This window comes from Caloenas nicobarica, chromosome 5, assembly GCF_036013445.1.
Source record: "Caloenas nicobarica isolate bCalNic1 chromosome 5, bCalNic1.hap1, whole genome shotgun sequence".
Lineage (NCBI taxonomy): Eukaryota > Metazoa > Chordata > Aves > Columbiformes > Columbidae > Caloenas > Caloenas nicobarica.
The window spans coordinates 28837852-29073221 of record NC_088249.1 but is presented as its reverse complement, the minus strand read 5'-3'; the positions used below and the strand labels follow the sequence as shown (position 1 = coordinate 29073221).

The following is a 235370-nucleotide window of genomic DNA, read 5'->3' as shown; positions in this document are numbered from 1 at the left end:
CATTACAATCTCAGATTAACCACTTTATCTTTGTACAAGATCACTTATCGTGTTTCTCACAACCCAAGATACAGCGTGCTGGTTTTTGTTACTTGGCCCTTTTCCGTAAATACCTCCTGTGGAATTAGGAGTGTAGAAGGATGTACAAGAAATCTCCATGGTTAATCTAGAGGCAGACAAGGTTAAAAGTAAGCAATTTATAGCCAGTCACTATGCCCTTCACATCCAGAAAGGTCCCTCAAAGGCCTGCGCTTAAAGGAGAGGCTGTGCCTGGCTCAGTGAGTCTTAGGTAAAATATTTTAAGTGGCTGCATGTAGGACCAGGGAGTTTTGGAACTTTTGTAGCCTCTTCCTTATTAATAAAGCTCAGGCAGGGCTGGCTGGCGGGGCAGCGCCAACAACAGCACCGGCCCCTGGCACAGCAGCTCCTGTGTCTTGGGACTGGGAATTCTTCATTGGGATCTATCTCCCCACTTTGGTAAGTAAAAGAAGCACAAGGCTGTACTTTTTCTCAGTAAAAAAATAAGCGTTCTGGTCTTCAGCTGTGGAAAATTGGCACATCTGTCTTTCAGGAGGTATAGCAAACCTTGCAAATGGTTACATATGAATGTCACTTAAGAATTAATTTACAATTTGAAACAACAAGCTTTTGCTTGCTTTCACATTTTTATTTAAAGGTTTTAGAATATTTACATGAATATTTTGTGAATGATTAATTTAGTGCTTTTGCTTTTTCAGAATTAGATACTATCTGATACAAATCAATATTTCTTTCATATGTTAGAAGCAAATTTTACCAACATTGGTGGTGTTTACATCAGTCTGAATGGCAGGTAGAACAGCAGCTTTTTCATAAAACCCATTAGTACTATAGAAGACAGGACCGCTGCTGCCATTCACGGGTACAGAGCCGACACTGCTGTGCACATGAGTTCCACGACCAGAGTTGGAAAAAAGTACAGCTCTTACCTTTTCACTTCAATGATCTAGTCCAAAATGGAATTGCTTAATGGTTGGTCCAGTGTGTTGACTGGAGCAATCCTAAGAATAAAAGGTTTATGAGTAGGTACGTAAGAACTAACTTCAAAACTATCGTAAGTTCTTCACATCTGAACTAAAAGGTGTTGGGCCAAAACAACCTCGTAGCCCTTATTTACTGACAGCAGAGACCTACTCACTCTCATCGGTTGGATGACGCCTCAGTCATTACTTGTTGCTGCCTCATAAAGTCAAGCGTGGTCCATGTTCTAGTGTTACGGAAAAACTAGCCACAGTGACAATGATTTCTCTGTAACTTCAGAGATCACAGAAAACGTTAATAATTTTCTTGCAGTGAATCACTAGAGGATTTAACCCACTTTTGTTTTGTTTGGAAATGTTTAGTGACTCTGCTCTGTGTAGAAATCTGTCATTTTCAGCAACATTCAAATATATTCTGCTCCTTAATGTGGTCACATGTCACCAAGACACGCATGCCTTCCTTCAAAGGCATATAAAAATCGGCATATTTAGTCGACCAACACATCATGATTTTTCTTCTAAAATTGTAAACCCTTAGGTAGTTCAATTGCCACAATTATTTGAAATTCTAATTATAAATTAAGAGTTCTAAACTTAGCTTTCCCTTTATCTGCCAGTGTCTTTCCCCACCTGAAAACCAAGCAGGACCAAACTTTACATTTTTAAAACATTATATTGAACTTATCCCAGCTCCTTCTCGTAATTGCATAAGTTGGCTTTCTCGGTTTGGCAGTGGAGGTGTGATCTTTATCCTGTGACACCAGACACAGCCCCAAAAGCCTCAGGACTATTCAGTCATGAGTCCTACTTCAGTCCTCCCATCTCGTGCGTGTGCCTTCATATTTTTGGCAATCTAAGGGGTAGATCATATGCATAATGCTTTTAAATAAAATTGCTTTTTAGCACCTCAGCATGGATGTGCAATTTAACCATTATTTACTGCTCCAAATTCTTGCTTGTATTGTGTATGTGTCATGAAAATACACAGATGAAAATTAACCTGGATGAAAATGAAGTGCCAGACAGCTGTGTGGCTTCCCTTACCAAGAACTGATGTGGATTCTTTCCATATTTACTGGGAGGTTTTGTTTTGGATTTAGTAGTAACGACCTGATATTAATACAATTCTCCATAGTGTTTCCTGTAACGGAAACCATTCCCCCTACCTTTCTTTCCCTCCCCCAAAAAAATTTATGATCTCTTCCCTCTACATACAGACCTTCAAAGGTTTTGAAATTATACTGAAGGTTTAGTTTTAACAAATAATGGGATAACTACTACTTCATTTTGGGGAGTAAAATTGCACAGGTCAGCTCAAATAATCTTTTTGTGGTGAACTTAAATGAGCTGTTTAATTTACTCCCTAAAATGAGCCAGGACCATTTTTACATTCAGCTGCAATGGCAAAATATTCTCAGTTCTTACGGCATCTCTAACATGGACAATAACTGCAGCCTCTCATATTACATGCCAAATTTGTCACCTTATACATGAATGACATCAGGAGCTCTGCTGAAAAATGTTTGTTTCAAAGTAAGTATAACATTAAATCGATTTAAAAATAGAATCCAAGCATTGAATCTGATAAATGCCTCTCAAAACACTTTTTAAACCATAAATCAACATGTACAGTTTTTATGTTTCAAAAGCAAGTAATTACACACTTTTTCTAGACCACAAATATGCACCATATAAAATAGATTGAATAAGGGCTACTTTTTCTTCCGTCTCTAAATCCCATATGGCTGGCGTCTTCCAACGTGGCTTGTTCATTCTTTTATGCATTGGTGTTTTCTGTTATGTGTCCATAACAAAGACTATCAGATCAGGTCACAAAACCGTATGAGGGGGAGATACCAGCTAAAGACAATGGATTATGACACAAAATGTTTCACAGGCAAGGACACAGTATTTTGTGTAGAGCTGGTATAATAGCAGAGCTAATTGTTGTATTGCCAATTTTGCTAGCTCTGAAATAATCCCTCCCTTTTTATATGTGAATGAAGTGAAACTCTGCTGGTGCAATATTTTCTTCAGATTTCCTCACCAGTATGTTCCAGTCCTCCAGGAGGATCTTTTTTGCTTCATTTTCCTGGGATTGTTGACAGCTAAACTACGAGCTCCAGCTGGGATATGAATTGACCCTTCAACTAGAACATCAATTCATTTCCCACAGATTGTAAATCAGCCACAGGCCCTCTTCGTTCAGATAAAAATAATAGTTTGAATTGGTAACTCACAGGGAAAGACACCTACTCCTAAATGCCATAGTCTGCAGTACTGAGGATATTTTTTTTCTTCCCAGTGAAAACGCTTTGCCTAGCCAGCCTTCCTTCACTGTAACCACGCTCTGACGAGTTCTTTGAAAGCAAAGAACATGAAGATAGGCACTACTACAGGGGGAAGGAAACTATAAAAAACCCACAGAAGGTAGATTTGTATCTGCCTCAGTCTGGAAGTCACCTTTATCATATGAAGGAAATGTGGTAGTTTGAAGGCGAAGAGGGAGGAAAAACAAACAAACGACTGGAAATCCTCTAGAAGTAAGCAAAGAACACAGACATACTTGCTCTGCAGCCCCTCACTGTACGCTGCAGGCTTGTTCTGAAGCTCTTATTGGGACTTCGTACAAGTTTTCACTAGCCACGTCACCAGCTTTGTGATGGTTCTGCAGACCTCGTTTCTCCCCAGGGGAGGAATCTGGCCCCTTAACCTTGCGCAGGGCAAGAAAAAGCAGCATTATGATGAGCCCATGGCTCTCAGGGAAAAGAGTGCTCACGTCTTTAGCCACACTCCTCACTGGAAAAGCTGAACTTCTGCAGGCTTGGGCCCAACTTGAAAACAGGTGAACCAAAAAGAGGCCACCCTCTGCAGAACAAGTTCATCCTTTTTAATGATAATATCTTTCATTCATTAGTTAGAATTAAGTTTCTCTCTGTTTTTCCTTACCTCTCTCCCTCAATTCACTGCAATACCAATGATCAAAAGCACAGTCGCTATACTTTAGGATAGGATCCAGCTTAGTCAAAAAGTCAGGGAAAACCTGATGAAAACTGATGTAGTTTTATAACTGTGGCACTCAAACCACGAACACCAAAGCTGTGATGTTTTCCAAATTCCTTTTCCTCCTTTTGGTGTCATTAGTAATTTGTTCCGCTATTCTCCTGGCCTGGGAGGAGACTACGTGCAGTCTCTATCTGGTCAGGATCTGGGCTTCGAGTGCCAAGCTCACCAGTATCCCAGCCAGGCTTTCTACAAAGCCTGACAGTTTCTAAAGTTCATTCATCAACACTGGCATGAGCCCTCAATAAGGGCCTTAGAAATCTGTTCCAGTGTCCCAGCAGAGACAAGGATTTAGCCCCAAAATGCTCATATTGATACCTCAAAGGAAACAACTAGTTGCCTTCCCAAACCCACAGAAATATTTGTACATCTAAAGTTCCTGAAGCAAAAACACACCACATTTAGAAGAATCTTTTGGCACAAGATGACCTTGCTTTCTGTTAGCTATTTCTTATAAATTTTCATTTTGGGAATGAAAACAGTGCTAAGAAAATAAATGCAACTCTAGCTGACTTAGATCTAGAAAACACTGCGTTCTTTGGAAATTTTCACGGTGAGAAATCAAGGACAAATGTCTCTATCATTTAGTTAATATGTCGTATTTTATTGCTATTCAGATATGTATTTTTTCATAATGACAATAGAAAAGCTAAATGAACTCAAAGAGCGTTCACTGAAAGTCAATCTTACTCTAGTCTCCTTCTTTCTTTTACTTAAAATTATTACATTAAAGGTATTCCCTTTTGTTCAAGTGTTTTTACTGATCCCCTAGAATTTACCCCTTCTGTACACAGTATTTCAATTTTTTTGATCATGCGTAGTGCTTTCAAGTGTAAGAAGATTTCCACTTCTGCAGCTGCATCCTAAAGATGTCTGTAAGGGAGCAGCCACTGTGTCCAAGTCCAGTTTCTCAAACCGTTTGTTGGTTTGGGGGTTTTTCCACCCCCCTCACCATGGAGGTAAAACTGGAGAGGGGTGGCAGAACCGATTGCAGCTTGCAGATGCATCGTGATTACCGTCTCAGTTTCCCTTGCTCATTGAGAACCAATTTTGCTGTGTCTGCAACCTCGTGACTGCCAGAGCCCGAGCGCAGCCCGGCCTGGAGCTCAGCTCTGCAGCACATGGATTGTCCATGAGAAGTACTCGACTGCTGCTCAAACTCCAGAGCATCTGAAGCTTGAGGAGCAGCATTCCCTCAGGCCCAGTGCCATGGCCTAAGCCAGACTGCACAGAAAGCGTTGCTGCCTGGGCAGGGAACTTGGCTGGGGTCGCTAAGGGCCAGGAGGGACTATGAAAGAGGTAGGTCCAGATGAGCCATCCTTCCTCTCCCAAATGAAGGCCCAGATCAGAAGATATTGGGATGACACAAGCAGGAGAAAAGGTACATGGGGCTGGCAAGGTCTAACTTATTTGGTTTACAGCAAGCTCTGGAGCAGTCAAACGTTAAATGGCTCGTTGTTCAATGTGACCACAGGCAAGGATTGGTAACCAAAGGGCTTCAGCCTGCCTTACAAGGGGAAAATGGAGAATTAGGCCCTTCCTGAGGCATCAAGGTGTACAGATCACTCAGGCAGCAGAGTGGGAAGGAGGAGGAATCATAAAAGGGCTCCAGCACAAGTCCAAGATACAGATTCTCCCCTAAAATAAAAGGCAAGGACAGAAACTAATGCTATCCGTCAGCAAGCCTACAGAGAGACACTACGCAGGCTCCCACGGTCCTTCCACAGTAGCCATGAGTAGAGGATCTGGCAATAACTGTGGGTCCCACCCCAAGGGATGGTCCAAGGATAAAGGCCATCTCTCTCCCTCCTTCTCTCTCCTTCACAGGAGGTCGCCCAGGAGAAGAGCAGGGCACTGAGCCATGAACCTATGGTGACCACATATGGTCAGTAGCATCCACTACCAACCGGAGCCGGGACAGAGACTCCAGCATCCAAAAATCACATCCTGCTGAGTCAGAGATGCGACTGGGGACACACTGGAATTCTTCACTAGAAGAAACAGCTACCAAGGAACTAGTGAATAAATTCACATATTTAGGCACAGAACTGAATACCAGGAATAATGAATGCTACCTACCCAAAATTATGTGCAGATCTGTTGTGAACAGAAGCTAGAAGCATGAAGTAAACACAGTTGAAATGACTACAGGTGGCTCCGAGATCTTGCATGTTGTGCCACAGCTACAGTTCCACTGTATAAACCTTTGTGGGTATACAAAAGATTTAGTGGCTTGGCAATAAACCACCAAAAAAAAGGTGGAGATTTAAAACATTAGGTTGATCCTGTTGTTCTTTTATTGGGAAGGAAACCAAATCTTAACCAGGTCCATGTATCAGACAGAAGTTGGCTATAAACTAAAATAATCTCTTGCTACAAATACCAGTAGAGCTATTTTGACAGGAAGCACAGAAAACATGGGTCTGTGCCAAAGGGCTGCCTTGTGGCGCATACAATCAGGTTCCCAAGGCTTTTGGAGAGACCGGTACTCCTGCAAGAATACGCAACTATATGTGAGACAGATTCTTGAAAAATAATGAAAGCCCAACAGTCAAGGAATGTCTACCTGCAGTATCTTATGCTGGTTTGTGTGTTCTTTTGTTCATCCTGAAATTCATCAAAACTCATCAAGAATGTCAGTGCTTTATCTACTGCAATGGCAGACATGTAATATATATTTCCACGCACATAAGGGCAGAAGCAAATTTCATGATTAAACACAAAAACATGGTTTTAGGAATCTTCATATTTTCCACATCACAGTTAACAATTAGATGAATGTGTTGAATTCCTTATGCAAGTGGTTTTTATTGTATTTGATATTTGAACGGTCTAAACATGTCTAAATTTAAGAAATCAGTAGGTCTGTTGATTTGAAATTAGGAAAGAGTTGACATGATATGAATTAAAATAAAAGTATTACTAATCAAATGACATCAAGTAAGTTATTTTACTTGCTATTTACATTAAACCTGACTGGTAAGTAGGTATTATGAACCATACTTAAAATGGAATGCAACTAACTTGAAAAGGATTTTTTTTTTTATTTTAATGAAAGTGTTTTTCATAACTCAGTGCTCCTTTTTCCTTTCCCCACTGTGATCAGAATTCAACTGTCTGAAAGTTCATCTGGCAGCGGAAATGTTATTTCCACTTTGCCTACAGATACAGTCATTTCTCAGGAGCTGGCTCATAGCAGATGCTTTTGTAGATGGTCTTTAAACTTTGCCATTTCAGAGGCAAACATTCGTGATCAAAGGATGAATAAAAAGAAAGGCCTCAGGAGATTCCTTCTCGCTGACTACCTCCAAAGGGTCCTCTCAGGTTACGGGTTCTCTGAATCTTAAAGCTACCTTTAGTTTCTATTTTTATCTTCTAAGTTTCTAGACGCGTAGACCTAAAAGCAACTATGAAGCTTCCCTGTAGAACAGGCATACTTCATCTTATTTCGCTGGGTACTTTTAAAGAGAGGGAGACGGGGAGCTGTGGATGGAAGCCAATGCCACAGCATAAGCACCCAGCTGATCTGGTCATCTCCTCCATAGGACAGTGCTGTTGCTCCATGGACTGCAGAAGAGGGCATGTTTGTAGGAGAAATACATGGTACTTGCTTTGAGGGCTGCAGATGAATAACAGAACCTAGAGAGTAGCAGACATTTAGAGTGATGGCACGAAGAGTGAAGGGAAAATACATCACAGCCACGCGTGTGAACACTGTCCTTTTTCAGAGAGCAAGGGAAGAGCATCGGTGCCACCGAAGGAATGGGAAGGAAGTAGGGAGCCATCTGCATGGTGGGAAAGAAATGGCTAAGAGGGGTAAACAGACACCATTTGAGCTAGATTAGCTCTTGATTGGAGTCTCTTTAAAGAAAAGATGTAAAAGAAAGTACAGGCACGCACGCATAGAGAATTACCCTTGTAGGAGGAAAGTTTTTCCTACTGCAGGAGAAAAGGGCCCTATTCTACTGAAATGAAATACTGGCTATTCAACAAGACTTAAGAAAAAAAGAGCATCTGAGAACAATGTATCTATTATAGCCTTGTTTTCCAGCAGATGTTTTGAGGTGACACAGAACAGCTTAGTAGCTGGGTGTTCTGTTTTAAAGACCATGCTGTGAGTCGTTCCGGAACAGAGCTATTTTGGCTATACAGGGCTTTTAAATTACCATTTTTAAAGTGTACTTAAGCTGGTAAGCTATGAGTAGCTAAAGGCTTCTGTTTGAGGAAGAAGGGCAAGAGGCCAAGAAAGGTACCTCCAAAAGGAAAATGGGCTTTATTAAATCAAAGTGCATAAACAGTACTAATCTTATCTGTTTTTCATACATCACTCCACAGCCTTAGTAAAATAATGTATTTCACTTGAATTCAAAACTAACATTTCTAGCACATAGAAAAAGAGCTTTTACTTTGCAAAAATATTTTTACACCAGTCAGGTGTCTGAATGCAGTTCCCAAAGAATGAGCACGCGGTGAATAATGATGCTATAAACTCCGTTTGACCCTTAAACAGCTTTCATTTTGAAACAGGCCTTCGCTGAAGCTGCTATTCATAATGAAAAATTCAGCAAAGTTGTTCAGCATGAACTTAGTTTCCAGAAGTTTGAATAAATAAACCTTTCTGTAAGTAGCAAGGAGCTCAAGAGTTTCCCCAATCTTATTAATTCTTCCTATCTGACAAAGGCCTGGGAGCAGCGGTGTGGCCGATGTGCAGGTACCTCAGCAGCGCTCGGTGCCCTCCCTGTGCCCAGGGCTTGTGCAGGTTTGTGGGCAGCAAAACACATGATTATTTTACTCACGCCCTACCACAAGTGCATTGCTGCCAAGCCTCTGTGCTTGACCAGCACCTTTCACAGAAATACAATCAAACTATTTCCGGTGCTTGTCTTGCCCATCACCGGCTGAAAAACCCTTGCCCAAAAATCCCTCATCCTAATGCGGATCTACCGTCAATGCTTTTACAGGATGAAATTAAAATAAGGTAACTTCGAACCTCTCTTCAGCACCAGCAAAATATTCAAATACATATTCTATAATTTAAAATGCAGATATGTTTTATGAATAAAATTGCTTGTGCACAGCAATATTTACTGTCCTGCTGTTACTTCTGCCTATAGTAAACACTTGGAAATGAGCACTTTCATTCTGAGGTTGAACACACACAAAGCTGTGTCATGTTCAAGCAGTGCTCTTACAAAAAAACGCCCCTCCAGAAGTTTTAGAGCTGCTGCTGAAAACGCTTCGTTCATCTGAATTCCTGAATTAATACCATGAGTTTCTAGAATGCAATATGCTTCTAGTAAAAAGTCCAGACATTTGAGAATAATCACCTGAACTAAACCCATTTAAAATCCCATGAATTACAACCACAACACAAGTCACGGGAGACAGTTTTCTATAGTCTCCACCTGGAGGGGCAAGCAGTCCTGACACAACCGGGATATGGCCCAGCTGCGTGTCCCCTCGCGGTGCCCGTGCTCCTGAGGAGACCCCACTTCCATCACCTCCTTGGTAGCACCTGTGCATGACCTGCAACAAGCTGGCATGCACAAAGCCACCGGGTTCTGCCATTCCAGTCCAGAATGCCAGTCCAGAAACTACACAAGTGCATAAATTGCTGCAGCTATTAAAACCTTTGATGATCAGCTTAATTATTTCCATCAATAATGAAATCACAGACAATCACTGCCAAAAAACCCCCTCAAACTATTGGTATCTTCATGAATAGTTCACTAAGAAAATTTTAACAACCTTACATGTTTCGTAATAGCATAAGGCACTTTAAATTGTTTTCAACCAGGTCTGTTGCATATTTGTCTTCCTCGTCACCAGGTATCATGTGCTCTAAAGGCTTGTAAGTTGAGGTCAAAGTTAGACATTTGCAAACTACTTTGGCTTTACTAAACCATGCACATGCTTTATGTAAAAACAGATTTTTCAAAAGTGCTCCCTATTATCTTAATTCTGCTGCAACTGAAGTGAGAAAAACACAGCAAACAGCAACAGTCATATTAGCAAGACCAGGCAATCCATCCAGCCTGGCAGCCCCAGCAGGGTCAATACCAGCAGCTTCAGAGACAAAAAAAATTCTGCAGCCCAGAACTTGGTTCTAATACAGATTTCCATTCACTATTGATTGGTGGCAACAAATTAGTCCAAGCTATCAATATTTCATAAGCCATAACCATAAGCCTTGTCATTACAATTACTGCATTTGAGCATTTGATCTTATTGACACTTTGCAGATATGACATCTGTGTCCTAGTTTCTTTGATTTTTTTCTAAGCACAAGTTTAACGGTAACAGCCCAGCTTGAGCACTTCTTGAAAAGTCCTAATATACACATATAAAACACACAAACATTTTTCCAAGTAAAACCACAACGCCAGCTGCGAGTTCAGAGTTAGGTATTTGCAGACACGGAGGACAGTACAATATATATCTCTGCCCATGAGACAAGGCAGTGGAAGATCGATACAACAAAATCCCGATCACCTCTCTTGCTTCCTCACAGTTGAATAAGAGAGCAGAAAAAAATATGAGTCTTCTAAAAAACAAACACTTCAGCATATGTGGGACACCAATCCAAAATTTAAAGGGATGGCTGCCACTGCTAATGGGTCCTTGGGGTATTGCTCACCACCATGAGAGACAGAAAAGATATGTGATTTAAATGCAAGTAAATATTTAGTGTCTTTATTTTCTTGAAAGTGCAAACTGCATATGCTTGTTAATCGTAAGTGTGGATTTTATCATTTTAGCATTTACTATGCTACTTCTAGGAAACTAAGGAGACATACTTTAATTATTTCAGTGTTGATGCTAATTGTATCACCAGTTGCTGACTTGCTCATCTGCTCCTGACAAATGACTCTAGTAAGTTCTCTTTTCTGCTCTCATTTCTTTTCTCAGTGTGCTCCCCAGACATTGTTCACACAAAGATTTTCTTTCTCACTTACAAATCTCCACTTGGCATTTACTAAAACATTACAGGACATAGCTAAAAGCCAGCAGGCTAAAATTCATTTAAACCAACTTGATAGAAAAGAAAGAACCTGGAAAGGTGGGGGAAGGCGCTGAACTGTTCTCTACTGACCTAACGGCAAGTCACTGGTCCTGAGAAGTCTTACAGATCTCAGGTAGAAAATCCTCTCCTCAACCTCCAAAAATCAGCCTCCACGTATGGGAATATTTGTATTTAAATCTCTGCTAGAATCTTAACTCAATCACATGAAATATGAACCATGAGACATGACAATGTTAAAATACACCCTCTGCCTTCAAATACACCTCTCAAGCAAGCAAAGAAACAATGCATTTTGCTGCACCTATTCTTTGTACAGTCATTGAAAGAGACACCTCATCTGCTGTCAGACAAAGGGACTAGTCTATGCCACACCAAAAGTATTTGTTTCAATGAAATTTTTTCATGAAGGTTAAAGCACAACTGGTTTGAGACCACTTAAGTTTGAAATGTGTCAAGTGCCAGGGTGGCAAGGATTTTTACACTTTCTGGAGCCTGGAAATTAGTAATGTAATGAAGCCATAAAGGGTGATAGGCAAAGGGAATGCTTGAATTTTTTTTTTCTCCTCCCACCACTTAAATATTGAAAAGGCCAAGTGATTCACTTTGAAGTTACGCTTTAAAACCTTACCTGTAAGAAAGCAGCCAGAGGTAAAATTACAGCGGTAAAAACTGTTTCATTTCTTGCTGACCCTCACATAAACCTGCTCCTTGCACTTAGTCAATAATGCTCTCTGGGCTTTACAAACAGCATCCCCGGCACTCCACAGCTGTGATGTTGCCTCAAAATTAATCTTTATCCAATATGTTGATTGCCCTGCCTGTTTGCTTTTTGTGCGAAAGTTTATGGAACATCTGAAAAAAATAATGCAATATTCACAAATTCAAAATTAGAAGAAAAATGGTTCACAGTCTAGATTGAAAACTAATAACTAAAAACCACAGCAAAACAAAATTATTTTACATTTCTGTAGAATTTCTACGTTGTGCCACAAAACTGAGAGACATATCACTGTTACTACCTATGGCTTTGTTTATGAGCCTTTCAGAGCCTTTTACGTATGTGGAAACTGTTCTACCAACAAAGTAATTTCAACCACAACTCCTTAACCATTATCAGCAAGAAAAGAGTCCTCTCAACATTACTAGTAGTTGCCAAAGCTAACAGATTAAGTCAATATACTCATCTGGAAAGTTCTATATTGAGCTATTTTGGAGATACGATGGGCCAAGAGACTTCGGAAAGCATTCAAGCAGTGAGTTAATCTTATTTTTCTGAAGCAGGAAAATTTCCTAAATGCCTTTTCTAATTTGTCTCCATTTTCCTAAAATAAAATAAAATGGAACGCTGGTGAAAGATTACAGATGTACCAGATTAATTATTTTGGTCATGGTGAGGTCATTGAATATGAAAAGCGAAAAGACAGTTTTAAACACGGAGGTTTGAGAACTAATACTGGGAATAAAATTCTTACTAGATGTTGAGCAAGCTAAATAACATTCCTAAATTTCATTTGAAAATAGAGTAAATATTTCTCACAATAAAGGAAATAATTTTGTTAAGGTTCTGCTGAAGGACCAGTTATTATTGAGACTGGCAGGTGGGAAGTATTCTTCACAACTTGTTTGAATAGGATAGAGTTTATCAGTAATTTAATAACAATAATAATCTTGGACCAATGTAAGTTAAAAAGTCAAACAAACCACCACTGAGAAATGAGACAAAAATCAAATAAACAGTGCAATGAAATAAGGATGGAGGGCCACCTACTTTTTTCCTGAAACATGATGTTTTTTCAATGTCCAATTTCTTTTTCTGGCTGCTCATGAATTTTAAAATCTTAAAAATGCTCTGTTTTCTATTAAAGATTAGTAAGCATAACAATAAGTTTTTAATAACATGCACACTGAACATTGCATCCATGAACAGTCAGTAAAGTTACTTGCCATTATGAGAGATATTAAAAACAGAATATAAAAAAATAACTTTATTTGAACAAACTGATTTTCTTTGAATTTTTTTTCCCATGAGATAGTTATGAGGTTGATGAATGTATGGGAGATATGAGAAGAAAGGGATATTGACACGACAACAGTTCCACTGTTGTCAGAGGACAATATTGGAATTAGTACATGGCAAAATCTAGTATTTTCATATCACTTCTGTTTCCAGATAAGCCCTATTGCTGCTATTCTTCAATACATCATGCAAAGTGCTGTCCCTTTCCCTCCAGTCCATTTGTTATTTCTCTCCTGTCTGATTTAGCACCAAAACCACCAAAAGCACGTGTACTTCCAGGTACTGTGAAGGATTTGCCCTTTGCTGCATTCTACACTGGTTCTCTATTCTCTCGCTGCTACAGCTGAAAGCTACTCAGAAGATGGCTGATGCGAACCAGGGTTTCTACCACGCAAAGAAAACTTTATGAGGAGAGGAGAAAAGAAAAAAAAAAGCCAAATAGCCGAATCTGAGCTGAATTATGCAGGGCCAGGACATCTCTCTGCAGTGTCTAGAGCTAAGGAGAGAGCAGTGATTCTTCACAATCTCTTTGCTCTACAGAGCGTCAGCAGCTCTGAGGGATGCTCTGTCATGCGATCCACATCGTGATAACCAGCTGCAACAACAGCTGGATGCAGTAAATGCAAAGAAGAGTCTGGAAAACTGTGAGACTGAAACCCTGATGCCAGACTGCTGTGGTCACGGGGCACAAAAGAGGCAGGAAAGCAAACACCGAACAAGGCTTTGGTGTTAAGACATGGAGTTATGGGATCGCTTGTGCACTGCAGAGTGCTTCCGTCAGTGCTAAAAAACTTTCCAACAAGGGTATGAGCTAATCCAAAGCATCTCAGAAACTGGAGCATTCTTCAGAGCAACATATCAAAACCCAACAGACTTTAAGGCTACCTCTACATTAAGTAGATTTGGTGACATGGTACTCTAGAGAGCCCTCCAGAAGACAAATCTCAGAGCCAAATACCTGAAAGGACTTTGGCTTGGATTTAGCTCCTGGAACTCTGAAAACACTAATTTTCTTTTTTTTTTCTTCCTCAGTCCCACTGGTCTTAGTTTTATATCATTACACAACAAGTAAAATTACCTCTATTAAACATGTTAAATAAGTTGTTTGACTGAAGGATATAATTGCAGTAAAATGCAGCATATAACTAACAATGTCATAGCATAACCCAGATCAATCTCATGAAAAAACAAGCAAACACGCCTTTGGTTGAACTGCACACCAAAAAAAAATGAACCCCATTAAAATATGGTCTTTGTAATGGTTTTATTTTTATTTCATCATAATCAGTTTCAAATCAGAAACCCCTTTGGAAGTGTTTGGTTTAATAACACTTTGACTGGCAGCATGAAATCTGGTGACAAAAGTTGAAGGGAATACTAATTGAAAAGCAGCTGGTAGGTCACAGGTAAAGCTGCTTTGTTTCTGCTGGATCAGGTATTTGCCACATGATGCAGATCTCATCTTTCTAATCAGCGAAGCCTTACACCTCCCTCTTCATCTCCAGCCCATCTAAGCAAATTCCAGTATGCCGGCTCTGCTGATACCTATCTAACATTAGCAGAAATCTCATTTAGACTTTTTATTAGCAGGGGTGGTTATAGATGTACATCAGGGTACAGTACATTTGGTGCAGCAGTCATCCCCAGAGACATCAGAAAAGTGGTTTTCATGGGTTTGTAGCAAGACTTTCACAAGGAGCTGAAGTGATGGACCTGTTCTAACACTGGAAGGTATAGCATGCATTGCTTGTGTCACCTCATTCATGTAATTACGGGATTTGTCTCTTTAAGATGATGCAGAGATGAATAGCATCAGAGGGAGCCATAGAGGGATCGTTTTCTACAAGAAAGGTAATTGCCTTCAAGATGACCCTCTTTCTTCCCCTCAGCACTGTAGGAGACAGGGCACTGCTTTCAGTAAGGGATGAGGGGAGAAAGCATCTCCAGTGCTTCCTCAAGCACGGTCACAACACACCCAGGCCACACAGAAAATGCAAGGTATTCCTGTCCCAAGACTCACTCCTCTCCACAGTATACAACTGATTAAAAGAGATCCCCCCACCCCAACACACTTACTACTGCTTATTTTTCACTAGTACCTCCCCTGCACTTGTAAACCTGCTGTTGAAACTCTCCATTTACCTTATGAGCCTGGAAAACATAAAAAAAAGAAGACTGCATGCTAGGTAAATTTTCCAAAATTGGTACAGTTCTAACAAAATCCTTTTAATCCTTTAATCTTCAAAATTACCCAAGAATGTGTCTTGGATCCTACCCCAGCTTCTCTACAAAAAAATGAAACAGCTCCATTTACACTCTCTCCTTATTTACAAGTACCCATTTCTCCACAATGTTATTTACTCCCATCTTCCCAGGTATCACAGCCTAAGGCTTTTTCTTCACATAGAAGACCATAGTCAATGTTTCCAGCTACTACTTAGCTGAAGTGCTAAATTGTAACTTGATACACAAAGCTGTATATAAGAGAATATTTCACATAAAACTACCTTAGCACTTTTATAACTGAAATCAGCAGAACTAGTGACTGGAGCAGTCCTAAGCTTTGATCTCATAACTTTTCCCACTCCTCTTTTCTTCCAGTCCTCCTTCTTATCCCGCTTCCCCTGCCAAGTTACTCCTTCTCAACTCTTTTCCTAAAATACTTAAAAGTAGGTTTTCTAAGCATATTTCCTCTAGCCTCCATGGACTGAAGCATTTTGGGGGGAATCAGATTAGCTATGGAAGTTTTTAAGCACCTGAGGACCTGGAAACTCGGATCTATGAGAGTCATGAATGTTAGTTTCCCACATTGGAATATTTATTTTTTTACCCAAGCTTACGGCTGTTACAGAATTTCCATTTGAACAATGAGGGGTTTTTTTAATATACTGTATCTACCAAAATTATTCTAAGAATATTATGTGATTAAAACAAAAATAGCATAAAATACTACTACAGTAGTAGTGGCGGGTGGGGGGGAATCCACCCCATTGCTTTTATTTATTCTAGGTATACTACTTCACTGAAATACACTCAAATACATAAGAAGTTTTCATGGTTGACTACAAGTTTTACACCTTCAAAATGCATAAATTGTGCATTTGGAATTACTAAATGTCAACAGATTTAATGCAATACAATATAAAACAAGTAAAACAGACATTAACTTACTGTGAGGTGTTCACATCCAAATCTTTGGAATGTTCTTAGATATGGCAATTACTTCAACAGAGATTTAGCAGAAAAAAATGGTAGTTGAGCTGCAAGAATTTAGATAGAGACTAGAGATTTTCACTTAGGTTAAAAGAAGAAGAAACTAATTAGCCAAACTACAGAAAGTTTTATGGAACAAACTAGCAGGCAAATGGGACCCTCAGCTGAAGGAGATTGCTAGAACTTAATTTATGTCAATCTACACCAGCTGAGGCTGTATGCCCTAAGGTCATGCAGACTGCAGCCCCTTCTGTTGGGTAAGGATTAGCTACTGTGCCTGCACACTGGGGTGCTTAAACTGAAGGAAAAATAAATGGGGAATGAATTCAAGTTCAGTAGAAGCAAAGAGGTGAGGCAAGTCACTGCCATGATACAGTTCTTGCTGGCTGTATCTGTAAGATAGGGCAGTTATGCTCCACAGTGCAACTCTTAGTCCTGGTCTTAGGTGCACAGTGTAGGGGCCACAGCCCAGCACTAGAGCAAGTGGGTTGGCACAGTCCTGGTTCACTGAATATGCAGGGGAATCAATTAGCCTGGATTTTGTCTTCCTCCATGCCGACATGCTTCCAGTTCCTTCTGTAGCAAAGCGGAGTGTGTGATGGGATAACGCACACACTCACAATTTGCCTGAGGCACAGACAGGACACACCAGAGATCAAACCTGCAAAGAGTAACTCCTCTGCGCTACAGATGCAGCCATTATTTTTCCCTGCAAAGTAGGAACTATTTATGTTAGTGCTCAAAAAGGTGGACTGTATCACAGCCCTGCATGCCACCCCATTTCAGGCGCTACTGACCTTTCATTTGATAACCTATTTTTAGACTAGGTCTTCTACATCCCAATTCATAATGTTATATTCTTATACTACCACACTAATACTTTACATTTCTATAGTCTTTCCATCAGACTATCTCAATGCAACATGAAGGTCTGTTTGCGCTTTATTTCTGTTTGTCTTGTACCCAGACTTACTACAAGACTGATTAATTTGGAGTAGGAAGCAAAACATATTTTATAATACTTGTTTGTTTGGCATAGTTGCATAAAAATTGTTAAAATGAAGTTAACAGTACCCAGTCCACAATTATTAGAAGGAATCAGAGAACTGGCACACAATCTGCCAGGAGGTAGCACTGCTGTGGACAAGGTGGAGTAGACTGGCACCCAAGCAGTGCCACCAGTTGGTAACACATCCCTCAACAAGCCAGAATAGAGGCTAATCCATGAAAGGAGAAAATCCTTTGGACCAGACAGATCTTGACCCACGGAAAAGCATATATAAACATCAGTGATATACTGTGGACCTTGGGAAAACTTAAATCTTCCCTCAGGGAAGGGCTCTTGAGCCCAGTAATCTTGGTCTCAGAGGGAAGAACCACCAGTGCCATCAGAGCCAGTGGTGTGGCATTAGACTTGCATCGTCATATACATAAGGACTAATAAATTGATTCATGTCTTGGTTTTAGTAGTTAACAGAAAAATTACCTATTATCTAAGCATAAAAAAATGTTTGAAGTTTTGAGGTTTCACCTGGTCTCCAAGTCTCTCAGAGTACTCCCATCATGCTGGTCCCAAACTCACAAATAGTAACAGCAGCAACATGTGCAAGCACTGATGTCTTACAGCAACCTCCCCAAACAGAGAATTATTATCCCTATTTTGGATGTGAAGAAGCTGAGGTACAGAGAGGTTAGCCGACTTTTTTCCAAAACTAGCAAAGCAGTAACACAACCCTGATCTCCCAAGAGCAGGCTGCGCAGTTCAGCAGAGAGGACTGATGCAATCTTTGCAAGATATCAAGGCCAACAAGACTGGAGATGTCTACGCTGCTGACAAGGATCTGTGCTGCCAGTCCAGACCGCAGCTCCATCTGGCCCTGTCAGAAATCGTAGTTTGTCCTGATGATCAGAAAACCACAGAAACTAGTCATTTTCAGTGTTCTTGCAAACAAATTGTTTCATCTCTTGCTTTGTACCTCACATTGATACATGAGACATGTAACTGTTGACCTATTGTGCTCTAATATTTTGTGAATGATTTCTAATTTATTTGGTAGAATATATCTACATTATAATTTAAGAGTTTCCTAGTAACATTTCATAACCTTTCAAGCATCACTTTTTTCTAGACCACAGAGTAACATGATGGCAAACATTCTGTAAACCTATATGTGTGTGTGTGTGTGTAGGTATGTCTTGCTCTGCCAAGCCTTTTAGCTGTTGGGTGAAGCTCTGGCAGTTTGGCAGACACAGGACTCCAGGATTAGTTACAAGAAGACATTTGCATATAAATCTGTCTCTATTTATGAAACCTAAGAAGAGAAGTGTCACTGGATTTTACTCTTGAAAACAAAGTATGAAAATATTCATATAAACTGAGAAAGTTAAACTTTTTTCTCTGAAGTTTAAAGTCTCCGTGAGGTTTGACTTACATTTCTAGACACGCGGACTATGTCCATATTTTTAAAGACCTGTGTTCATGTAGGTGTTCAGATTGTTTCTGTGGAGAGAAGTGGGTAGTTTGGATTTGACTGCAAGCATCTAGGTACACTTACAGTCACCTCTTATCACATGTATAGTCATCTTTTTCCAGGAAATAAACTGGGCAAGAGAGGCACATGCAACTAAGGAAGATAGGCCACAGGTTTCAGCTTAGTAAAGTGAAGCATGATGTTGACATTCAGAGTATAACTAATTATGATGATGACCATACTGGGCTATATTAAAGTCAGTTTGCCTTATGAGGCCAGATGCTCCACATCTCTGCTGAACCACCCCTACGTTACTGCAGAGCTTCCCTCTGAGATACTCTTGGGAATCAGGAATGTCATTTGTTATAAAAAAACTCAAAACATTTTAAACTGATATTCAGTATCATCTCTTACCGTTACAGTGAATTGTCTCAGAACTCAAAAACCTTTCCTCATCACTAGCACTCCTTTCTTAAATTTAAAAGCTAAATTCAAAGTTTCTTCCAAGGAATTCTCAGAATCAATCTCAGATGAGCTTAGCCTCTGCTGCTGTTTTGAATGAACAGATCAGCATTAGAAATGTGGGTTTAGAAGCAGTGTTTTATAACTCTGATTGTTGTCTTTTTTCTATTCTTTTTTGTGAGTCCCTTTCAACAGACCATTTTTGCAGAAATTACTGGCACTGTAATGGCAACGTCATAGACCTCTTTCTTCAACAATAGTTGTAAGATACTTAACTTTCCACTTTGGGCCCATTATCATCCTTAACAAAATTAAAAAACATGATCCTTCTATTAATATACACTTAAAGGTCTACGGAAATTTAACTTCCTATATCTCTGCTCACTACATGAAATAGCATCTGCACTAAGAAAAGTAGCAAACTCTCCCACCACTGAAACTATATATATTCTAGTACCAATAATAACAAACAGCAAAATGAACCCCATTTTTACTGGAGTGTCGGTTAACATTTTTCCAAGTATAATAAAACCCATGAACTGCAACTTTAATATTTCTACCAGCAGCTTTTTGCTTGAATTTATGTTAATATAGCTTTAAAATAATTTTCTGATTAAATATTGCTGAAATGCATTGGAAGCACCATAGAAATGATTTTTACACCCACACTGATATCCAGCCACTTTTGCAGCATACAGATCAAGTTTTCTATCAACATCTCACCTTTTCCGCACACAGCTTTACAGACTGGTAGCAGTGTGCACGGGGAACCTCACATCTGACAAGCTATTTTACAAATGGGTCCCATTATTCCTGGGCCAAATCCCGTAAGGTTTGTTAACTCCCACAGCACTTGATGGCAATGACAGGTGGTCAGAGGGTTGGAAATTCATCTGTGTGTAGGTTGGCACCTATTAAACACAAGGTCTACTGGTTTTTAATCCCCAGGATCAGTTTCTGCCTGCTCTGTACATATCATCAGCAGGATACAGCTGTTGCATATCCAACAGAGCAGACATAAGCAACCTGATGCCGAGGAAAGACAAGGGAATTCCTCTCTCCATGGAGAAGAGGCTGCTGTGCAAAAAATGTGAAACAGGTCAACATGGAGGAGACAGCTGATGAGACCACAAGGAGGAAATGTCATGTCCTTGGATCCAAGTGCTGGATGTGCCTGTGAATGACCACGCTCATCCACAACAGCAGATGAAGGGCAGAGAGTAAATGCAGGGGTGTGATGACATCAAAATGATTCAGGACAGTTTTATGAATCGAAGCTCAAGAACGAATACAGTTGGGGTCCAGATGAGAAGGTGTAACCAGACGTTGTAACCACAAGACTATGAGAAAAAGAAGAGTTGGAAGTTATGACAGTTCTTAATTTGTAACAAGATTAACACAAGCACTATTTTCATACTAAATAAATGAGTAGGTAAAAATTAAAAGACTATATATTTTTTAATAATTGTATTTAAATGAGATAGATCTCTCTGCTTCTTTTTCTTTGGGCCCAAAGCTTTTGATTTGTACAGTGGTTTTAAATCTGTCCAGCTGGTCAGGTTGGAGGGCAGGCATTGCTTACTGAAGGCCCACTCAAACTGGGTGAATTCATGTTTCCTGTTCTTGCACACATTCACGGGCTTTCTATTCCCAGCCAAGTGGACTATACATAAATATTTCCAATTTTAATATTATAAAAATACTCTGTCATCTGACATGTAAGTGGTGTGCAAGACAAAAGAGTCCCAGCTCAAGACAATAAACCTTTCAAAAAACAGATTCAGTTAATGTAAAAGTGACTGAATGAATATGCCCCAAAGTTCTATTTTTAAAATTTAAAAATTGTAAATTAAAAATTATTTTAAAAAAGAATTTTATAAATTCTTTTTATACATTCAAGTTTGGGATTCGGGAACAGAAAAAAAACCCCAACTGTTGACATAGAAAAACCATTCAGCTGAGATTTCAAATATCTTAAATACATCTAAAAACGTCTGTTAGATTTAAAGATATCTGCTTTAGTTATGTAGTCGAATCGGAAGTGAATTTTGTCTTGATTTATGTCAGAATATTCTCAGTTGCTAATTTTTGACCACAGATTTCTAATTTTACATGTGAATATGCAATCAACACAAACGATGCAATATGCCAATAGGGAAAAGAGTGGTTCACGTAGGACAGCTGTAGAACTATTAGTCAGGAGAGATACAGCGACGAATTCTCAGAGACAAAAATCCGACGACAAATGACCCTTGCAGTTTTAGTGAGTTGAGGTGAGGAGAAGACCACCTCCTTCACGACCCTGGTGGAAAGCAGCCTGCTGTTTTCAGTAAGAACAGGATCAAACCCGCAGCTGCAGAGGTGTTAATGGCAGGAGGGTCCATCCTGCGCTTGGGCCGGCACCAGGCCACACGACATTGGCATCAGCTGCTCCTTCCCACCTCGGACTGCGTGGTCCTGCTCTTCCGCTGCAGCTCCCCCCTCCAGCTATGCCGCAGCAACCGGTCGTGGGAGCACAGGCTAAACTGGATTGCTGAAAATAACCCTTCTGGAGAGTTATTTTGAACCTGGGTCCCTTCAGATCGTGTCAGGGCGGCCTCGCAAGCCCCTGTGTGCGTGGGGGTGTGTAACAGGACAGGATGACAGGCTACCAACAGCACGGGGCGGGGGGAGCACAGAGGACCCTTTAATCTGGTTTTGCCCCTAAAGGCAGAGTACTGTGAAACTACATCTGTGTTTAACAATTGTGTGTGCGATATACGCAGCAGAGGGGTAACAGGTCTTTCTGTCATACCTGTGACAGAACAATGAAGTTTGAAAATGCTTAAAACCCATTTCTTTTTGTGTCCCCGTAGTTAAATATACACACAGAGAAGATCTCTTGTGAAACTAAATAACTATTTCTCTTGCTTTCTCTGTCCTCCCAGTGTAAATCACTGAACTAGGCCTCTTCTGAACAACTCCATCGAAGCCAAGTCACAGGGTGTCAGAGACATTCACAAAAGAAATCTCTGCCAGCAACCTGAGAGGCAGCCATCCGCGGCAGAAGCACTGACTTCCAGCACTAGTAACACAGCACCTTCTACACCACTTTTCTAATGATGGTGTCTCTCAGCGATAGTACCTCAATTAGAGCAAAGAAATAGTAGTAGCTTTCAGATAAAAGTAACATCATGTGCGCACCAAAAAAGAGAAGCCACTTTCCATCAGGAATGAAGAGGGGGACCACTCTGAAAAACAGGAGAGTATAGCTGTTCTTGAGGTTCGTTCTTGCCCACAGAGACAGAAGAGGTGTTTCTGCACTTGTGCAATAAACACTGAATAGACTCTGGAAGGAGGAAGATAAAACTTTTTCCTAAGAAGGTCTCCCCTTTGTTTGTTGATAGATTAGTCCTAACCTTCTTTCTCAGAAGCAACTCACTTCTCCAGGCGTCTTGGAACTATCTGCTGTGAGGAACCTTTTGAATAAAGATGAAGTTTCCTGGCTCAGCGAGCAGCAGCAAGGGAAAAGCCCGCATCCTCGGACTGGCATTTGTTTCAGCTCTTCCATCATTTTTCAATAGTTGCTTGGCCCTGGCTGCCTGTTTGAAGAAGGCCTGACTGCAAAAACAAGCTGTAAGAACAAGCAGTTTAAATGGTGCTTCCGTACCTAAACAGGACATCAGTATTAGCTATTTTAATCTTTATTTTTAGATTATTTTTAATTCTTTCACAGATCTCACTCTCTGAGACTGAGCTGGGACTGACATTGCAGCCATAGAGGATTTGGGATATTATTTAATCCTGATTCTTTGCCATGTAGCTAAAAGGCTTTTGCCTTGTTAATAATACTATACTCCAGTTGAGTCAATAAACAATCGCCCTGTCTGCCTACTCCTTCTTGTAACTCCTGGTTGGACAAAAGCCTCAAAGCATTTGAGGAGAGTAGAATATGATCAGTGCTTCAAATGATACACAGGCAAAAGAAACAACAAGTACAGCCTATCCGGCCTGTTCTCTTTTCCCTGCCTTTTCTCTCCTTGTGTATCCCACTTGTCATCTTTTTTTCAACACCTCATTCTCTGCCTCTTCTTTTTTCTGTGCTTTCCTCACTTGGTCTCACCCCTGTTGCCAACAGCTCACTGCTTCTCTTTCCAAACTCCAGGTGACATCTTGTTGCCACAGCAATATCAGACATAAAAAAATTACATCTGCAACCAACTGTTGTTCCAGCAAAAGTTTGTAGCAGTAGGCCTCATCTACAATGCTAATACTTTCAAAAATTCTTTTGCCTCTAAAATTTTCCCTGCTAACATTTTCACTGCATGCTATTTGCTCTGTTATCCTTAAAATTAACAAGCAGGAACCCTTCTGCCAACCCACTGTATTTACACTTGTAGTTTCCAGACTCTATAGATACATGTCTCTATATGATGTGTAGATATATATTTATATAAAGTAAATACATACCCCAGTTTTTTAAACACCCCCACGAAAGTCAGTCCGTGTATACACACTGACATGCACAGACTAATTCCTCCAATCTGTTGTTATGTATACAACACCTGAAGATTCATCTCTAGCTTTCCTGCCTGCTCCTTCACCCACTATCACCCGATCTACTCCCAGCATATGAAAACTGTCATCTGGCTGATGCTACACCAACACCCTGATTTCAGCTTTCAATGCAAAGTCTTCTCACACACTCAGCTGCCTTTTCTATAATTTGCATCCACGTTGGTGTGTGGAAGTCGTCTTTACGCACAATGGAAATCCACGCTTTGCTTCCTATCAGTTGCAGCGACAGGGTATTCACGACCAGCCAGCATCCCTGGGTCATCCCAGCATGGCGGGAAACAACCTGGAGTCACAGGCAAAAGACCAGTAAAGGCACTTACTTATGGAAGAGGAGACTGGCATCCTAAATCACCGTATTCTATGAGATACCAGCCACACTAGCAAGGGGGTCCCAAATTAGGGGAAAGCTAGGCTCCCTGGGTTCCCCCTGGTTTCAGTGAAGCACATCTAAATGATACTCCTTTTCTCCATTGTCTTCTGCATTACCTGCAGAGAAAGCCGAAAGTGCTTAACTTCTAAATTGTCGGATAAACCTGCAGGCCAAAATAAGGTGGTAATGAATACTTCCCAGAGAATAATAGCCAACACACTCATTTTAATCATTACGGCTTCTACCACTCACTGGCATCCATGTGTGCCACATCTAACATGGCCCGATGTCACTAGGGTGTCATCTTGTTTTTGTACATCATTGTATTTGAAGTACGTGGCAAAGCTCACGGTATGAAACGCACGATATACATCCTATTTTCTTAAAAAATACCTGCAAAATGATGTCTTATCACTGTATTTCCTAATGAGAAAATTAACTTCGCTAACTCAGTGTTACAAATGTCTCCATGAAATTATCCCAGTTTGGACTTTAAATTTCTTATGGCGGTCGAATTGCAAGATTACAAATGAAAAACTTAAAATTGAGTAAAGAATTTTAAATAAACTAATAGTTTGTCATTATGAAAAAAACAACTGAAAATATGTACCAAATAATTATTCAAAATGAAAAGAAAGCATTATCTCCAACAACAAAGGACAGAACAGGAAAACTCGGCAAGGGAGGGACAGCTGGAGCACAATATACTTTTTGTAGCTAGGGTTGTGAGGGGAGGTTGTTTGTTTGGGCTTTTTGCATTTGGGCTTTTTTCTCCTGGAAGCAAGGAAAAAAATTGTTAGATGTGGCTTTGCATATGCCAGATGCGACAATGAGATCAAATCCCTTTCTGGGGAAAGAATTGCTTCACAGAGTGTTTGATTTTGTAAGAGCAAGGACTCATTGTCTCTAAATTTTGCTGGATACCAATAAATGCTGGCATTAGTGTGACATTTCCCTTTGAAAGCTGGAGTACAGAACTAATCGTGATAAACAGCGCAAATCTGCAGCCCTTGCTAAAGCAGAACAGAGCTCACTGTCACGGACTTCGAAACATCCCACGTGAACATGACTATGGGTTACAGCCCCCGGGTCTTTTACTAACAACACTTTCATTTTCTACCTACCAGATGGAAGTGGGATTTTCTTATATTTGGGATACCTTGCAAGCACATAATGCATTATTAAAATCTACAGATGAAGTACAGCATTCATAGTGGTAGCTGACACGTATTTAATCAGTTCAGCTTAGCAAATGTTTATAGCATTTGCTAAATGATTTAACATTTCTTCAGAGATGTACTACAAAGTAACATCATAAATTTAGACATATATTTCTTGTGTTCTAACAACTGCTTCACTTGTGAAAACTTCTTCTTTAAAAAATGTGCAAGTTTTTCTCCATATGCCATAGTAGTTTATTTTTCACATCTGTCAGATTGGACGTGGCAGTAAAACACCAGTTTGTCTCCTGCTGTATGAGTAAATGACAATCTCCAACTAAAATTGTCTAAACATCTCTGCAGTGTTTCTCTTTCAGACACTAGAAAGAGATGTTACTGTGTGATCTGTTTGTTGGTGGTCATCTTCAAACTGTTTTCCCTAGATTTTTCATACACATACACTTCATAGATGCGTTTATATGGGCCTTAAGTTCTGCACGTGTAACAGCCAACTAGTTCTTGGTCTACATTGGCCTTATCCCAGGTCTTGTGGGCCTCAGTGAGGCAAAAAAATGTTTATAAAACTGAATAATGGAACTCCTACTAGTTTTCTTTTAAGAAATTGTCAGCATTTGGATCAGAAACATTAAAAAAGCCTATTTAAACATTCCTTTAGCATCATTTCCTGGAAGACATTCTTATTTGAATTTAACAAATTAATGTAAATTAAATGCCTACAGTACCAAAAAAAAAAAGTCAAGAGAAAGTAGTCATCTTCCCCTGTAAAAGTTTAAAAGACGTGTATTCAAAAAAATAAAAATAAACTTTCTCAGCAAGAAGCACGTTCAATAAATCAGCTTCTGAGGCATGTATCAGCTCTTTGTGTGATATTGTGTGACCTAAACAGAAAATCTGAACATGAAGTACCCTTCTTGGGAAGAAATTTGACAAAGCTGTAATGTGGTCACCTCATTACGGGAAGATCAACTGCTACTGATAAAAGCAGATATCTTGGAGAGCCAAATCCATGGAAAAAAAAAAAGTGAGCCTGCCATGCCTACCACTGGCAGCTGAAAAACAAAAAATACTTGGCTTTGTGGACACTTGAGTCCCACAAGTGTTAACTACAGATTAACCTATTTGTACTGATTGTTGTTTTGCTCACTAAGTAAGTATCCAACCTTACTCAAATGTCCCCTTGGCTTCAGGTCTGGCCTCCTTAAGTAACCAGGATTTTAGAGAACTGCTCTCCTAATACCTGCCTAGAAGACGATGCTCTCCATTCACCTTTTCAAACACAGCCAACCAAAAATTTTATTTCCAGGCCCACTTTCCCATGGAGAAGCAAAGTGTTTTCTCGAACACAGGTTTAGCAATGTCCTCCCTGGCAGATCGAGCACCCTCCAAAAAGTCCCCGTCCCCACCAGCAGCCTGAGCTGCCCATTGATGTTGGACTGTGGGGTGTCTGGGGATGGGTGACCCTCTGCGGGACACACAGCTGCCCCAGCAAACATCCAGCCTTTTATATTTCATCCATGTTTTCCTGTCTATCACATATTATTCTCCCTTTACCTTCAATAGCCACAAGAACCTTAAGACATAAATTAAGCTTTTGATAATTTTTATGATCCTGTTCATTACTTCTCCACAGTTTTAAAAAACAAAATTTTCCTTAATGATCTAGTTTTTCCATCTCGACTGATACTGACTGTTTCATACACACTGAATTTAAAAATCCAGCATGCCTGTTTTACTTTGCACATTAGAACCAACTACTATATCTACTGATGCTTGTAAACATTTCTTACTAAACTTCTTTCAAAGACATAAGTAAATGCATGAAACTGCAAAAACAGCTGAGGAACTTTATTTTTTATGAAGAGTGAATTTTTGAGAGAGCAGAACTGCAGGGAGATGTTCTATAATGCAAGATTCAATCTGGATAAAAGATTCAGATTTTCTATCATCTTGAACTAATAGTAATATTAGACTATGTCAAAATCAGATATTTCCTTTCAGAAAAGCAGAGGGTTTTATTGGTTCTTTAAAAATAAAACCGGCCACATTTTCAAATCCAAATTCCATTTATTTTTTAATTACAACTTTGGTGCAAAAAAAATATAATTAATTGGGATAAAATTGAAATAAAATTAGTCAAATTTTGGTTCAGATATGAATAAAAACTCTTATTGACTTTTCTTACAATAATCAATTTGTGTCATAATTGTTGCTACGAAAAGAAATTATATACGTCACAGTAACAAAAGCCATGATATATACAAATAAATGTGTAACTCAGGGACAGTGAATGCTGATAATAGCTGAGGTAACAAAATAACTTCAAATCCCATGCCACACTCACATATTAAGAATTAACTGGTCCCCCTGCCAAGTTGGAAGATACAAGAAAATACTTCCTCTCTTTTGATATCATGATCTGAGTAAGATTTTAAGAGCCAACACAGACAACAGTGTCAAAAGAAGGGAAATAAATATCAGTAAAACCAGAAGGAATTAAAACAAAAATCTGAGAACAAAGCGTACGAGTTTAAGGCCTTTAAATCCTTTATGGGGTGTGAGTTTCGGAGACATCAAAGCAAACATTGTCATCCTAAACAGTTCCAACAATTCTATCATAACCTACATTACTCTTAATGTTTTTCCAAGCAGTTCTGAACTTAGCAGTTCAGAGAGATCTTAGTCCTACAAAAATATACCAATTATATGTGAATAAAGTATCTCAAATTTCCATTGCAAAGGGTTAGAGCAACACCTCTTTTAAAAAATTCTCACCTTGGGAAAAAAAATAAAAATGCACAGCCACTAATTTCTGCACTGCCTCTTATTTCAAAATATTTTATGTCTCTTTCAAACTATCGATAGCTGACAGGAAAAAAAAGTTTTCACCGAAGTAAAAATTGGTATTCATCATTCAGCATGCCTTTTTTGAAATAAAAGAAGCATTGTCTTTACTCTTCTAGTCTCTGCTGTTTTGGAGGGGAAAATATTTCCTCTCTTTTGATTTCATGATCTGAATAAGTTTTTAAGACCCATTTAACCAAGACAGAATACAGTGTTAAGAAAAAAGGGAAAAAAAAATCAATAAAAACAGAAGGGCTTGACCCAGAAATCTGGTGGCTCAAAACTACCATTCACTCAAACAAGTTTTAGAGAAATTAATTCTTCACTCCAACACTGGGCTGAATACTCTTCTTATAATAAATCATCTCTCTGAACCGACTGGAGCTGGTAGAGCTAAAGGCCAATACACTGTTTGCTTTCTCCTCTCGAACTTGTGACCTTTCCAAAGCGGCCCGGCCTGTCTCTCCTCACACCCGCGCTCAGGCTGACACCCGGCAAAGAGCAGCCTCACCAAAGGCAAACCCAATGTGCTGGTCCCGTGCCACCACACAGACTGGTGGCAGAGCATAAAGCATGGAAGGCCTGCAGTACTTCCTTCGAGAACCTTAAAAACCTCTACCCTTTACATCAAACAGTCCTCTGAAATGCGATGTTTCACCACCAAAGATAAGCACGTATTCCACCAACAGAAGCGGCCTGTGGCTGTACAAGGCTGCCCAGCCTGAGACCATTGCACTGCACAGAAACCGCCACTTGACACGGCCATGTGCAGGTGGCTGCTTCGCGTTTGCCCTCCCGTCACCTGCCTGAGCAGAGCTGAGCGACGGACACAGCTAAGGGCGGGTTTCTGAATCATTCTAGTTTTAAATGACCCTTTTCGCTGCAAAGGATGTGCACATGGGAAGGTCTTGCGTTTGGCTGATTCAAGCAGAGTCACGCAGCCTTACCAATCACCCTTCCACGCTCACACAAAACCAGACGCCAGACAAACCAGGCCATGCTCAGGCATCCTTCCCTGATAGCAGAAACTGTCCACAGCTCCTTCCCTCTGCAGGAGGAGTGAAGGCTGGCACTTGCCATTGCCTTCGGAGGAGGAGAAATGTAAGCAATCTACTTTCAACTCTGCCTCCTGCTCACCTTTTCCATATCCGAGGTGCAGTTACTGAACTGGTTGTGTTTTTATCAATGCATAGCTTGAAGTTATGGTAAATCAGTGGTGTGGTAGATATTTCTCACAGTAAGAAAAAGTATTCAAATAACTACTGAAGGGAAAACAAGAACAAAATGAAGGACTAATAAAGAGGGAGAGAAATAGTTGCAGCTCCATCTTTTGCTGAAGATGAGTAGTAATTAAAAAAAAAAATAAAGCAGAGGCCAAGTCTACCAGCAACTGGTGTAGATTTTGGCTGAGACCCCAAAGGAGATGAATTTTGAAGTGTAAATTGAATTCCAAAAGTAAAAACTAGTGATTCAACAACATAAATGGTTAGATTTTTTAACAAAAACGGCAAAATGTGAACATAGATGTATGTATAAAATATTAAAAACCACACAAATGTCCATGATAAAACCTGAAGTGAAATCAGAAATTAAATTTCATTACTTGAAGTGATAGACAATAGTGTCCTTGACTTAAAAAAGAGACACTTAATCTCTAGAGACTGTTGTTGTTCCTGGAACTATTATTCTTCTTCAAGTCCATCTTGCACTGAACGTAATAGGAACCCAATTATTTCTGAAACCTCTGAGTGTTACCAGAATCTCAGTATTAAATATAGATAGGAAGAAACATAGATATCATAAACCTGTTTACTTAGCTGCTATTAAAATTCTGCTAAAAATATTTTAAACGAAAAGTTCTAATAGGATGTGCTTTAATGACTGTACTTTCTAGATGATTAAATAATACTCAGGAAAACCCTGTTTTTTTCTTTCAATTAATAAACTATAGCTAGGTTAGACTTTCATTAGTTTATGATATTCAAAATCCCGGTGAAATATAAAAGAGTTACAAAGGGTTTTGCATTAATCCGATTTCGAGCAATCCATCACTGACAGATTTCTGCTTGTCAAAATGGCCAGACACTGATTAGTTTTGGTAACAAGTACTTTCCTGGAGTAACAATAAATGTGTGTCACAGAGGGTCTTTGCACGCCATGCATCTTTACAAATATTTATCAGTTATTTCTTTTTTCTTCATGTATCACAGCAATCAAGAGAAAAGATACCAATTCAAATTCTAACCTAGAGATATTTTGTCCTATTCTGCTCCAAATAGAAGGGGTTAAAGTGGATTAACAGAATTCACGGTACCCTCATTTTATGAAGTTAATAGAAAATGTTTTTTCCATTTCTGAAGCCTTGCAAATATTGTATGCAAACGTGAGCATGCATGAAGGAAAGGCAAATAATTCATTTTTTTAAGAGTGGCTACGTTGTGTGTGTGTGGTGCCCTGGATTACCCTCAAAATGTGCGGATGACCATTACCAAAGGAAGTGGAAGGAACAGCATGTTCACCAACTGCAGAGCCAGGAATAACAGAAGCCACACGTTCAACAACAGCCATATGACTACAGGCAGGCTCTGACCAGGCATTTCCCATTCAGGATCAGCATAATGTTTATACGAAGCAGAAAAATGCACGTCGCTTACCCCAAGCTACATATTTCTCTAAGAAATACATGTCCCTGAAATACAAAGCAAAACCTCTCGCCTTGTGACTGAAGAGAGGGATGAGCCTTCAGACTACAAGAGGTAGCTGCAGAAACAGGATTTGAAATTATCAGGAGTCATCATCTCTTTGCAGAAAGCACACCTTGGGTTTCATCCCAAAGATCAGCATCCCTGCTTCTCAGTACAAAAAAACAGATGTTCTGACTGGCAGTTTGCTCCTGTGCACAATATCATTGCTGCCCAACGTGAAACAGAAGAGTGAACGGGCAGCAGATGGAAGTGAGGCCCCATCCTTGTCTTTATTAATTAATTAAGAGTCCTCAGTGTTTGCACACAGGAAAACATTTTCAAAATGCCAATAAAAATACACCTCTTGGCTGATCAAGATCTGCATGATATCCCAAGCTAAGCATCCAAGAATGAATCCAAAGTTGTTAACCACTTCTGAAATAATTGTTGCAGATTTATATGTGGTTTTAAAATTCATATGTAAAGTAAATTTAATCTCTTTGCTCTTGTGTTTATTATTTTGTCCCCAGGCTTCATTTTTATCCTCATGTCAGAGAAACATGTAAGATAATTATTTAAATGAAGACAGTAATACAACGCACAGTAACAAACGTACTTTTCATTTTATCTTAAAAAAGGTAGACTCCTCAGAGATCATTGTAAGAAGCAAGCTCCAGGTTACTCTGGAGAGTACACAACAGGATGGGGCAGAGGTGAGCTCAGCACTGACCACAGGTGAGAGGCCTCTGACCCTTCACAGGGAAAGCCCTGACAGCAGAGGAGTCAGACTCACATCTGGTCACTCCTCATAGAACTTTTCCGTTACTGTATAAGATAAATTGCTAAGCTAAAGCTTATAAGCTGTGGTTAGACCAGGGTCTGCTGCCCACCAGGAGCTGTTTGCCAGAAGTTGTGCTTGACCTCTTAAAAGGAGACACCTGCCTGTAGCTACTTGTCTTCCTCACTGCTCAAGCTACTAGCCCAGTGTGCTGAGGATGGCTTCTGGCCATGGTTAGAAGCCCTGTCTGCAGGAAACCTTTCCTGGGGAGGACCCCAGCTCGTGCAACGGCAGGTGAGGTGCCTGCTGCTTCTGCAGCTCCTGCTGTGGTGCCCCAGTGGACCTTGGCCAGGCACCTGTCCATTTGTGTGAGTGCTCTCTGCCCCCAAAAGAAGGAGGGAACATAGTTCCAGGCAGGAGTAACCCCTGCGCTGAGCCCTGGCTGGGAGCCTGGTGGGTGATGGGGGCTGATGGGCTGCCAGGGAGCGTTCTGACAGCAGGATGGCAGCAGTGGCAGAGCTCCAGCGCTGCGGCCTGTGCTCTGGTGCTGCTTCACACTGTATGTATGTATGTATGCATACATGTATGTACATACACATTAATAAGCATTTCCCCTGCCAGACATCATGGCAAGGCTGTAGCAGACCAGCTCAAAGAGTGTCAAAATGTCCACCATTCACTTGCTTATACTTTTCTGTATTTATTCTAAGTGTTTTTCCTAAGTGGATATGTTTCCGTTTGGTTTACTAACAGCCTAGTAATTTGGGGAAGGAAGGGAGGAAGGGAGGAAGGGAGGAAGGAAGGGAGGAAGGAAGGGAGGAAGGAAGGGAGGAAGGAAGGGAGGAAGGAAGGAAGGAAGGAAGGAAGGAAGGAAGGAAGGAAGGAAGGAAGGAAGGAAGGAAGGAAGGAAGGAAGGAAAGATTTATAAGTGAATCCGACCAAGGTGATGGTGTGAATTAACAAATCGAGCCCAACAGCATCAGAAAAAGGGCTGTGCCCACAGGCACTGTAACGTTTGCCATGTCCCATCTAAGGTCCCTTCAAATCACCCGTCCCTACTAAGGCTCTAAGCACTCTGGCTACAGGTGGCTGCCCAGAGCCAGGCACACACTTGTGCTCCGCTAGCCTGGCACCAGTTTGCCTGTCCTGTACTGGCGTTCATGGCAGCACCTTCATGTCCTTCCCAAGAGAGCATAGTTTTAAACAAAAAAATTCAAGCACCACTCAGTACATCTTAAGCATAAAACCGAAGGGGAAATGCAAAAGTCAATGTAAAACGGTTTGGAGGACAAATTAAGTAGCCTTTGGGAAGAAAGTGTATAGAAAAGCATTGTAGGTCTGAAAGGAATGCAGTGACAAGACAAAAACAAAAAACTCCAGAAGATGAAGGGAATCAGAGGAAAGGAAAATGTCAAGGAGAGAGAAAGAAGGACTGCAATGAGGATGGGTGAGTGCAAGGCTCAGGGCACTCATCAAGTGGCATGTAGGGCTGAAAGTTTAATTAGTACCTCCTTCTGTCCTTTTTGATCTTTGCACAAAGCCTTTCTTCACACAAAGGACAGAGAGGTTTCTGTGGGGCTGTATGGGAAAGACAGCCAGTGTCCCTCGGTGCAGGCTTTTCCTGGAATAAATGGGGTGCCTCTCCCTGTTCCTTCTCAGCCTCCAGAGGAAGACATTCCCGGGACATTTCACTGACACCAAACGCATTAACCCGTGTGAAAGCAGTTTCTCTGGCACGCAGTTTGCTATCGCCACCAGACGAGATGCCACACTAGCCCAGGACAAGTCAATAGCCGCTCCCCCCGCTCGGGGCTGGGCTTGAAGCTCCCATTTTCTGCCGGCCCCCTCAGCCCGGCTGGCGGGCAGCGGCACGATGCCGGCACCGGGGGGAGCCCTCGGCCCCTTCCTTCTCCGAGCGAGGCATCAGGAACGGAGCGGGGCTGGGTCGGTTCAGCGCCGCGGCCTTAGTGATAACGGGGAAGACCCGCCGTCGGCGCTGCTGGCCGCAGGGCAGGCATCTACTCTGAGGTGCTGTTTGGCTTCCCAGAATTTTTTCTTTAAAAAGAAAAATTAAGTAAGCCCCCTTCTCTCGCAACTACCGCAGCTCTGAGAAAACCGTGAACCGGCGGCTGCAGCAGAAAGTGCGAACCATTTCTGAAAAGTAGCGAGCGTCCGATGTATCTGTGGGAAACACCTCGGGGAGAGGAGAGCGCAGGGAAAGAGGTTTTAGCGGCCATTGCCAACTCTTTAATTTATCCCCAAAGGCGAAGGATGACCGACCCCCTCGGGTGAAGCCCTAGTTGAGGAGGGAGCCTGCTGGCCATCAGTAATTCTTTGACAAGCTCTTGGGATCCAGAGAAGCTGAGAGAAACGCTAGCAGAAGCTCCTGACATCTGCAGCAACTGCCTTAAATAATTTTGCATTTGCGATGCTCCCGTGGAAGACCACACCATGAGGGAAGCATCACCACCTTTGTCCTGTGTGGGAAGCATAAAAATGTGCTTCTGGGGAGATCAAAGATTGAGGTGGGGGAGGGCAATGGTGTTCTTATCGTTTCTGCACCTCACTTGAATTAAACTCCCACTCCCCAAAATTACGAATAACTTACCTGGCCGTGATTCCTATTTTGCTACGGGCGGCATATCTCTGGACGCGTTGCAGTTCTCAAGTGTATTTATTTTCAGTTACACGAATAGATATTTCAGAATGCTGCCTCCCAATAGACAGCTGCTGCCGTGCCCGCTCGCTCCCGGAGCTGACTGCAATGCCTGCACTCAATTTTTTGCCTCGGCAAATCCGTTAACATGCTAATTCCTATGAATTCTGAAAGTTTATTTATATTTGAAAGTTTATGTCTGCGAACAGCCTTCCCAGCAGAAGTTAAACAGTGGATGCCGGCAGCCAGCAAGGAATCCGATTTTAAGGCATTCGTTGAAATAAACCCGCTCCTGCCTCTTTTCCCACCCATTCATAAGTAATCCGATCATTTCACATTCGTGCCAGCTGATACTTTATGCCACATATGCATTGAACCACGAAAACGAAGCAGGCTGTAAAGTGAAGTGTTTTGGTTGGTTGGTTTGCTTCTGGTTTTGTTTTATTTTTTTGAGGAGGAGGGAGAGAGGGCTGTTTTACTTTTTACTTTAAGCAAAGTTTTGCTCAAATGAAAGGTAGGTACCTGTAATATTTACGCTAACATTTTAAACCAAATACAAACGATGCAGCAATGCTGGTTGGGGTATTTCCATCTCTTCGAAAGACTAAATCAGGCTTAAATTCCCCAGTTCTCTCTTGCAGCGCCCAGCGGGACGAGTCAACGCCACAGCACGGCTGCGGCTCCGCCGGGCCGGCCCGGGGCGGGCGGGGGTGCAGGCGCCGGGGCGACCGGCCGTTCTGCCCCCGGCAGCGCTTCCTGAGCTGGTGCTGGGCAGGGGGCGAGCGCAGACTTAAGCCGGGTTAATATTCGTGAAAGCTTTGCCCCTCCGTTCGTTTTCGTTGAAGGGCCGGATGTGGCGGACTGTTAGTTCAGTCGCATTTCTGAATATATCTGGAAGACAGACATCCGAAATAATCTATTTAATAATTAATAATAATACTGATATCTGAAATAGGGATTCAAAACCTGCAGGTGGACGGAAGCTAGAAGAGTGTGCAGTCAGATTTGGAAAGGCAAACGGCAAAGCCGTGTTCGCCGCGCACGGGAAGGTTCCTATGCCCCCTCTGCCTGCCCGGAGTGGAAGAGCCCCTGCGGGCCGGGGCGGCGGGACGTACCGGGGACGACGAGGTGCTTCACCCGGTTGCTTGGGAGTCGTTCCCGGAGGACCCGGGCTGAGCCCAGGTGGAAAAGGTAGACGGGGGAGAGACGGCAGCACCTGCCGGGCCTTGCCCAGCGATGGGGCCACCCTGCCCCTGCCTCTGCCCCTGCCCCTGCCCCTGCCCCTGCCCCTGCCCCTGCCCCTGCCCCTGCCCCTGCCCCTGCCCCTGCCCCTGCCCCTGCCCGCTCCCTCCTTCCCTCCCGCCCCGACCACCCTCGCCCGCCCCAGTGCTCATGCGCCCCGGGAGACGTTTAAAGGGGGCGCGGCGGCTGCTGCAGGTTGTGCAGCTCCGTGGAGGGGACGGCAGCCCAGGGTAGTGCGGCTCGGTGGGCAAGCTGTGCTGCGCTGCTCGCCTCTGCTCTCGGCTTCCCCGGGGCACGGGCGCGTCTCGCCGCCATGTGGTTCACCCCCTTTCTCCTCGGTGGGTACCGCGGGGAGCGGCTCGGGGCCGGCGCGGCGGGCGCAGAACGTCGTCCCGACCCGCTCCCTGTCTGTTCACAGGCGCCTTCCTGCTCTCCAGCCCCGTGCGCGGGAGCGACGGCTCGGGTGAGTTGGCTGCCCTCCCTCCGCCTCCTCATGGGGAGTTTCCCCCTCGGACCGTCTCTGCTGGTGCTTCCCCGGCGCACCCGGTTGCGGCCGGCTCTCGCCGGGATGCGCTGGGGGTCCCCGACGGGTGTCCCCCGCCCGGAGCCCCGCGGGCGCTGTCGCGGCGGGGCCGCCCCGTCCCGCGGAGCGGCTCTTGCTGCGGTGCCGCTGCCGCCGGGGAGCGCAGCGCTGGGCCGGCCGGCAGCGCCGTGTGCGGCTCCTCGGGAGGAGGCCCCGGGGGAGGCTGCAGAGCGGCACGGAGGATGTCAGGGAACACTTAAAACGGAGGTGAAACTGCTTCCTGGCACAGGCTGAAGAAGAGCAGTGGTGACAAGTGTCCCCATCAAGGGGAGCGCTGATAGCAAGAGTAGGTGGGAGTGTGTTTGTGTGTGTGTTGTAAAGGTACTCACACAGGGCTTGGCAGTTTGAGGCTCTCCAACATGTTCCTGACCATGGAATCGATTAAAAACTTTTTAAACCTACCCTGCCATTATTTTGACGCGAAAAGCAAAAGGACACACTTAAGATGCCCAGCAGGGCAGGGGCTGCCTGTCACACCATGCCCTATTGGACTGCACCCCTGCTGCTGGAGAGGGGCTCTCCTGGGGCCAGAGTGGATCCACGGGAACCAGGAGCCATAGGAAGCAGTTGAAGAAATAATACACCAGAAGGACACAAGCAGTTTGTCTGCCCCTTCCAGCGGAGCACTTCACCAAGGTGGGGCAGGAGCCTCCAGAAGAACGCGCTTCCAGACGCAGGCCTGGCCTGCAGAAGGTGAGTGATCTCAAGCTTTTCTGAACGGTTCTTCAGGATTTTGCAATCATTAGGAAGCAGGATTTGCTCCTCATTTTGTGTTTAATCAAGCATTTGGAAAAATCTTTTGTGATAAACTGATAATAGCTATATGTCAAAGAAGTGATATGGCTGAAAAGGAGAGAAAAAAAAATGCACAGCAATAGAAAACCTATTCCAGTCCCAATTGCTTTCCTTTTTATTTTACAGGTGAAGTGCCAACAGTCTGTCAGGAAACAAATGAAAAGTTTTCTGTCATGCTTCCTCCCAGGATTGGAGAAGAAGCCCCTGTAATCTGAAGGTATCTGGAACCAGCTAAAATAACACTAAGGGAATATTGGCAAAATGAAATATTAGTATCAGGATGTGTTTGTAATATAAAATGTGAACTCTTACTGTAAGGTATTATCTCATACCATTATTCTGAGCCTAAATTCACCAGCATTTTGTTATCGAACTAGAACCTTGCAGGATTTTTTTTTTAAGTGCTTTAATTCTGTTGTTCAAAGTAACGAAAGAACATTAGTTTCCTCAAAAATCTACTGTATTCAGGCTCATAACTACTCAGGGAGATCTTAAAGGATCCTATACCTTTCCTTATACTTCCCCTGAAATGCACACAAGTGCTGCTGAGTTTGGCGGTTCTGGTTACCATACATAAGACTGTATGGGCAGATGAACATCGGCATGGGATGCTAAGCGACCTTAATTTGATCAGAAAAGGGCAAGTCTCAGATTGAAATGAATGAAATAGCCCTGATGGGACTTTTAAAATCCCATTGCCCTTGTCCAGATCAGGATATGTACTCAATATTACATGAATTAGTGTGCAATCTGTGAACATGTTTTTCAAAATATAAACAGGTGTATTTCTACTAGTATGTCTTGTTTGTTTGTTTTCCCCTAGCATGAATAAGGTTTGTGGGAGTATTCCTTTCATAAGATATAAGAAGCAGGCTTATTTGAATCCTCAAGATAAAAAAGGACTTAATTTTCCTGTTTGGCAAAGAAACAATACTAAATGCTAAAAGGGATAAGAAGCGCATAGGGATGTGCTGCTCCTTTTTTTTTTTTTTTGCTTCATAAGGCTGTTCTTAGGAATCCCTAATGTTTTTTAATAATGTGCATGGGAATTTGTGTGTTTGTGGTTTTTTGGTTGTTTGGGGTTTTTTTTGGGGGGGGGTGGGGTGGGGTGGGGTTGTTTGTTTGTGTTTGGTTTGGTTTCTTTATGTAAACAAACTGCTTTCCCAAAGCGATTAATGGAAACTTCAAGATTAGAAAAACTCAGATTTTTTGCTACAGATTTTATTCTTCTAGAGTCTTTTAAACTAGAGACTCCTGTTAGAAATAAAGTGAGAACTTTTGTAAGTGGACATAAGAAATGGCTATTCAGGGAAAACAAGGGATGAGGCACCAAAAAGATGGAAACTGATGGAATGATTTGAAACATGTTTATTGGATGAATGTTTTAGGAAAGAAGTGAGCCTTTGTTTGTTTTTTTTTTGTTTCTCTTCTAGGTCAACGGTGATGGAAGACATTCATCCCTACATTTAAATACGGCTTAAATCAGGAAGAAATGCAGTTTCTTTTCTTTGTACTTTGTTTTCATAGCATACCCTGACACAGTGTGTTTCTGCAAGGCTTAAAGAGTGTCTGTCTTGACAGAATGGGATGATGATTATTTTATTACAGTTCTGAAGGGCTAATTTTATATCACATAACATAGGTCTCTAGTCTTCATCAGAGTCCAGAATGGGTAGGAGTCTAGGACTGAGTCCTTCCATGTTAATTACAATCTTTCCTGCTTCCAAAAATACATGGATTTAGAGTATCGGATCACATAAGTATCCAGAGAAATGCCTCTGCTGCTACTGCATGCGTAAATTACAGTAATTAAAACATATGGGTTTTATCTCAGTTACTTTTTATATATAGCTCTTTGGCAGTTTCTGCTATCTTGGATAGACTAACAAAGACAACCACGTTCTTCAATTTTCTTAGTAATATCAAACAGTGAAATTTGGGAGAATGACTAGTATGAAAGCTGGCAAAGAACTATTCCATATTTTCTGGAATTCAGACCTGATTAATACATTTTACTCTTCGCAATGGACTGCTTGTTGTCTTATGGGTTTGATAGCTGATGATGCATTAGCAGGGAAGAACAAATTCCACTGCAGAGTTGGTATCGTTAAGTCTTAATTTTGGTACCCAGTACTACTTCTCATTTTGATATTGCACCTAACATTGCTAATGTTAGTCTCGGTTATAGAATTATGTATCTTATAGACAACTCTTTCTACCTACGTAAAAAAACCACCAAATGCCCCCTGTCGTGATGTAGTCAAGGATCGTGACAGTCTTCAGGCTGTCAGTACGTAAAAATCACATGGCTGGCCTACAATGGATTTCTGCGTTTTTATAGCCAGGGAGAACACAGCAAGTTTCGCTTTGACTTGTTCTTTTTTTTTGGTTTTGTTTTTTTTCCTGTCTTCTGTGCTATGTAAAATGTTAGTCTGATGTATGACTGTAATTAGTAAGTACCTTGTAGTAAAGGAAATACAGATCTCCAAGTGATAAAGGGTTCGTTAACTAGACATGTCTAATTGTCTTTGTATGCACAGCCTGCCAAGGAATTCAGTCAAGTACAGCATATTAGAAATGACAGGTATTAAAACTTCCTGTGGTGTCTTGCACTTTTAGAGGCTGGGGAAATGTTGCAGGGTGCATGGCACAAGCAGTACTGTGAAAGCAGAGATTATCAGTGATGCTCATTGCAGCATTTCTTCCAAGGATATCCAGCCTTCCAGCTGCTGTTTTATTCTTTATAGGTAGAGACCTTTTATTATCCTGAGAAAGAAAAAAATGAAGAAGGATTTACTGCTTTTTTTTTTTTTTTTCTTACTCTGGACTATATAGACATATTTGGCATATTCAAGTCACATTTTTCTGTTGACAAATAGCAGCAGAGATTTTTTTCAGGAAGATGTGATTAGGCAGATGAACATAATTTTGGTACACGGGGTGTTTCAAAAAGATGGACCCCATTTGTGTTCTGCAATTCAGCAAAATTGGGTCCATTTTTTGAAACACCCTGTAGCATTAATGAGCACTACATATACTTCAGAGTAAAACTACATGCATGGTTTATGAACATCTATTTGATTTATGCAGCCTGAATGAACAGACACTTCTCTGTGCACCTCTGGCTGTAACTGTTCTGCTTTTCAGCTCTAAAGTCAATGGGATTAGCAGGAGGTATCATCTCTTTCATCCGCTGAGGAGGAGCAGCGTATGCTCCAAATACTTTCAAATACAAGGGTCCGTAAACACCCTGGGGTAAGAGTGGAAAGAGTGGGCTGAGAAGTAGGTGAAAGACAAATCACCGATCCCTGAAACATGCTCTCCTTGGGATATAATGCTGTGGTGTGTGCACCGATACATGGGCCAGCCTTTGTGAGCTCTTAACTTAATATTGTGAAGAAGTAACACTCCAAGGGTATATAGAAAAGGTTCTTGTACCTTCTAGTGCCCAGCAAGGGCAAGATGTGCTGTTAGGAAGTTTGGAATAGATATCCAGTCGTGGGTTGAACTTATGATGCTGAATCAATGACAACCTAAGTAAAAGCCCTAATTTGCTGTGCTACCAGTCCAGTTGAATGTGCTGTCCTGTGTAGCAGAGGATGGTAGTAAATATCCAAAATGATGACCTCTACGTTTTGAAAAGAAAAAAAATCAGTTTTCCAAGGAAAATTGTCTATTGGTGTAAATCTGTGTCTGCATACCTACATTGCTCACATGCAAGCACAGTGAAAGCATTGTGATTATAATCTGAGAAGCAACTTTTAAGAAAAAAAAAAGGCAGAATTCTATGTGAAAAATGCGTGTGTCTCAGCTGAATAAATAACTTCTGTCTCACTAGGTGAATCTGACAGTCCTATGTACAATGATAATGATGTGAACTTCATTGCAATGAATTGATATGAATGTATTGCTTTTCTTTTACCCTGGCCTCAGTAGAATTTATTATGGACATTAAGGGAAATGCTGCTGTCAACCTACTTCAGGAATGCCACTGGAGAGAAAATTTGGAGTTTCCCAAGTGATTCATAGATGTCTTATAGCTGGAGATTATTGTGGGATGTCAGAGTAACTTAATTTCTTGCTTGGAGAGTGCTGCCTGCTCCTGTGTTCCACCAGCCCTTGAAGGTCCTCCCCTTGCCCTTCTGCCTCTGCCATAAAGTTACAGATGTGAATTGCTTTTTCTCCTGTGATATTCCTTGGGTATTATTTTGATGTTGGTTTAGTGTTGTTTGCTCGTACTTATTTAACAATTTCCACCTTTTTCTGCCACTTTCCCATAAATAATTTAAAGTGTATTCTTCCTTAGCATAATTGTATGTTTGTAAGCTCCAAAGATGTCTTTACAAATGTACTGGAGCATAAGATGAGACACTGTACCTAATTTCAATTTCAAACATTGCTTTAAGCTTGGAAACGCTAGAGAGATTTAAACAAACAAACAAACACAAACCAAAAAAACCCTTAAGATTTTCGCGTCACAGGTTTTTCTTTTTTCTTTAGCTTCCACTGCTATCACGTGCTTTACAAGAGGACTGGACCTTAGAAAGGAGACAGAAGATGTCCTTTGCCCAGCAAACTGTCCTCTATGGCAATTTTATGTCTTTGGGGATGGAGTTTATGCCTCTCTTTCCAGTGTCTGTGGAGCTGCCATACACAGGTAAGTCAGATGACCAATTAGCCATGTGCTAAGCAAGTTTACATAGTCTTGCCACACTTTCAAATCTTAACCTTTTGACGTAATCATAATAAAGGTCTTTCTGGACTTCGGGAGTTGTATTAATTCAATACGAATGTCATTAGGAGAAGAGAGAACAAGGAAGAAAATAATGTCTGGGCAGCTTGCAAGTTATCTGGGCTGCATTTATGTGCTCCTGAAAACCACTTTATTAACTTTTTCTGAAATGGCACAGCAGCAGATGGATTTTCACTGTAAGATTACTGATGTGTCACTGGTAGACATGGAAGGATACAGTGTAAATAATAAGTAATTGGACAATAAAAGCAGATTCACTTTCTGACTTTCATTTACATGACACTGTTTCTGAAATTGTTGAAATAAGTTTAAGCTCCTGTGCAAACAGACCTACACATGATTTGGCTGAATATAGTCCATAGACTATTACTTTTAATCAGTGTTGTGGGGTGGTTTTTTTTTTGTTACAGCATTTCTCTTCTGACAGTTGCTTTCTGGGTGTTAGTCTGCTTAATGATCTCTTAATTAGACCAGTATCTAGCTGAATTCACTTCCGTATCAAATAGAAAACTAAAGACTAAGAAAAGTATCCAGATAAACCATGTTAAATAGATGTAATTAGAAAAGCAATAATAATTCCACAGGGGAAGGAAAACAGGCTGGCAGATATCTTACCGAGGTGATCTGGGGACTTTGGGGGTTGGTGTGTCGTGTTTTGTTTTGTGTGTGGTTGTGGGGGAGGGCTGGTTTGTCTGTTTTGTAGCTTTGTTTGTTTGTTTGTTTGTTGGGGGGTTTTTTTGAGGAAGGAGAAAGATTTAATTACTTATTTAGAAGGTAAATTCTCTCTTGGATCAGCTTTTAATAAGGAAAGGTGGGACAAAACCAGCTGAAGATGGGGAGATATCTATTTTGGATACCTGTGGAAGCCACATTGATTCCTGACTGTCAGTTTACAGGGAGTTTTAGATTTTTATTTTAATACTTTGAGAAAGCTTTTGATTGTTAAAGGAGTTTTAGCTTCATATGTTAATTGGCTGTACAACATGATAGTTGTTCCCTTAGAGATTTCACAAAGTAGATTTGAAACTTTATAAAGTGTTATGACTCTTAAGATAGGACTGACTATTCAGCAACAGAAATTTGGATTGGACACGGAGAAAAGTCTAACAATAAGGACAGTTTCCAACATCAGAGAGAAATCCATCTGTCTAGAACAAATAGATAACCATAATTGATCCAGTCTTGAAGCAGAAGTACAGACTAGGTCATCCTGCCCAAATTTTTCATAATTTCTGATAATTCTATAATTAAATATTATTAATATATTTTGAATTGTTTTCATCATGCATATAATCTAAATTACTTGGGTTCCAAGAGGTGCTCTTGACACAAATCATTATATTGAGATGTTGTACTATATTTACAGAGATCTTTATTCATGTCCTATTCCTATTAATGATATTTTAGCATTTGTAGATTATAACATAAGTTATCCAGTATCCCATCAAGCATCACTGAACTTCTTAAAACTAGTTTCTAGGTACATTCATGTTAACATATACATAAACTACAATTAAAAAAAAAATCACGCCATCTTATTATATTTGTATATTCCAGATAAGACTACTGCTGCCCTTGCAGGAAGGCTGAGACTAAAAGCTTAAGGAAACAAAGTGTTTAAAAGAAAGGGGGGAATACTTTCCATCTCCTTTTTTTATGCCCAAGCAACAGAAAGAAACTCTTTCAGAATATATTGATGTGATGCTGAACTCTGCTATCAGTTTGTTTTGGGTTTTTTTTAACAAAACAAACCAACCCCAAAGCAACCTAAAATTTTACTGATAAATAAATGACTAGAAAATAATGGAGGAAAAGAAAGCATTTTTTGAGTTAACATTCATTGCTTGATAATTTAAATGCCATAAAATACATCAACGCATCTTAAATAATATCTAGGTGGCTACCATTACTACCCAGAAACCTATTTAAAATGTCAATTAAAATCCTATAATTTTTAACAAGACTTCTGAAATTCGGCTAAATTTGCAGTATTTAAACTCCAAAGTAATCTAAAATGAACTTTTAAAAGAAATTTCTTTTAAATCGGAGGGAGTTTAAGTAGAAACTCTGGAATTTCTCAAATGCTGTTAAGGAGACTAAGAGCTAAGGTACTATAGGGGCAGCTAGAAAGAACTTGGAAGGTATTAGGAGGGTCTGTGTGTATTTGTTTTTAAAGCTTAAGAATCGGTTTCAAAGATAATTGCATGTCTCCATGTGTGTTATTCCTAGAAGAGGCTTCCTTTCGATCCTTCTGTAAAAAGAATTAATGCCTCCATTCAGTGTGCTTTAAGTGTCTTCATAAGTGGTTAAAAAAAAAAGTTAAACTTCAGTTCTTCACCTTTCCTAGTTCAGGTATATACAAATAGTTTGTGAAAGAATGTCTAGATCAAATACATATATATATATTTTAAGAGAGAAAAAAAAAAGGTTATGTAGGAAAATTGCGACTTCTTCCCATTGTCTTTTTTTTCTAAGGCAGTGTTTGTTTTTAGTGACACAGCCATTTATTTTAACTTTCAATTTCTTTACCAGCTGCCAAAGATATCTATCGGGATCTTTTTCCAAAGGGACTGAAGACTTGAGCGTTTTGGAAAGTTGCAGAAGTTCCTAGCCAGTTCAACTAGGCAGTGGTCTTGAACCTCCCACACCAGTGGTGACCGTAACTGTTAGAAGTCCCACCAAGAAAGCCGGTGGGGCTTGGTTCTGTCACAACTGGGGAATGTTTTTACAAAAAGAGGAGGTACAAGAAACAGAACATGCAGATTTGTTTTCAAGATTTGCATAGTCTTCCTCTAGATGGTAAAGCACAGGTTCTTCACTGAAGTCTGTACCTTGTAAACTATGTGTATTATTGTTCTCCAGCCCAGAAGTATAGGAGTATAGAAAAATCTGTATTTTTCCATAGTAAGTGTCAATGTAAACTATACTACTCGTGAAATGTGCAGCCCTGTTTGTAAAACCTGCATTTAACAGTGTGCCTCCACAAACATTGCAAGAACAATGAAGGCTCTAGTGGCAATGAAGGGATTAAAATATACTAACATTTCTAGCCTGTCTTGCAGTAAGGATGTAAATTAACAATGTTCAAGTCTTCTGAATATGACTAACTGTAGTAAAGCATTTTGAAAAAGCAGAATATAGGTTAAAATCTTCTCTTAAGGAGAACTGCTGGGTCTTTGAAGACTACCTTTAAGTTGAGGGCTATTAGTCCTGTTGGCCTTTCAGAACAGAATTTGCCACATGAGAACGTTTTGTTTGTTTTGGCGCAACTGTTAGCAGCCATAAATACTAGTCCCGGTTAAAAAAAAAAAAAAAGGTGATTAATGGAGGAGAGGTGATAGCTGTTTAGTTCTCAGCTAATTTCAGTGCAGGCTGCAAAATCCAACAAAAACATACAAAATACCCCTTCTTGCTCTGTGTTGCAATGGCAAAACTCCGTATTGGTGTCAAAGTTACTCCAAGAAGAAATTGCCACTAGGTAATCATTGTCGTTTGCTGTTATCATGATGTAATTAGATACGTGCTTTGAAAATTGTGTAAATTTCTTCCAAACAACTGAGACAAGCACCTCTAGTTTAAAACTAGGTACGCCCTATGTCACACATTGCACAGTTAGTGCAACACAGCTCTATGCCTTAAGCACCGTTGCGTACCAGACCTGGGCCGCTGTTGGTGTTACCACGTAGAAAGCACAGTCAGACAACCGCCCACCATTTCAAGAAGCACCGGTCTCAGGAGCAGTGCTTATTTATTGTTTTTATACTGAAAATGATTGCGTAAGTGTGGGTCAGTTCCCCCTCCACATACACTCCAGTTTGCGCCAGGTCCAAATTGAGGCCTGAATCCTTAGTTTTATATAAACCAAACAATGCTTATTCCTATGAGTAGTTCCATTACTGTGAGACAATTATTAACACAAGAAAATACTATGTAATGCATCTAAAGAATTTAGCAGAATTCAGCTATGAATAATTCTGTATACTACAGATGAATAAGCTTTCTGCAGGTTTTAGTTTGTTATATTTGGCATTTTCTCTCCTTATTTTATGCATAATTACTCTCAGGGAACAGAATATTTATTTAATATTGTTCTTTTTTTCTGGGCAGAAGAATAAAAGACTTATTTGTCAAGGGAAGAATGGAGAACCCCCTACTAGGCTGACACGATGTAGGCATGAAGAACAGAGTTAAATCTACCACTGAGTGATTAATTTGATTAATAATCAGAACATCAAATGGAGGACTAGGTTCTCAGCTTGTGCAGTTCTGTTCTAGTGCCAATTCCACTAAATTGAGACCTAGCTCAATGTAGTAGCTTTTAGATGCTAAATAGGTATGTACAACTAGTCACAGGGTAGAACCATTTCTAATTAAATATTGGGGTCCTAGAACTCAAGTGTAACAAAAGCATATCATGGTATTGCCAAGCTGGCCACAAAGTGACCACAAACACCAGTGGTCCCTGAGCTGCCCTAGGGTTTGCTACAAGAATATTGACAAAAGGGTTGTCTGGCCAGAGATATTTCTGAGCAGCTGTAGATCCCCTGGGAAACTTTGGTACAGTGCCTGCTTCTGCTGCTGAGCCACTTCCCTGCCAAAAGCAACAGGGATGCAGAGGAGACAGAAAAAGCACAACCCAGGGGCCAGAGGATGCTGGCCTGAATCCCTGAGCAGCTATGTCAGTGATTGAAGGCAATCAGACAGCAGTGGGAGACTGTGCTTTGGAGAAGAGGAGGATGCTGCTTGGAGCAATGGAGAAAGGTGAATTATGTGGAAGGAGTTTGCAGCTGCTGGTAACAGGAAGGAAAGATTGGAAGATGGGTAATTCAGCTGTCTTGTCTAAGTCCTTGAGGATAACTGTTTTCATCCAAGGACCCTACAAGAAAAGATAGCTGCTGTCACAGTCAGCACTCAGGTCCAAATTATGCTCTTGGGTAGTATGGCAGGCCTTCATCGTTCTGCTCTCTGCCTTCTGCTGAAAAGCAGATAGCCTACCTATAGGTATATATAATGAGCATAATGATTAGCATAAAAACATACCATGTGAGTTTCTGAGCAAACATTTTGCTTCTGGACTGCAAGACTAAATCAACTCAATATGTACTTTTAACAGCTCAGCTGTGGCGCTCCTGCCCTTGGGCTTGGGAACTTTCCTTGGCATAGAGCATTTAGTTGGTGTTCAAATGTTTCTCTTCACTCTTTAACACTATTATACAACATGGGGAGAAACAATCTTTGCCTATTTGACTGACAATGTTTTGTCATCTTTAGCCATTTCTATCTAGCTGATCCTTGCCTTACACCTAGAACTAAGCTCATTTAAGGGAACAGCCACTTGGCTCCGTGTCCAACTTTTTGAAACAAGTGAATAGTTTATAAGCATGCTGTAAAAAGTGTTCTCTCCGTCAGCCAAATCTGTCATCACTACAGAAGCAATGGAAAATTTACCCAGAGGAAAAAGATTTTTACCAGGCAAAAATCTTGTGTTTCCTCTTTCTTTTAACAGGAGATGGTATTTCAGTTTCTCCTGCTGTGTCTAAGATTACTGACTGCAGTTACATCTGTAAGGGTCATCGCCCATGGCTGGAAAGAGTCTCTTTGTGGTCTAGGCATCAGTTTTGATGTGCAGGCTCCCTGAAAAACACATTCAAAATTCAGCAAAGGCAAGACACTTTCTCTGAGAGTGCAGATAAACAGTTCTTGCACTTTACTTTGAGGACATGCACGAGGCTCTAAAAATCTTCCGTCCCATTTGCTCACTTACCTCAATTCAGATTTTGAAGTTTGTTTTACGTGAAATTGCTGTATTTCACAAGACCTTCCCATATCGTCTGCTGTCCTTAACCTGTATACTTTCTTCCATGAGCTATTGCGCAGTGAGCTATGCGATTGCTTCCTCATGTATCTGCTTTTCTGTTTAAATTGTGTGCATTTTTTAAGTGAAAAATACCACTTAGGTATAAATTATGATTTCTTATTAACAGTGAAGCTAGACAAGAGAAGGGACTGACAGCTTTTACATAAAATTGCCATCAAGCAGCTCTGGCAGTAGTATGAAATATCGTGAGTAAGGAAGTGAAAGCTGTTCCTGAAAAATCTGCAGAGTTCCAGCTGAATCGAAACAGCCATGACATGCAAGTCGCTCACACAGCAGCAAAGAACAACAGTGAAAATTACAGCAGATTGTAATGGCATAAATCAGTCTGAGGGAATGCACTGGTACTTCTTCACTGTTTAAATACCACCGCAGACCTACACAGGATGAATCTCAGTTTCAAAGTCAGTTGTAACTGACTGCAGAAAGGAATTTGCCAATCTGATTCAGAATACGAAGGCAGACTGACAATATGGTTTATTCTGCTTCAACATATATGAGCATGCACTCTGAGTAGGCTTGCTGGAAGGAACATCCCAAGTAAAACTGATGAGATGGCTTAAAAGAGATGAGTAAAAGATGGCTTAAACAGTAGTTAATTTACCTACAGAACAAAATGGCAAGAAAAGAGGAATAATTTCCATAAAGCTGTAGTCATGTTTTCTTCACATCTAATATCAGCCCCCCACTTGCATTAAAAACAGCAGAGCTCTTATATGGAAATAGTGTATCTTCAGAAGGCAGTCTAGAGCTTTATGACTTGTGATGAAATACAGGATCAAATGTTTTCAATAAATAAGGCGCAAATAAATCTACTCTGGTTTCAGCGGAAAGTTTCCAAATTCAATAGAGACTATCGAGATTATTTTTTTCCCAGAATGGTTACATGGCAGTCACAATGAAAAGACCAATAGACAAAATAGAACAATACAGACAAAGATTGGTTCCACTGTGCCTAAAATAAGCTGAAATATTGCTTCCAGGAATAATTCTTAGGTTGCGCTTTCAGTATGAATGTCATCTTGAGTTGAGTTCAGGCGGTGCTCAAAATCGTGAGTCCACAACAGTGGAGTGGGAAGAGATACTCAGCTCTTCTTGGGAGTGAACCTGGGCATGGATCAGGTTTGCTGACATTGAGCCCAAAGTAGCTTCACTAAAATTGCAAATACAAACTTAAATTAGAAGCTGTTCAATTTAAACACATATATTCTATTTCTGACACATATTTCCTTATCCATTAAGACTGAGACACTGGTGAAGGCTTGAATGCCAAAGAGAAGCAGGTAATGAAGAAGAAAACATGTTCTAACTAGACTGAAATATTCTAAATACATTAATGTGTTATTTTTCCCGAAGATAATGTTGACTTACTGAATTTTCCTGTCATTTAAAAATAACCAGTTAGAGGCTCTGGTCTGATTTTTCTCTCACTGTTTTTTAAAGAACTGTAAAGTGCTGTTTGTATTTGCCAATTTTATAATCTGATTTTAAACTCATTCTGGCTAACTTTACTAAAGCTCCTCTGTCTATATATTGTACATGGTATTCCTAGATGAGAAAATATCTGCATACTTTGAAACTACTGTTGTAATCTTCCAAGATACAAGAATTAAATATATATAACCACAGTCCAATTTAGAAATGCAAATCATATGATGAATGAGGAATGTATTTCAACAGCAGTCCACAAGGAGATTTATGTGGAAGTTGCCTTTGTCACAGATACCCAGAGCTCATATTACCAGAAATATATGCAAGGTTTTCTAAACTCTGGTCTTGATTGTTCTACTTTCACAATATGTTAGATAAGGTCAGGCCATCTTTTCAAGCAGGAAGCTGAACAGATAAGAAAAATAGTCACAAAGTCACATATTGGTGTGTTTGGATAGTCTTGAAATGGTTGTTTGTCTCTCACAGTACTATACCTGCCAAGTACTACAAAGCGTCAAACTTTTACTCACTCTTAGAGAAGCTCAACATTGAATTTTGGCCTCTAAAAATAATAACCAGCAATTCAGTAGCACATAAAAGGTGATCTGAACAGTTCTGATGCCTATTATTGTCACTTTGAAATTGATATGTCCTTGAAACATCACTCTCCTGTGTCAGTCTGAACACTACCTGAATTTCACAGTTTTCCTGACGTGTGTCTAAGTCTGTGTGGTGCTATGCAGAACAGTTACTTTTAAAAGTATTTTCAGCAACTTATGGCTTGTTTTAGCCTGAACACAACTGTCTACCTGGATGGCATCTTTTTCAGAAGGCTAGTGTCCAATATACTAGTGATGGTATAATTGTATTGCATTTTCTTGTGATTAAAATGTTTGATTTATAACAACTCTTTTTGTATGGCAGGGGAGTGATCACCAATGCAGGAGGAGCTGTGAGGGTACAGACTCTCCCAGGACAGGAAAACTACCCTGCTGTGAATGCCAATGGGATCCAGTCTCAGATGCTCGCTAGATGGGCTTCATCCTTCTCAGTGACTCGTAGGTGGATCACACTTACTATTTTGCAAACTATATTTAAAATATTAACAGAACTGTAGAACACTCCTTAAATGTTCCCATACGCATAAATAAATGCGATTGCTATCTGAACTGTAGTTTTCACTTTTAAATAGTTATTTTATCTTCATTTTTCCATGATTCCCTTAAAATATTATTCCAGCTAGACGAGCCAGTCCGTAGCAGAAGCCAATACATAAAAATGGATCACAGCTATTTAGAATATAATGACAGGGTAGCAGGCAGTTGACAGCGCAGTTCTACGACAGCTTAAGCTGATCAAAGTCAGTGCCTCAGTCCAGCTGCTGCATTCCTGTCCTCCCACAGCTTCCAGCCATACAGTTTCACCCCTGCTCTCCCCTGCCTGCCTTTATGTGGGCAGTAGCACTTGTCGGGCCCTTCAAAGAGCTCGTGCAGCATTCCCTGAAAACAGAACACTGACCCTCCAAAAAAATGAATAATGTCAGCTTAGATGTGACATGGTCATTAAGCCACAGTGTGACATAGTGTTTTTTTCAGAAGTTTTTGTCCACGTATTTGGAAACTTAGTTGAGGTTAAACCACCCTCATAAGACTGTATAAAGAAGCCTACTGGATATATATGTTGTAGTTTCAAAAATATTAAAGTGTGTGTGTTTTCTGGTATATTCTTTCAAAGTTTGGGAAACAGATCTCTCTAATGCGTTCTTACTGTTTACATAGCTAAAATTCAGCTTACTGTCTCTAAGATACTAGTTATCCTTGTGTAGTGTCTACTGCAGATCAATAGCTAAGAACTTGGAATTACAGGTGCCTTTGGTGGAGGTACAAGTGAAATCCACTTCTCCAGATCAAGTCCTGAATCTGTCTGCTAGAAATAATGGCTACTACAGCTAAAAACCTCTCATCAATTAGATATGTGATAATTACTCATCAGCTGCTGTTGTTTCAAATGCAGAAGCTCAAAGAAGTTCAGTACCTGTAAAACAAGAAGCACAATACTGGATTATACCAAAGATCTGTCTAGGCCTGCATCCTCCTCTCAGGATAGCTAGTAGCAGATGATGAAGAAAGGTTATTGGAAATACAGTATTCTTCAAGCACTTGTAATTTCATCTAAATACACTAAAATACAGTAAATGCATCCTTCCAATATTTTAACAGGTATCAAGAACACAGCACTTGAATCAGTTGGACGTTCGGTATCAACAGCACGTCCTTCTACAGGTACGAGGTCTCTGCGAGTGTGTGCGTCCCTGGCTAAAATGAAGTTTCATATGATTCATTTATTTTGAAGAAGAAAACATATACAATATCTGGTTTTGCAGTATATCTTTCATCAGTAAAGAGAGGAATCATTCGTAATCAGGGAGATTGATTCTGATTTCAGCAATGTTCGTGTAAATTAAAAAAAACTTGAGTGAATTTGGAAAAGTAATACAGATAACATAAAGGAAGGAAAGAGTTCATGAGCTCATGGGATATTCATTCCTAGGAAGTGACAGAGAAGACAGAGATAATACATTCCTTCTTACAGAACTGCTCAACAGCTGAGTGCTGTCAGGACTTGTGTAGCAGAAATTCAGATGTGTGAATTTCTCCACAGAAAATGCTGCATTAAAAGGCTAGATCAGTTTTTATGAAGGTTGGTGGTATACAAATACTGGACTTGGATATTATTTGTGAATAGACCATTTGCTTTATAGTTGAAGTTACGGTTTACTTCCAAACTGTTAAAACTGCGCACTGTACGGCAGGACTGCTAACTGAGGAATGGTAGCACTTGGGATGGTGAGCTGCAGCAATCCACCCAGCTTTCTGCATCCCAGTCGTCAGCTAGGTGGGTGTAGGAAGGAAGGTTAAACTGTTTCATTTGGAAAAGGCTATTCTCCAAGGAGCAAAGCAGTACTAGTGCAAGTTTAATAAACTGATTGACAGTTCCTACTGCAGATAGATCGCAATGTAATTCTTGGAGTCTGGGCTTTTTCTGGTTCACTTTTGGCCATTTGTCTTTTTGTTCTTAAATGATGCACGTTGTTTCCTTCACTGAAGGTAAAAGACCTAAGAAGCTACTTGATAAAAAGGCTGGGAACAAAGGTAAGAACCCACATATTTAACTTTTGCAAAGCAAAATCCTAACATTTATTTGGTGTTAAGTAAGTCTAGTTATTTTGGATGTTCACAGACTGTAAAGCTGATATTGCGTTTCTCATCGATGGAAGTTACAACATTGGCCAACGTAGATTTAATTTACAGAAAAACTTTGTTGGAAAAGTAGCCGTGATGTTGGGAATTGGAACAGAAGGGCCTCACGTAGGAGTTGTACAGGCCAGGTAAGAACTGATCTACACAAAATACAACTGAGTGATTAATAAGAGAAATCAATTAATATATCAGTCCCCATTTTGCAGAACAGTATTCACTCAATGATGGCTGATGAATAGCAAGAGAAGCAAACTCTTTCTAGCTGTAGCACTGTTTGCAGTGTGCTACACTGAGATGTCCACGTGAGAGAACAGGACAAATTTGATCATCTGCATTGCCTGAGTGATATTTGATATTTGGATAGAGGCAGCAGCTGGACTTTTCACAGCCCCTCTGCTGCTGACAGCTTTGTAGGTCATCTTAGTAGAACAGCAGAAAGCACTCTGCAAAGGAGAGATGGAACTTCTTAAAAATTGTAGAGAGAATTGTCACAAATGGCTATGTACATGTACAAACCAAAAAATAAATACTCTTTCCAACCTATAGGTTACTATAGCTAATATTTTCAAATTGTAAATAGTCACTTTTTTAAGACTATTCATAGAATCATTTAGGTTGGAGAAGACCCTTAAGATCATTGAGTCTGACTGTTCATACTACTATGCATGTTCACAGACTGCAAAACAGTCTAAAAGCGACCGTAACAGTCAACAAGTTGGCAGGAATGTTTTTGGAGACACAGTTTAGTCTGCTAGTGCTCAGCAATAGCATTTTTCCAAGGCTTAACCACTTTGGCTACAGCTTCTGGAATAAAGAAAGCATAAAGCAGCCTTTAACTCACTTATTCCAAGAAGATGAAACATCTGCCAGATAAACACAGGGTTTCTCTATCACAAATTTCATCATTAAATTCTGTTCCTCTCTCCTGTCTTCAGACAACTGTAGAGTAGATGACCAAGTCTGATTTAATGACTTAGGCTTGCTTTTGTAGTCACTAGAAAGACAGACCACATTCATGGCGCAAACCACCTGAAGCACTTTGGATGCTTCTTTTAGGATGTGATGAATTGCATCCTTAAATATCCGGTTTCTGCCCAGCGCAAGCATCAAAAACTCAGGGAAATGAGCCTCGCTCTTGCTGTCCTGGGTTTAAATACTATAACATGAGGAACAATTGATGGAGAAGCACCTTGAATATTCAACCTCTCTTCGTCAGGAATTCATCTTACAAGCAATAATATTTACATCTCAAAGTGTACCATTTTAACAGTTACTGTGCCATGAGATTCAGCACCACAGACCAGCTCTGCTGGACACAGGGCTTCATTCTAGTGATCCTGATGCAGGATCAGGCCATTTATTCACAGCAGCAGCTTTTTGACCTGCAGTTGTTTATATCTCTATTCTTCACATGGCAAAAATATCTTCATTTCTTTTTATTTTCTACTGTAAATCAAAAGCAAAATCTGGAAACTTATCATGGCTAAAATATTTTGTTTCTTACATGGAGTCAGTAGCTAGCATACCTTAAAACTTCTCAAATTAAAAAACTGAAACTGAATCTCTCAGGAAATTTTTTTAAAGAAGGTATTTCTCATACAAATAGTAGAAAACATGCCAATTTTCAATTACACAAATGCATTTGGTTTAACATCTGGCATGTTCAATTTTTATTTCCCTGTATAAATTTTCAACCTAATGTTTTCAGCCATTTGATAAGCCTAAGAATCAGCCTGTTCTTAATTTACCCGCCCAGGTAAATAATTCCTCTTGCTAAAGATTGTGAGAATTATTAAGCGAGGAGCATACTTCTATTTCAGTAATCAAAAATATAGAGAAGAATATATATTACCAAGAACAAAATGATTCAAAGTGTATTTTAGCTTCCTAACGCCATAATGGTATGGAAAATGAACTACATACTTTATTAGCCTGTGGTTTTGTTTGGTTGGGGTTTGAGGGGGGAGGTTGGGGTGTGTGTGGTTTTTGTTTGTTTTGTGGTGTGGGTTTGTTTGGTTTTGGCTTTGTGTTGGTTTTTTGTTTTGGGTGTTTTTTTCCCTCCACAGTGAACATCCAAAAATTGAATTCTATCTGAAAAACTTCACTGCTGCAAAAGAAGTTTTGTTTGCCATAAAGGAATTAGGGTTCAGAGGAGGCAATTCTAATACAGGTGAGTTCATACTTCTATGTAAATAGAAATCACTTCTTTACATATTTATGTATATTTGAATTTATATAAATGTGTGCATGTATATACTGAAGTTCTTGTAATTCAGTTAGGTAAAAAAGCGTTTTAAATGCCGCACTCATCTTAGTCAGGTTCAACATTTTTCCACTAGAAAATTGCCCCATCTTACATTTCATTTCCAGAAGTCACACATTTTGTTAGAGTAGAAATGCAAATACAGTTTTCTGCGTTTAAACAGTAATTGACTTTTCACTAGTAATAGTGATATCTTGAGACAAATTCATAGGCTTAGCGTTTCTTTCTTGTTGACCAGCTAATTAGACTTAAAATAAACTTGGAATAAGTAGTGAATGGTTGTGAAGTGATGTTTGCCAAATGAGGAAACCGAGCATTCTGAATATGTTGCATTTCACAAGCTAAATTTAGGTAGCTCCTTAACCTTCTTCCTTCAAATCCATTTGGCAGGCACAAATGTATCTACTTCCTAGTACAAAACTAGACCTGTGGTTGAAAAAATGTCAGCAATATCTTCCTCAGCTTTATACATGTGGGTTTTTGTTGTTTTTTAACCTATAAGTTGCTCAAGCTTCATTATTAGTGAATTTTCTGGGACGCTATTTCACTATTACACTGGGTTAGACCTGTAATTGTAACAGAAATCCCATGCAATTTCATATAGAAAACCGGTATCAAAATGAACCATTATGGTATGCATTATTTCTTTGTATTATTTTTCTGTTCAAAACTAGGGAAAGCGTTGAAGCACACAGCTCAGAAATTCTTCTCTTTGGAAAATGGAGCACGCAAAGGAATTCCCAAGATCATTGTAGTGTTTCTAGATGGCTGGCCCTCAGATGATATAGAAGAAGCTGGCATAGTGGCCAGAGAATTTGGAGTCAACGTATTCATTGTATCTGTGGCAAAACCCACAACAGAAGAGCTGGGAATGGTACAAGACATTGGTTTTGTTGACAAAGTAAGAGAGAATATTATTTGTAATGGATTTAATTCTGGAGAATTTACTTCACACTAAAATTCTAATGAACTAATTAATATATACATATAGGAACTCATATATATATGTTTATACATATATATATATTTTCTCTAAAGAGCCAATGAAATCATCCCTGGTAATCAGTGATTTAATAGAATAGCACTAGGAAGGTTGAAAAAGCACCGGGATTTTTTTCCTGCTAAAGGCGCTACACAAAAGTACCACTGCCCTCCCGGTTCAGAGTCTTGGTCAAGTTGTAGCTTCTGGACTTTGTAATTACATGGAGATTCTCAGTGTAGGAGATCGCCCTATCTCAGGTGTGGTTAAACTTGCCGAAGCCATGAAATGCAGATATGGTAAATCCTGTCCTGAAATCACAGAAGGAAGGCATATCTTTCTGTACCTGCTCTATGGATAATTATTTACTCACTTTCACTATAAAGAGGACTGGAAAAAGTCCTATAGAAAAAGATATCATAGGAAGTTCAGGTGCAAGACATTCATCTTGGATGAAGAGTTCTGGATCTGGTTCTGTATGAGTTAGGGAAGGAATTCAAACACAGATCACCTGCTCTCAAATGAGCTTTCTAATCACTAGGTCTTTACTAACTCTCAGTGAGAAAACCTCTCATTTTCCACAGGGAGGTTTTAGATGTCTAATTTCAGCAGAAATTTCATAGCTCAGAGCATGAACAGAATTAAGCACTAGTGCTCTGCTGCTTCTGGGCACAAGATATCTTGCTGCTGATCCCAGTGGTATTGCAGGCAGGTCCAACCCTCATGTACTTATAGGCATAGAAAGACATGACCTTAGGTGACTGAGGCCTGTCCTGCCCTTTTGCATTTTGATCTTAGCCAGATTAGTCATCACCTTGCAGAGCTGATTTTAAATTTAACTCTTTTCTCAATTACCTTGTACTTTACATGCATCTTATGGAAGCTAGGGGAAAAATAATTTTCACTTTGGATATCCAGTAGCATGACTTAACTTCATTTTCAAAAAACATTATTATAATTTCCAGTTGTTACAGTTCTTGTGAAAAAAGTTAAATTTTTAAAAGTTTCTAAATGTTGAGGGGCAGGGTTGACTTCATTACTGGATAAAATAAGCTGTATTATAGCTTTCACTGGCTTCAACTGCAGATGTTTGTCCTCAATTTCTGTAAAAGCAAATAAGCAAAAAACCCACCTCAAACGGCCACCATCAGGCAACTTGCCTTTGAAAGAAAACTGCATAGGTGTCTGGTTATTATCCATTCAGCTGCTGTGTCAGTATTCACCTGTTGACTTTTTGTTTTCAAACAGGCTGTTTGTCGAAACAACGGCTTCTTCTCTTACCAAATGCCCACCTGGTTTGGTACTACCAAATACGTAAAACCTCTTGTCCAAAAATTGTGTTCACATGAGCAGATGTTGTGTAGCAAGACGTGCTACAACTCGGTCAACATCGGTTTCTTGATCGATGGTTCCAGCAGCATCGGAGACAGCAACTTCCGCCTTGTGCTGGAATTCATCAGCAACGTTGCGAAGGCTTTCGAGATCTCCGACATCGGCTCCAAGATTGCAGCTGTGCAGTTCACGTACGACCAGCGTACCGAGTTCAGCTTCACCGACTACACCACAAAAGAAAAGGTCCTCTCGGCTATCCGGAACATTCGCTACATGAGCGGTGGCACTGCGACTGGTGACGCCATTTCTTTCACAACCAGGAATGTGTTTGGGCCAGTGAAAGACGGAGCTAACAAAAATTTCCTCGTTGTTTTGACGGATGGTCAGTCTTATGATGATGTTAGAGGGCCCGCTGCTGCTGCACAAAAAGCAGGTAAATGATGCATCTTTAAAAGCGGTAGGTGCTGATTCATCCCGTTTCTGTGGTGCTGTAAATGTTAACATTTTAAAGTTTGCAAATAGAGCCCCAGTGCACAAATCAAGTATCATACCTGTTTTAAATTCAGCAAAATGTAAGACTCAAAGAACTGGTTTCTATTAGGATGAAAAAAACCCCCAATGCTATGGAGCCAGGTATGAATAGACTCACTCATAGCAGCTTAGTGAAAAACATACACCCAATCTCATCTCCCTAAACACGAGAGAAATTAGTAGATGAAAAATAAAGAACCAAGTAGTGAAGCTCCAATCAGTGATGCGATCCAATATAGCATAACTCCTGCTCTCCATCATCATCTAGGAAGGAAATAAGTAGTTTGGGCCAAAAAGTTTATGAGGCTCCTGATTCTTGAAAGCGCTAAGCGTACACCAAGGATCCTTATTTATTTTCAAAATAATCTGACACAGTGTTATTTGTGTTGCAAGACCGACATTGTAGCTGCTATATTCATATGTGTCTGCACAACACCAGCTAAGACACTAGCTCTCAAGATAATGCATATTTCCTTCAGGATTTTTACTGAGACAAATCTTCTAATTCCTGATATTTAGTGGCAAAATCTAATCATCTTTGACAGACTGCAGGTATTGAAACACACTTTTCTGATGCAGATTAATTAATGGATGTAGAAATTGCTGGTTTTGTTGTATCTATAGGCAAAATAATCATAACTTTTTCTTTTTCTTTTTTTTTTTTTCTTATTGTAGGAATAACTGTCTTCTCTGTTGGTGTTGCCTGGGCACCTCTGGATGATCTGAAAGACATGGCTTCTGAACCAAGAGAATCTCATACTTTCTTCACTAGGGAGTTCACAGGGTTGGAGCAGATGGTTCCCGATATTATTAGAGGCATCTGTAAAGATTTTTTGGACTCTAAACAATAAAGCAAAAGAATCGTCTGTTGGATATTACTACTTTGAAACCAAAAATCATGAAACTGAAACCGTCTCTCTGAAGTACAGATGTTTTATTCTTATATATACTATCTTAATGCAAGGGGAGAGGAAGGGCTACTTTTTGGTTTTGTAGTTGGTCAAGGATTCTCGTGAGCTTGTTTAGAAGTATAATACATAATACTGGAATGCAGAAAGTGGCCAACAGCTATTATTTTCAATACGTATATAGTATCCCAAATTTTAAAGCTATGCATATTGTGCACTTAAGGCTATCAGATATCAGCAGAGGAAACAATACAGCTCTGACATTTTTGCTGTCACTTGCTAGATGTCTTCTTATGAGTTAAAAATAGTAGAATTTTAAATACACAGTACCGTCTTCTATAAGCCTTCTGTAGCTTATGATTCTGTATCTTTTCAAGGAGTTCTGCTGATAGCGTGCAGTACTTTCTGTACTTCAGTTGTGCAACATCCATTATTGCCAGGCAGTTTAAGGAAAGATATGACAGATTGTAGCTTAACAGTCTATTTTTACTAATTGAAGTTTTGCTATTGTGAATGATATTGCCATCTGGTTGGCGAAGTTTACATGAAAAGACTTTTAACTTCTAACCGCAGATTTCTGTGGATCTATGTAGTTTGGTTCTTTTGGCACAGATTTTGAAAGGTACTTAAGGCACAGTAGTTCTTTTTGAGGATCTGGATCCTAACATACTAGCTGATACTACTGCTTCCCACACCACTCAAGTCAACAGTGATATTCCTAATACATCTGTTAACCAGATTTTTTTCCTGTCTACTGCCTAGTACTGTCTTGAATTTTGAAAGTTGTTATTGGCTAGACAGAGGCAGGAATCTTGGGCAAAGAGATTAAATTGAACCACACATTGGGAACTGAAAGCATTCAAATTCAAATCCAAAGGTATCATCTCAAACCTTGAAACCTAACTGGTTTATATCAGATTACATGGCTAGAAGAGAGTGGGCAGATGTGTAAGTGGGATTCACTAGCTCACAGAATAACAGCTTTCTGTGCTAGTAAAGATATCTTTACAGATGTGTAAGGTTCTCTGAAGATTAATGGTTTTCTTGAAAAAAAGGCTTTCATTTGATTACATACTTAGTAATGTATTGATATATTTATACCTATATGTGTGTGGTTAAAATGATGCAATATTCACTGAGTTCTTATCAAGTATTCTTTAGAAAATAAAGGTTTTTGCAAGTAAAATATATATTAATAGTAGAAAACAAACCAGCACTTTCCCTATCAATCTAGGGTTTCCCTTTTTTCTTCCCCACCAGCCCCACTATTGATGATTGTAAAATTTGTAGTAGTTACGGAGTGGCACAGAAGGGATTGTATTCATCAGGCTTTTGTTGTGCATTTTTTAATAACTTATGACTGGCTATATATTACACTAAACATGAATGGCAAAGATGCCTTGTATTTTTCTATTAATTTTTATCCTTAATTTTGTTATGTGTTTATAGATAAGAGTATTCAGCTATTGCTGTATAAATTCATATACAATATCAACTTTGTCCAAAAGTTTAATTCATTTAGTTTTTAAACTTTTTATAGAAATATATATCGCAAGAAAACTGGGATTGCTGCTATCTGTTTTAATACCCTGTAATATAAAAGTCTTCTTATGATGAACCTCACATAGTATATCTTGAGTAAGTTGCATGTGATGCTTCCTGTCTGTATTATCTTAAATCTCAATTTGCAAATGAAAAAAGTCCTAAGTCATCCTCAAATAGCAAGGATACTACTTATACAAATATTTTAATTTAAATAAGTCAATATAAAAATTTTAGTCACTGTTCGTACTAGGTATGATGCTAGTTGAATCTTCTGAACATAAATCACATGCTGGCTAGCAGAATCACATTTTCCCACCCACTTTCTTTTTACTGTTGCAAAGGAGGAAGCAGCTTTACTCATGTTATTCGCTCACCAAGGAAAAAGCAGGTCTGGATCTCTGGGACACTGAAACCTGCAGAGCTAAACGTCCAAATATTTCCATTTCACAGGAACAGTGATGCCATGTTACTCGCACCTTTCATACAGCCAAATTACACTGAGGTAGGAAGTGGGTACAGAAAATATTTTTTCAAATATACACAGTTTATGTGTCAGCAAGCATTTGTGAGCACAATTTTGATCTGGAAAAAACATCAGTGGCGTATGGATAAAAGGATTGAGACCTGGTGAGATACAGAGCCAGGGTGGAAAGGATGTGGATTGTGCTATAAGTAGAAGGTAAGTTTGGCGGAAGAACAGCATGGCAGAGGGTAGCAGACATGATTAGGTGCTCTTGTTTGGGTAAAAAGTTTTATGCTGCTGGACCAAACAGTACGAAGAGTGTGAAGAGAGCTCCAGCTACTCTCACTTGTGCAAACTCCATTTGAGAATACTGCCACAGGTATTAGGAGTGTCAATCGAGAATATGTCCTGCAGTGGATAAATTCTGTTCTCTAGTCAGGCTGATGAAAACCATGGCAAGGGAGATGGACTAGATGGTATTTAAAAGGTTCCTTCCAACCCAAACCATTCTGTGATTCTCTAAGCCCTGTTTCCTGAACAGACTCACACGGCTTGGGGGGATTTGCAATCCAAATGCTGATGACATACCACTGCACATAAATAAAAAAAAAAATCAAGGTTCCTTCACTCAGAAAAGAATAAAAGATTCTAAGCTTAGTGGTTTAGGTACTTACTGCAACTCCCAAAGTTGTTTCTGAATTTTACGCTAAATAGTTAACGCAGTCCAAAACCCATCCTTCCCAGTGGAGCTCCCACAGCAACTTAAATGTACAAAGTTCTATTAATTTCCTGTCTTAAATAAACTGAAATTACTTTTTGTGCCATGGTAACTTCCAGTAAGGACTGCAATCTACAGCCAGGCCTGAGCACTGGAATCATTCACTGCCAAGACGACCAATCAAGAAACTAAATCTCTTCCTTACATTTCCTGGGTGAATCCTTTACTCATAGGCTATTTTATAACTGAAAGAAGCGCAGAGGTTCCTCTGTCATTGGCAGCCTGCTTTTCTCAGTGCTGGAAGAAAACTCAGGCCAGGATTTCTGATTCTGCTTCAGATTTTACATCTCACACAAATGAACCAGCAAGGAACACGAAAGATACAAAAGTAAGAGCATCCTAACATTCTTAAGATAAAATAATCACTTTAGAAGTATTTACCTTGCCTTTCAAAAGCAATGCCGATAAAGAAGAGCTATGTAGTAATCACCCAAAAAACCACTTGCATCAAAAGCTAATGACTATAATTGTCTACAACTTACAAAGTAATTTTGAGGTGGGAAGAGAGGAAGAAGAACGGGAGTGTTTTTCTGGCACATATGAAGTAGTATGGTTTCAGCAGAACACTAGTTTCTCCCATAAATGTTCTTAATTACTTCTATTTGTGATTTGTACCAGTATCATCACATAAGCCTTCTCTTCTATCAAGTATGGCCCCGTACAATACAGGTATTATATTTTCATCTCCTCTGTTCTGAATAAGAAAAGTGGTGACAAGATCTTATGGCTTGCTTTTAAGCCATATTTCTAATGGGGCAACTCTCAATATCACTACCTAGCTCCATCAGTTTTGTCAGCACTTTCCTTCATTTCATTAGGCTGAAGGGTGAGTCAGCTCCAGAAACCATCAAAGCCACAAAAATCACAGAAAACTCTGTTGCACGCAAGTTCCACAGAAGGCCTGAGCACATTGTCAAAGAAGATCAACTTGTATCTTAAACAAACCGCATGGAAACTAGAGGCTTAGATCCCCAGCCTAATAAAATCAATCAAAAAATCTTACTGACTGGCTTTGGTTTGGACCTGGGACAGTAAACAAAATGGTTTTCTTGAGAAGCTGAAGCAGAACGTGTTGGAATAGCTTGTGGTGAACCGTCATCCAAATAAAGACACCAAATATATGGAAACTTCCACTAAACTATTTATGATTTTAGTATAACTTTCTATTTATATATGTCTATCAACCAGAGAACACATTCTTTTGCCCTCTTTGGCTTCAACAGGAATTTTGCCTCTGACTTCAGCTGAAGTAAGAATAGGTCCTGAAAATGTGATGTCTATGATCAAATCCAAGGTCTTAATCACTGCTTTGAAGCAAATGCCTAGTTTAAATTTAATCTCATTAGGATCAAAATTTCCTTTCCTTTCAAACCATCAAGTTTGGTTAGTGAAGTATCTTTGATCATAAGCCACTTTCATTACCTGAAGGGTATTTATTGTTTTGTTACCCTAAAATTTATTCACATTCATCTGAGTCTACATAAAAATGAATACTGTGTCCTTAGTACTTTTCTTCACATTCTACACCCAGAGCAGTTGTCTGCAAACACTAGCAGGGTCAGCTGAACTCCGGCCACCCCAGGGTGACGAAGGGAAGCAGCGATGCTCTGGCCAGTGTGTTTACTACAGCCAAAAGGAACGGGTAGCGTCGCTGCCCAGCTTTCAAGCCACCAAACCTCAGGCCAGGGGCACCCTCCTGGAAACCAGGTGCTGCTGGTCTGAACACACCCTCAGCCTCAGGGTCCAGCTGAACCTACAGATGAACTTCACACTGGACCAGTTCCTAAGACACGGGCATGAGAATCCTGCAAAGCTGTTTTTCCTTGCAAACGCTAAGTAAACTTTTCCAGCCTTCACTGAGGTCAGACATGGCCTTTGCTACTTACCAGCAATCACAGTATGGTAGAATGTAAGCAAAGGGATAAGAGCTATTTTTCTGCCCTGGTGTATGTGATCAGATTACAAATATGATAAACAATTCTCTGCCAAAGAATACAAGTTAGAGACAACAACGAGTCAAAAGACTGAGAAAAAGACTGGCAATGTTTAGGAGAATAATTTTAATTAGATGGGAAAACAAAAATTACTTACAAAAAATGTAAAAGTAGCGCTAAGTTAGTAAGTTTCAAATCAAACTATACTATTAAAATAGCCCTTTTAAAAATCCAACCCAAATTCACAATTACTTAGTTTCTGCAACTCTCTGAGACTTACCCTAGGTATTTTAATAACATATCAATACTACTTGCTCAGAAAAGGAAAATGGGGAGACAACAGCTTTCTCCCATCTAAATATTCTAAGTGAGGTGAGGTACACAACTTGGTCCTGTTGAACTGATTCTGGTGAGGACTAGGAGCCAGTTTAGAAACAGAACTGTCTGGCACAGCATGCTGGTACCTAATGCATCAACAAGGACTTTACTGCCCAATGGTCTGATCTGCTCAAATCTAAACAGAGACTAGACTAACACACACAATGAAAAGAAAGTGACCACAATCAGTTGCCTCTTTAAGTCCAAATATCTGCCAAAACCAAAAAGTTTGACAGAATGTAATGCATATGCACCATGGAAACTGTCATGTACTAGATCACTCAAACTGAGGAAAATATTTCTTCCGTAGGGCAACTGTTAGCTAAATCATCTTAACAGAAAACTTCACTTACTGAGACTGGCAGAATCAGTCACCTGGGTTATCAAAGACAAAAAAGTCAAAGCACTAATTCAGGAAGCTAAAATTCAGCTCCTGTTTTGTAAACAATTACCCTAGTAATTAAGTGGCATTAAAAAGCATTTTAAAAGATTTGCTGTCATTAAGATGCAATGGTACTTCTAAGTAACGCAGGAAAACTCCAGGCAAGGCAATCCATGGCAAACCTGTGGCTACCGACCAGTCTACCAAAAGCACCAGGCACACAAACCGGAGCCATGACACAGACCTCAAGGTGCTGTCCCCGCGTGCAGAGTGTCTGCCCGGACCTTGCAGAGATTCCCTTTGGAATCTCCTGCTGCAGTGTCTACAGCATCTGACTCCTGCTTCTCCCCAGCTGAGCCACAGCAGCGGCAGCCCCAGACCCTCCCCTGTGCCTCCCTGCCTGCTGCACGCAGGGTGTTTCCCCAAGAGAGCTCAAGAATTTGAGATTTTGTTTCCCTCCCAGCCATTGCTGAGATTTCGGGGAAGGAAGACATTACTTCTGCACCATGCACGGGCTCTTTATTCCCACTGAATTAGAAGTCTGACCAGTGATAAGACGCAAGATGTCCCATTTCAAATTAGAAGCTTTTTCCTCAGAAAATCCTCCTATTTGAAAAGAAAAAACCCACATATTAACTAAAAAAAAAAAACCCCAAAACCTCAAGAACGAGAAATCCATCCATTCCAAGGTACGAAAGAGCAACTGGAGAAGAAAGGCACCTGAAACAATAGGAAAAAAGTCTGCTTAAAAAAGCCAATGAGGCCTGTCACCAGACAGTCACAAAAAGCACAGGACCCCTTGGCCAGCTCTCCTTTCATGATGGAAAACACACATCCCCTTGGCCAGTGGCCGTTCATGAGCAAAACCCAGCAGCTCTCAGGCTAAGTGTCGGTTGTATCCCCCTGCCCAGCTCCAGACTCACCAGGATGGCCCCAGGCCACCGGCCAGAGGAGAAGTATCAGCTCCCAGCACTCACACAGCAAGTCCAGGCACAGGTGGAGGCCAGGGCGAAGCCTCAGGAAACACCTCAGGGGTATGTGACCAACAGCGGACAGTGAGCAGCTCTCCCTTTCCGCCGACACGGCTGCAGGCAGGGGCGGCAAGGTGTCTCCCAGCCTGCCTCCTCACAGCTTGCTGCTGGACTCCTCCAGATGCTCTGTCTCCACTCGGGATCGGCCACTACGGCCTACGCCACTGGCACCACCAGCTGAGCCCCCTCAGCTCTGCCCCAGGCCCAGCAGGTGGGACACACACCTCCGTGCACCCAGCTTATAAAGTCATCTTCTCAGCTCCAGAGTTCAAATGGACACAGGCGGCTGTAAATAACACATGGACTCATGACCTAACGTTTATATGAGCTACTCTTTCCCTCTACAGGTTTCTCAAAGCCTCTGGAGATTTCAAGAAAAGCTGAGTTGAGAGACAAAAGCAGATGGGAGAAGGAAGTCAGTCAGCTAGCACTAATGAACGCTTAAGACTGAATAGAATTAAAAATCTTTAAAATACTATCAAAAATGTTCAGCTACAAAAACCTCCTCTTTGAAACCAGCTTAAAAAAAAAATGGTCACATAGCCAATCATATTTATTGCCAGAAAGGAACCTGAGGATAGAGCTGCAACTCATCCTCTCATGGCGGTATTCTCCCTTCAGGCTAAAGGGTCTCCAAAACATCCAAGTCAAAGACATCCCAAAAGCAAATACTCCTTGATCACCAAGTGAAATATTTATTCTAAGGGGTCCTGTACTCTGAGTAGAATGGAGCATTTCACCTTAAGAGGTTATAAATCTCACTGCATATCTTCTGTGATAGAAATGAACAATTCTACAAGCTAGTGTTATCTTTATTTGTTCTCTTTATTTCTATTTGAAAGACCATCACTTTTCAAAGGGTTAATGCCATTTGTAAAGAATAGGGCAGTATCAATACTTTTGAACCTTGCTAAAATAGATACAGCTCCCAGTAATACTCAGTTTAAAGGAGACAGCCTTTAACCCACACAGCTAGGACAAGGCCATTATTAAACTCCTACCTGTAGCCCCAGTTTTACAAATATGTATATATAAATAAATTCACAGCACTGATCCTTTAGTTTAGAAAGTTTAAAATTCTGTAATAAATCCACTAATTTGAACCAATTTAAAATGAGAGCATCAAAAGTCTCACAGCACTGGTAAGATTTATGTAACAGAACACTACAGATACTCTCCATGTAACTGAAGACAGCTGTGTATGTTGTTTGCCTATAAAGATATTAAATGGCTAAAGTTGCTACTTGCTATTTGCTAGAGGCCAATAGCTAACAACCATCAATAGCTTAGGTTCCCAGCAGAGAACGGAAGTGGAGCCATATGCTTGTAGGAATCCATTCTCTCTCCTCCAGTTAAGACAGCATGCTAGAGATTTAGTGTTACTCTGACAGTTACATTATAGCACTACATACAATCAAAGTGAGAATTCTTCTACTGCCAGATTCAATGCCCTCACACTGCTCCTAGACACTGTTGGGGTGCTAGGGTGGCTGAGGGTTGGCCAATGGATGTGACCTTCCAGGAGGAAATATTAGCAAATACCAAATTCAAGATGTATGGGAATTAATAATTAGAAAATTAAAGATCTCCTAATCAGGTTCTAGATCACAAAAGAACAGGTCTGACATCTGTTCAGTTTGATGTGCAGCTAAAGAAATCAAACTGTAGTTAAAGTACACATCAACAACTTTCAGTTTACTGTCTGTAGCAGAGATATTCACAGCACTGAAATTGGAGGCTCAATGATTCTTGAAAACAAGAGCCTTATGACCTAGGCTACTTCACATTGCCTCCTTTCTGTTACTAGGGATGCCACCAGAGTTAAATTAACTTCCTTAAAATCTGTAAGTATTCAAAAAAGGAAGTATTCTGTTGCTATACACGCACTTTCAGAAAGTTTAGATTATTTCTCTTTGAGGGGGCCGTTGAAATATCCAGGTAAGAGGGAGGACGAAAAAGAAAGCACGTTGTTTTCCATTATTAAGTCAGTCAAAAACTGGTTTTATGTTAAAATTAGAAAGCAAAGTACTGTATTTTTATGACATTTATAATGTTTTGTAGACTGAACTGTTTATTTTGAAAAAAATCTAATAATATAAGCCCTTTAGTCTGAATAGGACTCAAGGATGTGTATTCTCCAAGCACCAACCCAGCAAGTATTAAATATGGAACCAAAACTTCCATTCATGCTCACTTCAGATGTAGCATTTAAATATAATTCTGGCACCTTCTCTTTTTGTATTTTTTCTTTTAAAAAAGTTATTAAAAATAAATACATATATATACACATACATTGCAGTGAAAGCAAGACGCAAAAGGTAAAGTCAGTCATATTTTCATACCGTGTACCTTATCTGAGAAGAGTTACACTCGTTTTCCCAGCAGGATTCATGTAGACCATCTGATCCGTGTGTTTAGCCTCTCTGCAAAAATACCAGTTGCTCTGCTGAGATGCATTTGTTTGAGACATGTTTTATGTGATACAGTAGCCAGAGGGAATAGCAGTCAGCACTGTGACACCAAGAAGCTTTCCACTGATTTGAGATGGGAAGTGCTAGAGAAGCACATAACAACAGTATGCCAGGACAGAGACTGCTAGCATTTTTAAAACATATCAATTAGTATAGAATAAGAGAAATGGATAGCCTCTGACAAGGTATCCTCAAGCCCAGAGTTTTTTCCACTAGGAAAATCTACCAAATATCTCCTGGCAAATAAATTCTTCCTTAGGATTTCTAAATTAGGGAAGGTTCTTGATCAGGGCTTGTTACACCCTTTTTCAGATGTATTTGATATTTATGCAGACAAGATGCTGGACTACACTCACCAATCATCTGCTTAAAACAGTTCCTACAACAAAAAGCAATATGGGGAATCAGTCTGTTAACATCAATCATATCCTAAATGCTAAACGTATTATTAAACACATTTAGGTATCTTTCCATGGAGGTTCTGAGCCCAAGTCCTTTGGGTCTTTCTTACAAAAGAGAAGTAAATCGGTCCTTTCATAAGTTGAGGTGGTTTTGCTAAATGAAAACATTTATTTCAGCACTATCATTTTTTCCCCAATCACCAGTACTACAGCTCTTCTGTTCTAAAAAACAAATTAAAAAAAAAAAAGGTTTTTAGCACGTTATGTCCCACAACAAATAAACTAAGACTGTATTAGAGACTATTATCAATATTCAATAACAGAAGCCTCACTACAGCATTTGATCCACTATAGAACAGTGAACTAAGATGACTGTTAAGATTTCAATTAAGGAAAATAAGCAAATATTTTTGGTTTTACCATTTCAATTTTAATATAATTCAAAAAAAAAGTAAATGTTATGCATGGCAATGTTTATTAAACAATCACATTTCATTTAAGCATTAAAATGCAGCAGTCTGGAAAAGCTGCCAGAAACAATGTTTGGCTTCAGAAAAGGCGATTATGAAATTACTTCCAATAAAATTCAAATACTCTCTTGTCTGTTGATTAGTTGAATGCTTTAGACTGGAAGGAACAAAAAGTGCAAATCAGCTGAATGTTACTTTCAAAAGTAAAGTCTTAGTGTCTTACAAGCAGTTACTGAAAGGCCTCACCTCAATCTTCATGATAAAGGACAAAATTCTTGAATTTCTATACAATTATAATTTACTGCAATATTTCAAACAATGTAACATTACTAAAACAAAATTAATTTCAGAATATAACTGCATTATCCTGCCTACCATGAGCACCTTTTTTCCCTTTTTTTTTTTTTTAAATCTAATTTGCTTGACATGAGATGGCATGAGATACATTCTCACTGCAAAACTGGAAACTTACATGGAACAATACAGTTACAACCACTTACAGGAACATGTTCCATCTGAAGGTAATTTATACCTAAACATAATACTTTGACACGAAAATCTAAGATTCATATTGTGGTATTCTGTTTCTGCTGATACACTTTCAGGAAAGTGACTCATCACAGAGTAGCACAACATTGACCTGCACTTTATTGGAGGACTTACAAAGAAATGGACCCAGGTGAATACATATCATTTGACACACGGTCAAATTTTAAGCATTTAAAATGATTTTTTTTTTAATTCAACGCAATGATTCAGTGGCAGTTAGAAATAAGAATAGTATCTTTCTGGCTCCTAAATTACTTGAGAATCACTTCCTATACAGAGTGAAAAACAGTGTGATTTCCATCTTATAAAGGCTCTAAGAATACACTGGCAATTTTCAACTTGGTCTTGTAAAAATTTTTTAAAATATTGTGGAAACATGTTCTTATATGTGGGTACTGCTGCTTGAAACTGAACAGTTGGTTGACATCCAGACAACTATTACAATTTTCCAAAAGAAAAGCAGCTTATAAGCATAATAAACAAATGGTCATTTTGCTAAAATTTAGACCTAATTTAGTAATTTGTAGAATGACACTTTCAAACTGTGCAACACAAAATAATGTAGCCAACAGTAACATACAGGTACACCATTTAATATTTATTATATGCATTTTATATACATTATTTTTCAACAGCTGTACTTTTGCTATGTGGTACAATCTTAAAAATTTGCTGATTCATAGTTTGTAAAACAGAAACCTTACAAAACTCATCAAAACTCGCAAACTGATCAGAAAAGTTTTGTGGAAGACTAGAAAAAATACTTTATTGTATTAATCATGCATTACACAAACAAAATCTTTAGTTACACCATAAACTGAAGCACATCTGAAAATAAAATAAAAGCAGGGAATAACTATTGTCAAAACACAGCAGATTTATGAATCTTGAATCAACTACTTTTGTATTCTATTTGAAATGCAAATAAAAATAATTTTCACTCCGAAAGTTCTGAAACAAGATTGTTGTTTGGATTCAACTCCATTCCAGGTACTTAACCAGAGGAAAAATAATTTCTTGGTTTGCAACTTTAGAGTTATCAAATGTCCCATTTTCTCATCTACTTTAGACTGTTCAAAGAGTGCCATAATAGATATACAGGGCCCTTGAACACACTACATAAAAGGATATAAAGACCAACAAAAAGTGAAATAAATAACAATAGGCCATTAGCAAGATGGGTAATCCTTGATAAATAAACTCGTAAATACAGTAAGATGTACAAAATATCACATAGTGATAGGATGCCAAGATTAATTTTTTTTTTTTTTAAAGAGTTCATTCGGGGGTGTTAACCCCTCCGTGTTTCATCAGAACACATTTTACAGTCCTTTATTTATGAAGACAGTTATGCGATGATGATGAATTAGCATCCTTATGCAAGGACTTAGCTGAGCGGTATTAGGCAAAAGAAGGGAAGAGTGTGGTTACACGGCAGCGGGTCAGTGAGATCTCTGTGTTTTAGGGTTCTATAATGCAGAAAAACATTATCAATACAATCTTGAGCACTGTTGTGACAGGCTAAATATATAAAAAGACTTATAAAAACTAGAATTTTATCCAAACATTTTGTGCAACTAATGCTAAAATATTTTAAGTTAAATTTCCTTTTCTTTAAAGCAAAATAAAAGTTTAAAAGGGGAATCTGTGGCATTCAACTGATAAACAGAAGATTACTAAGAGATGAAAAGAAAGCTACTCTTGGAGCTCACTTCCCCCCACAAGAGCACCACATTCCTAACCCTAAGGCAGCACACAGAGTCCAAAATAAAAGTCTTTTGTAAGATCAGACTCCACGTTTGCTTAAAGACACCTAAAGAACAGACATACGCTCAGTTCATATCCAGTCAAGGCTACAAATACTGGTTTTCTTTTTTGTATTTCTCCCCACCCCCCAAATACAGTAATTACAGTTAAATGAATGAGCCTGACATTGTTCAAGATGTGGTGGCTTTTCACCAGCTTATACCTGCCCCACACAAGAGCCTTTACCCAGGCAGATCAGATGTAGTGTCTTATTGGTAACCTTATCATTGATGGCAGTGACGCATTCCCTCTTTTTTGTCCAAACAGACCTGCTGTTATGACGCAGGTTTGTTCTGCTGTGTCACACGAATACTTTGGCAAGGGCATCAGCTCCTGCACTGGCAATATATGCTTTTGATGGATGAAATGCTACATCATAAATGGATTCATCCAGCTTTTTCCTATGAGCTGTTATTTCTTGCACACATGTCTTGCTGTCCAAATTCCATAACCTAATGGAACAATCATGGCCTGTTTAGGAAAAAAAAAGAAAAAAGAAAAAAAGAAAGAGAAAAGAAAAAAGACAAAGTTAGATTTGTCAGACACTTCGGTGCATCATAAATGCAAAATTTTTATAGTATATAGAATATGAAAAAACCCTTACTTCCAGACATTAAATAGATTCCATTAGGATCTACAGCTAGACTTGTGACTGCATCCAAGTGAGCAACCATAGAATGGATCATTTTACCTAAAAGTAAAATAAACAGTGAATTTCCTGTGAAGTATTGTTTCTTTTAAAAATAACATTACAATTAAATGCGATGTAGAATAATACACTTATTTGTAATAGATTTCAACAATATCTGAATGATACAGTTCTATTAGAAATCATTATGTTTCAACTGCAGACTCTTGTATAAGTGTATAGGTAAATGACACACAGCTCTCAAAAAGGCATTCTCATCCTAAGTGCTCTTTTTATCCATCAGGCATCTTTACTGGCAGCAATGACAAAGACGACAAATCCTAAAATGACAGGGTGAGAACCTAAATTTTTAGTCCCTTACATGTCCTAATACCTGCCACAGCAGGACAAAGTGTTGACAAAGCTTTTTACAAAGAGACTTACTGAGTCATACCAAAGGTCCATCTATCTCTGTCATTGCTAGGAGAAAGGCTATTGGTGACAAACCAGGGAAGAAAATAAAACCAAGGCAACTCAAAGTGATACTTGCCCAGAATACTCTCCAGCTCCTAATAATTAACTGTTCAATTATGTCACAAACCATAGGTGTTAACTCTGCATTCGACTGTTCTTAATGCATTTCTTTTCAGTGAATTCCTGGACTCCTAATAACATCTTTTAACATCTCATGATGCTTTTGGGAAGGAGTTCCAAAATAACTGCTTGTAAGTACAACCACCTCTTTCTGGTTTGAATCTGTCACCTGTTGGGGGTTATTAACTGAACCTTAGTTCACGTATTGGAAGAGAACAAATAAATCCCTATAAGACCATGACCAACATGAAGAAAGTGTATCATCTCTGCCCAGTTGTCTGTTTTGCTGAAGAACCTCAGCCTATTTAGTTTCTAAGATTCTTCCTGAAGAAGCTAAAAGCTACTGAAGATCTCAGATAATACTTTTAACCATTCTCTGAAACATTTTAATTTGGCTATATGCCTTTTGAGATAAGGGAGACTGGAATAACACAAAGTACACATGTGGATACACCAAGAATTCATACAAAGTTATTAACAATTATTTTTGTTGTTTATTCCTTTCCTTCCTCCTAACATTAATTTTGCTGTTCTGACTGCTAAGCAACGAACTGACATTTTCATCCAACCTCTTCTTATAACTCCAGGGTTTTACCGAGTAGGAACAGTCAGCCCAGTGATTATTATTTTATATTATGAAGTTCGTTTTTCCTTACATGCATCGTTTCACATTTATCGACATGGAATTTGATTTGCCTGCTTTTAAGCCTATTAAGATCTTCAGTTCTTCCTTATCAGCCTTCATCTTTAATACCTTGAATTAAAGAATGCCAGTAAACTGTCAAGATACTGTCTCCTGTCCAGATGATTCATATTACATTGAACTATTGCTGGACCTGGTAATATTTTATTCCACAAAATGATCATTTACTTCTACCTTCTGTTTTCTGTCTTTGACCCAATTATTTGTTTATGCAAGATTTTTCTCCTTATTCTACATCTTTGTTTCTTTAAAATAATACATTTTAATTTCAGGACAATCATTGCAATGCATTTAATGACCACAATTCAAATACATAGATTCATGGAAGATGAGAAGGGGAAAAATGTCTAGCTTTTTGCCTTTAAACCCCAAATCTCAAGAACACCATCCCCCACTCTGCCCAAACCAAATACACTTAAGAAAGGGGTTTTCCACATGTGCCTGCTTAAAGTCATCTTATGCTGATTTTTTTTTTCCAGCTTTGGTAGGATAACATGCAGGAAGTGACTGTTAATTTGACAAATGGAAGTTCATGTTTGTTATTACAATTATTCCAACCTTTTTAGGGCTACAAAGTTGGTGAAGGGTTTGGAGGGGAACCCATACGAGGAGCAGCTAAAGTCACTTGGTTTGTTCAGCCCGAAGGAGACTGAAGGGAGACCTCATGGCAGTTACAGCTTCCTCACAAGGGGAGGAGGAAGGGCAGGCATCAAACTTCTCTCTTTAGTGACCAATGACCCAAGGGAATGGCAAGATGATGTGCCAGGGGAGGTTTAGGTTGGACATTAGGAGACAGTTCTTCACCCAGAGGGTGGTGCAGCACTGGAACAGGCTCCCCAGGGAGGTGTCACGGCCCCGACCCTGACAGTGTTCAAGAAGAGTCTGGACAACACCCTCAGACACATGGTGTGAACTGTGGAGCTGTCCTATGCAGGGACAGGAGTTGGACTCGATGATCCTTGTGGGTCCCTTCCAACTCAGGAAATTCTATGATTCTATGATTTTTTTAGTCATGACAGACTGTGCAGTTTTTCCCTATACCCTTCTTTCCTCTCTCTTATCCAGATCCTTTTGTTTCATAAAGTTAATTGTGTTCTTAAAGTACAACAGGATTCCATTACTACAATGAATTTAGGGTTATTTCTTGCCCTAATAGGTACTAAACAGGGTTCTTTACTAGTGAGAGTTGAAAAATTTAACTAATATATATTCTTAGAGTTAAAAGCATGGAAATGATGAAGACAGGAAGAAAATGGCAGACATGTTCTATATAAATTAACAAAGCTCTAACTTAAAAGGACTTCCTTGCCCCTCACAACTATCTCTGCCTGTTTTGAGAATTTTCTGACTGAAGTCACAATTGCAACGGATATCACTATATCATAGAGAAGGTACTGAAGAGGCTTAATCTTACAAATACCAGAAGTTCTCTTTTACATAAAACTGCACCACTAATAAGTTTTCTACAAATGGATTCTCCCTATGTCCGTCCAGATTTACTTCAAACATATTCATACATACAAATCAGGTTCCTTTTCATCCTTACCCGTTTTGTTGTCAAAAAATTTGATGTGTCTATCTTCATGTGCTGTAATAGTTACAGGAAGTGTGGGATGACTTACTACCTTGTTAATATGATTATTTGATTGTACACCTGAAAATAAAATTTAAAAAATATTAACCTGCCTTAAAGAAAGGGTTAAAGTTAAAATGAGAACATTTTAGCATTACACTTTAGCTTACTATATTAACTATATTATATAAGTAACCTTTTAGAAAGAGCATCAATACATCTCCTAATAAATAAATACAGCCAGGTAGACTCTAGTCAATGTAATGTAAGGTTAAAGCTGTACAAGTGGTTTATACACACAAAAGATTCTCCAGGGAGACAGCAAGCAAACCGAGTACTGCAGACCACCACCAGCCAAGTAGAAACAAACTATGGCATCAGTATGTTTAAGCACACACCTCTTATACCTCCGCATCAAAAAAAGATTTAGCTTGGGGTGGGGGGAAGATAGAATCCAAATAACTGAAGTCAACCTAACCTATTAGATTCTGTTATATACACCAAAGACTGGTTTAGAATCTCTTAAGAAGTTTTTAGAATACTATTTAAAACACACTCCATCTTGATATGCCCATGTTTTACGGCTTGTTCCTTTCATTTCTGTGCTTAATTTTTATTGATTACATTTAAAGATCCTCTTTTCAAACTAGGAAAGTTATTTCTCCAATTTGTGATGTGCTTTCTCACTGTCAATGCCAGTTTTTGTACAATATACCTAGAATATAGCTTTTACACAGTTTTGTAACCTGTGTGGAAGTCTTTATATAACCCGCTTAAAACTGTAAGTATAATCACTAAGTAAATCAGACTACTTGGAGGGTAAAAGCAATTTCTCCCCTCGCATTATTATTTTACATCTCATTTCACTTAAACAAATGATGAGAAACTGGAAGTTTTCCTCATGGAACACTTTCACAGGTTCAAGAAAAGAAAGCTCCTGTATCCAGAATTTCATCAGATACACACAATTCTTAAAGAGCTACATCTTCATAGCACCTTATTTGTAGTAGCAGAATTTCTAATAGTTAAAGTTCCACAGGAAAGAGTGTTTAATCACGACATGTACAGAATTCTACACTGAACTATTATTCTGCTTAATTCAGTTATTTCAATACCCTCCGTGTCAAGGCTACATAATGAAACTGTGTTTTAATACGCAATTCGGACAACTGAATCTTGAGAAATTTCAGCTTAGAGAACAAGAACTGTTGCTTTCACTACCTCTAAGCACTTTCAAATCCTGCTAATCCACAATCTTTTCTGTCATGTCCAAGCATCTTTAAGCATCTAACCAACTCTCAAATTGCACGATGCAGGAGAGGAGCAAAACCTTTTCATTTACTTTACTGTATAATAAAACTTGGATAAAGGTACCTCATCCGAGATGGATATTCCATACAAAAGAGCTTTACTTACCGGATTCTATTTGTGATGAAAGCATTACCACTGACTGGGATGTTTCTAAATCATAGATGACTGTGCTGCCAGTGTTAAAAGATGCCACCATATGAGCAGGGTCACAACCTATGAAGTCAACTGATGTAGGTATTCCATGCTCTAGGAAGAGAGAAAAATGTCTTTAGAAAGAATGAAACATTTTAAAATTCTTGACAGTTTATACATTTAGTTTGTTTTATACTCATACTTTAAAGAAGAAATTCACTCCCTTCTTTAAAGTAATGCTACAGCACCAGGATTACTTTAGTAAAACATCTTTTCCCTTTAATTGTTATGTAGTTTTGACAAATGGAGATAGAGAGCCTGGATGCATCATCAGCTGCCTCATAACAGATTTTCAAAACCACTACGAAACCCTACCTTTCTCTCCATTGTAAGTGCAAATACAGGGCATTTTTTCTGGTGGGTTCCACAATCTAATAGTGCCATCTGCTGAACAAGATAGTAAGTGATTCTTTACACCACTGTAAGCAAGACCCCAGACTGCATCTGTGTGAGCAATTAAGGTGCCAGCTAGAACGTTTGGCTCTGGAAAAACAAAAAAACAAAAAAATAAAAGTTCAGAAATGAAACCTTTTTAGTGAAGAGACATTAAATAAGTATTTCTCGTACTTCAATATGAATTAAATTCCACATAAAACTGTCACATATCCTCCCAGGCCTTCCTGTTTAAGCAACAACTAAAATATTACATAGGTGGTCAATTTGTACCACCACTGCCATCTTTCTCAAAAAACACACACCAAAAGGACAAACAAAAAACCCCACCAAACCAAACCAACCTGCCATATGAGGAAAGGCTGAGAGAACTGGGTTTGTTCAAGCCTTGAGAAAAGAAGGCTTAGGGAAGACCTTATCATCATGTTCCAGTATTTAAAGGGTGGCTACAAAGAAGATGGAGACTCTCCTTCTACAAGGAGTCACATGAAAAAGACGAGGGGCTATGGGTACAAGTTACTCCTGAGGAGATTCCAATTGGACACAAGAGGGGAAATTTTTCATGATGAGCACAATCATGCATTGGAATAATCTCCCCAGGGAAGTGGTGGATTCCCCAACATTGGACACTTTTAAGATTCAGCTGGACAGGGTACTGGGCCATCTTGTCTAGACCATGCTTTTGCCACAAAAGGTTGGACCAGATGATCCTTGTGGTCCCTTCCAACCTGGTATTCTATGGTTCTATGATTCAGAATACCGACTGCCATTAATAGCAGGACAGTGATGCACAGTTTTCCAAGCAGTTATCAGCTCTTTAGAGACATTGGTTATGGGAACTGAGATGGAAATCAGAAACATGGGACGTAGAATCTGAGTACACTTATCTTAGTTTTTTGAGAAATTCCTATTAGAAGAAATAATCATTCAGAAACTTGGAATTTTGGTCCGAAGTGGCAAGCACACTTCTTAAAAATAAGAGTTATGATTAATTTTTTCCTTACTGTTTAATCCTGAGAAATTGCCAGTCTTCCTATTACAATTCTATACAAAGCATGTCATCAATGCAAGTGGGAATACATAATTAATGTTTACCACACATAAAAAGTTAAAAACACAATTTACTTGATAAATGGTAGTTACATTTCACAAAAGCCCTAGAAAACAGATTAGCATCAAGCAGCAAATTAATATTGAAGACAATGGTCATGAGTTATTTATCTTTTAAAAAAGACACTTACCATAGGTATCATATGGATCCACATTAGGGCTAGGCATGTTCCACCACTGGATGGTTGCATCGATACCACCACTGAAACACTGTTCTCCATTGGAACTAATTGCCAGTGACAATACAGGTCCACTATTGGGAGACAGAGGAAGAGAAGTTTATTGATATTGCCTACAGGGTAGAAGTGAAAATTTGGTTATCTACTTTCAAAAAAAATTAGATTGGATTAAGTAGTTAAAAAAATTCAAACTACAAAGAAACAACTCTGTTAAAACCTTTTTGAAGTCTCAAGGGGTGATACCAACCTCTATTAAAATATTAATAACAACGTAACTAGAACTATCCAAATTCAAGAAATTCAAAGACTACCACCTTACTTCTCAGAAGCAACAGTAACTACAACTACAAATGGTGAGTTTTTACCTTGTATCTAGATCAACCTATATTGTGCTGAAAGAGGTAGTTGTAGCCTCCCGCCCAACTATTTTCTCATCCTTTTTTAGGAACCGACAGTAACCTATGCCCCAGTAAACTGGCTCAGAAAAATGATCCTAGAAAGTACTTTTTGGCCAAGGTTAGACTTCCACTGGTTTAACTTCTTCAACTTGTTTGCTGTGATATGAGACAAGCACAAACTGTAGCCTGATGGAAGACGCAGGCCTACTCCTTTAGACACACTACTAGGTCAGGTTTAACTGTATTGTAAAACCATATCCCCAAAATCAGATGCCTGGCTCATCTGACAGGCCATGCTCAGGATATAAGGAGTTTACCAGTCATTTAAGTGCAGATGAGCAAACTAGAATTACATATTTGAAGATAGTGAAAAGGAAGACTATCACTTGAATCCACCTGCGTATTTGGCAAAGTGCAGAATGAAGCTGGGATGAGAGGGAATGTTGCTCAAAGCATGTGTGAGGTAAAAAAAAAACCAAAATTACTTTGTTATCAGTCTCACTGGAAGCCACAGGGTGTAGATCAGTTCTGTACCAAAACTTTCCCAAACCTTGGCTTTTTGTATTCAGTAACAAAAGCCCAAATAATAGCACAAATTTAGACAGAGGAAGAGATCTGAAGGAGAATTCAATTGGTCAGTGGCCCTCTATCACTCAAAAGAACACTTGTATTTTAACATGAGGACATACTAGTCACCCAGTCCTAAAGAAGAGCGTTTTACACTTTAGCTAATAAGTGCAAAAATAAGATGTTACCTTCTATCAAGTAAATGGCTTAAGGGAATGAAGGAGGGTGATTATAGTATGTGTAGATTTCCTAGTACAAACTACTTTTTTTTCTTTTTCCCCCATTACCAAGGCCAGCACACGAAGTGTTATCCACTTCCACACTTATCAAAGAGCTCTCGTGAAGCTTACCTGGTAACTGGAGACTGGATCTTTAGTTACATAGGGCAAGTACACTCAAACTACTGTGACTATCTACAGACTCTGAATTTTTGTCTTGTGTTCTTATTAGAAGGAAGCAGAATTCAAAATTAGCATGTGAAACTCAGGCAGTAATAAAGTAGTTAACGCGAGCTGAAAAATTACTAGGAGCTTTACAAGTCCCAGCTCAACTTGCACATTTTACTAATGTTGTTTAATTCAGGTTAGTTCACTGTCACCATCTGCCACAAAAAAGATCTTTCCTTGTTTCAGACTAGTTTGTGCAATGCGCTTCCTCAATATCTTGGGCCAGAGCACAATCAGAAATGAGAATATTTGTTATGGTGTGTAATAAACCACCACCTGCACACAAAGTAGGCACACTTGAGATGGGAAAGGAGGAAGCCTGGGTTGACACTGGAAGAAAACTGACTGTAGTTATCAGAACTTTGCTCAGGTATTAATAAACTTTTTGATTACAACAATTATTTCACTGATTTCCAAGTTTCCCCCAGCGCTGAGAGGCATATGTGCTGGTGAATACCCATGCCTTATCTACTACTTTGGCCTATGCTGGCAATGAAATTTTCTCTCTTATTCTTGTTCAAGCCCCTAAAAACAATTCAGAACCTCCCTACTCACTTGCTTGATCTCCTGATTTTTTCACTCATTGAATCTGCATTCATTTTTTTTTTTGTCCTGATGATTGCATCTGTACTTTTAAATTCTCAGACCTGTATCTGAAGACACTAGGTACAATTAAAGTCTACCTTGTTTATCTTCTTCATATATTATATATAAAATCCACAGTCCAAGATACAGGCATCACTCAGGCGATTTTACTATCATCTTCTACAATCTCTCCTTTCCATTACAACTAACCACATTTGCCACTTCCTGTTCTTCTCGTGTTATCACGGACTGTGTGACTCATGACAGGGACTCAGTGTTTACCTGTTTTCACAAAGTACAAGGGACCTTGTTGATACAATGTAAAAATAGAACACATTCATGGCTTTTACACTGAAGTGTCTTATGAATCCATCAGATAATGACAATACATTTATCAAGCATTAATTATGTCAAACACTTACATGTGGGCCCTAAATGTGTAGATGGGTTCTACATCTAAAGAGGCACTCCTGAAAGAAAAAGGGAAGTTATTACGCTACATGAAATCTCTAGTGGAAAACTCTGAAAACTTTTAAGAGTTTAATCAGTTTTGAAGGCATTTAAAACATAATCGATGTTTTATAAAAACCCATATACTTGCTTTTTGGCAGGAACCGTTTTCTGCAAATTCCAAAGTTTTAGAGTGTGGTCCTCAGAGGCTGTAACCAGCACAGGCTCTACAGGATGAAAAGCTAATGCCCGCACTCCATCAAAATGACTGCGTAGCGTGTACTTAGGGTTCCAAGTCTTCCGGAAGGCATCTTTGTTAGCTGGCAGCTTTAGGGAAGAAAAAAAAAAAAAAAAGAGGCGTAACTTTACCTTGCGTTTAAAAATATGTATAATATACATCTCCCTGTATTTTAGGAAAACACAGTACTTTTGATTCAGCTAATACATGTTCAGTCTTAAGTTTGCATTTATCTACTGATCTGTCTATATGCATCTGTAACTCCCTCTCTGGCATGCGAGGCAGTCTGCAAATTTTTCTACTGTCATAGTTTTTTCTGTCCCAGAGTGAAAGGGAGTACAACGCTGAATACACAGACAAGAAGCCTTGATTTTCAAAAACTAGTTTTAATCCTTTTGTGCAATGACACTGTAATTCTTCTTCCCTGAAGAAAAGACAAAGGTTTCATTGCTTATCATTTTGTCTGCACCCAAAGGAGAGATTACCACTGTCAAAAGCTTATTTATCACTTAAGCTTAATAAAAATGAGCGTCAGGTGCCTACTGAGTGATCAATCTCAGATGAGCAACTTGACTGAAAAATTACAGGAAACAAAGAATTCTCAAACACTTCTACACATGAAGGTATGTACACATAAACAGGTAACCCAAATTTCAATACACACTTACAATGATTGTAAACATAACATCAAATATAAATATTTTTTATGAGTTTTACATATACTTGTGAGTCAATAACTTAGTTACTATGTGAAGCAATATATACAAACTTTACATTTTTATATTGTGAACACCCAATTAATACTCTTAACCTATAGACTGTTAGGCTAAAATACAAAATTTAAAGCTGCTTAATATTGATTATAGGTAACTCAGAAGAGTTACCAGAAAACCTCAAACTCTTCTAGTGACTGTGAGAGACTAATTTAGAACTTTGAATACAATTTATATTCTGCAAAGAGCAGACTCTTAAAACACTACATCCCATTTGTCCTAAGCCTCCACCATACGGAGAAATACATGTGCAGGTACTTCTCTCTTCCCCTCAAGTAATTATAAAGGGAGTTTAAAAACTGACTTTAGTTAGGTGAACAAAATTAGCAAACTAAGAATTAATGGAAACTAATCATATTATCTGCCTTACATACTATCTAGTCACCAAGTAATTGTTAAAGCGTGTTTCTTAACCGCAGGCCAGAATCTCTCAATATCCCAAGATACTCTCAGCAACACTATTAAAAGACTAAAAATCTCCCACAGCTTATAAAATCTTAGTACCTCATATCTGTCAGGACTGAAAATAAAACTCAGATCATAATGTAACATATACTGTAATAAGTATTCTTGGACCAAATCTATATCCTGGACTGAATTATCACCACTCACTCAAACTAAATTTGATTCTATCCAATCAAAGCAAATAAAGGCTCAGACAATAAAATGTACTGTTCTGAGTTACAGATTTGCAGACATTTGCTTTTCCTGTATATTAATGTAAATTTCTGGCCTAAGTGCAAACTATGCCAAATGCAGATCAAACACCAGAACTTGTTATACCAGACATATAACCTGGATTTCTTTTTTTTAATACCATCCAACAAATACATTTCATAACAAAGCATTTTGTTTTCACTCTTCCCACTTCAGAGTATACTGAATACCACAATATTTTTATTGAGATTTAAGTTATTTAGCACTACACTGCATACTATATACAAACTTCATAAAAAGAATAATCTTTTCTTTTGGGAAACAGAGTGGAATTCTGGAATTCTGCATTAAACTTGATAGATTTCAGCCCAAACTGCATATGTATTCACTTGTCTGAATTTAAAGTGGATAAGGGGGAGAAAAGGGGGGAGGGGGGAAAATGGTATTTTTCTATCAGAGTCCTTCAGTATTTTTAATCCTCATTATGTAAGGTATTCATCCACCTGGCTAACTCATGTTGCCTTATGTACTTGTGGTGATCTGAGGCTTAGAGAAATTAAAGCTAAACATCTGAAATAGCAATGGCTAATTTTAGTACATGTTATGTCCCAGATTAGATAGAAGACCTTGATTATTTGGATGTGACATGCATCCACACCACACTGGTTTCTATCACAGTTGTGATGAAGAGCCTCTCAAAAAACCCAGGATTGAATACAGTGGTCCTTATGTTTCAAAAATGTTCTTCATTAACTTTGGCAGACTTTACTATACAGGACTAAGAAAGATCAGCTGGACCCTTGATCCTAGTCCCCTGTCAGCAAACAGCCAGAGAGCAGATGCTTAGAATAACAGCGTTGATCAAAACCAAGAGTTGTTGTTCCCTTACCTAAAACCACCCACAAACACCCGAACAAAAACTCTGTCTCCATTAGGAGACACAAAATACTTTACATGTCCTAAAAAAACCTTTACCACAGAAGCTCCCTAAACTTGGAGCGAAAAAAACCCATACAAACCATAAACCACAAGAAATTGCCAAACAGAATGGGAAATGCCTGCTTTATAATACTGGCTCAATTTAATCTAATGAAAATCCCGTTTTGCCTTCGTTTTGTTTGTCTATGTGGGAACACAGGCCAGCAACCTATTCATTCTGCCTTATAAACAACCAGCATGCCAGACTGAATGAAACTACACCTGAGCAAAACAAAACAAAAAACCAACAAGCAAGCAAACACAAAGAACAACAAACAAGCAAACCAAACCAAACAAAAAAACCCCACGAAAACCAAAACAAAACCCAAACAAAACACACCAAAAGAAGAAAGAAAGGAAAAAAAATATACCAGGAAAGAAGCTCCTCCTTGCCCCTGCAGTCAACAGAATCCTTGCAGCATAGTAAGGAGATGCATATTTCCCTACCCCAATCAACTATGCATCTCCAGCAAACAGGCAAATTAGAAAGCAATAATTAATAACTATAGTCAGAATTTTCTAATGTTTTAATGTGTTTTTTTTTCCTTGATACTGTTGTGACTGATTAGAAATTCCAAAATTTAGATGCTCTGAAAAATGAGGACTTTGCATTTTGCAGCCAGTCCTACAGCAGAAAAACACCATCCAGTGCAGCTGTGGAATCCAAGAAAACAGAAATGGGAGCATCTGTTTTGATAACAAACTTACTCCTTCAGCACAGGAACAACTACACACACTGGAGGTAAATATAAAGAACTAGATACTGAAAACAACATGACTTGAGCTGATTGTACTGTACTACAGATCTTGTGGACAACTAGTGGACTAAATCACTGACATACAGAAAAATTTTCAGCTATAGTTGAAATTCTTAAAATTTAAAACATTATCCCCATCCTGTCCACATATCCTCTCCTTTTCAAAATATCACCCTCGTCAGGGATTGCTACATGAAAGCCAGTGGAACCCTGTTGTGGCTTTATGTATTCATGCACTACTAATGGCTCACACAAGCATTTTAAGAACATGGACCTATTGGGAACAAAATGCAAGAAGTGGGAATATTAAGTATTTGGGGTTCTGTTGTTGTTTTACTTAAACATTAATTTAGCTTAACATCATCTGCTTATCTGGAGATTCACTGGAAAAGGAGGTGTCTTCAGCTAAGCTCAAAGGGGCATGAGATTAGGTACTGTGTTACAAGTACTGTGTTACAGGTACAAGACAAGACATGATCTTACTGCACTGCAGATCTACAGTTACGTGGAAACAACTTCAGAAATCAAGAACTATCAAGGAATTTTTAACCTGAAGGAACACTGTGATGGAGAACCACCAGTCTCTTCAGATTCATGACAGGACAGAGATTCCTTTCTTAAATAAAAATATCCAAAAAATTCTTTCCATCTGTGTTACTGGATACTTCAAGTCAGAAGTCAGAAGCCACCGTGCATTTTTCAGACACACTTTAAAAGATAACAGATATGCTAAGAGCACTGGGAAAGCAGGACTAGATAGGAAGGAGGGAAACCAAGTGACAATTATAGTAATCAATTCTCATTCCTATTTGGTGAATGATCCAGTAAGAAAGCAAAAACTTTCGTCTCCTGTATCAGCCAGATATTAAAGCATGAGATAACCTCTCCACACACACATCTCAAACCAAACTGTAATTAAAGAGCCTCTAATGAAGGGTCTCAATGAGAAAATTTTAGATATCCAACCACGCTGAAGCAATAAGATCATCTTCATCTACAGAATAACTGACACCCTCAAACCTTCAACAAATTTGTGAGGTACTGCCTTCTGCTGCAAATTCCTTGTTAGCTCAGGCAGTATTTCGTACTTGCGTGTTTATCACTTCTGTTCTCTGCTTAAGCTTCCCAAGGCAGTAAAGGCAACTCCCAAGTTCTATTCTGCATCGCTCTTTGCACAATAAAAACTGTATTGTCATGTTTGTCAGAAGCCCCACAGATTCTCCTGAAATAGTTTGATCAGTTGGTATCAATTATTCATTGTAATGCTTCCTGAGTGTGTCTTGGCTCACCTGTAAATACTCCTCCTCCTTGGAATAAGCAAAATGGCTATGCACTGTTTTATAAAGAAGCTGTACCTCACAAAAGAGGAAAATATATTGCAAAGTTGCAGTGTTGCAATCAAGCATGACATTTTCCTCAAAACGAATCTTGCTTCTGAAAGCCTCTCTCTCATAGGGCATCCTCTACAGACCAACTTTCCCTACACTACTGGAGTTCTTGAAGGAGACATCACAAATTCCTTGTTTCACATCAAAGACATTCTTGTAATCTCTTTAACAAAGAAAGACATGGCATAGATTTGCCATTATGGCATCAGAACTTTTATTATTTCGTTATTAATTATTGCATTATTTTGATCTAAGATACTTCTGGTTCAGCATGGGCCTCTGACAGTAGTTAAAAACAACCAAAAATGCTTAAGAAAAAGTACAAGATTAGCGATGCTGCTTCTCACTGTTCTTCCGGACTGCTATAATTTCAGCCCAGGAACTTCTTGTTCCTTCCATGTATACAGTAATTCTCAATGGACAGCTAATTGGAGAACAACAGAGAACAATCTACAATAGAGATGTAAAGTATTCTGCTAATACTAGAGTTGTACAGATATTAGAATTTATGCTACGAATTTCGACTGATAATCATTCTCATGGCATTAAAAATAGCCAACCAAGAATGGAGCCATGTAAAATACAATATTACAGACCAACCATAAGGGCCACCATACTCACTAGTCCATACATTAATCGTCCAGCATATGGGCTGACTTGGGATTTTGGTGGGCAGAAGAAGAAAGAAAGGTGCCTAACAAATATTTTATTTTTTAAAAGAAAAAAAGAAACAGAAAATTCTGTGATTACAAACATGTGCCTTAAGATCCAAATGTTGTCACGTTACCTTTATAAATTTAATGAAGGGCAAGTGTGACCCACCAGACCTCGATACTCCAAAGTTTTGAACTCAGGAATAGGACAGACACAGAATGTAATGCAACTGCAAAAACAATTTCTGATCTAATCTCACAACTGTAGCTGCCTCACTACTGAAAGTATACCATGTAGTTTTTTGATGCCTCATATTTACTGTCAGTAAAACCAGGATAACACTTAAAGAAAATAAAACAATCAATAAGCAAGTTCAGAAGCTGGATTTGAGATTCCAAACTGCTTTAAAATAAATACCATTAAACCAAACTTCTCTTAACTCTTTGATGAAGATATAGACAGGAGCATTTAGAAGTTATTCAACCAAGTAAATACAGCACTATGTAAAACAACCCCCCAGACTATTCAACTTCATAATTCCCAGGGGAAATTACTACTAGTTAGTAGTGGTTCAAAACATCCAGTTCAGAATGTTTCAAATTTAAGCTGTCTTAAAGCACTTACAATTGAAGCTTTTGAAAAGCTTTTCTTTTAAGTTCACTTGTTCATACATTTCACTGAAACTCTACCAAAAAATAGTAATCTTCTAAACAATTGTACATGACCCTCCAGTCAGACACATCTTACATGTGGTTACACAAGAGATTTAGCTAGATAGAAGGCAAAACCCTGAGAAGGTTAAGACGCAAAGAGTTGAAACCGAACTCTGATATTAAGTTATCTGATGTCCCAGAAGTGCTACGTCATTTGAAACGAAATGGACAAACCTGAAGATGAATCTTTATTGTAAGCAGGACAACTTATTATTAAAATTTTAAAAGTACTCAAGATATTTTTAAAATCTCTTTCGTTTATTTTTATACAGTCCAGTAATATCAGGGATGGATCATTAACATTTTCATTTGTTATTTGGGAAATGGAACTATGTAACATAACACTCTGCCATAATGGAGAAATGGAAATATTAGCTCTTACTTCATTACAGTAATTAAGAATCCTTCCAGTTTTAAATACTGAAGGATAAATATGATTAAAAGAAAAAAGGTGTGTAGTCACACACAAGTATTTCCAGACTCTGTGAAAAGCTATAAACAACTTATTTCTTCACTTTGGAGAATCTAAGATTTTAATAAAATCCCCAGTAATGGTTGCCAATACAAACACCATGTATCTAACTTGAAAAGTTACAGAAACAGAGAGGTACCTTACCAACAACAATTTTTAAAAAACCCCCAAAAAACCCAAACACCACAATCCCAAAACATAAGACACTTTAAATACAATACTTAGGACTTACCTGAACACTTCCCTAACCAGCCATCTAATGTTACTAGCCAACAAAAAATTCCTATACAACTATTTGTAGTAGCTTAATGAATATGGTCAAAAGAATCTCAGAATACTCTGGATTGCAATAAAAACATACTCTTAAAAGCTTACATCTGAAATATACTACTATATACAGTCTATGCTGTTAACACTACATAAACCCACAGAAAGCAAAGAAATAAGTTAACATCAATATTTGTGGGTTTTGTCTTCTCAATACTCCATATGAGTGTAGCATCGCCATTTTTGATCAAACAAATTAATGTTAAGATGTCAATCTGTATTTTATGTCATAACACATTCCTGCAGTGACAAAATCTGAATTAAGTTATCTCTAAGTAGAAAACAAACAAGTCATCTCAGTTAACTTTGATTACCCACCTTACTTAGGCCATTCACAAGGTGCTGCCTCCTCCTCCCAAGTAATAGTTTTTGCTAATGAAACCTCTGTTCTCTGCATCTATAATGTTCAGGGTAGGGGAGAAGGGACCCAACTACTATTGATTAAATTAAACCGTATAAAGAATTTTAAAATGAAATTGCACTTACATCATAACTATAGTCTGCATCATTTGTTACTGTCAAGTCTGCAAGGTCTCCAAGGCCCAGTACACTTAACAACACATCATCAGAACCCATAATAAATGACTTGCCTCCTCCAGGTGGAAACGTTATCGGCTCAGCTACAAAGAACAAAACAGTTTCTTTAAGTGTCAATGTAATAATTCGAACTGATGAAAAACTGCATTATTCATCACTTAAAAGCAAAGCAGAGTTTAAAACTGAACTTGTACACTCTACATACTGCCCCAACTAAAACAGAGCATGATGACACACACACGTGCAAACACACACACAGATTAATTACACAACTTTTTCATGATTCGTCATTTGATTTCAACTTACTTTACAGAGATGTTCAATACTACTGACAAGTGACTTGACCAACATTTCTTTACATCGCAGCATCAAGTGTATCCAAGTTTTTGGCTAGATATTTCATTCACTACACCATGCTATTTGCCTTCTAACCATTTGCAAATAAGTCTCTGTGGTTTATACTAGTCAAATATCTCTACTTGCATGTGTAAGTAATTTTTATCTCTCAGGGTAAAGGCCCCCTGCAAAACATCTCTTCTAGTTTGATTTTTCAGATGATTAAAAAAATTAAAACATCTGTTATTCATGAATTCCTCCCTTATTTTCCCAGCATGATTTTGGATTCTAATTTAAAATACACTCAATTGATGTTTATCTTAGCTAGCTGTGCCTTCCCCAAATTAAAATTTAACATTGCTGTTAATTATCATTTAGAATAAATATGAATTATATATAACCATTCATTCTGGAATAATAAAGTTTCAAATATTCATCCATTTTCTTTATACTCTGCAACAATTCTGTATATATCCTTCTATTCACAAATATCAATTCAGCAGTAAGGAACAGGAATAAAGGTTTAAATATTATAATACTTCAGCATATTTTAGAAGCTGCTTTTACTTATCAGTATTCCTTTCTGTGCAAAAATTAGGACACTTGTTAGGTAGAATACTTAAACTTTAGCTAAGCACAAACATGCAACATATGTTAAATCGTATTTGACATCTTTAAAAACCAAACTTGCTTGACTTTTGGATTTCACTGATTTGGAATAGTGTCATGGTCTCACTTTAATGTCACCCCTTGTTTCTAATCCTCTCAGAAAAAACCTTGAAACTCAGAGAAATTAAAGCTTCCAGATCTCAAAAACACCCATATTCTGGGCTTTTTTTGTCTTACAAAAATAGTTCCGAACAAGCCGACTAATAATCAACACATTCCTGTTTTGAACATGCATATTTATTATCACCACCACTTTCTGGATGGTAACCTAGTTATGTTCTACACCAGCTGAAGAAAAGTAATTAAGACCAGGTGTAAAGTTACAGATGCCTGGCACGATTGCTATGGCTATGAAGAGGAGCCAGTCAAGCCACATTAAAACTCACTTCTCAAGATTAAAACAAGTTTCTAATGCTTGAGAACTACTGTAGTACTGAAAAATGTAACCTTATTAGCACAGAGAACACAACCGTATGTGAGAATCTAAAAAGATAATCTATGTAAGAATGAAGACTGCTTTTCCTACAACTGCTATGCACAATCACCTCTTTTAAAAATATTCTCAATGCATTCACAGGTCTTGACTCATCAAAATACTACATTAAAAGCCAAAAATAGCTTACCATGCCCTTAGATGAATAAGTTTTTCATTTCTCTTACTATTTTACTAAACCCCTCAATTTGACAGTCTATTCCAAACCACTCATATTTAAGAAAAAGACATATTCTTAGAAAACACCCAATTGTTTTCCATATTCCCACCTATTTCCCTTATTATTAGTTTCTGGGCTTTTTTTGGGAGGTGTGAGGGGGTATGTAGTCATCCATGCTTATTAGATGAGATCAGAATTTCTACGGATCGATTTCTTAGTGAAAGTGTCTGAGCTGAGTATAAAAGGAGCAAGAAATAAAATAACATCACAAACATTCTCTGGGCAAACCTAAATTATTAAATCCTCAAATGAACAGCAATTAGCCCCTCAATTACTTCAGAGACCAAGTTTTTCCTGGGTCTTTTCTAACAGAAAAAGAGTGGGAGGGGAAAAAAAAAAATAAGGGCCACAGAAGAAACAGAGGGCTTTTTAGGGGTTTTGTTGTTGTTGCCATCAGTGTTCGGTTGGTTTTATGCATGCATGTGTTGTGGGGGGGGGGGGTTTGTTTGCTTGCTTGCTTGTTTTTTCCCCTCCCCCCCTTTTCACCTCCCACAGAAATACTGTAATCCTTACATTGGGAGATTCTAAAACTGGGTCGCCTCTACTGTCTTGACAAGGTCCCAGACTCCTAAATCCATCTATCTATTTACAAGCAAAACCTCCCAAGTCACTACAGAAGCCACTATACAAGCTGCTGATCACTGGGGAAAGGAGGCAAAATGTTCATTTTAAATTTGAGGACACTTTCCATCCCTGTTGTGATGCTGTGACTCCTATTTGATCTTTAAGACAGGCTCACAATGTTTAAAATAAGCCCCTGAACTTGTCACATTAATTCTTTATGAAATTAATATCATCTGTCCTTAACAGACTGTCATATGCTTTACACTAGGAGTCGAAATTATAAATTGATCAAGTTTTATTTGCATTAGAGGTGAATATGTCTTTATTAAAAGCTTCCAATTAATGCTATCCAAAATTAAGAAGCATATTTCTCAATACTAAAGTTGCCAGTAAGTATAATATGTTGTATATTTTAATTTATTTGCACATTTTATTATTTTAAAATAACACCTATTCAAATAAATTTAGAAAATGGTTGCAAGCTGTTTTTCTAAAAAGAAAAACCTGAAAAGCAACACAATGAAAGATGCATGATGATATAGCTACTAAAAATAAAGACAACTCTGCCTAATGAAAACAACACGTCAATAGATATTTGCAAATTATAAAGTTAAATAAATTACCTTGCTGAATGCTTTTCATCTTTAAAAAAATCCAAGTATTTTTCTAACACACACAGAGTACAGTATTATCCTCATAGCATAATACATAGGTTTAACTGAGTTTGCAATCAATAAATATCAAATAAAAATGGAAGTGATAGTACAAGTTTCTTTACAGGTGAAACTATGTGAAAAAAATACAATGATTAAATACTTGCTCGGCCAATCCTAACCAGTACTTCTTACCCTCAAGTGCTTGACATCATACATAATCAAGTCAAAAATCAAGCAGTAATATTTTTACAGACTGAAACTGCTTAAATCTCTAATCAGATATGTATGTTCATATATGCTGTTGTTGCCTGCTCTACAACTGGGACATCTTAATCTTGTTTTCCATAAAGGTAATACATGGTACACCAAAATTAATACCCAAGCAAATAGCTTACTGCTATTTTTTTGTCAATCTGTAGATTGACACCCCCACAACCTATAGAGCTTAAAAAAGAAAAACAACGCACGAAAGTAATAATTCTCTATACAATACATTGAATTGAGCATTGTACTGCAGTTGATTCTGTGTTTGAAAATCATGCAAAATGGTGGAATGGAAACCCCACATTTTTATGGCCAAAACTATAAAGTTTAATTATAGCATAACAATCTTCTCATCATATTTAACCAGGCACTTGAGTGAAAAAAGAAAAAACAACCACCAAACCAAAACCGGCAATGTCAGAAGTATAAAGGATATATTCCCAGCTAATTAGCACCATAGTTTACTTTCCTCTCTGTAACTCCTCCTCCCCTCAAGAAAAAAAATAAAAAGTGAGCTAAACAACACTTAGTGGTTGATAATTTTGTTTTTGTACAGAGAACAATCTCAGAACTGTAACATTTCAGAGTGTAGCATAAACCTTACATACAGTTACACGGCTTGGTAACATTCATCAGCATAGGCCAGGGTGTCCCACTTGTCTGCAAAAAACTTGATTTTTTAAAACACAGCTGAACAAAAAATTGAGCAAAATCTGCATTTTATGATAATGAAGTATTTGCCCTCGTTATCAAAAGAGAGACCTAGAAGACACCACTAAGTTTGGGTTTTTGCAGCTTTGCACCATATGGTACAGACAAAAACTCAAAAAGCCACATAGCATTCAGGATAGACTTTCTGATCCAACAGCAAAATTTACACTCTGATGTTCAAGTTTGAAAGTTATGCAGAAAACACAATCAGCACATATGATGGTAGAGATATTCATATTACTACTCCTAGTGGATAAAGCCCAAAATACACTGGTAAGCTGAAAACATTAATACATTAAATAGCATGAAAATATAATCCTGAAAATAGTTTGTTCAAAAATAGTGTGGACAATCTTTACGTGAAGTGGAGCACAATGTTTGTGCTACAGGAAACAGGCAATAAAAATCAGTCCCTATCAAATTCAAATCTAGCATCTATTTCTTCAAAAAGATTTATTTGTCCAAGATCCTTTTTCATGTAAAGTCTCTAAAAGAAACAACAGCTGTATGAGCTTAACACATATGGCTCAAGAAAAATACCCTAAGACAAACCGAGGTACCTGTAACTGTTGAGTCACATACCCTTAATACCTTAAAAAGGCTAAAAATCTACCTAAAGCACATAAATACTAAACCTAAATACAAACTAAATGTATGTCCACAAGTGTTACCAAGTGGATCTTCAGCAGCAGGTTTTTCGATTGCACTCCACAGGGTAAATTTGATAGTGGTTCATCTTCGAGTTGTAAATAAAACGAAGATGAAAAGGAAGGCAGTAAAAGTAAAGGTGGGAAGACAAACACTTTTGTAGAACAATAGTCTGGGAAAGGAACAACACACCCCCACCCCCCCCAAAATTTCTATTTGCCTGCTTCCTGGTAACGGGCATTTGTGGGGGCAGTGATGAAAGAACAGGAGAACCAACAGATCATCAGGATCAGTAATAACACAAACTCTTTCCACTTCTAGTATAGTTGATAGCACGCCCAGTCTTATGGCTCAAAGATGATACAAAGGAGCCAAATCTGAATTCAGCTGAGTATTTTGAATAAATATGTTCTGAGTAAAGGAATTTACATAATGATATTCTAATCTCAAAGTTAACACAAGGAAAATAATTTCCTTAAAACAAAAAGCTTAAAGCTGAATACAAGATTTTACACTATTTAGATAATAGTTTGCCACTAACTTCCACTGCCTAAGATAATTCTGAAATTGAAATCAATACTTTGTAAAGAAATAGTGTCTTTGTACATTTGTGTATATAGACCAAGAGAATTTCAAAAAAGAGAACATTAAACTTGAGGAAAAGAGAAAAATTAGTCTTGTAACTTAAATATCCACTTTTAACTTTCACTTTAAAATGCAAACCGTGTATCGAGTGTTAATACTCACCTTTTTCCCCCCTCAATCAATAACACCCTATTTGTAAAAGGTTTTGCTGACAGGTGGGGTCTGTGAATGGGGATTTAAGAGTGAATAGTTTCAGAAAACACTGCTGTAAATGAAGTTGTTAAAAAAATACCTATGAAATAATGGTGAGTTACGATAAGCCACAGAAACTCAAGCCATATTCTCATAAAACCATCTGGGAAGAACTGCAAATAAAATAATAATGTGGCAATCTGCAATTGCATTATACTTTATAGAGGGGACAGTAAATTACAGTGTGTGCTTTGTAAAAGAAAACTCCTGGTATATAATAAGTAGCTGAATTTTTTGTACCTTCCTCTGCTCTTGCACCTTCATGATCAGTCATTCTAGAAGAGGGTGACCTAGATTGATTAATGATTCCTGAAGGGATGTGGGGTATCTCATCATCGCCCAGATCAGCTATCATGTCGTGAAGTTTTGTCCTGTTGACTCCTGTAAATTAACGTCAGCAGCAAAGATTCATTTGATTGCTACCGCTTGATTTGATTGAAGTCTAAAAAAATCCATTAAACTAATTAAACAAGAATATTATTGATGGGACCTCCTTCAAAGAAATACATTGCTTTGCTTTTGTCTTTGTATATTTAAAAAAATTGATTTTTTGGAAATTAAAAGAATGAGTTAATACATCAGATTTGAAAACTACAAGTAAACAGTTTTAATTCACTAAATCAAAGAATAATTCCTTTGTGTTCTGTAGATCTATTCTACAATTTCCTGTAGGAGAGAAAAAAAATCATCTTACAGCTCTACTGAAAAGTCAAGGCAAATATCAAAAGAACATTAATTATTAAAATACAAATGAATTAAACATTTGCTAATAATATAACACAACTTTAACTATACTAAACAATTTAACACTGAAAGACAGAGCGCAAATAAAAAATAAGCTTAAAAATGAGGGAAAAAGTACAGACAACTCATAATGGGGGTGCAACAAACAATTAACTTTCCCTGCTTTTGAATGGTATTTAAACTGTATAAAGTATTTATTAAACACAAGAGCAAGAATTATTCCACCACTCTGTGAAACTGCAGATGTATGTTATCCTTATTACACAAGCATGCCTCTAGAAACGAAGCATACTGAATTGTATGTGCACTAAATTCATGATGCAGATACTAGCAAATAAGAGTAGTATGTTATAATTTAATTTTTTTTAATTAATAAATTCATTCTTGCTTACAGTTTGCACGTCAAAAAGTCAAACTTCAATCGTAAAGTGAAATTTCAGTGACAGAATCCCTTTAAAGAAAACAGTCCACAATGATTCAAGACATAACTGGCTTTTAATTGATAAAAGATTCCTTCCTGGGACTGCAGGTAGTTCTATTGTAGAACATTTAAAATTAAAAAAATCCACCACCCTGCTGCCAAAAGCTATGCTTTTGAACTTCCTAAAATATAAAGTGTTTACTATCTTTAAAAGGCCATATTAGAGCTTAAATAATTTTCAAATATGTCCACTTCTTAGTAAAGTAAGCATTAGGAAACAATTTCTTACATTCCGAGGTGACATGTACCACTTTTATTAAAAAGGAAATCAAACCTAAACCAAAGTCTTTATTCTCAAAAAAGTAAAAGGTACACACTATACTTTTTCTTGAAAGGTTAAATGTCATTCCAGTCTCAGGTAAAAGTGAGTCTAGAAAACCATGATCTCAGCTAATGAAGTGAGTGTAAAATAAAAAAAAAAAAGAAATGAGGAATATCTCTTTTGCACCAACACTTTTTTTTCTAATAGCCAATAGATGGACAGGATTTCATTTCAAAGGTAAAATATTTAATTGCAGTCGGCAGGTGAGATCTCATATAAAAAAAGTTATTCTTAAATGGCCAGGTCTCTAACACACAGACCACACAGCCTGCTTTTGTCTTTATTCTAGTTGGCAATCAGCCAGCCACCTCTGGTGAGCAGCAGCAGATACATTATTGAAGATATCATAGAGCAATCAGAAATTACACAATATCTGGTACCCTAAACTGTCTACTTTAATACACTCTTTGCTTTCCAGAAGAAAACTCATTTGTCTTTTCTATGTCAATAAGTATGAACTGTTCAACACCTGGATGCAAAATGCTAAAAATGGCTTAGAAACTTACTCATATCCAAACTGAAAGCATCTTTTGGAGGTGCTTTCACATCAAACATACAGGCATTAGAAGTCTGTTTCAGAGCACACTCAGAAGTAACTAGATGCAGCTCTCCTGCTCTGCCACTTTGAACCAGATGGTCATTTAGTACATCACTGATTAGAGGACTGTTGGCCTTGCCTTTTAGTGTTTTTCAGTATGTTTAGTCACTTCTCATCTTCCAGACATAACTTCAGAACAGCCTCAATCCATCATACAATATAGAGAGAAGCTTCATTCTGAAGTTTACAAAAGAGCAGCTGCTGTTCCCAAAAACCTCTCTGTATTTCATGCTGAAAAATATCAACATTCAAGACTATGCCACCACCACAGAAGACTCTGCAGATTTCTGCTTTCAAATAAGTGTACCTTCACATAACTGTTGAAGTATTTTAAATGTTACAAAGATATTTTTAAGGATAAGAATGTGCGTCTCTGCATAAGCAGCTATGTTCAAGGCATGAACTGGATGCTGTATCTTCAAGACTAGGATAAAAATAAAATCCAGTAAATAGGAACCTGTTATGAACAAAAGCAAAGCACCTATAATCCCATCTCAGTGGATTCTCCTTCAGAGATCAAAAATGAAAAAGGTAATTGAATATTCAGTGCTGAAAAGTTGTAGTGTGAGAAGCCACAAGTAGATTTCTATTAGCTCCAAGATGTAATAGCCCAAGTCTGAGTATAACATAAGGATTTTCCTATATCACAGGTAATAGTAATGAAGATGGTAAAATCCAAATCTGTTTTCATGCCTATCAGCTCTTACCCTGTATTTCGAGAAATGAATGCTAGCAAAGTGAATGGGACAAACACTGTTTCATAAATACAGAACAATTAGAGAAAAGAGCAGGAAAGCAAAAATGAGAAAAGTTTCAAGAAAACTAATGAAAAATCAGTAAAAGTATCTTCATTTTAACAGTGATGCACACATACAATTAAAGATGTGAAAACTAATTTTAAAATCACTGAGAACACATTAAGCTGACCTGACAGTGTTATGTCCTGAAAACGTGACAGACTATGTATGAAAACCAGTCATCCCCTGATTCACCTGCCAAAACTGATCTTATCAAACTTGGGCAAGAAATTTGCCTTAAATTCAGCATACTACTGTAAAAGGTAAGCCTGGTTTTGTAGAAATCAAACCTCCTATCTATTTATCACAATGAACTCCAGAATAGGTTGTAGGTGATATCTGGTGGTGTTGTTCATTTGTTGGGTCAGTTTGTTTGTTTTTAAAAGATCATAAGGAAGCAGTATTTCCACATAACATGGTAACTATCATGACAGAGAGAGAAAAAAAAAAAACCCACAAAGAAGTATTACATTATGAAAACATACATGCTGACAGAAGATGACCTAAATTAAGGTGTTTCACCAAAAAGAAAACATGAATGCAGACTACAGAAGTACTAGTAGCAGAATACCTACTTTCGTTCACTTATTTATCTGTACATTTGGAATGAACGTTATCATACCTGGGCAGGGCTATGAAGACCCTGTTATGAAGACAAGAGTCTAAACACAGATTATGGTAGCTACCAGACGCATATTCAACAAAAGAATCTGTTAGAATATCTGCCCTATTATGCTGTCCTCCAAGTGTTGCAAGAGGTGACAGTTGATGCACGTTTATTTGATCTTTATGAAGATACATACTGCCATGCAGATAAATTCTGATGTTGCTCAAACAAATTCTGATAAGTTTGAAAATACACTGAGGAGCAAAGTAAGAGATGAAGATTCAGAATGAAGTTCATGAATGATCAGACATGAGATGCAGGAATAAAGACGACTTTCAACATTACAGGGTGTTTCAAAATGATGGACCAAATTTCAAAGCAGTATACAGGCTGTTTCAAAAAGATGGGCCCAATTTGAAATCACTGTATCTCTGCAACCACAAACCACCCATGAATTAAACTGTCACCGCTGGAAATGGCAGGACAGAGTTTCAAATGATTATCACTTCATAACTCATTAAACAGCTTGTAAACTTTCATGTAATTGTAACATGTTGCCATCGTGAAATATACTCCTCTGAAACTGGGTCCATCTTTTTGAAACACCCTGTATTTTCAGTCTAAGAATGTTAGAAAGGTTGAGAAAAAGGTCTATGAATCAAATAAACCGAATTTAAATGAGCCTGCCCAACATTAAATGCATACCTTTACTGTGTGTGTGGGCTATCTTGTTCAATTAGCTCAGTGATTTAGAGGCAAATTTTTAATCAGAAACTACTGTCATGAACAAGATACAAGGGCAGAACTCCACAAACCACCCTGTGAGACTATCTATATAAGCTCAGGTTTTCCCAAAGGAGAATTTAAACCTAAAATCCAAAATGCTAAACAGTGACTTACATGACCTCACAGCATTGTGACAAAGTTGTCTCCTGAATATTCTATAAGCAGGCTTGAAAATTACTTTAGATGAAGAAAATACTCCTTTAAGTTTTGATAGCGGAAAACACATTGTTGAAAAACTATATATGTCAAACAATAATCAGTCAACATGTCACTCCACTCATGGTACAAAATCTAATGTTATACTGTTTGCAGCAAGTGCACAGAAGTGGACAGGAAGGCAAGTTTTGATAATAATGTTGCAAAGTTTTTAATTTTGCAACAGGACTTTTCAGAAAAAATAATTACTATTTATTTTAAATGATGGTCACAACCAATTAAATCCGCAACATAGATCATAAAAATGCCAATTTTTGACACCGTAGTTATTTTTGGTGGGTGAAATTATTCTCCTCTTCTGGAAATTTTGAGATTTACAAATGGAAAAACAAAAAGACGATAGAAATTCTTGATTGCATAGCAGCCAAGGAAGCAACAAGTGCAGGAAAGAGAAATTCTTTCAAGACAAGCCAAAATAATGCCACTAAAACAGATTTGGAGGCCTGAGAAAAGTTTTTCATACAATTTATAATCCTAGACCACCACCACTTGTCCCTGTTCTACACCTGCTTAGCCTGCATAAGCCAGAAGTAGAAACTAAGTGGTGTGGTGGGCGTGAAAAGATCGGAGTCAAAATAAAAGTATGGTTTCAAGAACTTTCTGTGTGCAAAGACCTAAAGGCATAACTTCTGAGAGAAATATAAAAATCGTCTAAATACTTTCTTTATTCCCCAGAATTCAAAACATTTGCTGTTAGTTTTCAGCCACTGTACTTCCAAAAGGCTAAAATGTGAAGTTTAATAAGAAAATTTCAAATAAAAGTAGGCCATTTTAGTATTACAAACTAAATTAAAACTTTCTAACCCTACAAAATACTTCATGTGAATTTGGTGTCAGCTCCTGATTTACATGTTAAATGAGAATACCCATTAGCATCCAGATTACTACTGTAGGGTCTAATCAAGCCAAAGACTTCGTAAAAATCTTTACTTCAAAGCTTTAATATTTTATGTATGTGTGTGTACATGCAAGTCATGCAAAACTGCTGAAAAAATAACCAACATGCGTTAACTAAATTTTAATTTGTTAGACGTTATGAAGTAAATTCAAAACTAAATTATTAAAGAATTCTTTATGACGCATTATATTTTAATTATCACTTAATTTAGTTAGTACATCCACGATTTTTCAAATTGGGGGGAAAAAAATATTCCTTAATAAACATTGCCAGAAACTGCTATAATATACTTTCAAAATAAAAACACTGCAGTCAAGGAACCTTCTCTAGAGTGACAGTGATTTAATAACATTTTGTCCACTAAGCGCTTTGTATAGTTGATGACATAAGCTAGAAAAGCATTTTTACCAGGTACTTCAATATTGAAGTTTGGTTTAACTTACATTGTTCAAATAGGTCAACTGGTCTAAAAACTCTTACAGAGTAAAGAGGTGTCAACCAAGAAGTGGAAACTGCATGGAAAAGTGGAGGGTACCATAAAATAAAGATTATATCCTAAACAAAGCCACAAAAATTTTGTATTTACATTACAGGCATTTTTAAAATTCTCATTGCCTTATACTGTAAAAATAATTACAAACTCATAAATAGCAACTATAGACTGATTCAGGCTCATGTTAAAAAAATGAAAACACCCGCCCAAGAGTACCATAGCATTAAACTTTAAGTAGTAGATTAAGTCTTTCAGAAAACTTCTCAGAGCAGGAATATCCTCATAGTGCAAGTTGTTCATTATTTTTACACTCACATTTCAAAGCATTTAGCTCTCTTTACCCATTTAACCTTAAATATTTGTGTGTTTTCAAAACGTATACACCTATATGGCTGTCAAAGGTTTTGACATATTCACATTCAGCAGGTAGAAAGTTAAAGTTGGTTGCCCCCGTTAGAGAAAACGATGCTTAATGAAAAAAAAAAAACCAACCCACAACAAAAAAACAAACAAAAACCACAAAAACAGAACTTGTGAGGAAAAAATATCTTCTATATAGATAGGCAAAAAAGCATTGCATTACAAGATTCAGAATCTGCACTTACTCTTTACCCCTTTCTTCCCCTTTCGTTCCTTCTTGTACTGTTCCTTCAGTTTACTTATTAGTCCCTGGTCTACATCCCAAACCTCAGCAGTTGGGGACAGGTCATCTTTGTCTACATGCAGCATATTATTAAAAGAAAAAAAATCAGCAATTGGCAATGCAAGCTGTTGATGTTTTACTATCATAGCTGTATAAGAGCATTAATAAAAGTTCTTAATAAATCTTTACTTTAAAGGTGCAGTCTCAGTTTGAGTTTACAAAATACTAAGTCTCATTTCGTACAGTTATTCAAGGCACTGTATAATATTAGTTACATATTTGAAAATTTTATGTTAATTTGTTACTAAGGAGCAAACAACATGAGCTTCATAAGTAACTGTTTATGTTAGATACTTCAAAATACACAAAAATTCATTTGTGTTCAGAAACGATTACTGCATCTTTAGAAAGACAGTGTTAAGAAATTATTCAGCCGGTGTTGAATAAGCAAATAAAAGTATTCATGCTATATCTCTCATGAAAATGCAAGCTGAGTAAGTCAGTGCCAATCTGTTCACGAAGACAATCATGCACCCTCTCGCACTCATTCGACATGCACGAGAAAGAAACCTCGGTCCTACATATAACCAGAAGAAAAAAGTCTATAAGTACAGCTTTTTACATAAAGATGAAGAAAAGGAATCCACATAGGTGAATGACATCCCACTGCATTCCAGCAATTAAGTTATAATTAGCAAAAAAAAACCCCATTCCACAGTAATTTCAGAAGAGACATCCTCTGTTTGAAAAATATTGCTGACTTAATGATTGTCCAAGAAAAGTCAAGTCTCTCACTTTTCTACACTACCCATCTCAAACATTTCTGGAAACACAGAATTAGTAAAAGGAATAAACTTGCTTCTCAGACAAGGAAGATGTAACCTTTGCAGAAGGCATTTTTGCTAGCAGACAACTGGGCAGCAACCAAACTTTGTTTGTGTGCCAGCTAAGCTTATGCTTACAAATTCTTTAGGCATAAAATAATAAAACCAAGTTCCTCAGTTCCCAACTTCCAATTATATGATAGTGTTTCCATAAAGCAGCAATTTTTGAAATTATAACCGTTACAATCATAAAAGTACGCAAGAGAAGCCATACACAACAGAAAGAAAGAAACATGCATTTAGGATGCAAACCTGTAGGAGTTATTCCAAATACATGTTTCATAACAAAACATGACAACAAATGAGAAGATATCCTAGGATACTGACACATCTGACATTATTCAAATAAGGCTGATCAATGACAAAGAGAAACAATCTTGATCAAAGAGGTGGAATATAGAAACAGCAAGGCTGCAGCAGGCATGAAACGGGCAGCATCACAGTGAAGTCCCTGAGCTGTCCACCAAGAACTGAGAGAGGGGAATGGGACTCTGACGTCCTACACCAAACTGCAGCTACAACTACCCAACTGCAAATACAGAGACCTCAATCTTTGATTGCAGGGCCAGAATATTTACGAAGAAGTACACTGATTAAGTCAGGAAATACAAAAGGCACAGAAAGATAAGTCAGAGGACATGCCCAACCAAAAGAGGAAAGAAATCAGGAAAAACAAACAAAAAAATCCCCTAAAACCCAATGAAAGGAAATTCAGTTAAGAACAAATTAAAATTAAAAAAATACATCCAAAGTACCACTAATAAAAAGAAAATAAACAGCTAGGTTGCAGCATTGCAGAGAAGGATTCGGGAATTAAACTGAACCAGAAGCTGACCATACTTAACAGCAATGTAATGCTGTTGTAAAAAAACCAACCAAACAAAAAACAAAAGCCACAAGAAAACTGTCATGCTGGTATGTTTTAAAAGGTGTGGTGTATTAAACTAGGAGTAGTCCACATAATTCAGTGATGGTGATGACAAAAAAATCAAAGTAACACGTCCACTCTGTATTCTACACTAGAAGTTTAGAAAATGCCTGTAGATTGCAAAATAAACAGGGCATTAAATATCCAAAGAATTTGAAGGAACTGGCTCATTCAGTCAAAAGAAAACAGTAAAAACGTAAGCCTGCAAATATAAATACTCAGTGCTATCAGCTGCTGAAATGTCATAAATAGAAAACTAGATAAAACACTAACTCTGATTAACCAGAGAGGCTGTGAAATGAATTTCAATGAAGAATTTTTAGGAAAATGCAGCAGTGTTTCTCTCAGGTATGCCTAGATATACTGGACGATTTCAGAAGAGAGCCATGTAACTAGGAGACCTTCGTAATTCCCCACTAGCAGTGGAACTTCCTCCAATTGCCTGCAGCGCTTATCACCCACACTGAACTGACACCGGACAGTGCGGAGGATCCAGGATTTTCATTAGTCAATACCATTTAGTGGAGAAAGGATCTATTTATTTATTAAATTTAAAAGATGTCTTGAGAGACTCTCAGTTCCAGTCACATTCTGCCACCCGGAATCCCGGGCACAGTCAGTCATTCTCTGACACACGGTCCATCTGTAAACAGAACTTTCGCGTTTCATGGGGAAGAGAAATATGGTGATGAACGTGTAGTTACTCATTGAAATCATAAGCAGAATAAAAAGACTACATACTATGTGACATCTGTAATTTGTAACGTAACATAATATATATTTATTCCTGTTTGCTTAAGCAAACAGAAGCTCTAAATGCATCTTTTTCTTGATGATACTATATCACAAGGCATTTATAAAGTTTTTAATCTAAAAATGTACATTCATTTTTTAATGTGCTGCATACTTTAATTCTTTATTTAACACTAAATTTGCAACACGTTTTACTGAGCATGACAGGACACTTTAAATCACAATGTTTGAAAATAATTTAAGAGTCAAAATATATTAAATGAGGCACTTATAAAAAAAGAATGTTCATAAAAAACTGTATTATAGGGGAAAAAAAAGGCAAACCAAACTTCCACACTCAGTGGCTGGTTTGCAGAAATCTCCAATAGCAAAAACCTAACTATCAAATTTGGTGACAAAATATTTTAGTGTACGTGAAGTTAGACCTACAGGTAATATTTTCATGATTACATATTGAAAGTAATAATAAAGCAAGACTATGCAATAGGTTTAGAGCCTAAACATCAGAAGTTTGGCTTCCAGATACTAAATACAAGCATTATAAAGAAATACACATGTAAACATCTACATATTTTCAGAGAGCCTAAATATTTGCAAGAGTAAAAAGTGACAGAAGGATGTCAGTGACAGGAAAATTAAAACAGGAAGGAAAAAAAAAACCTGAGAAGAAAACAGAACAGAGCAACTATTTACATTATAAAGAAAAATATGAACTATGTCTGAAATACTAAAGTTAATGGTTGATACAACTGTCTAGAAAGTAATGGCAAGTATTCATTTAAATGAAGTTCCTCCTCAAAAATAAATAAGTGGATGGATGGACCTGGAGATTTCAAGTAATAACAGTTTCACATAGTTCAAAATAATGTGGCAGGCTAAAATAAATTGGTTTAGGCAATGTATTATTTTATTTTAGAAGGCATTTAAATGGGACATTATTTGAAATGTTATTTTTGATACGTAATAAAGAAGTATTGTCTTTAAATATTTCAGATTTACACACTGATCTTAAAAAACCTGACACTTAACCCCAAGTCCTGATAGATCGTATCTTTAAACAGCCACGTAAGGAAAGAACAGCTGTACTAAAATCAGTGACATCTATGAAAAAAGCATTGCTACTACAGCTGGAAACACGTCTTCTGACTCATTTACATAGTTAGTATAAAATATACAACAAACTTACGGATACTGTGTTCATATGGCTAAACTTAGAACACATAGTTTTTAAGATGAAAGGAGGCTTATGTTTATTTCCTCCACCCCACTTCCTTGCCTCAGACATGAGTGTTTTGCTAATAATGGAATTAGTGCAGTTAAACAGGTTGTCGTGAAAAAGCTGTCACAAGTCTGTACAAACTCCTAAAATATTTTGCCTCGCTTCTGCTATGGGTTCACAAAAGACATTCAAACTGCTCTCGGAAAAGTGTGGTGGGTCAACAGGATTTTTAAAGTAGATCTTAAAATTTTATTTTTAAGTTTGGGACAGCAATCGAACTGCTCAAAAGTAAGTTTGAAAAAATTTAACTTGCAAAGTCAGCATTGCAAATAAATCAGAATCCCCCCATTCAGGGTAACTACTTGAGAAGATGACAGAGATATAACACACTGGAAAGTAATTTTGGAAAGCAAGGACTTGGAATTTCAACGCACAATTTAGTTCAGTAAGTTTCAGCAGTCTGCTCTGAAAAATGGATACATCTTTGACTGTGTGAATTATAGGGTCAAGCTATCTTTCCTTCTTTATACAATAGTGGTAAGACTGATGGTAGAACCAGAAGTTTCTGCACCACTGTACATTTGAAGGGATGTTGCAAACAAAGTCAAAACCCTGGCTTCAGGGCCTATGAGACGTCTTATACCAAGAGATTTGCCTGTTTGGCTAAACAAAAAGATGATCAAGAAATTCATCAAATAACATCACCTTCAAAGGGGAACAACACCAAGCAACTAAAATACTTCTAAAAATACAGAGCTATTACCAAAACCAAAGGTAACAGCTTGTCTGGCTTCATCTTCCAACTAGAAATAAGACCGAGTTTTAAAAATAAAGGTGATTAACCCTTTGATACTAATTTCCAGGAAGGAACGCTTTATAATCCTTGGTACCTTCAAAATCAAGACTGGATGATTTTCCTGGAAGATGTGTCAGTATTTTGATTTCTGTAGATCTTTATATACTCTTTGCTCACCAGGGTGTTAGTATCTAAGTACAAAAACTTCATTGTCTTAATGACATAAAATGGTTGAACAAGATGATCTAGTGACACTTTTTAGCCTTACAACGAAAGACTTAGAGTATGCAACCACAAAATTGCTTGTACCACAATTCAGAAACTATGATGGCCAACCTCCCATTTCAAGGTAGATCTCAATTACTTGGTTCATTATTCTCTTTCCTACCCAAATTCTCTCCCTCTTTCTATTTCTTCTTTTGAAACATGTAGGCTCCAGGAGTTTCTGACTTAGGACATTTTGTTTCACAAACTAATAACCTCCTTAATTTTATTATCCAATCTAAAATAAATATAAATAAATAAATAGTTGGACCAGTAGAAAACTATTCTTTTGATTCTACCAATGCAAGTCACATTAGCAATAACATCTAAAAATCTCAGCCAGAAAAACTAAATATACTAATTGCCTATTTTTACAAGTACACCAAAGAAATTCATTCAACTCACGCACAAAAAAATTTAAAGATCCTGATCAGAAACAAATAGGGGAAAAAAAAAATCTAGATTTGAAAGCAAATTTAATTCAGGTATAACAACATTCAGAATCCTAGTCTTTCTTATTCAAGAAAGAAAATATTCTCATTTTTTAGTTTTGGAATCATAACCAATACCCGAAACAAATGTAACTACGATTGCATTTGTGGCAACCACAACAGCATATACATATGAAAGTTTCACTATACACTTATTATCTAAGCATCGGCATTTGATCATCACAATCATCCACACATCCATACTGTCTTAGTAAGTATGACAATTCTATCACGAATAAATATTCCTTTATTTCTAAACGCTTTTGTTAGCATCTTACCCCACTCTGTTCCATCTCCTGAACTTCGAGCTTCTCCAGCTCCCTCACCATCTTCAGCTGTCACTAAAAAATCAAATTCTTTCAAAGCTTCTTCAGTATCAGGGTCATCTGTAAGGTCAGCAGCTAAACCTTCATTACCAATCTGCAAGCAGATAAACATTTTTTCTGCATTTGAATCACAGATTTTCTACTCAAATATTTAGATTAGAAGTGATATAGATTACTCTCACTGAGTACTTGGTTACAGGGGAAAACATTTTTCAACACGAAATGCAGAAAAAGACACAGATACAGTCAGATCTAGAGCTGCTTATAAAAAAACAGAAAAGAAAGCAGTGCAGTCTAATGATCAATAAGAAATGAAAAGAATACTGACACCGGGTTTAGTAACAAAAACAATCCCATGCATCCCAGTCTTCATTTTTTATTTAAAACATATCATTTGGAAAATTTTGTTGTTTTTCTTGTAACATCAATAGCTCTGCAGAGCAGCTTCACAAACAAACTGTATTTTCTACTGGCCCAGAAGCCTTTTTTTTTTGTTTTTGCTTTCCACTTCTCCTTCAGTGTCAAGCATAAGCTTGGAAAAGAGGGTGTTTTCAGAAAAGTGTCTTTTTACTAGTTCTACCACACCTTCCCTTTAAACAAAACAAACAACCCCCTGTCCTGGTTTTGTTAAGAACAAGTTTCTCTTTTAGTGAATTTCCCTGTCAGCTAAAGTCTTCTTACTAACTGCAGTTTTCCTGAAAGTTAGGTACATGTTTTGGCAGACATAGCAATGGAACGCAAGGTCATTGATAATGATGCATCCCGAGAGATGTGCAAGCAGGAGGTGAACTGAAAAATTAACCAACTAAAGTATTCCATCCCATTCACGTCATACTTCATATAAAAGTGGAGGATCACAAGGATCTCGTCCCTTTTCCTTATGGCCGACGTTGGGAAAGGACCTTGCAAGTTGTCCCTGCGAACTGAGGCCTAGTGACAGACTGAACCCAGCTCCGGTTGGCTGCAGAGTCCAGTCCAGGACTTTGGGTGCCAGCCCTACATCTGCTGGAGCAGTTGCCAGGACTTTCAAGATTGGTTTTGTATATTTTGTATTATTTTCTCTATTTCTGTTAGTAGCATTAGTAAAATATTTTTAATTTTTCCAACTCTCTTCTCTCTGTCCTTCTTTTCCTCCCAATCACCTGTCCTTAGTGGGAAGGGGGGAGAGGGAGGGCTAAAGGGGGAAGAGCGGGGAGAGAGGGTTAATAATACATCTGCCACGGTTTTATTGTCACCCTGCAATCAAACCATGACACCCCCCAATTAAGGCATGTGTGAAAAGTTTTCTTTCATTCTGCAGGTGAAGAAAACTTCCGCATAGGGGGTTATGTTTCTATGACTTGCGCAATATTCTTACACTTTTGCAGAAAGAGACAATTTTACAAACATAACTATAAATGATCCTTCTACTTTTTATAAAAAAGAAGCTCTGTCAAGAGTGAAAAAATGAGTGTAGTGTCTTCATATATGCTTGGAGATTTACTTATTATTATAGATAATCTTTCTATCAGACTTTCTACTGCCTTAGAACAAAAAAGATTCAGCCGATTAGTTTATTAATCTGTTCACCAGAAGTACAAGTTAATACTAAACGTATGGTGGAAAACCCTTCCTGGCAAGTCACGTTGGGAGATTAAGACTCGTGGCAAGCTGAGCTAACACTGCCAGCTATTTAAGAAAATTTAAAGCAGCCGGAGGGGTCATCATGCTACAGAATACTCTACTGAGCAAAAAGTACTGTCAGTACAACGTCTATAGATCAACCTTTTTACATGAGGAAACCCTAACGACAGGGAGACTCTACCAGTACAGGAGAAGAAACTAAAAAGGGATGGGTAATACAGTCCATCCTACCTAGAAAGGTACTCACAGAATAGGAAACTATAAAGGAAAATAAAACAACAAAACTTAATTGAACCTTAAACAGAAGGTTACTGGAGACAAGCCTCTACTAGGCTCTTAACATATTTAACAAAAAGCTGCATAAAAGGAGGAATTAAACATGCATTTGGCATGGAACTGATTTTTTTTCCTATTACATCATTTAGTTGCTTCTAAGGAATTGCCCCTACTTTCTCCAAAATTCAGAAACTACACATACTGTATTGTGCTAAATTTGCCTCGTAAAGGGATTCAAAGTATGCAGAGAAGCCAAGATGGTCAATTCAGTTCTCTTTCAGCAATTAATTCACATTTGCAAGCAGGCTGGTTGGTCGATTTTAAGTTTTCAAGGTAAGAGATTAACTAAACCAAGAAATTTACCAATAACACATCTGCTTACAGTCCGTTCAGATAACAAAGGTACAACAACAAACATTTTAACATGATGCATCTATAATAATTTGAAACAAGATTTATCTTTTCAAAGAGGATTTCATAGCTACATTAAAAAAAAAAATTACTTTATGTTTCTTATTTATCCGGTGCTTTTCTTTTCCTTCTGCAATATCTTCTATCATGTCGCTCTCTTCTTCTTCATCACTATCATCTGCGTTTTCTAAGAAGTTAAATGTTTCAAGAACATCACCGGAATTCCTACATAAATACATTAACAGAGAATCCGATTTACTTCCTTAAGAGATTTTAGAAGATTAATCAGATCAAATGCAATTGCTACCTAACAGCTTAAGAGCCTTAAAACTAGCAAAACAAGAAATGGTTGTATGAAGAACTTTCTACAGCTGCCTAATTCCTTAATAAAAAACCAATACTCAACAGGATCTTTCCTTAAAATAACAACTCTGAAGTGGTAATACGACAGAAATTCAACTTCAATACTCCATATACTTTCCTGTATATGATATATATGTATAATATACATATATGTATGTAATATAGATACATACATCTCTATGTCTAACCCATTTAAGTTAATTTCATAATCATTTATAGTTAGCTACACACATAGGTGTTCAGCTGAAAGTGCAATGTGAACTGACCAGTACATATCAATAACTGAGTAAAACATACTTTAAGCTTTATGCATTTCTTTTCTCTTCACTTACCTTTTGATTTCCTGTCCCTTTTGTTTTGATGAAGGAGATTCACCCCCATTGAGGATCTGTTCTAAGTTCTTTGTCTCTACTGAACCATTTGGTTCTGAATTGGAGAGCCCAAGCAAAGACCTTACCCGCTGGGAGCGCACATCCAATATTGTGTCTGTATAACCTACTTCCTGAAGATACCTAGATGCATTAAGAGAAGAAAGAAGAAAGCATATTTGAGGGAAAAGGAAAGACATCAGTATTGACTGATAAAAATGAATACCACTATTGTATCATTTATGGAAAAATAAGCTTCATTGCTATCCATCTCACATGGAAAACCTTACACTATATTGCTTAAAGCTCAAGACTACAAAGTCCTGAAAAATGAACCACTATTTGCCCACCTCAATTACTCTGTTTCATAGAGTAAGCATGTATACAGCTCCTCATACTTCGGGGAGAAGTTTGAATACACCAATATTCAGTTATGTTACTTACTGTCTTAGTAACTGTCTGCCTTGCTTCCAGGTCAATTGGCTATTTTGAGGTACTGCAGGAACCTCTGTATCTTTGGTTTCTTCTGAAAGATAACGTGTCAAAGTTGGTTTTTTGTGTTTTGTTGTTGTTTTTACTCAACTTACTTTTTTACAACGTACCAATGAAACTAAAAGCAAACCTTAAAAAAAAGCTATAAATTAGATGCAGTCTTATGCAGTGTTTTTCAATTTTTTTTTAATTCTTTGCTGAAAGCATCAAGTAAATATTTTAGCAGAACAGAATCAGTTAAAAAATCCTGGCCTCTTACATGCAGAAAAGGAACTAGAAAAATATTTAACCTGCACACAAAAGAAAACCTTGCCTTGATCAGCTGAAGTGTTACTGCTTAGAAAACAGGCTATAACTTTTTCGCAAAAAGCAGAGCTGCTTAGAAAGCAACATGGAAAATATAGTTAAAATAAGAGAAGCAGTGACATGTATCAGAATTTGGAGAAAACAAGCATGTCAAGTTTAACATAAATTCCATTAGTTTACTATCAACAATTAAAATCTAGACCCACTGCACTTTTACTGTAACAGACTAGAAAACATGATTCAAACTAATAGTTTATGAATTTTAACATCCAACTTATTTTGCTTTTAAACAGATAGAAAAAAGTCCCACCAATCAAGAAATATGAATTATGATCTCTAGTTCCACTTGAGTATAAATGTACCCAAAATGTGGCACTTCTAAAGCAGAAGAAAACAAACAAAACCAAAAAGGAGGAGTGTGGAATAAAAATCTGCAGGCCATAATTTTAAGGCTCAAATACAGGCCAACAGTGCGACTTCCCGAAGACCTACATTTCAAGAAGTCACATGCAATTCTGCTTATTAAATAGCCCAATGTTGATATGAAAAATGCCTTCTGCTATCTGCAATATTGTGAAGAGCAAAACTGTTATGATCAACTTTATATCTACATTGCGAAATTAGATGCACTCCAGAGCACCAATAAGGATAGCCTATTTTTTCTCTTAGAACTCTTTTCCTTGATTTAGGATAAAAGCAAAAGGTCAACAACATTTTTTCCAGGCTAATGCAGTAAAATTTTTTTTCTTATTCTTTAAAAACTCGCATCCTATAAAAGCATCAAAACCCCCCATATTTCTTATGTTTAGTCTGCGCATAGGCTTTCCTTCTGGATGGATGGCACGATGGCAAAAAAATTATTAAATCCTTCAAGGAGGGTTATTATAAGAAGCAGCAGATTAATAAGGAATTGTGTAACCTTATTTAAAGCTTTCTTCAACATTCAGAGGTCTTTCAAAAAAGGCAAGGTCAATTAATTTTGATTTTCAGATTAAACAATATTTACCCAATACCAAACCTTTCCTAGACATCATCTCTGCAACATACATAAGGGGATGTAGGGGGAAGACTGAAAGCTGCAATAGATTGAACATAGTAAACTTACAACAAATTATACTAAAACAGGCTATTGTAAAAGATACCTGATTCAAAAGTTGGCATTTTCAAGTCACCTTGGTTCAGTTCTGTGCCATATTTTAATTTATGATATTTTGCCCTGAAAAAGCACAAAAATGTTTAACAAATGAGTACACAATGCTTTCATCAAATCAAAACATTCTACTTTCCCATTTAAAACAACCATACTAACACAATACAATTTATACAAATGAAACTGTTGTGGTAATTATTGCATCACACAATTATTTCTAGTCTTTCAAGAACAGTTTTGAGATAACCTGCTTAAAATTATTCACAATTATCAAATAACTTACAGATGAGAGCTTAGTATGTTCTCCAAGAATGAGGATTTTTTCCATGTGTGTCAGCTACTAAAAGAAATCTTGAAAAAACAGTAGGTTCAACTACTTAGCAGAGAATATTTTTTCAGCTGTAGCAGTGTCACAGCTAGCCAATCGCACTACAATGAACGAACCACATATTTGGGACTCCTGCCTATCTGCCACCCTCGATTTCCACTTCAGTTTCTCTCCTGCTCTGTCTATGCTTATGACGGAGATCTTCCCCTCTGCAGAACCACATTAGTGTGCCAGTTTCCCTCAGCACAAGTATTCTCTCACTGATCTTCTCTCATTGACCAGAGGCTTTGCTCCCAGTTCCTGCTCAGTGCCCCTATGCAAACATGACTCGTTCCTTCTCGCCTCCTGATCTCTGATCCCTCAACCTCTCTTCTCCATCACTTTTTAAAAAATCAGTCTTGGTGACACCATTTCCATGCCGGCATGCATGAGCCTTCCAAATCTTAATTTCTACCCAAGTTACCTATCAAAAGGTCTCAGCTCCCTTTACCTCCAGGAATATCACATGAACTACCCTTACCTGTATCCTGGAATTCTCTACCTTTATCCTAGCTAGAACTTTCACAATTTGACTTTTGCTTCATAGATCCTTTGCAAAAAATACTCAAAATCTCACAGACAAGAACTCTAAATGTTCTGCAGCAGAGTCAAGGTGAAAGATCTCTGTAAAAATGTTAGCAGTCACATTTTTAAAAGGCTCTACAAAATACAGCTGTCTTTATAATTCTAAATTAAACATTTGACCAAAGTTTTAAGAATAACTGAACTGTATCTAGCTCCCACCAATTTTAAAGACTACCGTCAAACATGCAACTTCTTGAGAAAAGATACATAATGGAACATACGCTGGACAAAAATAACGACTTTCCAACAAACCACAAATGTGCGAGCTGCTGCTGCATGTTTTTCCAAACTGAAGGTAAAAGTTCATCTCAAATGCTGCCTGATATATTGGATGGTATAGAAGTTTGCCTTCTAAATTATAGAAGTTTCTGCTAAAATTGCAATTAGGAACAGTCTCATTAACAAATGGTCAGTAGATGGCACTATTGACCCTTTATAGTAAGACGAAATGCTGCATTTCATACCAATTACATTGTAATTGAAAAACTGCAAGGCTCTTGAAGACTAAATATTTGCATGACCTGAATCTGACTGACTGCCAATAAAATAAAATCATATTTTTGAAAATTATTTGTGAATGTGTTCGTGTTTCATCCGTGCACTATAAGACTGCCTACCCTAGGTGCTGTCTTTAAACTGAGATACAAAGCTTTGTTCCACATTGTAACAGGGCAGTGTTCCACTAAGCTTTTTTGGTTTTGCTCAGTTCATAAGTGATGCCAATAAACCACTGTAATTGAAAGGCCAGCCTAAATTTGTACCATTTAGAGCTGTGGCAAATACTATTTAGGAGCAGTTGGTTCCATTTTGGAGCTACAATTTCAAAATATTAATTAAAATTCTGCTTTAATTGTTCATTAGAGAAGATGATGTATCCAATCTAAAATTATACCAATGACTAGCCACTACAAATAAGCCAAAATATTGCTGTGTGTAATGAGATCAGTTGTGTCTTTTACATCTGATGCTCAAATTCAATTTTACGGTAAGAAATTGATCTTATTAAATTCTAATAAACTATATATTTGCACACATATTCCTCTCTGTGTTGGAAAACAAACAAGGGACATTATTACATATCTTAAAAATCGCTAACAAGCTACAGTGTTGGTGACCAAGTCAGCAGTGTTACTCCCCCATACCACACAGGAGCTGAATTCTAAAAGAGGCATCTTTTGAATCCTCTGAGTATTGACTTGCTATTCTTCTAAGGCTAGTTTTCCCTGAGTGAAAAATTAAGAGGAAGAAAAACAATGCCTTAAGTTGATTTAACTGCTTGCTGCTATATAACTGTTGAATCCTACCACTCAGCTGCAAGGGTATAAACCAGCAAGGGTATAAACCCCATGAAGTCAAAACACAGCCACAGTTTTACCACCTCAGCAAGTCTTATTAATTTAAGCACAGCACTACGCTGATGAAGCTTGGAGTAGAGTGGCTCAGTGTACACAACAGAAGAAATCTGACTGGGTCTGCAAAGGACCATAAAGGCATATATACTAGCTACAAACAAAAAATGCCAAATATATAACTACTTAAGGCCAAATTTTATTACAAAAAAAATTATACAGAACTAGCAAAATATTCAAGGACATTAAAATAATAAACAACATTTTACTAAGTGTGTTGCATACGCTTAGACATAAATACTAGAAATATCAAGCTATGTTGTAACTACTACTGTGCTTTATTTAATTTTACACACTGATGTCCTGTTTCATACCCTCTTCCTGAGAAAACATGACTGTCATCATTGTCTGAATTAGTTTGTTTCTGACTCCCTATAATCTGATATTTCACTGCATGAAACTTTTTGACAGCATCAGGGATTTAGCAACAAGAGGAGGTGAAAGGGGGTGAGGGGAATCAGGCTCAACACTGAAAATTGCTGTCAACAATTTTCAGATCTGAAATTCTCAGAATTTATCTTGCTTTGGGGCTGGTTTCTTTTCATTAGTTGTGATTCTTCACTCAGAGGAACAATGGCAAAGAAATAACATCTCTTATCATGAACTCTTCCTTCAGTGCAACAACCAAGAAACTAACATACTATCATTCTTGGATGATTTACTGACAAGTCAGTACCTGTTTGCTTTCCTTACTCAATCCATCGTACTTTCGCAATTAGATCCCCTCAAACTAGGGGGCATTTGTAGCAAAAAATAACAGAAAGCTTCCTCATTGCCTCCCACACATTCACCAATCAGCCCTAGAGTTTCAGTTCCTGCTTTTAGCAATCTTCATGAGTATTCTGGCTGGGACTTGAGCAAGGATTTTCCTCTTGAAAAGTATGCACTGTTGGCTTGTACCCACTAGCCGCAAGAACTAAAGCAAACTGTATGTTTGTGCTGTTCTGCTCCTGTTGTATGTATGTTTACAAGTTTCTTGCCCATCAGATGACTTTTGGAATGTCATGGTAAGTCAAATTATAAAGGCAGCTGCCTTTCAGGAGAAAGCAAGACTGAGGTTTCATCGATGCCATTCATCTTCAAATTCTGCATTCTGTTACACGATGTCTTCATACTCCAGCTGTAATTAACTGCCTCTGATTTATCTCAATAAGCAGGCAATCGTCACAGCCTCATGGTGTGCATTTGCAGCAAGTCTCTCTGTGCAGCACGCAAAGAGTTTATTATTGCCAAAATAACCAAAATGTTTTCCTTCAACTTCAGGAAGTTCTTTCTACCCCAGACACTTAGGTCTGCCATAACAGCACATTATTCCTTTGATATGTTCAATGTTCTTTTAAGGAAAAGTATATACACGCCGACGCTTTGCATACTTTTCATCTGCCTTGAATCCAGAGTGACTTGCACATTACCTGTTTGATATAACAATATAACTTTTAGTCTTACTCTGGTTGGAAACCATGAGTTACTTTCCACTTCAAGGACAGGGCTGAATGAAGAAATAGATCCTTTCTGCCGTGACTTCACCAAAAGACACACAATGTGCCGATATGGCTTTCTGTATGAACATATGCTTTTTTCTCGAGCACCTTTATACTGGACACTTCACACAGAGGTAAGCAGCCATCCTCACCAAAACATCTGCTTTTATTATGAAACTAACTAATCAAAGTTACTTCTGTACTAGTCACTTACTCATAGTACTAATTCATAATGCAAAACGTATTTACTCTAGGACAACTAACTTAAAAATGTCCCTACATGTCACTACATTTTGCTACAAAACTACAAGTTTACTCTGGCAGGAATGTTCTCCTCAAATCAAAATAAACGAATAAAGGCTACCTATTTTGTTGCCTGATCCTCAAGATGTTTACACTTTGATTTATCAGAAAACATAGTGCAAAGATGACAAACCATAAAGACAGTTTACATAAAGTGGCATAGAATCATCTAGTAAAGATAGTTCACATAATGTGATGGAATTGCTGTTACTCTATAAAGTCTTCCAGGTCAGATAACAGCTGAACAGTCTGTATACCTACCTTTCTTGTTTTAATGCATATTCTAACATTTTTATTCTTCTCACTAAATCTTTCTTCAAATTTTCTTGACCCTTTCTTTCCCCTTGTAAAAACGCTATCCGAGCCTGAAAATACACACACACACAAAAAAGAGATGAGATTTTATTCCATTCTGTTCCCAAAACAAAGCAATAAAGTCTGCCTAAAAAAAAAAGTACACAAAACTGCAAAACTGTTTTGCATTAATCACTTCTGCCCTAGAGACCAAGTATTCTTTTCTGTTCATAAACGTTGGGGTTTTTGCCTTGAAATAAAGGTATTGAAGTTAGTGTAGTAACTCTAAAAGAAGGCACAAACAACAATCATATTAAACATTTTAACACATGCAAACATTTGTTCATGTGGCATTGTTAGCATAAATTCTCTTATACATTGTCTTCCAAACCCAAAGCTATATTAAAACAGGCACACGGCATACTTTTAAGCAATTTAGCTTTTAATGTCAGTATATTGAACAGATTAAGAAATGGTTACATGACTCCAAACCCAGAATTTACAATTCCATTATACAGGAAACAACTACATTTTACAGATTCACATTTTACTTACTACTGAAAACATCTGAAGGTTAGAATACCACAGGAGAACTGGTTATAGTGTGCTGTTCTATATGGAGAAAAATATTGGTGTGGGCTTTTTTTGTTGTTGTTGTTTTTTTGGGGGGTTTTTTAAGCATCATATTACCCACCTAACTTACAAAGAAGCAATGAAGCTTCCTACTCACCTGTTAACCTAGTAGATAACAATAAATTCAGTAGAACATATAAGCTATCACAACTAGCGCAAAAGGTCTTATGGAAAACTTCAAAGTAGTTGAAAAATAAAGGTAGTAAGTTTGAGAAAAAAAGTAGTTTCTTCACTACAAAGTGAAAGGGCTCATATTTTGCCTTTTGCAAGCCAAAATCCTAGGGAAGACAAAGGAATTTTCAGATGTGAATATAAAATTTAAACAGTTAATGATATTACTGGATTGGTCATCATTACAGGAAACCACAAACTCTTTTGTCATGATTATGACTTCAAACTGACTGAAGTCATAGGGTAGCTTACTCAAGACAGTCAATATAAAATTTTCTTGGAAGAGAGATCTACAAAAACAGAACAAGGACAGTAGAGACCACATAGCTCTACAGAGGTTAGGATCAACACCACAATTTCATTATTAAAGGAGGCACAATTTAAAAAAAAAAAAAAAGGCAGGGGGGGAGTCAGAGCTGTAATTGGCACCTAACTTATCCTTGGAGATTTTTTGAAGTGAGTGGTTGTACATTTTCATCATTCTCAGTGGTAAGAGCCAGAAACTGTCTAACCAGGAGGACAACATACTTGCTTTGCTCCCGTCTCAAGACTAAGTGATATCACCATATAAAACTACACACATCAGCCCTGATTTTACTCCCTCTGGCCTTCTGCTCAATGGTAAACCAAATTAAAACATGTCCTTTTCACCTTGCATTAGCTAATGATTTAATCCATTAAAATTTAAAATCCTAGTGAGAACAAGGCAGTTATGAGTATTTCAGTCTAAAGTCTGTCATGAAAGCACTCTCAACTAAACACTGCCACTTGGTGAGAAAAAGTAATGTACCAAACAGTGCAAGGTAATAGACAAGGAAAAAAAATACAACCTTTGTAAACATTGCACAGCTATTTCAAGATAAAAGGTAGAGACCAAGATCCAGAATCAGCTGTTTTAAACAGTGGGCTCCCAATGGAAGGAGATGGAGGCAGCTGAGCAACTCAACAACTATACTCAACTGCGCCACTTAAGATTCTAAAAAATACTATCAAACTGACTCTAATCCAACAGAAGTTTAGCAGCCTTCTGAAGAAAACTACAATTATACATAATTTGCACTGTTCCAGTATCTAAGGCAGCAAATTCCCAGACAATTTCAAAAGCCCAACTTGTTATCCCAGTTTTCACTAGTCAAGGATAAGACAACAAAAAGTAAACAGTGTCCTTACACAAATAAAAAAATTACACACAAAATAGTTACAAAAGTAGTGGTTTGGTGGTGTCATTTTTTGTTTGGTTGGTTTTGGATTTTTTTGTTTGGTTGGTTTTTTGTTAAGTAAGGTTATCAAATCTCTTATGCTCTTTGACTGGAATGCAGTTCTCAACTCTTTCCAAAACTCAGGTCTTCTGTAAGTGATAGTCTTCACTCCTTCTATTAGTCTTGTTTCTTTGGCCTGCACCGTTTTACAACTGTTTGAGAAATCCTAGTTGCCAGATACAACTGTTTGGCCTTATTTCATTCTCAGTTTGCTAATAATGAAGAGAAAAATAATACAGCTGCAATCATACACAGAGGGAGGCATCTGCCTCCTACATGCTCACAGCTGAACTACATCCCCCTTATGGAAATACTTCTGAAGTCCTTGGCCAAGCAGAATCAAACCTCCATATTTACTAGGTATTCCCTAGATCTCATACGTTTCAACCAGAGAGATTAATGAGCTAAGTGATCTCGAGAATTAATATAATACAGTAATAATGTTATAAAATTAAAACCAAAGAAAACCCAAAAATCCACAGTACAAAAAAGCCCTCAAAAATCTTTACATACAACAGTATTTATACACAATCTTCACAAGGTTCAAAAGGTTGAACTGAAAGGTTGCCACACACACACTTTGTAGTTGGGTTTTTGACATTTTTGTCAATACTAGCAGACTTTTTAGCATCACTTTCTGTAATTGCTTCTATACATATTTGACTGATTTTAGGCATTTTTTTTTTCTTTTTTTCCTCCATTGTAACAGTCACATGGCTAAAATGTAACAGAAGTTATCTATGCAAATGTTAAGAGCTTAATGTTTAGAAACACAGAAAATCAATTTAGACTTTGGGAACACTTAGTCATCAAGACCCTCAATACAAAATCAAGAACAAGATCACTGCAGATTTGCTGAATAAATTACATTAACTGACTTGCTTTCTCACATTTTGAACTGAGAAATGAGGTGTGTCAAAACTATCACGACTTATTTCATGACTATGAGCCCTAAAAATTAACACACAATTTCCCACACCAACTTTTTTGAAAAGTAGTAAATCTCAAGTTCAATAAAAACAGATAAAGTAAACAGATCAGCCTCCCTCAGGGCTGTTGTACTAACTTAGGTTCTGTATACAAACACTTAAGAAATGCTCTCTACATAATACAACTTCCTCAATCTTTAGATACTCCCTACCTTTGAAACAATTCTTGGGATAGCTAGATTTGATATGATTTACAACTAAATTGATGATTAAAGACTTACTGGCACTAAAATTGGGAAACAAAACGGCACAGAACAACCTTCCCTCCCCTCTCAGTTACAACAGAGTTCTTTCCATTGTCTTAAACCAATTTGTAAGCCCCCAGGCTGATACTAAGAGGAGCAATCCTCCTCCTAGTTCTGTTCCCTCTACTATGCTGACTTAGCTGCTTTGCTGCCACACATTAAAACTACTGAGGAAATAATTATATTTATTTTTTTTCTCAGCTCTGAATTACATCAGTTTCCTGATCCTACTCTGTATAGTCATGGGAGTACTTTGGCACAAGGGATGCAAACAGGATACTGAAGTACCAGCTCCCTTCAGTGACAACATGGTCTTAGATCAGCCTAAACTGACCATGATATCACAATCTGCATGCCCAGAACACAAGAGTTGCAAAAACAAGAGTAGAGAGACTAAGAAAGTCAAATACAAGACAAGTCTTAACTCTTTTGAATTATAAATTCAATCAAAGTGTATTTTTAGAAGTGCATCAGCCACTTAAGGGGGAGAAAGCATGTTCTTTTACAGAACACGTATAAAACACTAGTTCTGTAAACAAAAATATGGCCTCCCATTGCTTTAAAAAAAATCCCCTTGAATTGCGTACAGATTCTGTTAGAATATTTTTTTTCCCCACAGATATGGTTAGGCTTCAGATTCTTCAAACGAGCTCAATGAGAAGCTTCTACTGGTCTGTGCATTTTCATATTTACGGTATTTTCATAGATCTCTGAGATCCACTACCTTCCTTTCTACAAAATTCAGTGACATTTGATAACTCTGAGCTCGCTCTACACCTTGGCCCTCAGCTGTAAGAGTACCACCACATGAACTTGCCCAGTTTTATTATGAAAGTGAATTCAGGGAGCTCTGAGAAGCAGTTAGAGTGACAGATACTTTGTATTTGTGCAAGGATGCATGAAATAAGGCCTGAAACTAGGCAAGATAGAAAACAAGGATAAAAAGAATTACTGAACAGCTACTTGAATAGCATGGATTCCAAGTAAAAGAATTGTCTGAGGTTAAAAAACTACTGAATGCACATATAAAAGGGGATGAATAAAGAATTCCAACATCTAATATTACAGACTTTGTAAACTTAATATTGTTTTAATGGCGTGCTGCATTTCAGATATACATGCACTACATTTGTAGTTGGAAGGGTTTTTATCTTTTAAATAGGAAGTCTGACCATGTGCAATCCAGGCAATAGTCTTTCACCCAAACTCCAAGATCTCAAATAAGAAACTGAAGTTTTACTTGAATGGTAAGAATTAGTAAATCTCTGATTACACTGATACTCCACATCCCTAGAGTGCAATTACACTGCTTAATCAAAGCATAACAGATTTAAAAAGTAGTTGACTAGAGAACTTCAACAGAACTTTAAATTATTAAAAATACTGCATTTCACATAGACGTTGATAAATCAAAATTAAAAAGAAAAAATGTCTTCTGAGAAGAAAATAAGGATTTTTTGGTCCTTTAAAAAAAAAAACCTTGAAAGAAAGGTCCTAAAACTTAAGAATTATTGCTCTGCATTTCATACAGCACTACCCATTATAGCAGCATTCATATTAAAACCGCATTTTATTGCTTGAACTACACAGAAAAGACAACCTTTACATTGAGCAAACATATTTCTCTTAGCCATTGAGGACAAAGGAGGGAAGTTATTACAGCATTTGGGGCAGGTAAAATTGAATATGCAACCTAAAGGCTATACAATAACTACACATAGGATTTTATGGTCTTATTTTATTAATAAATCCTGATATGTAGTATTTGAAATATTCGTCCAACTTCTCAAACATATCAAAGGGGAAAAGAGGCATGAAACCTGAATGGTAAAGCAGGTAAGACTGATTAAAGGACTTATCTTAGGCTGTTGAAACACCAACACTTTCCAATACAATCAAACTATCAAATTCTAATGGATTTAGCAATACAGGAACACACTCTGTGAGTATACTTTCTTTCCATTTCGGTTGCAAATACTGTTAACTCTCAGATTCTAGAAGTGTATTTCGAAACTATTCAACTCCATGTAAAGCAATGCTAGCTGCAATGCAACGCTTGTGTTTTGTTTTTCTAAAGTCCATTCAGACTTCTAGAAGGAAGGAAGGAAAGGCTGCAGTATTTTTGAAAGAAATGGAACACACTGAAGCAGCTTGAATATACATACCCAGTGCACACATAAGTGTTTGTTTATCCTACCAGGGCATGTCACAAAACTCAAACCAATAGTAAGATCATGTATTTTTTAAACATTTTGTTTTAATCACAAGATTACTGTCACACACAAAGACTAACCTAATCTTCATTTTTAGATGCTTATTATGGCAAAGATGAAGCAGAACACTGTTTTTGTAAACTAAAAAATACTGGGGAGGTGGAAGATTTGACTCATAACAGGAATTTAAGAGTGGACACACCTGTATAGCCACTAATGTTCTAGTTCCTGTTCATAGAAGGGAAACTGAACATAAGAGGAGAAGCCTTCAGTTTTCAACACACAGTCTGAAACTTCATCTCATTGAGGACATCTAAACCATCATACATGTAAAAGTATTAAGCATTTAGAAGAGTTTTCTGTAATCTTATAGACCTGATTAGATCTATACATTTATTACAATTAATCCTTAAACTGTCAGCTCAGGACCGAAGATATCTTGACTGCTTTATATACAATATTTATAAAATAAAAATAAATATCAATCTTCGTTTTGCCAATTAATGTCTCAGGCAAGATTCTCCCTCTAGTATGCTGTGCAGTGAGACAGGTGTCACTGGTCATACCAGGATCATACACGTTTCAAAGATACACCACTTCTAAAGCTCCTGTATAATTAAAAAATAAAAATAAAAATCAGAAGACTTAAATTCGAAACACCAACTCTTGTATGTTAGCCTTTACTTCATAAAAAGTGGGAAAAAAATTGATAACTAGTTAAGACTAGTGAACATTTGAAAAACGTTTGCAAATAAGGAAGATAATTTCCTGCACAATCTTATGAATAGTCAGTTAAATATCAGGTCAGTAACTACTGCACTTAAAGGAGCAATGGTATTAAGATGTCTCCTGAAAGTTCTCTTTTTATAGGTCTTACCCATTTGAGCTGGTGATCACATCTTGCTCAACTGATACTTTTCCAAAGACTCATCTGGTAACTTTCTGACCACTTTTCAAAAGCAATTCCCAACCATTAAAAAAGTGACATCCTTGAGCAACTGTCCCACAAAAGTGGTAGACACAAGAAACCCAGCTGGCTCTAAGGAGGAACCTGGCAGATTAATGACACAACTGACAGATCCAAGAGAATTTACTCATTCATAAGTCACCTTCAGCCCTGCAATGGGTATGGCAAAGACCAGGTTTGCAAAACTCTCTCCTTCCCTGAATCTGTCCTTCCTCTTTTTCACTACCACCATATCACTCCCAGCCATTCAAATTCAAAAGTTTGCTTCTTTTCACTCCAGGGCCAAGTACTGTCGAGTTTCATCAGTTACAAAAAATCCAGCCTTAAATTTCCTCATCTCCTACACTAGGGTCAAACTTCTAAGCCACAACTTAAACTCAGTATAAGATTACCTTCATTCTGTCACTATTCCTTACTAGATTTTTTTAATAGAATCATTTTTTTCTTGTGCTAGGATTTTTATAGCCACTGTCCTAACCAACACAGTATTTAGGAATACTAGATCAGCAAAACTCATACAACTCGTGGATGTGTTTTTAAAGACTAACACCCTCTAAATTTCATAATCTGGAAACTAAGTAAACCAGTTGCCCATAGACTTCTATCCAGTACACAGAAGTCAGCAGCAGAAAAAAAAAAGTCAATTGAGACTACAAGTCCCCAAAAAGTTAGAAGCCACTAAAAATGAAAGATTCAACCTCTGTTATGAAGAGCACTCTCCTCAAAGACTAAGACACACATCTAAGAATTGGAAATTAAATAAAACAATTTTTTTGGAATTACAGATATAAGTCTCTTAGACGTTTATAATTCATTGACCATTCCTGTACTTGAGTGCTCCTTATGCAACAACAGGCTTCTTAAATTTTGTTGCAGTTAAAAACTTAAAAATACTGAGCACAGTTCAATTTATAAAAAAGTTTTTCTTCTCAATCTCAGTCCCAGAGGCAATGCTTCAGAAAAGTAAGTTCCTGCCTACGAATTTTTAAAGGAACGGTCATCTTTCTGGAAGAAGATTCTATTCTGTAAGACTGAATTATTACATTAACTTCAGGAAGAGTGAAGCTGAGCTGGTCATTATCATCAACATACTGTAAGAGAACTACTAAAATGCTCTACGACACAGTGTCAGAATATCAGCCACTGTCGCTACATGCCAGGTCTTCTTCCCATACACCTGATAATTTCTGCAAGCATTTTATTTTAGCATCATAAAGACTCCTCCATTAGGAATTGTGCATTTTCCTATGCACCCCACATGCAAATTATCAAGAACATGAGCAATCTAAGCAGATCCAAGATCCAGAAAATTAAACAGCCATGTTTAATAACAATTATATAAATTAATATAAATTTATTTATATTTAAATTCATTATATATAAATTTATTATATAATAATTGATAATTATGTTTAATCGACTGACAGTTAACAGGAATGCTTGGAGGTACTAGATCACCTAACCAGACACAAATGCTCATTTTGGCCTCAAACGCTCACTCGTTTCTACCTCCAAGTTATTTTACCTTCACCAACATCAATAAAATTCTACTGAAAAATCATACTCTTTCCATTCAAACATCAAATTGAATGTCATCACTCAAGACAATTAAATAGCCAAGTAAAACATAAGCGGCAATTTCTTACTACTTTAAAACACTTACTACTCTCTGAAGAGTCTGGATAGCATAATTTGAACTGCATTCCTTTAGCAGGTTGAATGATCTATGAAACATGTTTGAATACAAGCTCCCAAAACTCTGAGACAGTCATGTTTTTAACAATAATTTAAGAAAGCTCTCCAAACAAAAGTAAATTAAACTAAGTTCTCTTTACAATTAGGATTGTTTGAAAACATAAGTATCCATCCTCAAGAAAGTATGTACTTCCTAAAGATCAAGTCATGTAAAATAAAACAAAGAATCCCACATCTATTTTCTTAACTGACTTGCTATGGGACTTTAATTAGTTTCACATCAGATTTTCCTATATAAAATAAGAGCATTACTGTTCTGTGTCTTTTACAGAAAAAAGTTAATACAAGATGTTAAATAGTTTTACATATCAACATATGGCCACCTTCAATGGGACTACAGAAAACTGCAAGAACCCGAGTTATGCAGTTTAATCTGCCGATACATAGTTTGGTCAATGCCAAAATTCAACAAAATTTATCCTACATTCATCTCCAGTCAGTGTTTCTTTATTGAACCACCTAGCAGGTCTCTGCCACAATATTCACAACTGTACGAACAAAGTTAGCTTCTGTTCATGTCCAAAATGGATTGCTGCTGAAAGCCTCTCACGTACATTAACAAATGAAGCACGAGGAGTATACCAAAAAACAAAAAACACCAAAAAAAACCCCAGCCAAATAAACAAACAAAAACAACCCCACACCACAAACAAACACCACCGCCACAAAGCTCCCAAATTTCTTTATCATTCAACACAGCAGAGCTTGAGAGCATCTACCTAAACAATTCAGTTTCCTTAACATGTCTTCCACAGGCCTCATACATTTGCTGTCTCAATAGGTTTTATAAAGTCACACACTCTTTCATAAAATATTGGGAATAAATAGAGGACATAATAAACATCCTGTGTTTTTGCAGACTCAATGTTACATTCTTCCTTTGCCACATACAACAGCCAAAAATTAATATTTTTTTCACAGATGAAAAGAAATTCTTATTAGACTACAGTTTGGCAAGAAATTATTGAAGTTTTGCATTTTTAAATCAATTAAGTCATGGCACTTTCCAAATGTCTGTGCTGAAAAAAGCCACAACACAATTGCAACACCATTGTCAAAAGCTGAACTCTTGCCAAAAATACCAGCTATCAACTGTTAAGTGCTCCCTCCCCCAATTAACAAGACTGTATACAGAATTTCCTATGTGAACTTTCTATTTTGGAACATTTTGTACATTATTCTGGCATGAAATGCTTAAGGGAAGCAAGGCTTGTGAGCAGTATCTTCTCTTTGGACAAACTAATGAAAACAGACACAGACAACTTGCGGATAAGCTGGAGTCCCATCACCAGGTTTGATAAGCAACAGCGAAATACACCGCAACCACATATTAGATTCTGTTTTAACCACTTGAGAAACATTCTTGATCATCACAGGTATGACACCACAGTAACGCAAGTGTTCTGAAGACATTTAGCCTCTAAAGTACTTCTCTGCCCAGACCCAAGATCTCATATATATTTACCCAAACCACAATAATCTGAGATTCAAAATAAACTCTTGAACATGCTTGTGTCTTCTCTATATATTACTGAAATACAGACATAACAGTGCTATAGACAGGTCTGCAATTTACACGTGGTGCTATGTAATGGTACCAGCTTACAGCACAAACTGATTGCAAAATGCAGACTAAAGTGCAGTGCAACCAGAACAATTTTAAGAGAACTTCTTAAAGAAAGGTCAGGATTATTTTGCAATTGGGAGTCTTAGAATTTACACTACAGGGTTCTTGAACATTTTCTTCTGATTTTAATTTTTCAACAACAGCTTCTAGCCCTGGAGAGGCATATGCAACAAACCACCAACAAGCTGCTAAGCTACTGTACTTTGATACTGGCTATCAGTAATCTAATTAGGTCTCTACTTTAGTTAATAGATGAAAAGGTCATTGTCTTTCTTAGCAGAAACTAGCTACATTGAGCACACTTCACCTATTACAGTACAGATAGCCCTGGCTTCCTTTTCATTTAAGACAGCCATTCAATACTGTGAATACACTAGATTAATCTACAGTACTCTCATGATCAAATTCCTGCTTACTACTGCAGTTTTCTCTGTAATTGGATTGGAAAACACAAAGCCAAAAGAGTGATACTGAAAATAAGCAAACTATGCATTCGTGTGGCTGTATGCACTTATATACTCACACATATTTTACAGGAATTTAATTTGGAGAATATGCTTTTTCTATCCAAAGTAGACAATACACACCACTTTTTATTCGAATTCATAAAATTAAGAGATACGTGTGACTTTAAGTCAAGGTGCTGAAGACCTAGTTTAACAGAAGAGTAGTGCAGTTAACTAGTAATACACCTATAAAATCTCTGTCTTCCAACAGGAAAACAATAGTCCTCTGGTTTCTCTAACAGGATAACTGGAGTGGAGGAATCTTAGAAAGCATGTTTTCGAACTAACAATGATGCAAACTAAAATTATTTAAAAGACAATAAGATGAATTAAAGCAGTCTGACATTTAGAAAGGCCATATTTCAATCCGTTACCTTCATATTGAATCAAATATTTGACTTGAGATTTAAAAGACAAACAAAAAACCCCACACCACAAAACACCTCACACAACAAAGCAGAAAGAAAGAAATCACCTAGCTCCCTAAGCAGCTTATTCCAAGGGTCCAATTCTTCACTTAAGCATGATGCCTTAGGAAAAAGCATGGAAAAAAAACCCCAACAAACAGGTAAACTCAATAGCAGTAGATTAGACTACAGAGTAATAGATGGTTTATTTTGAATCCATTTATATTCTGTGTCTTCATGTAGAAAGGCTTCATAATTTTTCATTGTACAAAAATTATTTCAGTATGTTTTACACTTGTTGCCTGATTATTTCTTTGGCTGTTGTACACACATACACAAAAAGCAGTTACCCAACTTCACACATATCTCTGTCACACTACATACAGCCCCCTCATTGGGATAATTTTTTTCTTTAAGGTGAAATTCCAGTCTGCTGTGTCATAATCCTTAAACTAAATAGTTTTCTACTTTAAATTAGAAAGCATCTGAATACATATAAAACCCATAGAGGCACCTAATAAGGCTCTCTCAGACTACTTTTTGATTAAACTGAATTATAAATGGATCACTCTTCCCCTCAAATTGTTCTTATTTCAAATTTTCAGCATTGTTTTCAAAATTACCGCTAAAGAATGGGACATTATATTGCAATGTTGACCTTGCCAGTTCTGCACAGATCACAAGACAGAAATCGCTTCCCAATTTCTATATTTATAGCTCCCACTTATAAGGCTACAGACCATTTAAGGGTTTTATGATTTTATTTTAGCGGGAAACTCACAGTAGTCCTGGAGGAAAGCAACTCAGCACATTTGTTTCAGCACAAGATCATCCTCAGATGCAGTTTCTCATTTTGTCACTATCATTTATATTTTCTACATTTCTCCTAAATGCATGAACCTTGCAAATAACATCTTTTAAAAATCAGAAAATAGTTACCCACGTCAGCCCATTTCTATCTAAAAAGATTCATGTACAGTCTTTAGAACTGGTGGGCATTTTTTGGAACTCATCTAAGCTAGTGAAAAATGTTTTCTTTGCAAGAAAGTCACCACTACAGCCCGTAAGACTAATTATACACTGACAGTAGCACCAAAACATAGTATTTCGATTTGATAAGATTGAAAATATCTTTACTGCCAGCATCACAATACCGGCGCATCATTCCATTAAGATAAAGTTACACTGTTAAGTTATACAGCTAATATGAGGTGTCACAGCTAAAGCTTCATTAGACACTTAATACTAAACAGAACTAAGAATATTAAGCTCATTCTCTTTATTATTAGCAGCTGTAGTACAAGACCACAGAAATCAGAGTGAAGTTGTACACTTTGTAGTGTGGCAGCTCCTTACAATCACTATAGAGTGGAAAGGGAAGGAAAAATTGCAGGATGGCAAACATCCTCAAGAACGTACACTTCCTTTCCAAAACTAGGAACATCTATTTATTATTTAGGAATACAGAAGGCGGAAGTATAACCTGCAGCAGACTGTGAACACAGTGACCTGAACTGACCTACACTGTTCCAGTGATGAACACTCATGTCAGCGTTCATCAGCTGCAGGTCAGTAACACACATTCACAAGCAACAGACAGAAGAGAGCAAAAACTATTGAAGTGTTAGAACTAGAATACAAGAAGCCATCTAGATACACATAAAAGAATACAGTATTACAGAGCTTGAAGAGCTCTGCATCATTAAGGCAACGTTGACAATAACAAGATCAAATACAATCAAGTTCATAGAAATAGAAGTTATGAAAAACGAAAGAGTAAGACAGTTAAGATGCAAGTGTACAATGTAAAGCATTTTAAGGGAGGCATCACAGAAAGTTGATGAGGAATGGGTATTTTGCACCTCCTAAATGTTAATCCAGCCTCCTGGCACAGAATAGTGCCAGCGTTCTCTGATTTACACCACGTCAGAGAGTTAATACAGCCAGTAGTCCCGCCTTCTACCAAGTCAACTATACGAATCTTGCTAAAGCTATGATAGAGAATAGGTCTTCTAAAATTTGTAAACATGTTTATATGTTCTCCTTGAATACTGAGAGTTCTGTTTGTGCAAGCAGGATCTTCTTCCTTTCCCAGGGCCTCAAGGTGTATCACAGGAATCCGTTCCTGCACCCTGGGGTCCGGGAGTTAAAGCACCTTATGCTCAAAGAAAGCAAACCATTTTAGTTTCACAGCTCTTGAATTGCAAAATGTTTTAAAGGGTTGAACTCATCTGGCTTGTTACCACTTCTTATCTACTTTAATATACTGTGATATTTGAAATAAAAGCAAATGTACAGAAGCTGTCTGCCGCTAAACTGAGCATCAAGCAAAAGATCATAGTATTCACCTGGAAAACTGTATTTTGAGATTAAAATTATTTCACATAGAAACAAACCACAGTTTTGAGTTAAATACTACAATCAAGCACTCTCCAGCTTCTTACAGTGGTCACTGGTATGAAGCCAAGAGGTTTGGTTTTGGTTTGTTTGTTTTGCTTTTTCTTCTAGAAGGATTATTATAGGATCATCAACCTCAAATTTGGTAGCAGCTAAGGAGTGATCATATTTTGGGTTAAGAGAAATTAAGGTGAGCAAATGGAAGAAATTTTATAGCAAGTGATCCATTAAAAAAAAAAAAAAAGGAAACAGAATCAGAACTTAAGGCATCTGGCATTTCTTAAGTTCATTCCCTATTTCAGGATCAGCGTTAAGAGAAGCACAGTTTTTCAGACTGTTACAGCCAACATATGCAGGATTTTTCAACACAAACATGCATAATACCTTCTAAAAAGGCTAAGAATGCAGTAACATTAAATGGAAATTTATCCTGAACCCATAAAAATGTATTTTTACTCTTAATTGCTTAGCAGTACATTACTTCTAATCAGCCTCTTTAATAAAAATCCTCAAGTGGCAGCAAAAACTACAGACTGCTTGAATTCACACTGTAGGTTCAGGACTGGCCCTGAAGAACAGCCAACTTCATAATTAGCTCTTAGTACCTGTTGGACTTCCACAGAAGAAAGAAGAAGAGATTGTTAAACTCAATATCCTGCCAAGCAATTGCTTAGGATAATTCAAGAACAGTCTGAGCGACAAAAAAATAATCAGAGATGCAAACAAAGCTCTGGCAGATAATACACTTGTCTCGAAGATTTGATAAATCAGTGGAAGATCCAACTTCTCTAGCCACTCTCTTCATTAATTAGGAAAGAGAAATCATCATCACTTTCTCCCAGGTTCTTAAATGACAAATGAAGAACACCCACCACTGTCTTAAAAACCTAGTTTCACTATGAAATAAATCATTATACCACCAGATATTTGACCACCCAACAAAACCTCCCCAAAGTGAAATTTCTCAAAGAGCCATTAAATATGCATAGGTGTGATGGCAATGAAACTAAAAAATAAAATGCATGCCCAGTGTTATATAATTTATCTGCCACATACTTTTAGGCTGTGTCTAAAAGAAAACCTCACCAGAGTAACTATTATGAAATAACAGTTCTGTGCATTGCTTCTAAGTAACAGTGACTTTATTGCAAATGATTATTTATGAAAGAACAATTATTGCACAGTAAAAACACTTTTATCCCGAGTGTTGATAGAAGGGAGTTATTTAGGAGCAACATTCCAGAAAAATTACACTATAATACTGATCAATATCTTCCCATACATAAACCTCATAGCTATCTAGGTACTTCCTGTTCAATTTCTACATGGATCTTTAAGTAACTCAATGTCCTGCATTCTTTTATCTGCCTCTGAGGTGAATACTGCAAGAAAATTAAATATAAAAGTAAAAGATTTAAATCAACTGTTTAAAAAATAGAATTGGAGCAATGAGGCATAAACAGAAAGGTGAAAACACTGTTTTTGTGATGAATGCTCTAATACTTTAGAACCAAACATAGTATCTCAATTTTATAGTGAAAGAACTGAAATATTAACAAGGTACCTACCTTCCTTTCGCAGGAGAAAATCTCCTTACTCCCATTTACCTTGAAATATGTCAAGAAATCTCCTAATTTGTGTGCGTATCTTTTAGGGTAAGCTCTGCTATATAGCAGCCGCCTTTTAATTTACAATCAGGTCTTGTCTGTATAGGTTATTCATCCACAAAAAGGAAACAGCTCTGCACATTTTCAATTTGGAAGCCTTGCCAAAAAGCCTACGAGGAACATGGGATTTACCCATCCACATACACACAGAAGAACAGACTTTCAACCTTCAGTAAACAAGAGGCACCTAAACTTCTACCAGAGGCTATCTGTCTCTAACACAGTTGACTAAACAGCTTATGGAAAGCCACAGTAGGGAAACCCTTGATTATGTCTAATTGCCCTCTACCCCAAACAGACAGAACTATCAATTCAGTGCCTTAAAATGCAAGAGGGACTTAACTCTACAAAATATGTAGCTGTTTTTACTATTAGCTTAGCAAATGAATAACAAACAGAAGATTCTGGTTTTTAACTTCTATACATTATGTGAATAAACTTTACTTATTTGTACAAAGACGTACTTTGCATCCCTGCTACAGCAAGCACCTTAACAGCTTGCACAAACAGAAGTTAGCCATTTCAGATGCATATATTACCCACACAACTCATGGCATTTACATGTATCACAAAGAAGAATGTTGGTCAACTTTTTGCAACCTACTTCATTTTATTTTTGGTCAGTGTTAAGTATCCTTTTAGGTTTTTTTAAGGACTGCTTTAGTAGTTAATTAAGCTTACTTTCATAATAAATACTGAGAGATACCTGTAAGACCAAATGAAATTGCAGTTTATCAATTACGCATATTTTTTCCAACTTCAACTATCTAGAATGCAATCAATAAAGAATGCATGTGGTTAAAATACACTGTACTTCTCACAACTGCAGCATCTGCATTTCCTTGCCTGCAACCTTTCCATGTTCTATCACAATTAATGCCCCAATATCCATCAGGGTTTGCTATTTAAGCAAAACAGTATCAAAACAGCACTAAGTGTATTTTCAAACAATCAAACCAAAACATTTCAAAGCTACCTCATTGGTCATGAGAGTACAAGAATGGCTATGTCTGGTCAGACCAACAGACCACCAGCCTCAGTATTCCACTTTACCACAGGCAAACAGGCAGCTCTACGGCAGTAGCACAAAAGCAGAAGAATAAACCTCAGAAAACATTCCAAGTCTCCAAATACTTGTAAATAAAAGTATCCCTAGCTAGAGGTAGTATCTTTGAATTTAGACACTCCCAGAGACTTTTCTTCCATGAACTCATACAAACACTTTTTGACCCAAGAACATCTACAACAGCCCCCTGCACAAAATTCCACTAATTCCTGAAAAGCTAGTTTGTTCTTTTTTTTTTAAATACTTAACTTTATTTCATGCTTCCTCACTGCTGACTGAGACACACTGATTCTTTCCTTGACAAACTCATGACCATTCTACAACCCTCGTAACTGCTTTCACTTCCAATCCATCATCAAAACAAATTATTTGCTTGCCAAAAACAAGGTAAAGTCCATGCTATCAGAAGAATTAATTGCTCCTCCACCTTTAAGAGAGAAACTTTACCAACATTATCCTGCCCAAACAAGCTACATATAGCCAAATATTTCAGGAATTGATTCTTGCTACACTTTGTTAATGCTGAAGCTTTGAAAAATGCTGAAACACTGCACAAGGGTATCCACACTCTGAACATGGTCTCATCTAGTTCATATTAACACATTTGTATATGTTTACAATTATGTGTAAAGTACCTAATTTAGAAAATCGCTTCAAATCTGAAAGATTCCCAGGAAAATATGCTTTTTTTTTGTTTTTTTGTTAAGAATGTCCTATTGGGATGTAATTCTGCATTATTTATGAGGTTCCCAAAGCTCATAAAATTCCTTTAATGAGCTGCTCTCCACTCCTCAGGAGGAAAAAAAAAAAAGAGGAAAAAAGCAGCAAAGCATGCAAGTAAAATCTCTAATCTGTGGGTTGGTTTCTATTTTTTCTTTAAACACTTATGTAAAGAACACAAAATGTTAGATAACAAAATGCTCCCATAATGTCACTAAATAGTTGGGAAAAAGAGCATTTGTAAAATTAGATAAACTAGGAACTTCAGTTGTATGTCACTAAAGCTGTCATTTTATATGCTAGAAAATGCCTTAACAACCATATTAATCTTTATGCACTCGAGTTACTTAAAAGGATCCATACTAGTTATACTGAAATTGTATATACTTTGTTCTGAGTATTTACATTTCTTAATTTTTCTTTCATTAAAACATTTGAAAGTAAAATCTACTGTTAATTCTCTCTCAGCACAATCTTGTGTGATTTTGAAGTATCAGAGAGTACTCAATCTCATTTTTATCTAGTTCAGAAAATGTGAAGAAACTGCACAGTTGAGACCTTTATTTCAGCCAAGCATTATCAGCCTGTAAGCTCCAAAAGAAAGTGGAAGGCTACAGATTTTCCCCCCAAAGTTCTAAGTTTTCCTATGATACTCCTTCTGGACACAAAATCTTGCTTGTCTGAGAGTTTCTCTAGTTCACCTCTAAAGTATTTTCCCATTCACGCTTTTTTTTTTTTTAAATGAGACTACAGAGCCACTTACCTCCTAAAGGAAACAGTTATTTCTAACAAATAAGTAACATCAACCAACATGGGCTTGCTATAACACCTCTGAAGAGTGTAGAAGTCTTAGAAAACATGGACTGAATTTACCTCAGTGTAACAGTTACCAACATCAAGGTCATTACAGTGACAGATCAGAGTTACAGTTACAATTACACAACATTGTTACAGTGAAAATCATTCCTTTAGTTCACAAAACAGATCCATCTTATTACTTCAAGCGATCAACACACTATGCAAGGCCAGACCACCTTCTTTCAACACAGCAGTAGGTAAATGCTTAAAAAATTACTATAGCAGCCAGTACTACAAGTGAAAGGAAAAACCTGTACCATGGTTCAATACTGCACTCCTGATATTTGACATTTCTGTACTTGATACCAATTTGCAGAGAGTTGTCAAATAATCATGGTGCTTCACTTGTGCACACAGACAGAATAGCCATGAACCTGAATAGTTGGAAAGGATAGTGTAAAATTATTAACATTTAAGATTCAAAGTCCGATGTGAAAATAGACTTAAGTCTACAAGAACAGGACTTCTCCAGGTCCAAAGGGTTAAGACCTTGTGTCAGTCATTATGGTTATGGTATAAACCCCAAGGCGATGAAATAACAAGTATTTTAAATTAATCATAAAAATGTGTCCCATAGGTAGAAAAATAGAACAGGCTCATTACAAGATCCAAGAAATAAACTGTTACCACAGATCATCTCTCCCTGCACCAACACCCCATATGCAAAGAGCACTCTTCGGAGGGGTGGACAATTCTTCCAGTCACTTGAACTACACAGGAAACAAAAGCATGTGAGTGGGGAAATCACCCAGAACGCCCATTAATTTCATACTGCAGATAAGGAAGTATCATTCTTTGGAAGAATAAAAGTCATAAATTCAGAACAGGTGAAAAAAAAAAAAATCACGCATATTGCTAAGTCATTTGGTTTTCCACATACTTTTTTAAAAGCATTGTTTGCAAAGCAATTGAGTTAACTTAGAACTTGTAATTGCCAGCACTGAGAAACAATGTGTAGAAAGTTTACTGTCATGCTGAAAGAAGAAATTACCTGCATGAGGAGAGTTGGATCCAAACCATCCAACTCTCATACTTCCACATTAATCTTTTTTCTTTTTTTCCTTTCAACCCAGGAGGCTTCAATCATCAAAAAACTCATACATAGTATAACACAGATTAATAACATTCTCAGCTGTTTCAATGGATAAAACCGTTGTTTGAGGTCCAAACTATTAAGGCTTTACTAGTCACAAAATATACTGGGACTTTATAACTTGAGCTGTAGCACAACAAAAACACGCAGGCCTGGTAAACACATCTCTTCCAAAAATATTCTCAACACATTCCTGTATCAGTCTTCACCACTATACAGGTTGACATTTAAAATCCAAAGGTAATGCCCTCCCCGTCTTCTATCTTAGGCTTCCAAAGTTATAAAAAAACCCCACCCTCGTGCATACGCACTGTGCAATGACTGTGCTGTCTGTCCCATGACCTGGTGTACACATGAGGTACAGTGAATCAACGCACAGATAGCCAGAGTCAGAACTACTACGGTACCTTCAGAAATAAGCAACTGAAACAGTATGGCCAAGTACAACAAACAGCAATTACAAACAAAAGCAGCAGACTTGGCAAGGACACATCACCATGTCTGGAGGCCACAAGAGTTCACAGCAGCACTTTTTCAGTCAGATAGAGCTTTCGAAGTCTCCGAACTGAGCTTTACATTAGAGCACAGAATGCAGTACTTCGTTTTAGAGTAACAAGCCTATACATACAACAAATATTTCAAGACGGTTTTGCTTGCTAATGAATGACACTAAGCAACTTATTTATAAACATAGTGCTATATTACTAAGATACTAGAGAAAACAGGAGAAACAGTCAATTGTTCTCTGGTAAAAACAACACATCAATGTCCACTAAACTGATTTTAAAAACAGCAGTTCCACAAGGCTTAAAATGGTAAGACAGGCAGTAATTGAAGGAAATAGTGAAACCTCTTCATTTGTTTCCCTTGGTGTTTTTTAAAAAATTCTTAATTATAGTTGTAACAAAAATAGTGCAGATTACACACTTATTACAGAGATGAGAAGTCCTGAAAGAATTGTCCAGGCTCGGGTATAGCTCTTGATTCTGAAATCTGAAAGCAAACACCTTGAAAACGTTGGCTGCTGTTGCAGCATGCTATTAAAAACTCTAATTAAAGTGCAATTTGATGGAATGCCGATTCAAGACAGTAAACCCTCACTCAATATAAAAATCACCAAAAATTCTTTGGAAGTTATAAAGTTTGTTAACTGTTAATGTTTACATTTCTGTCCTATAAAAGAATGACGACTCCTCTATGGATATCTCACATTCAGCAGATTTTGCAATCTGTACATAAACTTGTAATAGTCTATGCATGATTTTCACATACAAAAGTAATCACTAGAGGCATTCCTTCTGTAACTAAAAGCAAATATTAATGGCAAGAAATCAATCCTGGAACTACTGCAAGTCCAACACTTCCTCTCAACTCTGAAGAGTTATTCAATTTTTGTTCCTGAGACGAAGTTCTTACTTTTCAGTATATTAAAACGACTATGCTGCAGACCCATCAACTCCTCACTATTCCTCAGCGGCTGCTCTTCCCATACGAAACCTCCAAAGAAACGAGACAGAAGAAAAGCACGCACATGCTCCACCTGTCTCCGACCAGCGCGTCTGGCCAAGTCCTTTCCCTGAGGTTTACCCGGACACCCTCTCCCCGTGCCCCCCAGCCCGGCTGGCAGGCACTCCTGCCCCTTCGCAACTCTCCCTTCTCCCCGCCGAGCAACCGCTCGCTGAGCTCCGGGGAGGCGCCAGCCCGCCCAGGCCCGGAGGCTCTTGCTCCCCATAACCCGCACCCGGGGCTGAGGCGGCCGCCGGCCCGGAGAGCCCCGCAGTCATTGTGCCGAGGGAGCTGATCGCAGCTGTCAAGGCGCAGCTCGCCCTGCGGCGGGCGGGGAGCCCGGTCAGCAGCCCCGCGCCGCGGCAGCGCCCGCCCGCCGCCCTTCGCCAGCTGTCCTGCGGGCCCCGCGACGCCAGCGCGGGCGAGAGGCCTGCGGAGCAGGGGCTGCCTCCGGAGCCAGGAGCCCAGGCGGGCGCCATTGCTAAAAACCAAAATGGCTGCCCCAGGGAAAGGAGCCCAGCTCAGGCCGTGAGGGGCTGCGCCTCGCCTGCCCCGCCGGCCGGCGACGCCACTCGGCCCGCCGGACCTCGCCCAGGTACCGTCCCCAAGCCACAGCGACCGGCTCGGCCGCAGGGGCCCCAAGGGCTCCGCTCGCCCGGGCAGCTCTGGGCCCGCACGCCGAGCACGGCCCGGGCCCCGGAGCCCAGCGAGCCGGTCGCAGCCCGCGCCTCGCTCCGCACGCAGCCCGCCCTCGCCACACGTACCTGGAGCTCGGCCCGCTCCACCTCCCAGTGCGCCCTCTCCATCTCGAAGCGAGCCCATTCGTGCTGGATGTAGTGCAGGATCCCCGGGATGGTGTAGTGCTGGGGCCGGGACAGCTCGGCGGGCCCCGCCGCCTCCTGACCAGCCGGGGCCGCGGGGCCCTGGGGCTGCTGCTGCTGCCCTCCTCCGCCGCCGGCTCCGGCCCCCACACAGCCCCCACCCGACTGCAGGTTCATGTTCCCACCGGCCTGCAGCGGTGGCTGCTGCGGCCTCGGGGCGGCCGCCATCCCGCCGCCTCCTCCGACTCCGGGGTGCTCGTCCATTGTCTGCGGGGAGCCCTCCTCCACGTCCCGCGGCGGGGGCCTGGAGCAGGGGCCAGGGAGAGGGTGAGCGGAGCTGCCTGGGGCGGGGAGGAGGGGGGCGGGCCAGGCGCGGGGAGGGGGCGCTGCGCCGAGCAGGATCCGGGTGTCAGAGCAGCGCCGAGCCGCCGCCAGCCGCCATTACAGCCGCCGAGCCGCCGGCCCACCCACCCACGGCCGGGCGGGAGGGGAGGGGGGAGCGGCGCGGCGCATGCCGGGAAATCGCCGCGCTCGCCCTCCGGCTTCCTCCTGCCGGTCGGGCAAGGCGCTGGCGTGCGCATGCGCAGGAGGGAGGTGAGCGCCGTGGCCCGGGGGCGGGGGAGCGGGCGGGGAGCGGCCTGGGGCCGGGATCCCGATCCCCCTCCCGGGTTGAGGTGGCGGCGCACGGCCCGGGGGACAGCCGGTCCCGCCGCTGTCTGTCTCCGTCTGTCGTCTCGCCCCGGGGCAGCCCGCTGTCGGCAGCCGCCACCCTGAGGAGCGGGGAAGCCGCGGCCCGGCCCCAGGCGGGACGGCGTCGGGGCTGGCGGCCCCGGGCCCGGTCGCGGCGGGGAGCGCGGCCGCGCGGTTTCCGTCCGCTCTGAAGCGGGAGCGGGAGGGGCGGCGGAGACCGGGCCGCCCAGAGCCCGCAGCCCCGGCAGTGCCGGGCGCCCTCGGAACGCGGCCGGGCCGGGCCGGGCCGGGCCGGGCTCTGCTAACGCGGCGGGCGAACCGCGCAGCGCGGCTTAACGCGCTTCAGCGGTGCGCTGGATTTCCTCTGTGAGGAGGTGATTTTGGAATCGATTTCTTACATTTATGGTGTGCCTCTGGAGGCTGGCTAATCCTGTTTTAAATGAACGGCCGTGTGCTTGGTGTCTCAGTGGTGTGTAGTGTATTCCCTCCTCGATGGGAAGGGAAAGCGTGCAGGGTTTGCTATCCGGGTGCCTTTTCCACGTGAGTAAGGTTTTGCAAGAAATCACAGGTTCATTTCGTCTGGCTCAGTTTTGTCTGTGATACCACTGCTGTGTTTGATGCCGTGGTTTAAATACGGTGAAATTACCTCGGGTGCAAAATATTGCTCCGAAACGCAGTATTTACAAATTATCATCATATCCTAATTGAAATGATCTGTAGGTCACCCATTGTAAGGCAGGAGTTTGGTTTCGCCTCTCTTTAAAATATTTACATGCCGTACTCATGCAGTACCAAAAAAACCTGGTAGTTTCCTAAACAGGGCTTATTCTTGACAGAGGTGGAATTCTGTTAATTACTGAAAAAATAGAAACCACTTGTCTCCATATTAGTGTTTCCTTTCTCTATTAATGCCCCCTCAGGTGCGTATTGATATTTCAGGTGGTTTGTCCAGTACTTCCTTTCTTCTCCATTAAATCATTTCCTACTAAAATTTCATCCTGCAGTCTTCCTGATTCCATACAAATTAGCCAGTCTAAATGCAAGTCCTTTCCACCTCAACTGATTTTTTTTTCACTGTCTACTGGCAGTATCAAATCATTACTAAAAATTAAGACTTACCTCATAACCAGTTTAGCTTTTTGTTTAGCTCCAGTCTTACGGGACATTCCTCATTCCTGAGAATATGGAAGTTACTGCAATTTAATTCCATTACGATATTCAGCCAGGATTTTGACAACTCAACAGTAAAGGAAAACTTTTTTACTCTTTCCTTCCTCCCTGACTTCCCTAGACTAATGAGGTTGCTTTTTTAGAATGCCTGTTCCTGAAGTTGAACACTGTATTTTATTTTAAAGCCACGTAGACATAGTTGTTTCATCTTTGGATGAATTATAATGTGTACAGTAATAAGATTTAGAATACAGAAATAATTACTAATATGGATAAATATTAATAACGGTGCATGTGAGTTTTATTAAAGCTTTGTTCATGGTCCTGACAAAAACAGGAAGAGCAATGGCATTGATTTTGTGAGCAGTCTTCATTTGCTACATGCTTCTGTACAATGAAGCCAGGAAGCTCAACAGCCTAATATATACATCAAAAATATTTGTTCCTATGCTGTCACTTGCTTGTACCTCTACAATTTAGTCATTTTTTCTTTTCGTTAAAGTTTTAATTCCAGTTTAACCCATTTTGTTCTATGTTTAGTGCACACGTAAAGTCCTCTGCATCCAGAAAACCAACTTGTTTAGAGTTTGGGCAGTGCAGTAAATTGTTGGCTTACAGTTCTATCTAACGTTTGTTTTTAATTCTTGGTGAAGCAGTTCTGTGAAAGTGTAGTCATGCATTTCTTGTTTGCTACTTGATCTCTTATTTACATTTTAGCTGAGAGCCCTAGCACATTGCAAAACTTTGTTATAGCACAGTAACTAAAATGCTTCTAGATCTGTGGACATTGACTAGAGTGGGTTTAGCGTGAGAGACACACACCTAATTTGAATGATAAGTGTACTGCAAGAAGTCTCAAACTCGGGTTTTGTTTCTTTTTTTCTAATTGATGTGTCATGGTGTGTATAAATATTGGTGAAATCTTTGACAAAATAAATTAATGTTGAGTGCTTATGTCTACTGGAGGAATAATTAAATTTTTGTTTAAAATATGTTTTTTATTACTGCATGTAGAATCTGCTGGGTTGGCCGTGCTGGAGACTTAAGTCATTTTTATCTGCAGAACAGGTATTGCAGGCTTTGCCTCTCTAAGAGGTCTCAACCAGTATGTGAAAAGACAGCATTCAAGGGTGTGACTCACGAACAGGGACAACTTCCTTTGAGGTGTCTCATGTGGTTGTGCAGCCTACGGAGCTGGCACATCCTGGAAGCAGTTCCTGAACCATCATAGTTTCTGTCTCAGGATTTTGAAGCAAACAGGCAGGTTTCAGTTTGTCTTGAAGTACAAGGCTGGAGTTACCTGTAAAGACCGGCGGGTGAGCTTGCTTGGGGACAGTAAAATCAAGAAGCATTTCTCTTCGTGATCCCTGTTCTGTAGTCTTCTGCACAGGTGCTGATTTAGGAGTTAAAGCCATCATATCAACGACTACAGACGCCATCAGTCTACCAGTGTGAGTCACACAAGCCAATCATAATACCAGTTTTCTCTCATAGATACTTATCTGAGAGAGATGCTTTAATGAGGGTGAGATCTAACACAGAGTAACAGCACATATTTAAACCACAGCGGTTAAACTGTGTGTCATTTGTGCGCATGCCAAATTAGCCTTATGGAAGAAATATTTTGTGAAGGAAATAAAGGAGACTGCTACTCAGTCATTCCGGAGGTAATTTCTTTTGAAGGAAAGTTTGCAATTTCAAGACCTCTTACATCTTCCCCAAGAGACACCTACTGAGGTTTTTATTTCTAGGGAGATTTCATTCTCTCATAGAGTTTCGTAGGTGTTTTGCAGATCGGGTATGCACAAAGCACATACTGTAGGCTGTTCTGGACAGAATTTCTAATGCATGGTTGGCTGTGATGGGGAGAACTGGACTTGACAGTCCGTCAGGATCTGGATAGTCCCTTCCAGTCTTCTGTTCCTAAGCGCATTTGTGATGCAGATAGTTGTCCAGTGACCTGGAATGAGGCAGCCTATTCATTTCTGACAAACAGCCTTCAGATAGTAATGTCTTTTCATTACTAAAATGAGCAAAATAATGGCAGAGATATGAAAGGCTCGCATCTTGTCACCAGTTCCCTTGAACCATTTGATTCTACGTGCATAAAAGCATCGTAATTTGTGTGTATGTGCATGGGTACACGCAGGCATGTGCGTGAGAATGCACAGAAAAACACGCAAGAGTTGTATCAGAAGGAACGGAGCTGTCCGTGTGAGTGCCGACAATTGATCGCAAAAGGTAGCTTCTCGAATACATAAAACTTTATGAAGGAATGGGAGTTTCTCTACCCGTCAACATGCACAGATATGCTTTTTGTTTGTTGATCATACTTCACAGGTTTCTTTACATCTTATGTATGCAAAACTAATTTTAACATGTTATCCGTATCTGAAAGCCAAGATGAAAGGAGAAGAAATAAACTTTGTTAGAAACAAAACTCAGTAATTTCCTTTTTTTGAGTAAATTATGCAAGCAAATGTTTTTATTTCTACAAGTGGTCTTTTTTTCAGAACTATTTTTAAAGGAAATAAAAAAACCCCATAAGATATTTTTGACAGTGGTCTTATTCTCAAAAATCAGATTCCACAACCATGCTTGCGTGCTTCTTGTAAATTTTTAAAAAATTGTTCTTTGGATGTGTAAATTTATTCCAGTGTTTCCGCACAAAACTGTGTGCTTATGCTGCTATTTATATCAACAAAATTTCTGTCTAAAATTTTGGAAGCTATCTTTAGGGCTGGTGGGAAAATACAGAAATGACTAGTGATACTAGTGAACCTCTTTCCTGCAGATTAACGTTAATCACCTGTTCTAATAGTGTCAATAATGATTGTCTCATAAATTACAGGTAACACATTTGAGTACTACTATGGTTCTACCTCTGTTACAACATGATTAATTTTTCATGTCTTTTCTGGATAAGAGCATTTGTGAGGATTAAAAAAAAATCTGGTCTAAAGTATTTTCATATGTAAAACAATCCAGGCCATTCATAAGAATACACGTAGATACAATAGTCCTAACATCAGAAGGGGATTAACCATGTAGAAAGATTAGGTTAATAAAGGAATAATTAGGATTAGGGGCCAATCCTGCAATAGGATTCATACTCATATATTTTTTCTGTTATATATTCTTAACTAACTCAATGTACAACAGCTCTGCCAGTGCCCCTGCGGTAGTTTTACTGTCCTCTCGTTCTCAGGGCCCACTTGAATGTCTGCAGACACATTAAGCTTCAGGTTTTGACTCTTCTAGGATGGATTTGTGCAACTTGCTGATTTCTGAGAACAGGAATTAAACTCCTCAGCACCATTCATGACTAAATTATTAAAGTAGCTTGGAAACAACTTCTTCAAAACAGAGGGCTATTATCCCATGCTTCAGCTGTACCAAACACAAAAATGAAGGGTAAAACTAAGAAAAAAGAAAAGCTGCCTGTGTCACTGTCATTACCTGTTCTGCTTGGGCAGACATGCTTTGTAGTTGGTACGAGCAATGTGCATAACTTTTGGTCTCCTGTGTCTGAGCTTGCTATTTTTTCGTTAAAACAATGGGAAGCATTTCCTAGGTTGTTCCTTTTTCAGACCACAACCCTTTTTCAAGTAGCTTTAACGCTTCAGGTTTCTTTTGCTCGTGAGGTTGGCCCTTGCTAGAGTGCGTCATTCTGAGCTGGAGGGAGTCATTCATTCTTACCCTTACGTCTTGGAAGGTTTGTATCAAAAAATGACGAAGTCATCTCAGCCTTTTACCTTTCTTTGTGCCTCAGAGTATTAAGACATAAGTTCAAGTCGCAATACAAAATACAACAGGGAAAAAGAGCCACACATGAAATGCAGAAAAGATTGTATAGAGGGTTCTTTCCCATTTAGTCATAAATGTCAGCCTGAACCATCCAACACTGAAGATCCCATCATATGTTTCCATCTCAGCCCTTTTTTGTCTTAATTACCTGGTTCATTCTTTCTCAGAGACCAACTGGTGCTCGTTGGACCAGCCACAGCAGCACTGACCAGCGTCCACGACTCTTCTGTCAGAGCGAATCAACAAGAGTGAGCTCCTGCTCTGGACCTTAGGAGACTGCACTGTGCCTGGCAGAGGTGAGAACGCGCTGAGACTCACGATTCCAAACGGACTGCCTTGTCCTAAGGACTGATCCTGGGCTCCTATTTCCTGGAGGTGTCCTAGGTGCAAGAGCATATTAAAGAGAAATTTACAGAATAGTGGGCAAAATCTTTCTTGTGAATGTAGTATAATGCGAGGCAAGAGTACTCCCAACTAGCTGATGTATCCTTTGATATTTTCCTTCAGCTGAAGGGCTTGTGAAGATTTAAGGGAGAAAATGTAGTCCTGGTCATCCTCTGCCCCTTTTGAATGTGTTATCTGTTTTGAAGAGTTGTGTGCAGGGCATAGTCGAGGCAAGAAGAGGATTTAACTCTTTGCCTCTGATGTTAATTCACAATTAAGTATATATATTTTTGTCCAAGGGCAGCATGTCTGTTAGAAAAGGATCTAGTCACAAAATTACATGTTTTGGTGAAGGTTTCTTCACAGCAACAAAACTGCTCCCAGGATGCTTTTCTGAAATAGGTCTGTGGGAACTTCTTAATCTGCTGTAGGAATTTTCCTTTTATTGTTGACTGATTTTTGTGAATTTGGTGTGTGATATCCACCATCACTGCTCCCCATTGAATTTTAAAACTATTTAAATCATATCGTACTTTCTCAAGGACAAGAAATGCCCCTACTACTTTTTATAATATTTATGCTGATTTGTACTACTAATAATGCATATTTGGCAAAAAAATGTGTTTTTTTCCAGTTGTTTGGCTCTTACAGTTAAAATTTTAGTGTTTAAAATGGTTTCAATTTCCTTCCTGGCAATGCTTCTGAGGCTGTAGATAGCACTACACATAAATTATCAGTCTTCACTTAGTTAAGAAATGAACTCAGTATCAGGTCTAATTAGTGAAGATACATTTAGTATAGAAATCTAAACAACGTTGTGTATGGAGTAAACTGCAGTACACCGAGGAAAACGGGATCACTTTCTTGAGATCTAAGTGATGATAATAAAGGTGGCTTTCCTTTCAGAAAATAATTTGCTGGCCAATGTGAATGAGAAGTAAGCAATAATTAATGTCAGCACGATATATGGAGATTTTTTGTATCTTGAAAGATTTAGATGGTATCACCCGTGAATGGTATATAGCCACTTTATTCAAGTTGTTAATAATATTAAGCAGCACCTGTGCAGCTTGCCTTGTTACAAAAAAATCAGCATATGTTTAAATGTTTAATGATCTTGCCGCCTCAGAGACCTATTTTGGTTTTTGTATTTTCCCCCTTTTGCTTTTCTGCATTAAGATATACTGTTTTTACAAGAAGAGCTATACTGTATCACTCTGTGAATTCCTGTTTTTTGTTTTATTGTTTTTTTTCAGCTTGCACTTTCTCACAGGAGCTATGAGATACTAGAAGAGGATATTTGCATTATACCTTGGTAAAGCACCAGGCAAGAAGCAACTCTTCAGAAATGGAATAAACAGCTTTTGCGGTAGTTGCTGTATTTCCAGTGCATAAACCTCAAGAGCATTTGGGCCAATAAATCTGGGATCCAAATAGAGAGTCAGATGGAAAATGTTACAGTGATTGTTTTCTGGTGTCAAAGAAAATAACCCAGAACTTGTATTTAAAAACATTACTTCTGCAGTGTAACTTTTTTGCATGCTTTTCAAAACATGAAAGATTTCAGTTGTTTAGCAAGCCGATTCTGATATATGTTGTGCTCTTTTTTATATCCTCTTTCATTGTACGTTGCATGTGGCATATTTCTGTTCTACAACCATATTTCAGTGGCATTGTGTGGATTAATATTTATTTAGATTAAGCTGTTTTGAGTAATTAACATGAATAGATATCTCCTTAGCTATCAAAGACAAAAGATTGCATTCCTATATTTATGTTTTGTCTGCAAACTCAGGCCTAAATATATGCAGATCTGAGCTGGGAAGCTTTTAGCAAGTATTTTATAACTCCTATGCACACTTTTTTTTTTCCTCCTCTCACAGAAATACTCTTCTTCATTCCTGTATCCCATATTCAAATCTAGCACTGAGACCAACAAAAAAAATGATCAAATTTTTTCTTATGGTAAACAAACAAGGTCAAACAAGGCTCTCTAGGTATTATGAGCATGTAGAAATTAATAAACGGACAGTGCTGGAAGCTGAAGTAATCAAAAACTGTCTCTCTCGTTCAAAGGATCAGGTAAGTTTTGTGGTTTTTCCGCTAACCATTTTATTTTATCAACATCTTTCATATCAGTTTCCATTGCAGGTCATTATTTCATTTGTACCCATGAAGAAAAAGGCTGTGTTTCTAGATTATGCATGCAGTCAGGTTAACTGTTACTCTGCATTGAATAAATGTTTTCCTGAAGCTTACAGAGATTTTGGCATTTTGTGTATCACTGCCATAAAGATTCTGCCTGTTTTGTTTGAAGAAGCTCAGAAGTCCAAGAAGAATTTATTTCATCCGGTTAATTGCTTGTCTGGTAGGCACCGATGGAGAGAGATTACTCCTGCTTTGCCAGAAGGTAGTAGGGGTAGTACTGACAGCTCCAAGTTTAAACAAAAGACTAAGGATTCCAAATAATTAAATTACTACCTAAAACACAGGGGGTTTTAGAAACACTAGCTTTTAGGCCTCTGTACTGGGCATTTTTATTTAAGAAAAAAGTTCACACTTTCTGCAAGGAAGTCAGAAAACTCTGCAGGTGTGAATTTCCTCAGATGAACGTTGAGATTTTTGTGGCTCACTTAATTGAGCCGTTGGTTCTTTGAGCAAAGTACCAAACTGAGCAGAACTTTTGAGCACATTGACTTGCGTTGGAGGAGAAATCTGTGACTTGGGCTGTGAGAGGGGTTTTTTGGTTTGTGTTCTGAAGTCAGCTGCTTTACTTTTAATTATTTATGTGTATCCTTGAACAGTGGTCCTCACATATTTAGTTCTAAAAAAACCTCACCGAAAATAGCAGTTTCTCTAAAGTACCTTAGTTCACAGGATTGACAGTAACTAAAGAAATTAACCTGCTCCATACTGCTTGTGAGAGCATCTCCAAACAGAAACTTCACCAAAAGAACTAATGCTATGCTGCCATTTCAAGGACTGAGGAAAGTGAAACTTATAAAAGGGAGGCATTTTGTAAAGCAGTGTATAACAGCACCATCTGCTGGCTCATGTCTTTTATGGTGAAAGATTTGAATTCCCCCCTGGGTCTGGGAGTTTAATACTCTTATTTTTAATTTAAAAATATTAATCTTTTTTAAAAACATGAAGTTGAACTTGAGGTTGTCTATTTTGGAAGTGCTTCCAGTTGAAAATTTAGGGCAAATACTGACCATCTTATAAACCCAAACAAATCACTTCTGTATGTTTCAGTTTTTTCCATGTAATAAGTGGTAGTGAGTTGTTTGCCAGTAAATGAAAAGTTTTGTGTAATAGTTATCCCACTAAATCTCTTTCAAGTCAAAATGGTTTGGTGAGTCTCGGGAAATCCATTGCTAGGAACATGAAAGCTTTGGCTCTTTGAGTACTCTGTGCTTAATACTGTCGCATGCTTAAATGGCAACTACTGTATTTGACTCATTTTGCTTCTTCCTAGTGCTCTTTCATTGAGTATAAAGACTTTAAGCTGGTATACCGACAGTACGCAGCCCTCTTCATAGTCGTTGGAATCAACGAGACTGAGGTAAGAAATTATATATGCTCCTGAAATGAGAGCTTGTAGTAGTCATGGGCAAGAACTCAAGTCTTTTTCCAGCATAGAATTTTGCAAGAGCAATTACAGAATTTCAAGGAGTCGTTGCAAAAAAGATGTTTTTATTTCTGTGAAATAAAAAGAGGTATGAAATAAAATGTATGTTTGACTTCAGTCTATAGCAGTAGACTGAGCTGTTATCATTCTGCCCCTCTGCTGGGTAACCAGACCTCCTCTCGTACGGGGGCCTGAGCTTGTGCGCTTCGTTGTAGGTCTTACTGTATTTTCTAGTTGCTTTTCATACACCACAAACTGAAATAACACAAAGAATACTATTACATTTTTTAGCTATTTATTTAATATTCTGTTGTTTTTAATTTCAGAATGAGATGGCAGTATATGAACTAATTCATAATTTTGTGGAAGTTTTGGACAAATACTTCAGCAGAGTGGTGAGTGAGATTGAAGCTGTTATGAAATATTTATTATCTTTCAAAACTTTAGTGGATATGTCATTTCAGCCAATAAATCAAAGGAGAATTTTTTTTCATATTCATTTAGAATTTTGAATACTTTAGTATGAATATTACCACTCGGGGCAGAAGGGGACAGCGGTATTAGTTGATTTTTTTTTTCAGAGAAGTAAAAGTGTACGTGGGTTATAAATCATGAGACAAGGAATACCAGAAATATTTCTTTTAGAAAAGTATGTTTTTATATGCTTATACTCAGGGGTTCTTTGTGTTATCTACTCTTAAAATAGCCACTGGCATTTTATACATTTTAAATAAATAAAAAGATTTTTCTTCACAGTTCTTTTTTTGCAGTTTTTAGCATTACATCCCCCACATGCACTTCATTCATGATAAAGATGGTGTAAGTATTTAGCAGGGAGCTGACAACACTCTCCCTGAGCAAGATCAGAGGGGATGGAGCAAATGAAACACCAAAAACCAGTCTGTATTTGTGTTCCCCATATTGTTGTCATGCAACATGCAACAGCAGATATCTGATAAAACAGCTATTCTAGATGGGCATTTCTTCAAGGATTCAACATGAGGCATGGCGCCAGTTAAAATGACACTGCTCCTTTGGTGGGAGTTATTTTGCCTGTTTGTTTTTACAAAGTTTGAAAACGTAGCATTATAATCCTGGTTAGAACACATGCTATTTAGTGTAGGATTTGTAATAATCTTTTTATAAACAAATTTGCCTGAAATCATACTTCGGCACAATTTCAGTTTATCTATGCTGAAATGTGTTGGATTTCCCTCTCAGAAAAGAGGACTGGATAGAGTTCCCTCCACAGTCCACGTGCTTGAGAGCACTAAATTGGCAATTACACACACAAGACATCAGTGTGCAGGGACTGGAACTGGCTTCCCAGTCCTAGTGCCACAGCAGACGTGACAGAGCTCCCTCTGTGAATTCAAGGACATGCTTGAAAAAGTCATCTGCACCCTTCACTATTCAGATGCCTGGCAAATGTTTCAGGCTATTATCTCAACTAACGTCACCCCAGCCTGTTGAAGTTGCTGGTACTCCGTGTATCACTTTCTGACTGTACTGAGTTCAGAATTTGTCTCTTCAAATTGTTATGATTGCAGTCCCAACCTAAGCAGTGATAACCAGGAATGGAATTTGATCCCAGCAGCATAGGAATGCACGATAGAATTTAGTCACATCTTAGTTATCTAACTGAGCTAATAGCTGCCAACCACTTCTCAAGATTTATTTTCTTCACTTGAGGCAGAGGAAAGATAGATGCAGTTCTTAAAAATATAAATATAGTATATATAATTCCTTGACCATATATGTAACGCAACCACTGAGAGTTGTTAGAAATTTGCTGAATTCATCATACCAGAGTTTTTTGTATTTTCCATAGCATTTAAGGTTTGAAACTAGGGGAACCAAAAAGGAGGGTGGTTAAAGAAATCTCTTGCCATTTCATGGTTCTGTTTTCAATAGCATATAACATGATAAATGGCAGAGCACTGCAGAAGAGGGCTATAATTCTAGCTGGGGTTTCTGGCAGAAACCACAGAGCAAGAAAGTATAAGTCTGTACTATTATGGATTAATGCTTAAGATTTGCAGAATTTTAGCAGAATCCCAAATTATGATTGTGACAACAGAGATGAAACTCTGGGAAAGGAAGGAACATCTGTCCTGCTCTAAAAGGACATTTTGTCATCTATTATTTTTAGGCTGTGAGCTTTTAAACATTCTCACATACTCTATTTTTATCTAATGGAGTTTACAGAGCTTGTATTCAAATATCAAACATTAACAGAATTAGGAAGAAAGCTTTCAAAGTTGCTTGTGAGATGTAATTGTGAGTCCTCTTCACTTTTATAAAGGCTTCCCAGGGAAAACTCTGCATACTGTTCAGAACACATACTCCAATGTGTTCAACTACTTTTTAATGTTAAGGAAACTTAAACTGATCAGGCTCTTACAATACAATTTTTGTGATGCATAAAAAATTTCTAATTGAAGAATGGCAGAGTCACTCAGTGGAGGGCTGTAGACTAGACTCTGCCTAAAACCAGGATTAGACTGTGAGTGGAAACCACATTAGCAAACTAAACTCTCTTGGTAGCAGATAAAGATTCCCTCTTTCAGCACAGACTGGGGAAGCTCCACCCGAACTGTGCAAGATCTTAACTGCTGAGGCTGTGATTGTTTCTAAATTTAGACGTTTAACTGAGGCACTTAAGTTAGAAGTTTGCTCATCCTAAGCTCCCATTACCGGCAGTGGAGACTGATGAGTGTCTTGATAAAGTGAGTCACGCCTCAAGTGTGCCGGGTCAACTGTTGAAGATCCCCGTCTCTTCTGATGACTGCAGAGAGACCACAAGGGCTTCTCACTCAGACGTTTCAGTTAAATGAATAAAACTACTTGGGGTAAATCCAGGCCAAGACTAGAAGGGACATAATGACTATACAAAGAATTGTGTTGCTGAGGCTGGAGCAATAGTTAGAATTGCCGAGGGTCCAAAAGCTTGGAGTTGCTTTCCCTCTCCTGATACATCCAGCCACAGGTACCACAGCCATGGGTATACCCAATGTCTAGATTTTTATGTTGAACTGATCCACAGCAACATTTAAAATTGTTTTTATATAAATTGTAAACTTGGCCTTAACATCCTGGTTTTGCATAAGGAGGAAGAGACTGTAGGGCTGGAGTTGCCATGATTAGAGATGCTGGTTTTCCACCCACTCATTCAGATGGCACTGCGTGTATTCAATTGTTACTTGTGGGTGACCTCAGTGGGTTTTTTAAAGTAAAGATTTCAGAACAGTAGCTTTTGTTACTCAGACAGGTAACACATCAAAGGCAAAGGAGTGTTGCAGGAAAGAGCATGTAATTGTACAGTCCAGAACAGAAATCTGAATCGCCCTAAAATTCTGTATCTAGATCTTGAAGACCTTCCTTATTCTCTAAAGGGATGTGTAATGTTTAATTACTATGAGATGAAAGATCAAACTGTAACTAATGGTTGTCTTTCTCTTTTCCTTGCAGAGTGAGTTAGATGTATCCTTTTCAGTATCAGAAATGCATTTGTCTGTACGTTCCAGTTCATAGTGTCTTCATAGCACTGACTGTGAGTCGAGAAAAGGCAGAGGTTTCACAAATTTTGCACTTACAGTAAGTAGCACCATTTTGGCACCTTTCGGAAAGCCTGGCTGATGTTCATGAGGGTCACTAAATCCTCCTCGTTAAGATAAGCTTGGTACCATTTAAAGTAAAACAGGGAAAGCTTGCTTAGAGAGAGCAAAGTACCATTAACACTTAGACAGGAAAAGCCGTATTCATGAGGAAACTTTCAGGCTTAATTAATTGTTACTTCAGGGGGTTACTTTTTTCTTTAAAGTTTACAATAAAATAGATATTGAAATGATTGCAGTAATAAGAACTGAATGTTACAGCTGCGTCTCGAGTCAAGTAGCAGTAGCATCATTGTAAGATGTGGTTTGCACTTTGATCTCACTTCATGAAAGTCTAGGTAAGTTTTACTTTCTATATCAACGGAAAGAGAAAAAGGCCTGGGAGAAGGAAATTTAGGAAACCAGGCATTGCCACAGATACCTTTTCCTTCCCCAGCCCCCCCAGCTGTATTTTCATGTGTAAGATTTTCAGGCCATTAACTAAAATATAATTTAGAAAATGAACTAAAATCAAATACAAACAAATACTAAATGCTAAAATCCAGTCCTGAACAATTAAACACAAATAGCAAGTAAATAAAATACTGAATTCAAAATTAAACCAGGAAATGTAGTGCAGTCGTTTTTCTCCTCAGTTCTTGCAATCCCCCTGCCTGCTCGCTCTGCTCCAGCAATCCTTATGCCTATGTTTGTGGCTGGTTAAGTGTAGATTTACTGGTACAAAGAGATTTCAATTGAACACCTTAAAATACAGTTGCCACCCTGGAATCAAATACTTTAAAGTAATTTTATTTACCTTATTTAAGAATGAGTACATATGAAGAACATTAAAAAAATAGTAATTTTTCTTGTAATTGTTCTCAATAATTAATTTCACTTTTGTAAATATTTTAGTTCTTACTACATGCTGTCTCATTTACTGAACTTAAATATGTATATGTATGTATACGTATGTGTATCTATACTGTCTGGATTTCCTTCCTGAAATTCACAAAATGCTGTGGTATTAAGATCACACTCCTAAATTCACCCATATTATAAAAGAGCAATAACGAAATTTCAGTATGAAGGGACTCTTTATGGTCTCTGAGCAACCATATAACTACATTTTTTGTATTCAGGTATTGTAGTTAAGGATTAGAACTACGTGTACTTGAGCATGAGCTTTGCTGAATTAGAGACTAACCTGACTTATTCAGTAATTATACATTAAAATAGCCCATATGTTTCCATATGGTGTACTTTGAGTCTGCAATTACCTGATTCTTTTTATATTAGGTTGTTTGGAGTAGTGATGATTCTGAATTCTGCCTATGTCTGGTCATTGTTTTCATACCATAAAGAATTTCCTGTAGTTACACACAGTGACCACCAGTAGCCCATTTAATAGGTGAGAAAGGCTCCTGCATATCCGGGAGGTTTCTGCACACAGTGCTGCTCTGCGGTGTTTAGAAATGTTGTATTACATGCTCACACTAACATCTGCAATGGGTGCAATATGGTGTCTGAATGACTCCTGTAGAAATTAATCTTCTACACGGGTCTCATCTGCAGGAGGGAGTGAATATAAATATTTGGAAAATAGGAGTGTACCTTACTATCTTATTTGATAATACTGGAAATAATATTAGAAAAGCTCATGTCTAATATGTTTCTTCTCAACATGTATGACATATGCATGATATACATAGTTTTTCCATTCAGAAAAGCACTTTTGTACATTTCAGGAACAATTTTAAAATAATACATTTTATTTCTATATATGTACAAAATAATTCTCTCATTTAGGAAAGAGAACTTTTTGTAAGTTGAGATGATACATTAAAATAGTTGAAATGAAGTGAGACACCATCAACATTAAATGTAGAGGTGAAGGAAGTGGGCTGTTCAGGATTGTATTTATTTTTGACAACAGCTTGAATAGGAGGCCCAGAAGGACAATATAAGATCTGGACTACAAGCATCTTAGCCAGATGTTAATGCAGTGCAAGCAATAATCCATCACTGTGCCTTTCATAGTGTGCAAGATAATATCCCCAGCTGGGATTAAACCATTTCCTTTGCCAAATAGTCTTAAGATGAGTCTTAGATTCCGGTCAGTTAGCTTGGATGCAAAATATCTGTTGGAGGCAGTACTGTCTGGAGTTCTGCAACAGCAAACACCAAGCAGTATTTACAGAATCTTTGTTTACAGAGTATCTGGTGGGAGACTCTCATGACTTCCCGTCTCTGCACTATTTTTTTTGTGTTCAGATCCATAGGAAGTTTACTTCAAAGGTGATAGTGGCTATTCTATGTAGAAAGTAGTGTTTACTAACATGAAAAAAATAGTAGGAAATTACACGAAATCAAACATGAAAACAGATCATAATCGTTGAAGGCTATTCACCCACGTACAGAGCCAACCACAACTCAATCTAAAGGCTGAGACCGTCACACAGTTGAAACGTCCCCGCAGCGCTTGCAGCACGTGCACCAGTTGGTTCCTCGCGCTTCCCCAGCCGCGGCATCGCCCCAGCTAACGCGCAGCTCCAGCGTTCGGTTCTGCCCAAACACCCACAGTCGCCCAGAGCCCCCACAGCCAGTCTGGAGTCAGGAGGGGCACCCTGCGCACGAGGCAGAGCCTGGGTCCCATCCGAATCCTGCCCAACAGGATTCAGACATAATATGTACATATGGCATGGGTGTGTGTGATGCTAAACAATACAAAGTTATCTCATGTGTACTACACAAATGAACACCGATTGGCTACTAGCCAATTAATTCCAGAGTAGCCATGGTTGTTACAGCTTTTATGTGTGAATTGTAAAGCATTTATCCATTCTGTGATGTCCACTTTCATTCTGAGAGACAGTCAGTCACGTACTGAAGGGTAGCTATGATGGAATGAAGTAACATTTCTAAAGTTGTTTGGTTCGTGTTTAAAATACCTGTAAGTAGTGTTGTTGGGCCAGTTGAATCAACAAGTACTGAAATTGTCCTAGTGCTGTTCCTTCCTAATGTGTTAATAACACCAGATGAGCCTCAGTTCTGTGTATGAAATCAGTGTGTGGGATTTTATGTGGCTCTAAAACTCCAGTTTGGATGGCATAGGAGCTATTTTCTTGGTGTGAGGATGACAAAGAGACTATAAAAAACCACAAGTGTTACCCCTGCAGCTTTGTAGGGAACGCTATGCTGGTAAGCATAGGAGTTTCTAAAATGACAAGAAGTTAACTTTTCTGTTGCTTGAACTGGTGAAGCAGAGCTTATTTGGAGATTCATTATTAACTTACGGAAGAAACAGATACTGACGTGCCCCTTGTGGGAAGGGAGGGGGAAGACAGGGTGGCTCTAGGACCAAGCATTTGAAGAATGTTGTCTTGATCCAAAAAAAACATTGCATTCCATTGCAACTAGCTGCTGCTGTTCCTAGGACAGATAAAAAACTTTGATAGAGAGAAGATTTCATGTGAATCAACTGTATTCTTCAGTCCCCCGTGGAATAACACTTTCAGAATACAGTGCACTTAAGTAGTAAGAAAACTGAATACTGTAAAATAAGTGGCTGAAATGGAAACCTATAAGGATTAGCTTAAAATTATTGTTCATTAAAGGAGAAGTTTCCCTCTAGTGATGCAGAGGTAAACATATATCAGGTAAATCAGCCACCTTTCAAACTTTGGCAGAAATTCACCTCAATGCAGTAGCAAATATCATAGAATACCACAGAAATTCAGACACAATTTGTCTCCTGTTTAATGTCAGCATAGTCATTTGACGAAGAAATGGTCAGAAAGCATTACATGGGTTTCAGTGCCTAAAATCTGCTTACCGCTAGGATAGACTATAAGTTACTTAAAACAAATGTTAGCAAAGGTAAAGTCAGAATGTGTGACTCTGGATTTAAAAAGAACTCCAACTAATCCTTAGTCTATGATGGAAATCAAAGTTTTATAGTGCTGTATATTTGGTAGCAAACCATCTGCCCCATAAGTACCCATGCTGTAATCTACACAGCTTTTGTTTGTGCTTCTGGGTGTGTTACCTGATCACCAGGTGTTGGCTGCACTTTATCATCTCTCAAGCCTGCACACACCCTTAATTACTTGCCTGGAAAACCCTGAGATGTCTTAAAATGCCTCTATATGAAGAAGTTATTTATCACATGCAAGTCCTAAATGTGCCTTTTTCCTTTCCTTCCCCCTCCTCCACTTAACTGTCTGCCTCTATAATGTTTCGAGGAAGGAGACACAAGACCGTGTCACATTTACCTCCTCTTAGTATGTATGTGCCATAAAAAAAAATCCTTTGTGAGAGCAGAAAGTACCATTAGTGTCTTTAATAAGGGCAGCTCTTAAAAAGCCAGCATAACATTTAAATGCCAGTTGTAGTAGGCGTCATTTACCTCTACTCCTGGGTACACAACCACAACGACATCGACTGAAACCCCTAAACCAAAGACAGGAAGGGCTCGCCTTTCGCCTAGGCTAACAAATCATCAGTATTTCCTATCTGGGTGCCCTGAAAACTCTAATTACAGACTTTTATCTACAAATGCACAGATTAATACATGTTTTCTTCAGCGTACTTGTTTAAAAATGCCTGTTAACCTCTGCATGGATCTAGTGAAAGTCCCTTAAGTCTCTTTTGTGGGCATCCAGGATTCTTACTGGAAGCAGGACATCAAATGACAGCTCTGGCTGGTGCACATGGCAGCGCACACACACCAAATATTGCTTTTTCCTGTTGCCAGTTGCTCAAACTAGTTTGCTTTGCTGCTTTTCAGCTGGGTGTGGATCTATGACTTCAGGGCTTTAAGCCCTGAAATGTGGGGTCACTTGCCAAACAAATGACAGGTGGGGAGGATGAGCCTTCCAGTGGATCAGAGACGCACACCCCGCGCTGGGCAGGGCACTCAGCCCTGAATGGGTAAGCAGAGTGTGTGTGATGAGATGTAACCGTAGAGGACAGTCATGAGACTTACAGGAAGGGGAAAAAAGCCAAGGTTGCTCCCTGTGCAATCTGACTTTTGCCAAGAACAGCACGGTAAAGAGAGGTGGGAAGGGACCTGAAAAAGGGACCCTGGCTGTTAGGTTGAGGGTAAAGAATGCTTTGAGGCCTTTCAAATAAAAAAAAAAGAAAATCAACACGCAAGATCTTTCCAGAATGGTGTTAGTTTCCCCTTGCAAACCACAGGTGGAATCACTGGTTCTGGAATGATGACTGAGAGATTAACAGGTTACAGATGGACAGAAGTCATACCACTAAGTTTTCTGTAATGGAGTAAGCCAATTTTGAAATAACCTGGAATGGCCCTGCAAGGCAAACTGACATCTCCTTTAACCATACTGGGTTTGAGTGGAGCAGCTGCAAGATACTTAGTGGTATGTGTGCAGTTTTCTTTTGAGGTACCATCAGCTCTATTAGGAAATGCAGCAGGGGAAAAAGCAGCACAAAGAGTTCTAAATATTTTCTTGAACAAGGTGACGCAGAAAAATAAGGCTGGAGTGGCGAGCTGCCACATCATCACTGATCCTGGTTGATCCAGTCTTTTGGGTTTTAGATCCTCGAGACTCTCAAAGGAAGAGAAAGACCTGGAGAGATGGGAGCTCTTGCTCCTCTGTAGGAACTGGAGCACTGTGAATTGGTGGCAGAATGTAAAAATTAAAAGCCAACAAGAGTTGGCTTTATCACTTGTTGAAACCTGAATGGAATGTTATCTAACTTTGTTGACAGATCCTCTTGCCCTGCGTAGAGCAGTGCCAGAGCTGAACTAAACAGCAACAGAAGAGCCCTTTCTAAAAATTCTCACTGTACTGGAATAAAGAAACCCTGAGTTCTCAGATTAAAATAATTGTGTAAAGACTGATTTACTTGAAAAGTATACTGTAAGAGGAAATTTGTTTTGAAATCTGCCCCTGGAACGACAGAAATGGAGACTGTTGAAGTTCTAGGGACAGGACTACTCCTCAGTATTGAAAGGTGCAAGTCTGATTTTTAGAAAGAATATAGGCCTATGGGCAGACTCAGGAAGAAGTCTTTGGCAGAGCAGTAGGGCAGACTGTTGTAGTTAGATCCACTAGAACTTGTGAGACTGAGCAGTCCTCGTAAATGCCTCAGTCATGTTCAAAAAATGAGACTGAAGCTTTATCATGCCGAGCAGAGGAAGACGTTGATGCCTTCAAAAACCTGGCTCTTGCAACTCCACTGATTAGAATGGACGTCCGCTAATATAAATACAAGGACCAGAGCAAAGCCAGGCTGTCCTCCCAAGCTCAAACCATAGCATCAAAAGTAGCGTAATGGCCAGAGAAAGCACTCAAGAGACTTATATCAAAGTGGGAAAAAAGTATTGAAAGATGCATTTAGAAGTTCCTGTGAAGTATCTTGCAAGCTCCACTGCAGCAGTCCTCAATACACAGGCAAGAGCTGGAAGGAGCAAAACTAAAGCAAAGCTGATCTGCAGAGCAGAGCAAAGAACACACGTGAAGAGCGGCAACAGGTGGAGAGCGAGGCAGATGAGGGGTTATTCACGCCTCTCTGTGTATACGCCTGTTAGTTTGGCGTAACAGATGCACCCAGCGGGCCTTTTTGCTCTGCCTGCTTCCATTTCAGGCTCTGGTGAGAAATGGCAACATCAGAGTCTTTTTTCACTCTGTAACTCTGCAGTTGTCAGTGGACACACAAAACACTGATGCATGCAGAAGAGTGCCCGCCGCTTCATACCAGAGCAAGGCCTGTCACCATTTTTTTTTCCAGACAGATGCTTTTAGATAAGGTTAAGGGAAGACAGACGTGGTTATGGACAAATTTCATATTTCACAACATATTGTTTCAGATTATCTACGTGAACATTAAAGATTATAAATCTCTTTAAGAAAGTATTTTAAGTATGAACCATTTATTTACTTTTACTGTCCTTCATGAGATTTATTAACTAGATCAATGCCTCCACTTTACATATCAGTGTATTCTTCTTAGGAAGCTATTTTCAGGCAGATCAAGTAAGTAGTCAGTAACTTCAGCTAAGGAAAATAATATTTGAGAATCAAATTTAAGAATTTGACTATTACCTTGCTAAGAAGAAATGCAGAATATTTGCATTTTCACATACAAGGCTGCTATCCCTTGATAACATTTTATATTCAAGCGATACATGGTAAAATTAACCACCTACATCTAAACTGAAGTTTACCTTTCTTCTACTATGTGGTAATCTTTCAAGATGGGATCCTGTTGGTGGTTTAACTTCTCTGCTACAAACTTTTGACATCTCTGTGGCCAGAGAACAAGTGTCCGTCGAACTGTGTCTCTAACTCTATTAAAATACAGTCACATAAACTAGAACAACATAAGAAATACCTATTTTTGTAAAATTTGATCAAGGACTAAGGTGCTTAAGATCTTCTCTGAATTATCCTAATGTTGTTCAAAACATCCTTAACTTGAAATGTTTCTAGATCATGTTCAATTTGGACAGAGTGCACATAATTCTGGATGAAATGGTGCTAAACGGCTGCATCGTGGAAACAAACAGGAACAGAATTCTTGCCCCTCTGTTAGTGCTCGACAAAGTGGCAGAAAGCTAGGAAGGTGCGAGAGTGACTACGGCATTTTACAAAACATGGGGAAACCATCAAGAATGTACTGACAGCAGGTTTCTGATGTCGTAAGACTGACTCACGCAATATTCAAATTAGCTGGAAGTTATTTCCTGTTTCTTCTACACCCTATGTACCTAATGGAAAGATACAGCTAAACAAAGGGGAACCTTCAATTTCAGATGCAGCTTTGACTCAGCAGAGATCTTTCTAGAACAGTCAACATTTTTTAAAACTGAGGATAAAGGAATGGAAACTTACACACGACCATCTTCCAGGTATCACTTTGAACTACATAACTTTGTGCTAGAGCTAGAAGACAGAAAATATAGAAATATAAATTCAAACTGTGTTTCAGTGCCTCCTTAAACACCAACTTTATTTTTTCACTTTCATACAAATGTACTGTAAATTAAAGTTCTGTAATTTTTATGACCACTTTTAAACTAGATTCATCCTTCATCACAAAGCTGATGTCACTCCCTTTTCCACGTAAGTCATCCTTACAAAAGAAATGTACCTCATAGAAGTATAGATGTATTTAATATTCCTGCATACTGTGTAAGTTGTAACTAGAAGCTGGCACTTAAATATCATAACATTAATAAAAGATAATTAAAATCAAAAGTTTTACCATTGATCATGTTGGCTTCACAGATTACACAAAATCCTTTCTATTTTGATGCACCAGTGTATTTTTTTTTCTTGTATATTCTATCCATGTGTCGTGATTAAAGCTTTTACAGAAGATGAGTAACAAAAGATACACAGGTTTCTCAGTACCAGCTAGGTACCAAATCAAACCTTCCTTCTTGAGTAGGAGGATGTAGTTAGGCTAATTTGTGTTCACAAGGCACACAACACACCGATTCATACCCACATACTGTGCTGTAAGTCACTCAAGAGTTACCAGTCTGAGCTTACTTGCACTTACCTTTCCAGAATTAAGTTATCTGGCTCCTTCTTCATAACCTCCACACCAACACTAGGCATAACTTGATACTGAAAAAGAATTTACTGTGTGAAAGCACGTTAACAGCCACCTCTAAATTGCACCTAGAAAGCGGGGTCTAAGAAGCAAAGTGTGAAGTGTTGTGTGGGACAATAGTCCACATAGTTTTAAAGTAACATCACATTCAGCAAAACAAGTTGACGTTGGATCGGGAGCAGATACTTGTACATGAGGTTTATGCAACTGTTTTGTTGAAGCACAATAGTCACAGGAGCCAGGGGTGGTGGAGATTCCCCGTCAGTTTTGCACTAGGGAAAATTTCAAAGATGATGCCTCTAAGTTCTATGCATAATGCTATGAAAAGAAATCTGGCATGAACCTGATTTATATGTGTGAGGCAGAATCTTTTGGCAAGCCCTCCCTCAGCAGTGGTCCAAGCAACGATTGTTACCAAAGAGAACAGGCACAGAACAGAACTTACCACACAGATTCAACTAAAGTAATATTTTTTTCTTTTGTGGCACCAAGTACTTAAATATCTTTGAAGACATATTAGCATCTTGCTAATAAGTAAACCACTTTTTACTACTAAATACCTCACCACATGCTGAAACCAGGACAGGCACTCCATCGCAGGCTCAATCAGCTGCATCATCTGACCCCATTTTTATTCCAACGTAATGAAGAACTAACAGCTGTGGTCACATGGGCCCACTGAAGAGCACCAAGAGCTGCCACATGCAGCGTTCTTATTGCCAGACTAGTTCTTGAAAAGTTGCACAGTGTAATTTTGAAAATATTTGAGCACGGAGATGACTTTGTGAGATCAATTATTGCCACGTAGTTCTCTTAAAGTACGGCACATCATTCAGAACATGTACAGCTATTTAATAACGTAAGAAGTATTAATGAAATATTCAGAGGAGACAGTTCTATATGTTGCAAACATTTTAATGATTACTTTTGAGCTTACACATTGGGTGTTTTTTAAACTTCAAACTGCAACAAGTTAAATAAATGTTTATAATATACAAAGAAAATACAACCGAAAGTAAAACTTGCTTTAAGTGTGCCTTGCACTAGGAACCAGTGTTTTTTAATAGTTTTATTGTTGAGCTGCACACACACACTTAAGGGTTTGATCTTTATAGCAGGGCATTTGAGAAATCAAAATATATTCCCACTTGAAAGAAAAAAAAAGGTTGTGCATGATTATATGCAAAAACCCACTAAAATACTCCAATAGTGCAGGCACCATTAAAAAAGAAAAAGCTGGAGATGCCCATTAACGCTAAGTTTTAAGGAAGCAAGTTTCTGACCAGTTAGCTTAAAGCCAGCAAAACAGGGATCAGTGATGGCAACTGTAGTGTACAAGGTATTAAATGACCAACTTTACACAAATACACTGTTAGAAATCTGTATCAGTGAACACTGAAAATCTGATGATCTGTTCTTTGGAACAGTCAAACAGAACCACCTTAATTTCCAGTTGTGCAAGCCCTTGAAGCGTCACACAGTGTTCTGTGCCAATTTCTTGCTGGCTGTGTAGTTACAAGGATTTATTTTGTCATTAGCAGCTAACAAACTTATTCCACATGTTCCTAAAGCCTCACAGGTGAAAAAAAAGGCAAGTCTCATCAGAGCACAGCGTGGAGATCATATTTTTTGCACACAAACACAAGAGGCTTCGCTAGTATCAAAAAAACACTTTCTCCTGCCCCAGACTGCAGTCGGCGCCTCAGTTGAGATGGAAGCCTTTCTCCATTGTAGCAGCCAGCAGACGCTCTCTCATTATCTCCTCAGAAGAATACTCGGGCAGCTTCAGGTAATGCACACAAGTATTCACAGATGGGTAACTGGCGTCTGTAGCATCAACCTGAGGAAAAGAGCATTTTTTACTGGAGTGGTTCACAGCACTCAATAGGGAAGTTAAAAGTTGTAAGGTCCTCTAATTCAGGGCATTTACTGCATACCTAACATCAGCTGTCAAGAAATAGTAGCACCAGGAAAGCTACAGACCAACTTAGAAATACATTTGCTTTGTATGTATATTAATTCTTTTGTATTCAAATATGAAGTCGGAGAACAGACCTGGAACAGGTTAGTACTGAACGTTTAGCATAGTGTCATAAATCAAAAATAAAAGTAAAAACCAAAAAACCCAAACACCCCTCCCCCCCCCCAAAAACCAAACCCACAAAACAAAAACAAATCCCTCAAACTGGGATTTAGCTGGTTTGAAGGGCAACCTAAAACAGCCATACCTTGCGTACAACAGTGAGGCGGGGATGTAGGTTTGCCAGTCCTCCTGGTGGGAGTGTTGAACAACCAGTGGTGAACTGGAGAAAAGCCTTCCTTTCATCCGAAGACATACCACACAAGACTCTCACAAATCGAAGGAATCCAGGGCTTAAGATAAAGTAAAGTAATTACTTATGATAACATTAAAAGAGAGTGGGGTTTTTTTTATTTCTCTGGAGACAGTACAATTGCAATCTTGAGTCACATCTAAGCAGCCACTGTAAGATTCTAATGCCTGTTCAGTATTGAATTAAGAATAAAACATCATAAAACCCTTAGAAATACTGCCTTAACCTGATTGGTGAGTATTACACAGAAAAATGTAGGTAAATAAGAACTTTTCTGCATACTTATCTTGGAGCATTATTTGGGTATTCTGCATAGGAATGGGTAGAGAAGTAGATAAAGCTGAATCCTATTCCGTGAGAAGAAACCAACTGGCTACAACCTTAAAATTTTTCCACACCACTTCTGCAGTATAAAAATCACTTCAACTTGTATATGATTTAATTTCCATCCTGTTAAAGACCCTCGTGTAAAAAAAGTAGGAAAAACGTAGCAGACCACAGTGGCTCTTCCAGGAGTCCCCCAAAGCAGAGACAGCTGCTTTCACCCCAGCAGCCCAGGGGGAGGAGAGCGCCTGAAGAAAGTTCGGCCTCTGGATCACGCCCTCAGCTATCGGGCACTGTCACCTCAGCTGCATCTCTGCACGCAGGGCAGGGGCGATAGAAGAATCACTCCACACAGCATTTTAGACTGATCGGGATCCTTCAGCATGCTTATAGTAACACAGTTCCAGAATTAATTTGTATGTTATTGCTACCAAACATGACAAAAATGCCAAACCCAAACTCCAAACCATTGAACAACTATACCCAGCTGAACAGAAACCTATCTGTTATTTCATATAGTTTTAGGCAACCACTTATTCTTCAGTGACCACCAATCCCATCCAACTTGGCATCTTTGTCTAATGAGCGTTCTGGACATTTTATCACCTAACGTATCTTTCAGCTACTATTTTAAAATCATTCCGAATATATGTACCTGTCTCGTGTATATCCCAGTTTAGGTTCAGTATAATTGATGATATCCTCAGCTGCCCAAGAAGGCGATTGGTTTCCACAAAGAATCATCTGAACTTCTTCATGGCTGAAGGAACTCAGCTTCTCCATTGGGAAGACTCTATTGAAGCCATCTTTAATTTACACAAGATACAGTTAACATAAGTCAAAAGAATATTTATAAAATAACATCAGCATTTCAATTACATTTTAATCAAATCAGAATCAATCAACAGTTTCTTAATTAAGGTAAACAGAACCTCTTCAAGATTAAAAATAGCATAACTAATGCAAAAGCGGGATTAAATTAATTTTACCTACTGCAATCTTAATTTAAAAGTTTTTGAAAGCCATTCTGTGCCACCACTTGAAACCAGCACACCCTGAGCACCAATTAGTCCACCTAACTGTACATATATTCTGCCATATTTAAAGTTACCTCTGAACGCCTCCATCTGTTTCTGTATACCAGTATGCATGCAGAAGTCAAACATGAGATCTACATATTCCTCTGCATTATCCATTGTTACAGTCTGCAAGACAATAGATAAACACTTTGCATTAGTTACTGCTGAGACACTAAAAATCCAGCTGCTGTTTAAATTGTAAAGGTAGGTTGTGCTTCCTTACCTCATCCTCACCACCTGGCTTGAGATCCACAGCTGTAAACCCATAGACTTTGGACGAAGGGCAAAACTGAAAATTTAGACTTCAAAATACAAAGATAGTTATTAATTGGAAACAAGCCTGCTACTCCTCTTGCAAATATGCCAGATTTATAAAACGCACCCCCCACGCCCAAAAGCATCTCACTACATTTCAAACCACTGTTTGTGGATCATTGTGTATATACATGAGCAGTGGTACCACAGTACAGAACTATGACTAATAATGGACTACACAGGTAACATGTTTCAGATCTATGGTATGCACATGCATGCACTCCCTATTTTTTTGGATTTGATGACTCTTGAAAATTTCATGGAGTTTGATATCTTTAAGTTATCAGCTTCAAAACTACTCAAATTTTAAAATTTAGTTCAAACTCAAATAACCCTTTACATTAATTTCCAGCACTAACAGTTATAGAGCCACGTAACATATCAGCCATTTAGGCCATCAGTGGTGCTACTTGCTTTCTCTCTCTAACAAGGCATGCTCAACCCGCAAGGCCAGAAGCAATTACGGAAGCCTGACTACGCAGTCCTTGTAGCCCTACACAATTTTAACAAATAACCCATAATACTAATGGTAGAAAAACAACTGTTGTTTCAAAAGAAATTATTCAAAACTACAAAAGGTGACGTCCTGATGGAAGTTTACACAGGTATGAGCACTTTTATGTCTTTAACATTTATTTACTAGCTTTTAGCAAATATTCTGTTTAACATGGATTCAAACACTGCACTGCATGTCTATTAAGACAATCTGAAATTTCACTCTGTCCGCTTTAAAACTCTCCAAAAAACTTGATAAATTTCAATAGTTGCTGCAGCAAAGAAATTACTGATTCACACTTTTCTAAAGGTCTTTACACATATTCTAGAGAGTCATATGGCATTGCTGTGCAGCCACATTTAAGTTTAAACATTAGGAAACTGAGCAAGTGCAAAGAGAAAATCCCCATACTAAGGAACAAGAATACAGCTACATATGGCAAACTGGATGTTTTCGCATCTCTCATGATTCCCACTTGCAATGATACCATTTAAAACGAAGAACCTTCATTTTTAATTATATGCTTTGACATTTGTCTCTAACATAAGACCGTTTGCATATTTATAAATAAATATGAAAACTCTTACCCTAAATCCTCTATGCTAAGTGGAGGCCCTGAGCCTGATGGATTCTTCAGCATTAATTCCTGTAGTTTTGTGTTCTTTTCATCTTCTGACAGACTTCTGTTGCTTAAAATTTGACGCCTTTTAATTGCAAGGTCCTTAATTTCTTTTAGAAACCTAGCTCTATGTGGATTTACTAATTCAAAGTCTTCCCATGTTAAAATTCCATTAAACCAGGCAGGAGGTTTAGGTTTTGGTGGATCAAGAATAAATTCTGATTTGGAGTCCTCTTCCAGACTTCCTACTGACAAGGAATCATGCCCTTCTTCTGTAGAAGCCTCCGACTGACTTTCAGTACAGTGCAAGTCTCTGTCACCCCGTGATTCATATATCAACTTACTCATGTTACTTTTAATGTCCCCCATACACATGAGTTTAAAAAAAGGCTTAGAAATGGGTAAATCCACAAGTCTATTGTCCTGAATGCATTTAGCTAAGAAAATTCCAAGGAAGTGGAAAAGTTTGGTTATTCTTTCAAGCTCATCACTGTCTTGAGGGAATGGTGCTGTGAAGAGTCCACATGATCTCTGTACATAGTAGCCAGGGGGTTTCAATCCACCACCAATATCAACCTGATTTAAGAGACACACACACAAAAGTTGATACCGTTAAAGGCGAATTTAATTCTGTATCTGTGCTGTTTTACTTATTATACTTCTCTGTTAAACCCCTCCTGGATACCCAGCTCATTTTTCTTTTATACAAGTACTCGCTTTAAAATGCTTTAAAATTGAAATCTACCTGACGAGACTCATCATCTGGAAAGTCGTCATCACAAAGCCAAGCTCCCAGATCTGTCCTCTGAAATTCTGCTGCCACCAATGCATAAAATTCCAAGGTGGGACCCAGGCCTGTTCCTTCCTCCCCTAAAAACTCAACCTAGAAGAACATAAGGAATGTTAATAATAAAATAAAATCCTAGTGAAACGTTCAGTGCTGGTTATGGAACAGGATATTAAATATCCTGTACATTAGAAATAGCTATCTAACCTCACTCTGCTAGGCAGATATGCTTTACCTCTAGAACAGATTTTCTGTCTGCATGAATCTGCATGACATTTTCTGCCCATTCCATCAAGGATTCACCTCGCGGAACTTTCACTCTTTCATGTTTGAGGCGTCCAACTCTGAATTCTCCTGGATCATCACGTCGCACTGTGCTTGTGGTCCTTGTCCGTTCAACAGTGGCTTCCCGTCTGTTCTGTAGCCAGACAATTGCTCTGGAAAAAAAAGGCAAAAACCATTTGTTTAAAACTTTGGTGTCTACCAGAATGGAAACTTGAATGTAGCCACTATGAAAAAGTTACCTTGTTAAGTACTAATTGCCTCCTCCTGTTTGTTTTGTTTGTTTGGTTGGTTTTGTTTTTAAACTTGTATACCAAAGTATTTATCAGAAACACTCAAAATGCCCAAATATGGTCTGCTTTGTATTTTAAAAATTATTTAGTTTGCTAACCTCATAATTACTGTGAAGGGCCAGCCATAACTTCTGATGTAACAAATAGCCCAAATAAAAACATACAATTCTTGATCTGAATTACTACAGTTTTCATATTACATTGGAATGAACAGAGCAAAGCATTTACTGTAGTACTTTTTAATTGCAGCTGCTCAAAGCCATTTATAGACACTTACTAAGACTTCCACTAGATAACGCAAGGCAGTTGTACATCACCCCACTGATACTGGCCAAGTTTACAGCAAGATTTACTTATTAGAGAAACATGGAACCAAAGCTGAAATACAATCACACACATACAGGTGCATACCAGTGAAGGAAGAGCAGCCACCTCTCCCAGTAATACTTACACGAAGTCAAAGTTTGGAATTCCTGTGCGACCCACAGAGCTACCATCTGGGGGCAGTTTTGCAAGCATGGTCAAGTGTCACGACAGACACAGCATGCGCTTGCCCGCGTGCATGTACACACAGAGGTCATATACAAGTTGCAAGAACTATTTCCAATATTTTAAGAGCTTAAGAAAGCTCTTTACTTACCAAGTGAATACATGCAAGGTTTCCCGAAGGATATCTTTAAAACACGTTTTCTAAAACATTACCTTTTTTCAAAACAAAACCACAAATACACATGGTCCGGCTTTCTGGACCATTTTTCTGTAGCAGTTTAATTCTTCCATATTAAGAAGATTTAAATTGATGTCTTGCAAGACAATACCTTTTCTTCTCTTCCCTTTTCTTTCTTTTTAAATGCCTCATTTTACACTTTTCATGAGGCATTTCTACTGTGTATTTAACACAACAGTAATTTCTGCAACTCACTGTCTACACTTTTCTTCCTCTTTGGAAAAACAACCAAAAAAACCAGCCAAGGATTACAAAAAACAATTCTTTATTCTCATTACATAAAAGTAAGCTGCAAAAAGGTTTACGCTGTCTACATACTCTCAAGGGAATCACTGCTGCAATCAAAATATTAAGGAGTCACAGGTAACAAAACACTTCAGATGGTACCCTTAAATGTTTTAATATCTGGTTTTGTTACAGTTTCATTATGCAGCTAATACTAACTTTTCAAATAGCATCTATTTGTTAGATTTTGTCTGTTTTATTAAGAGTTTAGTGAATTAAAAAAAATAAACCACAATCACCAAACAAATGTTGGAACTATAAAAATAAAAGATATGTGCTTTGGTGTAGGTTTTCAAAAAACATTTAATTCACATTTATTTGCAGAATTTTTCAACTTTGTTTTCTTACTCCTTTATGCAGTGAACTGCAACCCAGTCAAATTACTGCCTGATATGATAACCTACCTAGAGATACACAAGCAAGTCTTCAGCTAAAGTTGAGAAATGAAATTTCTTCAAAAGAATTTCCTGAATAATATCAAACAGAAGGTAGGCTACTGATCATAAACCTCTACAACAATGAACAAGAAATGTTTCAATTGTCCAAAAGACTTCCTGAAGTTTTCCATCTTCTTCCCCTTGTTTCTACTATCTAAAATGCTGTACATTTGGCAAGTAAAATCTCTCTTTTGTGGAATTCCTTCTGTAAATTAGCAATTAAAAAAACTATTATTTTTGTTAAAGAAAAAAGGAAGCAGTCTATTTTTTTTTTACCTTGATGCTCCAAATGCTGTACACGTGAAGTACAACTGTCTTGTTTCAAATGGAATTAAGAAAGGACACTTGCTTGTTAGCTGCTCACACCAGTCTGGCAAAGCTCCACTAGCTAGTGCCAAGGGCTCCTGTAGTTTAATGCAAGAAAAAGAAAGAAAAGAAAAAAAAAGAAAAAAGTGTTTCTAATATTAGACTCAGGTTGTCCCAACAAGTTTGTAACCAAGTACACAGAGACCCACCACACTCAAGCATGGAGTTTTCACCTGTCCTTGAGCAAGTTTCTTCCTTCTCAGCAACTGCTACTTTTTTTTTTTTTCTTTTCAATTCTATGAATGAGAAGTTCACAGAGTTTCTAGGGCTCAAGAGTGGACACAAGGTGCTTTGGCACAAACACACTAGAAGCTGTAGTAAATCTCTGGGATATTGTGCTACTCAAAGCACTGCGGGGAGATCTCCGTATACAATTACCTGGAGAGAATTACTTTTGCCCAAAAGTGATTAGATATTACCTCCTCAATGCCAGAAGACACAAAAGAAACCTGGTGGTAGTAAAGATGATCCCCAATACAATATTACTATAGTCGCTCCTGAAATACAATTATACTAAAAAAAAAGACTGTAGAAATTATTACTAAAAAGATATTCGGGGTGCCTGAACCTCCTTAAAAGAATATGAAAAAACAAAACTTTCTTTAAGGAATAATCAGGGCAACTGAACTGTAATTTAAAAAACAAACAAACGTAAAAACCCAACACTCAAACAGCACACAAGAACGGAGCAAGTCAAGAATCTACCGAAGAACTACATCTTAAAGTTTTTCTTTTAAAGCATCTAACTGACATAGTATAATACCAAGGATGTCTTCTAAATGCTATTTTTGAAAGTTTTATGTAGAACGTATAAACAATAAAATGTTTCTGAACCTTAACACAATTAATTACCTCTGTTAAAATGTCAGCAGGCAGACATACATACACTACATGGTAACATGGATGTTCTTTTTCATAAGCAAACGATACGATTGTATTGCAACTTTTATTCTTAGAATGCTTTTATTTAGACTAGCCTGTTCTTACAGAATTTACTCATCCAAAATATAAGGAAGTAACATATGAAACAATTTGAAAGTCAAAGTAGCAAAAAAGCTAATAATTTCAAAAAGTTAAAGTAAGGGAAAGTACACTAGAGTCTCAAAAACAATACTACATAGATACATTGTGAATAATACATTAATGCAATACCTCAATCTGTTGCAGAATCTTTGTAGTAATTTTTTTGCTTGTGAATTCATCTGGTGGAAAGTTAAACTGCGGATGTTCATCGCCTTCTGAAAAGATCAAGAGGAAAATTTGGCCTTTATTTTGTTTTCATTAAAACATTTCAGAAGCTCTGATAGGTAACTAAATTACCTTCTTGAGAAGTTCGTGCTGTGTAAGGGTCACTGGCAACTATATACAAAATGCGAAGTAACTGCAGAACATCTTCTACTCCACAGGAGTTCTGCCCACTGCCAGCTTTGGCCTGAGGTTGTTCCTTTGCCAAACTAAGGATATCAGAATTTTGAAGAGTAGAAATGGCCCCTTGATTTAATCCAGATTTTGATCCATGTTCACAAAAATCCTGTAAAACAAGAATTGTTAAGAATGAAAACTCTGTGTGTTACTATCTTTACGACTGTACACGCCAAATTAGTGATTTGAAAAATCAGAATGGTTGCTGTGTTTAACCTCAACGCTTAGATGAATTGTGGATGGTTCGAATTGTGGATAGTTCAAATGCATTTTAACATGACTGTATTTAACAAAAGACATACAGAGCAGCAAAAACTAAACTTGATATTGGCATGTGAACATTCAACTTTCCTATCCATGTCATATTGCTCCTTTACAAGATCTTTAAAGCTGCAAAACAAAGCACACAGCCATTCATAATAAAAAAAGGTTGGATGCAGACATATACCTTGTATGCAGCTATGAGCTGGGAACAATTTCTGTTTTTCCTAATACTTTTATTAGTGCCGGTTAATTTCCAGTGGCGCAGGAAAGCTGAGTCTGCATTCTTCTGCAGGTAGGTTATCAAGTCATTCTTTGGTAATTCGTCAGTGCCAAGGTACTGCTCCACATGCTCTACTGACCAGCAACCCTACAACAGGAACCACCAAATGTTGGTTTTTCCTGGTTGTAAAGTCTTCAAGATTTCACATGCATTACATATTGTCTTTTTTAAAGGAGCATGCATTTACAGATGTACTCACTCATATCCTTTAAGTAATTGAAAACTGTTAGTTTTTTTAATGTAGCATTTCAAAAACTGCAATTAGATTTGGTTTGCTTTTGTTCAAACATCCATGAAAACATATACAAAGGCAAAGAACTAAGTCTTACCATTTTTCCACTTTCTTTCTCTTTATCAGAATCCTTCATTTCTCTGTACATGATTCTAGACATCAAAACAACGAGTTAATATTTCATTCTCATAACACAACTTCTAAATTCTGAAGTTATACATTGACTTGTTAGATATTAATTACATTTATATAACATGATGTAAACCAGCAATAGCAGCTGCTCTTTGCTGCACAGAACATCTGGGATACCCTCATGCAGCAAAGTTCTTAAACTCATCTTTAATTTTCACGATGTCAATATTTATCTTGCAAAGCATTAATTTATGTTTCCTTAAGTGAGGTTTGAATAATCAACCAACCTTCATCATGCAAATTTCCCAGACCAACTTTAGGTTCTTCACTAAACATGCACCAGCTCTTTGAAATTTTGGGTAGTTTGCTGTGTATTAACTTATAAAAAATAGTTGTAAGTGTGCATATCTCTTGCTTTCTAACTAGAAAACAGTTTTGTTGCAGCACACAATTTTTGACATAAGGCAACTTAGAAAATAGGTGTAATATACAAGCACTGATGAAATCTAAAATACGAAGTTTAAAAAAGTGCAACCACCTCACGGCAGTTCTTGCTTTCATATAGGTTAGTTTCCTAGTATGACTGAAGTTACATTGGTGTAGTAAACGGAAAATAGACACAATCATATAGTTTTATAATTTCTGTCTATTACTACAAAGCAAGTAGGGTCAAATTAGGGTAGAGAGAACAGTTGAGGTTGGAAGGGACCTCTGGAATCCTTGTCCAATACCCCTGACTCAAATGTTATGTTTAGATGGAGTTTCCCATATTTCAGTTTGAGCCATTTTCTTCCTTGTCCTTTCACTTGTCACAAGGAAGAAGAGTCTACACTCTGCCTTCCTTACTTTCCCCCATCAGGTATTCGTATACATTGGTAAAATCTCACAAGCCTTTTGTTCTCCAGGATAGACAGTCCCAGGCCTCTCAGACTCTCTTTGTATGACTTTAAACCCTCTAATCATCTTCGTGGCCCTTTGCTGGACTCCCTCCAGTGTCCACATCTCTATTGTACCGAGGAGCCCTGAACTGGACAGACCACTCCAGAAGAGTCTCACCAGTGCTGAGCAGAGGGGGAAGATCCCCTCCCTCAGCCTTCCTAATGAAGCCCAGGATGCTGTGGACTTTCTTTGCTCCCAGGGTGCAGAGCTGCCTTGTGTTAATTTTATGTCCACCAGGACCCTCAGGGCCTTCTCTGCCATGCTGCTTCCCAGCCAGTTGGCCCCCAGCCTCTACCAGCAGCTATTTCTCCCCAGCTGCTAGACTTTGCATTTGCCTTTGTGGAACTTCATGAAGTTCCCGTCTCCCTGTTTTTCCAGCCTGATGAGGATTCTCAGAATGGCAGCACAACTATCTGGTACAACAATGACTCCTCTCAGTTTTGTCTGCAAGCTTGTTGAGGGTCTGCTCTGTCCCATCATACAGTTCATTAATGTAGATGTTAAACAGCACTGGACCCAGCATCAACCCTTGGGGTACACCACTAATGACCGTCCTCCAGCTGGACTTCATACCAATGATCACAACCATCTGAGCCCAGCAGTTCAGGCAGTTTCCAGACACTATCTAGTCCATACTTTATTAGGTTGTCAATGAGGGAGAAAGTGCTGAAAGCCTTGCTAAAGTCAAAGAAAATAACATCTACTGCTTTCTCCTCATCACTGTGCTAGGCTACTGGATTGCTTAAGAATTATTTCCTTTTCATAAATCCATGCAACCTACTCCCAATCGCCTTCCTGTCCTTCACTGTTTGAAAATGGTTTCCAGGACAATTTCCACCACTTTTCCAGAGACAAAGGAGAGAGTGACCTCCCTATTGTTCCCTAGTTCTTTCTTGCCCTTCTCGGGGGTAGGAACGACACTTGCTTTCTTACAGTCCTCAGAAATGTCTCCCAACCACCATGACCTATCAAAGATAACCAAGGAGCAGCCCGCTCTTGTGGGTACTTCCCATTGAGTCCCATGGACTTGTATGTCTGGTCTCTTTAAGTGTTCCCTAACCTTTTGCTCTTCACATCCCTCACCAGATCCTAATCCCATACCTTCACGCTGGGACAATGTTACCCTTGGATCCCTTGACCCTTCTTCCATCTCCTGCATGCTTCCTTTTTTATGTTTTGAGTTCTGTTGAGAGTTTCTTTTTCATCCATGCAGGTCTCCTACTGCCTCTGCCTGACTTCCCACACATTGGGATGGATTGTTCTTGAGCCTGGAGGAAGTGATCCTTGAAAAAAATCGATCATCTCTCCTGGACCTCTCTACAGAACTACATCCCCATGGGATTCTTCCAAGCAGATCCCTAAGCACACTAAATTCTGCTCTCCCTGTTGACTGCTTGATTTTTGGAATGTTATTAACAAGTCACAGTTGAGAATTAGAGGTTATAACTTTTTTTGGTTTGTATTCAAAGCACTAGCTTTTAAACAAGTAAAAACATCCTGCCATAAACACAAGAAAAACTAATTCTAGCATTCCTTCCTCTGGAGTAAGAAGAAAAACTTAACATTGTTTCACACCTGCTTCCTAATCGGTCACAGTGTTCTCTATACAGAATAACAAACTTGTGAGCTTACGTGTATGTTGGCTCCCAAATACGTCTAAGTTTGTCAGATTTCACATTGCCATTACAGGAAAGCTGTAACAATTTCTGTACATAGTAAAAGATAGTAGATCGGAAGTTTGTTAGGGGCAGTTCTACTTCTCGAGTTGTTCCAAGACCTGAAACTTTCAAGGTGAGTGCTAAACGTGGTGAAGGCATGCACTCAACCTCTTCCCAGAGTTCTGCGTGAGGTGTACCTGCACGTGAAAAAACATTTGAGAAGCTGTTAATACAAAATCTATAATGCATGGCAAGTTGGCTTAAACATAACAAAGTGGCTCAATAAGGAAGTGTGAAAATTTTCTGCACACATGCCAAAGAGATGATACTGAGTTGTAACTATGAACTGTATCTAAGGGCTGCAACTGCAGCACTTCTCTATGTGAGTAAAGCTAATAGGAATTTTTGAAATCTCTATCGATCCTTAAGTCTTGGTAACATCCCCTTTAATACTATCACAGCACATGCATTCTTTTCATACACACTATCTTCCTGTTGTACGAACTTTTTTCAGTTCATCAAAATCAACAATGGCTTGTTTCCACATAAGATAAACCTACACATTCTTTTCTGTAATGAACATTGACTACACCCGCCCTGATAAACGAGAATGAACTAAGGAACAAGATTGGGTGCTATGCTGCTGGTCGTACAGTCTGCTCAGTTCCTGTGGTAGCTTTCCCTTGCCTCTGCTTTGGACTGTTTCAACAAGCCCTCTCCAATCAAAGCTGCTCTGGGTAGCTCAGCACACAGATTATTCCTTGCAGGTTGAACCAGAGATAGCAAGAGAGATCTCACTAATTGCAGTTAATTTCATGAGTATGCTTATTTTACATAGCACTTAATTTACTTTCCCCTCAATAATGCTTGGACCTGCAGAGTTAGATGAAACTCTCATTCAAACAGAGAAAAAAAGCCATACAGCCACAAAAGCATGTTGTAATGGTGACAGGAACCCCAGAGCCCAATGGGCCTTGAACAGTGGGTCTCCATCCTAAAGCCAGATTGAGTATCACAAATGTCTTGTCAGCACACCTGGTGGAGGGATTTCTAGGTCAGTTGTTTGTTGAACATTAGTACGACCAGGTCTTGGGTCAAAAGCAGGAACCAGAGCAGAAAACTGCCGTTTCAGTACATAATCATCATCCCATGTTCTTCGACGGCCACCTTTGGTTTCATATTCCTCCTCTTCCTAAAAAAAAAAGGAGTTGCTTTTAGATTCTGCTACAAAGAATCATTTCATCAAAAATCAAAACTTAGGGAATACAGCAGTCATGTAAACTAAAATTGACACAAAAGATATCAAAATGGCACATAACAGTATTAGTTCGGTTTTACTGGTCAAGCAGGAATCAAGAGAATTATCAAACCACAGACACAGAGAAATCAACATAAACGTGTAACCTTACAGGAGGTGTATTTACAGTTTCTGGAAAGAATTAAACTTTCCATGAAGCACCAGAACATAGGGAAATATAGGGTATTGTAGACCAGCAAACTTGATGTACATATCTTGTGGATTCCACAAACTTTGGAGTATCGAAGATGCAAATAAAATCAATGGTGTCAAAATAAACACATTAACTTTTCTGAAAACCAGAGGGGTTTTTTTTGAAAGTGTATACGTATATCGATATATAATGTATACACATTTTATCCAGAGATCAAATCAAACACCCAAATACTGAAACTACTGTGGCGGGAAGAAATCTTTAGCAAGTATTAGTTGCTTACAACTTTTTTACAACAAGCTTTTAATCTGTTCAACTCTTCATTGAGAAGAATTACATAGTACGGGGTGTTTCAAAAAGATGGACACAATTTGAAATCACTGTATCTCTGCAACAACGAGCTGCCCATGAATGAAACTCTCGCCACTGGAAAGGGTGGGACACAGAGTTTCAGGTGATGAGCACCAGATGCCTCTCCCAGCGCACAAACAGCCCCCAGCCTCAGTCATTCGCACGATGGAGACCCCATCAGCTACACTTCTTTGAAACTGGGTCCATCTCTTTGTGTTTCACAGGGAACACGACTGGAACCCAAGTAAAGCCAAATACTCTCTTTCAGATCCAATTCTCTGCAAAGACTAATTCAGCTATTTCTGCTTCTTCCCATGAACAACAACAGTAACTCCATGTAATAATTTCTGAAAAGCGATCAACAATCTACAAATAAGTTTCTTGTTTGCACTGTATATTCATTTAAGTAGCACTGGCTTTTCCTTTCCTAACTTTGTATCTTTGTGCAGAAGTGAAATAATGAAATATGTGGTAATGTACTTCAGTTTCTGTTAAAAGCATAATCTGAGTAGGTTAAAATGCTAAATATTTTGGTTCAAATGACTGAAAACAAGAGGAAGCTTCTATCATTCCATAAAGTAATATTCACATTTATGTAACAAACACTAAATTATCATCTTATATTTTTCCTCTTAGACCTTGCAATATCCATTCTGGTCACTTCAATGGTGGCAGAAGACCAGGCATTGATCATACCACTGAAGAAGAACCAAATGAAAAGCCAGAACTCACAATAACGTAGGCAAGACCTACATGGACAAACCTGCTGGATGTTGCCTTGCCTTTTTTTTTTTTTAATATATATATCTCTGGCACATATAAATTCTTAAAAGTTTGCTTCACACAGGCCTACACCAACACACATTCCAGAACTGTAATCATTACAAAATTCAGCAGCCTACCCACAAAGTTATACCAATTCATTAGCCAATGAACTAGTGACCCATCATTTCTACTGTCCCAGCAGAAATATTCTCAAGCTGTTTTTAAGGTATTAATTCTGATCTGTAAGGTCTCAGCATGTGCCGGTGTTCAAAAACACTTTTCTCTGGAATAAATGTTGAAGGTGGTACCATCAAATTTGTATAGAAAGGCAACTATCACCAATCTAGTGAGACTTTGCAATTTTATCATGCTTATTGGAATGCATGAGAAAACAGCTTTCTTAATACTCAAATTATATGCAAGAATGGGGAAAAGGGACAATGAACTGTCTTCATAAAGTGGTATTCAGTTTGCAGCCCCTGAAAAGTACAACATGATTTTAACTTCAGCATTTCGAGTCTCAGTGGATAGGTACTCCAAACTAGTAGTCCTCAATCTAAATACATTTGTTTTAATTAACAGAAAGATTATAGCTAGGACCCAATATTGTTAAAAAAAAAAAAAAATCTGCACATTTTTAATGCATCTGTTAGTCAATAAAGATATCATCTATGCTAACTATACTGTACCATAACTTCCTCATATTCTTGATCTTCTTGGTTATCATCTTCATTTTCATCATCTTCTTCATCAGGTTCAGGTAGATCCTCATCATCATCTAACTCTGCCAACAGAGTACTAGCTCGGCAGCTATCAAGAAAATCTATAACACACACACATATATATTTACATATGGAACAAAAGGCAAGAATAACTTTTAAAGCAAAATTTGGAAAATTAAGGAACAATAGCATTGGGAACAGCGAAAAAACAAATCTCACAAACAAGCAAAAGAGAGAACTAAAGTACTGCTTATGGCATAAGAAGATTAAAAGCTATGATAAAAGCATACACCTGACAAAAAGTTCAGGAGTCCAGTCAACAGTATAACTAAAAAAGCACTCAACATATGTATAATTAAGAGTGATCAGCAAGAGTGATCAGTTTCTCATTTGCTTATATCAAACATTTTAAAATTACACTTATTTTAAGTTTCAAAAGATCACAAAAAATGGTACACAAATGTATATTGATTCTATGTTTCATTAACTTAAAAAATAGGTTAGTGATTTTCACTAAGAATGTGTGGCTTAGACCTCAAATTACAATGTAAAGGACATATAAAATTAACATTTTAAAGTTATATTTTTAAAGATTCAATTGCTAATTAATTTCGGTAACTAGAAGCTCAAGACAAATATTAAGTTCAATTTCACCCACTTCGGACTAAGACTTAAAAAACAACCCTCAAAACCAGAAGTTCACAGCAATCCAGGGTGGACTGGGATGAATCTTTACATTTTTCTATATGCATATAAACTATCTATACCAACCAAACACCCTTTGAATTGTTGCCAGTGCACCAACAGAAACTTTAAGGTAATTCTACTTGCCCCGTTGTTTATTATATATTTTAAGACTTGTCAACCAATTAAAATACCAAATGAGACTTAAAAATTAAAAGAATAAGGGAGATGGCATATGCAGATATCTTAATCGACCAGTCTCAGGCAGCTCAATTCCAATATCCATTGAAATTACCAGGTATTTTTCAAGCAATTTCAATAGGCTATAGGAGAGGCGACAAAACAGAATGCAACCTTAATCCAATTAAATTTTAAACAAATCAAGAATCTTCTATTTGTAGAACATCTCGCAATCCAAAAAAACTTTACATTAGGAAATATTTTCCCTCATCTAGCCCAGACTTTTCTTGACTTCATTTCATTAACTTAATTTCCCAATATCATCAACCTACTTAACTAAATCTTCTTTTGCAGTATTCATATCCTGCAAATAAATTCTGTTCTAATGCCTGTTTCTTGCATAGAGTGCCCACATAACTCTGCATTTTGTTCCTCGAATCATATCATTCCATCTTCTAAGTAATTTTCATTTCTGTGTTCTTTCCAATTTGTTTGCAATTACTATTATGGTACTGAGATACCCGGAACCTCACCTACTATTTTAAGTGTATTAAAATGGCAGAGACTTTTCAATCACTGAGTAACACACGGTACCTCACACTGAGCATGTAGCATGCCTACACAACACCATGAGAAATAACATTTTTATTTTAATTAGAGGTTCATATGCAAACTACATTAGATACTAAATTCATTTGATTAAGGAAAAGATTAAGTGCCTAAACAAACTATACCATAAATAATAAGGGATAGAAAATACTGAAAATAAAGATTTGAAAACATAAGGAAATACTGCTACATTAACATTATTTTACTTACTGCCTTACAGAACTAGTAACATATGAACAGCTCTATTTTCAAATACTTTTCAGTAAATAAACTACTACATGAGCAAATCATAACAACGGGAGAAAAGGTAAAAAAAAAATCATTAAGGGGAAGTCTGCTTACGTTCATTTAAAAATGAAACTTACCATATAAAGAATATTCTGCCTCCTGACCTGTATCGCTCTCACTAGATGTTGATGTTAGGCTAGTAGTTAGAGTATTACTAAGCGACTGACCAACAGATAAAACTGTAGTTGCTGTAGCTACATTGCTGCTGCTAGTAACACTGGATGTAGACATGGTCACTGTTGATGTGGTACCAGTTGTAGTCAGATTAGGGAAACTTTGGGCACCCATAAGAGGAGAAGCTATAGATAAAGATATGGTAAGATAAAATAAATAATTTGATGACTTGAAGAGCACAATTTACATGCACGAGTCCTGTGTTGAAAAATATATCTGGGGTTGAAAAATTATCAGATGTCTTATTTTACAATAAAGAATAACAGACTAAAGGGGAAAGGTTTCTCAATGCAAAAGTGCACCCTACAATGAAAATGCCCACTTCTGAGCATATTCCCTCATATACATTTAAAACAAATATTTTTATTAAATAAATCCCCAAATCCCACTGTAGATCTGAAATAATTTCATTTTCAACATATGAAAAGTATTTCTGAAATCTGTTCTTCCAATATTGTGCCCATCTTTAAGCCTAAAATGTAATTTAACCTCTAAAGCGCAACATAATTAAAATTATACAGGGAAAACAGTTTAACTATATATAAATTAATTGAGAACAGAACATAACAAGTGTGAAACTTGTGATTTTTTTAGGCATTTTTCTAAAGTTCTTAAAGCAGCTCTGACTTATCTTTCACATAACTATTCGCACATATGTTAATGATGGGCAACAAGCCTGAGCTGGCAGTACTGCAAAACATGTGACTTCATACCTTTCTTATGTTGGATGACTTATATTAATAATTTTCAGGATAAGCAACAATTAAAAATTTACCTTTACTGCACATTCAAATAAAACACAGTACATTTTAGTTAACAACTGAAACAGGACTAAATTCACTGTAAGCTCAATAGAAATAATTTCAGGTACACAACTGAGTATAAGTTATAGCAACTATACATTTACATCTCAATCTTCAGAACATTTTCTCACATGCTTATCTTCAAACACAGGAGGTTAATCACATGTGCATGTGTAAATTTGAGGGGTCATCTCTACTTAATTTTAAACCTTATGTTTTTCAATCTACCTTTTCTAAAATTTATTGAATGACAGTTTTACAGTTTTAAAGTAAACATGTTTGTTATTGCAACTTCTCTAAACTGAGGCACTGCTATCTCAGAATAAAATTAGTCTCAATTCTGAATTTCAGACTATTATCGAGGTTTGCAAAGGTTACTAAGCCTGAAGAAGAATACAACTCAACTGGGACTCTTCTCCTAAGTGCATTTGGTAGCTTTTTGAGAAAAATAAATTCTACTGTTTCTATTTTTGCTGGTTGTTAGATAGTTTGGTTTTTCCTCCCCCCTCAGGAACATAAGTAACAGTTTGTAAATAGAAACACAAACAAACAAACAAAATGAGCAAAGTTGACCCAAGCAGGTATAGTGCTTGAGATTACTTCTTTGTGTGGGCAAGGAGAGAGTGAAGTTTAAATTTAAAGTTGTCAACCCTATGCTCTAGGAAAGCATGGACATTTTCCAATTCAAAGGGTTTTTCTTTTGTTGTTTAAGAACTTGAAAATAAATTGTTCAATATTAACATCTTCCACTCGCTTCTAATTAATAACAACCAAGTCTTTGCTGTTACAATAAACAGAAAAAGCCATTACATGCCAGCATTTCATTTGCTCTGAACTCAAGAACAAATTGAATTTGGCCTCCCCAGACATCACTTCACTCCTGGCAAATACTGATGTTTTTAAATGCAACCACTACAGCAAGTCCAGGAAGACTTACATCACTAATCATGATTTCAGACTTGATAATTTCAGACTTCTTATTTTTTTGTTGGTTTGTCGTCTTTTGCTTGTTTTTAAACTTGGTCAGGCCAAAGAAAAAATACATTTAAAAAAATCCAAGCTTTTTAAAATGCTCTAATATAACTTTGGTGAGCCTGCTCAAATTTAGTCTCTGATCTCTTTTTGGGTCACAAGCTCCCATTTAGAGTTTCTATTTGTATAAAACAAAATAACTCCTACATGAGGGATAATTCTAAAGCAGGAATATATTTTAATATTAAATCAAATTTTTAGTTTGCCATTTTCTTATTTCCAACTTTAGCACTGTATGATATCAAACAGTCATGAAAACTGTTAAACGTGCTGTTGAAGTATCTTACTGTGTTTTTCAAAGGTGCTCGCTCTCTCTCCACCAGCACAAAACTACTTCAGAACCAGAGGCACTGACTATATGCCTAAAATGGGATCAATTACCAGAAATCTTCCTTTGAGTATCTTTCTTACATTTTTAATGCAGGCTGAAAACAGTCCCCTCCTATCCCCCGGAATCACAAGATAAATGTAAGAACACATTAAAAAAAAAATCTCCCCAAGGAAAAAAGAAAACATTCACTGTTAAAAAAAAAAAAATAGAAATTACAAAAGCAAACACCATATTTTTAAGTAAGGAAGCATACAAGTTCTAGAAAAGCATGAAAGCTGAACAAGAAACTGAGTGCTTCTTTCTGGCTTGGGTAATTTTACATTTTCTAACTTGCCTACCTCATGAAATGCAGCTCTCCGACTAAAATGCTACCATCATCACCAAACAAAATGTCTAACCAGGCTGGTTGAGTAACAACTCTAATGGAAGTATGCTGAAAATTTAGAAGAGTGAGCTCACAACAAGTAGGTTTACAATTTACCTGCTAATACCTTGATCCTATACATAATCTGAGAACATGCAAATGTAAAAGCACGCACATCCCACTTAAATCATAGTTAACTCTAAACTTCCTGACGCTTAATATGTCTGAGTAGTTTGCCAAATGTAAGCCTTAATGAAAACATACACAGTATTAGAGTACATTAAGTTATTCAGCCTGATAGAATGCAGAAATCTACTGAGATTCCATCGTGCTGCAGTTTACTTCTTTCTTTCTACTGTGTTCTCAGCTCTTAAGCTCGGAGACTTCACAATATGCACAAATTGCCTTTCCAGAGGAAAATGGAAAAGTAACAGAAATCGGCAGATACAATGTGAGCATGCAAAATCTACACAGATCAGAAAGTAAGAGTATCCCACATTAGCTACTGTTGCTAGTCTTCCAGCTTCTTCTTAATCTAAACCATCTTGCTCTTCCTAAACATGTAATAGACATCAAATTCAAATTATTTTCTATCTGATGGCTGCCACAGTGTAATCTGACATCACAGGGCAATATAACACTTTCCAGGTGACCTGAACTCTGTGAGCTCTTCAGGAGTTCTACAGGTACACACAAGGTCAAGGCTGCTCCGAGTTCATTTATCAGGCCAACAGAATCCAAAATTCTTTAAGTCTAATGAAAGCCAAAGAAACAATAAAAGCTTTTACTAAGACATAGCTTACTTACTTGCAGTACTCATGACATTTCTTCCCAAAGTATTAGTATTGTTATCACTGCTACTTCGGCTTAAATTCATGTTGTTTGTGGCATTGGTACGTGCTATGTTTGCCACTCTTCGTACGAAGGACTCCAGGCTGGAAGTTTCTCGAGACGATAAGTTCGGAACGCTTGCACTGGAGCTCATCGGTGCCCCAGCAGCCAGCAAAGAACTGACTGAGAGTCTGTTACTTGCTGAAGAGCTCAGAGGTCGTTGGGAAGCTGCTTCTTTATTAGTCAGTTCGGAGACTGAACTCACGTCAGGAGAGCTTACGCTAACAATTCCCATGGATATAGCACTGGACTCCCCAGGAGTACGTATTGAGTTATCAGGACCTAACTTCCTCTCTGCATTTTCGTTTCCCATGTCCGCTGTCAAGGTGCTGGTGCTCGCACTGGAAGATGACCCTACGTCAGCCTGAGGCACGCTATCAGCGGAAGACAGAACAACAATTGGTTCATGGACGTCAGTGCCTGAAACTATATTTTGCTCCATTACACTTTCTGATCTCCGCTCCATTTTGGTCGAACCCAAGCTGATGTCGCTGCTACTGGCCACGCTACACACAGAACTGCTGCTTCCTTTTCTACTTGAGGAGCCTGCAGCAGCAGTCGTCTTGTCTGGACAGTTGTTTTTCACCAAGCTGCTCCATGACTGCGTTGTGCCTGAAACAGTGGATGAAACAGGTTTGGGTGATGCCGCTGAATCAGGGTCGTACCCTGGTGCAAGCTTGAGGTCAAACTTTCCTTCTGCGCCCATACGGTAAGAGTTAGAGCCACCAGCATCCCAGGTGACATCAATCCAGCCTGGAAAGGGACAGGAGTTTGTGAGATCCAGCAGAAAGCAGACAGGAGCGTGTCAGACAGTAGCTCCACAATGTGGGATCAGCTTCTGATAAGGGCTGCATGTCTGAATTAATGAAATCACTAAAAAACCCTTAATGCCAATTAAAAAGGAAGTGTTTAAGTCTAAACAATTTGGTATTTTAAAATATTGCTAACATTGAGGCAGCAAGCATGGGCAGCCTCTATCTTCAGGGTCCCAGAATCCAGCCAAAAGTCAAGTTTCCTTCAGGAAGGAAACTGGCCTACTAGGACACCTCAAAATTTTATTCATAGATGCTCTAATAACAGAAATGTATATTACAATATATCATAACTTTATTAATACGTGTCAAGAAACAATAATTCTTGCAAGGACATTCTATAATGTTCTTCTTTGTTGGATGCCTGTGGATAAGCATATTTATGTGACCAAAGGCATTTTATTAAACTGATTAGTTCGGGATTTGTTATTCTTGCCCTATAAGGTGAAAGAATTAATTTACTGATACTCAATGTTTTAGTTCAATAATTTACACAGACTCAACTTCTACTCATAGGAAAAGTCTTATGGCAGGCAGGTAAGTACTACTTCAAGAAAGATTTCAGGGTTGCAAAAAGAATACGTTTCACACAATGAAACTTTATACTGGGACCAAAACAGCACTCAGAGAGATGCTACTCTTCAATCCCTTATTAAATTAATATTTAGAGTACCAGGACTTTTTTAAACAGTTAAATGTTATAAATCTGCAATAATGAGGGTAACATGCAAAATTTAGCCAACTAGGACAGAAATTGGGGCAAACCAATCTATTTTAACCTGTCTGAGTATGCATCACAATCTGAGAGTCACCTCAAAAAGTTCCTTCTAGTATTTCTTATTGTATGTTAACTGTAACAAAACTTGGTGTTGCTATTTTGATTGATACACATTTTCTTTAAAAATAAAATGCCTAAAGCTCAGTCATCTTCTGTAACCTCAGACAAATTTAAAACAAGATGTCAGGTCCAGAGGTACACACATTTTTCTTTAATAAGACAGAAGAGAGCTAATTTGAAGTAAAATATTCTTTTTAGTACTGTCAGGTGCGCTTTTACTTTATAACTATCCAAAAGTCATCACTTCTAGACCAAAACAGAAGACTACAGGCAATTTTCTATTTAGAAATAGTACTCTGGAGGAAGAGTATTTAAAAATGAATTAAGTTTTCAGATAGGATAAGTAGACATCTCATCCCCACATGAGCAGATTTAGATCATGTTATTCTTGCATGATTTTTTTTCATCTTCATGAGCTATTATATATCTGAGTAGCTTTATGTCACTAAACCTTTGAAGAGTGAAATTGTCAATCAAGTCTGATATTTTTCCTTTCTACCATTTATTTGCCTTTCTTACCAAATACCAAAAAAAAAAGTTCCATACTCTAGTTAAACGGTATCATTTTTCCCCTTTATGAATATCTTAACAGTGCACTTTGTTAAAGCGTAACTAAATAACTGTTCTTGGTTTGTATTGTTCCTTTTCCTAAAGCATTAATTACAAACAGCTTTAAATCTGCACAATTTTTTAATACATATTACGTACTTGGAGTCTTACTGCTTCATCTTTATAGCCCTAAAACAATACCTTGACTCTGTGTAAGCACCACTTAGCAATAAGGAAAACATCCACTGCTTCCAGCACAAATCCAAATCACAGCTACTATGAAGAAAAGTAATGCTATCCCAACCAAAACCAGCACAAATGACAAAAAAGTCCATGGGATACTGTTTTCAAAATTCTGTTTCAAAGACAACTTCAGCAGGAACAAGAGTCTTCTGATACATGTTTCACATTGTTTGGCATCACCATTTGATAAATGAACCTCAATTTCACCTATGCCTGAACAGGAAAGCTGTATTGGAATAGGTATGAAACTACTGATTTAGTAGAATACTACTCACCAATAATACCTAAAGTCTTCAAAGTGAGAATGTAGCTATGGATACTGTTGCATCTGATAAGAACAACATAGAGATGACAGAAGAATTCCCTACAAGCTGTACTGAATTGCTTAATAAAAATTCAAAGTTTCAAAACATTTTAAGACATTGCACTTTGGACATTTCTTCACGTTTGAGAGCTGACAACTGAACAAACTAGAAGAAATTTTAAAACCTGGCTAAGAAGGAGCCTATGAGTGGCTGAAGATGCTTCAGAAACAAGGCAAGTCTTACCCCACAATAGGGGGAGAGGGAGAAAAAGGTGGAAAGCATGTTCAGTTGACAAGATCGTCACCTCTTCTGGGCCCTCCTCAATATCTTAGCCTCCTGAACACTGATTTCCCTGGCTGTTGCAGGTTTTTATTCTGCTTCGTAAGTTAATTTCTTTTTGTTCTTTTAATTAAAAAAAATAACAACTTGATCCCAATGAAGCTAGCAAGGTAGGAAAGGCACAGGATACAACAAAGTCAAGAAAAATATTGCAAATGCTAAGCTAGAAGAAATGAAGGAGGTAATTACAGATTCAGCAGGCCCAAAGGTTATTTAATCAGTTTGCATCTATCACCTTCCTATACTTTTTCTTCTTTGTAACAGATGTCAAAATAACAATTTGGTATTTTAATTAAGCAAAGCTCTACTAAAGTTTCATTTACAGCAAGAATTTCTTTTCATGCATTAAAATGCAATTTCACAAATGGGCCACAACAGCTGCAGTATTTGAGTTCCTTCTCCCCAAAACATTTAAAAATTTATCAACTTCTTCAAGACACTACAAAGAAAATACTTTAATGCTGCCCATTCCACATGAGATGATCATGCTACAAACATTTACAAATTCATGCAATTTGTGCTCACCGTTATGCAATTCTCCTGTAACAGTGCCTTCACCCTGTGGGCTTCCATCCTGATCTCTCCATTTCCAATCAATTCCTCTGATTACACGAGCTCCTGGAACCATGTATTTCAACACCTGAGAACGGACCAGACGTCGCTGCCTTCGCAAATTTGCTTCAGCTTCTTTAGCAGCTTTTCCTACAAGAAATGTAAATTGAAATGAAAAGACTTAAAAGTATTGAATGGGGAATAATTTTGAGCTTAAGTTTCTAAGCAAGTTCTACTGCAAAAGTTAACCTTTTTTCACACTGATTTTTATATTGTATGTTTATCAGCATTGTAGGAGAACAAACAGGATGTACACATTCTTTTTCTTACCCAGCTGATCTTCACATACTCCATTCACAGTGCCATAAAGTTCAAATCCAGACAGGGAGAGGTAGTGTGTTTGCCCACTGGCATTCTTTCCCATCTGTTTTATTCTAACATGTCTCCAGCCTTGTTTCTCATCTTTTGGAGGATCTAAAGGCCATGTTGCTGTAGACCTTTAAATTTATGAGAAAGGGGGCACGGGTCAGGGACAAAACAAACAAACAAAAAAAAGGCTAAACCAAACCCATAATGCTGATCATGAATGGATAAAAATCAGAAAACTGCCAAGAATACAAGACACAAAAAACCTATTAACACTATGGACAAACTCTGGATGAGTGCTAATGTTACCATCTTCTCAAAACAAAACAAACAAAAAGAACCCCAAACAAACAAACAAAACACACACACAAAACAAACAAACAAAAACAACAAAAAAAACCCACAAACAAAACCCAAACCAAACAAAAAAACCCCACCAAACCCAGAATTTATAACGATGGCAAAGCACAAATGCTATTATGTGAACCATACAGAGAACTTATGAATCACTTACTTTCCAGCCCATCCTTGGTAATTCAGATCACCTACTAGTTCTTTATATAATCACATCATTGCACCTCCAGTATACATTAAATTAGTCTACAGCCAAGTATGATTTTAATTGAGCTCATTTTATAAAAAGTGAAAAAATGCACTGACATACCCTGGTTCGTTGAGACTACAGTCATCAACATGAGTATACAAAGTAGTCCAGTTCTGTCCATCCTTAGATACCTGGAAAACCCAATTTCTGAGAGCAGATCGTCCATAACCTCGAGCATGGCGTAATGTGTAAGCTGATGGTATAACCCAAAGGCCAAGATCTATGGCAAACCAAGCATTCTTATCATCGTTAGTATGACAATTGAGAGCTGAACTGTCACGGCTTAGGATGTCTTCTAAACGGCCATAAGGCAGATTTCTTCCTTCTGAGGATGTAACCACTACTAAACCATAGGCTGCTGGATTTACCCATTCATATGCAGTTCTATAGTAAAAAGAGAAATACACTGCTCAATTATTACTTACAGTAAAAGCCCCAGGTATTAATAATACTAGCACTTGACATTCACTGTAAATTGTATATTACAGATGAGTTTATTACAAAACAAAAAAATTAATTTTAGACACTTAGGTGTTCCAAACATCGTTTTACTAAAGTGGTTTTAAAAAATAAAAGCATACGCATACAAAAAAAACCAAACACCACCAAAAAAAACCCAAAACAAAAACAAAACCCACCACCAAAAAAACCCACCACACCACCACCAAACAAAACCACGGCAAACAAAACCAACAACACAAACCTTCCCACCCCTTCATTTCTTAGGTAAGCATACAAATTCTCAACACAACTTCAGAGATTCATATTTTCTATTATTGAAGTAGAGCAAAAAGAAATTTAATTCTATTGATCAACAGTAAAAGCAAAGATACCTCCCAAAGATACTTCATTTCATTACGAATTCTCTCTCCCCATCCCGCCCCGTGGATCACAGTTTATTTTATCCAACTTAAAAATATTTAGCTTGGAAGAAACTCACTTTGCATTTGTCCCAATCCAGTAAATAATTCCATTTTCATCAAAATCATGTTGATGCCTAAACACAAACGTTTGGCCTTCACGTAGTTTTCGTACAAAAACAAATGAAGCCCTATCAAAGTCGTACCATTGCTTTGCTACCTACATATGAACGAGAAGAAATCAAATATTAGAGATGCAGAATGCAACCGTTCCTTGTGAACTCTGTGTGTGGTATGTTGCTCACCATTTTCAGGAGATACTGTTCTAGAGATTCAACAGTTGCCAAAGGCTCCATCTTTAGCATTCTACCCGTCCGATCTATTAAAGAAGTCTCCCCTGAGGCACGTTCCAAACGAAATCTCAAGCGCCTTGTTAATATCTGAAAGAGTAGCTAAATATTAACATAAGCTTTGCTGTTTAGGTTTTGTCATTTTAAGAAAAGCAAAATATTTCACAACAACAGTTTTAGAGGTGTATCAAGTATTTTTGTTGTGCAGCTTAAGCAAACTATTAATATATTCTCATCAAATGCTTTAAAAAGTAATTCCCTAGTACTCCACTTTTTTCAATTAATCAAACAATTCTTTAATGACAGTCTATATGTCAATTACACAAGCCAATATTTTCTCACTTTTCATGTATTTTCATAGCGTTTTTTTCTAAATCTTGTAGACTAGCAAATACAATAACAAAAACTGAAAATGCTTTTTCAAAATACTCAATAGCAGCAGTGTTTTTGCAATTTTCTGCAACTATTTTCTAATAATTTAATATTGAAACAGAAATATTCACACTTCACTGTCATCTTGCAAAATCCTGAAGTGTGCTTTCAGATAGAAAAAAAATAAGACTCCACAGAAACTGGACAAAAATAAATACTTCAGCTGAATCACAGCCTTCCTTTATAAGAAGCTGCTGATCCTGCAGGTGTCTTGTATTACCAAATGAGCACACAGGCCTAGAATGGACTCTTAACTATCACAACCCATCACTAGTCATCACAAATAAACATGTCTTTTAATTGTCTTCAACAAACTGCTCGTTCAAGCAGTGAAGATATTTACTAGGGGGCATATTCCCATACGAAGAGAACAATACTTTTAATATGAAACAACAAACATTATCTCTGCCATCAAAACTTACTTTCACTTCACAGTGTAAAAGTGACAGTAGAGGAACACCCAAACATTTAGGTTAAGTGTTAGAGGAAATAAATGCAAAAAAGTTTGTTGTTCTTTGCCTAATGCAATGCACTTTTACAAGAATGTGCTTCATACAGACTTAATGAGTGTAACTTGTCCTGAAATTTGCATATAACATTCAGTCGTGTATCACTCAGTATGATAAATTTTTATCCCAGTACATTTACCTGAAGATTATACGTAGATCCTGGTGTATCATACAAGTGGAGAGGTAGACGTTCGATAGATTCTAAGACTGCTATCAATTTCCGAATTAATGCAACTGCTGGACGACTGTGAAAGTGAACAGTTACAGTGTTACCACACAACAGAGAAAGAAAACCCTCTACAGTATCTCATAGTACCCAGCTGTAGCAAATATCTGGCGCGCTACTTCTACCAATATCATTTGTTCTAACCACAAGGTCGCAGCACAGTAAGAAAAATATTAATCTGCATAGTGATGAACAAAAGTCACCTTTATATTTGTCAACGGATGTATATTTAGCAGATTTGACTCTAACAGATAAAAGTAATCCAGCAAAATTTTCATTTGCTACTTCAACAGTACATGCTGTCTTTTAAGACCAATTTTCTATTTCAGAAAAAGATAAATTGCAATGGAAAGAGCAGTTCCTTTGCCTTTAAATTATTTCAAACATACTATACTGCTTCACAGACAAAAAGGTTTTTTTGGTTTTGTTTTGTTTTTACCTTTCATCATCTTCATTTTCACTGAATGCTGTTTTGAAAACATTAATTCGCTCTACCAGTTGACTACAGTCTTGTTTCACATCTAAATCGACATTCTAAGAGGCAAAAAGAAAAAGTACATGTTACTTCTAATACAAAGCAATATATTCATTCTTTATACTGGCAAAAACGTCTTTTCAGTCTCACTGAATTCCCCATTTAACATCTGTACATGAAAAGCTAAATTATATCAGCCACTAGAACTGACCAGCGTTGATTTAAAGATTTTTTTTTTTTTTACTCAAAATAAAGTCATCTATTGTGACAGCATATATTCAACAAGTAAGCCACACACTGGAGCGAGTCTGCCTCATTTTCATCAAGACAGAAACAGCCACATTTATAATAGATTTTTTAAAAATAAGAGACGTGCCCACTTTTTTTTAATAAAGTTTTTCTTCAGAGACTTATGTTCTATAAACTCACATTATTTAAAACTGTAAGCAATGATTGAACTAAGCCACTACTGCACATTTCATATGGAGAAATAGTATTCTCATCCTTCAATAATACAATCAAGTTTTCCAGAGCAGTCTTCATTAAATCTCTCCAAGTATTTTCTCCCTCAATACACTGGAAGACAAAAAGACAATTATGGTGAGACAAGATAACAGTTTTCCCACTTGCTTCATTTAAAAAATGTCCCACTAAGAAAGAATCACATTAATTAAAAAAACTTCACATTTCAGAGACACATATTGTGACTTTCCTTCACATCACAATAGACTAGTCTGAACATTATTATGAGATTTCCACTGACATCACACACAGTATAAATCAAAGGAGGCACACTTACCTGTCTGTTTGTATGAAGTTCCCATGCAGACTCCAACTGTGTTGCGATGTTCCTCAGTGTTACGACGACTCCTCGAGGCATGCTTTCGACAGCTTTAAAATGATCGTCATATAAATCTCTCGCCATAGTGCGCACCTATGAATGAATTTTGACAATCAGAAGTCATACCTTACCGTAATGAGACTATTATTACTCGCCAAGATACTAAAAACTTGGTCATTTTTTTAAAGACGACCATGAGAGATGCAAAAAATAGAGAAGAACCAAAGTCTGTCATACATCATAAGACGCAAAGGCTGTGAAATGATAAAAGTACAGAAGAAATAAATGGAAATACAAATAATCTTATCAAACTTACAGAAACTAAGCTTACCATCATATATTAAATTACAGCACAACTGTAGGAGAAAAGACAGGACTCTCAATCTGTAAATCTGTTTCTTTAGAATTGTATCATATCTGGTGATCTTTTTAGAGGTAAGATTAACGGGGTTTTACATGGTTCCTGAATGCTATATTCAAATTCCTTAAACCAATTTACACAAAATGTGACCTTATACTAAGAATTAGTATTTCTACAAAGTATGGATCACCCAAGATACAGATTTGATAAAATAAGTTCTTATTAAACAACATTGTGCTTATAAGAATTTTCCCCAAAAATCTTTCCTTTTCATTATCATCGCATGTCCTACAATAATACATTTTGCAAGCTTTGGAGCTACACAAAGCAACCTCAGGTATGAAAGAACACTGCCTTCCTTTTGTCATTCCACCTATCCTCACTTGTTAATTTTCAATTTAGCGTCATTTCCTCAGATGTAAGTGTTCTTACAGGCTGCAGATTTTTGGTACAGAACACATCAGCTGCACCATTAGAAACTGCAAGAGAGGTCAAGACTGAAGATTAGCTTGAGCCCTTGGCACCAGCTGGCCACAGAACGTACTGTTACTAAAATGAAAGTGTTTACACATTTTGCTTTGCTACCACAACTTAGAACACAGACTGTTCACTTCCATCCCCCCATCTGTCATAATATCCAGTCTAATATTAGTATCTGAATGTACTGCACAGAAGTAACATATGCCCCTCTGATACAAATACAGTAGTGATCACCATGTCCTTTCTTTTTGCATTAAAAAAAACACCCAGAAAAACCTATAGAATTATACAAATAAATGTCAGGAGGATAGGATTGCCTTACATTTTTAATAGAAAATTTGTTTTCCTCCAGAACAGCACAAAGTTTACTAAGACTGTTGGATAAAAGCACCTGTAGAAGTGCTTTGTTCTGAGTAAAGTTTTCCCCTTCAGTCTTAGCATAAAATTGTGTCTAGCTGAAATCAGAGATTTTAATCCTCTAAAAGGAAACTACAACTCCATCAGCATTTTATAAAACAAACTCAATTGGATTTTAAGGATAAAATCCACAGATTCTCACCAACCTTTTGCTTTGTCTTCTCCAGTTTAGATTTCAGCTTTCTTCCCCTTTTGCCTGTCCAGCCAGTTACAAATTCTGACCCTGCAACATATGTTTAGAAAAGTCACAGTTTCTCATAGGTGTGAAATGCAAACAGAAAAATTACCTCATATACACTTGCTCCTACTTGCACATAACACATACCTACATACTTACCCAAAGAGGTTTCAGCTGTAAACGAATGCTTTGTTCCTCTGTTAGATTCAAACACAAAGCCTGGCAGATCTTCTTTCAGTATTGTTGCTTGCTGACCATCAGAATTGTGAATAGCAATTTCTCCTTCTTTTAAACAGGTGAGTGACCAGTTTCCCACAGTCAGTTTAGTTGGCCCTGGTGCTGATAAAATTGGCTGGCTCGTGGTAGATGGTTTTACTTGGCTTCGAGCTCTTTGCAGCTTCTCAAGGAACTCACTCCTACTTTCTATTTAAAAAGAAAAGAAACATTTTTTTTCTTCCAACAATTGATTCTGCCATCATATATCTCGAACAGTTTTATTTTATTTGCAAGAGTAAAATGACTGAGTACATTCAATGCAAAATTAAGCTTGAAATTAAGGGTCTCAAAGTGTTCTAAATTTCTTCCCACTGTATTTCTGTACTTCAACAGTGGTTTATTCCACGATCGCATCAAAGTGGACAATGCAATTCTTTCTGAATGGAGCTACTGACAGATGTATTAATTCATTTTTACAAGTATAGTAGGAAGATCGAAGAAATCAATGATAAACTTGTAGTGTTGCAAAAATAATTTATTTCATGGCCTGCATGAACTATTCTCAAAAGTGAGTTTTCAGAAATAGGAAATTAAATGAATCTTCCAACAGGAAAACAGCAATCAACTACGCAGCTTAAAGAAAGTGGGGAAAAGATCTTGAAGCTAAATAAGAACCAGAAAAAAAAAAAAATCGGAATCTGAAAATAAACCTGTGCTAAAAGCAAATTCGAGCTGAGATGGTTCTTTGCTCAGATTAGGTGTCACAAACGTATTGAAAAAAAATTTATAAGCTATACTAAAACTTTTATTCACCTCTTTTGTAGAACCCGCTACATTCACCTCAGAGAAAGGAAGAAACGCACAATTGTGTTAATTAATACAGTGGCATTATGCTAATTCAAATTATAATGTAGATGCTCCTACTCCTTTTTTAGTAATTACAAGAAATTTAAGGACCTCTATATCTCCGAGAAAAACATGACATAATAAATTAAAAAAACAAACTAATGGCACCACATGAGCCTTGATTAAAAGCTAATATTTACATGGAGATATTTAAGAGATGACAAACAGGATCATATCCTACTTTTACGATACGTAGGTAATCTAGCCTGAAATTATTGTAAACAACTATCCCAGTTTTCATTAAATTATATTTTGATATAGTAGTAATTAAAAAGCTGCACAATACATTTGAAATGATAATTAGCATAATTCCAGTTTATAGTTTAAAAAATAAAAACTCCACCTAAAATAAAAATGCAATAACCTCATTAATGTAAAGACTACATCTCAATTTCAAAGTTAACAAGTATTCTCATCTTTCGCCACACTGATTTGATAAAATACAGCTTTTGTAAAATTGCTGTTTTCCTTTTGCTGCAAAATTAATTTGCCATTTTTATTGTTATATAATATAAAAATAAATCATCTCTATGCAAAAATAAATATGTACTCTTTAGGTATAATACTCTTTATTGCTTGAAGTTCATAGCATCCAGAGAGAAGATTTATAAAAATAATTTTGAAGTTTCATATGCAAAATTAACATTCTGTTAGCGAAACCTTTGCAAATTTCCATAATTCCATTTTAACAAATTTATTATACAGCATGTCGCACTGAAAGCGCAACGATTGTAACTGGTTGGCAATAATTTTGGGTTCCCTTAAGACACAATTTTGAGACTCACTTAAAGCTTCAGAATTACCATTAAGTTTCAATTTTTGCATTGAACTTTTATTTTTTTTCTAAAAATTCAAACAAAACAAGTATTAAGCTCATGTGGAGAGGGGTGAGTACAGACCTTCCAAAATGTTCATAGTACATATATTTCCCCTTCCCAGTCCAGCTTTCATCATGCGATACGCACTAACAAATTTCATTAACCAACCCTCTATATTCTTGCCAGTCGTGAAGTTACTAAAAAGTACACCACGAGAGTAATGATTTCAGACAGCAGAACATATAGTATAGTTCAGGACTTAAGGATACTATTCTGAGGCTATATTGTACTGCAGTAATTTTAGTTAAACTTAACAAATACTAGTTTCTTACCTCTTATGTAAAAGAGGTTGCTGTACACACTTAGAGCTAATGGTTAAAGTTCAGGAAAATTACACTCCAATGTCAGCGTTCTTAGTAGATTTCTATATGACAAGAACTTGCAAGAAGTCTCATTTAATCCTAGTTTAGCTCCTTCCCTTGCATAATATCCATGCTAAGTGTCCTGTTCAAAAACTTGGGATTTATTAAATTTTTTTAAAGACTCCATCTAACTGCTTTTGGTTTAAGTTGTCTTCACTCCAAATTCATCTGAGCTATCCCCATTCCACTCATCTTGTACAGGAATAGTAAAGCCTTATCCCCACGCCCACATCATTTGGAAGGAAGAAAGAAGAACTGGCATCCAGGAGCTCTGAGGATTTAAGAAATTAACCTCAGGGATCTTCTTAAAATTGTATTGTATGATAAACTAGTATCCCAGCACTGAAATTGTTTACCTTTAGAGGTATCAGCCTTGTCAAAAAGAATGCAAGGATACATTTTCTGACCAACAAAACCAAAATCTAGAAGCGGTTTCCAGCTGTTATAATCTAGAAACACACTATATTGCAGTTTGTCTTCATGCCCCCAAACTGACGGATAAAGTCATTAGCACTTTATTTCTATCCTGAATCATAATATGTTCTGTTATTTCACTCAATGGCTGGTTGAAAACATAGTAATATTGCAAAGCATTTTACGTCTGCTGGTTCATAAATGCATGAACTGTTGCAAAAAACATGAAACAATAAAGGAGGGTTGTTTCTGCATCCAGAACAAATTGTGTATTCTGTACAGAAAATTAAAACCACCTGTGCATTGCCAGTGCATAAGGTCTGTTCCCTTATCCTCTCTCCGACAAACAATTAAGACACTGTAATTTGTTTCCCAATCTCAATGAGAAACTTTCCATTACTTTGTCTTCAAACACATGCAATTCCATTCTGCTAGCTAGAAGCAAACAACAAATCGCCATTTCAACCTGCTTTTCCTGGGACGGCCACTACAAAGTGCTTTTAATGACTGGGGTGAAAAAAATTAAGTATGCATGGAGAAGAATCAAAACAAACCGAAGTTAATACACTTTCACTGGCAAGATGTTTACTTAACACAATTCACCAAGGAAGTAAAGTTATGGTCACATGCTATCTGATAAAAAGCATCACAATTAACTGACCACCTTCCACTTGTTTACATCCTTTACTATTTAGTAAGCCAATTCCTGCAAAACAAAATAGCTCCAATCAAATTATATAAACGAATATAACAGTCTCAAAACATAACTTGGAGTCGAACTGTAAAGAAACTACCTGAACTATCGGATCCTCCTTCAGGGCTGCCGCTGGAATACATTGTGGCCAGTTTTCCATCCAAGATAAATCTGAACCATCCATTACTACCATTAGATAGCTCCAGAGCTGCAGCATCACTCCAGATATACAGGCAGTCCCTTCCCCTGATGATTGACCAGTCTCTCCAGTGATATGGTTTACCCTGTTGCAGTTCTTTAGCATCCTCCTGTGGTTCATCCTCCTGGAAAAAAAAAAAAAATTGTATTAAAACAAAACAATCAATCCATTAAAAAAACCCAGAAACCAACAAAAAACCAACACACACACACACACAAACAAACAAAAAACTCACCACCTAATGCCCCCCTAAACAACTCGGAACACGCACTAAGAAAGCTTAACTATGTAAGTGTACACTGAAGGTTTAACTATAAGACTTAACTGAATGCATAACAGAAGTGGTATGTTATCCATTCAGTTCAGCTGAGTGCTCAGTACTACGTCTGTTGCAAATTGGTAAATAACTTCAAGATGCACTTAAGGTTTTCATTATGTAGAAAATTATTTTGTTTTTTATATTTTTAATATATTCCATAACAATGTTTAAAACATCTGCAATTATTAGATGCATGTACACTGAAAGAGATGCACTCTGTTCAGAAAGGATTAATTTCATTTAGCAGTCATTTTCAAAACACTGGACAAAAACAAGTGTCAATCAACCTGACCACAAGTCAGTACAAATACGAAAACTCGGCAGATAATAATGTGCTAATAGAAAATGAAGTTACAGAAGATAACAAAAACAATTAAAGCAAGTGGTATACAATAAGCATTATTATAATAACCTAACTACCTTCCCCTGGACATTTCTGTAACAGTGAAAATTGTACTAGAAGTGTCGGTTTTACAGGAACAAATGAAGCTAGCAACTCTGTACGTACTTTCTCAGGTTTAGACTCCTCTTCATTTTCATCATCAGAAGATGGCCCCGCCAAAGTTGACACTTTACTAATTACACCAAGTCTAGCCAGTTGGTCTAGAAAAAGATCACCCCCTTTATCCACCAAATCCCTTATGATTTGCAGGGCAAGCAAATGGCCATCATCATCATCCTGGAATACAGTGACATGGAAAGGACATTAAAAAGGAGATCTCTTTACTTAAAAATATCTTTACATGCTGAACTTCACATCTTGTCACAGATGGATGCTGTGAACACTTTAGGGTTAGTTATTAATAAGTAGGTGGGATCAATGAGCATAACCACCTTTTTTTTTTTTTGCACTGGTTTCATAAAAGGACAATACTATCTTACTCCCTACCTCTTGATCAAGAACTGTAGCTGTTATCTCAACCAATATTGTGGGCAGATTGTGGCCAGCATCAGAGTCACAAACCTCCTTCAGCAGCGCCTCAGAACAAAAATGTATCATCTTTCTAATGAGGGCAAGACTTGCTTTCCTTTAAAAGAGATCATAGAAAGAAAAAGATTCTCATGAAGATAAAAGTAAGTAGCAATCAAAGCAACAAAAAGGTTCAAGATAAAACTGCTGTTGCACTATGTTTATGCATACCAAAACAAAAAGTTCTAAAATGAGTTCCAGTTCTTGTTACTGGAACCAAAATTGGTTATTGTTAACAGGTCCTAGATTATATCTAGGAATAATTTGCCCACCGATCTTTTTCAGTTCTACAGCACTATGAGTCTAACGCATTTTTCTCTCCTCAACCCTTCTCTAGGTAAACCTACTCTACATTCTCTCTATCCACTTTTAGTGATGGCAGCTCACTTCTGCACACTTCATCTTCCTCCCAGGCACCCAGCCTTCCATTTCTGTCACATAATTCCTGTGTTTTTGTTAGATCCCTAAAGTTTTAAAGTCTAAAATTACTACTAGATCATATAGATTTCCATATTAAGAACTACAATTAATTTGGAAGCCAATCACTTCTATACGGTTAAAGTTGAATTTTTATTTGACTGACTTTTAAAAACGTTTTACTTTAAAATACAGGGGGTCAACTACATCTTTCCACAATCTGCAACAATGGCTAACCATGCACAGATTAACATAATTTCTTATTTCTTTCATTTAAAATGACCTAGTTTAAGCTTCCACTCATCAGCTCACGTAGAGTCTCTCTCTCCATTAGAGTCCCTTTTTATCTTGTTTTTTCACCCCTCTAAGTACCTATAAACACTGGGAACACAAATAAGATGCTAAGCAAATGTTGTATTTGTAGTGTAAAAGCCTGAGAGGTTATGGCCAGACACAATTTATCACAACCATTATGCCACCCACCGTATTCTTTTTTAAGTATTAAATTCGATTACATTCTTTTAATTCTCTCAGTAAGAGGCATCTTCTCCAGTTGATTAACCTTTAAACTGTTAAGCAGCCTTCTATAACAGCTTTTTCCAGTCTTTCCGATTTAACAGTGAATGTATCTTGATACCACTTCATTAGTTTTCCTCTCCTAAATTATTTCTTTCCTTATAGGGGCTACAAACAGCTGTAGCCAAATTCACAGTGTACCCAGTCTATACAAGGTACTATATGAACACAGTATCACTTCATTATGCTCCTCTAGTCAGAGTAAGCTTCCCTCTCCCACTTCTGAATAACTAAACATATTTTTCCCAAGACACCACTTCCCCAGAGAAGAAAAAATGCTACTTAAAATACTAAGTAAAAATCAGACTTGCAACACTTTTCAAACCACCATTTCTATCCAAACAGAAATATGTTTAAGTGTCACTTGTATTACTTAAACTTTTAGATGTTATATTTTTACTGAAAAAAAAACCTACCTCGGCTTTTTTAACACAATGTATTAAAAATTCAAAATATGCAGGGAAATTGCCTGTTGTGACTATTACCTTATTGAAGGCAACATAGTTTGTTGAAATGTTTGTGCAAACACAGGCAATAATCTTTTCAAGTATATGGGTGCCATTTCTGGATCTCCTTTGGGTTCATTACATTCTTCCTCATCCTTGTTTGCATCTTTCTTTTTCTTCTCATCTCCTTTGTTCACAGGACACATCCAGTCCCCTAGAAAATATTTTTTCCCAAAAATGTTCAAGAGCAAAACCAACCAACCAACAAACCCCTTCAAAAAATGTAAAAGTTTTCTTTACTAACATCTAAGTACCTGAATAGGAATATGCATTCCTAAAAATACAATATTTACATGTGTGAGGCTTCTTGAAGAAAACTGTTTGATGATAAGTACCAAAGACTACTCACAGGAAAAGCTCAGAGTCCTTAAAGTGAACTAATTAGGAACATATAACCACCTGTGGCTCAAGCAGTACAAAAACTTCACAAACGGGTAAAACACAGTTTTCATGTAGAAGGAAAGGATGCCAGATAAGCTACCAAGGCTGACATCCTCTGAACCCACAGCAAAATCCCAGTCTAGCCCCGTTTCACAGCTGAAGAGCAGGACCACTGGCACTGCTCAGGCCCAGTCAGTTTCTTCGGTACTCCCCATCCCTTAAAAACACCTGAAATATCAAGGGTTTGATATGTACTTTGCAGGTTAAGGAAGGTTGGTCACAAAATACTATTTTTTAAATTAATCTTAATAGAGTAAAATTCTAAAATTGAATTACTTAACATATATAGGCATTTCTACTACCAAGTGTATGGAATGAAAAACTGCACTCACCTGGAGACTGAAGAATAGCTACTACTTCACTGTGTCCCCTTTCGCGAGCTTTGTCTAAAGGAGTTTTCCCATCTTCATCTCTCAAATCAGGGTTTGCACCATGTCGTAACAGAGTCTGAGAACAAATATTTTTAAACATGAAAAAAATATTAAGATTCTTTCTTCCATAGCAGTAAACATGTTTTTCATACATCTTTCCTACACTTTTCTCATGCCTGTAAGCAAAGTCAGAACATTACGTGCTTTTTATATCTGTAGAGCTAATATACAACTTTTATTCATATTATTGCCCTATCATAACAAAAAAAAAAAATCTAGATTTTGATAAACACTGGAAAGACCATGTAAATATTTAACAGTGCATATTAAACATATTGCAAAGACATTTTGTATAGAACAAGGCAATAAGTCAGTACATAAGGCTCTCCAAAAGTGTGTATTTAAAATCATACCTTTGCTACCTGAGGTCTTCCAAAACATGCTGCATAATGTAATGAGGATGACCTCTGACCTCTGTTAACATCAGCACCCCTTTCACACAGAAATTCTACCTGTTAAACAATAAAAAGAAAACTTAGTGTTTTTTCATCACTTTCTTTGCATAAACAACCTAATTTTTAAGATTCTGTAAAACTAATTTACCATTTCCTGAGTTCCAAAAGCTGAGGCCCAGTTTAAAAGAGTTTGTCCTACATCATCCATAAAATTTACTTCAAAAGCTGAAAGACACAATTAAATAAAATAATTACAGCTTCCAGAATTATAAATTAAACTTCAGTGTTCTTTAAAAAAAATGGTAGGTCTTAAATTAAGCATCCTCAATAATTCTAGGGAAGCATTTATGCCCTTAATTGCAATTTTAAAAAAAGCAGCACAGGAATTATTACTAACAAGACCTGTGGAGTATTTAACAAAATAAGTGAACTTATACATAAAGAATTTCAAGGTACTACCTAAGTATTTGTTAGGACACCATAGATTATAAAAATAAAAAGATACTTTATCTCATTTTATTTTTCAGAGTATTTTTACTTACCTCCTGTGTCAATAGCATCTATTAGTGCATCAGTATCCTTACTGCGGATGCAATCTATCAGCTGCCGATGAGAACGTTCCCCAGAACTATCCAGTCTTCGCAATCCTGGGATTCTGCCTGTAGATCCAGCACTGGATTTTGGCAGGGCTTTTCTCCCTTCGAACAGTAGCACCAAAAGAAGATCTACTAACCGCATGGTATCCAGTACACATCTCTCATCACCCTGCAACGCACTTTCTATAGAATCTGGAAGTTCAGATCTTAGGAGATCCTGGAAATAATTAAAAGTCTGAACAATAAAAAATATACAGGGCTTTAGAAAATACTATCAGAATTGGGTTTCATTTCCATATGAAATGTTTCCTTTTTTCCCCTCTTTATAAATACTCTGTAAGTGCATACATTTATATAAAAATCTATAAATCTGCATGTCTGTATATAAAATAGCAACACAATTCTTGCATATATTAAAGTACATGAAGGGAAAAACCCTATGAGAACAAAAAGCTGTAGCATAAAAGGATTTCTTACATGTGTTACTACTGGAGAGCCTCTACACAGGGTTGACAACAGGCTTACAATAGTTGACACCTGATTACTTAATTTAGAATCTGCAGGTGTAGATGGTGCTCCGGTGCTACTCCGTCCAGGTTTGCAAGCTGAAGCTGGTCCTGATGCTGTCCCACCAGCAGCTGCCATGCGAGATAACAACTCCTCCGTTAATCCATGCTTAGCTAATGGGGCTGGGTCAACTCCACGCCGTGTGAATCTGTCAGCTAATGAAGCAAAGCATCTCAGAGCTCCATCTGAAACCTAAGAAAGAAGAGCAAGAGAAAAGATGAAAAACGTGTTCCTTAGGACAAGAAGATGCTAAGGCGATATTCACAAGAACACATGACACACAGAAGCAGCTGATTTTGCCACGTTCCCTTCAAAGTCAATGAATGGAGGAGAAAGGCTTTTTGAGCCAGAAACTCGGAGTCAGAACCCAACAGTGCACTGAACTGCTCACTGAAGGACTGTATTGCCATTGGGTTTTTCCCCCCCTTTCCTTGATTTCTGTATATCAAAGAGAAACTATTTTTCTTCGTCTGAAGTTCAGCATTCTGAGCATCTCCTTAACTAAATGAACACAATTCCAAACCAATCTAGAAAAACAGGTTTAATAATCAAATTGCAAAATTAATAGATGTTGGAAGCAAGTTTTTAAAACAGTTTTTAGTTACAGATGTTGTTCTTACAGGAAACACAGCTATTTGTAAATCCCACTAGTAACTGTCCATTCTGACAATACCATTTTAAAAGAACAAAAAGAATGCATAGCTCATATTGAAATATGGGGTGCTAAACCTTCTGGTTGTTCTGACATTAAAAACTGTTAAAGCAGCTTTCTAATAATAACACTTAAAAACACACCAAGAAAATGCACTGTGAGGTTTTACTACTTAACTTTCATACATCTGCTGAATTTCAAATTTGTTCCTCAAAAAGAAATTAAAATAACTCAGAAATTTCTTTGCAGTTTTATCTTCTATATTTATAGAATATAAAATATAGTATAATTTTATATTTATAGTTAATATCATGTTAATATTACAACTTGTTACATTAATTTGGTGTTTCTATTAAAAGAAATGCTATTAAACAAGTCACTAGCTGAGGCACCAGCTCAAAACTCCAAAGTATAAAACTGACAGTGAAGTATGATAGTTACAGTTGTATTTAAAGGTCTACATACTTCTCATAAGTACAATAAATTTTTCAATCGGACCAAGCCTAAAAATAGGACAAACTGGAAAAGGCAGATTTTACCCTTAGATAACCCAGACTGTCCACTGAGCACCTGACCCGAGGATATGCAAGTATTTCTGTGACAATAAAATACAAACTCCCAAATCTAAGTTTGTCACTAAATAAAAAAAGAAAGTGACACTGTAGAAACAAGGCTTACTGATGATCCTTTTAACAATTCAGAAAAAATACTGCTGGCTGCCTGCCCAGGAAAGGACCCAACTTCTTTCCATGTCTATGTTGAAAAGAAAGGGAGATTTTGCCCTTAACGTCCCTCTCATCTACACACTAAAAGTATCTCCATCTTTCAGATCAGGTTTGCATGGTCATATCGAGATGAGGTGCTTCTGGCACATTTGCCTTCATAGATGTGCAGTAGCTAACCAGACTGGTGTCAAGAATTACTAAAAAAAATTTTTAAAAACGCAACAAAAAAAACCAAAAAACCAAACGACCAAACAAACAAACAAAAAACAACCAAAACCCCACACCAACCACAAAACAAACAAAATACACCTTCCCCCCTAAAAAAGGCAAAAAAAAGCTTCACCAAATTCTAAATTACTACAGTTCTTATACCCTAAAACACAGCACAATTACAAACTGATTGCGAGCTATCACATTCCAAGGGCTTAAAGACTGTTACTCATCAACGCACAGAACAAGATTAGAGCATTAGCCAGATTTCATGAAGTTAAAAACTTAAATCTTCATTAAGTTGGCAAGGACTCAAAAAACGAAGTTTCTCCTGAATAAATGCAAAGCATGCCAAACTTCTGGCATGGTCCCTGCATACCAAACATTCTGATTTATCAGTGCTCTTTTGCAATGGATTTTTTTTCTTTAACTTGTAATGGTCACTACTCATGTTCTCTGGCATTTTGCTCCGTTCTTTGACAGCACAATGGATAAACAATTTTGCCAATCTCTATGTAATCTGTATACATTTTATGGATTTTTACCAGAACAGTTCTGTCAGAAATACACAAGAAAGGTTCAGCTTATTTAACATAGGGCATTAGTGGCATCAGTTTACAAAAGAAAAGAGTGCTGTGGGAGGTGTTTACATTTCTTCTCACAGCCTGCGAGTTTAGTAGAAAGGTTACAAAACCAAACTTACAGATAAGCTGTTCCTAGGGCCACATTCATCTGGTCTGAACTCCTCCCCCATGTGCTGTCACTGACAGGCCACACACAGTGACCAAATCCAACAGTGTAAAGGGATAGGAAGAGGGGAAACAACAAAACTTTACAAAGCTACTGGACAAATCCATAAAACCCATCAAGATTCTTTGTAAAACCTGAGGCTTGTTTCACACAAAACATGTTTCTCAAGGATATCAGTACAGATTTATTTATTATCATCTGGATTACTCCAATCTCAAGCACATTTATTAGCAGTTTAACTGCTAAAAGATGAAGTTAATTTGAACTCTCTCTCAGATCTCCAACAGCCCCAGCAATTGCTTTCTTTCAAAGACATTATAAATTGGGAAACAGTTAAAATACTACAGACTTGTGGTCTAAATTTGAGGATTAGCTTACCTGAGATGATCAATGCATTAATAAAGTTACATAACATCTAAAAAACATGGTAGCTTGTTCTGAAATGGCTAGTGTGACAATCCCCTGGCAACCGGGTCTTTCAAAAAGACCCAAAAATATATTTTAAAAAATTAGCTCACAGGCAAAAACATTTAGTCTCCCAGATACAATGTGCTTAATAAACCTGACTGAGGTGGGGCAGGGCAGGCAGGTGGTGTAGAGAAGGGAACAAGGACAGAGCGGGGGGCAAAATGGGGACTGAGAACCATATGGACAAGAAGCCTGGCCAGGGTACAAGAAGAATTTGGCTAAATAGCTATTGCAATGCATTAGTATGACATACAAAAAAGCATTTTATTAATAGAAAGGTAATTCCTCTAAGATTCATTTTCTAGATTTTACAAGGACTACTTGATCTCAAGTTAATAAAACTGCAATAAAGTGGTGCTGCACCTATAGCAGCACCATTTAAGTTGGCTTCCAATGTAATATTTTAGCACTGATTGTGGATGGTTTTATTGCTTCTCTTAGTCTGGCAAATAAAAAACAAACCAAATTTTTTTTTTGTCTCTTATTTATGCTCAATTTAATAGAGACTGAGGTACAGACATAGAACTGTAATTACTCCAGAAAGTATTTCGAATGCATTGAAAAAGGTTACAGGATATTTTCAACAAAGTTTTCAGAGGTTAAATAAGATCACAGTCACACAATGGTGCCTGGAGTCAAATGCTAAGCAGTATTTTTATCCTCCTGTCATCACGAGTGTAAAAAAAACTATCATAATATCCAAATATAACAACTACTATATAAACATACAGTTGTGGAAGCCGTATAAAAATACCTAGCCGTCCATTTATTAAACATGACAGATGTTAAATTCACAGCATATTGAGCCAACTATTACACTACCTGATGGTCTTCGTGTTTTAATAAACTAGACAGTGATTCCACGCAGATCTCTAATGAAGAATCCTGAGGCTCCATTTTGCCGCAGAGTCTGGATACTACGGCCATCGCTGAATGCAAAGTGTCTTTATGAACAAGGTGTCCACTGTCACGAATGAATGTCAGAACACAATTCAACCCTCCAGCTTCAAACACAGCTCCTGACTCACGGGTACAGATTAATTCCAACACCTACAACAAAATGAAATTTAATTAGAATGAAGCACACAAACAGTCAGTTATTTGTTTATATCCATCTACAGGACTGGTTAAGAAAATGAAATAACAGAACCAAAAAAACCCCTCCCCTCTTCCTCAACATCCAGAAAGGGCCAAAGCCTCCAGTACTCCAGTAGCTACCATTTTCTTCAAAAATACAGGAGCAAGTACAGAACATTCCCAACAGCATGGTCATTACAGCTCTTCCTTACAGACAGCTGGATAACAGTATCTTTTTCTGGGAGAATTAAGTCTTTGGATAACACAAAACTGAGAGCTCTGAAACTTCCAAGAGTACCGTTACTCCAGTACTTCAGTGATGCACTTTTGAGTAGACGAGAAGTAGTGAATAGGAAATATATGCATAAAGTCTGATGCCACAGTAATCAAGGATTCAAACTGTATGCTATCACATGGCCATGAGTTACGCTTTTAACAGGAGATTTTGAAGGTCTTGTACATTTTTCTAAAAATCTCAAAAGGATGCAGAGGAGCTATGTCTAGTGCTACTGAGGAGAGCAAACCATTTTTTTGACAGCAGGTAATTTATGTATATCTGGAACAATTCCTCATTCCCTTATTAGCATAAAATTAGCCCTTAGCATTCTAGTCATGTTAAGATAAACAGGAAAACTTTGTTCTAATATTTTTTGTTTCTTTTTCTATAATTGTTTAAAGAAATACTTAGCTTTGAAGACCACCAGACTGACAGTAAAGATAAGTAGGATTGCTGGCATGTATACTTTTATCATACTGTATGTGTTTGCTTCACATTTTAATACAGTAAATAGGATTAGAATATGAGGAAGCTCTTCAGAAACAGCAAATTTTCCAGCTCCTTCTTGAAAACAGGTTTCTCAGGATACATACCTTCACACACTGCTCAGCCAAATCTCTGCTGGTTCTGTTGTTAAGTTCAACAACTACTAAACGATTACAAAGTGCCTTGATAGCTCCATCCACTCCCACAATCCTACGGGTGCATTCGGCTGATACATCCAGATAGTACGTTATGGCACGAGCTGTTACTTCTAATACATTGTCTGGAGCACTTTCATCAAGAAAAATTTTGCACAGTGCTGGTAAAAAAGTTCGAGGAGGGCATCTGCATTAAATAAAACAAACGCACACACTGAAACATTACTAAGCTGTGCAAGTTTATCTACATTAAGTAATTTCATATACTTTCATATTAACAGATTAATGCTTTTCACACTAGTATGATTTGCTTAATTAGTTTATAGTTGGTTTGGAGCATTCATTTAGAATCCCAGGATGCAGGCATCTCATACACTCTGCAAAATTCAAACAAGTAATCTGAAAAGAAGCTGTATTAGAGGAGGAACCCAGCATAAAAAAATATTCTTGAAATTTTACAATCATACAGGGAAAAATGTACCCTCTTGGGAAACCATTTTAGAAGTTAACTTCACATCACCAAATGGAATGCATTTTTTCTTAACAGATCTTCAAGATTTATGACAATAAATAGCTACTTAACCAAGAAATATTATGTTCAATAATAAACACAATGTTCAACTAAAGATTTTGGGTTTGCTATGCAATTTAATTGTCTGAGTGGTCCTTTTTCCCTATGTGATAAACATTCTCATGTCTCTTTTTATCCTATTTCAGCTTTGTCCCCTCCCACCTCATTCTTTCTCCCTAACCACACTTAAAACATATTTAATTCATTTAGCTTGCTTCTATTGCATTTTTTCTTCGTACCCATGCCTCAGTAGCCTCTGGCTGTCCTCTTTATTGTTAGCCTCATTTCCATATGTAAGGATAGTCAAGAACACCCCCACAACTTCCTAACAAAATAAGCAAGCTGCAACGATCCTTCTATCCCTCTGACATAATAAGATTCAAACCAAAATGGATGGTCATAATAATGCTTTTCACTATTATGGCAGCTGTGGTTAAGATGGATTTGGATCAAAAGTTCTAAGATGTGGAGCTATACTTGAGAAGAATTTATCTTCCAATACCATACTTACTCAGCAACAAACAAATTATTATAATGATTGTTCACCACAGTGGTAGACAACTTCCAAGGTGGGGGGGAATTAAGTGAAGGGGATATATGTTGTGACACTAGTTGAAATAACTGCGTATCTCATCCCTAGATGGGGGAGATCAGAACTAAATCTACGGGAAGAAGATACTGCAATTTCTTCTTGAACTAGGGGTATGGTCTGGAAAAGGTAGCCTAAAGAACAAAAATAAGAGCATGCTTTTTGGTCTGGAAAACAGGTAAAGCACTCGTTGTCAAATCATTCTGAAGAGTAACCCAGAGGTCACTCAGCTTCCCACCTGGTTTGCACCAGCAAAGACACAAATCCCGCGACAGCAGAATGCTAATAGTTTCCTTAAAGATCTGGCCATGCTTTCTGAAGTAATTAAACAATACTGCCTGACAAATAAATACATTACCCAATAATCCTTCATGACATAAATTGATCAGTAAAGCTTCAATAAAGCTAAATTACATATTTAATACTTATATTAGCCTATCTAGCCTATACTCTCTGTTCTTAAGAAATTCGCTATTTAAGTGCACATTTTTCTTAAGAAGAGTTTACACAGTAACTCTGCATTTTAAAGACATTATCCACTAGAAAAAAAGGCTGAAATTTGTACTCATTATTAGACGACTACCATACAATGACACAAGAAGCATTTCAGCAGATAAAATTTAAAGCAGACAGTGCTACCTGTTCCAGTGCTGGATCTTTCACACTGTACTTCATGCAAGACCAGACAGATCACTAAAATATTGCTATAAACAGTGTTCTCCAAACATTATATTGCAAGAAAAACAATTTACCAATAAACACAAATCCTAAAAAAAAAAAAATCCAAAACAAACCAAAACCACACACACACATGTATAACCAAGTGGAAGGTAAGAAGCTCCGCTGTCTCCATTGTAATACTAGTAAGTCGTAGCAAACCATTTTTCATAGATTTCCAGAGACAGCAGCAGTTAAAAGTAACACTTAGCAAATCTAGCATTTACATTTTTTCTATGGTTTAACAGTTTATAAAAAGACAGCACAAATGGAACATGGCTGCATTACTTGAAAACGGAAATTCAACATTTTGAAAGAAATGCGTTCCTGTCCTTAAAACACCTGTTGATTGTAGCCAGTTACCCAGCAGATACACCAAAAACACAAAGTTACTAAGAGCCTATGGTTTATATTGAATTCTTCACCAGCACACAAATGCCAGTGCACCGTTATCAGCAATGCTCTAGTCACAAGAACGCAGCTCACTGGCAAAAACTTAAGGGTTTGGGGTTTTTTTTAAATTAACTTTTGCCAGAACCTCTAGCTACATTAGTCAGAGACCATAATTTTTCAATTCGGAAGCAAATAACCACCTCCACTTGCTGTTAGAACATTTGTTTTCTGACTTAGAGGAATTATTTCCAGCCTTCCAATAAGGAAACCAAGTTTTATCATAAGGTTTCCGGAAGAAACTGAAGATTCGTCATACATTTAACCTGCAGGAATTACTCAGATCTCAAAATAAACACCTGTCCAGACTTTTTCTGTAGACTATGGTAATGCACTTTGAATTCCTAAAAAACCAGCAGTAATAATAACTTCACTCGTTCTGAAAAAATAAATTTATCCTTTCTGAAAATACCAACTGATCTTATTTTAACTCTAGCTTTCAAGCAACTTCAACCTTTCAGCTCTATGCACTGACACTTCTCTTTTAGCAGTTCAGGTTTAGTTTTTTGTTTGTTTGTTTCAGGTTTTGGGGTGTTTTTTGTCTGGTTGGTGGTTTTTTTGTTGCTTGAGGAGGGTTCTTTTTCTTTAGGTTTTTGTTGTGGGTTTTGTGTTTGGGTTTTTTTTTCCTTTGTTGTTTGGTTGGTTTTGGTTTTTGGGGGGGTTTGGGGGGGGGTTCTGGTTTGGGGGGGGGTTTTTTTTTTGCTGTTGATGTTTTGGCCTTGTGTGTGTATGTGTGTGGTTTTTATTAGTTTTGTGGGGCTTTTTGTTTGTTTGGTGGGGTTTTTTTTTTTTTAGTTTTGTTGGATATTGCTAGTAACCAGGAAGTTGAGAGCTAGACCACACAATGTAGAAAAGGCATTTTATAAAGATTTGTTAAAGACAATAATGAAAACCGAAGAGAAAAAAGGAAGGGGAAAAAATACCCGCCAACACTGAAGCTCTAATTTAAGTGCAAAGCTCTTTTTCCCCTCCATTTTCCTGCAGCAAATCAAGAAGCAACACACACGAAATCACAGGCTTGAAACTAAAACAGAACAAAACACACCATCTTTGTGGCATGAAATTTTATGCACTATACACTCCAGTACACTCTGATTTACTGCAAACTAAACAGTTGTGATGCACATTATCTTTAATATTTTTTTCTTTCTAAAAGCTAATTCATTATATTTCAATGCAGAACTCATTAAATAATTTAAACAGTTTCCTAAGTTGAAAAAAGTCTAGCCTTCTAATGGAATGCTCTGGACCAACTATAAACTAATCTAATAAATTGTATCATCAATGTGTAACAGAAAAATATGTAGTGAAAAAGGGGAAAACCAGGATGGTTTATGAAGAAGCATCAGTCATATAATGATGCATATAAAGATAATATAAAGCTTGATCATTAAAGCTCATACAAATCCGAAAGTAATAGAAGTGTAAACTTAATTTTTCTCAGACATTATCATCAGGAACATTGCGGGGGGGGGGGGGGGGGGGGGGGGGGAATCAAACCAGAATTTTTGTCTTAGTCTCCAGAATAGCAAATGAGAGCTGCTTCTTGCTATTTTAGCACACAATATGTACAGCCATATCATCATCTTACCCCTCGTGTCTCTCTCAACACAAACAATTCAGTTCAAGTTCTACATAGTATGGTAATACTAATTATGTTATTATCCCTAAAGTCATACCAGGCAATAAAATGTGTGCAGAAGTCTGAAATATTTCTGAGAAAAGCAAAACAGACAGACCTGGATTCTATCAGCCCTGAGTCTCTGCCAGTGAGACTGTCAAAAAGTATTTTCATTATTGTTTTATGAACAGTGCCTTAACAATCTATCATATACAGCTACTGCTTTTTTCAAAGAGGTCATAGCTGGAAAGAGATCCAATTTGTTTTTTCAAGCCCCAGAGGATGATAGCAACACTGACATTGACTTTCAAAATAAAGTCAAGTCATCAGTTGTATTCTCAGACACAAAAGACACATTTGTCCAATGCAGTCCACAGTACATTAGTCTGCCTAGACAGGACCCCTACACTATCTTGTCCACTGCTCTGTAATATTATTTTAGGCCAACACATTGCTACACTTGTTTCTAAGCAGAATAGTTCTTTAACATATTGAACGTGTAATGACATTATCAGCAGAAAAACTGTTTACTATGCTAGCCAAGTATACAAGGTTCTTCACTATTCATTTATAACAGCTTCTCTGGTAAGCTACAGCCCTTTTATAATTCTATGAAAACAGAATTATCAAGTTGTATTTGTATGCATTTCTGAAACACATCCTCAAGAAGCCAGCCTCTTCAGATAATCCGTGGGTGTTAAGAGTTTGAGACAAGACAAAAAACATACATGTAAATTATTTCCTAGGATTTAAGCAGTATTCCAGTTGTGCAGTTGTGATGAAAGAAGACGGTAAAATCCTGTGCTGAACTATACTGAAAGAATCCAGGATCAGGGGCCTCTTGTGGACAAATGTAATTGGCTGGTCTTCATTAATATCACATAAGCAAGCAGGCAGGAACATATACACCCACGCACACACCCTCACACCCTGCAGGTTGAAAATATTGGGTTTTTTCCCCACCTGAACTTCTTGCAGTCTTGTGATCATTAGACATGGTAGATCAAGACTGAGCCTCACTCATGACTAGCTCTGAACTTCTCACCGCATTGCCTTCTCCTATCCAGAACAGTTCCTAACAATGTTTAGCATCTCCTCCTAATCCATTGCCTGCGACATACAACTCATTAGTATTTGTCATCCTGTAGCATCTGAGGGCTCTTGTCACAGATCAGAATCTCCCTGCACTAGCAGAGAAAAACAAAAGGTTCCATCCTAGAACACCTAAAGTATAATTGCACAGTAGGACAGATACAGACAAGAGAATACAAACTAATCATCTCACGTTATTACACCTTATCTTGATATCTCAGTAATGTTGACAACTGCGATTCACTGTTTAGCACATCGCATCATTACACCGGATTTCCTTATTCCACTTCCTCACAGCTTTTTAAAGCATGTTACTACCAGTTTACTGTCAGCCCATCACCAGCAATTTCTGCTATTTTAATAGAGAGGTTCTAAGAAAGACAATTTTTTATTCCAGCTATCAAAGGAATGAACCACACTGGTGTCAGTATGCCCACAACTGCCACCTGAATTGCTGGTGTGAATGCGCATGCAAAATGACCGGGTAAGAATGATGCTCTACTTGCTTTACTCGGAGCAATGATATTCAGAACAAGAGGAAGATGTAAAACCTACAAGCAAAGTGATACTATTATACAAGGTCACAGAACAGCTTTGACCTTGGTTGTGTAATAATTAAATATACGTCCTTTGCAAAAATATTTGGTCCACGCATTGGAATATTTGGTAAAATCAAGAGCAGCAGCTGAATAAAGGGAAAGCAAATTTACTACACAACTAGATAAACTACATAGACTGCTAGAGTTCTAAATAGAGGCATTAACACACTTACAAAACATCCTCAATACGAAGCAAAAAATCCAAACTCCAATATTCTGTAGTAAAACATCATTGTATTTCTTTCATTATGCAAACTACAAACAAGTGCTCCAGTAGACAAGGAACAGTTAGTAACACAGACACACTTACCAGATGCACACAGATTACATTCATAAGCACACACACACACCATACAGATAAATTCAGATTAGTTCAGATTCTTTTTGCCTGCAGAAGGCCACTCAGGCCCTAACTGTCCCTCAAGTTCCTGCTGGCGAGGGAACAGAAAGTGACAGTTGTATCTTTCACACACTGCCTGGCTCAACGACTGAGCCTGTAGCTGCAGAGAAGCAGCGTGCACCAACACGTCCCCAGTGCTTCAGCCACACTCTTCTCAAACAGGTGGCTAGAATAATTACAGCACAAAGTTGTACAGCTGTCATTTTGAAGAACTTCAATCATTATGCTGTAGGTAACTTTTCTATGAATAACTGTGTTACAAAGAGAATTGCACAGGTCAGCTTTATAGAGGTCATCCTCTAATCCCAAATCTCCACTAAGCTGTTACATGGGCCTCTTGTTGTTTAAACTAGGAGCAACTGCTCTATGTGTCTCAGGGACAAGAACATGCATGTGTAAGTAGCACCAGAGAAAAGGACTGGAAGGGGTAGATGGGAACACCAGCACCCGATGGCAGCTGAGATGCAGCACTGCCACAGCCATATAGCAGGGATTCTAAGTACGCCTCTCCATTCTGTCTCACAGCCCCACTGGGGGTTGCTGTGTTCTGGCACCTGACCCCTAAAGAAAAGGGAGAGTCTTATCCTTACTTAGTGGATGGTCAATACACCTCAAAATTGTGCAAATGGACTTTCAAAGTAGTCCCTGAGTTTTCACTCAATCCAATTCTGAGTAAAGGCAGCACATTACTAAAATGTAAACAAAGGCAGCCCAGGGAAGAGAAACCCACTGCTTTCTTGGAAGCAATTCTAGCAACCAAGCACTTTCTTGTGACCAGCCTCTCTTTTTAATGAAGCGCCAGGTAAGCAAATACAATCAATACCAGTAAGAACTAAAGAGTAAGTCAGACAAGCCACGTTATGTACATGTCACTACTGCACCTTAGGCACCTTACTGCTTCCTTAGGCAGGCCAAAATAGATCAAAGGGACTTAAAGCTGTCTCAAATATTTGCTGTAGAAAATTAGGTCCCATCAGTGTTACAGACCCTAATGCTGTTCCAACTAAGACTATGCTCAGAACTAAAACGTACTTACACGGGTAGTAAAGCAAAGCATTTCATGAGTACCTGTACCACAGTGGCCGCACATTGGACTTGCCTTTAGGAAACCATCTACATGGGAAAAACAAGGCTTCCAAAACTTGCCAGGACAGCAGGAAGGCCGAGAGCAGAACTACAGCACTGAACAAACTGACAGGACAGCAGAGCAACTAATGTTAGGCTTTTAGTACACTCCCCTCTACTGAAAGATGACGCTTTTGACTTCCAAGAGAAAAGAACACAAATAAACCTTTCATCACTGCAGGCCTCAACTACCACTGAGGGAAAAAGCAAATAGCATAATTCCTAAACTTAAAACATCCAAGTATCAAAATCGGTTTCACCATGTTGCTTTCATCAAGTCCATATATTAACTAAACCAAATAATTTATCTCAGAAAAAGAAGAAACTGTGACAGAAAAAAAAAATTGTCGCTGTATCCTCAAAGTTGTGGGGAGTGGAAATCACTTTGTTCGTAATGACCTATTTGTACTGGAACAAAAAGATAGTGGTGAGTTTAATACAAAAAATATATCTATTTTTTAAAAGTTTTTACTCTTTCAAATTAGAAAACGATGGCTAATAGGTAGCTCTAAAGTTTAGATTTCCATTTAGGAACTTCTACTGAATATGAAAACTAAAGAAATTTATTTCTTTTTTTTTCATCTCTAAGAAGCTATATTAACATCACACTGGGCACTTCCTGAAGTATTAGGTTGGTGCAAAAGGAACTGCGGTTTTTGCATTGTTGAAATTTACCATTCAATATTGGAATACATTCTTAAATAAATGTGGTTACGTTAAACATTTTAATGTGCTTTCCTCGCTTTACGTTTTTTTGCTACTGACTTATTACTTGCTGTTTATTTTAGACTATGGAAATGATGGTAGACAAAAAGCAAATTTGACAAATTTTCTTATTCGAGTTCAAAACGGGTCATAAAGCAGTGGAGACAACTCGCAACATCAACAACGCATTTGGCCCAGGAACTGCTAGTGAACGTACAGTACGGTTCTTTCGCAAAGGAGATGAGAGCCTTGAAGATGAGGAGCATAGTGGTCGGCGATCAGGAGCTGACACCAACTGAGAGCAAATTTTGATGCCGACCCTCTTACAACTGCATGAGAAGCTGCCGAAGAACTCAACGTCGACCATTCTACAGTTGTTCAGCATTTGAAGCAAATTGGAAAGGTGAAAAAGTTTGATAAGTGGGTGCCTCTTGAGCTGACCGAAAATCAAACAAAAACAGTCTCCGTTTTGAAGTGCCTTCTCTTCTTCTATGCAACAATGAACCATTTCTCGATCAGATTGTGATGTGTGACAACAAGTGGATTCATATGACAACCGGGAACGACCAGCTCAGTGGTTGGACCAAGAAGAACCTCCAAAGCACTTCCCAAAGCCAACTTGCACCAAAAAAAGTCATGGTCCCTGTTTGGTGGTCTGCTTCCAGTCTGATCCACTACAGCTTTCTGAATCCCAACAAAACCATTACATCTGAGAAGTCTGCTCAGCAAATTGATGAGACGCACCAAAATCTGCAACACCTGCAGCCAGCACTGGTCAACAGAAAGATCCCAGTTCTCCTCCACAACAACGCCCAACCACAGATCACATAACCAACGCTTCCAAAGTTGAACAAGTTGGGCTACAAAGTTCTGCCTCATCCACAATATTCACCTGACCTCTCACCAATCGACTACTACTTCTTCAAGCATATTGAAAACTTTTTGCAGGGAAAATGCTTCCACAACCAGCAGGATGCAGAAAATGCTTTCCAAGAGTTCGTTGAATCCCAAAGCATGGATTTTTACACTACAGGAATAAACTAACTTATTTCTCATTGGCAAACATGTTGATGGCAATGGTTCCTATTTTGATTAATAAAGATGTGTTTGAGCCTAGTGATAGTGATTTAAAATTCACAGTCCAAAACTGCAATTACTATTGCACCAACCTAATACTTCAAGGGAGTCCTCTCAAGTAGAGTGATTAGGGACCTACTTAGTGAATTAATGAGGTTACTCTGTGTTACTCCTTAGCAAAAGACTGACTTTAGTGAGTTAATGAGGTTATTCTGCAACCAACACCACAGCTCTTGCTAATTACTTAAAATGTCTCAGTTCTAGATGTCTACCCAGCTCCATTGCTGTACTCCCAGGGTAAGAGCTTCTGCTACTTACTGTCTTGTGAGTCTTCCACCCACTATGTTTCCAAGATCTTACTAGAAGACAGGTTTGCAAAATACAGTTTTTAAAAGGTCTGAAAAAAGTGCTATTCGGTACCAATATTTACCCTTTATAACCTAACCCATTAGGATTAGGGTATTAGAACATTCTCTGTTCCCTGTAGTGACATCAAGAACTAAACCACACAAAAAAATGCTGATTCTGCATGATTTCTATTAAAAAATATTCATGCTTTCAGTGTTAAAATGAGTTTATTAGATTGTAAAAACCATAATACATGAATTCTGTAATAAATGTTCTGCAGAGGAAGAATGTAAAATTGATCTAAAAATCAATATGATTGTGATGTTTAGAAAGTGATCTCAAGAAAGGCTAGGGAAATTTATCAATACAATTATATTACTACAGCTTTTACAGCATTATAATCAGCGTAACTCTGAATCTCTCCTTCCCCCTCGTGGTCCCCACTTTAGGAACAGGAGTATCCATAGGGATGCAAACTTCTTAAATAGCTACAGCAGTAAGCTCCTGCTAGCGCTAAGCTCGCAAACTCAAATGAAGTGACTCACCTGATTTTACAGCTTGCCAGTGTAAAAAGATACCAAGGAAGTAAAAACAGGCACTGTAAAGTCTTTTCTACAATTACATTTCATATTTTAAATGCACTTATAAGCCTCAGCCAAAACAGCAACCATAATGGTAAAGACCATCATTGTGTTAAACGCCAACATAAGGAAAAAAGGCAACCCCACCTCATCCCCAAAATGGGTAGCACAAATGCTGCTGGCACTAGGGTGTGTTACCCGGCTCCAGAGCCCCCACCATGTGACAAAGCCTCGGGCTGCAGCCGCCGGCTCCAAGGCATGTGACTTGTGGCAGAAAACCAAGCTCAGCTCCCTGCCAGCACTTGTGCTGGGTCTTTAATGCAAACCATCTGCTGGGACAAGTGGGAAAATAAGGAATTACATGTGCCTACACTATTTAATAATTATTTAATACGCAATAATTTTAAGTAACTAAAAATTAAAATACTGAATTCAAACCTCATTAGTAACTGTTTCTGAGGAAAAATATACCAGTTAAATATTTACAAGAATGTGTCAGGCAACTGTAAAGCTTCAAAGAAAATACAACCTGCACAACTGATTTGTTCTCAAAGCAATAGTAACACCAACTTATTTTTGATTAATGATTGTTTTTCCTTTGTGTAGCTCTTTCTATGAGAGGAGATCTCAGACTTTCTCTCATTGTTTCTTTTGCTGAAATACCATTTCGTTTCCACATAGGAATCAAAAACATCAGCAGAGTAACCAAGATCATCCACAAGAGAACCCCCTGCACACCTGCATTGCCTGTTTGTGTTCTTCTGGAACCATTTCCAAAACATATTGTACACTGTTTTCTTACGATTCTGTTACAGAACAAATAAAGGCCAAAAACCATCCACTTATGTATAAGACTTCAGATATACCACACTATATTTTAAAGGTACGACCAAATTAACTGAATGACTAAAAATGAACTGCTAATTTAGGAATTTTACCACAATTATAACATACTAAACTTTTACAACTCTGAATCTCTCTGCCCTTACCTGCAATCACAGCTCAGGCCAATAAAATAAAGCCAGAAAATTAACAACTCAATCCTGTATCTATTCCAGCAGAAACTCTATTCAGAAAATAGAATAAATTAATTTAGAAAGCAAATTTGACATTTAGAAACACTTTCAAACTTCCTTTTAGCTAAATAAAGAACAGACAGCTGAACCCTCTTCCAAGAGTCCACTATTAGGAGAGAACATATCATCTAAGTATTCACTTACACATTCAATAAATATCAGTTGTGTAAAATGAAATGAAAAAATGCACAAGAAGAAACAGCTTCTGCAGGATAATTTCCAAATTTCTAAATAAATTATTTTTAGCTTTGCTCTTGAATTTACAAAGGATGTGTCAGGCTGCCTTTTGCATTTTTCAGTATCTTATAAAATACATGCCATGCCTCAGGGTAGTAATTCCACATATGTTTGTTCTCCAGTCTCCAGAATTTTGTAAATATTTTGCAGAAACTTGGTCCACAATAGATGAATAAATTAAAGAACTTGAAACTACATATATTTCTGCCTATGATTTCCACTAGTAATAACCTCAGTTGTGCACACAGATAATGGTTTGAGCATACATTACATTTGTACATGTTTCAAAACTAAATAAGCAATTAAAACAAAAAGTATGATTTTGTAGGTGCGTCTAAACATGTGCATCTCCCCAGTAGCTTCTGCTGGGTTTCCAAGTGCTCAAAAAGAGAACTGACTTAAACAAGAAAACTTCATTTCCACATTACCAATCTACTGAACATCTACACTGTCTATGCCTCTTCCACAGCCTCTTCATAAGAGGCCAATCTTTAAAAGAATTTGACTAGTACAATCATTCAATAAAGGATGCCCAATATTTGAAATTCCGCTAATAGCTATTTTATTATTGGTCTCGTCCAATCTATTAGAAGATGGAATCCTTCAAAAGGTCATTAACTCACTGCCTTAAAATTCTGAACCCATCTTTTCCATAGTACTTGCAAGAATAATTTCAATTTTATCCCACACACAAAACCCTGAACAAGACCAAAGATACTTGATGATACTACTGGAAAAAAATGGAAAAAAAATGCAGACTAGCAAATAGTGACAAAGACAGTGTGATGAGTTATACAGAACTGTCTGGACTACTCAGAGGCATGGGTTCATTTAAACAAAATGTGTTTTAACACGCACAAATGCCAAGTTACAGATCTAGGTAATACATCAAGCCATGCCTAAGAAGCAAGCAATCATACCCTGGAAAGCAACTCTGAAGATAAAGAACTAAAACCACACTTCCTGTACAATGTTTTGGAAACATTTAGCTAAATCTGGGATGTATAGCTGGTAACAGTAAGTTAAATGTACTACTATAAAGACCATGGACAAAGGCAAGTCTGGAAAATATTTCTGAAAAACTTGGAAACTGAAGAATGGGGGGAGGGAGAAATCAAGAGGTGATGAGATCCTTGTGTCCAAGTACATTCACAGTAAGCACAGTATTGGCTTTTGATCCAATAGGAAAAGGTGGACTGACTGCCTGCCACAGAATGCAGCAGTCCAGCCAATTCATATGGAAAAGGACAAGCAAACTTCAACGACAAAGACAAATAGACAGTAGATTAAATAGTGAAACAGCAGGTAAAATTAGCTAGGATGCCCTACTGGAAGCATTACCTATACATCACGGCTGTATAAAACAAAATGCTCAATTCAGTAACAACCAGGTAAGATACAGAAGGCTACAACAGAAGAGAGGATGTCAATTTAGATGACCTCATCTTCCCTTCCGGCCTTTGCAACCATTAAGATTCCCAAAATGACTTGACGAGGCTAATTAACCTCCATAATACCCGTGACAATAAGGCCATCATTCCTATTTTACAAACAGCAACCAGAAAGACTTCGGTGTGTTAAAACTCTTACCACTGCAAAAAACCCAACTACCCAACAACAACAAAAAACAGCCATAGAAACCAGAAATAGTTCTAAACATTATGTTGTAACAAGACAGCCCCCTAAAAAATACAGTACACACCCCCACTTCCATCTCAGGGCAGCACTCTTTAGCTTGTGTAAGATCCCACTGTACTGGAGCCCACAGAGTGAATGACTCCAGTGCTGGCATTTCACTGCTGCCACATCCTCTGCCTTCATTAAAAGGCAAAAAGCATTAGTAGGAATCACATGAGTCTTGCAATTGTAAGGCCTACAAAATTTCATTTAATGAGTGAGATGTCTGCATTAGTCCTAACCAATAATTCACTAAGAATATATGTTTTCCATGGTTTAAAATAACGAAAACTGTAGTCTGTTGTTAACAGCAATACTTATCCTAATTTACTTAGGGCTGCACTCCAGCACAAAACTGAAATAACGGCGTGACTTTTTTTTTCTTCTTAAAAGAAAAAAAATGAGCAAATCTGCAGGACACACAAAATAAAACCAACTCTATATGGATTGTACTGCCCTCCCAGACTGCTAGTTTAACCACCATTGTTATAACGGATCTGTTAAAGGGCACTTTACCACTATCTGAATTACAAAGATGTTTTGAAAGTCAGCCCAAACTTTAAAAATAGGCCTGAAAAACACCACTTGGGATTCCTGTCCCTATCTCTACAAGACAAATTGGTTTTCTCCATATATCTAATTTTGATTTACTGGAGTTACACAATCCTGATAAACACAGGAGCCTGTAGTTTTAAGCAATCAGGTGGAGGTAAAGCTAAACCATTCCACATAATTCTACCACAGTCTCACTAGCTCACATCAACAGTCCTTCGTTCACTAGAATTTCTTCTTACACTTGTTATTACATGTTAACAAATATATTTCTTCCCTAGTGAACATATACTTAGGAAAGAACAAGGTTTACTGTAAATTGAAATAAACATATTTGATCTAAAAATAAACTGACAGATTTCTGGTTTACACATTAGAACCCTACATTCTGATCCTCTGTATAATTTTTGGTTTTATTTGTCAAATAAGCTGATAACTCTTGATAATTCTTTGCTGACCAAATCTGTTAACGCTAAATATACAGAGGTGACTTAGGGCACAGTCAAAGGGGAAGATATGCTTGCTTTCTCTTTCTGAGCATTAGTGAGGTCTATTTCATCCATCCAGTGAAGAAAATATTTTACTCAGATTTTACTTTACTTGTTATACAACTGCCTTGTTCTACAAGTTTTCTTTGCAGTTAAGGAAAATAATTAAATAACATCTTCCTTGCTAAATACTTCTACCCTGGCCAATAGGGAAAGAAAATATCAACACAAAGCCCGGATCTGAGGAGCTCTCGTTTTATTTCACCAGAGTGAAACAATCAGGGTGAAAAATGATAAACTGAAACACCTATGTGGAAAAGGGCTGTATTAATAATGTGGGATTGTAACTAACAGCTTCTACACCGTCTTCGAAATTACCTATAACAATTTAAACACTAAAAATTTCATTTCAATTATGTTTATATAAAATGCATACTTAAACTCCTGTTAAAGTTGACTTAATAGCACACAGTTTAACAGTGGGATTAACACTTATAATCACAACAAGTTGAACTATTTTACTCCAATTCCACCACTTAACAGAACCATTTCTGTTCACTTAAGCTTCTGTAGTTCAAGCCACAGGCTTCTGCTGCTGGTAAAATGCTAGCCATTCTTCATGTCAAGTGACGAACAGTGTCTGTGACTCATCATCACCAGAAGATGAATATGCCGCTGATCTTTGTAATGCTAACATGAGTAACACTAAAAATAATTTAATCAGATGTAATATGTAAATCTGTGGAGAAGTAAAGAAACGTCAGTTATTTGGCATCACTACCTGTTATTGGCTGCATACCCCGCAATCTCTTGCGATACTGCCAGAACTTTGCTGGAATGCTCCGAAATACACCACCATAGATTTGTGCCTACTTCCATTTTTCTGATTTGATCTGAAACACTAGTTTCAATATCTATTACTCTTCTACAGAAACAAATTATTAGCTTTACAATATACTATTACCATACCACATAACCCTATTACTTTACGGCAATAATGAAGCGCAAGATTTTGAATCTATCATTTCAATATTACCCACTCCCTCCTCACCCAAGTTTGTCATCTTTCTTTGCTAAGTGTATTGCCCTTAACTCCTTAACATTTCAGTCTGAAAACAGTGTTGTGCTTTTAGGGAAAAAGCATAGCATTCATGTCAATATTTTTCATGTGTCTGTTTCATAGCTTTGCCAGTTCTCACCATATGCAGCCTTATATCACCACATGTACTTCACTAAAATGATGAGCTTTTTCTTAATTTACATCATATGAGCAAATAATTTCTTATGTAAAAGTGGACTAATACTTAAAGTCACAGTGACTGATCCCTGAAAAACATCATATTTTATTCTCCAACAAATTAAGATTCCACCTTCCATGTTTCAGTTGTTGGATTCCACAAATGAAAAATTTTCTTTAAGTTTTCTTAGTCAACATAATTAATAGCAATAAACAATTCCAAGATCTTGAAATAACATCTCCACAGCAGGGAAAAATTAGGGAATTCTCTTCTTCCTTAACAGAAGAAAAAATGTTGTGAAGTCTAGAGGTTGATGCTCTTACTGAGAGAAAAAAAAAGGTCCACATTAAAAAACAGGCATACACTGAAACCATTTTCAAAATTAGTTCCTGAAAAATGTGTTTGGCAACGCTTCCGTCACATGGTAAATCTCCTATTTAGACAAGCAATAAGTCCTTTACAAACATTGCCGAAAAACAACTTTAAAATATTATCAAAGATTGTTTTAGTTACCCTCCCTCAGCACATGACTACTCAAGTTTGGGTTCTGGCTACTTGAACTGTCATTTGGAAATCTTTTAAAAATACTTTCAAGACATCATCTGTTTCTTACAGAGAGTTTCAAAAAACCCAGCCAACTTCTTCAGTGGGTTTCAAGAGCAGCTTGCTCTTTCAGGGAACTAGAGGAGTCCTGTAAGGCCTGATGCTGGCATGAAGCAAGAATATGGTTGGAAGGAATAAAACTGGTGAGTGATTAATGGGACGATGTTGCTCTCCCTTCTGAAGGTAATGAGCTACTATGTCAGCTGTGGAACCATACCTTCAGTGTATTCATGGTGCCAATTAAAAGTAGCAGCTTCAACTTTACTGTAAAATCACTTGAACAGGCAAGGAACCTTGATAACTTTTTCCCAATTTACACTTTATTCTCATCTGTCTTTGAGGGAAGCTTACAGCAGCAAAAGAGATCAACAACTCGGAAACACAGTAAAATTAAATTATATCAAGGCTCAAAACAAAAATTAAAATGCCAAATGGTATTTTAAAAGTTTCTTCTTTCAGACATAAAACCTGATTTTAAAACCACAACACTGCAATAACTATTTAATTCATTTATATTGAGACATAAGTCTGTTCTAAATAAAATCCATAAAAACACACAATTCGTTTATACTTCAAAAGTTGGTATTTCAGTCCTGATTCCAAAATACCCTGAAGATATCCTTGAAAATGCTTATGGCCAAACTTCCTGCTTCTGTTCCACACCGAATATACTGAAGCAGGAAGTTCACACAGATTTGTCAGAAAAGTTCATTCTTAACTATAAAATTATTTTCTACAGCAGCAAATTAAGTCAGGAAATCACCTCTTCTGAGGCTGAAAACATAGTGCTCCACCAGCAACAGTGCAATGAGGGACAGATAGGGAGATGCATTCGACTTCCCTACAGCAAGTCTCTTTCAAGTCAACATGTTACCTGTAAGCCCGCCAAGGCCAAGATCAGGCAATTTCAAATTCGAAAGCAGTGTATAAAACCGTGTCCACAGTTATGTAACTACTATCAATCCAAATTTTAGAGATGTTTGAATTTTCCACTTTCTGTAATAAAAGTAGTCATGAAAGACTAACAGCTTTTAAGAGACAAGCCTGAAAACTGTTCTCTGTTGCAACGTTTAGTTTTATAGCCCTAAACAAAACAGTCACCTTCTTAAATGCTTCTGTACCCATGCTCCTAAGAAGAAGGATGTCTCAGAAAGACAGTAGCCATACTCAAAGATGCAAAGGAAAGTGAAAGTAATGAAAAAAAGATAGAAAAGAAGAACATGCAAAAGCATCAAAATATGAACTAGAGAGACCAAACAAACAAACAAGGCACCAAAAAATGTAAGGAAAGTCAGATTTAAAAGTTGTGATTGTTTACACTTTTGCTACCTCCCTTTCCATACTACTGGTGGGCCCTCACAGGAAGCAGCGTAACACATGTACAGCAACACTATTAAATAACAGAAGTGGTTACATCAGCATTTTGTGCTGTGAGAAATACATAAAGGAGCGAGACCAGGGACTGACCTATATGAAGCGTACAAATGCAGCCGAGAAGGAGGGTGGCATGAACAGCAATTCTTCAAAGAAGGGGCAAAATATTTGTGTGAGCAGTGGTTAATATTTGTGATTTTTGTTTGGATTTACAGAGCTCAGAAAAAGCTACTATATCTCTTGAGAAAAGTGTTGCAAGACTATGGATGCTTGAACACATCTAGGTGATCATTATAGTTTTAACGTAAAAAGAAGTTTTTTCTACCATTAAAAAACCCAAACGGAACAACTCAAACAGTTCCGCACTGCAACTTCGAATACATTTCTTTAAATTAAACAATCAGATCATGTGTCCGAAGGGGCACTGCAGATCACCCACACGACACTACATTTTTAATCAGGCAACAGCACTTCACACAACATTAACAGAAATTCTTAATTTCAGTGATCTACACTGCGATTCAATCTGTAAAAACACTTCTGAGGCTGAAAGCTTCTAGGAATGTTAAATGTTATACACAGCTATCAAGAGAGGAAAACAACATTCTGTAAACGAAAGCCAAAACTACTCACGTTTCAAAACAGCGATCCACGTTGTCTGACATCAGAAGTAGCATGCATAGCTGTTCCAATGCTATTAGCTGCATATCCCTTTCATCGCCCTGCCCCATCTGCAGCCATTCCAGCAATGTGTCTGGGTCCACATCTGCCATGGTTCTTTCTTTTAAAAAAACAAAAAAAATTCCACCTCGCTTAAATTTAAAAGTACCAAAAATATCCTTTAATTGTTCAAGACAGACTAACTTGAGCACAATTAATGGCTCTCTTCAGCCAGCCCCAGGCTTTTGCAGTTTTCACCTGGAAAAAGAAAAAAAAAAAAAATCATCACAATCCTGTCTTTAAACCTTTTGGATTTGCTCCTCTCTATAATGTATGGCATATTTTTGAGCTGACATTAAGAAAAATTCCACATATTTGACCAGCAATTATTTCTTTCAAGCTTTATATGTGAGTAAGTGGGAATGAGTTTGTTCTGTTTCATCGGAAATAAATTTCTAGTACCAGCTGACAATCCAGCAAGACTTAGAGCCTACTGTTATTTACAGCCTAACTCAAAATTAAAACTTAAGTAGAAAAACTAACCTTAACCCTTTTGTATATTCTCAAAGCTAATATAAGGACTAACACTGTTGTCTTGCCTACCCCCTTTCCTTTAGTATCATTTTATTAGTGTCCAACTTTCCGAAAGATGGATTATCTCCTCAATAAAGTATTCAAATAGAGACATCAAATTTCACATTTTAAATACAAATCCACAAAACAAAAAGATTGAGATGTACAACTGAAGACTTAGAGATTCTTCGCAGAAGTTTTATTAATCCTTCATCTTTTAAAATAGGATTTGAACATAAGGAAAATAAGCTTTTTAAGTCAAAGAATAAAAAAGACAATTTAAGAATCACTTCAATTTTCAAAATTTGTGTGTTTGTTGGTTTGGATTTTTTTTAGAAAAAAAGTGTATCTAAAATCATGGCTTTAAAAAATGCAGTGAATAATTCAAATAATTCATGTACATATAAGGAAAACAACATTATTTGTTGGCCCAATGCCATAGCTGTACATGCAAGCTGAAAACCAAAAAAGTCCCTTAAAAATGTTAAGAGATACTTTTGACCTATGTGCTTGCTTTTTACTTTGTGTTTTACTAACAAATAGTCAAAGTCACCTCTCATGCCTAAGAACAGGGCAAACATAACTGTTCTCATATAAAAACTAAAACAAATGTTACAAGCCATTCTCTCCAAATTAAACATACAAGAAAAAAATTGGCTATTTTTAGAATATAGCTTATAAAAAAAGAATTCGTTTACCAAACTCATATGTAAATATGAGATGCTAGACAGTGTCCCCACAAATTGGGGCAGGGGGGAGTGAAGCTCGATCTGGACAAAGTCTGCCTACTTGTTTACTTGCTGCCAATGACTTAATAGTTAAAAAATAACTCCACCAAGGGCAAATCTCCAAAAGAGAATCAGAAATTGGTACTATATGCAGAAACGTACACCGAATCAGTAGTGCTGTTTCACTACATCTTCCAACTCAAAGATGTGACAACAGTGTGACAGATATTATTTGTTTATAATTTAGGGCCATAACGACATTACAGATCACTCAATTACTGCTTGCCACTTATATATTTTTGTTATTGCTGCAGTCGTGCTGCAAAAAGCAATTCAAGCGTTACCAAATTCATGTTCTGTACTTTAAACAATGGCTGTGATCCTCCGAGCTGCTTACAGACTGTATTTCCTGTTCCGAGACTAAACAAAACTACTTTCAGCCAGTACAAGTGGGATCATATTGTAGGTATAGCACATCTCCCTACCGCGACTAAATGATTAACTTCGGGGGGAGGAGGGCGGGAGAAGCGGGGGAAAGGGTGAAGGCAACATAAATAACAAAATAGAGTGAAAGTGGGGTAAGTTCAACACAGACACCTGCCGTTCTTCCACCCCAGACGGGCTCTAACCAGACAGAAACGAACCGCCGAGCAGAAAACAGAGCAGAGTAAGAGGCCGGGGCTCCCGGGAGGGCCGCGTCAGAAAAGGGGCCAGGCCGCAGCTGAACTCATCCCCCACCGCCCAGGCCTACACACAAACACACACACACACACACACGGGCCCCAGGCCAGCGCACGGCGATCTGGGGCCCGCTCCCCACACCCGGCCTCCCGGGGCAGGGGAGCCCTCGCACCGCCTCCCCCCTCCCCCGCGCACAGGCCAGCCGGCGGCGTGAGGGGCTCCCCGGCAGCGCCGCCCCGCTCTGCCCCTCAGCCCCCACAGCGAAATTTTACGGCACTCACCGCCGCCCTCGCCCAGGGTCCCGGCCCGCAGCCGGGCCTCCTGGCCCGCTCCCTCCAGGCCTGCCGACACCGACCCGCCAGGCCCGGGCAGCGACGCTCGAGTTCCTGGCGAGCCGCAGGCCTCGCAGGGTGACCCGGCCTGGCGGCTCAGGAAAGGCGCCGTCACTCCAGCGCCAGCCGAAGCGGCCCCGCACCGCCCCCGCCGCTCACCTCAACCTCCCCCGGAGCCTGCTCGCCGGAACCGACCCCTCCTCAGCGCCGCGGGGAAACAGCGGGAGAGGCGAGGAGGCAGCGGCAGCAGCCCGAGCCCCGCAGCAGGCGGCAGCCAGCGGCATCCATGGCGCTCCGCCCGGCACGGGATTGGGTGGGAGGAGGGGGAAGTGAGCGGCGCCGCGGCCTCGGGGGGAGGAGCTGGCGCCGGCCGAGCGGCCGCTGGGGGCGCTGCGGGAGCGGCATTCCCGCCCCTCCGCCTCCGCGGCTGGGGCCGGGCGCTGGCGGCACAGCACCGCGCGGCTGGCGGGGCCTGGTGTCCCGGTGCCGCCGCCAGCGGAGCCGGCGTTCCCCGGCCTGCGCCCCGGCGGCGTCCCGGGGCGAGAAGGGCCGGACGCTGCGGGCTCGGCGCCCACGCTACCGCACCCGCCTCTGCAGGAGTCGGGGCCGCCGACCCGAGAGCCGCGGGGGCCGCGCTCCCCTCGGGTGCGCCGCGCCCGGCCCCAGCGCAGCGGCCTCTGCCTGAGGGGAGCCCCGGGCCCCGCTCCCCCGCCCGGGCGCCGCGCCGAGAGGGCCCTGGTGCCCCAGGGTGCCCGCCCGCCCTCCCGCGGCGGTGAGGAGCGGGAGTCCAGGCTCGCCCGGCGTGTCCCGCGACCCCCCAGCCTTGGGTGGCCTTTCCCTGGCTGCGTGGGGATCTGTTTTTTTATCATTACGGATCATTTTATTTCATGCTGTATCCTGGTGGTTCATTTCAGTATCGTATTCTTTTTATTTCCTGGAGTGGGGGCTTATACCTTGCAGGGCCCACTCTTGAAAACACTTTGATCCAGCACCTCTATTACGATGGTGAACAGATGCAAGCGTCGCAGTAATGGGCCTTTCAGAGCAGAGGTTTTCCCTGCACTTACCCCGTAGTGAAATTGGGACACTGCAACTGTGCTGTGTAGCCTGAGACACGTTTTGCAGTAGAGTAGCCGCCACCACGCATGCTGCAAAATGCAGTACAGTTACCTCGCATGTGATCAAAAAACCAAGGAAACTGCTATAAATTTAAAATTAAGGACGTCATAGCAAAGCACTATAAATTTAAAATGGACTAAAAGCAAAGTATCTTCACAATAATTTCCTTCCCTGTAGGATAACATGCGTTTTTCTTAGGAATTTAAGCCTATTAATATAAGTACAGTAAATAAGATTGCGTTTGAATGTCACTCCTACCTATCTCATAGTCATTTCCTGTAATTAGGAGGCTAAAACTGCACACTGAATAAAAAGGCAATAGCAGTTGTGCTCATTTAAAGCTTGCCAAATACAGACATTCTTGTTGTTTGGTGGTGTAATAACACAGCTAGAAAGTGTTACCTTTACTGCTGTCGTTTTTTTCAGAACACAAGAACAGTAGTTCCTTTGTCTCTGTTTCTGATTTCTAAGGCAGCTTAGCCTTTCTGTCTTAGCGTATTACGTCTCTGTTAACTGCCTCTTGTTCCAGCCCCGCCAAGATTTACATGTATATCCTTTGCCCATGCTTATCCTTCAGAGGTCAGCAGGACTTCTTATGTGCTTAAAGTTAAGGACATGAGGCAGCAGGAAGACTGAGTCTGCAGTCTTTAAATTTAGAAGCTTTATCTTCTTTCACTTTCACTGGTGCAGAAGCAGCAGCAGCAGAATTAGGCCAAACTTATGAGAACCGCATCTGCTAATGATCTCGCTCCTGTTGCAAGATGCTAGAACAGTTTCCTTTGGTTTTTTATCATGAAGAGAGGTTTCAATTAAAGCAGTGTTCTGAATTTCTTCTGAATACCAGAAATGAATGCTAATTTTCAATTGTAAAGACCAAAAGCTTTGAAATCAAACAAATGTTTCTCTCTTCGCGCATAGGCTGCACTTTCTGCTTCAGGTATCTTTGGACAGGTACATGGTTATCCATTGAGAAGATGAGGTTATTAAAGTATAGATCAATTTAGCAGCAAAATCAGAATTTTAAGTATTGTTCATGCAAAGAATACAAATCATGGATTTTAAATACTATTAAGTAGGAATACAACACTTTAAAATACTGGAATTAGCTTGCAGTGCTGTCCATCTTTATTTCTAAATGGATAAACATAAATACTTGAATGTCCTGTTGCATTAATTGCCCAATTTGAAGTATCCTACATTTTTTATATATTAGAGGAAGTATATAGACTCATAGAATGTCCTATAAATGTATATAATGTATTACAGCTTTAGTCATGAGCTGGGACTTTTTTTCATTGTGATACGTTTGTAATATTTAAGAGTTTGCTGGTGATTTTTGTTTGTTATTACAAGATTCCTTCTCCCTAGAATGAATCCAAAAAAGAAGAAATGATCTGCTGACTAGATAATCTCTGTTATTTTGATTATATACTTCTTACCATATACATATATATATGTTCATGGTCTGATTAATACTTTATCTACTTCATGTGCTGACTGGGCGGCAGTTGTCACAGAGTACCCCATTGAAAGATATCACAGCAAGTGATACCCCTCGAGTTTCTGTTTCAGGCTCCCTCTGTGTACAGCACTGATACAGACTAAAACTACCGCTGCAAAAGTGACCGCGCTCTCGTATTTAATACAAAGGAAATCACTAGCAAATAAGAGTACAGTTGCTGGATAAGAAAGACATAAGAACTGCATCCATCATTTTTATGGAATTACTTGCTTTCATTTGAATTTTCATATGAAGAAACTTTTGTTTAGACCCCCAGATTTCCAGGCTGTGGCTGTCATTTGGGTAGTGCTAGGCCTAAGCCTATTGAGGAGGAAGAAGGTCTTTCTGTGGCTTAGTGCGGCTGGACAGGGAAGGCAAGTAATGCCACGCACTGAAGGTAATGGCTCTTGACTGTCATAGTTGCTCTGAATAAAATCATGCTGAGCATTGCGTGAAACTTGCAAAACCAACTACAGTTCCCCATATTCGTACAACATATATATTATTCTAACGCCAGCTGACACGCACTTCACAAATGACCTTGGCCTAATCCCTTAATCACTGCATGTCTCTGTTTCCTCCTTTATAAAACACCAGATAGTAATGCTGGAGTCAGAAATGTCAGCATTTATGGAACTGTGAGTTGCTGAGGTGTGTCACCATGTTAAGTCTTAGTACTGTAAAACAGAATTCCTCTTTATGACTACACTTGAGCAGACCACACGTGACAGTGACTGAGGATGCTTTTGGAAATTAGGTTACATAGGGTCAATGTGGACTGGCCTTTGTAGAGCGTGATATTGGCCAATGACCGGCATTTCTGCTGAAAATTAAAACTTGGCTTTAAAAAACATCAGTAAAATTGCTGGCATAATATTATGTCAGGGATATATGAACCACAGAGAAATATGCCATGGAGGGCAGCAAGGGTCAGGGATTGGAGGATTGCGGATGCAGGGAGCTTCTGAGACGTTATAAAGGATGCCCCACGCAAGACAGCTACTCCCTAAGAAGACATCGTAGGTGTTCTCAAAAGGATTTGATTCTGTTTGAAAAGAAGTCATGTTCAGCTAGAATTTTGCAAAATCTTCTCCGACAGAAAAGAAAAAAGTTTTTTCACTTACAGCTCGAAGAACAATAGCATTTATTACTGCTTTTCTGTTCAGGCTGGTGTTTTCTATATGGTTTTGGCTGATAGCAAAAGGAAAAAATCTGTCATGGCTACTATTGGTGTCACAGCGTGATAGTAAGTACAGGAATGACTGAGATTTTGTTGCAGAAAATACAAAACTCTGGCCAAAAATCAAACTGAAATACACCTACGGTTCAAAGAAAACAAGAAGTCTGAGATTCCTTGTTAGATTTTTAATTTATATGGAAGCTAGAACCTAGTATAATTGACATTTTTGTTAGTTCTACTGCCCACCTCTGTATACCTGCCAAGTTGATGTTTCTAAAAATATCACTCCTCTAGAGTAACTAGATCAGAGGTGACATAAACAAGCCCTGAACACCTCCACAAATTTAATTGCGTAGTTTATGCTAAAGGGTAGTGCGGTGCCCAGCCAAATAAAACAGTTAGGATATTTACGGATTATTTATCCTTTTGCTTTAACACTTTCTTCTAAGCCACCTACACAACAATGTAATATAAAACACTGAAATTTCCTACTCCTCCAGAAACAAAATATGAATAATTCCATACACATTTAATTTTATTGATGAATATTATACTTTTAAAGAAAAAGTTGATAAATGTTGACTACACATTTCAAAGCAAGAAGGTCAGGTATTACAGAAACTTCCTTGCTGTATCGGGCAAGGTTTAATTTTACGGAATTTGGCTATTTAAACTTGTTTACATCTTAGATTATCTTCTAGAAAACTTACCTTTTCCATAAACAAACTGCAGTTGGTAAAAGCCTTTTTATTTAAATCCTCCTACGTTATTCATGGTCCCTTTTCAGCCGCTGTACTGTTGTGCAAGCCTGGGGAGCCCAGACCCGGCGTCATCGTCTTGACTTTCCGAAAGCAGGTGCTGGTTTTTGCAGCCCTGGCAATCTCGGCGCCGTTCTGCGCCTGCTGCCGCGGGACGCGAGGCCTTGCACAACCTGCTGCGGCCTCCTTGGGAGCCCCAGGGTTGCAATGACACCTGTTGATGTGGTTGAGCGCGTGACCGATGTTGACGTGATAAATGTGTGTGTGATGCACCGGTGGCCTGTGAGTGACACGCTGGTGGCCGGTGTTTGTGGAGGTGCAGGGCTGAGTCATTGCTCCTGTTGTTGGACTCCTCCTCAGGAAGGTTCTTTTCTTCAGAGATCAGTGAGTGGACACGGAGATGGACACGGAGATGTACAGAAGAGCTTGGTTTTCAGAAAACTGCAAATACTCCAAAATGACCTTCTCTTCTTTCTGAAATTATTGTTCAAAGCCATATGCATTATAGCTCTTTTTTCCTAAGTAAACTCACCTATGAGTTTTCTTGGTTTGGTTTGGTCTTTGGTTTGGTATGGGGGTTTTTTTGTGTGTGTGGTTGTTTTTTGGTTTGTTGTTTGGGGGTTTGTTTGTTTGTTTTTAATTTTTTGGTGTTCCAGGCTGGGAAGTGAGCAGTGGGTAAGCTTTGTATCACTTAACTCAGTTTGTCTTCAGCTGTATCACATGTTTGGACATAAAATGGAAGGTAACCCGTCATCACAGCCTGCCCTTACTCCTGTCCCTTCCACCTCTGATTGCCAAAGGGAAAGTGAGGCAGAAATGAGGCAGCAGCTCTCTGTTTCAGGCTGTTAGCTGTACCCCAACCATCAGTCAACAGACAACAGCCATCAACCTCAACCCAAGGGAAGCGCAAGAAAAGATCAGTGACTCAGATCATAGTCTTGCTTACGGGTTTTAATGGCACAGACTAGATTCTGACCTTCTGAATCAGAAGATTAACCAAGATTTGGGATTTGTTCCTCCTAGTGTTATGCCTTTGTTATGGGATCTGATGTGGCTCCCAAAATTTCAATGAAGTGTTATAAATGAATTTCAATGATCTCTGCTGATGAGAAGACTTAAAATAAGAAGAAACTGTCTTAATCACCAAATGATTCTTCTACATTCTGGGAACGAAAAACCCCAGCTACTTTGAGTTTTGTTGCAAAGAGTGTAATTTTGACACACTTAAAAGCTTACTAATGCCTTTTACTATTCTTGTAATGAAATTATACTCTATTCACCACTGTTGAATGTCTTGACATGCAAAAAGAAGAAACAGTCTCAAGCTCCTAAAACCTGAATGTCTGGATTAGTTGCTAACTGGAAAGAGCTAAATCCTTCATTCAAACTGCAAAAATCAACAGAGTATTATAGTGGATCACAGCATATTTCAAAGTTAGCACTGTCCTAGGGCAATGAGACAGACAACAAAAAGTTGTATCACTTACTAATGAAACAGGAAAACTTTCTTGTCCCATGGTGGATCTTAGTGAAAATGGGAAAGTACTGTACTTCACAAATGCTTTGTTCGTTCAGAAGAATAATCTGTGCACTCTGCAAGCTCAATTAAGCCTTGGATTGTTTGGTTTGTAGGAAAGGTGCCATTCAAACAAATTAAATCATTGTCAGAAGTCATGCAACGACTTTATTTAGAATTGTAGTAGTGAGATGAAACCAAGTTTCTACAGGTCCTCAAGTCTATATTCCTGCAAGGAAAGAATCCACATTCCTTAAGGAAAATACTACAGGTAGTAAATGGTGTACCTGATTTTCTCTTAATTAGTTTTTGTTAATAAATAAAGGTGACATTGTGCATGTATTGGGATATGTCCTTCACTGTATCCTTGGGACTTACTCCAGGGCTACAAACTGTATTAAGTAGAACTGTCTGAAAATGGGAAAATGATTTTGCAAAGAGAGACGAAGGACTTTTAATTTCAAGAGGGCTGATTTTCCTTCTTTCCTTATTGCTATTGAATGCAGTAAATGATGCTGGGGGGATTCCTCCTATTTTCTTAACTTTAGTTTTACTCTTGCTACTCTGCTTTTTTGAACTTCCTTAACAGAAATATTTTTTAGATGAGCAAAAAAAAAAACCCCAAAGCTCAGAGCCCTGAAATTCATTCTGTTATGCTGAATGTAAGGAAAAGGATGAGAAACACAACCCTTCCCAAGACATTAAAAACAAATTAATACATTTCTGTTTAGAAAGTCTCTCAGAAGAAGTAGGTTTTGAATGAGAAACTCTTATGTCTCAAATGTACTTATACTAGGCTGTATTGGATTAAACAGAACCTCTGGCCGAAGAAAAAAAGCTAATATATAATGATAAAGGTTCAAAACATTCACCTTGCTCACTGTGACCCAGGCCCATTGAAGCAAATCTTTCTGATCTGAGAGCAGAGAGCTTTGTGGCAGAGCTCCATGGTTGCAGGGGAATAAGTGGCTATAAGAGAAAATTGATATAAATATCAAATTATTTGCCTAAGAGTTTTCAGTTGACTATCTATTAATAACACAAACATAAGAAGATAAAAACTACACGTACTTCTTAAGGCATATAATGCATGGTTATTGACCTATTTTTGAAAAGTTTCATCACCGGTGTTTTAACACCATAGGACTTCAGAGATCCACGTGACGAGTGAGTGAGTAGCACAGGATAAATGATTCATACCCATTTTTCTTGTTGTACCCTACATTTTACCTTTTGGACACTCATTGACTTATGCTGGTGAGATGAGATTTCCATGAACAGGTCACAAATTATTCCGACTACTGCATAGGATTTTGTATTTCCATTTTTGTGTACTTGGTATCAACACATTAAAAAATGAGGCTAGCTGTAAAGTAGTTACCATCTAAGTCCAGCCCAAGTTGCTGTGGCTTGACTTTTAACACTGGTGTCTGTTTGCATTGACTCAGTTATATATGGTAAGACACTAGCATTACTTCGTTATACAAGTATATTGTACATGCTTTTGCTATTGGTTCTGTGTCGTAGGGTTATATTTTTATACTGTAAAACATTAACTTGTTGGGCTTTTGCTGTCTGTACAAATTCCTGCGTAAACACTGATCTCAGTGGACACAGGTAACTTATTAAAATGACTAAGCATTGTGTGTCTGATCCTGCATCAAAGCAAGAATGTACTCTGCCCAGTTTTTTTTCATACAGTGCCAGCCTTAAAATCAGCAGGCCAAATTATCTTTGTAAAGAAACGCCACTCTACTGAAGTCAATGAGGCCTCACCAGCTTGGGCCATCAGATAATTTGGCTCAAATACTAGCATCTATTAAAAGAGTTTAGCTAAACTGGGTCTCTGGAAACACAAAGTTTTGTACAAGATTCTTAGCTGGCTTGACATTTTAAGGTGAGACCCAGACATTGAAGCACTTGATCTAAACATTGTTTCTAGTCTCTCTCCAACAAAAGATTAATCCACTAGAGTCCATGTTGTACAATAACTATTGAATCAAGAGTAGAGTTCCCCTCTGTAGAATTAAATTCAACAGATCCAGTGGTGGATCTCATCTGTTCATTTAAGGTGCAGCAAGTTGCAGATTTGAAGAGTACAAAGAGCTGATAGTGCATTTGTAGACTTTCTGTTCATATTTCAATAAGAAGCATTGAGATTGCGTCTTGCAAACTAATTCTTAGGGAGTGTCAGAGTTATTTCGATAGAGAAATGTTACCTGCTTACAAGGTCTTCTCATAGTAAGTGGTGTGCTGCACTGATGATGTCAACTGTTATTGTTGGTAGAAATATTTGTGTATGTCATTTTTGCAGTAACATTTCATGTATAATTATGTTCACATGTAATTACAGCTCTTTGGCTACAACAATTACTCCTGTGTCCCAGTCCCTGCTCTTACCCTGATGAGAGAAAGTATAGCCCGGGGCTGCTGAATCTTGAGCTAGTGATTCCCAAGTATTTCATAGTGGAGGATCAGTGTCATGGGTAGGAATTTTTGATATTGAAATATAAAAAGGCCCTGAGATTCAGTTCTCACTGTACCTGCGTGATAAAAGACATCTCCACCCCAGAGTTGACAGTAAACAGAAAATTCAGACAAAGGCTACAAACCAGATCAGAGAGTAACATAGTCCATACTGATAAGATGCTTAGCAGTAGTTTAACTCTGCAGTCTCGCTCCCCCATTTCTGCATGTCAGTGGTCTCCTGACTGTATTGAGCAAACTTTTCCTTATGCAAAGAAAGCCAAGAGGAAACCAGAAGCTGTTCTGCATCTGCACTCCATATGGCTCATGGCTGCAAGCTAGCCTGTGTCTCCTGGCCCAGGGGTGACCCACCGAGACAAGGAAGGTGCACCCAGAGGGAAGGATTCTGTCCCTGGGCTGGAAAGAAAGCGAGCACAGCTGGAAGGGAGCTGGTCCACCCAGTGTCACACCAACTCACAACTTCTTTCCCTATTGGGAAACTTAGATAACAAATCAAAGCCAGAATCCAGTCCCATCTCACAGACAGGGCTAATACCTCTGCCTAGTAAGACTGCCCAACATTTAACATTACTAGTAATTCCATGGGGAATTAATAAGCAATGTTTTGAGAAAAGCAACTGATTACTGGCCACAGAAGTCATACGCAAATATGCTTGCAAGTTGTCGCAAGCAGGTAGTCTCAGGAAGCAGGCTTAAGACAGACATTTAGGGAGGTAAATTGTGCTCTCCATCGCAATATTGTACCCCACCGATGTATGAAATTTGGGATTAAATCAGTAGGTGTTTGTGCATGTAACTGGGGGCAGAAATTAGCTCAAAAGCAGATTTGAAAGTCAGAGACTTCTTCCCATGGTGTTAGGCAAGAAAGATGAGACTTTTGTGCTCAGGATCAGGCACCTCATGTATACTTTGGCAAGAACTATCCTGTAGCAACAGAATATCCTGTTTTAAATAATAAAGATAATGAATGACTTCAAGATTGTAGCCCTATCTGCTTTTCCTCTTTACCTTGATTAACATTTACGATAGGAAACAGGATCCTGAGACTCATACCCTAATGTCTCCTAAAGCGGTTAGAAGATGCATCAAAACATTGTTGGCTGTAAAGTGATACGCAAGTTTGTCTGTCCCATAAGCTAAAGGTCTGAGTCACCATTGTCTTCCAGTATTAACTCATGTCTGTTGTGGAATGATTTGCTCTGACACAGCAGTTTTAGACACCCCGCTTGGCTGCTTTAGTTGTGTAGCAGAAGCTGGAACGTAAAGAGTTTTTGTGGTTACCAGCTTCAGGCTGTAAATCATAGCTGACTCTTTGTAGGGACATTCCAAAACAAAAGAATTTATCTTGGAGGGAAAAAAAAAAATTAAAAAGTCACCCTGGGCTAGTATGTCATTAATATGGCTGAATTCTATAGAAGGTGGTGCTGACTCTGTGTTAACTCTGGATTTGTTTCATTCCCCACTCCCCTTCTGTAGCCAATCTAGGCAGCTTTTTGCAGCTGGCAGAAGCCAGCACAGTGTGGGTGCAAACTGACAACTCCTGCCTTAGCTCAGCGATGCTTCATGCCTTATGCTGTGCTAGAGTAAGCACATACCACAGATGAGGAGTAAAAGCAAACCTAATAATTGATATTAAAAGAGGCCCTGTCAGTATGAGTTGTGAGTCATAAAAACATAGAATAGCATTGTGCAAAACTAGTATATCTTGGACTACTGGTCTTGAAATGTGTAGCTACACTAGAGAAAGGAATAAAGGATTCTCTTGTCTGATGGCCTTAGACGTAGTTATAGATAAGACTGGCAAGTGAAATCAAATATTTGAATTAATTTTACTAGTAGAAATTATGTGACTGAAAATGATACTTTCAGTATCACTTCACAATGATGCTGCTGAGTTTCTTTTCAGGCAACCTCCACTGGAAGACCTATTTGGTACAGTCACTCTGAAGACCAATCCTGACTGATAAAAATGTCTTTTTTCCTCAGGCCCTTTCATGTCAGATGTGGAGCATTTCTGGGACTGTAGCAACACTTACCCGCTCCCTTGAAAGAGCTTCCCATTCTCTTTGCACATACCCAATACCACTAACACCAGCTCTCTTTTTAGTGGAGAGTTTTCACAGGAGTTTAAAAGATTTTCAAGGAAACACATTTTGGTCTGTGCAATGCCTTAAATAGTTGTCCAAAATTAAAACTTACATGGAGAAAATAGTTTGTTGGGTTTTCCATACTTCAAACCAACCTCCCCCACATCATCCTTCGAATGACAGACACATCCTACACGTAAACTTATTTTATTAAGATCAAACAGAGCTGATAGGAGGAAGCGAGGAGTACTGCAGTGCCTCCTCCACCTCACAGGCACACCTAAATGCGAGTTGTCCTCTGCCACCCAACACACAAGTTGCGTCTTCGCCTCCTCTCCCAGCCGCACAAACGCTCAGCGGGTCCATTGCAGTGAGTACCTGCAGGCCTGGGGGTGCGGGTGGCAGTGCAGGCCGTGTCTGCCTGACAGGACATTGCAAACCCTTCTCAAAAAAACCCTAAATCACTTAAATACAAATGCTATAACATTTATGACAATTAGCCCCTCTACTGCCTTTTTTTTTTTTTTCTCCCCAGAAACAATGCCATGTTTAAATCCAATTTGCAGTAAGTTTAAAATTTTCCTTTGCAGTCTGTCCAATCTTTTTTCTTCCTTTTCTCCAGACTAAGGTTTACACGCAAAGTAACTTGAAGTTCCAGGAAATTCCAGTATTTCGAATCAAGGGTTGGCTACCAAAATTTTTGGATCTTATTTAAATCATGCTCAAGTATTGCTGAGTTTATTGCTTTCAGCACAATTGGATCAGATTGCTCTTTGTGGGACAACCTTATGCTCAGCCTCATGGCAAAGTTCAGATCAGACCAGAAGATGTCTGAAGAGAGGAGTAAGTGGTGGACCCGCATGAAAAATAATACTGGATAACACATATTTGTCTGTTTCAATACTTAAAACAGTTCCGCAAACTTCAGCTTGAAAACCAAAGAATATCAGTGACTGATCAGATTGACAAATACTTGAGAAGATGTGAGAAGATGAAGTTAATCTCATTACCACCCTTTCACAAAAGTATCCCATCTGTATTTTTGATTCTAATCTATGTTGAACAAGAAGTGGAGTAGTGTGATTTTAGAACAGAAACAACCCAGGAAAAAAAAGCTTCCCTACACTTAGCTTATGTTAACACTTTACCAAGTAGTGATAAACAGTCAATTTTCTCAAATTTACAAGTAATGTTGTCAAATTGTTACTACATTTTCAGAGGTTTCCATTGATGACTTCATTTTCAGAGTGCTGTCTTCCTTATTAGAACATTAACTGCTGAGAATGTATTCACCAGTTCTAGTGATTTAGTTAGTAGATTAGGAGTCAACAGTGACTGAATTGCAGTTCGGCTAAGAAATGGGATAATCTTGGATTTATAAATGGGAAAAGTTTCAAAGTTCAGCCACTTCACAATCATCATTCTGCAGTGGAACAACTCTGTTACCAAGGTCAATTCACCGGCAATGGTGTAGCTGTGAATTAATTCAGAGGCTTTGATTTCTAGAGAGCATTTGCTACCGAGTAACTATGGCGACTTCTTAACCAGATAGCGTGCGCAATAAGTATCTTATTTGCATGAAAATTTCCATGTGGCCTCAGTATATGTCTATAAAGTTCAGTAAAACTGGCACTTTGTGATTTAGACCCTCTCAGGGGGAGTTGGGATGGGGGGAACAAACAAGGGTGCAGCAATATTCAGTCTTTACTGAATGTTTTCCTCTGGCACCTCCATGATTTGTTTCCATTTCCCCTCTCTTCCCAAAAGGGCGACAAGCACTTTTATTTGTGCTTTTGAAAACCGGTTCCCTTCTTAGGCCCTACTTCGTGCAGCCTGTGTTATCAGCAGCTTCCATTTCTTCAGAACTGGGGAGTAAGACCAAGCTGTAATTAAAGGCTGAAGGTATTTACCCTCTCTCTTCCCTGCCCTGAAGGAACTGAGCTATTGCCAGCAATTACAGGCAGTCGGCAGTTCCCTGGGATCACAATAACCAGGAACCAGTGATCGCACTCTGGTCCCATCTACCTGCCCTAGAAAAACTCATCTGCCTCTGAACAGTGACAAACACTTCCCAACTCCATCTGCATTCTTTCTGACCTCCGAACACCCTCCAAGGAATGGTCTTCATTTCCAACGACTACTCACTCATTTAGATCAAAATCCTAATCTAGGGACAGTGGTGAAAATTTTGCAATTCAGGTGACTCCCTATAAGTAATTTCAAAACCTTTCGATGAAAACATACAAAGTGTGTATGTCTGGGTGTTGTAACCAATACTGAAAAGGCCCCAGAAACTAGAGCGCATGTCTGCTGCTGCAGTTGATGGG

The 235370-nt window shown here is 38.1% G+C and overlaps 4 protein-coding genes across 25 annotated transcripts; 2 read left to right on the top strand and 2 right to left on the bottom strand.

Moving 5' to 3' along the window:
* The first annotated feature begins 35891 nt into the window (after positions 1-35891).
* On the top strand, positions 35892-58231 carry COCH (cochlin). Its single transcript, XM_065636649.1, has 11 exons — positions 35892-35916; positions 35997-36041; positions 41457-41613; positions 49940-50073; positions 51232-51297; positions 52123-52167; positions 52256-52403; positions 54342-54445; positions 55213-55439; positions 56766-57282; positions 58056-58231. Exons 1-11 carry the CDS (start codon positions 35892-35894, stop codon positions 58229-58231), a joined length of 1644 nt encoding a protein of 547 aa, XP_065492721.1.
* A 9906-nt stretch (positions 58232-68137) lies between these two features.
* Positions 68138-135581, bottom strand: STRN3 (striatin 3). 5 transcript variants are annotated; one of them, XM_065635107.1, is made up of 19 exons: positions 135036-135581; positions 114160-114263; positions 109746-109819; positions 108250-108331; positions 107770-107949; positions 107167-107299; positions 104717-104858; positions 99066-99176; positions 92759-92899; positions 87070-87203; positions 79777-79952; positions 79598-79645; positions 77132-77253; positions 75813-75980; positions 75411-75551; positions 73968-74075; positions 71101-71187; positions 70766-70967; positions 68138-70159 (listed from the first exon to the last, which is right to left on the bottom strand). In XM_065635107.1, exons 1-18 carry the CDS (start codon positions 135354-135356, stop codon positions 70798-70800), a joined length of 2442 nt encoding a protein of 813 aa, XP_065491179.1. In that variant the 5' UTR covers positions 135357-135581; the 3' UTR covers positions 68138-70159; positions 70766-70797. The 5 variants fall into 5 exon arrangements, with proteins under 5 accessions (XP_065491179.1, XP_065491181.1, XP_065491178.1 ...); XM_065635109.1 differs by having other exon boundaries at positions 68138-70967; positions 108250-108328; XM_065635106.1 differs by having other exon boundaries at positions 68138-70967; positions 135036-135580.
* On the top strand, positions 134737-156564 carry AP4S1 (adaptor related protein complex 4 subunit sigma 1). 6 transcript variants are annotated; one of them, XM_065635114.1, is made up of 8 exons: positions 134737-134866; positions 140927-141055; positions 142400-142470; positions 143027-143225; positions 144622-144708; positions 145101-145169; positions 148246-148269; positions 155834-156564. In XM_065635114.1, exons 4-8 carry the CDS (start codon positions 143088-143090, stop codon positions 155960-155962), a joined length of 447 nt encoding a protein of 148 aa, XP_065491186.1. In that variant the 5' UTR covers positions 134737-134866; positions 140927-141055; positions 142400-142470; positions 143027-143087; the 3' UTR covers positions 155963-156564. The 6 variants fall into 6 exon arrangements, with proteins under 6 accessions (XP_065491186.1, XP_065491189.1, XP_065491184.1 ...); XM_065635117.1 differs by having other exon boundaries at positions 142400-142512; XM_065635112.1 differs by having other exon boundaries at positions 134738-134866; positions 142400-142458.
* Positions 156565-157856: 1292 nt separating this feature from the next.
* Positions 157857-222706, bottom strand: HECTD1 (HECT domain E3 ubiquitin protein ligase 1). Of its 13 annotated transcripts, XM_065635130.1 has the most exons (44): positions 222555-222706; positions 220286-220339; positions 220055-220202; positions 202254-202488; positions 201129-201356; positions 197412-197693; positions 196881-197169; positions 196487-196563; positions 196297-196395; positions 195845-195959; positions 195051-195225; positions 193492-193630; positions 193111-193281; positions 192185-192407; positions 192052-192096; positions 188774-189037; positions 188583-188659; positions 187137-187271; positions 186767-186913; positions 186302-186396; positions 185776-185881; positions 184651-184797; positions 184426-184565; positions 183546-183869; positions 182846-183012; positions 182489-182665; positions 178794-179630; positions 175360-175581; positions 173489-173622; positions 171268-171424; positions 170207-170429; positions 167601-167655; positions 167176-167358; positions 166626-166836; positions 166458-166543; positions 165216-165343; positions 163151-163352; positions 162874-163011; positions 162097-162704; positions 160922-161000; positions 160731-160824; positions 160275-160425; positions 159191-159335; positions 157857-158802 (listed from the first exon to the last, which is right to left on the bottom strand). In XM_065635130.1, the coding sequence occupies exons 3-44, from the start codon at positions 220192-220194 to the stop codon at positions 158665-158667; spliced, it is 7788 nt and encodes a 2595-aa protein (XP_065491202.1). In that variant the 5' UTR covers positions 220195-220202; positions 220286-220339; positions 222555-222706; the 3' UTR covers positions 157857-158664. The 13 variants fall into 13 exon arrangements, with proteins under 13 accessions (XP_065491202.1, XP_065491211.1, XP_065491204.1 ...); XM_065635139.1 differs by having other exon boundaries at positions 178794-179489; positions 220055-220339; XM_065635132.1 differs by having other exon boundaries at positions 184651-184785; positions 220055-220339.
* Positions 222707-235370: the final 12664 nt, after the last annotated feature.

Coding starts and splice junctions, on each gene's coding strand:
- HECTD1 (XM_065635130.1), bottom strand. CDS start 220,194: ATGGCAGATGTGGACCCAGACACATTGCTGGAATGGCTGCAGATGGGG. Junction 163,353..165,215: donor ACAGCATTTGGAGCATCAAG/GTAAAAAAAAAA, acceptor TTTTTTTTCCAG/AGCAATTGTCTGGCTACAGA. Junction 162,705..162,873: donor CAGATGATGAGTCTCGTCAG/GTAGATTTCAAT, acceptor CTCTTAAATCAG/GTTGATATTGGTGGTGGATT.
- AP4S1 (XM_065635114.1), top strand. CDS start 143,088: ATGATCAAATTTTTTCTTATGGTAAACAAACAAGGTCAAACAAGGCTC. Junction 143,226..144,621: donor TCTCTCGTTCAAAGGATCAG/GTAAGTTTTGTG, acceptor GCTTCTTCCTAG/TGCTCTTTCATTGAGTATAA. Junction 144,709..145,100: donor TTGGAATCAACGAGACTGAG/GTAAGAAATTAT, acceptor TTTTAATTTCAG/AATGAGATGGCAGTATATGA.
- STRN3 (XM_065635107.1), bottom strand. CDS start 135,356: ATGGACGAGCACCCCGGAGTCGGAGGAGGCGGCGGGATGGCGGCCGCC. Junction 77,254..79,597: donor TACACATTTAGGGCCCACAT/GTAAGTGTTTGA, acceptor GTCTCCCAATAG/TGGACCTGTATTGTCACTGG. Junction 71,188..73,967: donor ATTTTTTGACAACAAAACGG/GTAAGGATGAAA, acceptor TTTTACTTTTAG/GTAAAATGATCCATTCTATG.
- COCH (XM_065636649.1), top strand. CDS start 35,892: ATGTGGTTCACCCCCTTTCTCCTCG. Junction 35,917..35,996: donor GTTCACCCCCTTTCTCCTCG/GTGGGTACCGCG, acceptor GTCTGTTCACAG/GCGCCTTCCTGCTCTCCAGC. Junction 36,042..41,456: donor GCGCGGGAGCGACGGCTCGG/GTGAGTTGGCTG, acceptor TTTTTTCTTTAG/CTTCCACTGCTATCACGTGC.